Source organism: Suillus subalutaceus (assembly GCF_016647625.1).
Source record: "Suillus subalutaceus strain FC151 chromosome Unknown DFJ58scaffold_77, whole genome shotgun sequence".
Taxonomy (NCBI): Eukaryota; Fungi; Basidiomycota; class Agaricomycetes; order Boletales; family Suillaceae; genus Suillus; species Suillus subalutaceus.
Genome location: NW_024540326.1, coordinates 1 through 219,242, shown reverse-complemented (window position 1 = coordinate 219,242; position 219,242 = coordinate 1). Strand labels below are relative to the sequence as shown.

At 47.9% G+C, this 219,242-nt stretch overlaps 66 protein-coding genes across 66 annotated transcripts; 33 read left to right on the top strand and 33 right to left on the bottom strand.

The window, feature by feature from the left end:
- Nucleotides 1-1,858: 1,858 nt before the first annotated feature.
- DFJ58DRAFT_462408 (WD40-repeat-containing domain protein) lies at nt 1,859-3,071 on the bottom strand. The gene is made up of 3 exons (XM_041380504.1): nt 2,647-3,071; nt 2,429-2,477; nt 1,859-2,374 (listed from the first exon to the last, which is right to left on the bottom strand). Exons 1-3 carry the CDS (start codon nt 2,991-2,993, stop codon nt 2,114-2,116), a joined length of 657 nt encoding a protein of 218 aa, XP_041242303.1. The 5' UTR covers nt 2,994-3,071; the 3' UTR covers nt 1,859-2,113.
- A 13,650-nt stretch (nt 3,072-16,721) lies between these two features.
- Nucleotides 16,722-17,569, bottom strand: DFJ58DRAFT_704923 (uncharacterized protein; the record flags this gene model as incomplete). Its single annotated transcript, XM_041383694.1, has 1 exon — nt 16,722-17,569. One exon carries the CDS (start codon nt 17,567-17,569, stop codon nt 17,219-17,221), a length of 351 nt encoding a protein of 116 aa, XP_041242302.1. The 3' UTR covers nt 16,722-17,218.
- A 74-nt stretch (nt 17,570-17,643) lies between these two features.
- On the bottom strand, nt 17,644-18,522 carry DFJ58DRAFT_662667 (uncharacterized protein; the record flags this gene model as incomplete). The annotated part of the gene is made up of 3 exons (XM_041382311.1): nt 17,644-18,074; nt 18,138-18,148; nt 18,185-18,522. 3 exons carry the CDS (start codon nt 18,520-18,522, stop codon nt 17,644-17,646), a joined length of 780 nt encoding a protein of 259 aa, XP_041242301.1.
- Nucleotides 18,523-20,858: 2,336 nt separating this feature from the next.
- On the top strand, nt 20,859-22,130 carry DFJ58DRAFT_842815 (uncharacterized protein; the record flags this gene model as incomplete). The annotated part of the gene is made up of 7 exons (XM_041392878.1): nt 20,859-20,901; nt 21,002-21,148; nt 21,252-21,368; nt 21,528-21,681; nt 21,744-21,816; nt 21,875-21,965; nt 22,015-22,130. 7 exons carry the CDS (start codon nt 20,859-20,861, stop codon nt 22,128-22,130), a joined length of 741 nt encoding a protein of 246 aa, XP_041242300.1.
- A 715-nt stretch (nt 22,131-22,845) lies between these two features.
- DFJ58DRAFT_914955 (uncharacterized protein) lies at nt 22,846-24,441 on the bottom strand (the record flags this gene model as incomplete). The annotated part of the gene is made up of 4 exons (XM_041395415.1): nt 22,846-23,305; nt 23,353-23,410; nt 23,531-23,936; nt 24,000-24,441. 4 exons carry the CDS (start codon nt 24,439-24,441, stop codon nt 22,997-22,999), a joined length of 1,215 nt encoding a protein of 404 aa, XP_041242299.1. The 3' UTR covers nt 22,846-22,996.
- Nucleotides 24,442-30,207: 5,766 nt separating this feature from the next.
- Nucleotides 30,208-31,012, bottom strand: DFJ58DRAFT_795728 (uncharacterized protein). Its single transcript, XM_041390545.1, has 2 exons — nt 30,610-31,012; nt 30,208-30,547 (listed from the first exon to the last, which is right to left on the bottom strand). The coding sequence occupies exons 1-2, from the start codon at nt 30,748-30,750 to the stop codon at nt 30,464-30,466; spliced, it is 225 nt and encodes a 74-aa protein (XP_041242298.1). The 5' UTR covers nt 30,751-31,012; the 3' UTR covers nt 30,208-30,463.
- Nucleotides 31,013-31,563: 551 nt separating this feature from the next.
- On the bottom strand, nt 31,564-33,534 carry DFJ58DRAFT_746746 (aldehyde dehydrogenase domain-containing protein; the record flags this gene model as incomplete). The annotated part of the gene is made up of 10 exons (XM_041387486.1): nt 31,564-31,612; nt 31,661-32,058; nt 32,111-32,279; nt 32,330-32,699; nt 32,753-32,780; nt 32,833-32,883; nt 32,935-33,038; nt 33,093-33,293; nt 33,346-33,359; nt 33,416-33,534. The coding sequence occupies 10 exons, from the start codon at nt 33,532-33,534 to the stop codon at nt 31,564-31,566; spliced, it is 1,503 nt and encodes a 500-aa protein (XP_041242297.1).
- Nucleotides 33,535-35,063: 1,529 nt separating this feature from the next.
- Nucleotides 35,064-36,105, top strand: DFJ58DRAFT_795724 (uncharacterized protein). Its single transcript, XM_041390544.1, has 3 exons — nt 35,064-35,357; nt 35,415-35,630; nt 35,696-36,105. The coding sequence occupies exons 1-3, from the start codon at nt 35,167-35,169 to the stop codon at nt 35,889-35,891; spliced, it is 603 nt and encodes a 200-aa protein (XP_041242296.1). The 5' UTR covers nt 35,064-35,166; the 3' UTR covers nt 35,892-36,105.
- A 619-nt stretch (nt 36,106-36,724) lies between these two features.
- Nucleotides 36,725-37,525, top strand: DFJ58DRAFT_889596 (uncharacterized protein; the record flags this gene model as incomplete). Its single annotated transcript, XM_041394721.1, has 1 exon — nt 36,725-37,525. One exon carries the CDS (start codon nt 36,725-36,727, stop codon nt 37,517-37,519), a length of 795 nt encoding a protein of 264 aa, XP_041242295.1. The 3' UTR covers nt 37,520-37,525.
- A 4,493-nt stretch (nt 37,526-42,018) lies between these two features.
- On the bottom strand, nt 42,019-43,120 carry DFJ58DRAFT_889592 (uncharacterized protein; the record flags this gene model as incomplete). The annotated part of the gene is made up of 2 exons (XM_041394720.1): nt 42,569-43,120; nt 42,019-42,515 (listed from the first exon to the last, which is right to left on the bottom strand). The coding sequence occupies exons 1-2, from the start codon at nt 43,035-43,037 to the stop codon at nt 42,019-42,021; spliced, it is 966 nt and encodes a 321-aa protein (XP_041242294.1). The 5' UTR covers nt 43,038-43,120.
- Nucleotides 43,121-44,449: 1,329 nt separating this feature from the next.
- Nucleotides 44,450-45,441, top strand: DFJ58DRAFT_795714 (lectin 2b). Its single transcript, XM_041390543.1, has 2 exons — nt 44,450-44,677; nt 44,880-45,441. The coding sequence occupies exon 2, from the start codon at nt 44,888-44,890 to the stop codon at nt 45,314-45,316; it is 429 nt and encodes a 142-aa protein (XP_041242293.1). The 5' UTR covers nt 44,450-44,677; nt 44,880-44,887; the 3' UTR covers nt 45,317-45,441.
- Nucleotides 45,442-45,961: 520 nt separating this feature from the next.
- On the bottom strand, nt 45,962-46,588 carry DFJ58DRAFT_795711 (uncharacterized protein; the record flags this gene model as incomplete). Its single annotated transcript, XM_041390542.1, has 4 exons — nt 46,556-46,588; nt 46,365-46,500; nt 46,104-46,310; nt 45,962-46,029 (listed from the first exon to the last, which is right to left on the bottom strand). Exons 2-4 carry the CDS (start codon nt 46,444-46,446, stop codon nt 45,962-45,964), a joined length of 357 nt encoding a protein of 118 aa, XP_041242292.1. The 5' UTR covers nt 46,447-46,500; nt 46,556-46,588.
- Nucleotides 46,589-49,894: 3,306 nt separating this feature from the next.
- DFJ58DRAFT_795702 (uncharacterized protein) lies at nt 49,895-51,065 on the bottom strand. Its single transcript, XM_041390541.1, has 4 exons — nt 50,826-51,065; nt 50,631-50,771; nt 50,265-50,561; nt 49,895-50,213 (listed from the first exon to the last, which is right to left on the bottom strand). Exons 1-4 carry the CDS (start codon nt 50,967-50,969, stop codon nt 50,109-50,111), a joined length of 687 nt encoding a protein of 228 aa, XP_041242291.1. The 5' UTR covers nt 50,970-51,065; the 3' UTR covers nt 49,895-50,108.
- Nucleotides 51,066-52,368: 1,303 nt separating this feature from the next.
- DFJ58DRAFT_795696 (uncharacterized protein) lies at nt 52,369-53,328 on the top strand. Its single transcript, XM_041390540.1, has 4 exons — nt 52,369-52,611; nt 52,665-52,716; nt 52,794-53,059; nt 53,120-53,328. Exons 3-4 carry the CDS (start codon nt 52,834-52,836, stop codon nt 53,137-53,139), a joined length of 246 nt encoding a protein of 81 aa, XP_041242290.1. The 5' UTR covers nt 52,369-52,611; nt 52,665-52,716; nt 52,794-52,833; the 3' UTR covers nt 53,140-53,328.
- A 2,707-nt stretch (nt 53,329-56,035) lies between these two features.
- Nucleotides 56,036-58,354, bottom strand: DFJ58DRAFT_462027 (uncharacterized protein). Its single transcript, XM_041380503.1, has 4 exons — nt 58,115-58,354; nt 57,787-58,066; nt 57,023-57,709; nt 56,036-56,969 (listed from the first exon to the last, which is right to left on the bottom strand). Exons 2-4 carry the CDS (start codon nt 57,880-57,882, stop codon nt 56,175-56,177), a joined length of 1,578 nt encoding a protein of 525 aa, XP_041242289.1. The 5' UTR covers nt 57,883-58,066; nt 58,115-58,354; the 3' UTR covers nt 56,036-56,174.
- A 4,184-nt stretch (nt 58,355-62,538) lies between these two features.
- On the top strand, nt 62,539-64,661 carry DFJ58DRAFT_842805 (UPF0187-domain-containing protein; the record flags this gene model as incomplete). Its single annotated transcript, XM_041392877.1, has 11 exons — nt 62,539-62,771; nt 62,831-62,970; nt 63,033-63,216; nt 63,311-63,653; nt 63,711-63,765; nt 63,816-63,897; nt 63,951-63,999; nt 64,057-64,113; nt 64,167-64,212; nt 64,329-64,348; nt 64,440-64,661. The coding sequence occupies 11 exons, from the start codon at nt 62,539-62,541 to the stop codon at nt 64,659-64,661; spliced, it is 1,431 nt and encodes a 476-aa protein (XP_041242288.1).
- A 546-nt stretch (nt 64,662-65,207) lies between these two features.
- On the bottom strand, nt 65,208-66,148 carry DFJ58DRAFT_842804 (uncharacterized protein; the record flags this gene model as incomplete). Its single annotated transcript, XM_041392876.1, has 4 exons — nt 65,208-65,360; nt 65,427-65,585; nt 65,709-65,840; nt 65,945-66,148. The coding sequence occupies 4 exons, from the start codon at nt 66,146-66,148 to the stop codon at nt 65,208-65,210; spliced, it is 648 nt and encodes a 215-aa protein (XP_041242287.1).
- A 1,548-nt stretch (nt 66,149-67,696) lies between these two features.
- Nucleotides 67,697-68,627, top strand: DFJ58DRAFT_795635 (uncharacterized protein). The gene is made up of 6 exons (XM_041390539.1): nt 67,697-67,772; nt 67,824-67,839; nt 67,894-67,936; nt 67,993-68,001; nt 68,050-68,087; nt 68,135-68,627. The coding sequence occupies exons 2-6, from the start codon at nt 67,829-67,831 to the stop codon at nt 68,286-68,288; spliced, it is 255 nt and encodes an 84-aa protein (XP_041242286.1). The 5' UTR covers nt 67,697-67,772; nt 67,824-67,828; the 3' UTR covers nt 68,289-68,627.
- On the bottom strand, nt 68,155-70,710 carry DFJ58DRAFT_746739 (uncharacterized protein). The gene is made up of 7 exons (XM_041387485.1): nt 70,578-70,710; nt 70,432-70,529; nt 70,253-70,382; nt 69,475-70,179; nt 68,802-69,421; nt 68,680-68,749; nt 68,155-68,627 (listed from the first exon to the last, which is right to left on the bottom strand). Exons 3-7 carry the CDS (start codon nt 70,349-70,351, stop codon nt 68,592-68,594), a joined length of 1,530 nt encoding a protein of 509 aa, XP_041242285.1. The 5' UTR covers nt 70,352-70,382; nt 70,432-70,529; nt 70,578-70,710; the 3' UTR covers nt 68,155-68,591.
- Nucleotides 70,711-71,185: 475 nt separating this feature from the next.
- Nucleotides 71,186-72,965, bottom strand: DFJ58DRAFT_795624 (glycoside hydrolase family 61 protein). The gene is made up of 4 exons (XM_041390538.1): nt 72,380-72,965; nt 72,180-72,327; nt 71,896-72,131; nt 71,186-71,840 (listed from the first exon to the last, which is right to left on the bottom strand). The coding sequence occupies exons 1-4, from the start codon at nt 72,680-72,682 to the stop codon at nt 71,550-71,552; spliced, it is 978 nt and encodes a 325-aa protein (XP_041242284.1). The 5' UTR covers nt 72,683-72,965; the 3' UTR covers nt 71,186-71,549.
- A 4,901-nt stretch (nt 72,966-77,866) lies between these two features.
- DFJ58DRAFT_906721 (uncharacterized protein) lies at nt 77,867-78,892 on the top strand. The gene is made up of 2 exons (XM_041395025.1): nt 77,867-78,176; nt 78,227-78,892. Exons 1-2 carry the CDS (start codon nt 78,130-78,132, stop codon nt 78,771-78,773), a joined length of 594 nt encoding a protein of 197 aa, XP_041242283.1. The 5' UTR covers nt 77,867-78,129; the 3' UTR covers nt 78,774-78,892.
- A 1,668-nt stretch (nt 78,893-80,560) lies between these two features.
- Nucleotides 80,561-84,041, bottom strand: DFJ58DRAFT_704902 (S-adenosyl-L-methionine-dependent methyltransferase; the record flags this gene model as incomplete). The annotated part of the gene is made up of 12 exons (XM_041383693.1): nt 80,561-80,695; nt 80,753-80,869; nt 80,927-81,078; nt 81,174-81,288; nt 81,550-81,668; nt 81,735-81,829; nt 81,986-82,028; nt 82,677-82,756; nt 82,810-82,856; nt 82,921-83,077; nt 83,591-83,709; nt 83,805-84,041. Coding segments are annotated over 12 exons (1,416 nt in total), but the record flags the coding sequence as incomplete, so codon positions are not given.
- A 1,974-nt stretch (nt 84,042-86,015) lies between these two features.
- On the bottom strand, nt 86,016-87,284 carry DFJ58DRAFT_914945 (uncharacterized protein; the record flags this gene model as incomplete). The annotated part of the gene is made up of 7 exons (XM_041395414.1): nt 87,271-87,284; nt 87,182-87,201; nt 87,019-87,120; nt 86,803-86,890; nt 86,386-86,527; nt 86,199-86,263; nt 86,016-86,157 (listed from the first exon to the last, which is right to left on the bottom strand). The coding sequence occupies exons 4-7, from the start codon at nt 86,886-86,888 to the stop codon at nt 86,016-86,018; spliced, it is 435 nt and encodes a 144-aa protein (XP_041242281.1). The 5' UTR covers nt 86,889-86,890; nt 87,019-87,120; nt 87,182-87,201; nt 87,271-87,284.
- Nucleotides 87,285-91,200: 3,916 nt separating this feature from the next.
- Nucleotides 91,201-92,910, bottom strand: DFJ58DRAFT_729717 (uncharacterized protein; the record flags this gene model as incomplete). The annotated part of the gene is made up of 5 exons (XM_041385787.1): nt 91,201-91,327; nt 91,386-92,098; nt 92,172-92,530; nt 92,587-92,773; nt 92,839-92,910. The coding sequence occupies 5 exons, from the start codon at nt 92,908-92,910 to the stop codon at nt 91,201-91,203; spliced, it is 1,458 nt and encodes a 485-aa protein (XP_041242280.1).
- A 211-nt stretch (nt 92,911-93,121) lies between these two features.
- DFJ58DRAFT_729716 (uncharacterized protein) lies at nt 93,122-93,557 on the bottom strand (the record flags this gene model as incomplete). Its single annotated transcript, XM_041385786.1, has 2 exons — nt 93,122-93,194; nt 93,250-93,557. The coding sequence occupies 2 exons, from the start codon at nt 93,555-93,557 to the stop codon at nt 93,122-93,124; spliced, it is 381 nt and encodes a 126-aa protein (XP_041242279.1).
- A 486-nt stretch (nt 93,558-94,043) lies between these two features.
- Nucleotides 94,044-95,094, bottom strand: DFJ58DRAFT_662663 (PIN domain-like protein; the record flags this gene model as incomplete). Its single annotated transcript, XM_041382310.1, is given in 3 exon segments — nt 94,044-94,691; nt 94,707-94,819; nt 94,854-95,094. The coding sequence occupies 3 exon segments, from the start codon at nt 95,092-95,094 to the stop codon at nt 94,044-94,046; spliced, it is 1,002 nt and encodes a 333-aa protein (XP_041242278.1).
- Nucleotides 95,095-98,346: 3,252 nt separating this feature from the next.
- Nucleotides 98,347-100,160, top strand: DFJ58DRAFT_842797 (uncharacterized protein; the record flags this gene model as incomplete). The annotated part of the gene is made up of 7 exons (XM_041392875.1): nt 98,347-98,388; nt 98,445-98,820; nt 98,883-98,948; nt 99,011-99,413; nt 99,466-99,602; nt 99,678-99,746; nt 99,994-100,160. The coding sequence occupies 7 exons, from the start codon at nt 98,347-98,349 to the stop codon at nt 100,158-100,160; spliced, it is 1,260 nt and encodes a 419-aa protein (XP_041242277.1).
- Nucleotides 100,161-102,398: 2,238 nt separating this feature from the next.
- DFJ58DRAFT_717000 (uncharacterized protein) lies at nt 102,399-105,843 on the bottom strand (the record flags this gene model as incomplete). The annotated part of the gene is given in 13 exon segments (XM_041384293.1): nt 102,399-103,096; nt 103,148-103,470; nt 103,520-103,569; nt 103,595-103,743; nt 103,803-104,179; nt 104,226-104,347; nt 104,367-104,375; nt 104,426-104,818; nt 104,886-104,918; nt 104,970-105,091; nt 105,161-105,375; nt 105,422-105,599; nt 105,669-105,843. 13 exon segments carry the CDS (start codon nt 105,841-105,843, stop codon nt 102,399-102,401), a joined length of 2,844 nt encoding a protein of 947 aa, XP_041242276.1.
- A 1,224-nt stretch (nt 105,844-107,067) lies between these two features.
- Nucleotides 107,068-107,901, bottom strand: DFJ58DRAFT_729711 (uncharacterized protein; the record flags this gene model as incomplete). The annotated part of the gene is made up of 5 exons (XM_041385785.1): nt 107,068-107,136; nt 107,190-107,543; nt 107,614-107,625; nt 107,680-107,725; nt 107,849-107,901. The coding sequence occupies 5 exons, from the start codon at nt 107,899-107,901 to the stop codon at nt 107,068-107,070; spliced, it is 534 nt and encodes a 177-aa protein (XP_041242275.1).
- Nucleotides 107,902-109,495: 1,594 nt separating this feature from the next.
- Nucleotides 109,496-111,916, top strand: DFJ58DRAFT_662709 (uncharacterized protein; the record flags this gene model as incomplete). The annotated part of the gene is made up of 5 exons (XM_041382316.1): nt 109,496-109,739; nt 109,790-109,965; nt 110,004-110,231; nt 111,377-111,428; nt 111,483-111,916. Coding segments are annotated over 5 exons (1,134 nt in total), but the record flags the coding sequence as incomplete, so codon positions are not given.
- A 3,200-nt stretch (nt 111,917-115,116) lies between these two features.
- DFJ58DRAFT_795583 (uncharacterized protein) lies at nt 115,117-117,754 on the top strand. The gene is made up of 12 exons (XM_041390537.1): nt 115,117-115,495; nt 115,528-115,561; nt 115,739-115,924; nt 115,984-116,062; nt 116,128-116,236; nt 116,284-116,343; nt 116,533-116,635; nt 116,662-116,760; nt 116,968-117,115; nt 117,191-117,346; nt 117,396-117,463; nt 117,542-117,754. The coding sequence occupies exons 1-10, from the start codon at nt 115,453-115,455 to the stop codon at nt 117,263-117,265; spliced, it is 936 nt and encodes a 311-aa protein (XP_041242273.1). The 5' UTR covers nt 115,117-115,452; the 3' UTR covers nt 117,266-117,346; nt 117,396-117,463; nt 117,542-117,754.
- Nucleotides 117,755-120,959: 3,205 nt separating this feature from the next.
- DFJ58DRAFT_704894 (uncharacterized protein) lies at nt 120,960-123,065 on the top strand. The gene is made up of 6 exons (XM_041383692.1): nt 120,960-121,317; nt 121,381-121,555; nt 121,620-121,745; nt 121,811-121,972; nt 122,032-122,434; nt 122,487-123,065. Exons 1-6 carry the CDS (start codon nt 121,108-121,110, stop codon nt 123,043-123,045), a joined length of 1,635 nt encoding a protein of 544 aa, XP_041242272.1. The 5' UTR covers nt 120,960-121,107; the 3' UTR covers nt 123,046-123,065.
- Nucleotides 123,066-126,907: 3,842 nt separating this feature from the next.
- Nucleotides 126,908-128,199, top strand: DFJ58DRAFT_795563 (uncharacterized protein). Its single transcript, XM_041390536.1, has 5 exons — nt 126,908-127,101; nt 127,157-127,298; nt 127,358-127,868; nt 127,922-127,984; nt 128,015-128,199. The coding sequence occupies exons 1-4, from the start codon at nt 126,987-126,989 to the stop codon at nt 127,982-127,984; spliced, it is 831 nt and encodes a 276-aa protein (XP_041242271.1). The 5' UTR covers nt 126,908-126,986; the 3' UTR covers nt 128,015-128,199.
- A 1,000-nt stretch (nt 128,200-129,199) lies between these two features.
- On the top strand, nt 129,200-130,772 carry DFJ58DRAFT_795559 (uncharacterized protein). Its single transcript, XM_041390535.1, has 6 exons — nt 129,200-129,253; nt 129,304-129,493; nt 129,547-129,719; nt 129,779-130,283; nt 130,334-130,384; nt 130,436-130,772. Exons 2-6 carry the CDS (start codon nt 129,410-129,412, stop codon nt 130,448-130,450), a joined length of 828 nt encoding a protein of 275 aa, XP_041242270.1. The 5' UTR covers nt 129,200-129,253; nt 129,304-129,409; the 3' UTR covers nt 130,451-130,772.
- Nucleotides 130,773-132,538: 1,766 nt separating this feature from the next.
- Nucleotides 132,539-133,769, bottom strand: DFJ58DRAFT_729705 (uncharacterized protein; the record flags this gene model as incomplete). The annotated part of the gene is made up of 6 exons (XM_041385784.1): nt 132,539-132,648; nt 132,699-132,963; nt 133,012-133,178; nt 133,241-133,270; nt 133,328-133,589; nt 133,644-133,769. The coding sequence occupies 6 exons, from the start codon at nt 133,767-133,769 to the stop codon at nt 132,539-132,541; spliced, it is 960 nt and encodes a 319-aa protein (XP_041242269.1).
- A 1,197-nt stretch (nt 133,770-134,966) lies between these two features.
- Nucleotides 134,967-136,342, top strand: DFJ58DRAFT_889524 (uncharacterized protein; the record flags this gene model as incomplete). Its single annotated transcript, XM_041394719.1, has 5 exons — nt 134,967-135,376; nt 135,433-135,508; nt 135,562-135,774; nt 135,832-135,932; nt 135,982-136,342. The coding sequence occupies exons 1-5, from the start codon at nt 135,309-135,311 to the stop codon at nt 136,340-136,342; spliced, it is 819 nt and encodes a 272-aa protein (XP_041242268.1). The 5' UTR covers nt 134,967-135,308.
- Nucleotides 136,343-136,615: 273 nt separating this feature from the next.
- DFJ58DRAFT_729703 (uncharacterized protein) lies at nt 136,616-137,069 on the bottom strand (the record flags this gene model as incomplete). The annotated part of the gene is made up of 3 exons (XM_041385783.1): nt 136,616-136,753; nt 136,805-136,939; nt 136,989-137,069. The coding sequence occupies 3 exons, from the start codon at nt 137,067-137,069 to the stop codon at nt 136,616-136,618; spliced, it is 354 nt and encodes a 117-aa protein (XP_041242267.1).
- Nucleotides 137,070-138,778: 1,709 nt separating this feature from the next.
- DFJ58DRAFT_461218 (amino acid permease) lies at nt 138,779-141,273 on the top strand. The gene is made up of 13 exons (XM_041380502.1): nt 138,779-139,028; nt 139,079-139,199; nt 139,254-139,376; nt 139,436-139,448; nt 139,508-139,621; nt 139,675-139,705; nt 139,756-139,975; nt 140,033-140,248; nt 140,299-140,374; nt 140,424-140,752; nt 140,811-140,992; nt 141,051-141,102; nt 141,157-141,273. Exons 1-13 carry the CDS (start codon nt 138,880-138,882, stop codon nt 141,160-141,162), a joined length of 1,632 nt encoding a protein of 543 aa, XP_041242266.1. The 5' UTR covers nt 138,779-138,879; the 3' UTR covers nt 141,163-141,273.
- Nucleotides 141,274-143,443: 2,170 nt separating this feature from the next.
- On the top strand, nt 143,444-144,982 carry DFJ58DRAFT_704881 (uncharacterized protein; the record flags this gene model as incomplete). Its single annotated transcript, XM_041383691.1, has 3 exons — nt 143,444-143,777; nt 144,000-144,415; nt 144,464-144,982. 3 exons carry the CDS (start codon nt 143,444-143,446, stop codon nt 144,980-144,982), a joined length of 1,269 nt encoding a protein of 422 aa, XP_041242265.1.
- Nucleotides 144,983-146,947: 1,965 nt separating this feature from the next.
- On the top strand, nt 146,948-147,757 carry DFJ58DRAFT_461194 (uncharacterized protein). Its single transcript, XM_041380501.1, has 3 exons — nt 146,948-147,048; nt 147,101-147,351; nt 147,404-147,757. Exons 1-3 carry the CDS (start codon nt 146,989-146,991, stop codon nt 147,537-147,539), a joined length of 447 nt encoding a protein of 148 aa, XP_041242264.1. The 5' UTR covers nt 146,948-146,988; the 3' UTR covers nt 147,540-147,757.
- A 637-nt stretch (nt 147,758-148,394) lies between these two features.
- Nucleotides 148,395-148,860, bottom strand: DFJ58DRAFT_662647 (uncharacterized protein; the record flags this gene model as incomplete). The annotated part of the gene is made up of 3 exons (XM_041382309.1): nt 148,395-148,634; nt 148,681-148,738; nt 148,796-148,860. Coding segments are annotated over 3 exons (363 nt in total), but the record flags the coding sequence as incomplete, so codon positions are not given.
- A 627-nt stretch (nt 148,861-149,487) lies between these two features.
- Nucleotides 149,488-149,814, bottom strand: DFJ58DRAFT_662697 (uncharacterized protein; the record flags this gene model as incomplete). The annotated part of the gene is made up of 1 exon (XM_041382313.1): nt 149,488-149,814. A coding segment is annotated over one exon (327 nt), but the record flags the coding sequence as incomplete, so codon positions are not given.
- Nucleotides 149,815-150,001: 187 nt separating this feature from the next.
- Nucleotides 150,002-151,013, bottom strand: DFJ58DRAFT_662705 (uncharacterized protein; the record flags this gene model as incomplete). The annotated part of the gene is made up of 2 exons (XM_041382315.1): nt 150,002-150,451; nt 150,663-151,013. 2 exons carry the CDS (start codon nt 151,011-151,013, stop codon nt 150,002-150,004), a joined length of 801 nt encoding a protein of 266 aa, XP_041242261.1.
- Nucleotides 151,014-151,888: 875 nt separating this feature from the next.
- DFJ58DRAFT_746727 (uncharacterized protein) lies at nt 151,889-152,365 on the top strand (the record flags this gene model as incomplete). Its single annotated transcript, XM_041387484.1, has 1 exon — nt 151,889-152,365. One exon carries the CDS (start codon nt 151,889-151,891, stop codon nt 152,201-152,203), a length of 315 nt encoding a protein of 104 aa, XP_041242260.1. The 3' UTR covers nt 152,204-152,365.
- Nucleotides 152,366-154,589: 2,224 nt separating this feature from the next.
- On the top strand, nt 154,590-156,433 carry DFJ58DRAFT_795537 (uncharacterized protein). Its single transcript, XM_041390534.1, has 4 exons — nt 154,590-155,340; nt 155,377-155,379; nt 155,400-155,799; nt 155,852-156,433. The coding sequence occupies exons 1-4, from the start codon at nt 154,839-154,841 to the stop codon at nt 156,348-156,350; spliced, it is 1,404 nt and encodes a 467-aa protein (XP_041242259.1). The 5' UTR covers nt 154,590-154,838; the 3' UTR covers nt 156,351-156,433.
- Nucleotides 156,434-159,527: 3,094 nt separating this feature from the next.
- On the top strand, nt 159,528-160,522 carry DFJ58DRAFT_662682 (uncharacterized protein; the record flags this gene model as incomplete). The annotated part of the gene is made up of 2 exons (XM_041382312.1): nt 159,528-159,885; nt 160,071-160,522. 2 exons carry the CDS (start codon nt 159,528-159,530, stop codon nt 160,520-160,522), a joined length of 810 nt encoding a protein of 269 aa, XP_041242258.1.
- Nucleotides 160,523-163,326: 2,804 nt separating this feature from the next.
- Nucleotides 163,327-165,159, top strand: DFJ58DRAFT_461110 (uncharacterized protein). Its single transcript, XM_041380500.1, has 3 exons — nt 163,327-164,078; nt 164,141-164,543; nt 164,596-165,159. Exons 1-3 carry the CDS (start codon nt 163,580-163,582, stop codon nt 165,116-165,118), a joined length of 1,425 nt encoding a protein of 474 aa, XP_041242257.1. The 5' UTR covers nt 163,327-163,579; the 3' UTR covers nt 165,119-165,159.
- Nucleotides 165,160-165,583: 424 nt separating this feature from the next.
- Nucleotides 165,584-166,464, bottom strand: DFJ58DRAFT_461098 (uncharacterized protein). Its single transcript, XM_041380499.1, has 5 exons — nt 166,442-166,464; nt 166,264-166,388; nt 166,146-166,188; nt 165,772-166,008; nt 165,584-165,667 (listed from the first exon to the last, which is right to left on the bottom strand). The coding sequence occupies exons 2-4, from the start codon at nt 166,322-166,324 to the stop codon at nt 165,780-165,782; spliced, it is 333 nt and encodes a 110-aa protein (XP_041242256.1). The 5' UTR covers nt 166,325-166,388; nt 166,442-166,464; the 3' UTR covers nt 165,584-165,667; nt 165,772-165,779.
- Nucleotides 166,465-166,607: 143 nt separating this feature from the next.
- DFJ58DRAFT_914932 (uncharacterized protein) lies at nt 166,608-167,815 on the top strand (the record flags this gene model as incomplete). The annotated part of the gene is made up of 2 exons (XM_041395413.1): nt 166,608-167,326; nt 167,388-167,815. The coding sequence occupies exons 1-2, from the start codon at nt 166,828-166,830 to the stop codon at nt 167,813-167,815; spliced, it is 927 nt and encodes a 308-aa protein (XP_041242255.1). The 5' UTR covers nt 166,608-166,827.
- A 1,356-nt stretch (nt 167,816-169,171) lies between these two features.
- On the bottom strand, nt 169,172-170,398 carry DFJ58DRAFT_795506 (HAD-like domain-containing protein). Its single transcript, XM_041390533.1, has 7 exons — nt 170,228-170,398; nt 170,113-170,170; nt 169,998-170,055; nt 169,849-169,951; nt 169,694-169,788; nt 169,583-169,647; nt 169,172-169,526 (listed from the first exon to the last, which is right to left on the bottom strand). The coding sequence occupies exons 1-7, from the start codon at nt 170,355-170,357 to the stop codon at nt 169,274-169,276; spliced, it is 762 nt and encodes a 253-aa protein (XP_041242254.1). The 5' UTR covers nt 170,358-170,398; the 3' UTR covers nt 169,172-169,273.
- Nucleotides 170,399-170,774: 376 nt separating this feature from the next.
- DFJ58DRAFT_795505 (uncharacterized protein) lies at nt 170,775-172,435 on the top strand (the record flags this gene model as incomplete). The annotated part of the gene is made up of 4 exons (XM_041390532.1): nt 170,775-171,086; nt 171,145-171,261; nt 171,319-171,558; nt 171,631-172,435. Coding segments are annotated over exons 1-4 (1,399 nt in total), but the record flags the coding sequence as incomplete, so codon positions are not given.
- Nucleotides 172,436-175,036: 2,601 nt separating this feature from the next.
- On the bottom strand, nt 175,037-177,031 carry DFJ58DRAFT_461019 (aspartic peptidase domain-containing protein). Its single transcript, XM_041380498.1, has 7 exons — nt 177,000-177,031; nt 176,398-176,929; nt 176,224-176,349; nt 175,854-176,172; nt 175,665-175,798; nt 175,494-175,612; nt 175,037-175,440 (listed from the first exon to the last, which is right to left on the bottom strand). Exons 2-7 carry the CDS (start codon nt 176,699-176,701, stop codon nt 175,204-175,206), a joined length of 1,239 nt encoding a protein of 412 aa, XP_041242252.1. The 5' UTR covers nt 176,702-176,929; nt 177,000-177,031; the 3' UTR covers nt 175,037-175,203.
- A 1,631-nt stretch (nt 177,032-178,662) lies between these two features.
- Nucleotides 178,663-179,120, top strand: DFJ58DRAFT_795495 (uncharacterized protein). Its single transcript, XM_041390531.1, has 2 exons — nt 178,663-178,813; nt 178,879-179,120. Exons 1-2 carry the CDS (start codon nt 178,705-178,707, stop codon nt 179,064-179,066), a joined length of 297 nt encoding a protein of 98 aa, XP_041242251.1. The 5' UTR covers nt 178,663-178,704; the 3' UTR covers nt 179,067-179,120.
- A 16-nt stretch (nt 179,121-179,136) lies between these two features.
- DFJ58DRAFT_889489 (uncharacterized protein) lies at nt 179,137-180,119 on the top strand (the record flags this gene model as incomplete). The annotated part of the gene is made up of 4 exons (XM_041394718.1): nt 179,137-179,297; nt 179,365-179,486; nt 179,585-179,630; nt 179,701-180,119. Exons 1-4 carry the CDS (start codon nt 179,213-179,215, stop codon nt 180,117-180,119), a joined length of 672 nt encoding a protein of 223 aa, XP_041242250.1. The 5' UTR covers nt 179,137-179,212.
- Nucleotides 180,120-180,425: 306 nt separating this feature from the next.
- DFJ58DRAFT_842773 (uncharacterized protein) lies at nt 180,426-182,983 on the bottom strand (the record flags this gene model as incomplete). Its single annotated transcript, XM_041392874.1, has 8 exons — nt 180,426-181,253; nt 181,342-181,415; nt 181,446-181,734; nt 181,784-181,837; nt 181,919-182,116; nt 182,165-182,589; nt 182,642-182,858; nt 182,909-182,983. 8 exons carry the CDS (start codon nt 182,981-182,983, stop codon nt 180,426-180,428), a joined length of 2,160 nt encoding a protein of 719 aa, XP_041242249.1.
- A 2,137-nt stretch (nt 182,984-185,120) lies between these two features.
- Nucleotides 185,121-186,097, top strand: DFJ58DRAFT_729687 (uncharacterized protein; the record flags this gene model as incomplete). The annotated part of the gene is made up of 5 exons (XM_041385782.1): nt 185,121-185,280; nt 185,335-185,412; nt 185,461-185,667; nt 185,748-185,948; nt 185,997-186,097. The coding sequence occupies 5 exons, from the start codon at nt 185,121-185,123 to the stop codon at nt 186,095-186,097; spliced, it is 747 nt and encodes a 248-aa protein (XP_041242248.1).
- A 178-nt stretch (nt 186,098-186,275) lies between these two features.
- On the bottom strand, nt 186,276-188,423 carry DFJ58DRAFT_729686 (uncharacterized protein; the record flags this gene model as incomplete). Its single annotated transcript, XM_041385781.1, has 6 exons — nt 186,276-187,282; nt 187,340-187,695; nt 187,748-187,896; nt 188,102-188,143; nt 188,213-188,328; nt 188,354-188,423. 6 exons carry the CDS (start codon nt 188,421-188,423, stop codon nt 186,276-186,278), a joined length of 1,740 nt encoding a protein of 579 aa, XP_041242247.1.
- A 1,734-nt stretch (nt 188,424-190,157) lies between these two features.
- DFJ58DRAFT_716992 (uncharacterized protein) lies at nt 190,158-192,111 on the top strand (the record flags this gene model as incomplete). Its single annotated transcript, XM_041384292.1, has 7 exons — nt 190,158-190,613; nt 190,673-190,975; nt 191,093-191,176; nt 191,288-191,460; nt 191,494-191,636; nt 191,699-191,896; nt 191,945-192,111. The coding sequence occupies 7 exons, from the start codon at nt 190,158-190,160 to the stop codon at nt 192,109-192,111; spliced, it is 1,524 nt and encodes a 507-aa protein (XP_041242246.1).
- A 694-nt stretch (nt 192,112-192,805) lies between these two features.
- On the top strand, nt 192,806-192,985 carry DFJ58DRAFT_662698 (uncharacterized protein; the record flags this gene model as incomplete). Its single annotated transcript, XM_041382314.1, has 1 exon — nt 192,806-192,985. The coding sequence occupies one exon, from the start codon at nt 192,806-192,808 to the stop codon at nt 192,983-192,985; it is 180 nt and encodes a 59-aa protein (XP_041242245.1).
- A 1,456-nt stretch (nt 192,986-194,441) lies between these two features.
- DFJ58DRAFT_729683 (uncharacterized protein) lies at nt 194,442-195,421 on the top strand (the record flags this gene model as incomplete). The annotated part of the gene is made up of 4 exons (XM_041385780.1): nt 194,442-194,559; nt 194,610-194,812; nt 194,975-195,042; nt 195,091-195,421. 4 exons carry the CDS (start codon nt 194,442-194,444, stop codon nt 195,419-195,421), a joined length of 720 nt encoding a protein of 239 aa, XP_041242244.1.
- Nucleotides 195,422-197,273: 1,852 nt separating this feature from the next.
- DFJ58DRAFT_889487 (HDEL sequence binding protein) lies at nt 197,274-198,338 on the bottom strand (the record flags this gene model as incomplete). The annotated part of the gene is given in 5 exon segments (XM_041394717.1): nt 197,274-197,307; nt 197,716-197,780; nt 197,857-197,944; nt 197,964-198,125; nt 198,181-198,338. 5 exon segments carry the CDS (start codon nt 198,294-198,296, stop codon nt 197,274-197,276), a joined length of 465 nt encoding a protein of 154 aa, XP_041242243.1. The 5' UTR covers nt 198,297-198,338.
- A 209-nt stretch (nt 198,339-198,547) lies between these two features.
- DFJ58DRAFT_889485 (Rho family DH domain-containing guanine nucleotide exchange factor) lies at nt 198,548-199,001 on the bottom strand (the record flags this gene model as incomplete). Its single annotated transcript, XM_041394716.1, has 2 exons — nt 198,548-198,652; nt 198,708-199,001. Coding segments are annotated over 2 exons (399 nt in total), but the record flags the coding sequence as incomplete, so codon positions are not given.
- A 5,329-nt stretch (nt 199,002-204,330) lies between these two features.
- On the bottom strand, nt 204,331-205,265 carry DFJ58DRAFT_729679 (casein kinase I isoform delta-like protein; the record flags this gene model as incomplete). The annotated part of the gene is made up of 2 exons (XM_041385779.1): nt 204,331-204,972; nt 205,026-205,265. The coding sequence occupies 2 exons, from the start codon at nt 205,263-205,265 to the stop codon at nt 204,331-204,333; spliced, it is 882 nt and encodes a 293-aa protein (XP_041242241.1).
- Nucleotides 205,266-206,433: 1,168 nt separating this feature from the next.
- On the top strand, nt 206,434-208,106 carry DFJ58DRAFT_729678 (uncharacterized protein; the record flags this gene model as incomplete). The annotated part of the gene is made up of 2 exons (XM_041385778.1): nt 206,434-206,826; nt 206,988-208,106. 2 exons carry the CDS (start codon nt 206,434-206,436, stop codon nt 208,104-208,106), a joined length of 1,512 nt encoding a protein of 503 aa, XP_041242240.1.
- Nucleotides 208,107-211,059: 2,953 nt separating this feature from the next.
- On the top strand, nt 211,060-211,711 carry DFJ58DRAFT_842764 (uncharacterized protein; the record flags this gene model as incomplete). Its single annotated transcript, XM_041392873.1, is given in 6 exon segments — nt 211,060-211,117; nt 211,170-211,266; nt 211,286-211,316; nt 211,415-211,538; nt 211,600-211,632; nt 211,683-211,711. 6 exon segments carry the CDS (start codon nt 211,060-211,062, stop codon nt 211,709-211,711), a joined length of 372 nt encoding a protein of 123 aa, XP_041242239.1.
- Nucleotides 211,712-214,547: 2,836 nt separating this feature from the next.
- DFJ58DRAFT_716990 (uncharacterized protein) lies at nt 214,548-219,018 on the top strand (the record flags this gene model as incomplete). Its single annotated transcript, XM_041384291.1, has 17 exons — nt 214,548-214,651; nt 215,279-215,469; nt 215,573-215,928; nt 215,963-216,092; nt 216,197-216,315; nt 216,339-216,342; nt 216,413-216,515; nt 216,640-216,663; nt 217,080-217,176; nt 217,275-217,340; nt 217,388-217,413; nt 217,462-217,533; nt 217,628-218,042; nt 218,129-218,167; nt 218,246-218,300; nt 218,355-218,679; nt 218,736-219,018. The coding sequence occupies 17 exons, from the start codon at nt 214,548-214,550 to the stop codon at nt 219,016-219,018; spliced, it is 2,409 nt and encodes an 802-aa protein (XP_041242238.1).
- Nucleotides 219,019-219,242: the final 224 nt, after the last annotated feature.

Below are 219,242 nucleotides of genomic sequence, written 5' to 3'. Positions count from 1 at the left end.
GTCGTCGCATCTAAGCCTGCTTCGCATGAACGAGTTTCGCGTTGACCTCTCTATTGATATCTCCGTCTAGTTGCCCGGGTCTCGGCATTGCTGCGGCAATCGAAAGTATGTCCCGCCCTGCATCAACACAAAACAACATCAGAATGATATGGCTCAGTCTGCCACTTTCAATTCTCCCACCATTAGCTTTCGAATCATCCTCGGTCGCTTTGGAAGAGCCAACGACCGAAGGAGTGTTCATTCGGCGAGGCTGGGGAGGTTGCATCATCTGCCTGACCGTCAGACTCACTGTCCTTAGCTTGCGTGCATTCTTCTGGCCTCCAGCTCCATCAATGTTTCATTTGGTGGTGAATCCCGACAGTTTTGGTTAGTCCGTCGAGAATCTAGGTTGGCACGTACAAATCTCAGGGATATATATTTCTGAGACAATCCGCATGAGGCGTGAAGGTGAATTCTATTTCATGGACAGACTATCACATAAAAAGGAGGTTGCGGCGCAATGACTGGGCCTAGTTAAGACGGAGCTCTGAGGATCTATACACTGCAAAAATGTTGTCAGCAGGTTTCGAACCGACTGCAAAAGAAACAGATTTCGATTCTGGTGTGGTAACCACTTGCTTAAGACCAGTCAAGATGAGCCCCGAGGAATGCATCCATGAGTGAATGTCAATGTGTGTTCTGATAGAAAAAACCTTGTCGTAGGCAGGTTTCGAGCTTGGGCTGAAGTCCGACAGAAACATATTCGATTCTGTTGTAGTAACCACTTTGGCCAGGCGAAGTTGAAATGAACCTCTGAAAAAATGTCCATCAGTGAATCTTCAAGGTGTGTTCTGAGAGAAAAAAAAATCTCGTCGGCAGGTTTTGAACCTGCACTTGTACAGTCCAAGAGACAGATTTCGATTCTGCGATAGTAACCACTTTGGCCAAGGCAAAGTTAAGATGAACCTCTGAGGAACTGTCCATCAGTGAATCTTCAAGGCGTGTTAGGATAGAAAAAACCTCGTCGGCAGGTTTTGAACCTGCACTGGTAGTGTCATTCTAAGGGACAGATTTCGATTCCGTTGCAGTAACCACTTTGGCCAGGGCGAAGTTAAGATGAGCCTCTGAGGAACTGTCCGTCAGTGAATTTTCAAGGCGTGTTCGGGATGGACAAAAAACTCATTGGCAGGTTTTGAACCTGCACTGTACAGACAGAAAAGAACCCCTGTTGTTCGGCAGGTTTCGAACCTGCGTAGTCCAAGAGAAACGGATTTTGATTCCGTTCTGTAGCCACTTTGGCGAGGACAAAGTTGAGATGAACCTGCGAGGAACTGTCCAGAGTGAATCTTCAAGGCGTGTTCCGATAGAAAAAAACCCCGTTGTTAGGCAAGTTTCGAACCTGCAAAGTTATAGAGAAGCAAATTTTGATTCTGTTGTGTTAACCACTTGGGCCAGGACGCTTGCTGGCCGAGTTGTAGACGAACCTCCGAAGAACTGTCTATGTCGACAGGTTTCGAATTCACACCACAAGAGAGCAGATTTATAATCTGTTCTGGTGCAAAACGGTTAGCTATGATTAACTCAAGATAGGCCTTGAAAATCCGTCCATGAGTAAATGTTAAAGGCGTCCGAGACTGATAAAGGCGTCCGAGACTGATTCAACAATTCACCTGGAAGATCAGTCACTTGAGTTTGTAGTGCAGTATAATGAATGTCTGAATGAGCGGAGAATAATACCCCTGGGCTTTCAATCCTCTTGGAGTACCGTGGTCCGATGCACTGCACGAGAATCACAACAAGAAAATGGGATTGACGGAGTAGCGAAAGAAGCAGAGATACAAAGAAAATAGGTTTTCGTATACTGCAGTATCAATGACCATCGGTGTTTGGGAGAGGTGCGCAACAAATCAAAAGCACAAGACGAGCCAACAATGTGAGGAGTCGTGACCGTACGGCTTGGTACACCCGGTCTGTTAGCCTGAGTGCCCACTATTTGTATTTGGGGCAAGTTGTGTTGTGGACGTCGAAGTAGTGGCAGGCTGAGATTGCGATGACGACCCCTGGCCATGCGATTGGCTGTTCTGCTGCTGCTCTCGTTTTGGCCGGGGAGCGACAAACAAGGACTACAGAGGCATCACTGAGCACAGTGAACAGAAACATGTAGATGAAAGACAACCTTTCTGTCCTGTACTGCAGCAACGTCGACGGTACGGGAACCGTGACGAGAGAAGATCCCTTGCCTTTGTGTTTGTTGGAGTTCGGTTGCATTGCCAGTATGGGAGTGAGGGCGACGGAAGAGTGACGGAATGCGAGCAAAGAGCGCGCGCAGACTCCCTATAGAAGCTGCGAGAACGCGATTGGAGGAAGGGTGATCGACACCGGGCGACGTGCAGGGCTGGTTGTAAGAGGTGAGAACAGGAACTGGTTCAAACAAATGCTAACGACGCACATGAATGTCGCCCTGCATGTCACCAAAGAACCTTGGCGGTGTTCGATGGGCAGGAATAGCTGGACGTCGCGTGGCATCTTTCTAGAGTGACAACCTTGAAATGGTTGAAAACATTGAGAAACACGTCACGTACGTTCATTGGCGACTTTCCAGCTACCGCCTGCGAGTGAGAGATGAGCGTGGATTTTTACTGAAGGATGGTGAGACTTACATCATGCAGGAGAAGTTTTCCAAGACCAGCTTTTTTGAGAATGGCGTGAATGTCCCATGCGTACACATCTTTGTCACCCCCAGTGACTAGCACTTTTCCATCAGCAGAAAGGGCTGCGTATTGCACTCTCTCTTTGTGCTGGAGTGGAGGACCAACTTGGAGGTTTGTGTCGAGACTCCACAGACGCGCCGTTTCACCATTTGATGCACTTGCAAGGAGGTGCCAGCCGTTCTGAGACAAGGTGATGGTGTTGACCCAGTTTCGGTGACCCTCCAAAGTGGCGATCTGCTGCCAAGTGGCAGTGTCGAATATCCTAATTGGGCCATCTGAACCGCAAAATAAATTCCTTTCCATTCCAGGCTAAGCTCCTAATCCAACGATCGTGTTCGATCGTTGTGAGCAGGTCGCCAGTCTTTGCATCCCAGATTTTTACTCCATCTTCGCGGTCGCCCGTCGCAAATTTTGTTGAGTCAGGTGAGTATGTCACCGCGTACACCCACAGGTTCTTGGTCTTGATTGGACCCAGGACTGTTTCGCCGCTCTTGACATCCCATACTCTTGCTGTCCCGTCAAAGGACCCGCTCACGACTCTCTCACCATCTGCACTCCAGCACACTGACGGACACTCTCAAAGTGTGCCCTTTCCATCTGGCAATGACCTTTCCTGTCTCCACGCCCCACAGTCTCACTGTCCCATCCCAGCTTCCGGCTTGCCACAGTGTTGCCATTTGGAGACAACGCTAATGTGGACACTACTTCTTCATCCACCCCATCTCGCCAGTCATCGCCAATATGTATCCCGCTTTCCAGGTCCCATAGTCGGAGTGAAGCCGTCCTCTGAACATGTGATGATGCGTCGTCCGCCAAGCAGGTGCACGACATCTCGTACACGTTTGGTATGGCCTCGCATGGTCTTGCAGGGCATGGCATCAGGCGCCTTACTGGTTGTGGATGACATGGTCGGCGCCCGGAGTCTCGACTACGGTAGATGGTCGATAATGTGCGCGAGAAATGCGCGTCGGGATGGTATTTGAATGAGAACGGGTTATCTGGTAATAGAACATATGACTGGTCGGTCAAGTCTGTCATTGTCAATGAAATACGAGGCAAATCTGACGAGAACGCCTGCTTGCAGGAATTTAGTCCTAATTGACAGGACGGCTTCAGGAATATGTATGTAGGCCGGCCCGGCCCAGTGTGCGATAATTCGTGAGTGATCTTTGTATTATACAAGTCGCCGGTGAGTGGGTGGTCGGCTTTACAGCATAGAGTATCACTCACGAGAAACACCTATTCAGACCAACTAAACTTTATAGTCCTCTGTGGACTGAGAAGGTTAAGCGTCGGGTTTAGAGTTGCGGAAAATGGGCGTCCATTCGTTCAAGGCATGTAACACTGTACGTATTCCATGCGTCAAACTCGTGTTCACTTCACAGCTCAAATGCTGTGTAGACGAGGCGCTCGGGTCTGCCACCAGTGCTATGTGCACTTTTTATATGTAATGGACTGCATTGATCACGACGACAAATTTGGACGAGCCGCATTTCCTCTCTGCTTCAATGATGTTCTTCTAGCCAATGTCGAACTCAATGTCATCAGCATTGCTGCATAATTGAAGGCTGTGCACCATGCCATCACCCAGCGTTGTATTTCAAAGTTTACCAAAGCTTGCTGTGCTCTTATTTCTGTTAGACCTTTCCCTCGTCGCCTTCGATGCTGTTCTAACGCAATTGCGCTTCCTTGTACTACGAAGGGAACCCGGATCCAGGGCATCCTTATTCTGGACAGGATGCGATTTCCGAAGACCAATCACGAGGTTGTCTCAGGCTACCCAACTGGTCAGTGACCGCCGCGTGCAATTATACACAATACAAGTTGACCCTACGGATAAGCACAGTTTTTCTTCTTTCCATCTTTGCCATGGTCAACCTATCAGACGAATATTCCGCTAGTGACTTTGGGAGGAATCAGGAATCCTCACACTTTTTAATAATCGCACGTCTAGTGGTCGGACCGTCTATATAACCGCGCGTGATCCAAGTTCTCGAGATCGTAGAAATGATTTTCCGTAACTCTTGCTGACTTGACTTCATGTGCCTCGAGGAGCAACAGGCGAATAGGTTCTTTTTGCAATGCCATGAAGTTCTGCCAGAACAAAATTCAGCACATAAAAGCGAGCCGTTTTTCTGCCATCCTCTTCAGATTTATTTGATCCCATATTACGCCTTCACAAACAATGCGTTTCTCCTTGTGTCCTCTACGTTGTTGCTGCTATGACAACATCGGTATCTGCCGGTCCCACTCCCCCGGGTGGAAGATGTCCCAACCTTTGCAATGAAGTCAGTTGCTGCACTGGTCAGAAATGTGTGCCGACATTCGTCCAACAGCTTGTGAGTACCAGCAGTTTGGATCCCAAATTTGTCCACATGACTCACTGGCGCGGTAGAACAAAGTCATCGATTATTGTAAGTGAGTAGCATGTCGCGATAGTGAACTACAGTGAGCCGTGAAGTTTCTGTTTTCGCATCAGTGTAGTATGGCTGACGCGTGAGGAGTTCGTTGCAGAGTTGATCAATGCACTTGCTCTGATCAAATTTCACCGCTGCTCGAGCAATGGAGTTTATATATATATATATAAATCACTTTTATTGTCCTTTAGGATGTTGGACATAGCCCTATTCGAGTGCAGGGGGCTTACTCACGGCTTTCTATCGTAGTTTGTGTGCTGTGGATGTAGTATGATGCCTGAAATAAAGAGCTTGGAGATATCGCTGTCGATCTCAATCACGATTGCGGCTGAACAACAGGTGAGGAGCAAGTACGTACGTCTTGTCTGTTTCTGCTGTGTTTTAGATTTTCCACCCCGCATTCGCCTGTGACCCAGTCTTTTCCGATAGGGGTGTCGATTCTCTGACCGTACGTCCAGGATATAGTAGGTGGTGGAATCAAAAGGAGGGATGGACATAGTGGACCAGCTAGATGAAGAGAGCGAGACTGGCCTGGATTTATAGTTACATTGGTTGCAGATTAAATAAATATAAGTTTCAGGCCTCGTGTCCTGGGCGTATAATGATACACGAAGCAGGTTGAGGCTGTGAAGAAGCACAAAAAGGCCCGGTACACGCACCTCTGAGACTTAGATTAAGACACCCGCAAGCTCTCCAGCAAGTTGTGCTCAACATCGTCCACCTCGAGCAGGATGACGGGAGCAGAACAGCCCGCAATTCGAATCACCACGACTAGTCGAACATTTGAAGGTCATGAAAATAGTGTCTCGGCAGTCGCAGTCTTCCCCGACAGACGTCGTATGGTGACGGCCTCGGGCAACAAGACGCTTCGTCTGTGGGACCTAGAAGACGGTGTTGTGTTGAAGACAATGGAGGGGCACCGCTTCAGCGTACAAAAAATTGCAGTATCAAGAGACGGGCAATTCATAGCATGCGGTAATTTGGGTGGAGAGCTCATCGCCTGGAACAGAGACGGCGAGCCTCTCACAAAACCCATCAAAGTTCACTCCAAAGAGATCTACTCGCTCGACTTTTCCCCAGATAGCACATCGGTGGCGAGTGGCTCATTGGACACTACAACGGAGCTCTGGAACACAAAAACATGGCAGGTACAAGGAGATCCAATCGGTTGTGGCGCCGAAATCCTCTGCGTTCGGTATTCGCCGTCTGGTGAACATCTTGCCATCGCAACCAAGTCAAATATCCAAATATGGAATCCAGGCAAGAGGGAATGCATCGCAAAGTTCCAGGGTCACGGAGCATGGAATTACTCACTCGCGTGGACGCCCGATGGCACACGGCTTCTCTCAGCGGGTAGCCGTCGTGATCCCACCATACGGATCTGGAATTCATCGACTTGGAAGCAGGTTAGTGAACCGTGGAAGGGCCATACTGAAAATGTCTACATCATTGCCTTGAATCTTACTGGCACCCTTCTTGCGTCCGCATCTGAAGACCACCAGGTTCGCATTTGGCGGCTTTCGGATCAACGAACCATCGCGATATTCAAACATACCAGTCCTGTGTATTGTGTCACCTTCTCCACGGATGGCAAGCACATTCTCAGCGGAGGAAGAGATAGAATGATCTCAAAGTGGGAGGTACCTTTGCTGGAGGACATTCTCAAGGACCAGGCATTAGATGTAAGATCCTTCATTTTCCGTCCCTTCTCCATCTCATTTTCTCCAAGGGTGTGCTACGGGAAGACACTTTGAAGGAACATGTGGTAAATAATGTGAGTTCCGGTTCATTGACGTTTGGTTCGTCTTCTTGCGTATTGATACTTAATCTTGATGCAAAGATTCAAGAGTCTGATTGCGAGGTTGTTTCTAGGCTTCATTCTTACCACGCAATCTGACTATGCGTGATGCAGATTCTCGCCATCAACACGACAGCCCGCAATGCGTGCATAACCGGAGATTTGTCTACTGCGGACAGGCTGCTCACCCAAAAGATCAGCGCTGATAGCAGCGACTACAACTCTTACGCGAATCGCTCGCTTGTTATGGCGAGAAAATCCGACTGGGACCGCGCACTTGATGATGCACTAAAAGTGAGGCACCGTTCTTGTCGTGACCCTCTTTAAAACGGGCTAAGTTATATGGTGATATAGAGTATCAGCATTCAGCCATCCTTGATAGGCTGTATCTCCAAGGGCATCGCCCTCTGTGGAAACGACAGTTCGAAGGCGCGATGAAAGCATTTGACCTCGCGTTCATGTTTGTGGACGCAGATTTGCATAAAACTCATCTTCTACTCTTGATTAAGGTACGTCAATTGTGTCTTATGTACTCGTTACTCACACAACAGTTGTCAGGCTATCACCCTGTTCAATGCAAATCAACATGACGAGGCCATTCTGCGCGTCCAAGAGCTAGCTACCACCTGTCCCAACGCCGATACTCTTGCCAGTCATATCGTGGAAGTAAGCGTTCTTCGCTCATGCACTTTGATTTGTTTTATGAACTCTGCATATCAGGCTTATCTACATGTCCAACTGGGAATCGATGCCTTGAATGGCGTGCGTCACAGCGAAGCTGCTGAGCGTTTCACTGCCGCTGTCAACATCATCCCTTTCTCATCCATGTCGGCCATCCATTCTAAATATGATGTCTTCGCGGTAGTGGGTTGATTTCGGTGCAACTGGAAATCATTTTTTCACGCCCGACTGTTTTTTCTAGTTATTCGGGTGGAACTTCAAGTCCTTGTGGCGAACTGCACACCAGAATTGGTGCCTTGCGTTCCTTCAGGCAGGTAGACTTCCAGAAGCCATCAAAGCATACCGACACATGATGGATATGATGGATGAGGCTACGAAAGCACGCTGCCTTGCTTGGTCTACCGGCAAGTCTTCGTGATGTCAACTGGGTATGATTCTCAATCTTATTTCACTTAGCTTTCAAACAAGATTGCAGCGTGCTCTATGCTACCGCCGGAGTGACTGACCCTCGCTGCGAGCGGAGATGCGGCCCTCGCTGCGGGTGATTACGACAGGGCTATCGAGCTTTACTCTGCGGCGATCGACCTCGATTTTTCGACCGATACCATCTTTGCGAACCGTAGTAAGGCGAGGTCGGGGAAAATGTTATGGGACGATGCACTCCTCGATGCAGAAAAGGTGCGATGACAATTACCGTTTCATATTCGACGCTCATTTCGGTGATACGCAGGTCGTCAAACTCAACCCCTCATCTTACTTTGGATATCAGTTGAAGCATGCGGTTACTTCATGGCGCACACCGATATGATGAAGCCATCGAGGCCTTCAAAATAATGCTCTCCAAGTTGGAAAATGCTACCGACACGGAAACGAGTACGCCCAAATAGCGCAGCCTTTGACATTGTTGACTCTTTGACGTCCAGACTTTCACCAACATGATGCTAGTCCATCCGAAGCAGAGGGTGCTATTGAAGAGAGCATGAAGGCTCAACTCGACAACGCCCCGCATCGTCTAATCAACACCTCCACTGGGCGCTTGTGCAATCGCGAGGCACAGATCAATGCCTTCAGAATGAGCGCAGAGTACAAAGAACTTTTGTCATCCATAATGAAGCATGGAGACCTTCAAACGGAGCGCATCCAAGACGCGGTGTCGATGTACTTCCGTTATGTCATGCTATCGCATAGGTGGGAAGGGACGGAGCCGTTGCTGTACGACATCCAGGACAAGATGGTATTCGACTTGGATCCGATTGGCGGAATCGCGAAGTTGCAGTCATTCTGTGAAACTGCTCGTGATAAAGGGTATCGCTGGGCATGGATTGATACCTGTTGCATCGACCAGACTAACAATGTCGAGGTACAACAATCGGTCAACTCCATGTTTATCTGGTATCGCCACTCAGCACTTACCATCATCTACCTGTCGGATGTTCTACCTTCCTCGCAGCCTGGGGCACTCGCAAGTAGCGCTTGGAACACGCGAGGATGGACAGTTCAAGAATTCCTGGCCCCAAATTTGTCCTGTTTTATCAGAAGGATGGTCCCTATATCTTGATGATCGCTCTCCCAACCACAAGGATTCCCTTGCAATCATGCAGGAGATGGGAGATGCAACGGGCATAGATGCACAGGCCCTCGCCGCTTTCCGTCCGGGGATGAGAGACGCCCGTGAGAAACTCCAGTGGGTGTCGGCCCGGGTCACCACGTGGCAGGAAGACATTGCATACTCATTGTTTGGTATCTTCGGCGTCAGACTGCCTGTCATTTATGGCGAGAAGAAGCAAAACGCACTTGGGAGACTCTTGCAGGAGGTCGTAGCTCAGTCGGGTGACATCAGTGCCCTGGACTGGGTGGGGCAATCATCCGAATTCAATAGCTGTCTGCCGGCGACATTACATCATACAAAGCTCCACCATACACCCTTCCATCTCTGTCCGAAGATGACATCCAGGCGTCAATATCCCTCACTCCGACATGTCATGGCTGTAGATTTGGTTCTGAAACTTTAACGCCCTCCTTGACAACCTGAACGCGCCTCGTTTCGGGAACTGCAGACTACATCTGCCTTGCATCGCATTTCGTGTCACAGCAGTCAAACGGAGTCGCGCTCAAGACCAGGAAATATATGCAGTCAAAACCGACGGGCTTCATGACCTGCTGATCACCACGAAGGACAAGTTGAATCAATTCTCATCACCACGACCCCACTATGCAGACCCTCTTGCTTGTTCGTCCGTGGAATCGTTATCTCCTCGAGCTTCCTGACTTCGGGGAACCGTCTGGGCTGGCAGAACGCCTGATGTTGCTGACGACACGCAGAGTGAGGAAGATTATTGGTCTGTGCCCGGGTCTCATTACAGGATTCGCCTGGCGAGTTCCCTGGAGCATGGGAATCGGTTGATTTGGAACTGAGCGATCAAGCCTTGCGATTGACTGCTCGCCTTGAACAGCCTTTTGGCGCATTTTTGCTAGCGCAGCAGCGTGGTGGAGAATACAAAGAATCGCGGTCAGATCATCATATTCATTGCACAAGTCAAAGACCTTTCTTCTATTCCGGGACATGGTCAGGACGCTAGAGATATTGTAGCGGTATGCATTTGTGGCGTCGTTTATATCAATAATCCAGGAGTGTGAATCTGACGTATGAGACGAGCAATACCACGGAATGTCCTCGAAGCTGACCTACACGCAATCGCAAAACCGCAAAAACCGGCCACTTGCATGCTCGCCAACCATGAGCTGCCCTGTGGCTAACGGTTGCGAATTAGATGTATAAGGAACATAATCTTCATCACGAATCAAGTCATCGTCAGCATCGTTGTGCTGAAAATAGATGTGAGACCTGGACTACAGCGAGAAAAATGAACCGGGCATGGTGAGAGCAATAAGGAGGTAGGGGCAATGTAGCAGGGACACTGCAAGGAGACCGTCGGATCAAGTGCGAAGGAAACAAGAGAAGAAGTACATTCAAGGGACCACGAATGTCAGTATTCCGGAGAGGAGCTGTGTCCGCACGAGAAGAGGAAGGAAGTAATTTGCGAAGGTAGCAGGAGAAAGTATGTCACTGTGAGTGTACTGTAGGTGATTGTCTTGGACGCTGAGGGGCGAAAAATCTGACAGGCGAGATCACTGGCTTATGATGCCGCAGAGCAGAAGGTGTTGTATAGGATTGCAATAATGATATCTGACGAAGTCGGTGTATATAAGTAGGGGCGCCGGGACCACGTTACATTGAGTAAATCAGCAAGGCGATGAGTTTCAGCTGCACTTGTCTGCAAAAGAATATTTGGATAGATCTGTGCGTGTGAAATGGATGCACTGGGCTCTTCTTGTTGTACAGGCAAAACGCTACTAAGGATGTCTGGATATATGGATCTTGGTCCAGGCCGCCGTGTAAACCAATCGGTGTGAGTCAGGTGAGAAAATAATGCAGCGAGGGTGTCGGACATCAACTTGATGAGGCGAAGAGCTGGCGGGACTCGAAGCCATAAGTTGTTTGGACGTGTTAGAAGGACCGTTGGTGAATACTAGTTCTCCTACAAAAGTTGACAATACTGATTTTGAGATTGAAGAATTCGTTTAACTTACGCTGCGGTGCTCATCACTATTGGAGGTTCAATTGCATTTCCCTGTACTACAAAGGGGACCCGGACCAAGGGCAGATATTCTGGACAATAGGATGAGATTTCCGGAAAACCAATCACGAGGTTGTCTCAGGCTACCCAACTGATCAGTGACCGTTGGCATGTAAGTAATTATACACAATATAAGTTGACCCTACAGATATCGAGCGGGACTGACCTACTTTTGAACTCTTGCACCAAGATTTGGCACGGCCATGGGTGGTATTACGTTTAGATGAGACCTGAGGCCTGAGGTTCTACAAAGCAGGTTGCCCACTTGGGTCAAACAATCTCGACATTCATAGCAACACGCCTGGAGGACATTTTATTCCCTATCGCGAGCATGGCGTCCTTGCAAACAATATAGACCTTCTTAGGATAGTAGTAAGTATGACAAGAAGACCAGAACATGATGTGGATGGAAGGAACAAAAAGAATACCGCCTCGTATTTAGTCTTAGTAACACGTACAGCAAAACTGGTCTTCGCATCCGAGGAGATTGTTGCGCTAAATGAAAGAAATCTTCTGGAACCGACTTGGAAAAGAATACTGACGAAACGAGGTTCGGAACCGTTCAGAACCGTTCAAGAACCAGTGGAGAACCAACACAGATAAAATGGAACGAGAACCATACTTCGGTTCGGTCATGTTCGATGGTGTCGCAGTGTCCTAGAACCACTTTGGTAAGTACAGAGACAACCGTGAATAGCCGTGAATCAGAGCTACTAGTGACGTGAACTTCATCATCAGAAAGTAAAAAAAAAATGGTGGGAAACCGAAGCGATCCGGGCCTAGAACTTCGTCAGAGTAACGCTACTTGATGCAATGAATCACATCCCTAGCATATGATACACTCATTTCAAGTTACACAATGCACACACACCGGCGCCATCATTGATGATTTTATTTCAGTCCCGGCTCGCCGATTTCCACACATCGACTGTGTTAATATATGATGGGTCGTCTAAGAGATGACGATGTGTTGCCCAGTAAAAATATTTCGTCGACTGAACAGGAACTTGTGAACGCCCATCACCCCTGATAATCCCGCTGCCAGTGACTCGGAGTCTATTATGTACTGAGCCTATCATTGATCAGACAGGCCAGGAACACCGGACACAGGTACGCTAAGCTGCGTCAATCGGACTTACTCATGCTGGATTACACTTACTGGCAGCGGCTGATGATAATTAAACTGATCCTGGGAGTTGTGGGAGGGCAAGAAAAATATGAGCGAGCGAGATTATAGTGAAAACGAGCGAGCGGATTGTATGGTGTAGCGATGAAGGGATCCGAGAACAAGAAGGAAAGGACGTTGTGGTGCCGGATACTTCCGAGCACTCGGGAACCGGCACCTTTCTCATAGACGAAGCGTGCGCCGTCGATGTGAGCAAATAAGTCGGCTGATTATGTTGCAGCTACGTACGCTCAACAACTGCACATCATGTCAATAGGCCAGTATTGCCGAGGATTTTCTTTCTTGTTATTATTAAAAACCATTTAGTCTCTCGGGGCGTACCCTATGCCGACTAGTTATGGCAGGACTATGTAAGTAAGCTCCCATTGTTGTAAGTGATCCGTGGAAGCAACCACCGGGATTCCTGACTTTTCATTTCCGATGGAACTAAGCGTCTGTATGTCCGCATCGGTCTGGCCTCCACCATGGTACTTCTTTTACATACTATAATGGGTCTCAAAGTGAAATACAAAACTCACAAACAAATAAAAAACTTCGGCATCACTTGAAAATTTCGGCACCTTCAGACTCCGACAGAGCCAGTGCCAGTGCATACTCGGGAACATAATCGTTGCCGTTGCCGTCGTCGCCATCGTCGCCGTCGTCGCCGTCGTCGTCGTTGTAATCATCATGGCTGGGGTTGTAGTGGTCGTGGACGTGGATCTCGAGGTCGTCCGGCGAAGCGTGGTAGTCATGGGTTGGTCACCGAATCTTCTACTCCTCCAAGTGCTAGCCCACCAATCAGCGCAGGAGCAGGAGAGCGATCCAAACCACCTACCATACACTGGGACAAGAAAAATAGTCCACGCACCGCTCGCCTTATTGAATGGTGCAAAGTCAACCAGGAGGCTCGACTCAAAATCTTCTCAGATTCTACGAAGGACTGCAAAAGAGGAAGGGCTGCACACGCCAACAAATGACGACACAGAAGAATGCATACCTGCAGCAACTTGCGACAACCATTTTCCAACATGATGAAGATCCGAAGGTTAGGGAATACTTTAGAGCGCATCCCCTTGCCTTTACGAAGCCCATTCAAAGTCGGTTTACATCGTGAGTCCTGGTTATGACCACAACAAATATCAGTACCGATCTGGCCACTAACTAGCTACTTTACTAGGCTACGCAAAAAGTATAACGAAATCAACATGCAACTCGGCCAGACTGGTGCTGGTCTGTCTTTTGAGGCTATCAACGGAGATGAGAAGATGAAGAGCATACTTGGTTTGTACTTTCCTTTCTGATGCCAGCATACACTCTAAAGGTGTTCTAGACCGGCTCTTGGTGCCATTCCCATGGTGGGTTGATCTCCATGGGTGGTGGAGAACCAATCCCGCGTACAACACCTCATTTTCGACGGCTGATCCAGGCCAGGATTTTGCGGCCGAGGCCGCAAGTCTCTTTGGGACAGGCAAGGGCAAAGAGATCGCTCTGCCAATGGATGATGAAGACCATGTGGATGTGGATGAAGACCGTGCCGATATGGATGAAGACTGTGCAGATGTTGATGAAGACCGTGCGGATGTTGATGAAGACCGTGTGGGTGTCGATGAAGACCGTGCCAATGTCGAGGAAGGGATGAATCAGGGCGAGGATGACAATGTTCGTATGGACGATAATGATGTCCCCTCCACATCTTACAATGGCGAAGATCGGGACTGGCCTGACTGGGATAATCCAACCGATCCATCGTCACCACGGCTCACTCAGCCCGAGCCTCAGGCATCATCGTCCAACTCCTCACTCGTTATGCAGCCTCCCCCAGGTCTTCAACCACCAGTGTCTACCTACCAACGCCCATTCATATCCTCCATCAACACGAATTGTACAGTGCAGCGAGGCCCTACTATTTCTCTCAATTCTCCAGAACCTGATGACGGCCGGCGAAAATTTCCCTTACCATCCACCATTTCCTCAGGCAAGACCAAGGTCGCCGTCTCTCAAGACATGCAGATAGATCCCTCGTCTGATGACTCTGATGCAAGCACAAGCCGGATGATGAAATCCCTGACCATGCATTCACGCAAAACCGGTGGCGCTCGTCATCTTGGCCACACATCATCTGATCAGGATTCTGATCTTTCCTCAACTACATCTAGCAGATCTGTCTCTCGCAAGCGGCCACGTGATGCAGTATCCGAAATTAGTGCAAAGCTAAACGAGGCATCAGGGTCCCTTGCTAAGCACATCCAGGAGTCATCTATCGCCAAGGCTGAACACAAGCGCTTCAAGTTAGAGTCCAAGATGGCTGGTATGAAGCTCAAGGGCCGTCAACACCAAGAGGAGCGTGAACACATATTCCGCAGTACTACCGCAACTCAGAATCACGAGCGTGCTATGGCAGATGAACGGACGAAGCAACTTGAATTGGAGATAAAGCTAGAGCAAGTGAAGTTAGAGCGCTTGGCTTTGGAGAAGGAGATGTCTCGTCAGGGTAACTAACAGTCATGCATCCCACGTCAAATCATTTGGTGTTTTTCATTCGTTCTCACAAATTCATACTACATTTCTAGGCCCATTTTTTCATTGTAGCTAATCATGTATCCAAGTGTTTGAATTGAGCCCCCCTCGCTTTCCTTGCATCGCTCATTCAGATCTGCGCAATAGCTGACCCATCAGTGTGTCCCGAAAAATCTGCCCTTCTGAACCGATGAAGCTCTCATCTCCGGCACCGTCTTCGTTGTCTTCGCCATCTTCACCACCTTCTTCCTCCCTGCTATCTTCACATCTACCCCATTGTCTTGCTTCACGGGCAAAGTGCCCAAATGAATCATCAGCAGTAAGTTTTTCTTCGATTTCAATGATCATGTTATGAAGGATCAAACAGCACCGCGTCCACATATTTGCCTCGTCAAGATCTCGCTGCGTCTGTATTTGGATCCACAGTTCACGAAGGGACTGGAAGCGTCCCTTCAGTGAACCGTAACCGTGTTCAGAGCGAACACGGACCTGGAAACGTTGTGAGTTGATTGGTGTGTGACAACGGTTTGTCTTACCTTTGACAAATGATAGTTGAATGTTTTTTGATTACGGGTCAACCCGCCAGCTGCCGGCCGCTTAAAGGGCACGACACACCATGGACGAGAGCCATACGCTGTGTCTGCCCAAATCCACTCATTCCCGCTCAAAAAATTTTGGGGATTGCGCGCAACCCGGGCCTTCGAAAATGCGTTAGAGTCGTGCACACTCCCAGGAACTCCAATGACATAGTCGACAATGCGCAGGTTGTGTGGCATGATTACGACCTTTTGAACATGTGAGTTTGTTTTTTTTTCATTATAGTTCATGGCATACCTGAGCTGATAGTGAGTAGTTCGATTTGCGATCGTAAAAGCCCTCTCCGTGCCATCCGGGCTTTTGAAATAAGTTAAATGGTGTGCCGTCGACACAGAGAAAACCGCCCCTCCACTCTGGGCATGTTTGTTCTTCGACCCACGTCTTTGCCCTCTCCCTCTCGATCTGATCGTCCTCATAAAGTGGGTCGAAATGTATTACGGTGTCATGATGCTGAAGAAGCGCGATCATTACACGTCGGTGACAGTTATAAACTGTCCCTGTCGAGATGCCTGCCCATTCTGCTATGTCTTCCGTTGTCGCCGCATTTCCGTAATGACCTGCACTATTTAGGAACACTGCCAGCTGCACCGGGATAGGCAACTGTGGGTTATTGGAGTTGTTGTGGAACACTGGGTGGGCAATGATTAAATTAACAAGGTGCTCGAAGACAGGGGGATCTACGCGAAGTTTACGGCAAAATTTCTCGGGATGATCCAGCGCCCACTCCTCCAGCAGATGGAGCTGTGGTGCATGGCTCGATTTTGGACGTGCGAAGAGGACGCGACTCTTCTCGACTTCGTCGTGCAAGGCTTCGATCGTGTCACTGAATTCAGTGAAACTACGCGACATCGTTAGTATCTCGGTCGCAGAGGACGCCGACATCGAAAAAAGCGACTCGGTGACGGAGGAGGTGGACGATATGGATGACACATCCATCATGCTACGAGTATCATCCGAGTCTGGAGACTTGGATGATGAACTTGAACTACTACTACTATCCCACTCATCAAGTCCTTCGATTGCGGTCTTGGCTAGTTCCAGGTATCGAGCAAATTGTAAGTCTATTTGGTTGGTACGTAGTGCTTGTAGGATGTGTTCGCGAGCTGAGGTATGAGGCATTGTTCATCGTTATCGATTACCCCGCGATTGTACTTTGTATTTGTTATCTTATCAATTATGGCGGAGCTTCAATACGGCTTGAAGCCGTCATGTTTTAGATCTATATTTTTTTTTGTTGCTTTGATATTTTAACTTTGAGACCCACTATTGATTTCTTTGTGCAGGTCCAGCGGTACGGCAACCGTATCCGTCGACGGTTGCCGTACAAACCGTCTATGACGCCGACGGCGTGCAGCCCTATTCCCACCACGGCCGCTTTCGATGACTGACTTGTCAATCACATTCGTCCTTGGTGGAGAATATGCCTTCTTCATCTCTTCCCTGCGCGCGAGTGTACGAGTTCTCTTTCGAGCCGCCGTTGCTACACGGTCATACTGATGAGGTGAGTAGATTGGTATGATGCTCACATGCGTTCATAAACTATTCCAGGACTGCTCTTTTCCATTCCTCGATGGCATGCACGCACGAAGCATATCCAGATGCTGTCGTAGCCTTCGAAACTTGACCGAGTCGTACTTGCACTTCCGATTTCAACAGTGACCGATGAAGACTTAGGCAAGTTACCATACTCTGTTACGGCGATTGCAATAAAACTACATGGTTACATGTGGAATATACCTGCTCCAAGTGACTGCATCGTATGCGCCAGGAGGAAGTGATCGTAAGCTCAAGAACATAAGTACAATTACCGTAACACGTGAAAAAATGTATAAAATGCCGATAATCCCAATATTTATCCACAGAAAACTCCATCTTGAGCCGTACTTCGCAACCAAACAGAGTGATAACGCCGCTAACGTCGATGAACATGCTATCCCAATGGAAGCCATACGCCACAATATCCGCTCCGCGTGTCTCGGAAACAACACATTCCAGCCCAGGCAATGTAACCCTCCAAACATCATCCCACTGACACCTCCAATGATGAAGATCGTAGGCAACATTATAGGCCTTCCGCTGTGGGTGAGCAACAAATCCTTCAATGATGTGATAAATTCTTTTCTAGAATGCAGGCCGATCAGAACAAGTTCTGAATATTGGTGGCAATGACGTACTCAACGGCGAACGTGTCATGTAGTGGAGGAGCAGTTGAGTTCTTCCAATGAACAATATAAGGACGTCCTATGTTCTGAGGCTTATTCCACCAACAGCAATGGGTAGCGAAGGTCAGAGCGACTACAGCCAGGGTGTCAATCTCAAGCAGTGTTACCGGGAGCTTCTGAATGTAACGGGCGAAGAGCTGGATGGTGAACCACACCAGCTGAAGGGTGGCGACATCACCCTTACTTTGATCCATAATATCTGCCTCTGTGATGTCAGGAATATCTACAGCTCCCTCACGAATAAACGATATGAGTTCATCGGGCGCAAGAGTAGCTCGTGGAAAACCATCGATGTAGAGCATGAATCCACCCATCCACGTGAAGAATCCATGTGTTAATGTCCATTCTGTCAAGCCACAAGTTTCACGTTAGTTTCTCCCTGATTGAAGAGTCCAAATATGTAACTGACTTGGGTGTGAACTTTGGCCCTGCCATAAGCCAAATTGATCATTGAACTCCTGGCAAACTCGACGAGCACATAAAAACTGCCATGCGGCCCAGGCGAGTATGACTTCAGGGGCGATCAACGCAACAACCATGAGGAGTAGACGATGAAGGTTAATGGAAAATCTTGTCGCATGCGTATGTGGAATGTTTGGAAGGATGGCAGTCCATGTGCACGCAAACAAAGTTAAGCCACAGCTCGAGAGAATGTCCCACAAGGTTCTGGTGTTGCAGGATGGAGAGTTGCTGCCATTGGCATCGAGCGTAAGGATACAGGTATCGTTGAGACCCGGAGGTGAAGCCCGAACAAACGGAACACAGATGAGGACAGCGCAAAGTAAGAGGATCATCGTGAATTTGAGGGCATATTGTTTGTTCATTCTGCTCCCTTTTAATGGGTGCAGTTGCGTGTATTAATCCATGCATGATTGGGCCAGGTTCACACGTTGGCTCTCATACACATGTACAGGGCTCCACCCCACCGGACATTAAACAATGATCAAAAAAAGCCTTAAAGCCATCATACGTTCTGGTGTGGCAGGAAGCATGCAGAGTCGCTGGCCTTGCTGAATGTATGGATAATGGTGTCTGTTCATTCAGATCTGTTTTGAAGGGTTTAATAAGCCAGATTCAAGCGCTAGCGCTTATGCACAGGTGCATGCCTCGAGGCCATCATAATCACCGACGGCGCAGGAATCTAAATGTGCGGTGTTGCGATACATGTCCGATGTGGTAAGTCTGGCGATGAGATGCAAGATGTGCTGGGATAGTTTCATCATTGTCTAGCAGTATGGAATGCAGAGCACATCACTTATAGCCAGAGTGTCGATTTAAGCAAGGTTATCGGAAGGTTGAACGTAACGGACAACCAGCTGGACGACGAACCACGCAAGCTGAAGCATGGTGATACCGTTCGATAGTCCACCACCTTTAGTTTGATCATCTGCGCATGTCCAAATCCACCCATCCACGCGAAGAACCCATGGGTCATTGTCCATCCTATGAACGTGTCAGTTGCATGTTAGTCCTGACTGGCCCGGAAGAGTCTGAGCACGTAACTGACCTTTAAAACTCTGCCACAGATGGGAGCACTCGAACTTCCACTTGCGTCATCAATTTATCCATGGTAAGCCAGGTTCAAGCACCGGCGCTCATACACACGTGCACGCCTTGATATTACTGACGGCACAAGGAATCGAAATATATGTTTCGATCGGAGAGAGCTGACAATCGACTTTGGCTGTACCCAACATCTCGCGATCTCCTCCAGTGTGATGTATTTGAGGGCGTTGCAGGCGCACCACACAGGCTCACACAAACAGTCGTGACTAAATATACGACTCCCGACTAGTAGAATTGTGAGTGAACGACAGGAACAACAGTAGATTGAGACGTACACCAGTAATAGCATGCGTGACTTCAAAGTGTAGTCTTGGACTAGCTGCCATTGCAACACCGTCACTGGACATCCTGCGATACTTGCTAGGACTCATCATTTAGCACACGGCGACAAAATATAGAATCCGATGCATTTCATAGTGCAGATAATACAAAAACAGCTGAAAACGACGCGAACAAAGGGGCTGAACCATTCTATACGAGTCTGGCTGCACCCATTTCATGTGGGGGGTATGATCAAGAGTGTTGCCGGAACGGTTTGCGAGGTCAGGCTAATACAAGACGGACCACGGTGGAACCGTGACGTTGAAGATGCAATCTTCAGAACAGGCGGACTTTCAATTATTCCTTTCGCAGCACCCCCGAATTCTTTTTGCATGCAGAACTTCCTCGAATGCCTCCTCCGCCTTCATTAAAGCTTAAGGAGTGAATGTCATCATATTCTCACTGCAGCGCACCCACAAAGCTCATCGATCATCAGCCATGACGAGGTGCGGTTTATTGTTATTGACAGACTCACGAGTTATTTCAAAGATCGCAGACGGCCTTAGGAGCGTTAAGGAAACAAGGGATTGGTTGAATATGCGGATGTGTGTTATGTGTCCGTGTGGTGCGTGCCCATTTGCATGCAGTGAGGTCGAGGATGTTGCCTATGATGGGGAGGGGTTTTGGAGGTAGGAATATGCGAGGAGTGCGATGGCTAAGGAGTAAGGCACCTGTCAACGCCATTGATATTGGACGACTTCCGTTCAATCCATTCATCATCACATGCACATGCGGAGGCTTCGAACTTGGCTTTGAGGTGCGTATATTTGGAAGCGTGTTTGACTTACTGAGTGGAGAGCACCACGTGCAGGCAACATTGACCTCGTTATTGAAGCGATCCAATTTTAGTCTTTCTACTTGCATAATCCTATTTCATCGCCCTCCATGCACATGTCTAGAGTAGACTATAGCGCTGGATTGGTAGCACCGATGGAGATTCAACTTATATCTAACGCCAGACTCCTGCCAGCTACTACTACTTGAAAGCTTCAACAACCGGATAGCTATGCCATTTCGGAAACTTGAAATTATGATATTGCTCTCCGTTCTTGATGTCCGGTATGACTAGCTGCATTAATTACACAGGATCAAGCACGGCCCATACAGTGTTGTGATTAAATGTGGCATTAACTTGAAGTCTGACGTCTCCCTATTTTGTTTCTCATCATACGCATCTCTTCAAACTCAAATCTCGTGTTCCACCCCAGGCCTGACACAGAACTGCGCAAGACCTGATTCAACTATGGTGAATGGTTGGCCAAAAAACAACTCTACATCCCGTTCACGTGAGTCAATGCTGATTGGACCTTGGTGCTTGTCTGCATTTGGTCTGTTTGATTGTTCTTCACTATATAGACCCGCATGCAAATTGACCGACATATCTAGCCTTTACTTTTCAATCCATCTACCTCCGCATCCAAGTTACCTCGTTTCTGACAGACCGTTGGTACAAGCGTCATCCAAATGGGACTAGAAGACACTTGCACTTCGCCATTCAGATCATACGCACCACCCGGGAGGACAGCTTTGCCTGTGGGTTTCAATTATGAGTATCTTTATAAGGACCACTCAATTCATAAGTTCTTCATTATTGTACATCGCTTGACAATCCTAGCAGTGAACTCAATTTATATAGCCTACTCTCCGGTCTTGAAGTTCATCCGTTCCTCGGGATCCCGCTATCATGCAAGATCTATTGGAATTCGTGTGGTCTCTGAGTCATTTTCCGGTGTAGAGAATGAAACGACCTGCCGTATGTCTCTTCCCTAATGATTGCCCTTACCAGCGATAATTTTTTGTATTCAGAGTTTCAAGGGGACATCATTGCCACATATACTTTCCTCGCCTTGCATCGACTTCAACATCAACATTCTTTGTCAGAGCGTACCCCACATGATGTCATAATACCCAGTTTATGGATGGCTGGCGATGGCGATGAGGATGGTGTCCGGGATCGATTGTTATTTTGATCACTTGTCTACTCATCCCGAACGCCAGACTCGTCTCGCACTCTTCGCTACCCCTCAAGAACAGATGGCTGGCTTATCATTTTTCGATCAAAATGAGTGAGCTTTCTGTTCTTGATATTCGGTACGATTAGCGTGTATTGTCTTGTATTCGTGACCAGATTGCTCTCCAGAACTTGGGCCCCCATTGCAAGCAGTTTGCGTTGCTCGAGGCTTTGTGCCCTTTACAGTTTTGTGAGTTCGTCGTCCATTTCCCAATCGCCCTCTGTTGAAAACTCAATGAACCATACAGACCCCTTGCATCCACCGTTGGGACCCACGATCTGTCATTATTCGCGCGACTACCGTTGGATCGAAAATGAATGTCATTGAAACCAACCACTGTATGTCTCTCCTCTGTCGTCTTTTCTAGCAATAATTTTCCGTGTTTAGCGTTTCGAATCCCACCACAGATTTTTTATCGCCTTACATTCATCGACAAAGTGCATGTCATAAAGACCTGCTGGGTGTCTGACGACGACAATGGTGTTAAAAAGATACGAGTGTAGATATGCACTCCACCTCGTTTCCCAACACCAGATTCATCTCGTACCCTTCGCTACCGCTTCAAGAGCCGGTGGCTGGACCATTTGCTATTGCAAGTGATCCAGCTCTCGGTTCTTGATGTCTGGTATGATCAGCTTCAAGTTCTATTGACTTAAAGGTGACTCATGAGATATGGGTTTGGGATAATAAACGGCATTTATCTCCCCAATCTATCTCATCATATGCATGTGTCAACTTTCACGTCCCAGACTAAGTCAGATACCCTTGTCGATCACATTCGTCCAACATGCCTTCTTCATATCTTCCCTGCGCGTGAGTGCCCAAGTTCCCTTTCGAGCCGCTGTGGCTACACGGTTATACTGATGAAGTGAGTAGATTGATATGATGCTCACATGCGTTCATGAACTATTGCAGGACTGCTCTTTTTTCATCCCTCGATGGCATCCACACACGCAGCGTGTCCAGACGCTGTTGTGGCCACATTTTGATGGAACTGTTCACTGTTCACTCATATTCAGGTGGCAGCCTTTCGATAGATCGAGCGTCCTTGTATGGTATATAAGTGGAACGACGGCCTGTTAATTATCAGGTTTGAACTTGACCGAGTCGTACTCGCACTTCCGATTTCAACAGCGATCAATGAAGACTCAGTCAAGTTACCATACTTTGTTACAGCGATTGTAATGAAACTACAAATTTACATGTGGAATAAACTCGGTCCAAGCTATTGTATCGTATGCGCCAGGAGGAAGTGATCGTAAGCTCAGGAACATAAGTACAATTATTGAAATACGTGCAGGAAGGTAATAGATCATGACACATGTTGCAATTGTAATATATGGCAAACTGCGTATGAGTACGCGCAATATCACTCTCTGGACATCAATAAACCGCGATAGTGGTCCTTCCGAGTCCGATGTCTGTCTGCCGACCGACTCCAGGTGGCAGCCTTTCCGATGTCTGTCCATCGACAAAATCCAGTGGCAGGATTTCTGATGTCTGTCCATCGACCAACTCCGGTGGCAGGATTTCCGATGTCTGTCTGTTGATCAATTCCAACCGCAAAAGCCTTTCCAGAGAATTTGAAATCGTAGGTATCTGAAAAGAGCTCAAAATCCCCAAAAATGTATATGGTATCCCAATGGAATCCACACGCCACAATATCTGCTCTGCGTGTCTAGGAAACAAGAAATTCCAGCCCAGGCAATGTATCGCTCCAAATACCATCCCACTGGTGCACCCAATGATGATTGTGATCTTTTCCCGAGTCAGGGCCATCAGACTGTTGGGCCCTGTAGTTGAATAGTAGCATTAGGCTTGATAATGTGCCATGTCCTTTGCTAAATAGAATGCAGGCAAATCAGAACAAGTTCTGCCAGGAATATTGATGACAATGACGTACTCGCTGTCTAAGCTGTCAGGTAGTGGAGTAGTTGGATCCTTCCAATGAACAATATAAGGAAGTCGTACGTCCTTCGGCTTATCCAACCACAAGCCATAAGAAATGCAGGTCATAGCAGCTACACCCAGGGTGTCGATTTCAAGTAGTGTTACCGGGAGCTTCTGGATGTAACGGGCGATGAGTTGGATGACGAACCACACCAGCTGAAGAATGGCGACCCATTTGGATAGCAGATCGCTCTTGCTTCGATCTTTTATCTCTGCCTCCGTGATGGCAGGCATCTCCACGAGTTTATCATCAACAAACTGCATGAGTTCATCGGGTGTAAGAGTGCCTCGTGGCCGACCATCGACATAGAGCATGAATCCACCCATCCAGGCAAAGAACCCGTGCGTCTCTGTCCATCCTGTCAAGGCATCAGTTTCATGTTAGTTTCTTCCTTTCTGAAGAGTCCGAGTAAGTAACTGACCATCCTCTAAACTTTTGCTTCCACCAATTAACATATTTACCAGCTTCTGCCATATGGCGCGCCAGTAGCCGCAGGGCTGGGCTCGCTTCAAACTGAATTTTTCATTGAAGGCTTTCGCAACTTGGCGAGCATGTAAAAACTGCCATGCGGCCCAGGCGACCACGAATTCAGGGGCCAGAAACGCCGTAAGCATGAGGACTAGACGACGAAAGACAGTATCAAGTATACTCTCATCCTTATCCGGAATGTCCAGATGGATGGCAGTCCATGTGCTTGCAAACAAAGTTAAGCCACAACTCGAGATAATATCCCACAAGGTCCTGGTGTTGCAGGATGGACAGTCACTGGCATCGAGTGTAAGGATATGGGTATCGTTGAGACCTGGGAGTGAAGCGCGAACAAACGGAATGCAGAAGAGGACAGCGCAGAGCAGGAGGGCCATGGTAAATTTGAGGGCATAGCGTCTGTTCATTCTGCTCCCTTTTGAAGGGTTACCATTGTGTTGACTCATGCATGATAAGCCGGATTCAAGCGCTGGCGTTCATGCACCCGTGCATGCCTCAAGGCCACCATAGTCGGAATCTAAATTTACCGTGTCATTGCATCAAAGCGCCAAGTCTGACAATGATAGATAAGCGGGAGTAAGCTCCCCCGTGAACCGGACTATAGCCGACATAAGGTCTTCGACCCCAAAGGACTTTTTTTTTAAAAAAAAAAACTGACGATGAGATTCGAGACATACATTCATTTGCCCAGCTTGGATAGTATAATCATCGTCTAGCCGTACTGAATGCAGGTCAGAGCGATTACAGCCAGAGTGTCGATTTCAAGCAAGGTTATTGGAGTGTTCTGGGCGTAATGGGCAACGAGCTGGACAACGAACTAAACCAGCTGAAGCATGGCGATGCCATTCGATACTCAATCACTTCTATCTCCGAGTCCGCCTCCGATAACAGCTATGTCCATGAATCTGAGCTTCGGAAGCGCCGAAGTTCATCGGAAGTAATAGTGGCCCTTGACCTTGAATGGCTTGCCGTTGACGTGGAGTATGAATCTACCATCCATGCGAAGAACCCATGGGACATTGTCCATCCTATGAAATATCGGTTGCATCCCAGTCCTGCCTGACAGAAGAGTCTGAGCATGTAACTGACCTTTGAACTTTGCCGCAGGTATATGAGCGCTCGAACTTCCACTTGTGTCAAACTTGTGTGATCAATTTATCCATAGTAAGCTTCAAGCGCTGGCGCTCAAACACACGTGCATGCATCGATATCACTGACGGCACAGGGAATTGAAATACATGTTTCAATCGAAGAGAGCTGACAATAGACTCTGGTTGTACCCGCCGTCTCGCGGTCTCCTTGAGTGTGACGTAGTTGAGAGCGTTACAGGCACACCACACAGGCTCACACAAACAGTCGTGACTAAATTTACGACTCCTCGACTAGCAGAATTGTGAGTAAACAACAGGAACAACAGTAGATTGAGACGTACACCAGTATTACCATGCGTGACTGCATGAGTGATATTGGACTAGCTTGCTATTGCAACACCGTCACTGGACACAAAGCATCCTGTGATACTTGCTAGGACTCATCATTTAGCACACTGCAACAAATTGTAGAATCCGATGCATTTCATAGTGCAGATGATACAAAAACCGCTGAAAACGACGCAAACAAAGGGGCCAAACTATTCTATATGAGTCTGGTTGCACCCTGGAGAGCATGATCGAAAGTGTTGCGAAAATGGTTTGCGAGACTATGACAGGTCGAATGCAAGACGGCAGTGGGACGTTGTCTTCAGAACAAGCGGACTTCCAATCATCCATTTCTTCACAGTAGACCCGAGTTCTGTTTACAAGTACAACACGTGCGCAAATACTTTATTATTCACTTTGCGGCACCGGCCTTCATCCATTTCTCAATCAGCAGCGAACTGCATATTATTCTATCAACAACAGCACCAATAGGAAAGTGGAAACATAACTCACCAGTGTCACATTACTACGTACAAATTTACCGGCCTCCTCATTGGTGCTCAAGGAGTATAGCACACTTTAGTACCTTGAGTCTGATATTACAAGGCGCAAAAGGTGAGTCATCCAGTGGAAATTTGATGCAAAGCAAACTACTCCTACTTACAATTGGAACGCAGGACATCTGTTTGTCGCAGCAGTCATTGTATGTGGTGCAACTCTCTCCCTCTCCCTGACACGCACTGACAGACATTATAGATATTGTCAGTGCAACAATAACGGTGAGGAAGGAGAAGCGCATTGTTCGTGCGAGGTGGTGTGAACTGCTGAGACACTCGAAAAATTTCTTTGGAGTGAAGTGGACGGTAGGAAGATGACTTGCTCTTATACTCACAAAAAATGTGGTTTAGGCAGAACCTATCCCCCCCGGTCACCACGCGAGAAGCTGAGCTAGTGACTCCTGCCTAGTACTTGCCAGAACTGTTATGGCGTCGTATGTCACAACTTTGTTTGAAAGTAGGGCCCACGGTAACGTAGTCCCACAGTTGCTCTCATGTTGATGAATAGACTTCGTTTCAGCTCATTTACTTCTGGAGCTGGAGAGAGACAAGTACGCACCTCCTTCACTCGTTTGCTTGTGCAGTTAGAGAGTTGGAAGTGCAGACCTGCTGTCGAGGTGCTTGTGCGAGGTCGCAGCCTGCGCTATTCAACACTTCGAGCTTGAGTACTGACCTTCGGGCTGATCTAGCGATACGAAAATAGTCGTAACCTGCCGTGTATATTGTACTTGTGTTCCTGATGAGGGCAGTGGTATTGTACCTCGATTCAACTAGCGTCTGATTCCATTCTTAGGATTGTCAGAACGAAGCCTCAGTTGACGGTGGTAAGGCAGACTTCAAGGCGATTGTTAGTAATTCGTGGCGACAAACTAAAGACAGCTCCGCGACTAGTCTGGTTTCTCTAGGATATTTCGGCCTGATGAACTGATGGCTTTGCGAATATCCTATTCATCAGTCCGATTTGATTGCAGAGCCGCAGTAATTCTATTCAGTTCATCCTTCTGTCGACGTCAGGCCAAGTACTTGGAATTTATATGTGCATGAATTATACACAATCAATCGTGGTATCACAGTATACAGCCTTGAAACAGTCTGGGATCGACTACCACGTCGAGGAAAGGAATGAGGGCAACGTATTCCGCTAGCTCCACATCTGACATTGTTGCCAACCAGTCTCTCCAGGGATCACTTTGACCGTGCCAAAAATGCCTCCAACAATTCATGGGGACTCGATACTCGGTAACTTCTGAAACTGAAGTGAGCTTCCAGCACGCGCAAATTGGGCATCGAGATAACACCGAATAGGTCGATAAAGAGTGTACAGAGTCTTCTTCCATTTCACACTCATGCTGGTAATTAAGAGCCATATCGAAGATTCGACGAGGTGGGTTCCTAGGCAGCAGCTGTTGTGTGTGTGGGTATGTTTTGGTTAGTTTTGGATTTGGGATGGATGAGTTGGATTATAGGAATGAGAAAATGTAAAGAGATGATGAACGATGAACGGAACAAGAAGATGGTGGGATGTCACGATGATAATATGCAATCAAAATCAAAAATTCACTCACCACCTCCCAAATCCAAACGCAAACGCTCTGGGATATCTTTCCTTCCCAGCCTCCTCCCCACCCCCATCACACCCATGATCGCATCCGCCAACTACCCCCCAGGCTCAAACACCTCCGGATCTTGATACAACCCAGGATCATGCATAATAGCCCATATATTCCCGAATACGAGAGATCCTTGTGGGATGTGCATGCCTTAGTAGGCGTCTGCTTGCGTTAGTCTATGTGGAGGCCTGGCGTGCGCGGGGTGGCGTTGTGGATAGGCGATGTGATGGATGGATGAGTTGAGAGGCGAAAGAAGATGTTGATCAACCCTAACTCACCCACACGAAGCAGAATACTCACTGAGCGGGACAGGCACACCCCATCTAAGCGTCTCCGTGAACACCGCATTGGATGTATCATTGTGCCTAAAATGCAACATCTTTACTTAGCCATCCATATGTGCAGTCTCGATGTGTTTCAATTACAGATGCGTTCCCAGTCCCGCCGGAGGGGTGACTCATATCGGAATGTTAGTAATAGTAACTGGTCAGCGTTAGCCTGGGATTGTGAGACGGCGCGGCCATGTATGGTGATCTCGCGTTAGCCATAGAAATGGAAGAACTGAGCCGATGTGTTAGTTCGTATCATCCACTTCGAAATATGGCAATGAGACATACATATTCTGGATGGCTCCTCCGAAACTACAAAAGAGGAACAGCATGCTAATATAACCATGCGGTTCTATGCACTACACGGCAGATGGTTGTCGATGGATGTCTTGGGACTCGGGAGCTTGGCTAACCTTTGCACGTGCACGCGTCCATTGGACGTTTCTTCATCGGGTCCGAGGCTCCTGAAAAGTATATGCATATACGATGAGCGCACCGTATCTATAGGTCATTGTTTCGTTGAGTACATGTACGTATGTCCTTGTGGTGTGTTTTCGACATATCGGAGGGTGATCGGTTTGAATTTTACTGTCATCACTGTGCTGCCAGGTCGAAGGCTTAAGCATACTCGCACCTGCATTGACAATATTTAGACAAACATTAAAATTGACAAACCGAATGAACACGCTATCACATTAATGTACTGTGAGTGACAACTTACAAGTGTGCAAACAGCTCAAGTTTCAAAAAGGGACGTTGCGGCAAATACCGCAGTAGTGGCGCAGCATTTTCCTAGTCCCCGTGCCAGTCAGTTCTACGCGAAAAACGACTGAAGGGCTCTGCATCCATTAGCAGGTGTCCATCACGCATCCTCACTTTGGCCATTGAGCCAGTAAATGCATATAGTCCGGCCGTGCACCCTCGGATTCGATAGCAGAATCACACCTAGTATTTTCCCTGCTCCAAGCAACATATCCTCCGTCTCAAGTCCCAACTACAACTCAGCCTGAGTGCATTCAAACGTGTTTACCCTGCCAAAGTGACCTGTATCGATCACAATTCCCCGTCGAACTCATCGCCAGCCTTACGACAAGATGGTCTTGTAGCCGTCGATCGTCCTTATTCTAGCATTTCATGTTTGTGGCTGGATCGAAGATGATGTACTATTTTCAAGCAGTTCTGCCGGTGTGCCAGGTGGCAGAATGAATGAAAAATTTTGACGGCATTTCAATCGATGCGAGGCAACGATCCTCCTGGGCATCGTGAAAATGCTGTGGTGCTCCCAGACGGTGAGTGCGTGCGCATCGACTAAACTTACTGCCAGTCACTGAAACCTCCCAATCCTTGTCCTCCAAACGAGCCATGGAGTCGAGCGTGCGCAGCCGTTATGGCTACATGGAGATACTGACGAGATGAGTAGATTAGTATGATACTCACATGCGTTCATAAAATATTTCAGGGCTACCCTTTTCCATCCCTCAATGGCATGCACACACGCAACGTATTCCAGACGCTGTCGAACTCTCGCAGGTGGATGGCGTTAGGCGCGCCGGTCGAGGTGGACTTTGGAGGGATTGTGGGTATCTTGCTCTAAGCTACAGAGGTGCGTGTTTTGTACGTTTTATGCTGCTTCACTGCGTCAACCTGTTTGTTTCCATAGATGTCCAGGCACGAACCCTCCAGCCATACCCGCCGTCCTAGATACCGTAGGCCCCCAGAGCCTCTGCAGTGCATACATGCGGCCGAATCTTGTCTTCAAAGCCTCCAGAATGTATCCCATCCCATCAAGCGAGCAGTTGGTGCTTCCCAGCGCCTGAATCTATTCTACACGACACCATATTCGAGCGCTCTGCTCATGATTCAGCTCTAATTTGAACGTCGCGCACTCCCGGTCAAACTGGTTTTAGCTCATTTGCCAATACCCTCCCAAGTCCATCATCCTTCAAACCTCTGGCAAGCTCTCATTGCAGATGCCACGAGCCACGCGTTCAAAGGTGAAGTTCTCGAGCCATTCAGTTCCTCAATAGACACCTTTCTAAATCATTATCTAGGTTACTAGCGATACATGGAACAGATTCGTCTGCGAAGGACGGCTTTATTAGATTCCCGTACAGTCCGAATTTTCTACAATGTTCAATCCGAGTCACTGTCCACCATGTTTTCGGGTCGCTGTCCATGTTTCGAGCTCTTTTTGTACCCTTTCTGTACCCTCCGTTACCCGCAATATTATTTAAGCATATCTGCGCATCAGTTTCACCGGGCAGCGCTGAACGTTTGAATTCTAGTATCAATGTTTGTACTTTGAAAAATTTATGGTTTGGTTCGCGTTCGGACCAGAAAAAACCCGAACCGGACCACGGCAGCACTACTTGAAGTTTGAACAATAGGAAGGTGATACATACAGGACAGAGAGTTGATGTATTACGGTCTATGTGATACGTAGGAGATACATCATAGTCTATGGACCACAGGCTCTGATATAACATCAGCCTTCTACAATGTTAGATATTGATATATTATACCTACAGGGTATTTTGGTAGTTGACTGGCACACATGAATATCACTCGTCTGATATTGCGAGGCCCAAAGGGTGAGTCATCATCAAGTGAAAGCAAAATACTCCTACTTACCAGGGTAACGCAGAACGGCACTTCTTGGCAGCAGTCACTGGCCTTGGTGCAAAGCTGGCCATCATGCGTGCACGCACTGACAGACATCATAGTTGTTGTCAGCGCAACAATAACGGTGAGGAACTTGCCGGAGAAAAGCATTGTTTATGCGAGGGATGAACTGTTGAGGTGCTCTACAAACGGGACTGAGGAAAGTGACTTGCTCTTATAATACTCGGGAAAAATAACTTAGCCTAGATCCTGTTTGGCATAGTGATTTAGGTAGAACCAGTGTTGTAGGGAGAACTGCTGTGAAGCAGTTCTCCCGGCAGAACTTGGTGGAACCATGTTCTACCAGCGTGGCAGGCAGATGACCCCGACGAGGATGGTGTTCGGGGTCGCTTGTCATTTTGATCATTTGTCTGCTCATCCCGAACGCCAGGCTCGTCTCACTTTTCACTACCCCTCAAGAATCGATAGCTGGCTCATTAGCGTGCGGTGTCTCGCCTTTGGTTCAAACTTTGGGTCTCTATGGCAATAGATCTGCGTTGCTAGAGGCTTTGTGCCCTTTACAGTTTTGTGAGTTCGTCGTCCCTTTCTCGACCGTCCTATGTAAAAAACTCGATGAACCATACAGACCCATCGCTTGAAACCGCCCATTCGTGCTACGATTAGTTCATCGACTATTCGTTCTTCACGCTTCAATCAATAGAAAATACTATGTTGGGACTTACAGCAGCCAGTCAAAGCGGGAATGGTGAAATCAGAGGAGTCCCCGAAGTTCTTGTCATTAAGGCCCAAGCTCTAGTGCGCTATGTTTTGTTCTCTGAACCTTTCTTGATCTCTTCCACTAATGAAAATTCGAAATTTACATGCGTCAATTGTTGTAACATGATAGGAAATACAATGAGATTTCAAGATACTACACGTGCATTAGGCTCAAACCTGCACCCTGCTAAATGTCATTTCTCTAGCTCACATCCTGTGGCCGAGGTTGACGTGGACAGCCTTCACTGATGTGTAACTGAGAGCATATGAGTATGTGCTGATATACCATGGACGCAACACTCACTTAGTTAGGGCATAGTCGCCACACTCACGACCGATACCGCTCTGCTTGAAACCGCCGAATGGTACATTGGAGTTGAATGAGTTAAAGCAGTTAATCCATGCAGTTCCAGCCCTGAGTCTGTGCGCGGTGTTGATAGCGCGGTTCAGGTTCTGGGTGAAAACAGCCGCAGCAAGACCGTAGGACGTGTCATTTGCCTGCTTGATCACATCTTCCTCATCCTTGAACTTGATGAGAACACAAACAGGACCGAAAATCTCCTCTTGGACGATCTTCATCGATGGGTCAACATTGGTGAAGATGGTGGGCTTGATGAAATAACCCTCGCTTCCATGACGCTCACCACCAATCTCAACCTTGGCACCAGCTGCCTTTCCGGACTCAATGTAAGACATGATACGCTGGAACGTGCATTAGACAGAGAGACTGTTACGGAAGTGTTTCACGACGTACGTTGAATTGAATCTCTGAGACCTGAGGACCCTGGAAAGTGTCAGGGGCAAATGGGTCGCCGACCTTGAGCGACCGAGTTTTCTCCATGAAGCGCTTGAAGAATTCGTCATAGATGCCTTCTTGCACGTAGATACGCGAACCTGCGGTACATATCTGACCGTGGTTCCAGCTGGTGGGTGAAATATAAGTGTAGTTCGCATGACAGCACCTTATACTCACAAGATACCAAATGCAGCCCAGTTGACAGCTTGTTCGATGTCTGCATCATCAAAGATTATGTTTGGACTTTTTCCGCCAAGCTCGAGGGTGACGTTCTTGAGATTGCTCTTCGCAGCAGCCTCCATGATCTTGCGACCAACAAGAGTTGAGCCAGTGAAGGCGACTTTCTCTATCTTCATATGCGAAGAGATGGCATTACCGACAGTGTTTCCATAACCAGTGACGACGTTGACTACTCCAGGCGGGAAGCCAGCCTCATTGATAAGGTGGCACATTCGGATGGCAGTCAAGGGTGTGAATTCTGAAGGTTTGAGAACGACAGTGTTGCCGCATGCAAGAGCAGGACCAATTTTCCAGGTCATCATGAGCACTGCGAAGCGAAGAGTGAGTGCATGACACCTCAAGCGACTAATATGTACGCACATGGGAAATTCCATGGGATGATTTGACCCTATTAGACGGATATAAGAGGAAGATTTGGGAGCTGAGATAGGTGCGCTTACAACGACACCAATGGGCTCGTGGCGACTGTAGGTGAGCTTGTCCTCGGTGGTCTGCGTAATTGTCAGCAAATGAGCGAAGTTGATTGTTGGAAAGCTTCAGACCTCTTGTACTTGACCAGTAATTTTATCAGCCCAACCAGCATAGTAGCGAATACAATCGATGGAACCAGCAACATCGACATTTCTTGCCCAATTGAAAGTCTTGCCTGGCGATTATTGGTTAACGATTCAGATGCCTGCTAATTGGTCCGGATGCTAACCATTGTCCAATGCCTCCAGAGCAGCCAGCTCGTCGGCATTTTTCTCCATGAGTGCAACAAGCTTTGACATCAAAATGCTACGCTGAGCACCGGGCGCATGAAGACCCCAGGTGGTGTCGAAGGCTGTCTGCGCAACGTCGACGGCAAGGTCGACATCCTTGGGCGTACCCTCGGACACTGATGTTGTTACCTTTCCATTTGCTGTGCATCGAGTTCATGTAAGATGATGAATATCAACGTCAACAGAACGTACTTGGGTTGATGACACTAAATTTATTGAGATAAGTAAGAAGTGATCGATTAGCGACAAGTGTAGATCATACTCAATGGTGGTATTGTCTGATCCATCCAGGAACTGGCCGTTAATGAAGAGACCGGTGTTAAAGGACACCTTTCCCTTGAAAGCAGGCGCGTTGAATTCGTGAGTGAATGTAGATGGCATAGCGACAATGGATTGATATCTCGCAAGTTGTGTATATATAGGAGCGGAGTGTCATCACAAACACTGCCATGGGCTATCATTGGTTGGTATCTGCCAATGGCTCGGTATTTGCAAATTCGTTGCAGCATCTCCGTGCCTTAGGGAAGCTCATGTGCGCTAGAACGGAGAGACTAACTCAGCGGGAGTATGAATCAACGCTATGACATTAAGTAGTACCCAAAAGTTAACGGAGAGACTAGCTAGGGTGTAATGTCAGCGTCTGTAACTATACCAGATGCAATGTCAAACATACCTCAGCAGCGCTCAGCTGCGGGAGTACTGTGATTCAAACGTTAATCAAGGTTGCGAACAAACTGGCCATATTGAGGTTGGGCGGGGATGCTAATTTTAGATTAATGGAGGACCCTGCTTCCACTTCTATCCACCCATCAAGAAGCGCCAAGCGCGTCCATGTGAGCACAATCTAGAGGCGCACGCAGTGAGATTGTCACAGCAAGTAAGGCTAATGCTGTTTAAAAATATTTGCGCCCTTGAATGGCAGATGAACGGCCATCACAAAGAACTAGCTCAAGCGCTCGCATCTGAGACACGGTACCCAGTCACCACTTCCTGATTCCTCTATCGCTCGCCTCCGCGACGTTTGGGACTTTACCTGCCATCTTTGCACCCCCATTCCTCGCCATCCCAATCTGACTACCAATGTGAATGAAACCAGCCTCCAGATGCATCAAGCACATGCGCTCTATCATTTTTGACGCCAATTTGTCGCGTTCTCACTTCTTAATCTCGTGTGCCAACAAAAGGTGTGGTTTCGGATCGTGTATGTCGCACTCTCTTCTCATTTTTTTTTGTAATTCAACTGATTTATTCTCTCTTAGGCGTGCAAAGGACAAGGCTCTTCGTAAAAGAGTTCAGGACTCGACTCAGCAGGATTCTCCTTCTGCTCACTCTCCTCTAAGGTCTCAGTCTTCCAGGGACACCTCCTCCAATGACTTCCAATTCTTCCACCCCCACGGGAAAACTCACGGACCCTGCAGAGGCCGATCAACCGCCTTCATCAGAGCCACACCCGGTGGAGCGGTAGTTTATAGCTGAAAGTCCTCACGAAGTTTTCCTTCTCTCTTCCTGTGCCCCGTAACCTGGGCCACCCCTGCCGAAATTCACCCTTATGTTGGTCCTTTACAAGCAGACTCGACTTGGCGGGACAATAACGACCTTCTGAACGCACGCAGAGGGTCGCTGCTAATCACCATGTTCATGCCAAGTGCAGATGCCAACCAGCCGTCTACCCACTTCCCAAATAGACGCAGATCTTGACGTCAATCTTCTTAGGTTCATACATCATTTGTTCGCATGCGTTGCAGAGCAGAAGAATGATGCAATCTTTTTCAGGCCGCCCATATCTCCTGCAGGATCAGGTCAGTCCATGGCCCGTCCACCGTCCGACCTCAGTGGGCCAAGCATACATGCGACAAGTTACGGCTCTTCTGCTTCCTACAGCCCTTACCCCCGCCGTTCTTTGGCTCAGAGCGCCATGTCTTTACGCATTCTCGCTCCTCCCTTGTACCGGAGATTCGTCCATCGTTTCCGTCCTCACATGTGCCACGCCGGCTCTTGGTCAACCGCTTTACAATGAGCTCCAGAGCGCTTCCGTTTCCTGTTCCTGGACCCCTACCAAATCCTGATTTCCAGTTTGGCGCTTCGACATCTGCGTCGCCTCCACATGTCTCACCGGATGCAGAATCCCCTGGGAATGTGCACACATGGGCGTTTCCTCGTAATGAGGCAGATCAGGACACGGAGGACTCATACAGTTCAACTTGGCACGCTGCGCTTTTATGATCAATATGTTCGTTCCTTGATTTTTTTTTACATTACAGTACATCCAACTTCGAGATACGCATGTCCGGTCTGAACATACAGTCTAGCCAGAGATCGCCCGTCTTCGTTTGCTTACCAACACAGGGAACACAGGAACCAGGTGCTCTTCCCCTGCTTACACTGTTTCACCCGTGGAAGTACGCACCCTGGATACGGCAAAGAACCCTGGCTCTTCGGGTCTACGAACGAGCGAGGCTTCGTTTCGGTACAATCCTGTAATTAGACGTTTTACCTCGAATGTTTCTGACGAGATACTGACGTAGTTCCCGCCTGAAACTAGGGCCAACACCTATCTGGGTCCCACGGAGCCTGCCATAGCAACCCGCAAGCCCAGTATACCTACCATCCAAGGAGTGCCGCACAGTCATATCCAGAACAATATCGATATAGCTCCTCATACCAACGTCCGTAGAAACGACGTCCTCGTTCAACGCATACCATTTCGCCCAGAATCCAACCAATACTCCTACACATGATACTATCCGTCATTCCCGCAGGACAGCACGTTTCCCTACACAGATGTCTCATACGGCCAACTCGGGTTGCAGTATCCAACAGAGAGCACGTTTTCGTGTAGCTCTGCTCCGTCTGCTAATATTGGAATCGTCGGGGGTATGAACTCGTATGTGTTGCCTCCGGCTTTGCTGTGCCTCCTGCAAATAGGGTGGGGCATGGTGAGGAACAGTTCAGTACATATAGCTGAGGCAGCCGTCGAGTTTCCTAGACCGTCGTCCGTCTCATACCATTCTCATCGTCCGTCCGTCTGGAATTCGCATGTACCCATATTTTACTATTGTCTTCGCTCGCTGCTGTCATTCAGTGGTTGCTGCAAACTAATTTGGTTGTGGTCTTATGGGCTTTTTTTCGAACCTGTCGTTTCGTCTTGCTTGAGGATGACGAGTTGATGGCACTGATTTTTGCACATGCCCTCGAGCTTTTGGCCCAGGACCGTGTTTCTTGAGGTGCTTCGCAATGACCTATCAGGTCTGATACATAGATCCATCTTTATGGCGCGAACATTGAGCACAATAACAGTGCAACACATTGTTCGTCTGGTATCATGCTCCGTATCCAACGTTGTCAGTTGTATGAAGGGTCTGGGACAGTAGTATGGCGGTGGATATACGTGAAGCAATTTTCAGACGCGTCAGACACTGGCACGTTCGAATGTCAATCCTCACGTGAATCAAAGTCAAGATCACAGAAAATATAAAGGTTGAGCAAAAGCGGCCCAAGTTGGGAACAATAATTTATAAAAGTTCGACCAGCTTCACAAAGCCCCTAAACGATTAGAAGCTCCTGTGCGACGATGGTAAAAGAGCCTTACATACAAGGAGGTCGCCTCCAACTGCAGATATCTCTATTCAACGACGAGAAATCCTCGTTCATATGCACTGCTCTCATCCGCAAGGCATTTACCCCTTTCACAAAATGCCAGGTCTTACTCGTCGAAATCGAGGATGTCCCTGTCAGAGCTGGCTTCCCCAATCCACTAATAGCGAAAATATTCGACCCTCGTTTCAACTACGAGCGCACAAACCCACTCCCAAGACAATGTCCCATCCCTTGGTCTGCTGCGAATGAAAAGGCCGCAGCTGACCGTCGTGCACTCGCACCGGGCGACAACTATAGCAGAGTCCCTCAGTGGGAGAGAGAGTTTTTGGACGGTTCATTGTGGGAAGAAACCTATTACTGCGAGTATGAGGATTTGTTTGCACGTGAAGTCGAATCCTACAGACGCCTTGGACACCTTCAAGACTCTACCATCCCCCGGCTCTATGGTTCTGGTCGAGTCGTTTCAGGCCACGGTGAAGGTCGCGCCATATCTCCACGGGTGCTTTTCATGGAATACATCCCAGGCGAGAACCTCGCAAACACCCAAGACCCCCATTCAGTCCCTAGTTCAGCATACCAGGAACTCGTGAAGGCCGTGAGCACCCTCGCGTCTTTCGGTATCATCCATACGAATATGCGTCCAAGCAACATTGTCGTATCCAACAATCACCCTAGACGAGTGGTGCTCATCGACTTTGGGTTGTGTGTATTTCGTTCTGACGAACCTGATAACAACTGGAAAGAGGCTGTCATGTGCGAAGGGGGATGAGAGGCAACTCCAGCGCTATATGGAAATGTTAGGCATTTGGCGCAAGGAATGGTACGCATAATGTTCGGGAGAACGTAGGTTGGCTTAATATTCCAGATTTTAAGACATGGTCTAACTGTCCACGAACTTTTCATAGGCGTAGCGTGGTCATAAACCGACTCGGGGAAACCAGTCACGGTCAATGCCTTCATGACAAGCTGATTCGCCAAATTATGATCATATGGTAGAAAGGAGCTCTGAACCGTTGAACGAGACCCACACGATGTGGCAGGATTAGCGCTGGAAGTCAGAGAGGCAAATATTTATTTAGTCCGATGGGGTTTTCTTGGAACGTACTTAAACTAGGCAAAGCCGAGCATCGCCGGCAGCAACCTTGCTACACAAACATTGTATGCTTCAAGTTATCGATGCATTTCGGGAACTCATCTGCATTTCCTAAGTCTCACATCCTCCAGACTCTAGATGAGTCGGGGGTACGTGCGTAACTCGCTGGATCTATAGTCAATCTAGAGCAGTGGTCCCACCAAGCTAGGCAGTTGTCCATAGTTTGCGCGGCTTCAGACGGGCCAAATGAAGAGTAAGTTGTGGGTGAGACACGAGAAAGTAGTGAACCGGTCTTGGTGCCCTGTAGGATATGATGGGTTTGGTTAGCGGGGATGTTAGTATGCATTGTGTATGCGTTGAAAAGGGGCGGTTGTACTAAAGGAAGAAACGGGGGAGGAGAACGAGACAAGAGAGGGATAAGAAATGCAAGACCACGATCCGCAAGAAAGATATCAAAAGCGAATTCCAAAAACTTAGAACGAAGACGCACGGTATGTAAACGAAAGCAAAAGTCCCCGCATCCTCCAATCGTCTCTGCCTCTTAGTGGAGGTCGATGTGGTGCACCACTCGACGAAAACGAACGCAAGTAGAAACGACCGAAACTCCTGCCCCAAAGTTCAAACCAAAAATCACCGAAGGCAAAAACCCACTCCGAAAATAAAATAAAATAAAAACCCACCTAAAAACAGCATTCTTGAATCTAACAGGCTCGATCTCCACGGCCTTTTCACCACTCGCTTTGCATATATCAAGGGTTGCGAGCAAGCTGGCTATGAGAAACCAGATTGAGGCGGGTTCCTGGGCCGCGGCTGTTGGGTGGGGATGTTGATTTTGGAATGAAGGATGAAAGGGTGGTAGTAGTAATGATTCAAGACCCGTTAGCTAGGACAACATGGTTAACTTGAAACGTACTGAATTTTCTACAATACAAGACCAGTGTGAGTGTTTAGGCCATCTGTGTGTGTGTGTGTGTGTGTGTGTGTGTGTGTGTGTGTGTGTGTGTGTGTGTTTTCGTATGTAGTATGTGTGTGAGAGAGTTTTGTGTGTGTGATTTTTGAACTGATCTAGCGCCATCATGATAGGCCCTGGAGTGCGGCTGCATTCACCTCTCACTAATGTTACAGTGCCCTCCGCGTTCGTACTACTTTGGAATGTTGTGTGCATCTTGTCACGGTGCTGTATTGCATTGCCTCTGATCATCGATCTAATGTTGGTTTTCAGCTGGCAGTGTGAAGTATTGTCTCACTGTGGCAAGCCTCGACCCCACCTTGTCAAGTCTGATGCGGCCTCTGTTACCTTTACCCATCAGCTGCTGTGCTGAATCTTGCGAGTTCTCATGCACATGATCAAGAAGAACTTTAGAGGATCGTTTCTTTAGGTCCGGACTCCATATGTAGAATTGGGCAGGTATTGATAACTCTCTTCGTCAACTTTCGCTCGAATCCACGGACTCTCATCCTGATCTCTGACTCATCGCGAACCTGCAGTTCGCCTTGGTGACCCTGCGCATCGACGAGGTTGAGAAGTTGATGCTCATTCTCGTCATTATGGCGGACGATAGGTTGTGGTTCGAATTTGTTGCGACGTGCCGTTCGGACTGCCGGCTCCGCCATGCAGGTCAAAACTCCATTCTAAGACGCGCAGGTGAGTCGTGTGGTTGAATCCTGGTTGTACAGCGACCTGCTCATACTCACTTCAATTCCACAAACATAGCTTTTGCAGCAATCTTTCTGTGTTTTGCAAGCTGTTGGGCCACATACCGCGCTGACATACATAGATGCTGTCAAATCAACAACAATGGCGAGGAAGGAGAAACGCATTTTATGTGCGAGGTGATATAGAATCTTCTGAGGGGAATTTCGAATGATTTCTCTGAGGACGGGGGAACACTATAGGACGACGGCCAGCTTTTATATCCTGCGTATACTAATGGGTATAATTCTGATGAATTTGGCAGAATCGTTATTGCTGTCAGATGGCAGAAATTTAGGCAGAACCTGCAAGAGCTTATTCGATTGATTACGACCATTTTATCATAACCTGTCACCGGGCATCGACAATTCTCTTCTTTGTCACCACAGGACGCTCGCTCGAATCCTCGGTCTTTCATTCCAATCTCTCAGTCATCGCTTCATCATTTCAACCTGCAGTGACCTTGCGCAATGGCGAAGTTGAGAAGTTGGTATTCACATTCAGAATCCCACACGGCTATCCCTCCTTCGTCAACACCACAACCTCCAACTTCAATGCTCGCCCGACATTCCTAGTTTCTCATTCCTATTCCTCTCCATCATTTGAATCTGTGGTTCGCCATGACCCTGAAACTGGTGCGTAGAGACAATGATGAGATATCAGTCGGAAATTGATACTCATTCTTGTCTCGGTGCACTTGGTCAAAATTCCTAGTGCTTGTCGTTCCGATCTCTATCCATTATTTGAACCTGCAGTACGTGACGCAACCTCGATGAGCTTGGTCAAATTTCCTGGTGTTTGTCGTGGCTGGCTGCCACCACAGCTCCCTTTAAGGTTTTAGTCTCCATCTGACAATCACGACGACATCAAGTCAATCCATGGCATACCAAGACGACTATATACTCCCTCGGAGACAAGGGACAGTGTTGACGAAACAACTATCAAGGTACTAACGTTCTTCCTCGTCAACCGTGTCCCTTGCACCTCATCCAACACTTGCTCAATGAATAAATCACTCTCGAGCTCCCCACGCTGCTCTTTGATGGAAAGTACTGCGCAGGCAGTGTCATGAAACCTCTTTATCATACTTTATCTTTGTTGCCACCTTTTTCACTTTCGTCATAACGCGCGCTCCTATGTGACCTTGGAGTTTAGCCACATACCAGAAAATGACACGTCTGTCACGGATCACGATCGGCAACGAAGTGGCGTCTCATTGGCTCCATCACATATATCGAGAAGGATCCATGAGCTAGCCTTCGAGGTCAATGTTAGATGAACAGATTCAAGCTGCGCAGTGCGTTCCATCTTCGTACGGCCTCCCAATATTAATCATTAACAGCAACGATCGCTCGTTTCGACAGCCTCTCAAACTCAAGCTTAGTGGACCACGAGCGAGACTAAGCATGATCAATTATTTTCAGACATCCATTGCTTGAGCAGCACAAAAATTTGTCCAAAAACAACTGTACTGATTGACTCCGAACTAGGTACAATTGCACCATCAACCATGATATCAAAGTGAAAGCAGAAACATGACTCACTGTTGCGACATGCCGTTTGGGCTGCCACACAAAGAACGATTCACTAAGTGGCCCCAATCTCCCCAATCCCGTTTCTCGTTGTGTCAGTGTGCATATGTTCATATTTGTCTTTGGTGGAGAATATGCCTTCTTCATATCCGAGTTCCCTTTGGAGCCGCCGTGGCTACACAGTCATACAGACGAAGTGAGTAGATTGGCATGGTGCTCACATGCGTTCATAAACTATTCCAGGAATGCTCTTTTCCATCCCTCGATGCGATGGCATGCACGCACGCAGCATATCCATATGCTGTTACAGCCGCATTTCGATCGAACTGTTCGCTATTCACTCATATCCATGTGACAGCCTCTCGATAGATCGAGCATTGTTCGTGTGGTTTGCAAGTGGAACAGCGGCCTGTTGATTATTAAGTTCGAACTTAACTGAGTCGTATTCGCACTTTCGATTTCAACAGCGATCGATGAAGACTCAGGCGAGTTACATACTCTGTTACAGCGATGTAATGAAACTACAAATTTGCATGTGGAAAGAAACTTGTCCAAGCTACCGCATCGTATGCGCCAGGAGGGTAGTGATCGTAAGCTCAGCATCATAAGTACAATTAGAGTAAGACGTGCAGAAATGTAATAGACCACTAAAGTGAAAACTCCATATCTCTGAGGCTTCGCAGAACTACGCCGCATAAAGCGTATCGACAGCCTCTCCTTAAAATAGGATGTCAAAATCACTCCAAATGAATATGCTATCGCAATGGAAGCCACACGCCACAATGTCTGCTCTGCGTGTCTCGGAAACAAGAAATTCCAGCCCAGGCAATGTATCCCTCCAAACAGCATGCCACTGATGCCTCCGATAATGGCGACTATGATCTGTCCCCGAGTCAGGCCACTAGACCATCGGACCCCGGGCCCACGGTCAAATAGTAGAGACCGAATGATTAACAATGCACTTTGTCTTTTGCTACATAGAATGCAGGCAAATCAGAACAAGTTCTGCCAGGAATATTGATGACAATGACGTACTCGTTGACTAAGCTGTCGCGTGGTGGAGGAGTAGTTGCCTTCGAGTTCCAATGAACAACATGAGGACGCCCTACGTCCTTCGGCTTCTTCCACCACAAGCCATAGGCAATGCAGGTCAGAGCAGCTATACCCAGGGTGTCAATTTCAGGCAGTGTCACTGGGAGGTTCTGGGCGTAGCGGGCGATGAGCTGGATGATGAACCACACCAGCTGAAGAATGGCGACCCATTTGGATAGCACATCACCCTTACTTCGATCTTCTATGTCTGCCTCCGTGATGACAGGCATCTCTACGGATCCGTCACGAACAAACTGCAGGAGTTCATCGGGTGTGAGAGTGGCCCGCGGCTTACCATCGACGTAGAGCATGAATCCACCCATCCAGGCGAAGAACCCATGTGTTAGTGTCCATCCTGCTATTCATCTTAGTTTCTATTTGATTGAATAGTCTGAGTATGTAACTGACTTGCGCTTGAACTTGCGCTTGAACTTTTGCTTGAATTTGAGATGTCGTCGAGTAACAAAATTTCCGGCTCGCCCTGCCATACGACTTGACAGTCTTCATGGGGCTGGGAGCGTTGCGCATCAAAGGCATCATTGAAGTCTTTTGCAACTTGACGAGCACACAAAAACTGCCATGCGGCCCAGGAGATCACGAATTCAGGGCCGAGCAACGCCATAACCATGAGGAGTAGACGACGAAAGGTAATAGCAACTTTCCCCTCGTCCATACGCGGAACGTCCGGATGGATGGCAGTCCATGTGCATGCAAACAAAGTTAACCAACAGCTCAAGAGAATGTCCCACAAGGTCCTGGTATTGCAGAATGAAGAGTCATTGACATCGAGTGTATGAATATGGGTATCGTTGAGACTTGGGAGTGAAGCGACAACAAATGGAATGCAGAAGAGGACAGCGTAGAGTAGGAGGGTCATGGTGAAGTTGAGGGCATATCGTAGGCCATCTGTTCATTCTACTCTCTTTTGATGGGTACCTGCAGCCGGCGCGTGTATCAATGCATGCATGATTGATTGATTGATTTCGCGTTACCATCGCGCCATTAAGGAGTTTGTAGCACCCTGTTATGTAACTTATGACCCTGCCAAAAAGACCGAACAGCCGGTCTCTTTAGCCCTGGTACCCTGGATTAGATATTCTTTCCCTGGTTGGCACCCTGGTTCTGCACTCTTCATCTCGTTCCCTTCACACTACCCATCCCTATATATCCTTTATCTATCATTACATATCATATGGTTAGACTTTTTTGAATATAATGTTAACTCGAGCATTGACTGGAATTGAGTGTTGAGTGCTTGCTCGGCTCGCAAGCACCACCCGAACGATACTCGCGCATTTTTGAATCTCCACCCAGGAATATGTTTAAATTTATAGTCAACCAGATACGTGTATAGCAATTTACACAAAATAATAGACCGACATGCATCAACAGACGACATGAATGGAAAAAAAATGGAACAGGGACGATGCACAGCGTGAGGAAATATTACGGGTGGCTTTGCACGCCGCAACTCACGTCCTCCAGACTCTAGATGAGTTGGGGTACGTGCGTAACTCGCTGGATCTATAGTCAATCTAAAGCAGTAGTCGACGGTACGCTCTGCCAAGTTGGAGAGTTGTCCATGGTTTGCGCGGCTTTAGACGGGCCAAGGAAAGAGTATGTCGTAAGTGAGACATGAGAAAGTAGTGAACCAGTCTTGGTGTGTAGGATACGATGGGTTGGGTTAGCGGGGGTGCTGGGATGGGTTGTGTGTGCGTTGAAAAGTGAAAGGGAGGAAAAGGCAAAGGGGAGGGGAACGAGACAAGACAGGGATATAATGCAAGGCCATGATCCGCAAGAAAGGCATCAAAAGCGAATTCTAAAAACTTATAACGAAGACGCACGGAATATAACGTTGAGTCATCCGTAATTATGTGAGTAAGCTGTTCAGTGAGAAGGTCTGCTCACATGTCCATCAGATCATGTAGGAAATGACCGTGATATTACATAGCGTTTACTTATGGACCTGGTATGTGTGCTCGCATTCTATATATGGAGTCCTTCGATGCTATCACAGTCAAACTGAGTTTCCGCTCTGTAGGTCCGCATCAATGGCATTCGTCCGGAAAGCGCTGAGAACTTAGAAGGACATGTTGGGAAGTGATGTTGTTTTGTGTACTGTGTGTGCTTGTTATTCTAGATATTTGGAGTCCCCCGGTACGGCTAGATAGCGGTAGGGTACTGCGGTCCTTAAGGTTGGCACTCACCCGTTTGATATGGATAGCGGGGTTTTCCCCATAGCCGATAGGGCTTCACAGCTTGAAGCTCTGAAATTATGATCTTACCCCTGTAGAGTCATAAGAAGTCAACGAACTTTCAACTTCCGACTATCAATCGTGTTCCTAATAAGTACCACATGTCAATGAACGTTACGGGACGTTACACTGCCCAGCTGCAGAAATTCGTGGTATCTGATCAGATGCATTGTAATTCAAACACCGCTGTCCTGTTTTATGTTTGACGATTGGCCTATTCTGCAAATGTCTGTGGCCGGCACTCGGGCTGCAATTATGAGACGTCAACCATCGGTTAGACTAACATCCGGAGGGACTTGTTTTATGTAGCCTAACTGTCCTGGGGAAACGCCGAGCAGCGTTGGGCGTCGTATAAAGAGCCTGCGACGTACACCGCTTTCTCCAGTTTACTTATCCTTGCAATCAGGTTAGCGAAAAGCCTAGCACGAATCTGCCAGTCAACGTTGTCTGATATTACCCTCATACAGAAATAATGCCTTACACTATCGCAGTCAGAACCATCGACACCACTGCCGGCGACCCTGGTTTCACGGTCGTCGAGAAAACTGTGTGGTATTACGCCAATGGCGGGACGTGGTCTAACACAGACTCTATAGAGACCCTCGTCATGGGCGGCAGCGGCACGTCTGGTGCGCTCCGCTTCAGAAATGGCGCCGGGGAGGACTTCCTAGTGACGCTGGGCGTCCATAACTATAATGTATGGTGCGACGCCGTCATTGACCTCGCGCCTGGAGACACGGGCTTGAAGATTCACCCCGAGTACTACACGGCTGGCCCTAGGAAGTCAAATTGGACTCAACTAGCTGAGGTCCGGAAGACGAGCGCAAAGGGAACTACAGTGGATGTCAAGTTCGTCACGCAGGAGGGACACGACTTGGTCGTCCACATTACTATTTCTTGAGTTGTCGTAGTACCAAAGGAGTTGTGGGACGGCGGCCCGGACGTACGATTGGAAATCGAATGTACTATTGCCAAGGCGAGCTCGATATAAGTGATTTGATAGCGAACATGCTTGAGAAGAACTTTCGGTATGAATTTTTTATGGTTAATAGAAAGATGGAAAGCGACCGCCGACATCGTTACACTTGAAGTGGACAGGCTCTGTCAAATTTGGAAGCCAGATCCGGTATTCAATCATGTTGGTACTTACTAGATGTCCACTAGAGTTCGCGCATTTTTTGGGCAACGTCTATTACTCCACAACACACAAACATTAAAATTTAATTCTTTGGCAGCTGTATGAGGGGCACCGCTGGACAAAATTAAACAAATAGTTGCGCGGTGAAATTCAAAATTTTCGACTGAAAACCAATCGTCAAATCAGAAAAAATAATTTTGTGTGATCATTATCAACGCATTCCAGATTTTAATTTCCTCAAGATTGCGTCCTCCTGCTGAAATCTTTGTAACCTGCACACCATCTGGACTCCAGCATACTGAGTCGACATCTTCACCGGGTTTCCCCCACCGTCCCATATGCAAGATAGTCCCTGGCAACAGCACTTGACAATACGTGTTCTAATCTTAGAATACCAGAGCTCTCAGCTTAATGGATTTCCGAAGCGGTGTTCCCTCTAGAGTGTTCGGGTCTTGGAAACCAGTATGAGGGGTCAACTTCACAACATTGCCATCCTGTATCGAATCAAAGCTGACACCCTTTTAGCTCGACGGAAAGCTCCCCCAGGCACAGTCAGCGTATATAAGAGCGACAGGCACCGAGTCTTTCTCGAAATCGACACTGCGGGAGTTGCATAGTGCAATCTGCCAATTTACAGCTGCATGTGATATAGGACGCCATATGTTTATGATTTGGAAGCGTATGCGAAGGAGGGAAGGAGCTTCTGTTGGCAGGAGGAGCCTATGAACACGAGCGATGAACGATGCAGTCGGAGGAGCTGGTACGAACGAGCCATTGGCATGTTTTATATTGCACGTTAGTTCTGAATTACAATTTGACGTTGTTTCATCTCCCGTTTGACCGTATAGCCGGTCGTATGACCGTACAGTGACCCGTACCGTACCGTTGAACATTTCGAATACATTGTACGACATACAGTATGGTATGGGTAGAGTCTAAAGGTCACTGGCAGCGCATCAGGTGCTGGACTAGAACTGACAGAGCGCTTGCTTGAACTCCCCTTTGACCTACGGGGCCAGCCAAAGAATGACCAAATGGTCCGGAAGTGACACTTCGTTGACCACGGTGCATGGCCGCATGAGATAAGCGACGATCATTGGTAGACTGCATGGAAGAGGCGTCTGAAGGTCCTTGCCACATTGTAGCAGGCGGCTGCGAGCAGTCCTGTGGTTCCTCATGACGAAGTAGTTGGGACTAGCCTCTGCTGATACGAGGAATGAGAGTATGCACTACTAGGGCATTATATACTTGATGGAGGCAAGCACATTCTCTGGAACAATAGAGATCACCATCCCCGGGTCACTCCGGGATCAAAATCAGAATCAAAAGTTCACACTCACCGCCTCCCAACGCTCTTGGATATCTTGGATCCCCTCACCACCTACTACCCCATCAACGATCGCTTCGCATCACCGCGCAATCACCTCCCAGGCTCAAGCCGCGAAGGAGTAGATGTGCTGGAGTAGATGGAAAGACGACTCCACCCACCCAACATAAAGAACTTGGGACTCACTAAGTAGCACAGGCACACCACAATTCCGTTTCTCTTCGTGTGCATATGTTCAAATTTCGCGTATTACAGTCGGATACGCGCCATGGCAGTCCCAAAATAAAATGAGCAAGATCCGGTTTCCTCAACGTTCAACTAATAGTGGTGCATCGATGCCCAAACGCTACACCCCGTGCATCGGATCTTCCTTGTTTGTCTCCATTTGGTCTGTTGATTATATAAACCGGCATCGCAAATTGACCGATCGACGGTAAATAGGCCTTAGGCCTTATTATCTCACTTTCATCATAACGCGTGCTCCTATGACCTTGGGCGTTAACTACATACCAGAAAATAACGCGCCTGTCGCGAATCATCATCGGCAACGAAGTGGTGTCTCGTTAGCTCCATCACGCACATCGAGAGAGACCCATGAGCTAGCCTTCGAGGCCAACATCAGACGAACAGATTCAAGCTGCGCAATGCGTTCCGTCTTCATACGGCGGCCCTACAGCCTCCCAACATTAATCATCAACAGCAATGATCGCTCGTTTCGACAGCTTCTCGAACTCAAGCTTAGTGGACCATAAGCAAGACTAGGCACGGTCATTCATTTTCAGACAAGTTCAAACATCAAACATCCATTGCTTAGGCAGCGCGAAAATTTGTCCCAGACCGACTGTACAAATTCACTCTGAACTAGGTATTGCACCATCAACCATGATACCAAAGTGAAAGCAGAAACATGACTGACTGTCGCGACGTGCCGCTCGGGCTGCCCGCTCAATTTTCAAACGCATCTGGAACCTCCAGGCTAGGGTGCGCAGGTGAGTCATGTGGTTGAATCCCGGTTGCACAGCGACCTGCTCATACTCACCTCAGGTGCACAAACCATGGTCTCGCAGCAATCTGCTTTTGTAACGCAAGCTCCCGTGCCACATGCACTGACAGACATAGATGCTGTCAGAGCAACAACAACGGCGAGGAAGGAGAAATGCATTTTCTGTGCGAGGTGATATGGAATCTTCTGAGGGGGGGTCTCGAATGATATCTCTGAGGATGGGGGAACACTATAGGGCAACGACCAGCTTTTATATCCTGCCTATACTTAGTATAGGCACGATTCTAATCGATTTGGCAGAATTGTTATGGCTGTCAGATGGCAGAAAAGACACTCCACCCACCCAACACCAAGAATGACTCACTAAGCGGAACAGGCACACCCCAATCTCCCAAATTCCGTTTCTCATTGTGCCAGTGTGCATATGTTCAAATCTCATGTATTACAGTCGGATACGCACCACGGAAAGCCCCAAATAGAACTGAGCAAGACCTGATTTCCTCAACGTTCGACTATGGTGCATCGATGCTCAAACGCGAGTCTACACCCCGTGCGTCGATATTAGTGCTCCCTGGGCCTGATCTTCCTCGTTTGTCTCCGTTTGTCTGTTGATCGACTATATAAACCCATCGACTGACGACATATATATGTAAGGCCTTATCTCTTCTCTTCTCTTTCCATTCAATCCGCCCCCTCATCCAGGTTATCTCATACTTATCCAATGTAGGCGTTCTCGTTGACAAACGACCCCGATCATTGTGGCACACTTGTACTGTTGTTCAAGCCTCGTCTGTAAGTCTGCATATGGTTTTATCGTTATTCCCACTAGTGACCTTCAAGCTTTAGGACCGCTCTCACAAGTCCCCTCCGCTGGATAGCACGGCGATTTGGAAATCATTGAGTTCGCCTTTCTTTTTCTGCCCCACCGAACTCAGTTTATAATGGCGTGCTCTCCAGTCTTGAGCTTGAGCGCCCTATTGCCCATCCAGAAAAAGAAACCTGTTCCTCATTCGACCTTGCTTGGGACCTCGTTGTCGTGCAGTGGTTATGTTTGCCAGTGTAGAGAATAAAGCGAACTACTGTGTGTCTCGTTCCTCCTTGGTTTTACCAGTGATCATTTTCTGTATTCAGCGTTCATTAGAGCAAGTACGCGTTTTTATCGTCCTGCAGCATCAGTATTACCCCACATGATGGTAACACCTAGTTCGTGGATGATGACGCCTCCTCATTTATCTGTCCATCCCGAACCCCAGACTCGCACTCGTCGCTATACCACTTCAAGGACCGATAGTTAGTTCATCTTTGGAGTGGGTTCTCGTTTGAATTGAGCTAGATTTATGTTCTTGATACGCGGTATTATTAGCGTGTGGTGTCTTGTATTCATGACGAGATTGCCTTTGGTTCTCTCAAAAACTTGGGTCCCCATGGCAAACAGTTTACGTGCTTGTTGAAATCATTGCTTGAGCCTTTGTGCCCTTGACTATTTCATGAGTTTGTCGTCCGTTTCTAGATCGTCTTGGAAAACTCAATGTACTATACAGACCTCTCGCTTGCGAATGCCCATCCATACACCGTTCTTCACTCGACCTCGCTTAGGACCTACACACGTTGTGCACGATTTGTCCATATTCATGCGGCCACCATTGGATGGAGAATAATAATTGTCGAAGGGAATCATCGTATGTCTCTTTTCGGTTTCGGCGTTCCATTGATAATTATTTGCGTTGTGTAGTTTCATTACTCGCTTGACTCTTCTGGATCCTATATGCAATCATGGCTAGATCGCACGGTGCATCCACTGCTGTGATGAGATACGGTGCTAGAGAGATATAGATGGAATATCCATCTCTCATCATATGCATTGTCCTGTGGCTGCAAGTCTAATGTCCCCCAAACTGAGTCGAGATATGCGCACAACTTGCCGGATCGATGGTTTGGTCTCACATCTACGTTCCTGGTGATTGGCACCAGGGCCGATGAATTACTTGGACAAGATGTCCCTTGACAGACGAATGCAAAGGCAGCTCTTCCCACAAGGCAAGATCGTTCTAGTGTGATGCGCCGAAGTTAATTGAAGCCCATTGAGAATCCTGAATCCTGAAAACAAAGATACCGATTGTCGCAACTACAGGCCCAAGTTAAACGCCCGAAACATTAAAGTACATCGATGTCATCATACAAAAACATATACAATCACCCCGGAAAGCAAGCGTGCAGAAGGTTGATTACTCAACCTTCATAACGCTTTCAATGCGTTTCTGTTGAACGCGTCTTTTGAGGTCTGTCCACATCGGGTATCCGAATATCATCGTACAGCCAACATAAGCAGCCTGAAGACAAAGTTAAGGTGTGAGGCTCAGAAAGTCGCGAGACAGGCGCACCGTCACTATAGTACCCTTAACATATTGCCTGCAAAGTGACCAGGTATAAAGCGTTTCAGCGCCATGAATGGTGCAGAGTATTGTGCAGGCGGTTCGGAAGGAAAGACCAAGACCAGTGGCGTTTCTAAACGCGTGCGCTGGAGAGAAGAATGCATCCATAGTGGCGACAGGTATGGAGAGGAATGTAGTGTCAGGCGGTGGCGACGAAAGGAAATAGAAGTATGCGAACAACGCGATTCCTGTGATGGCAGCAGTCGTGCGAGGAATCTGGAATGTGGTTATTTGTGGAGCTTTGAGCTATAGTACATGGATATATATAACTGTCAGAGACAAGACTGACTGAAAGAAAAGGTTATCAAGACGTACCATACCAAGACCCTCCTGAGCCTCTGCCTTCATACTCAGAAGCCGGGGTTTGACTTCCTCGTACCCTGAAAGCGGCGGTTCGAATGACACCCGGGTCGTATTCGATTGTCCGGACTTGAGCTTATACACAAGTGTCATACCCTGGTAGATTTGTCAACACAGGCAAGCATAGGACGTCCGTTTCCCTGGGCCTACCTTGGAGTCAATGCCAGACATCTCAGCAGTGAGCACGTTGCCCTCGACTTTCCCGAAATATTTGACATATGCAACCAATGTATCAGGATGGTTCTTCATGTACATGCATAGGAAGCCAGACTTGGAAGCGACCGGGTCCGACATGTTTGCCTTAGAAGACTGGGAACGATGAGTACTAGAGTTATAAAGCCAGTTTCACTCAGGGCGCCAAATCGCCGCTGTCCAGTTGGCAATGGCAATCGGCTGCAATCGGCTGCGATGTGGCCTGATCATGAGTTTATGTAATTTAGACCAGTATAGGCCTTCGTCCGGACTATCGTGACGCGCACTACGACCTCCCATGGGACCCATGTTTACATTGTACACAGCGCTCGTTGTCATACAGGATCTGTGCAAATTCCCGCGGCGTGGCACACCCGAATGTTTGGATAAATCAAAATAATAAATTTCAACGAAGCAAACCATATCTTCCTAATCCCTAAAGCTGACCAGGTCGGCGTAGTTCGAAATGGCATCGCGAGCTCTGTAAGGCGTAGAGGAATCTCCATGTAAGTGTTCTTTGTTCTGCCCCATATCCTGCTTGTCAACGTTGCTTACTACATGCTGGTCCATTTGAGGGCACAACGCTGGCAGTGTTGTGTAAGTATTAGGGTTACAGAGATGGTGATATCGAGATGGCGATGATATATGCAGTAAACTTGGGCATGTTCGTCTTCCAGCAGCCTTTGATATACGCTAGATTTGGCGGAATCGGCCCTCAGAAGTGCCTAGACTTGTTACTGGACGACTTGCACAGTTCCGACCATTGGCCGATCATCAGGTATCCATGTGGCGAGCTCAAGCCGGTATGCAGTGCATATATAACCCGTCGAACTAAGTTGGTATTTACGCCTTACTTTCTCCCGAATCTTCTCGTTGTGCTGTCTGGTGTTTAGATCCATGAATAACCGATGAATCACTCAAACCCTCGGGTCATTTCTCCATAAACGCCGGGGGCTTGTTGCGTTTTTCTAGCAGCCTTGTACCCAGTAGAATTGATGGAATCGACCTGAATCGCGCACCTCAGCTAAACATGTTACTGCACAACCTGCGGCGCGGTCAATCCCCACAGTTTCGATCACTTGAACAGTGCTCAAATATTCATGAATCAAGCTCGAGACAGCTGGTATCTTGGCGACCCAAACTGGTATTTACCCCTTTCCTCTCTCCTGAATTCTCCTTATACTGCCTGGTTTCTAGATCCAAGAACCACCACTACGAATCGTTCAAACCCTTGGGCCATTTTCTCATAAATACCCGGACTTGTTGCATTTTTCAACAAGCAACTTCGTTTGAAGGAATAGAGTCGCCCATGCTTGGTATGAATGATATTTCTAACCCATAACGCCATCATTGAGTCGGGCCCACAGCACCTGCAGCTCAAACAGTACATCTTCTACGCTATCATGATGCTCGACTTGGATGTCAGATGCTCGTCTTAGCTGTGAGCTGTCCAATGTTAGGCAACGTCAACACCTCTTTGATAACGAAATTGCCGGCACAGCGACTGTCACGATATTGACCCAGACTCTGTCTGGACGTTGAGCGATCGACCAGGATATGGCACGTTGATGGTTGGTGCTGATATGGTTTCATATCTTGAAAGGTCTATATCGACTGGAAGCCAGATAAATTGATGGTTTGGCAGGTTTCGACTGTCTTGTCGAGCCCCAACTAGATGGTTAAACGAGACTGACAGAAAACACTACATGCCTTGTCGAGTGAAGGTGTAAAAGACAGTGAAAATGTGGGCTTTTTATCTGATTGAACTACGCGTCTTTTAGCTAACATGCATTCGAGTTATGTCTGGCCTGTCTAACCCATGGTGCTCTGTTTACCCCAAGACCGAACGGTACGCAGATACTTCATACACCCGTATCATGTCCTCCTTCCACCCAACATCGCCTCTATTTATTTCTCAATAAGCAGCGTCCTACATATTGTTCAATCAACAATAGCACCAATATGAATGCGGAAACACTCACTAGTCAGGAGTGATGCATATACCACCACCGCAGACAGCTTGTTTATCGCAGCAGTCACTATTCTTTTCGCAATTCTCGTCACGTCCGCTACAGAGTGGTTCCCTTGCTGTGACAGACATTATAGATGCTGTCAATGCAACAATTTGTTGAGGTGGTATGATCTACTGAGGACTCGAACGATTTCTTTGAGATGGGTGGGCGCTGGCTCCGGTAGGAAGATGACTTGATTTTATATCAGCCCTACTCAATTACATTTTTTCCCATTTTTAGCGAACGAGTGTATATTGTGATGGGATGATGGGGAACTATGGGGAAAAAGCAAGCGAGAGAAAATAGAATCCATCATCCATGACTGTTGACATTGGACTTCGAACCTTTGAGCTGCGTCGTTCAATGTGCTAGCTTGACATCTTCTAATCTCAGTGCGCGCTGCTGTGTATCAGAACGACCTCAATTACAGTGTGTTGCATATCAAACTGCAGTATGAGCTTTTGAAAAACTCGGCCTCATTGCCTTTACCGCGACTTTTGCATCCAAATTAGGGAAAGTGATACTTCCGCTCGCTTGAACGCATTTGGATGCAAATTTTTAAGCGCGGTCAAGGCAAGCTGGGAGGCCGAGTTTTTCAAAAACTCGTACTGCAGTTTGATATGCAACACACTGTAGGACTCATTTTATTGCTTTCATTATCACGAGGTCTGTCACTTGTAAATTACTTATAAGACATAAAATGGAATTGAGTGGGACTCTGGGGCTATTATCATGAAAAGGTTTGGCGAAATGATTGTAGCCATTTTGACGTGCCTGCCTCAGTCGTGATGCACTCGTGACGTGGCTGTGACGAAGCAAAATGCCACGCCAGATATTGAAGTTGATGATTTGTATCACGATTCACAGGTCTTGACCGTCTTGTTGAGCTCCGGGTCCTAGTCAACTAGCTGTGTTGCTAGCAGAACTCGGAAGTTTTGCCAGCCGGTTTGGTACTAAAACTGGTTGTGCCTGGTGACTGGTCCACGGCAGAACTCATGCGAGAGGAGGGTGGCAGAACCTGGCAGAACTCGAGGGTATCCGAGACTGATGTTGAGTCCCACTAAGCCTCGCTGGCTGACTGCATGCTAGAACTTCTTCGCTGCGCCAAGAAAATGTCCCAGTCGACTTGCAAAGTTGTGAACGGGGACTACCATGTTAGCTTTCGGCTGCATGCGAGATTTAAAAACTCTTGCCAGTGGATGACCTGCAAGCTTATAATCAGCCACTAGCTCCATTCGCTAGTGGCCAAGCGAACGGCCTTTCTTTGTGGAAAAACCTCCCAATCAATCTCGAAATCCACCCATTCGAGGTCTTTGCTGTGGCAATCCTCTGAATTGTACGGCATGCAGGCGAAGTAGAGCGCACATTCTCTGATCTCGGCACGACATAATCCATGCGACGGTGTAATCTCTCAGTTGATACATTTGATACACTCAGCAAAATTCATGCAAACCTTTGACACCACAGCGCTGGCATAAAAGCTGTTGAGGCTGGGAAGACCACCCCCCCCGTCGACATGCTCACATACACACTTGTGAAGAGGTTGGCATTGCTGTCGAGACTACATAGGTTCTCGAAGCATCCTTCAGTCACATGGGCACCTCTGGTCCTCCACTCTTGACCGAGCCTCGCGATGCAGATGACCTGCTTGTTGGTGCAGGGACCATCTCGCTTGACGACATTACTGCTGAATTTGAAGCTCTTGAAGAGATGAAAAGGACTGAAGAAGTTGAAGTGCTTACGAGAAATGCTTTTGATTTTGACAAGTTGGATCGGGTCGAACAAGGAATAATACCACAGGCTATTCTAGATGAGGTTGGGCCTTTAAGTGAACGAATAAAAGACAGTAAAGAGTTGGTGAAAAGCAGACTTTCGATCTGATCAAACTGCGCGTCTTTTAGCTAACATGCATTTGATTTATGGCTGGCTGGTCTGACCCCATGGTGCTCTGTTTATGCTAGACCAAACAGTACGCAGGTATCTCATACACTCATATCAAGTCATCCTTCCACCCGATATCATCTCTATTCATTTCTGCATCGGCGTCGTTCTACATATTGCTCGATCAACAACAGCACCAATGCAAAAGCAGAAACACTCACTAGTGTGTCGCTACGTGCAAATCGGCTTGTTCTCAGGGTAGGATGTCCGTGCCAGCTTGCACGCACTGATTAGCACCGCAGGTATTAGACGGATTGCAGCAGTCGCTATCCTTCTCGCAAAACTCGTCTTGTTGGCTACAAGTTGGCCGCCTTGCTGTGACAGACATCATAGATGCTGTCAACGCAATAATAAAGGTGAGGAAGAAGCAACGCATTGTTTGTTTGAGGTGGTATGATCTGCTGAGGTGCTCTGATGATTTATTTGAGGTGGGGTGGACACTGGTGACGGTAGGAAGATGGCTTGCTTTTATATTGTCATGAAAAAAAATTGGCAAAATGGTTATGCCTGCCAGGCGAATGATATTGCCTTCCGATCATTTCGTGGGTGTAGTTATTTTGGCGTGGTCCTGCATCGGTCATGATGTACCTGTGACGCAGCTGTGACGAGGCAAAAATGCTACGTCGACGCTATTGGCAGCTTACCTAGCCGGCCTACATTAATTTTTGACTATACCCCCACCCACTCTTCCTGTCTCTGTGTCATTTTATGTTAAACCAACTCAACGTCAATGAATGAGGTTTGACGCAGCCTTGGCCCTTGACGTGGCATGGACAATGCTGACGCAGCACGGGCGAAGCTTGATGCAGTATTGATGAGGTATGGGTGGATATGACAAACACGATATAGGCGAGGCTTGACACGCAAATAATGGTGTACCGCGTCAAAGCATTTTGATAACCAACGTTCACTGGGCCACTGTCAGTGCTACTAGAGGCAAGCACAGACGGCGACGTACTGCAAGGTGATATCATATCCTGGCCGCACGAGTCCATCCATGATTAGTACTTCACCCAGAATGAAATTTAGAAGCAAAGGAGCCTCTGATACTAGGAGGTATGAGTAGGGGCTGTGCATGCAGAGACATCATGGAGGGACCACGATTCTGGAGACGACGTCAGAGCTCGCGGAAGGGTAGACTACAGACTGGCACTATATAGGAGGAGAGAGGGCACATTTCTTCGCGCTCGCAGGATCTGAGAGGCCAGTTATCATCTACAAGAAAACCGGGTCTGAAAGAAGGGCCCTGAGAATCCGTGGAAAATGGTGCCGAGGTCCATGATGGATGATGGATGATAATCGTCATCCAAATGTATGTCGCACGACAGTGCAACTACATAGATATAAATCTACTCTAAACATCAACGACTTCAAGCTCGTTATACTCTATCGCGTAATGTGCAGAACCTACCACTTCCTGATCCCACTTCCTGTTGAGCAAATAAATTCTATCCTTATCGACCCACACGTCTGCTAACTCCGATTCAGCAGAACCAAACTTTCTGTCCAATAAGACCTCGACGTAAGGCAGGGACGTTGTCAAGCTTTTCGCAGGCCTGCCAGTCCACTCGTCGAAGTCTAGTATTGTAGATGGCTCTTTCACCACTCGTCCTAGACCCCGTCTGTTCGTCACAGCTAGCGGGCTGAAGTCCATGATGTGTAATGTATGCTTCAAGGAACCCGAGGCTGACGTGCCCTCTAACAATGCTTGCAGAATTCGATTCCCGCTAACGTGAACTATGGATTCACCTGAGAGCTCGAAAATACGAGTATTTGAAGGACCCCAGCATTCCCACGGTACTGGTGTTGCTGCCACCATTCCGTCAAGATTGAAGAAAATCCTCGTTGAAATGACGTAGGCCCATCTCGCTTCCATGGTAATACATAACAGCCGGTCTTGAGGGTCTGAAGTGTACATCGCCTGTTGGATTTGTATCTGTGGGGAGCTATCGATATGATCCTTCGGAAGGAAGCGCCGGACGTTCGGAAATGAGACGGGCATCATGAAGCACGCCAGTAATTGTGGCGTCTGCGACATATCCTCGATCGAATAGAGCTTCAAATCAGCGGCGACAACGAGCAACCTATTGTTTTCGAGAAAACAAAAATCAATTGGGGTTGGTGAGAAACTCGTTCCACTGAGGACGCTCTAGATTGAGAATTAGCTGTCGAGTGTTTTAAATATTTGTGGCCGAGACTCACATTAGATGTCGTTGAGTGTTGCCAGTCCCAAATATGCAGCTGCCACATCCCCTCGAATGGATACACGAAGGAGCATCGCAAAGCGAGATGCCTCCCAAATCCCTTAAGTTTTGCACTTTCTGTAACAAGGCACTTATCCTTGGATGCGGGCGGCACCGACAGAAATAATGTCCGTCCAGCAGCGTGGGGGTGCACGCCATCACTATCAAGGACTCTAAGGTCGATGTAGAGTGTCTCCTCGTTCAACTGGAGTGTATCATCAGTGACGGCATACGCGGTGGCGATCAGGTTTTGTGCTGGGTCCATGAACACATCGAGGCCGTCTGAGTCGGGAACTGAAAACAATGTTCCTGGAGACCAGTCGCGCTTGACTGTTTTTTGTGAAGGCTTTGGTAGTATCGGAACGATTGTGGCCATGTCTTCGTCCTTATCCCACAAGTAGATATGCCCATCTACGACGAACTTCTCGTCAGAGTGCATGTTCTTCGGTAGAGAGACTGTTTCGAAAGAGTGGGCGTCCACTTTGAACCACGCGTGAGCTTTATCCCTCAAGAGTTGTAGGCGCTTAGAAACAGGAATGTTGACATTGTCCGTATTGGGGACACGGAGCAACCGTTGGCCACTGAGTTCAACGATGTACTGAAGCTCGGAGGAGGACATGTACGTCTGGCGAAGGGCCTTACATACCTACAAGACAATAATCATAAGTATGAAAGTCCATCTAGGACAACGATAGCATCAACACGATGATAAATTGGGCTCACGGATGTACAACGAAGAATATCTCGGCAAGACAGGAAGCTCAAAATATTGAATTGTAGTTCTTCAGCAAGAGACAAAAACCCTGCGTTGGGCTTCATTTCGTGGCCCACTCTCTAAACAAGGTAAGATGGCCAACTAGTTTCGACCAGACGCGATTGAAAGATTTGAGCTGCTTATACCAAGCATACAAGGGTGGAACTTTGTCTTTCGAGTCGGCGAAGCGTTTGAACTTTGGTTCGACTGAAGGATTACTAAGCTTGAAGCTGAGGTGAGCGCTTGAGCCTTATTTATTATTAACGTGAACGTCTCGTGAGTCGTGAAGCTCCCAACTTCATCTAAATCTGAACAGAACAATATTGATTCCTTTGTTCGCGATGATGGCGGAAGACGGTTTTGCACAAGGAAGTCGCTTCCAGCCACTCTTTTCAACTACTATTTTCAACAACCAGAAATCCTCGTCCAGTCTCATCAGCAAGGCATTTGCCTTCACGAAATGCTAAGCCTTACCAGTCAAATTGGCGCAGCATCGGAGACTTCAATAAAGCAAGAATAGATGCTGAAGAACCGACGGTAAGTAAGTGACAGTACTGTTCGAGGTCACTGGTTACGTGCTTACTAAGTACAAAAAGTCGTCGCTGTAGCCCGTGTACTCAATCGAGTCGCCCATGCTTGGTACGATTCAGAACGATGCTTGTAACTCGTAATGCTACCACTCAGTTGGGCCGGCGGCACCTGCAGTCCGAACAATACAACTCCTACGCTATGTTCAGCTTGCACGTAAGATGCTCCTTGAACCATCTTAGCTGTGAGCGAGCGCATATGGCCACATCAAGTACGCAAATACTTCAATTCACTTATATCATGTACTCCTTCAACTAAGTATCGCCTCTACTCATTTCTCAATCAGCAGCGTCCTACGTATTCAAGTTGTTCGATTAGCAACAGTACTAATACGAAAGCGGAAACACACATTAATGTGTACTTGCAAACCGGCTTGTTCTCATGGTGGGCCGCCCTGGTCGGGAGGCTGGCTAGTGCACATATTGCCCTGGGGCTGAGGCGCAAAGGGTGAGTCACATCAGGTGAAAACTGGATGCAAAGCAAAGACACTATATTGACCGCAACAGTCACTGTCCACGGTGCAATTCCCATCCGGTGGGCTACAATCTGGCCGCCTTGCTGTGACAGACATGATAGATGTTGTCAACGCAACAATAACGGTGAGGAAGGAGAAACGCATTGTTTGGTATGATCTGCTGAGGTGCTCGAAAAATCTCTGAGAGCTCTAGTGACGACAGGAAGATGACTTTTATACTATCGTGAAAGGGTTTCCCAGAATGGTTATGCCTGACGAATGATCCTGCACGACGAGAAACCAGGCGGAAGCTATCCCTTCTGGTCATCTCACGAGTGTGCGCCCGTGACGCAGCTATGACGAGGCAAAATGTCACGTCAAGGCTGTTAGCAGCTTACCCAGCCAGCCTACATTAATTCCTGACTCCTACTCTTTCAGTTTCCGGGTGGTTTAAAATTACGAGACGCTTCAGGCATGTTAAACCAATTCAACTTCAATGAATGAGGTGTGACGCGGCCTTGACGCGGCATGGGTGAGGCTGACGCGACGCGCCGGTCTCATCTGCAAGGTATTCAATATCCCTTTCACGGAATACTAGGTCTTACTCGTCGAAATCGAGGACCCCCCTTTCAGCCTTCCCAAATCTGTAATAACCAAAATACATGGTCCACGTTTCAACTACCAACCATGCGCACTCATTCCCAAGACGATGTCCCATCCCCTTATCCGCTACCAACAAAAAGCCACGGCTAGCTGCTGTGCACTTGCGCCGGGCGATGACTAGTGTCCCTCAATAGGAGAAGAGTTTTTCGATGGTTCATTGTGGAAAGAAAGCTAGTACTACCGCGAGTATGAGATCTAATTTGCATGCAAAGTCGAAGTCTGTCATAGACGCTTTGGGCACCTTTAGGGTTCTATCATCCTCCGGGCCAGCTCTATGGTTTGGGTCGATCATTTCACGCCACGATAAAGGTCGCGCCATATCTGTACATCCCAGGCGAGAACCTCACAACTGTCCAAGACCCCCATTCAGTACCCTAGTTCAGTGTACCAGGACCTTGTAAAGCCCGTGAGTACCCCCGCATCTTTCGGTATCATCCATGCTCATATGCGCCCAGACAACATCGTCATATCGAACACTCACCCAGTGGCTTGACTTTCTGGTGCATCAATTTCGCACTTATCAGTCTGACGACAACTGGGAAGAGAATGTCATATCCGAAGGGGATTAAGAGGCAACTCCGGCACTACAAAAAGTTAGGCCATTTGGGTGCAAGGATGACACAAACAATGGTATGCATGATGCTCAGAAGAAATTAGGTTTGCTTGATATTCCAAAAAATAAGACATGATCTAACCGTCCACGAAATTTCGCAAAAGGCATCTTAAATATTGCTCGGTATGGCGGTACCACGGGCCACGATACGCCAACTCGGCGAAGCCACGCCCAACAACAATAGAGATGTGCCCCGCGGAACTACCCGATATTCAAATACAAAACATATTGATGTGAAGAAAATTGATCACTTCTTTCCAGTATTTCAAATACGTATGACATTAATTAATTTGAAAATAGTTTGGCTGGTCACATGAGAGACGAGCATCACGATAAACAAATGACAGCTAGCTAGCAACCGTAAGCGTTGAGAAACCGAATGAGAATGCTAGGCCAAGAGGGAGAACATCGAGAACAGACGACATTGTATTTGGGCGACAAATCTGGTACCTGCGTGACAGCACTTTTTCCAGGGCTGAGGTCCATGTGAGGTCCTACTAGTACATCGCGAGTCAATACCTGGCCACGGCATGAATATCTTCATCTCTGTATTGTGTAATATGTATCGTGAGATGACAAATGGAAAATGACATACTCACTGATTGAAGTAGATCTACCCCCGAGGTACTACGTCTGGATAATCGATAAGTGTAAATCCTGTACTCGGACATGAAATGAGTAGGCGCAGTGCCACGATGAGGGCGAGAGTGAGGAATTGACTTCAGCTATAGGGCTTGAATTCAAGTTTCAATGGAGACGCATATCTGACCGGACTCATCTTCGTCCTTTCTCGCACTTCATGCACTCGATCCCAGCGTTCTCCCCGATGTGCAGCATGATGATACAGCTGATGATGAGACTTGACGTGCTAGAATTGATGTGCTAGATCTAGAATGGCTGCCAACATACGGACCGGGTTATTATATCTGTGCTCCTGGTGTTGTATCTCTCACTCCGGGAGAGATGAGAAATGGGGGATTGCTCGGTGTTCCGTCACGGCGGCTTGGGGTGGGATCTACATGACGGCTGTAAAACAATCCTAGAATCTGACTCGATTGAAGTAGTACCCGAGCAAGCGACGAAAATAGTCTTGCGGACGTCAAGTCAGCTTATTGACATGCAATGTTAACTACAAGTGAATATTTGATTCTTGGGGAACTTGAACGGACCATTGAATGATCCTTACATCATCACCTTCCATTTTCAACAACTCCAAACAAACTAAAGGAGACCTAAAGTTACGCCCCAACAATCAGGGCGTGGCAGGATCATTCAATGTTAAACGCTCAACATCATGTGCGGTGGCACGAGACATCGTTATAATTACGCCATATCACATCTTCGGCACACGAAAGCTGCGAAGTTGTATCATATGATGCATCTTGATCTTCTGTCCAAGTCCATGGTACCATGTTATCAGTCCCTTAATTAGTTCCTTCGAACATCTATGTTGTAAGCTCGTCCAACTTCGACGAAGGACCCCGAAACGGAAACACGTCGAAGTCATCATTGCCGTTCGTGAGTACGAGAAGCTTGTCCTGTAGTAGTTGCGAGGTGGATACTCATTTTTATACGGAAAGCGAGCTCATGGGTGTGGCAGTGGATGGTACCGGCGTAGGGTCGTATTTTGGGATACCCGGCGACGATGATGCTGATAAGATACGAGCAGTACAATCCACAATAGCTGCGGGCCTGGGAAAAACGGTTGAGGCCCGAAACATTGAATAACTCCGTGACGGCGTGACCGGCAGCATAATGTAGGATGAGTTGGGCGGCGGAGGACATCGATGGCCATACGAAGGCATAGGCGCTAAAGGCGCGCCTTCAATCACCGGAGAAGGACGAGGGCAGTGAAAGTGACGGACAAGTGGAGTTTGGTGGGGGGCAATGAAACTTGATTTGGGAGTTACTAAGATGAGGATGGGATATCTGGAGAAATCAAGGGTGGAAGTGATGGGTGATGAACAATCAACCCGAGTTGTAGGTTGAGGTTTAGGTGGCGCCTCGTGGTTGCTGTTCGCGTTCGCGCTCCAGAAAGTTGACCCGTTTGTGGTCAAGAGATTTTACCGCTACTAGGTTCCTATTACTCGGCCGTGGGTGAGTCAGCTGAGGAAAATGTTGACGATGTTTTCGAGGTCTTGTCATGATTCACGTTCTCACGTACCTTGCTTTGGGGAGCCGAAGTGTGATTTGAAGTTGTTCGACGGAACCGACTCCGAGTATAAAGTCCGTCTGATAACAGAAATCGCCTCTGTCACAATCGAGTAAGCATGCATATGGGCGCCTTTCAGCGAGTATTTCAATCATGCCCTCCTCACGCGCGCGTCTTTCTTCGCCAAGGACTTCTGTGAGGTTTTTAAACTTCCCTCCCACTGGCACTATCTCCTCACGCCTCATTCACCAATGTCCAAGACTGATGATATGACTACCTTTGGCTCATTCGAGCCCACACTGGCCGTTGACAAACCCCTCACATGGTGGAAAACACTTTCGATCTTCTGGGACACGCTTTCGAGTACCGCCCTAAGTAGATGTTGGCCTGCACTGATTGTCACTGGTATCTGGTCGTCCTCAATATGCGTGCTTAATTATTACACGCACGGAAAAGTGTCGATTCAGCCGACCCTTATCACCGTGTAGGGGGCCCTTAGTACTCAGTCCCACTGAAACCATCTTTGACTGATTTTCATCGCAGGTTCGGTACCGTCCTCGGTTTCATAATATCTTTTCGGACATCATCCAGTTTCGAGCATTACAATGAGGGTGCAAAACTCTGGTCTCATATCGTGTTAAACTGCCGCATCTTTGCTCGGACCGTGTGGTTTCATGTCCCAGGTACACAAGCTCTTTTCTTCTTCGCAGAGGTTGCTCAAACGTCACAGATAACACTTTTCCAGCTCCCCCAAAGGATTGTCATCGTCCAATTGCTGATGAAATAACCGACCAGGACCCAGCGAAGACCCACAAGGAATGCGCTATGACCCTAATTGAGAAGAAGACAGTAGTGAATTTACTCGAGGCGTATGCTGTCGCCGTCAAGCACTACCTGCGAGGGGAAGAAGGAATTCACTATGAAGATCTGTACCCGCTCGTTCCCTTCCTTCTCTTCACGCCATTACTCGTTTCCCGCCATTATCCCTTCTAAAAATGACCAAATTCGGATGTTACGCCGTAGGCATACACATGACCTGAATCACGACAAATCGGAATTCTCTGGGGGCGCAGTCGCTCAAACTCACGAGGTGGCAGTGCCTGGGTCTTTGTCAAGACCTGAAAATCGATCATTTTGGACGGACACCACCACCAAAACCATTGCACCGTCTTATTATGATGCAGAGTCTCTTCTACCCGCCGAATTACCTCCTAGGCACGGCTGGCGAGCAGCCTTTCCATTTCCGATCTTCTTTTGGGTATGGAGAATCATAAGGAACCATTTTTGTAAGCTTGGAGCAGATGACGCACGTCAGAATTTCCGCCCTAGCAAAAATAACGTTCCTTTGGAGATATCTTTGTACTTGGTACGTATATCTTACCATGCACGGAAATTAACAAGGCCTAATTTTTGAGCCCTGAAGACATCTTACATTTCCGCACTGCAAACCCGTGGAACTGTGGGTGACCCAACTTTAGGTATGCTGTGGTAGGCTCATTGTCCATGCCACTGATAATTCTTCTCGCAGGTGTGCTTTTCGCGACGCTTAATGATCTCGTGGAAACCCTGACTGGGTTAGAAAGGATCCTTGCCATTCCGATTCCGTTTTCGTGCGTGATCGCTAGACGCCCGTTGCCTCTGTGGTTCCTGACTCTTTATTCAGTTATTCCTCGCACCTATGGATGATCACAATACTTTACTGTGCAGCTTTGGTATGCAGGCGTCTTTCCTCGCATACAACTAGTTGACATCGTCGTTATATGTGACAGCCCTTCCAGCTATGGTCCACACTTGAATGGTTCACCATCCCAGCGACTGTGATTGCTGTAAGGCGTATTACACACTTCCCTGTGTCGTCTTGTCTCATTTAACTACCAAGAGTTTGGTTTTCTATGGCTTTCTTGTGGCTGGGGAGGAAATTGAAAGTAAGTTCTGAAGCTAAGATGTTGCGCTTATTCATTTAACGCGTCGTCTTAGATCCGTTTGGCAAGTTGTTCCATTCCGAATGACCGATGCGATCTTACTGCCATCTATCTGATAGGTTATGACAGGAATGACTTGGTGCATCTATCTTTTTTTTTACATTTGAGAATGTATTCGCTTACCCAAGAACTTAGAACATGGGATATTTGGTGGAGAAAATCATACGTAGGTCTTCTTTCTGTCCGAAGGCGTATTTTCTCACTTCGTCCATCCAGGGAAGGAACTTCATGCTATTACAGCGACGCCAGCCCCAAACCCAGCGGTATGGGTGTTCTCGAAAGAGAACAATTTTCTTCAAGTTGGACAATATTCGAAGGACAATTCGGACAAGATACCGGCGGCCTGGGTTGACAAGGGGAGAGAGGAGATTCTCAGTGCTTTACATGGGTAGGTCGTGCATAGTTACGTCAACGTCAGTGATAGATTCATGTCTCTGCACTAGCAGGTCTCAAACCATCTAATGGAGCCTGAGGATACCATAAAGTGAATTGACAGAGAAGCCACGTCTGGAGACCAGTAGTGTTTGTACTCTTGTATATTATATATCCGAAGTGAGATAACAATCAAAGAACGTTCGGCGCATACTGAGACCTGTGAAAAAGGCAGTTCCAGGTTCGCGCGGCACTGGTTGATGCGAACACGAGAGCGGGTCTGAAGACGAAGGTTGCAGAATCGACGCCTTTAAATGGCTGTGATACTGTTGGGTTGGCGGTATATCGAAACAGCAATACGAACGTTCGGACATTAATTGGTTGCATCCGTAACATTGGAAAAAGCTGCATTTTTGACGGCCGTTTTTGGGGTTCCGGACGAACAGACCTTATAGGGAGCTTCAGGGGGCCTCGCCGTGGCTAGTCTTCTTGGTATGGAAGTTACCTCGCGTTGTTTCGTTCAAGAGGTGACATGAAACCATCCAACCCCACAGTCAGTGATGCTACTAGGACTGAAGTCGCAGAACAGAATAATCCGTGAAGAAACGTACATGTTTCTTTGATTCAGCACTCGCCAGGATACTCCTGCTATCGATGACTAATGGCGACAATGGCACAAGGTTTAACATCCATGACGAGAGATTTCCTCCACGAACCACCTAGCAGAATACCGATGGTCAGTATCATCATGGCTATAGCGAGCATTGGTTCGATGGAACACTTACCAGACGAAGCTGAAAGGTAAGGCACGACTTGCAGTAGAGGGCCAGGTCCCCCATCTCTGGCGATTGATTGATCAATCTAACCCAGACAGCGCTCCTGCGCCGTATCATTTGTGCTGTGCTATATCCCCTGCCACCGATGCCAATTCCAGGAAAATTTCCCTGCGAATTTTCACAGCTGTATCCAATATCCGAGACATTGCCAACTTCCAAGCCAGTTGGACCGTGCATTTGAGATTACATGTCAATGAGACTCCCTGGACAGTGGACAAATTTAAAATGTACTCTGTTTGTGTTCAAAACCTGAATCTGTGGTGTGAAGGTTCGCACGAGCGAGTTGGATGTTTCTAGACAATTCATATTGACTATCGGAGCATATGTGTCGCTGGGTTCCACAAAGTTAATGTAAAGAGCGAGCTGGAGAGAGGTGAATATATCAGGATAGGTTACGGACGAAACCGTGGGACTACGTACATCACTGTCATTTAAAGTTGCTCGAAAGAAAGCTGTGTTAGATCTACCGTGACCGGCTGTGTTGGACCATATGCTAACACAAACTCAAAGTACTCATATAGTACTCGAAGCGATGATTGATTGATCTTCACAGCGTGCACATTGCACACTTCCGAGTCCTCCGGCCAGACCTGGATACTTTTAAGGTCGGACAACGGAGACTGAATCAGCTCGGTGCCGCCATGTCCGCTGCCGTTGACTTTATGGAACATTGGAACTCGAAGCGGCTGTTCAACTGCTTCAGGTCAACGACTTCGGCGATCACCGACATTTCGTTGACCACTATATCAGTGACACATCTACCTAGCATGCCAAGGAAGCAACTTGTGCGCATACATCCACTCTTTTAATAATTTTTCGTATAAATGACCTTCGCAGTCTGGGGATATATCTGAGACGGATCCGGCGGGTACGAGACTTTATCAAATCTATCCAGCTCAACCCGCAATGACTCAATCTAACAATTCAAGCCCTGATCGCCATGACGGCCATAATCCCTGTGCTCTAGCGAGGAACAGAACAATGCCAGCCTTGTAATGGCACAGCTCATGAATCACCCGCCCATGTGAGGCTAACCTGCCATAACACGTTGATCAGTGATGCCAACTCGGAACATCTATGTATAGGAACTATATTACGTCTAGAACTTTATTTTGGAGTTTGATTTGGATGATTGCAGACATAGCACTTGATTGCGGGAAGGACCGCTAAACGCGGCTGGTATATAATGGACCGCCCCACATTCTCGACGTCCTCCAGTTGATTATTGCCTTGTCATGATGTATAACACTGATCTGGAGGTGCAGCAAATGTGAGTGATAACGCATAGATTGACCATATATCCTGAATATTTATAGATTGTTCTGCATATACGCCGTTCTGGCGGGAAACAGTACTAGAGTTTAGCTCTATCCTTGGTCCCAGGACGATAACACATTATTCTGAATCTAGGTGTACTGATATACGACCATATGGTGACCTTACCAGAAGAAATCGCTTTTATTTGGCGTCGTCCGAAAGCACTCTTTACAATATTATTTCTGCTCAACCGCTATATCGCTCTCCTCAGCAATATCTGTGGCTTAGTTATGGATTTTGTGCCTGTTTCAGATGAGGTTTTACAATTTCGTTATGCATGTACTCAACGTTTGGCATGCTTACAATTTATTTCTCTAGAGGTTTGTTTCACTCTGATCCTTGAATATGTATGGATTGCTCACCAAAGACTTAGCTGTTCGAAATATGGGCTATATAGACAACTGGCCATTTTCCTCCAAACAGCGATTGTTTGCAGTAAGTAGAAGTTAACTTTATTGCGAGAAAATCACATGCTGAAAATTTCAGTCATAATGGCTATTCGCACTTATGCTCTCTACGGCCGTAGCAAGCGCCTGCTTACTTCGATGGCAATCGTCATGATTGCTCTTGCGGGACTAGCTTGTGTGCGTTTAAAAAAAAAAGTTTAGACCATGGAGTTTACTGATCGTTTCTAGGCGGGCACTTTTGGACACTTTTCAGGCGATGTGGAAATCGTGCCGGAAGTTGGCTGCAATGAAACATTTTCAAAAGCGGCGTACGTCGTGCTCATCCCCGTTCTATGCGCTTGCTCAAAGGTCGTTGCAGAGCTGCCCGTCAGTGAATTCTAAGCCACATTTGCATGCAACTTCATGTCGTGACCTTATCCAATTGCAGGCATCGGGCTGGCATATGTGGCGTTATTTGTCTTCGATTTATTCATCTTCGTCCTGACAGTGTACAGAATTTGCAAAACCGACAGTTTGCTGCGGTTATCTTTGGTCACTAGGAAAAATATCATTGATGTCATATTTTGCGATGGTAAATCTTTCGTTGCATCTGTGTTACGAACATTGAATCAACCGAACACAGGTGCAATGTTTTTTGGGTGAGGTTGCTAGCGATACCGTGATTCGAGTGATTCTGACCCACATGCCTCCAGGGTGATGACACTGTCCAATATACTGAACATCCTGACGTACTACGTGAGTCACCGCATGGATACTGATGCGTGTCACAAAATGCTCACAGCTTAAATCAGATCGGTTCGGTAAGCATACAGACTCCGCACCTTATATTTAGTTTGACGATCGACAAGGTTGGCCTCAGAGGCAGTCTTTCCACATTTACTTGTTGGTGAGTGGTTAATGCGATAAACACGGACAGATTTTAAAGACCTTCAGCTTATCCGTTACTCTCATCTCTCGGCTGATGCTTAACCTGCACCAGACTATCGACACTGGCATTTTCTCCACTCCCACCCAGGACGACAGCCCAAGCCTCCCTATCATCACCACTAGGGTCGACGTAGAGTCTACGATTTCCTCTCACCATTAATAGGCTAGTATTGGATTTTGTTTCTAGATGCAAAATCTTGTTGGGAGCGGCAAGCTGTTCCTTTAGCGCTTTCCTGCACCGCGCCGGCGGTCATGAGTACTTAGTAGAAATCTCAGTTATTGTAAATCTTTGGACGTGCCCAACGTAGATGTGCTCATTATCGCCTAATTATGCTGCATATGCTCGTCTATAATACGATATATCTCTGTATAACCAATGTATAATCCTTGGCCTCTCGTCTCGCAAGTACTGTTGATGGAAGGTCAACGATCTACTAGTAGCTGTATCATAAGGTGTTTGCTCTTAAAACTCGATGACTTCAAACCGATCCATTTTATCCTGGATAGACAATAAGTACGTCGCACTTCATTGGAAGATGAGATGATCCTACGATGTCAAAACGGTCCTTCAACAAATAAAGTTTGTCTCTATCGAGCCACATCTCGATGATATCGTCATTACTGAACGTTCTGTCAGACACGACCTCGACATAGGGCATGGATGTCGTGATACATTCCTTCTTCTCGATATGTTCTACCGTAGACTGGCTCATTCACCATTCTTCCTAGGCCTTGCTGGTGGTGGCGCTTAACAGCTAATGGACTAAAGTCCATGAGATGTAATCTGTACTCCGTCGAGTCATCTATTTGTACGCCGGCTGCAGCGAATGCATACAAAGCTCGACTCCCGCTAACGGCAAGTTTGCATGAAAATTGGTGCGGGAAAGCACGAGTATTTTCAGGACCCCAAGATTCCCATGGTATGGTTGCTGGTCCTTCCGAATCAACGAAGTCAGGCTCGAAGAAAATCCTAGTGGAAATGACGAAGTGGAGATCTGGATACCGCGTGACAAGGGAGAGTAGTCGATGTTCAGGATTAGAGATCCATGTTACTTGTGGGGCTTGTATCTGGGGGTGCGAGCTGCGTGCAATATCATCCGTCGGGGTAAAGCATCGTAGGTTCATAAATGGTACGGGCCACGAGAAGCAAGCCAGCAATCGCGGTGCCTGAGACATGTCCTCGATTGAATAGAGCTTCAAATGGTCGCTGACAATCAAAAATCTATCGTTTCCGAGGAAGCAAATGTCGATCTCGTCAAAATCTGGATCTATTATTGGGCCGCTGAGGATGCTCTAGATCGAGTATCAACTGTCAAGTATTTCAACTAATTCTGATCAAGGCTCACATTGGACGTTGTTGAGTGTTGCCAGTCCCAAATCTGCAACCACCATCTGGACGCAAATGTAGGAGTGCACGGCTGATCGTCAAACAATCGTAAAGCGATATGTCTCCCAAAACCCTCGATTTTCGTACTCTTTGTGATAAAGTCTTCGTGTGTTGGCAAGTCAGAGAGAAACAGAGTCCGTCCAGCAGCTTGAGGGTGGGCGCCATCTCCATCCAGGGCTACAAGGTCAATATAGTAATCCTCATCATACACCATGTTACCATTTCCAATGACTGTGACATAAACGATGGCGAGTAGGTTTTGCACCGGGTCGATGAAAACATTCAAAACATCGAAGTCGCTTTGTGTCTGTCCGGGAACTGAGCAAAGTGAATCTGGAGAAAAATCACGCTCGATACTTTGTTGTAAGGACTTGGGTAGTATTGGAAAGATCTTGCACGAGTGCATAGATGGCTTCCAGAAGCAGGCATGTCCACTGACGATGGTCACTTCTGTTCGTGTACAGAATTGTTCTGGTATAGAGATCGCTTCGAAAGAGTGGATGTCAAGCTTGGACCATGCGTGGAGTTTGTCCCTCAGGAGTTGTAGGTGCTTTGAAAAAGAAATGTGACCACCGAAGACAGGGAGCAGTTGTTGGCCGCCCAATTCAGTGATGTACTGCAACTCGGAAGATGACATGTATGCCTGGCGAAGGGCCTTGCATAGCTGCCAGACGATCATCAGTATCAGAGTCCATCTGGGGCAACCAACGCCAATCAGTGATTGGACAGTAGCTTACGGATGTGCAACGTAGAATGTCTTGCCAAGGAAGGAAGCTTAGAATATAAAGTAGAAGTTCTTCAGGAAGAGACAGTAACTCTACTTTGGACTTCTTCATTCCTTCTCAGCTTGGTTCACTGTCTAATACGCTGAAACCTGATGTCAGCATCATCAGCAAATATAAAACAAAGAACTAACCAGAGTTTGTGTCGTCAATAGCGAGTACGATCGCGAGTAGTAGCCTGAGAGTACTTGACCGAAGAACGTGTTCGTAGTGTAGTGTCGATACCACCGTTCTGCTTGTCGCTTAAATACTTTCAGATGCGACTAAGAAACGAACGGACAAAGACATCGTGGCGGAAAAGACTGTAGTGGTGCCATGAATCAGTCAAAGCAAGAACAAGGTAGCTCTGTCGAATTGAGGTTGCGAGGGTGTCTCGAACAATGAAGACTTAGTAGTGACTGACGAAAGCAAGTTCAAAGGTGTGGTCACTATTGCTGCCGCAAAAAGGAGGTTATAACTTAGACTCAATGGTAGTATGTCACGGATACCAATAACGTCTCCAAGTCGTGCTTCAAGCCTTCGCCATGAAGCACGACCTAGACATATATTCATCCTTTGCAGGTTGCTCCGGGGGCAACTCTCGCCCCAGAATCGAGCGAGGAGGTCGATGAGGACGATAGACCGTGTGCAATACACCCAGTAATCTAATAGCTTGCTGTTGGCGAAGCCGGCATCATTATGATTATACAGTCCAATACGTGTTGTCAGGATTTCCCTGAATGTATTCAACAGGATGAGATGTTAATCAACCTGCGCAATTGTGGCAAGAGGTAGGAAGGTCTTGACTCTTGCCAGTGGCAGCTGCCCTTGTTTGGACTCCTTTGAGTTTGTTGCAGGCTGTTGAAAATGGAAGACCTCCCGCGAGTCGACAGGTGGCACACACATTGATACATCAACCATCAGTCGCATTGCATCAAGCATTATGTACATCCGGTGCAGCTATACTAGTAATAATATGCATGTTATGTTAACCATGGCTACTCATGGATAAGACCCATTCCAGATGGGCACCTAAAGTACAAATAGACAAGATATGCACAAAGCAGAACGAAACGAACATGCAACAGAGAGTGACTTGATCCAAAGGAGAGTGAACATGAGCGAGAGTGAGTTAAAAAAGATCGTGTGCGTGGATAACCGAATCAATGATGTCGTGATGCGGCACGCAGTGCCACGAGGCATCAAGCCTTGTTATATGATAACCATGAGGGAGAGGGACGTCAAGCCCACCCTCGCCAGTTAATATTCGCGTTTAATGCGCACGGGTGAGTCTCCGCTTGTGTGTCCGCTTGTTCCTGCTGTCTCGCTTGACAACATCCTCACTGGTGGAACGGCTAAGCATGCACTGCCCTGTCGCCGTTGGACTCGGGGTGGATGACGCGATAATAGTGGAAGAAGGGCCATTGGCGAAGGTTGATGTAGCCCCCGCTGAGGAACCCGATGCAGAGCCGGTGGAAGAAGGCGCAGCAGAGCTTGAGCCGGCGTCCACGAAGCTTGCGACAGGAGGGCCGGGGAACGTGTACTCAATGGGCGGGTTGTAGATCTGTGCGATGATCAATGATATATTCAAACAAAAATCAAACAAGAAAACGGCTCACGTTTGGTGTTAAGATGCCAGCATCAGTATCAGAGTAACAACCGGGGAATAAGCACTCCTCGCTCGACGTCGGGCCCTGAGTCTGGGAACCACCAATTTGAAGTTGAATGCACGCAGGGTAAAACTCAGCGCCTCCTAGTGTCATCGCAAGTTGGAGGGAGATAATCTCCGAGCGAAGCAGGTAATTTCCGGGTGCGAGAGTGCTCGGGATCGTCACGTTCGCAGGAGCTCGAGAATCTGCAGAATACATGAGTGCAAGTAAAGCAAAGTACGAACATTACTAACTCAGGTTTGCCTGATACCAGGTACTACCGTCCGCCTCGAGACCGAGTTCAGAGATCTTGAACCACTCGGAGTTCGACGAGTTGTATGTTGAACAAGAACCGTCGCACTTGGTCATGTAGTGCATTAGTGGGCCTGTGTTATGCGGCCACTGCAGATTGATGGTCACTTGTGAATCTATGGCATTGTATGAAGTCACGTACGTTAGATGAGCCGTCTGTTCCGCCGACCCATAGAATCTCGAGCTGGGAGCCAGGGTTCGCATTTCCGACCAGAGAAGCGAACTGAGCGTCTTGCCCACAGTTAAGGAACGTGTTATTAGTACCCTTGACGGGACTGTTCGTGTCGACAAGACGGATAATAGAAGGGGCAGGAGTTGCCACATTCAAGTCATTGCCCATGTAGACGGTGCCGTCGATCGTCACCTGCTGTACATAACCATGAGCTGAGACGAGAGTGGGGATGACGAGGGCAGGGAGAAACTGGGCAAGTCTTCGAAGCATCATAGAAGAGCGAAGCGTAGAGGGAAGAGAATAGATGCGAGGAAGGGCGCGAAGAGAAGGGAAAGATAAACGTTTACGATAAACAAACTCGCCCGGCGAGAGTTCAAATAAGGAGTTAGGTGGATAGATCAAAGCAGACGATTGCCCTGATTGTTGTGCACAGACAATAGAGCTTTCAGTATCACAGACCACTGGTGAGGGACCATAATAAAACGCATTATAACAGTCTTTTTATAACCTTGTTGCATGGACTAAATCAGACAATGGACAATATGTAAGATGGCTTACCGTGACATTGTGTGTCCATTTCACTATATGAATTCCCAATCGATTGATGTTTGCCCCTTTTGCGTGTTCCTCGCTTCCGTCTCATCAATCAAAGCTGAAAAGTACATGCCACATGCTGCAGGCGGAGCATGAGCGTTACACAAGTTCCGTTTTTTTCAAGCCATCGGATCAAGTCGTGTTTCTCAGCGCTCCGCCGGCGTGGTTTAGTCGTGGCATTGGTTTCTTGAAAAGTTAAAACCCTCCTACCATGGGGTATCACCTGAGCAAGCTTTGATCAGAATAGGAAAACAACGAGCTGAAGCGAATCCACAAGGAGAAAGTTGTTTGTTCGAGTCCACGGATGTTCGACTTATCAATAAACCGCTAGTTGAAACTTTCGGTCGAGTGCGGTCAATCTTTTCATTGGAGAAGGCCCAGCAGCGGATACGAGTCAAGTATGTAGAAGATCAATCGAAGGAGTTGGGCATCATGGTGTGTGTGCCGTGCGACAATGCTACCGCATTTCTCACGCTCACTACATAATGGAAACAACTCCTGGCAGGCTCTCATCCAGCATTCGGTCCCCCAAACGTTCATCGCATGCTGATCCATTCAGAGGTACAGGAGTGTACAGGCAGGCACATGTTGCAGGTGCAAACGGGCTTACAGGGACGTTGCTATCGAGATGGCAATGATGCAACAGACGTGGGCAGGATTCATGCATTTCACAGTGCAAATAGTTTTTAGATCGAAGAATGACCGACGAATCATTCAAACCCACGGGCCATTTTCACCAATCATCATGCCATCCCCATAACATTCTCCAGCGAGCGGACTTCATTTGAAGAAATGCCCGCTAGGAATGCCCACTATTGAGGCGTCGATCTAATGTCCATGGTCTTGTAACCCAATGACACTATCATTTGGTTGGACCGGCAGCACCTACAGTTTCACCAGTATAGTTCCTATGCTATGTTTAGTTCGCAACGTTAGATGCTCCTTGAAACATCTTAGCTGCGAGCTGTGCAAGCGCATAGGCCAAAATCACGAACACTAATACGTGAGTCGAATTTGTTCGCCGCGACATCATGTACCGTGTGTGGCATGCTCCGCCTCGATTATTGGAATATCCGTCAGCGTGTCTTTCATGTCGAAACTACGAGCACGGAGACTTGTCGCTTTGAAGAGGGCCATCAAGAAGCAGAGAACACTTGATTCGATGACCCCGACGCTTTCGACCTATGGATGGTGAGTGATCGACCACGTTGATGTTTGATGCTGATATAATTTATGATTTTATATCTTGAAAGGTCTAAATCGAGCTGGAGAAGCTAATGGTTCGTGTCCCAGGTCTTGTCGAGCTCCAAGGTCCAACTCGACGGTTAAACGAGACTGACACGTAAAACGGTATGAACGACTGCGTGCCTTGTCAAGTGAGCGAGCTTATGACGGCGAAAAAGTGGACAGTTGATCATTAAATGCGCGTCTTTTAGCTGGCACGCATTTGATTTATGGTCGGCCCTGCAGGTTTGTTTGCACAAAGACCAAAAAGCACATAAACACGTTATTCACTTGAAACGTCATACGCTACTTCAGCCCCATATCGCCTCTGTCCATTTCTCAAACAGTAGCGTTTTATGTCTTGTTTTATTAACAACAGCACAAATGCAGAAGCGGGATCAGGACTCACCAACGTGTCGATATGTGCAAATTAGTCTGCTCTCTCACTGGGAAGATCATAGCAGGCTTTATTGCCGTTCTGATATTACGAGGCGCAAAAGGTGAGTCATCGGGTGAAAACTGAATGCAAAGCAAACTGTTCCTACTCACAAATCCAATGCAGACCACGGTTTCACCACAGCAGTCACTGCTCGTGGTGCAACTCTGGGTCGCTTGCCTGCATGCACTGACTGGCATAGATGCTGTCAACGCTATAATAACTGCGAGGAAGAAGAAACGCATTGCTTGTGCGAGGTGGTAATTTGAGATGGGGTGGACGGTAGGAAGATGGCTTGCTTTTATACTCTCGCGCTACCGTTGTTATGTGGATGTTTTGTTACACTTTGACTTCACGATACTATCCATTATGATCTATCCGTGACTGTCTACCATTTCGTGAATCACACAAATGATAGTCACGCTGGTAGTGTTGTTGGCAGAACTCGGGGAGTTTTGCCAACCAGTTGTGCCTAGTCTAGCCACCCGTAGTTCCCACGTACGTGTACCTGATCTAATTAGATATGATAGCGACGTGTACTGACTCCGCTGAGTCCCCAGACTTTGGCGTGGAGTCCGCGCAGACTTCATACAGTCTCAGATTGGCCATTTCCTGCGTGTCCTCGCGCTAGGGCGGCTAGCCACGAGTTAATGACGAGTTTTTAACTCACCCTCACCACCACAGCAGTCTCGCAACTCTGGAATGACTGCTTGCATGCACTGACGAAAACAGATGCTGTCAACGCTATAATAACGGCGAGGAAGAAGAAACGCATTGTGTGTGCGAGGTGGTATGATCTGTCAAGGTCCTCGATTTTGGGATGGGCTGGACGGTAGGAAGATGGCTCGCCTTTATACTATCGCGCTTACCTGGACCGTTGTAGACAGGAGTCGGTTTGGCAGAATGGTAATAACTCGAGGGTTTAGGCAGAACCTATCGCGCCTGGTCATTTCGTGATAAGTTGAATTTGTGACTCCTAGTCCGAAGCACTCACCTGCTTCACTCTTTTATTTTTTCTTCATTTACTTGTACAGCTGGAAAACAGAAGTGTGCACTTGGCACCTGCTGTCGATGCTTGTGTTGATACTGCCTCTCCCTTTGCTTTGTTGTTCAGCACGTTGAGCTTGTGCGCTTCCGTTGGCCAATGGGGCGGTTTTCGGGCATGTTGGTAATTTGAATCAGTTTTCAGGATGACGTTTAAGCAGAAACTATCCGCTGTTGAAAAATAAAAGTACGTCACGGTAATTTACCTGGGCTTGATTTTGCAAAACGGCAGCACCCACCTACTTTACTAATTTACTTGTGGGGCAAGTAAAACAGACGCGCACACCTGCTGTCGAGGTACTTTCTTTAGAATTACCATGGCTCCAACTTAAAGGACAAACAAAAGCGGTGAGTTGAATAAAATGTAACTTGGTCTTTATGGGGAATCTATTAAATGCTTGATGTTCACGGTACTTTCCCTACACTGAACCTTGTCGCGAAGGTACCTTCAATGCATATCCCATTGATTTTATCACACAGACTTTCCTTTTCTTTTTCTACTGCCAGCCAAAGGACAAGTCAAGGTAACGAAAGGCCACAGTGTCACTCCAACGACAACATGCAGTGACTTTTGGGGTGCTGGTGAACATGCCGAACTAACTCCTTTAGAGCAAGAGCTTCTTCGGTATGATACGAAAGTTGTCGTAAACGTGCCGTGGACTGCGGACCTCCAATGGCTACCGTTGTGATGTCATGGGACTATTTACACAATTAATTTTGGGTATTTGTGTTTGCATTTTAGCCGTGCGTGTACACCCAGTACCTAGTCTTCAGTAGTCATGCTGATAGGTTACTCGTTAGGGTTAGTTTAGTCTAGTTAGGGGTTAAATGGTATGCCTGGCATATGATACTGCACTACAATAGTTTAGGGAGGACCAATCACTTCCGATAAGCCTGAGTTAGTGACTCCTGGTACCCAGACCATAGCCTGGCCCCAGTGGGAAGCACCAATCCCAACTGCAAGAAATAATGATGGATTGGCAGCAAACAGTATATCGTTATAGTATATACATCGAAATCATTCACCCCTGCCAGTCCGTTATATTTTCGTTCTGGATGGGCTGAATCATTTGAACTTGTCAGAGTACGAGGCAATTTCTTGTGACAGACGTTCGACAATAAGCACACCATGAGTGAGAATCTGACAGATAAACATCACCGACAGCATGAAATAGGTATAGTGCACGTTGCAGAATATGATTCACGAATGCATTGCATGTTTTTCTACGAGAGCATGTTGTAGAATGCGCGATAGCGTGGCGTAAATCTGTCTGGACTCTGGACGTCGGTGCGGTTCAGCTTCTCTAAACGGCGAGCGCTCAACATCATCAACAGATGCCGAAATCTATGGTGAGAACATGGCTTTAGAGGCTCGCGTGCTGCTGAATCGATAACAAGAGATGCGTTGACGACAGGAGGAGTACGTACTAGAGCATTGGCTACCTCAGGGCCATACGAGTTCTAAAACTCAGTAGTAAGCAACGTGCCCCGTGTTCTTGTGCAAGTAGGTAGGACAGGTGCCGTCAAGAGAAATCGTCAACGGCACGACTCAAAGGAAGATTATCACGGTACACCGGTTCGGCATCCGCAAGGGACATGGCTCCAAACTTATCACCTACAAGTGTGTACTCGGTAGCTGGAACATGATAGTTATGGAAGCCCTTCACATTGAGGATGTTGATGAACCTGTCATGCAACGAACCAGCTTGTATCGACCATTCAGCAAGAGGTCTGTCTCGGAGCGTTAACCACCGGAAAAAGCCATCACCTATTTTATTCATAAATTCCATGCAGAGGGCTACATCCATGGGGATATTCGTGGTGTTGATTTTTCTGCGAAAAACAAGACGTGGCGAGTCGCGACTGCTGGCCCCACGCCGCCCGATTTTAGATTGGGCTGGTAGGACTGGTGATCTGTATGTCATTTTACAGAATTTCCCTTCGTCCTCATGATGCGCGTGGCGGGATTGAGGTTACGGTGGAACATGACTTTGAGATGCTGGGCTTGTGCTGGGCTACGTGTTCCGTGGGCCATACGGCGAACGCCTCAGGCTCAAGAAAATGATGGACGCCTATGCTTACATAAGTCACGAGGACTTGCCTATTAAGTACTATATCCCAGCACAGCCACGCAAGCTCCTGTTTTTGACGACTACGAACGTGTTTTCGCACTCCTGATATCGAGCGCTTTAGATCCAGTGATCCTTATCTTTGTTTCCTTATTCCCGATCATTTAGGGGTGATCGAGTGCATGCGGAGACAACGAGGCAGGAAATGCTGAGCATTCCTTCCTGTGCTCTTTCTCCTACCGTGACAGCTTTGTCGATCCTTTTCAGCTGCATATACGAAGGGGGGACATAATCTCCTCTGGCTACTAAACATCCTTTTGGAACTCAAATAATTTCCAGCACTTGAAATAAACATGCCACGACAGTCGATCAAGAAGGTCGATGCTGCCTCGAAGGAACCGTGAGTCTATGAGACGAGCGAGGATAGACTGTGTAACTGACAGGTGTCAGACCCATTTGTATCATATGCAGAGATCCTATAGATGGAGCTGCAATACCAGTTCCATGCGGGCACGTCTTCGACCTTGCTTGCATCACCCACCTCTTCCAGTCCTCAGTCCGTGACGACGCCTTGTATCCACCACGATGCTGTCACAGAAACATACCCTTCACAAAAGTACGACGCTACGTCAGTCAAGCTTTAATTGCAGACTTCCGGCTCAAAGGCCGAGAAAAGAAAACGATGCACCGGGTGTATTGCTCGTCGCCATCTTGCAATCGCTTTCTTGGTGCACTCCACCAAAAGTCGTCACGAAAAGTGTACGATTGCCTAGCCCCGAGTTGTTCCACCCGTACGTGTGGAAAATGCCGTACCAAGTATGAAGGGGTTGGGAATCACAACTGTGTTATTGACGCAGCGACGCAACAAGTCCTTGATATCGCTCAAGCATCAGGTTGGGCAAGATGCCCAGGGTGCTCCCATTTGATAGAGAAGATCGCTGGCTGTAATCATATGGTTTGTCGTTGTGGAACAACGTTCGATTATTCCTGCAAGTAATAGTACCAGTGACCGAATTCACTCTCTCACTTGGATTTACACATCTATGCGCTTCCCAACATCTTTCCGGGGCTCGAAGGATGAGGGACTTCCAATTATGTATTATGCAATAGAGTTGCCTGTATGTTAGAGCTTTGACTTGTTCTTAAGAAAACACATGCAATCCAGTATGCAATTTCTACGCTTATTACAATGGAGGATGTCATCAGGGACCCGCTTGGCACGATCTCTACAAGTATCGGTTAAAACCCCGATCCTTAGTACTTAGTGCCACAATGAGATCTCGGAATTATTTACTCTGTGGGAAGTAGAGGACAGTACTTGTAAAGTATGATGTAAAACATCAGGCCTTCTGATGCAACGAGGACGTCTACATAAAATGAGTGGCAATCGCTGTAATATGTGCAAAACACAGCATTCGAGATAGCAAGAAAAGAACCGTAAACGAAAGTTAAGTTACCAGCCATATCTTGAGCACGACTTCCCCGCCTACCGGTCTAAGTATCCCTCTCAGCAGTCAGACTTTGACTGCGCTTACGGCGGAGCACAGGTATGCTGAGCCTCCGGGGAAGTTTCGGTATACTTGGTTGACGTTTTGATTTTGGGCTTGTGGGATCCGCGGGTGTGCTGGGTGCACGTATCAAAGGAGGAGTATTTGACAAAATCGAACGACTTCGTTGACGCGAGGTCGTCGTGGACAGACTAGACCTACTCCCACTGAACATCGGGGAGCTCAGGAGACTGGACTTGCGAGGAGCGCTGGAGGACCCATCATCCCGTACAATTTTGGGAGAAGTAGGCAAGGGCGGAGGCTCTTCAGCGCGAGTTAATCGACCCTTCAAGTGAGGTGCGCTAGGATGATGTCTGATGCTGTGTTCGCGATCGCCATCGGGACGATGTTTCTGCATCATCGGTGAACTCGGTTGATGCCTCAACTTCTTCTCCTGGTCTGCGGACTGGACATATGCAGTATCGAACGTTGCTGACTGCGGGCTTGCGCTCGCGTCACTGCTTCTTTGTGCTGCACCATCTACTCTCCGCGCAAAAGGGGAGAAGTTGAGCTTGCGAGTGAGACTCGCCACACTCGGCCTCCGTGACCGCGGAGCACTTGAACTCCCATCGCTTTGGAAATTGGACTGCATACTCGGCGTCGTACGATGCGCCGGAAAATTATATTGTGTCGGAATGCGCGGGCTCGGCAACGGCAATGGTGGTGAAAGCTCTGGAGTTGTTATCGTACCCCTGCGAGGGCGAAGTGGGCTGCGAGATATCGATGCATCACCCGCTCGCTCTTCTGCTACAGGAGAAGCGGGTGGCGCCTTTTTCCACCAGACGCGCGAGTGCTGTGGAGATCCGTATTGAGCGCTTTGATCATCGTGTTCATCAGCTTTTCGAGCGCCTTCTTCGCGTCGCTTTTGCTTCTCGACCACGCTACGTACGCCAAGGCCTCTTGCCTTGAGCCATCGTCTACCAAGGCTGTAAGATTTAGACTTGCCAGACGGGATCTCGTCCGGACGGGGGAGGAACACACGAGATCCAAACGTTGGCGTTCCACAACGCGATGACGAGCGCTCAAGGATAGGAGAAGGCAAAAGTGGTAATATAGCTGTCGAGATAGGCCTCGGCCCGAGGGACGACGGCAACTTATTTGCATACATCTCCTGGGCGGTCCGCGGGCCCTCATGTTCGTTATCCTCCGAGGGCTCAGCACATTCAAATGACAAATCTATCGCAGGATCCGAGATTGGCCGCCCAGGGAGAATGTTGAATGCATCCTCTGGTATATCTACAGGCTCACAAACAAGATGCCCGAAATGGGAACCTTTTGAGTATGTCACGCGTGCAATGCGCCATCCGGACGACAGAGCTAGCGCACAAAGCTCCCGTAGCGTGCGCTCCTTGCCATTGAAAGTTATGTGCATCTACGCAGCTCAGTCAGTAAACCCTTGCACAGACAAATAATCTATCATCGCGCATACCACGATGTCCATGGAAAAGGGGGTTGCACTTGCTTCGCCCAAGTTCGGAAGTAGGGGCGCAGGCGCTAGAGTGCCATGTGCGCCCTCGAGGTGCGCTAGAACCGAGTCGAGCGTCCACTTTTCGCCTTCGGATTTCTGATGCTCGTGCTTTGCACTACGGACGCCCTCATCAACGCATGCTAATGGGAGGACATGATCTGCAATGATAAGCCTCGTCTCTGGGCTGCTTGCAAGCCGCAAGTTGAGTAGCACATGTCGTGCACGGGCATCAGGCCAGTCATGTAGGACAACGCGGAGTATGTAAACTGCGGGATGCCGATTGAGGTCTGATGGGGGAAGCGGAGGTTGTGGGAGGAAGAAATCGTGATCTGTCGAATGCATCGTGAAAAGGACACGTCCAGCATCTGGGTGGAATTCTTACCATAAAACGTCACTTGTCCACTCTCCAGCATCTCTGGGCACTGCGCACGCCATGCGTCAAGTCCGAGTCCGACGACAACCGGACGGTCCTGGACGATGAAGCGGAATTGCATGTCCTGATCCTCACAAGAAGGAACAGTTGACTGTCGCGCACTGAGCTCGCCTTGAGAAGACTGAAGCCTTAGATCGGCATGAGAACGTGCAGCTTTGAGATTAGTGGACTTGAGATCAGCGCGAGAAGTATGTGACTTGAGATCGGCTCGTGAGGCAAAGGACTTGAGGTCCCTCCGAGATTTACGCGGACTCAATTCGTTGCAAGACCGTTGAGGGATGGAGCTGTTATTTTCCACAGTGTCTTCAGCTTCGTCGCTGCTCACACTTCCCCGACGTCCAGAATTGCTTCCGAACGCCCGTGCAAGAATCATCGTCGTGCTTCCGATTCCTCCTCCAACATCTACTATCGTCGAACCTCGTGGGAGGGAAAGCCAGTCGAAACCTGGAGCCACAAGTGTCAGAATCATGCAGCAACACAGACATGCAGGCAAACGGAACAACAACGCACCAGTTAAAATAGCTCCAGGCGCCTCCCACCCATTCGTACCAATCATCGCCTGCGAGAACCGCTCAAGGCGGAAAGACTTGCCCGGTTCACGACCGCTCTGCGCGGACAGCGTGCTCAAATTCCTCACATGTCCAGTGTGAGTCTGTGCACCCTCATCTTCAGCTGATACGACATTCCCAACAGCGCCTGCTGGTAAACAACCTGCACCAGCGCCGTTCCCACTAAGTGCGTCCAATCCCCCGTTCTCTAACCACTCGAAAAATGGCACAGGCGTGTTGAACGCGAGATTGAATGCTGGAATGGGCTCAGGATCAAGTCCTGACCCAGCGCTCCTTCTATCTGATTCAGCACCCAAGCCTACGTTACCACTTGGTGGTCTCCCTTCGGATACAACAGCCGAATTCGTAGATGCAAGCGTAAGTGTCGACACTACAGACGCGCATTTAACAAGGAGCGCAGAAGGAGTGTTTGGAACGTCGCTTTTGCTGTAGATCATGTTGTGCAGCGGTGAAGGGTGCGGGGCTGGCGGGGGGAGTTTGAGAGCTGATTTTATAGATGAGGCTTCTGTGTGGGGCGTTGTGTCGCGTTTGGGAGAGAGAAGGCCGGAGCCGATGTTCAAAGGTGGTCCAGCGATGGGCGCAGGCATGGTTGCATCCCATAAACGAGGAGACGTGGTTGATTCTGCCACTGGATTGAGCGCATGTGTGGCTGTCGCAGCTTCTAGGAGATGGCGATGTGTCTGCGTAGACGATGTAGTAGTTGGATACTCTGAATGTACGCTAGTGAATGATTGGGCGCGTAAAGGCTGAGGTTGCGCTAGAGGGCTGCATATATGCGCCCTATTAGCCGGAAAGCCAGATATATGCGCATCGTCCACTGTATTTTGGGCACCGAGAGTGGATATATGCGCTTCATTTCCATCTGCAGGCCTCGTGGGAGCACTCCCTGGAGGAGCTAAAGGAAGTTGAACACCTGTAAACGCCTCCGTGAGGTACGCAGCTGACTTGAACAGCTCATCAGTGCTGGGGATCTTCAGTTTAGAAATCTATACGTCCAGGTGTAAAAAAAAACGCACCACAATCCGACGAAAGCAGCGATTCCAGAGGTGTCTTCATATTTTTTCTCGGGACTATCGATGGATGTAAATTTGTGGCATGGGTGAGCGAACAGAATAGAAGTCGACCACGTACTTTGCAAAGACATCTGCCACGCTCTTGCCGCTGTCGAGCAGGCTTGCGACACGCGTCAGTGCGAAGGTGTCTGGAGCTGTTTCACGTAGAATGTGATGCGTTGAAAGCAAGCGCAGGGGGTGGGCTAAGGCCGAGGAGTTGTTAGTCCATCCGCTTCACCGGCGAGGAAATGAAAGGACGGCGTTCATTTAAAGTAACAAAGAGTTCAGAAGCTCGGAATATCCGAATAGCCAGACGAAACTTAAAATCGAACGACTGAAGAACAGACCCACCTAAACGAACAGAATCCACACAACGGAGGCCGCCCGTGCGTTCCGCGATGATGAGCGAGATGTCTTTGACGTGTACGCCCTCTAGCTGGAGTGCCTTTTCCTCCGCCTTTGTTGGAGCGTCTGGACAATTTTATCACGTGATGGGCATGACAGGAGGGAGAAAGGAAGGGAAGGGGGATGTGAAATCACAGGGGCAGACGATACGAAGGCGCATGAAAAATTGAAATCGAATAAGACGGCGATCAGTACACCCCGGGACCAAGTGAGGAAAGTGAGGCACGTACCCCGAGTAAAGCTTGGGCGTGACGGAAGGCCCTTGACGGAGTTATGATTTGGGAAATTTGATCCGTTACCCAAGGCACTTTGGTCAGCCATAACGGGCTCGCTCTGGGACTGGAGCTCCGCGATAATACGGAGTTCGGAAAGAAGGCGCTGGCGTTCGTCCTCTGCATCACGCAGAATCTCAACGACATGTAAATGTTCGATGAGACGCAAGCATGCTGGAACGGTGTACTGAAGGTGGCAAGTATGAGAAATTACGTGGTAATATAACGACACAAGAAATGTCAGCCTAGTGGTCGAATTGAAAGGAGAACGAAAAAACTTACCACCATGCTCGCATCGGACATGAACAGAAATGGCTTCTGTACGATGCTCGTAATTTGACCAGCAGCAGCGATAATCCTTGTAGCTGCAGCGCTTGCCGCTGGGCAGGCAGCGAGTTTTTCCGCTGGTGATGACGATACATATGGAAGAGATGGAGAAGGATAGTCGTGCTGAAGGTTGGACAATGGTGAGAGTGGGGTCCCATAGGAAGAGGCCTGGGTGCTAAAGGTGGAAGACATGGGGGTAGCGGGCACCGACACCGGCTCTGGAGAATCTGGAAAGGCCGGCGATGAACATTGCGACGAATGGGGAGTAGAAGAATTTGAAAAAATGCGATGTATATCGTCGAGGGCATCGCCCATGAGCGCATGCAACGCCCGCAGCGTTGCAAAAGTCGGGTTTGGCGTCATCGGCGGATCAAATCAGGGCGAGCGGTTGTGCTAGCACAGACACAAGGAGAACTCTTGGTACTCGAGAGTGCAAAGTAGAGAACCTAAGGGAAAGAAAAATACATCCACGCGATACTTCGCCGCACGTCAAACAGGACCCGTCCCGTTCACGTTGTCTGAATAACTAAAAACGATATGACGAAATCATGCTACGAATTGAGGACATATTAACATTCAGGACAGACTAGAGGAAGATTGAACATCAGATGCGAACCCCACAGCTAGCATGCGTTCTATTCGACAATCATCAGACAGAAGCGAAGCCGTAGAGGATAAGCCAGCCAAATAGAAAACCTAACTGCAAATAGGGCAGACTCATCAACCGTATAAGGTGTTTCAAAGACGCGTCGATCCAGTGTGAACATGGGCCAAACCAGGTTAGAAGTCCTCGAGACCTCGAAAGTATGGTCTTTCGGGCGTTGCCGGTGGCGTGCCTTCTTTCTTGTTCATTCACCACGCGGAGAACGACAACACTAATAGATACGGTCTACTGAAAAGTAGGGACGCAACGAAGGTCGCCGTTAGAGGTCCGTACGACTACTTCCACATCAATAGAACAGGTCCCACTCACCTGGAGTCAAGGAATGCCAAAGACAAGCACGAACCGCCCGCAATGAAACGGCTCCAGAGGTCGGGTTCAACTAACAAAATTACTAACTCGCCTGAAAACCGCCACATGACCAAGATAAATGTTCAAACTCGAAGCGGCTGAATAGCAAAGCCTCAGCAGCATTAAACAACCAACCGTGGCAGCAGGTGCGTGCTTCTGTTTGTCCGGCTTCATGCTTCTGTTCTTCTACTTTAATGTCCGGTTCTTCCTAAACTTTCATCGTGCAGATTGACCGACTCACCAAATTACTAACATTCTTGAAAATCGCCTCCATGGCTGAGGGGAGCCTGACTCAAGCTCCAAGTGCTGAATAGCAAAGGAGAGGAAGCATAGCACAAGCACCTCGTCAACAGGACCCAGGTGCGCGCTTTTGTTTGAGCCTATAAGGAAATGAATGAAGGAAGTTCAGATCAGGAGTCACCAACTCAGCATGAAAAAGGGGATAAATTCTGCCTAAATACCTGCCCAGTATCACACGCAAGGCAAGCCCGTTCTGCCAAGTCTACCAAGCGTCAGTTGTCGCAACAGTATAAAAGCAAGTCATCTTCCTACCGTTCACCCCATCTCAAATTGACTATCCGAGCACCTCAACGATTCATATCACCTCACAAACAATGTGCTTTCTCCTTCTCGCCGTTATTTTGGCTTTGTCGACATCTATCATGTCTGCCTGTGCATGTCAAAAGAACTCTAGAGTTGCGAAACAACAAGTGACTGTTGTACAAGCAACAACTTGACCTGTGTAACACTTGTGAGTATGAGTAGTTTACTTTGCATCGAATTTTCACCTGATGACCCTTGTAATATTAGGAGAATGATGAGAATGTATGCGCATAGCGACATACTAGAGGCTTAAGTATCCACTTTTGCACTGGCAAGCCACGTGCCCGCACTGCGTTGTTGTTGATTGAACGACATCGGTGAGTTTATGAGTCTTTGACGTTGTAGCCGTCGGACACGTAGGATGCTGCTGAAGTGTTTGCGCACTAAGTACCAAGTTTTTGTTGTTGGTGTAATAAACAAGCCATGGGTCGGCCATAAATCAAATGTGTGTCACACGCATTTGAATCAGTTGGCACAACCATGTCCGCTTTTCACCATTTATTATTCGTGCACTTGACAAGCCATGCAACTGTCCAATCTATCGGTCTCGTTTAACGGTCAAGTTTGTCCTTCAAGTTGGAGCTCGACGAGACGGTCCAGTGGGTTCTCTTATACTTGATATAGAAGACATGAAAATATATCAGCACAAACTTGATGCCATGGAAAAGCGTGAACCGCCCATTGTCAAAGAAACTGCCAGAGGTCAGGTTCAACTAACAAAATTATCAACATACTTGAAAGCTGCCACATGTCCAAGTGGATACAGGGTAAACTTGCAAGCTCTAAGCGATTGAATAGACTGAATAGACTGAATAGACTGAATAGACTGAATAGACTGAATAGAGCTTCTGTTCTTCTACATTAATATTGACGGGATGGAGGTTCTGCCTGGACTCGCATCGTGGAGACTGATCAACTCACTAAGTTACCAACATTTTGTAAAACCGTCGCCATGGCTGAGCGCTGAGGGGAGCCCTCAAGCTCGAAGTACTGAATAGCAGAGGAGAGGAAGCATAACACAGGCACCCGACAACAGGACCCGGGTGCGCGCTTTTGTTTGAGTCTACAAGGCAATGTGAGAAGGATGTTCAGGTTAGGAGTTGCCAACTCAGCTACTACGTAATGAATGGAGGGGATAAGTTCTGCCTAAATCCCTGCTGGGGCCAGTATCACACGCAAGGTCAGTCCATTCTGCTGGCAAGTCTACAGCACTAAGCATCGACTATCGCAACGGTATAACGTCGCGACAGATAACGTCGCGACAGTATAATGTTGCGACAGATAAAAGCAAGCTATCTTCCTACCATTCACCCCATCTCAAACAGACCACTCAAGCACCTCAGCCTCAGCAGTTCATACCACCTCACACAAAAAATGCGTTTCTCCTTCTTCGCCATCATTGTTGCTTCGGCGACATCTATCATGTCTGTCAGTGCACAGTGTCAAACAGTGGGTGAAAGCTGTCAAACAACAGAAGACTGCTGTGCAGACCAATTCTTGGGATGCACAGCAATTGTGAGTAGGAGTAGTTTGTTTCGTCACCTGATGACTCACCTTTTGTGCTTTGTAATTTCAGTCGCAGACTAACAAAATCTGCAAGTACTACCCGCCGAGTGCTTGACTATGGGAGCCGCGGGAACTAAAGGAGGGCTTCTGCTAAATATCCATGGGCTATTAGTGGACTAGAGCAGGAGTGAACTCGGGGAATGGAACAAACACTGTGATACTGAGTAGTACCTAGAAAATGTCCCGGAAAAATAAGTACATCAGGAAAGTGTTGATCCACTTAGACCATGCTGCACGTACAAATTCGAGTTGTTTCACATCGAATCATCAATAGACTAAGTTCCACTTACCCGTTTCATTTGTCCTCGGAGGTGCGGTAAGGAATGCCAAAGCGAAGCGTGTCATTACAGCCATGCCCTGTCTGACGAAATCATGCTATGAATTGAGGACAGACAGGACAGACTAGATGGAGATTGAACTTCAGATGCGAAGCCCACAGCATGCATTCTAATCGACAATCATCAGACAATCGCATCAGAAACGAAGCCGCAGAGGATAAGCCAGGCAAATAGAAATCCTAACTGTAAATCGGGCAGACATCGATATCCAGGTGAACTGTATATATAAGGAGATTCAAAGACGCGTCGATCCAGTATGAACATGGGCCAAAGCAGGTTAGAAGTCAATCAAGGGGCGCCGAGACCTCGACAGTATGGAACTATTAGTATCAGGTTCTTTCGGGTGTTGCCGGTGGCGTACCTTCAATGTTAGGCATGCGGACAAGATTTCCTTGCTTGATCCTTCAGAGCGACAGTCGATGTATAATATTTGGTGTTCATGGGAAAGCAGTGACATCGCCGTGACGAAACTTCACCAGTGCACCGGTCACACGAGTACGGACTACTGGAGACCAAGGACGCACCACACCACTGACGGATAGTCCAATGATATCAAAACGCGAACAAGCAAGGTCGCCGTTGGAGGTCCGCACGACTACTTTCACATCAATAGACCAGATCCCACTCGCCTGTTTGGTTTCTCCATGGAGCTATGCTAAGGAATGCCAAAAACAAATGTGAACCGCCCGCAATGAAACTGCCCCAGAGGTCGGGTTCAACTAACAAAATTACTAACACACCTGAAAACCGCCACATAGCTAAGTGAATACAGGGCAAACGTTCAAGCTCGAATCGGCCGAATGGCAAATGCTCAGCAGCATCAAACAAGCGACCATGGCGGCAGGTGCGCGCTTCTGTTTTCCCTGCTTGAAAAGTAATTGAATGGAGCAAGTGCGTGCTTCGGATGGCATAGGTTTTTCCTAAACTCTCATCGTCGAGACCGATCGACTCACCAAATTACTAACATTCTTGAAAACCGCCATGATGGCTAAGGAGAGCCCTCAAGCTCGAAGTGTTGAATAGCAAAGAAGATGCAGCGTGACACAAACACCACGACAACAGGACCTGACAGGTGCGCACTTTTGTTTGTCCAGCTCTGCAAGTAGAGGTTCAGATCAGGTGTCACTAACAGTGCATTTTACGCAATGAATAGAGGGGATAGGTTCTGCCTAAACACGCTGCCAAGGATCACACGCAAGGAAACCCCGTTCACCAGCCAAGTCTACAACACTGAGCGTCAACTGTCACGACGATATAAAAGCAAGTCATCCTCCTACCGTCCATCCCATCTCAAAGAGACTATTCGAGCACCTCAGCAGTTCATACACCTCACACGAATAATGCGTTTCTCCTTCCTCGCCGTTATCGTTGCTTTGGCGGCGTCTATCATGTCTGTCAGGGCCCAACCTGCATGTCAAGGACTAATCCAGAGTTGCGTAACATCATTTGACTGCTGTTCAGGCATAGCTTGAAAATGACCTGCCGGACAACTGTGAGTAGGAGTAGTTTGCTTTGCATCGAATTTTCACCATGACTCACCTTTTACGCCTTGTAATATCAGAAACAGGGCAAAATCTGCTCCTAGTGACACACTAGAGTGTCAAGTAACTATTTTCGCTTGAGTGAGTCATTCGCCCGCTCCTGTACGGGCGCTGTCATTGATTGAAAGATACATAGGACGCTGCCGATTGAGAAATGGGTAGATGCAATAAGTATTTGCGTACTTTTTTGTTGTCCCGTGGGCCGGCCATAAATCAAATGTGTAAATGACACGCATTTGAATTAGACGGTCCAACTGTCCACTTTTCACCGTCTATCATTCGTGCACTTGACAAGCCACGCGGTCGTCCAAACCGTTTTGTGTATCAGTATCGTTTAACCATCCAGTTTGTCCTTCAAGTGGAGTTCGACAAGACCTGGGATATAAATCAAGGGTCTCCTGCTCGATATAGAAGATATGAAAACATATCAACATCAGCGTGCCAGATCTTGGTCGATCACTACTCACTATTCATAGGTCGAGAGAGTCGGGGTCATCGAATAAAAGGGTCTTGTCCTCCTTGACGAGTGACCCTCTTGAAAGCAGAGGCATTTTTGTGCTGACAATTTCGATATGAAAGATACACCGGCCGTCATCCCAGAGACCAACAATTGAGGGGTGTGCGTGGACTTGCATAATGGTTTTGACGTGCTTCTGATTTTGGCCGCTGCAACTTATTTCCCTGAGGTGAAAAGCGCTTCGGACAGTTGGCGAGACTCAGCTAATTTCGCAAATGCGTGTCATTTAGCTGACACGCATTTGATTTATAGCCGACCGAGGCTCTGTTTACACCAACAAGAACACTTCACTCACTCTATATATGTCCTTCAACTCGATACATATTGCCTCTACCCATGTCTCAATCTCCTACGTATCGTTCAATCAACAACAGCGCCCGTGCGGGAGCGGGCGCATGACTCACCGATGCGGAAGTGGGCACTTGACTCACTAGTGTGAGCAGATTCTGTTACCTGCCAACTGATATTGCAAGGCGCAAAAGGTGAGTCACCAGGTGAAAATTCGATGCAAAGCAGGCTACTCCTACTCACAAGGGTCACGCAGGTACCTGCGCCTGGACAGCAGTCACTGGTTTTTTTTGCAACTCTGGAATGTTGCTTGACATGATGCTGCGCTGACAGACATGATAGATGCCGCCAAGGCAACGATAACGGCGAGGAAGGAGAAACGCATTGTTTGTGTGAGCTAGTATGAACTGCTGAGGTACTCGAATAGTCTGACCGAGATGGGTGGACGGTAGGAAGATGACTTGCTTTTATACTGTCGTGACAGTTGACGCTCGGTGTTGTAGACTTGGCTGAATGGGTTTTCCTTGCGTGTGATCCTTGGCAGCAGGTCTTTAGGCAGAACCTATCCCCTCCCTTCATATGCTAAGTTGGTGACTCCTGATCTGAACCTCTACTTGTAGAGCTGGACAAACAAAAGTGCGCACCTCGGTCCTGCTGTCTGGGTGCTTGTATCACGCTGCCTCCCCTTTTCTATTTAACATTTCCAGCTCGAGGACTCTTCATGGGGACGGTTATTGAGAACATTTGCAATTTGGTGAATCGATCGGTCTGCACGATGAGAGTTTAGCCAAAACCTATGCCATCCGGTCATTAATGTAGAAGAACAGAAGCACGCATACGCTCCGTTCAATTACTTATGGAGAAGGATAAACAGAAGCGCGCTCCTGCTGCCAATGTTGCTTGTTCAATGCTGCTGAGCCTTTGTGATTCAGCCGCTTTGAGCTTGAACGTTTACCCTGTATTCACTTAGCCATGTGACGGTTTTGGGTGTGTTGGTAATTTTGTTAGGAGTCGGGGGCGATATAATCGAATCAAAGGGTCTTCTGGTCCCTGATAACCCTCTTCAAAGCGGAGGCATTCTCCGTGATGATTTTGATATGAAAGACACGCTGGCCGTCATCCCAGAAGCCAACAACTGAGGTGGAGTGCTTGGGAGACTCAATATGCTGAACCATATGTAGCGAACCGTTTAAGGGAGATGCATCAATCCAGCATGAACATGGGCGAAGTGTACTTACTTATGTCGAGAAATTTACGGTGGCGCTCAGCCAAAAGGCCACGCGAGGGCACGTGACTTCGATCGATTACCTTTTTTGGTCGGGATTCGGTAACCTCGCAGGCACATGACCAGGTTCCTGTGACGGCGTGAGTTCTGAGTGAAAAACAGAGCGCAGAAAGGAGCACAGCGCTCAATCAATTAACAACGGCGAGTGGTAAGGTAGTGGATGTGATTAACGACGGCGAGTGGTAAGTAATATGCGTTATTCTATTTGTTGCGAGATATACGATCCCCTCGTGCAGTGCGTGCCTTGTTCACGGCCTTCAGAAGCTGTGTGTGCCCGAACTCGGCCTCTGGATAGGCTGCGAGGAAGTGCGCCTCATTTGACTCATACCTGGAACCAAACCAGAAGGTGAGCAGGACTGGAATAGCGGATACCAGCAGGGACTTACTGATTAATAAATTCTAGCGCGATGGTTGCCCTTTGGTGGTACTTTGACGTGAACCATCTATTCGCGCCTTGGTACCACTCCCTTGGCCAATCCTTCAATGGCGTTGTGAGTCCTCGGTCCCGATCGCCAACGAGCCAGTGCTCGACGATCTCCTTCCAGGATTTGTTCTTCGGGCTGGAAGTGCCGTCAGAATGAGCGACTGGGACCCAAGGGATCACGAGGACAGGTTTAGGGAGTTTCTGCGAACTGGATGCCGTGGTGGGGACTCGGGGCTGCCGTGACGCGCTGGAGGTGGATAGGGCCGCAGTAGGCACTGGGCTGACAACAGGTCTGGGTGAGAGCGGCCGTTCAAAAGTGGTGAGTGCTCCTCCAAGAGGTGGAGTGGTATATGGTGGAGTTGTTGTGTGGGAGGCACACTCAGAGACATTGGTGAAGCGGTTGCCTGAATCAAGGTGTTGGAGAGCAATTGCTGTGCTGCAGGCGGCCTGCACTACAACACTTGTTAGGGAGCGCATGTCGTTGCGCAGGCCGTTGACATCTGCGGCAACAGATGCATGCACCATGCGAAGCTCTTCAGTGGATGCTGGTCTGGTAAGTGCATGTTCACCAGCAAGAGAGGCATCAGCGCCACGGGAGATGGGGGCAAGGGCATTGCTATAGTCAGTCTCGTATGCATGTAGTTCATCAAGCAAGTAGTGAACGAGCATATCACGCTGAAAATAGATACATTGAGTGAAAAAAAAAGCCGTGTCAGTCAAGCATCAGTTGTGAGCACAGGAAACATACATGCTCGCCATCAGCCCATCCACCCCACCAACGAACTTTAGCAAGTGTCCACCGTTGACCTACTGGAGCAAACATGAACCAATATTGTGCACCTCCCTGACGAAAGCAGTGAGTTGGGAAGTTACCATGGATGCCAGCGCCAGTGGTAGACTCATTGATCCATTTTTGTACAGTATCGTGAGAGATTGGCTGTCCAGGATGCATAACACCATTTGCACTCATGACAGGGAAGAGGAAGTCGTTTGGCTGGAGGGTGCGCCCATAATGAAACGATTCGAGCCACTTGATCCAAACCATCGTCCAAAAGAAACTGTCGCAGGCCGGTGCATCAGGGCGTGGATATATCTTGTAGTGATTTGCTGGTAGGGTCATTTAGTCATGCGCTATCAGCTCCAATTTGATGCAAGCAACTCACATCTCAAATCCGCCTCCCATTGGCCTTTGTCTACCTTCTTTTGCCATCCTTTCTGGTTCGCGAGAAAGATCTCAAAGTGTGACGTGCATTCACTCAGTGTTAGTGTCTCATTTGCAAGGTACATCTTGAGCACACCGTCCAAAACAGTAGTATCAAGTGAGACGTCCTTTCGTTGCAATTTGACGAGCTCAAAACACCTGCAGATATAGCAAGTCAGATTGCGCATGTACCACAAACTGAGCAGGACCGCACCTTGTCCATAATGTCCATCCGTTTGACGCGAATGTGATTTGCTCGAGATGGCAGGGTGAGTTTCATTCTCATTTCTAAGTCTAGACAAATATCTGAAGGTTGAGCGCCATTCATTACCTTTTGAATCATCTGCAGCGCAATATCCAATGGACATGCAGCCTGGTGCCATCAGAATGCCCGGTCCATGTAGTCCTTCATCATCGCCATCGAGTGAGTCCGATCTCCACCCTCCGCACTTGCCTTATGCTTGATGGACGACAGCACATCATAGATGTCTGCGGAATCAGGCGGGGTTTCCTTCCCAATGCTGTTTCGCCTCGTTGAAGTGCCATTTGCCGCGATAGGTGTCACCATCTCTATTGAACGTAGGTCAGTGCTTGTGTGCTCATGATCATGTATGACAATACTCACAATAACTCCCACATCTTCTTGAATGCCGAACGGATGCTCTTGACAGTAGTTTTGCTGAGATTCTCGTGGAATCCTTTCAGGGACATGTAGAGTGCCAGCGCTGTGTCGGAGCATCTGTTCGGTATGGTCTCAAATGCATCTTTGAATGCAGGGTCCTCATACACGTCATTGTCGGCATGTATTTCAGCAGTTGTGAGCAGCGGAACAAGTGAGCGTTCGAAGATGTCATCCCTCCAAGTCTCGCTGACAGTAGAACCTTCAAAGTGGCTTGCCAGCCATTCCCTGTCCACGACGAACATGCCCGGCATAGTTTGTCCTCAGTGTTGCTTGCCTGGAGGTGAGTTTTGATACCATGTTCCTTACACCTCTGTACATCCACCAAAGCCATCTTCTCAGCAGCTCTTTTCGCCATCTCGGAGATCATGTCAGGGGCCTCTAGCCTCTAATTTATTTAGAATGCCATTTCACATTTCACCCCATTCAGCCTGTGAGAGCGAGCACAAATGACATTAACATTGGTGATTATGCTATACAATTTATAGACTAATATACTGCTGGACCACTTCTGGCGCCATGTGCTGGAGTATCACCTTTGGAACATGCATATACATGGCAGACAACTGGCCAGGAGTAGCGTTTCCCAGAGTATTGCGCCCCAAGCGCCGACAGTTGACCTTAATACTGTAAACTTCAATGTTGTGCCTCAATGCCATAAGCATCAACTGAGAAATGACTTTGAACTTCGGTTGAAGGTTTGCCTGGTCTGCTGAGCGCTGCGACAACTAAAACACAAGTTAGCGGCTGCCTATGAACACAGTGCTGCTTACCTTGCATAAGGCACGCAGACAGGCGCCCTCCCATACACTGCCATACATCTTCTCAATAATTGCATCATCCTCCCAGCCCAAATGCTGACGGCAAAAGTCTGCGAGACTTGCGAGATCTGGTTGGTGGAATGAGACGTCCCAGGGCAGTGCCACTGTACCATTCCTAGTGGCCAAAAAAGACGTGAAAGCGTGGACATACTTGCTGACTACTGCATGCTGAGGGAAACCATGAGGAATGCAGTCTGCAACCGCCTTGTACCTGCGCTCAAGGAAATTGTAAGGATCAGTAGAAAGCAGGGTACGCAGATCCTCAACAAGCTCCTCAGCCCGCTCAGAAAATTCATCCGGCGTCATCGACAGGAATGCATCGAGCATCATCTGGCTGATTTTACTGTGCAGCGCCACCTTATGCGCGATTTCGATCCCACAGCCAGGAACACTGCGATCATAATCACCGCCTGCGAGCAGGGCAATTAGCAGCCGGTCTCCTCGCGTTAATGAGCAGCCGTGTTCAAGGCCATCTTCCGTGAACACCTGGACGTTGAGATAGTCCTTGTCATTTTTTGCACTACCGGGAATCAACGGCAGCACATCAACAGGAAAATGGCAGCATACCTTCTAATAATGCACGGAGCTCCTGAAGATCAAGATATCGCTGTCCTCGGTCATCACAGCATCAATGACACCGTGGACATTCATGGCAGCCAGCTCTGCTTCAGCTTCGCTTGGAGCCTGGTATAGCACTGGTGAGACGGCAATATCATAAGCAGAGAGAACATACTTGAGTCCAGTCAAAGCCAAACAACTCCAGCATGCGCTGGAAGTCACGAGTGAGCCAGTGGGGGCTGCTTCTAACCTTGCGACCTTTGTCTGGCAAGCGCTTGAGGCCATCAAAGACAAAGACTGCATGTAGCGGCAGCTTCAGCAGTGTCCGCAGTCGAAAGAACAATGTCCGCAGCTCTGGCGATTTTCCAGCTCCTGCATGGTTGACTCGAAAGACAGCGCAGACGCTGTGCATCCACAGGCTAACAGCATGAGTGAGTTCGACTAACATACAAAAGAAGAGAAGCATCATACCTAGCATCAATCCCAATTGTGAATAATCGGAGCTTGCGGTCGCCTTCAACACCTTCAGTCTTCAGCTCTGACACAGCGAGTTCCTTGAGAGTTCGGTTTTCAGCAGATAAAGTAACTCGCTGGATTGAACGTCAGGACCCCCAGCCAAAAGCAAGAAAATCGCAGCTCACCTCCCATAGGTCATGGATTCCCATGATGAGTCGTGATGGTAGTAGACAACGACAAAAGTCGGGCTTGAAAGGGGGTGAATAGAAAGGGGTAGGTTCTGATGTCACCTGACCACCAGCGGTCTAAAATCAGATATGAGAGTTAACAATATGAAGAATCCACTGACAAGAGCAGCATAGATGGTGTTTGCAAGCGAGAATTCGGCAAGGTCCTTTGTAACGTCGTTCTCCATTTCGTATGCCCGGAATCCAGCAGACTTCTTCAATGCATTCTTGCCCGCAATGACATTGCCAGTAGCATCAGCGAAGTTGGGGATGTCATGACCAATTTGGTTGAAGGACATGGCCAAGTTCCTGCCAAGTACACGCGACAGTTGCATTTTGGACTTGTCACAGATGGCCATGATGGGAGAGTCGGATTTGACTGGGCTTCTCAGTGTCAGCAATGGCACGACGGGTGGCCTTGGACACGGAAGAATGGATACCACTGCAGAAGTGGAGATACCTCTGAAAGGACACACAGAGGATGTACACTGCACGGTATGAAGCAATGATGTTGGTCCAGCACCTAAAGAACTGGTCAGTGACACGGTATGAAACCATGATGTTGGTCCCAGCACCTGGAGGACTGGTCAGCAACACTGGTATGAAGCAATGATGTCGGTTCAACACCTGGAGAACCGGTCAGCAACACTGATATGAAGCCATGATGTGGGTCCAACACCTGGAGAACTGGTTAGCAACATGATATGAAGCCATGATGTCGGTCCAGCGACACGGTATGAAGCCATGATGTCGGTCCAGCACCTGGAGGACTGGTCAGCAACACGGTATGAAGCAATGATGTCGGTCCAACACCTGGAGAACCGGTCAGCAACACGATATGAAGCCATGATGTCGGTCAAACACCTGGAGAACTGGTTAGCAACACGATATGAAGCCATGATGTCGGTCCAACACCTGGAGAACCGGTCAGCGACACAGTATGAAACCATGATGTTGGTTCAACACCTGGAGAAGTGGTCAGCAACACAGTCGATGGGTGGCCTTGGACATGGAAGAATGGATACCACTGCATGGTATGAAGCGATGATGTTGGTCCAGCACCTGAAGAACTGGCTGGCAACATGGGATGAAACCATGATGTTGGTCCAACACCTAAGGAACTGGTCAGCGACATGGTATGAAACCATGATGTCGGTCCAGCACCTGAAGGACTGGTTGGCAACACAGCAAGCTATGATGGTGGGTTCAGTACTCACCAATTAAACCCCAAACCGACCACCTAGGCTTACAATTTGAAAGCGCTGTGGTCATCAATCTGGAAGAGTAAGAATCAGCATAAATAAATAAAAAATAAAAAGTACCTTCTCCAGGAGAGGTGTTGATGTTGTTGGAGGTGTTCACCTGCGGTATTGTGCATGGCAGTGACTAAAGAGTTTGCACAGTGGAGGAAGGTAAAGTCACGTGATCAAACACACCTAAGCCGCCAATAATGGTAGCCTGTGTAGGATGAGGAGGATGGAGAGGAGGGTAAGGACATTACATGTAAAGTACTGTAAAGTGCGATTTTGAGTGGGTAAAGTGAGTAAAGCGCAGGAGAAGGAGAAATACACTGTAAATTTTGTAAATTTTGTAAATCTCGAACTTCTGGGCAGGCTCCCAGCTGTGTGCATATGCACCTGCCGACATTGTAATTTTTTTTGCTTCCGCGGCTAGGTGCCTGGCGGATGACTTAAATTAATGTTGTTACCTTTATCATACATTAATGGCACGATACCTGGGCAGTCTGCTTGGTCTGCCAGACTTGAATGGTGATTTGACTCTCAGTGATTTGCATTGATACAAGAGAAAAAACAATGTGATGCTTCCAATTTTCTGATTAATCAAACACTATGTACTTCGGTCCTGGCTCGTCATTGGTGGAAACACACGTTGGCGCGAGCAACTCACGTTCCGAACCCTAAGTTAGGTGCATGCGGCAGAAACAATGCGGAAGTTCCCAACCTTGTGTCAGCACAATGGGCGAACTCCAACCGCCGTATGTCATGTGACATCAGATTCCCTTTTTGTTTTTCAGAGCGAATCTCAGACGAACCCCCTTTACAGAATTTACATTAGCTAATCGTAAATTTCTCCAGATATCCCGACATAAGTAGTACTACTAGTACTGCCAAGGGGCTTACAAGAAAATTGCTGACTAAGATGCGACTGCCAGTCACGGTGGACCAACCGGCAGTGTGTTAGCCGTTTTTTTTCTTCTGCCACACAGTGAATCCTCCATCTCGCTCGGCCAGCTTCTCAGTCATGGGCCAGCTTGTATTTCCGTGAAACACATTCTTGGCGGTTCGATAGGCACAGGGCGCATCTGACTTGGACAATAAGCACTTTAAAGCTATGGCTTCTGCGCCTCAGCTCAAACTTCTTATACCAGGATGCATGCCAGTGCACTCAGGCTGCAAGCACTGTAGCCCCAGTGCATGCTGCAGACCAGTAGTGGTGGCTCTCTACTTCTGTGCCTGAAAAGTCTCTCGATCAAGACTTCAAAGTTTCAACTCATGTACATTCCCGGCGGCCCAGCCTGAACCTGGCTCTCGTGTTCTTTAAGTGGCGCCAGCGTCTTCTCTTATCCTTTGAATGACAACACCTCGTTTCCACCCTCCATGTTCACCATACACTAATGTTTCAAAGCTACTAGTATTTCCCCTAGACTATTTGTATGGGTCAAACATGTATGCTCGTCTGATTTCTTTCTGGTCACGAAGATTGACAGAAACGCATAGATGCACAGAAAATGATGGTACTATCCAAGCAGTGCATGTCTCACGTCTCAGACTTACGGCATTGAACGTGTACCCTCATAATGACACTACATATTGATAGCTAGATTAATACCTCGGCTGTCGGTGATTGTGGTAGCCTCGAGGCATGTATGAGTGTCAGCGCTTGAATGTGACTTATTGATACCCAAGGATACACCTTCAAAAGAGATCTGAATAGACAGACACTTTGCCCTCAACTTTACCATGATCATCTCACTGTGCGCTATCCTCTTCTGCGTTCCATTTGTCTGTGCTTCACTTCAGAGTCTCAATGACACTTGTATCTATACACTTGATGACAGCGACCCTGCATCCAGCAACAACACCAGAACCTTATGGAGCATTATCTTGAGCTGTGGCTGGACTTTGTTTGTGTGCACATGGACTGCCGTCCATCCGAACATTCTGGGTATGAACGAGGGCAAGTGGCCGTTATCTCTCGTCGTCTGTTCATTATGGTCATGGCGTTGATTGCCCCAGAACTCATGATCACTTGGGCCACGCGACAGTTCTTTAGCGCCCATGAAGCTGCAAAGGACTTCAATGATAGGTTGAGTGTACAACCTACCAAAGCCTACAGCGACCGTCGAGATATATCAGGGATGACAGCTACACCACATCGTGACATTCCAGAAGGAAGTGGAAGTCCAAGTACTCCCAAACCTGCAATGTTCAGAAGTCTGTTAATACCCGGATTCTTCTGTCAGGCAGGAACTGATATGCAACCATTGCCTTCATAGGATTGACAATGGCCCACGAGTCCTTCGCGTGGAAGCATGAATCTGGACCTGTGACAGAGTTTGAAGGTTAGTCACATGCTCGGACTCTTCGGTCAGGCAGGACTAACATGTAACTGATGCCTTCATAGGATGGACAGTGACACATGGTTACTTCGCGTGGATGGGTGGATTCATGCTCTACGTCAATGATGAGCCACGAGGCACTCTTACACCCAATAACCTTCTGCAGTGTGTTGATGAGGGATCCGTGGACATGCCTGTCATCTCGGAGGCAGAGGTGGAAGATCAAAGTAAGGGCGATGGACTATTGAAAGGCTTTGCCATTCTTCAGCTGGTATGGTTCGTCGTCCAACTTTTCGCCCGTTATGTTCAGAACCTTCCGATAACCCTGCTTGAAATCGACACCCTGGCTGTAACTGCTCTGACCTGCATTTCGTATGGCTTGTGGTGGAAGAAGCCCAAGGATGTGAGATGTCCTTACATTGTTCATTGGAAGGGAACAGCAAATCAGCTAAGCCAATTGACATACGAGTACGTTGTCTATATTTTTGCCTAAAACTGCTCTGATTTGCTTGCATTCTAGCCAGGCAGATCTTGATCGTCTTCGGGGAGGCCGTCTTCGCGGTCTCACCTATCCTTTTATCAGTCTTATGGGCATTCAGCCCTTGATTTCCCCCCGTGCTGCCAGTTCTCGCCGTGTTCCATCTCTGGGTGGCTATGGTAAGTACTATGCTGGGGTCGTAATTCTCATTGGATGTTCCAGTGGGATTGTGTTTGGAGGGATACATTGTCTAGGCTGGAATTACTTGTTTCAGACATACACACAACACATGTTATGGCGTGCGGCTTCTCTGGGGATAGCTGGTGCGCCAATACTTCTTTTTCTTGATCTCGAGTATGGTATATGGCTGGGCCGTAATGTGAGGGAATACAGATATTTCATTATCACATTTGCTACAATCAGCTCTTTGATATATATCACTGCACACGTTACGCTAATTTTACTTATGATCTTGAGCTTCCGATTACTGCCTCTTGGTGTATACTATACAGTAGTTTGGACCCAGTTTATTCCACATTTCTAATTTAAACACATCGAATACGCACATAGAAACGACGACTTACTTGGCAGAAAAACACATCCCACTGTCGAGCAGGCTCGCGACACGAAGTAATGCGAACATTGTGAAGGTGTTCCCACAGACTCGGAATGCAATGCGTTTACAAAAGGTAGGGCTAAGGGTCCCGATAATATGGAACCTGGACCAGGAGAATTAATTGAAATAATATCGGGGGTTGCCGGTACCTTAAGTACTTTGATGTTCAACCAACTTGAAAATGCTTGGTCTTTTCATGCCCGTACTCCTTGTCTCTACCCGCACACAAACAATGATGATCATTTGTGGTGGTCTGGTAGACACAGCGATCTCATCACTTTGATCAAAAGGTATGGCTTCCGAGTCTGCTACTCAGCGAAAATGCTCATTCCTCCTCCCCCGGATGGCCTCTAATTAGCTTCAGAGCACTAGGAATGTACATCCTCTTTGCTCATCTGTTTATATATATGTTATGCCAAATGGAGGTTGCGAGCATGTGTGTATTATCTGTTCGAATTATGTGGAAATGGATATATGTGCATACTCGCTGAATCTCTACTCGCCTCAGTCGCCTCTCACAAATTCCATCTCGTAACCTCCCTCGGCAGCACTATCAGTCTATTTCTTCGATGTGACCTTTCTAGCTTCCCACAGCAATTGTATGGACCAGGCCGCACATGACCAGTTGACCACCTCATGTATAGGCTGCCTTATCTTTGACTTTGATTGGTGGGCGTCGTGTATACTGGATTCGCGCGAAATGTTGTGGCACCAGGCCCCATTCCAGGAAATGATGCGGCTAGTAACTCACCCTTCCTTTGCAAGCACGCTTGCCTGAATCAACGAACATGAGGCTTGCAAATCCTTGGATTACGGCAGTGAGTGGATGTTCTGACTGATCATCTTGAATATCTTTGAACACGTTTACGCTAGATTCGACCGCCTTTGAAATTATCCTCGCACAAGAGTAGTTTCTGCGCTTGTATAAATCATGACAAGGGTCTCGGGATGGCGGGGAATTTCCGAGTCCATATCATCCAGAGTATCATCTCGATTGTTGCCTTCTTCGTATGCCACGTCCTCTCCATGTCTGGCTCATGCTGATCACCGCATGCGAGCAGATAGACGACACTCTTTCGCATTCAGACACTTGACTCCGGGCACGAGTCGCGATTTTTCATCTAGGAGTTTAACAAGCGCATTAGGTGATTCCAGTACATTCCACGAGTGCTGAGAGCACAAATTTCCTCCCAGTTCGAGCCATATTCATTAATGGCTTCAGACCACGTGCATAACACGGAGCGCCGGAAAATTCTGTCCTGTCTGCAACGTCAACCACGATGAGGGTACGATTTACTGCCAGTCCAAACCAATTGCATGTCTCTGACATGTCTCATCGTCATACTCCCCCATTGTACATAGTCCTTCGTCTCACTCAGCCAGTTTGGATTTCCATTAACACATTCTTGGTGGTTCAGTAGGCACTGGGCGCTTCCGACTTGGATAATAAGCGCTTTCAAGCTATGGCTTCCACGACTCAGCTCAAACTTCTCATACCAGACTGCATGCTAGTGTGCTCAGGCTGCTCTTTTCTGTACATGAAGCGTCTCTCGATCAAGACCTCAAAGTTTATATGCATGTGCGCTCCAGCCTGAGTGCGGCCCTCGTGTTCTTTAAGTGGCGCTAGCGTCTTCTCTTATCTTTTGAACGACCACACCTCGTTTCCACCCTCCATGTTCACCATACACTAGTGTTTCAAAGCTACTAGTATTCCCTCTCGACTATCTATATGGGTCAAATACGTAGGCTATGTCTGATTTTTTTTTGGTCACGAAGATTGACAGAAATGCATAGATGCACCGACAATGATGATACTATTCAAGCAGTGTAAATGAACGTATGTCTCATGTCTCATTGCCAGACTTACGACATTGATCGTGTGCCATCATGATGATACTATATATCTATATTACCTCTGCCCTTCGGTGATTGTGGTGGCCTCGAGGCCTATATAAGCGTCAGCGCTTGAATCTGGCTTATCTATCATGCATGAATGGATACACACACCTGTGGTTCCCACGTAACCAAGCTAATTAGACGTGACAGCTGGGCCTGATGGCGGGTCTAATTTGAGTGATATTTAGCTGTACGCACCCAAATGAATAATTGTTCAATAAATCCGGGTCTTTAGGGCTGCAGAACGTGCTGGATGGTGTAGGTACCTTCTGGGGTACTCGGCTATATCCGTCCCCAAGTATTGCCGCCGTCGGCTGTCCTAATCGGGCCACGTCATCACCAAACCTTCATGCTCGCTGTGCACAACAGCGAGCTCGAGTATCTCAGCAACACATGTACATATTTCAGCCGGACCTTTTTGCATAGGTAGTATTACATGTATATAATGATGTGCTACGTTGTTCTAAACATCTAAGGTCACCTGTAGGATACTCTCGAGAACGCGAGCATGCTCCTCACCATCCGTGTCAGCATTCTCATCATCCTCAAGCTCCTCCAGAGCATCATCCTCGCCTCCATGCACCATGCTAAGCGCATCAGGAACCAGCTGTGCAGGAATACAGACCATGGGAGAGCTTGCGCTGGCTCCTGGTCCTCGTTCAACACTCTCACCCGGCGTGATGGATCCTGTAAAGCCCTCCAGCATACTGATATCCTGCAGACGCTGATAGTGGTGTCCAGCAAACCGCGCGCGAATCTTGCGGTGCAAGGAAACTTGACGAGCAAGCCCGGGGTGCGAAGTTTGCAGCTGTTTCTCGCACTCTGTCAGGTACTGACTCTTGTCGTGTAGGTAAGTGGCTAGACGTCGGATTTCGATGTCAAGATGCTGTATTTCCTCATGGGCACGGCGCATCTTGAAAAATGTATCCATGGTCAGGCGTCCAGTGGGTGTTGCCCAAGGGTGTTGTGATATGTCTTGACGTGCGTCGTGGAGGAGATCGAAGTCAGAAAGAAAGGCGTATTCAACGACTTCCTCCCATGAAAGGGAGGGATGCGGGGGGCATAGTGCTCGAGCGGCAGTGTTGTACCTGTCTAGAGCCGTCCGAATAGCCGCTGACCATACTTGCAACGCCTTGCCAATATGTTTGCGAAGTTTGTAGCCTGACAATGCCATCAATAGTGAGTAAGACACAAGCAGCTATCAACACTCACCCGTCCCCGCTTGATTCATCTTCGAAAGTTCAAAGATTCGAGCAACAACCAGACCCTCCAGATGGTCCAGCGCACGCTGAAACTTTCGGTTTGCCACTAAACGACCCACATCTTTCCACTCCTGGTCTTCCTGTACCCATCTACGAGTGACGCCGAGCTTCGTTTCAAGTTCCTGGACAGCGTTGAGGTCCTTCTCGTAGTTTTCTATGGCATGCCTACGTGTCGTCTCGATCCTGTTCATTGACGCGATATCACGGGGTCTGAACTCTACAGTGCTTGGTGTAGTGACGGACCAAGCTGCTGTAGCAGCATCGAGGTCCTTCCTAAAAAATTCGTTAGTAGTCAGCGAGCAGACAAAAGACCTTTACTCACTTGCTACCTGATAGATTCACGAGCTTTTGCCAGTACTCCATCTGGATGGTCTCATGGTTCGGTTCATGACTCAACCGATGTGAGATAGGCCCGTTCCTCGGCCAACCAGGTGTCAAAGACACTCTCGTCCTCGACGCCAAGCTCGCGCATGAGCTTTGGCAGAGAATTGGTGCCGTCAGAGATGATGTGGAGCGCCTGCTTGTAGTTGTTATATAAAAATGTACCTGGATACAAAAAATCACATGCTATTCTGAGCACGCTGGTGATCAATTAAATGACTTACTAAGATTTGCATAGACCTCGTAATCATCGTTATGTTCAAAGTAATGTGCGATAGCTTGATGCCGGTGAAACACGCTCGCATATCGCACGGAGGAGGCGAGTGCATTCGACTTCGAAAAGGTCCGTTCACAGCCCTCGAGGTCTTCTAGCCCAAGGCCATCCACATATGTGGCGAGATGGTCGAGCTGACAGAGACGTTGATGGGCGTGTCCATGGAATGCACCGACAAGTGAGGTGTGATTAAGTTCCCGAGCGCGCTGCCCCAGCACACTGCGGCTGAGGGTGGTTTTGAATCTGCATCCTATATCATACCCACCTCCCAAGTCAGTGCCGAATGCATCGAGAAGCTTTGAAACGACCGCTAGAGGATACTTTGCCCTGAAACACAAGTCAGTAGCATTACACGTAGCATAGTATTACTTACTGTTCTCCACTTTGCACCATGTCTGCGATGACGAGAGAGAATCCATGGCGACAGACGGCCATGAATATCCCAGACTCGTCAAATACACCCCACATTTTCCTAGTTTTCTCGTCCTTCATGTTCTTCCACCAGCCAGCACACTGGATTGTCCTGAGTTTGAGTGAATTGCAAAGATTGAATTAAGATAACAAAATACTTACCTCCTCGTCATCTGCCAGCAGGTCAACAGGCGCCTCACCAGCAAAACTGTCCACGAAATCCCTTGATAAGTACCGGTCACCTCCCACAAGTTGCATCGTTGGAAGCTCGCAGGAGCGCTGAGTGTCGTCTGAATCTATGTCGATGTCTTCGATGCGCTGCTTCAACACGCGCTTGAGTGAGTCGTTGCCGTCTTTAGTGTAGAGCATTCTAAATTTCAAAGGAAGTTCATTAGCCAATTTGTATGTGCATGCTGGACACGCATGCTTGAGCCTCCAGTCTGGATCATGACGTCCAATAGCTGCGTGAACAAGCGTGTTGACGTTGGCGAGAATTTGCAGGTATACATCGTAAGCTATTGAGAATTGACGTGACAAATACGTGCGGAATTGAACCTAAGTCAAACGTGTCAATGGCATTATCGCACAGCAGCTGAGGCACTTTAGAATATTAATCACTCACCCCTTGTAGGTCACAGATTGTCTTGACGTATGCCTGAATAGAATAATGAGGATTTCATTGCCGCGCTATGCGGTAGAATTCCACAGCTTGCATTGTGAGTCCGGTCGTCGGAGAGATGGGAGAGCACAGGATGATGCCTTGATGAACGAGAGCGGAGGCGACAAAGGTGTCTGTTGGCAGTATGACCAAGGGAAGTTTCTCAGCACCTAAAATGTGTGTCAACAAGGTGGGCGCAGATCATTCATAGAACCATTGGACTTACGAAACATGTCCACGATATTGATTGTAATTGACCCCAGCTGCTTCTTCGTGAGGAGACATGCGTTTGTAGCATGCAAAGAAGCCCCGACTATCATCACCATTTGCGAGGTGCCAAGCCATGTAGGCCTCTCTTAAAGCTGACATCTGTTTGTCAAAAGCGTCAGTGCGACGCCTCGTTCTGTCCCGTCTTGTCCTAAAATCATGCCGATGAGAGCGCGAACTTGTATTTCTGGTTTAGTAAGTCTTTCTACATGTAACAGTGCTAATTAACTTACAGATTCCAGAAGTCGCCCAAAACTTCACGAGTGAGTTCATGAAACTCTCCACCTGCATGGCTAATGTCAACCATCTCTGACCCATCTAGGAGACCAAACCCGAAATCATGGTCGTCGGCTCCCTCGAAATCGTTGTCATCTGGACGACGCTCCCGAAGCGCTTCAAGCGCGCGTTTTTCTTCAGAGGTCAACACTATGTAAGTCCTCATCAGCATCCAAGACTATGTATTCAAAAATGACATCTTACCCGCCAGACAAGCCTTTTTGCGAGCAGCCGCGCTCACAGCATGTCGGGCGATTTTTTGCGGTCCAAGGATTTCACTCGTTGGTGGAACACCACGAACGGCACGATGAGAAACCACATGGCGTATCTTCGAGGAGGTAAGTCCCGTACGGTTTCGAGGGCGTCGTCCTACAGCCATTAATATAATATTTATTTTATATAAAAACAGATCCTTACCTGTCAATGCCTACACGTGACTGCACCAGCATTGAACACGAGGAAGAGAGTCCTGCTTGGAGATGCGCGAACATGAACTACAACTCTCGTCAATCGGAAGGTACGCACCAACATTTCATTTCTCGTTTCAAATAACTGAGCATCCTTAGGTTCAAGAGATCGGGTCACACGCACTTGGACGAACAAGACAACGCAGATCGTTTCTCGGCGCATAACAACTCGAACGAAGACTACAGGGGAGTCTACTGAGACTGAGACTGAGACTGAGAGAATGCGCACCACGGATACTGAGGTGAAACAGGTGATCACAGGCCCAGTAAGTTCATTATCTGGTTGTTGCACACTGTAATCTAACCCTTGAAAAAGTCGAACCTCCCGATTTTAAATGCACATGTTGAGGTGCAGGCGCAAGGTGGCTCAGAACCGCCCCCTTCCCCAGTATCAGAGTCTGGTTCTGTCTCCTCCGAAACGGCCATATTTGTTGTAGACAGCGCAGCAGTACCTCCTTTGACACCTACTTCCTCCCATTCAAGTGATGACTTATGGGCTCAGGTTGAGGACCTGTCGGCCCTCGTAGACAGATAGTGATAGAAGGATAGTTGGATGGCACTCGAGAGTGAATTTATTTGCATACTATGACTACATACTTGTTTGATCTATCTGAACATTGCGAATTTGATTGCTCACACTTGTTATCAATTGTCGCGACAGAGAGTGAATGAATTGTAAGAAACAGTAGTATATATGCATATGATAATTTCATGGGTGCGCGGCAATGAATACATAAGTGTATCTTTGATGGATCTCGGCAGTTTGGAGAAAGAGGCAGCACATGTGCAATTGAGCAACATTCGAGTACCAGCGGTGTGCCTATTGTGTTGGAATGGTCGAGCATCATTTGTGCAATCCTTAACTCAAGTTCAACTGAATTCTCAAGTCCTGGCACTACAACACAATTTTATGTTCTCGGTTGCACCACATATGATTGATACAATACATTTAGTTTCACTACCAGACGTACAACCCAAACAATGTAGACGTGATGAAACCCGAGCAGAAAGTGTGTATCATAGCGAACGCGTTCGCTATGACGTTCGCTATACATCTCTTGTTTGATATCAATACATTCAAGCATTTTCATTCAACAAATGAGCTATAAATATAAAATTTCGTATTGTAGGTATGGCTAGATCCTACTGTAACACCGTACTTCAGAAACCTTGGTAAATGGGACTGCAGGCGCGTACTTGTCAAGCTTGAGCTCAAAAAAGTCACCTCAATAAGTACCACTGATAACAGGTCATATACCTGGATGTACAAATCCTTCACCTGCTTTGGTCCCTTATTCGGCGGATGGTGTGCAAGAAACCGAAGGTTATGTAGTATTGTGCGCCCCTCTCCGACGTGGTCCTCGCACCGAGAGAAGAACTCATCAACAGCCCTCCGCCCTTTCTCCTGCGTGCGTGTAAGCGATTGATGAAAATTTTTCGCCCATGTAGTTGCAGGGCCCCATTCAGTTTGCCATCCAGCGATAGACGCGCGTAGTTCGGAAAGAGACGAGGGCGCTTTGGCTGAGATGTCATCACAACTGACGTCGTCCCCATCTGGAGATGATGCCCGTCCCTCGCTGGCATCTGAGAGTGGCGCCTGGAGTTCCTTTTGCTGGCGTTGCCTGTGGTACGGCAGATTGTGGTTAGCGGCCAGGATGCGATGTGAGAAGGCGAGGACGCACCTTGCACGGTTCCTGCACAATGTGTAAGTCACAAGAGGCAACTGAGCAAGATTTAAAAAAACTTACCTCTGCGAACTGTACTCGTGCCTTTTCACGTTGGATTTCACGGACTCTGGAAATACAATGAGTTATACAGGATATGGGAATACAATGAAGCATTGAAGAGGATCGTGTGGGAGGACTCTATGAGTCTAAGCTGCGCATAGTGCCTTGAGCGAGCTCGATTGAGACTTACTCAGGTTTAGAAAGCCAGCGGCATGTTGCCTCACACTGGCTTTGCTTCGGCATGTGTGCTGGAATGACGAGAAAGAAACAAAGTCAGTAGTCAGTGTATATGAGCGCACAATGTAACAATATCACTCACCTTTTTGTGCGACCAATGAACAGACGTTTCAAGCGCTGACACGCCAAAGCAGTGAGTTCAGCGAGCGAGTTGGAGGCATGCAATGAAGAAGGGTGAGTCAATGAAACAAGGATGATTTCGGACAAGTAGAAGTGCCGCCGGCAATGGCTCAAAGCGGAAGTACCGCCGGCACCACAGAAGCACAGTACTGAGTCCGCTGAACCCAACACACCCACTCACCTTAACTCGTTGCAATAACCATGGGTGGTGAGGTTGTCGAACGTCTTGGGCTGCAGTGTGGTATGTACTGCTGACCAGGTCTTTGTTTGATGTTGTTGAAACACTAACACGCCCTATCTTCAAGTTTCTAGCCTGTACTGATGGATCTGGGCCTGTTGACGGTATTGTTACAGTTGGTGGTTGCCTGCATATTCACAGGTACATTATTATATTTTGTTTCTGAATTTCCTTACTCACAACTGTCCTACATAGTACTAGCTATCAATTTGGCTTAATCATTTCGTCCCTCCAGGACCTCCACTCCACACCTATGTGAGTTGCATCACCCAATGTTGCTGTTCTAATGCTTACTCATTGACGCCTGCTGCAACCACAAAGTACCTTGCTTTACAGTCCCCCTGTAGTATGCGGCAGACATGCCTTGACGGTTTGCACGCACGTGATTTCCTTGGCCTCGCTGATGTGATCTAGGTAAGTAAATAAATTGTGATAAATTTATTGTCATTTTTCTTGATGTTATGACCGCGTCTCCGTGACTTAACTGACGTGCCGTGACAGGTTCTAGAAAATTTTGCATCTTGCCTTCGGACTATGTACGGCGAGAATTTTGTCTTCCCAAGTGACGACTCAAACTCCAATTGCAATGGCTTATCAGGCAAGTTCTTCTTCTGGTGTAGCCTTACAATTTTCTAATGAAGACCAAAGAAAACAACGAGACCCGGCCAGAATATGACCTGTACCTTCCCTCGCAGACCCAGCCGGAATATGACCTGTACCTTCCCTCGCATGCACCACATTTCCCATACTCATCCACGCTGACCCCGCAGCCTTTCAACACTCATTTCCCATACTCGTATGCACCGACCCCACAGCCTTCCAACAATGGAACCCTCTTCAATGGCACCATCGATTGGAACGACCCCGCCTTATACGCGTCACTCCCGTCTCTGTCTACCATTTTAGCAGGCCACTCTGACACTTCCGACAGTCATAATGCCATCCTACCTCCTACCCCTCAGAACGTCGTGTCAAACGGTGCTATTTCTCAGAATGACGTGTCAAACGCGTCACCCGCTATACCTCAGAACGGCGCATCAAACACATCACCCGCTATACCTCAGAATGGCGCGGACACCAGTATCCCAAGCCGTGACATCCTGGATACGACATCGAGCCAAACCACAACAGCAGAGGTCCCTGCTGACACCAACAACTTGTCCTGGGCTGCAAGAAATGCGAACCGTCCTGCGCTGACCCCCCCGGGGTCCACTCAGTGCGGCACAGAAAGCCCAAGCGAACGCGAGAAAAGCCTCCCGCAAGCTGTCTGCGGAACAACGCAAGGAGGCTGAAGATGGACTCTCCAGCGCAATTCAACGTCTACTGGTGGACGAAACTGAGAAGATCAATGCCATCGCTCTCGAACACGGCATCACTCAAGAGAAGGTAAAAAAACTTATGGGAGGTGAAAAGCATTATAAAGGGAATCACAACGTGCAACTTGCCAATGCGCTTATCCACGCGAAAGCGCAAGAAGTCAATGCCGGTCAGTCGTTTTCGTGATTGATCACATCATTTGACTGATAAAAATGACAGATCTACCTCGCGGTGCAAAACTTTCACTTGGAGAGATTCGAAACCTGGTGAAGGCAGATGACAGTATGCGCAATCTGACCGCCGAGGAAGAGCAGGAGTATATCAATCAACTTAACGAGCATCGCGCTCTTCAAAACATGAGTGTTCGCGCTACAAATACTGCAGCGGCACGTGATGTCCAGTCAACTTTGGGACAGTGTCTTCAAGATAGTAGGTTCACCTACAATCCCGCGTCTCCACCTTGCTAATGAATGTTCAGTTGGATAGTCTTGCAGTTCGAACCGGAATATATGCATGTCTCTTCGCCTCGCATGGACATGTATATGACACTACTCAGGCAACGTGGTTTGGGACTGACAATATCATGGATTTTTGGGAAGATGTTCTTCAGATGGAGGCCGACGAAATCACACGGAAACTGGAGCAATGGGCGTGCATGGCGGTGTAGAGACTCGCGTTTCTGTGGGCTCATATGGGCTCATTTTACGAATTCTGGCAACTGGCCTTTACTGCACGACTCGCACCATCATCCGTATGCGACTTCTATCTTGTTTCTGGTCATTCCACACACGGCGCGCGGCTTTCCCGCGAAACGCGCCATAGGCGCGCTACTTTCCCACACAACGCGCAGCATTCCCGCGCGCACTTAGCACATTTCTCTCGCACTTGTCGCCCTACTCCATACGCAACTTCTGCTATGTCTCCAGTCATTTTGCGCATACAATGCACAGCTCTCCTGCAAAGCACACCATAGGCGCAACACTTTCTCACGCTTTCGCGTTTCGCATTCCCGCGCGCGCGCTTTAAGCGCACTCCATCGCGCATCATCCAGGAGCATCCATCCATCATCCAACCAGTTCCTAGGTGTGTCCCTTTTCGTTATCAGACCATATTTAGCCTATTACACTTTGTATTTCGTTATGCACCCTTACTTTACATCACTTTACCTCACTTACATACTTAGAGCGCTCCCTATTCGGCTCCGAGCCCTGGGAGAGCGCTTAGGTAGAACTTACATACTTTCATGTTCGTTTTACGCCACCACTAGCTACCGACCACATCTTTCTACCACCATGTACTTGGCAGTTAGTTCCATGCAATGCATGCGTCCGTCGTCGTCTTAAGGCCCTAGCATCAGTCTAAAGCTAGTGGCAGTATCAGTATCCATCTATATCCGCGCTTTTCACCATATTATCGTCTCTCTACACTTGTGCGCTGCTCGCACTACCATCCCTGTTCTCCGCGCATTTTCGCCCCTTTCGCACTTTCGCCTTCCCGCACTTCGCGCATTTTTCGCGTTTCACTTTCCCGCGCGCGCCTTGAGCGCGTTTCTCGCGCTTACATCGCCCTTTTGTCGCCTTTGATCAGGGTTGATCAGCATCATTTCGTGGATCCTTGCTTTCTTTGCTTCCCTTAAGGGTCGAACATATCGCACGGCATATCAAGACCCAACATAGAGAGTGTTTGCTTGTCATCTGACTTGTGTTCACCTTTGTTGTGTTACCCACAGCGGGTCGAAGTATTTTTTTTCGCATCCTCATCTGCGCATGTACTGAGTCTTGCGCACTAGGCATCGACGAACGCGAGACGGTGCAGATTATGCAATGTGTCTGCACTCGCCTGCTTAATTCAGGCCTAAGTAAGTTTCTTTTCAATTTCTCGCTTGACGCAGTACTAACTGGCATTTCTATAGGGACTACAGTTAAGAGACGCGACATACGAATCAACTACGCAAACTTCAGTACCGCAATCAAGGAAAAACTCGGGATTGATCTGAGGGGTTGGCCTGATGGTATTCCCTTCCAATCCCCCACCAGTATCAACAACCACACCGCCCTCCTGAAGCTCCGTAATGCATTGAAGGATGGCTCCTGCCATTGGTTCCGCATGTCCCCTCAGCAACGAGAGGAACATAGCACTCTACTCGCTGCATGCCGCAAGAGAGGAGAGACTGTCAGGAAGCCTCGGAAGAAGCGTGCTGATGCCGGAGTACCCCGTAAGCGCAAGGGAAAGGAGAACGGGCGCCAGACTAAGCATGTACAAGGGTCTGGGTCATCTGCTCAGGCCCCGAAGAGCGCAGAGTTGGTGTACTCTTCTGATGAGGACACCAGCGAGGACGAAGCTTAGTTATCTCTTTTGTATGGCTTTGTCCCTTAGTATACATTACATCAATCACAAATTGCATTGGATACCTATGTACGAAAATCCGGCCCAAATCCATTGACACAATAGGGAGATACTCGAGCTCGCTGTTGTGCACAGCGAGCACGAAGGTTTGGTGATGACGTGGCCCGATTAGGACAGCCGATGGCGGCAATACTCGGGGACAGATATAGCCGAGTACCCCAGAAGGTACCTACACTATCTAGCATGTTCTGCAGCCCTAAAGACCCGGATTTATTGAAACAATTATTCATTTGGGTGCGTACAGCTAAATATCACTCAAATTAGACCCGCCATCAGGCCCAGTGAAAACTGGACATGGCCAGAAACCGTTTGAGATAGCGTAGAATATTGTTTAGACATATTATTTATCCTTGTAATATGGTATAATCTTCAATGACGTCATCGTCTGTGCGTCACATCAACATTGCATTGTAAAAGCATTGTGTCCACATCGTAAAAGCATTGCATTGCATCACAAAAACATTACATTGCTTACTTGTAGCGCATTGCTTTCACTCGACAACTCGATCGCACGCACACCATTTACATTCACGCGCACACATTACCTCGTCACCCAAAGTACATCCCATTGTAATATCGCCCGGTTCTACCCATCTTGCTTCGTAACTCTATTTGGTGTAACCGGGGGGGCAAAAGGCATAAATAGGAGGAACTGGCAGAGCGAAGGGGTGAGTGAAAATTGGTATGTTTGATTCAGGATCTTATCTGAGTCGAGGTTCTCATCATTTGGTGCAGCACAGCGTATCCTCAGCTACCCGAGGCTCCCTCTCTACTATCTACCAAACTGATCACTTGCCGATAAAATTGTAAGTTTCATTCTCATAGTATCTTCTAGCTTATAATATAGTGTATCAGCCTACCTATGCCAGTGGACTACACTTGTGTCTGCAAGAGACACAACGGTAGTCGTCCCCATTCTGTCTCTCGTGCTGCGTGGTACAAAACACTTGCAAGCAGCTGAAACCAAGGAAGACAGGGCCGCCATTCGTGCTGGGAATCTCTCCCTCGACTACATGCACAGATTCAGGCTCACGCTCATGACCTCGGCAAATCTTCTTCAAGCTCTGGCCCTTCTCGAAATGCCGGAATCAACACATCAAGTGGCCAGTCAAAAAGACCCAGCGACTCTGAGGTAGCCCAAGGGAGTTGGAAGCGCATACGAGAAGGCCACCAGGATGTCCTATCATCTCCAGGTGAAGGGCATTGCAGCCAAGTTGACGAAGAAGACCTCACCATCAGAGACGACAACTTTGAAGAGCAAGGGGAGGGATATGATAATTCTGATGGACAGGGTGATGGGCAAGATCGCGACTTTGATAGGCAGGGCGATGGGCAAGATCACGACTTCGATGGGCAGGGCGATGGAAGATTTCATGTTCAGGGACTTAGAAACAAAGATTTTGGTGCACAAGGATGAGAACAACCTACCGGACCCGCCTGACTGCCAACCTAACATTCAGAGAGAACGACCAGTCATAGATATCGAGGAACTTGCACAACGAGCGGTTCTTGAAAAGATCAAAACAACTATGGAGTTCATTCTAGCACTGCGGTCTGCATCATTAGATGACCCTGTTGCGAAACTTGATGAAGAGGCCAGAAGTAATTTGCGGAACCCCCCTCGCGAACCTCCAGACATCATCAATCCCATCATTCACCATTCAATTTCAACTTATTATGCTCTCGAACACTCGGCACAGACTGCTTATGAACGGATTCGTGCTTCGACAGCGCGCACATACCCTGATGTTGATGAGATGCCCAGTTTTCTATCGGATTGAACGCATGATCGCCGAGTACACTGGCGTTGAATCTATAACTCATGACATGTGCCCAGACACATGTATCGCTTTCACTAGTCCATTTGCCGACCTTGACCACTGCCCTATCTGCAACAAACACCGATATGATCAGATCAAACTGCAGGCCAGTAGGGGTCATAACAAAGTTGCTCGGAAATTCCACACTATTCCCCTCGGACCGCAACTTCAGGCCCTTTACCGTGATCGCGAGGGTGCAAAATGTATGCGATATCGCGCTGAACGTACCAAGGAACTGTTTGATGAACTTCGCACATCAGGGGGGTCCATTGAGACATATGATGACTTCGTCATGGGAAGTGATTATCTCAATGATGTTCTTGAAGGCAAGATCGGCGAGAATGACATTGTCTTGATGATTTCGATGGATGGTGCCCAACTCTACCAGAGCAAGGTATCGGATTGCTGGCTGTATGTCTGGGTTATTATGGATCACGCTCCCGATGTTCGATACAAAAAAACACATGTCCTTCCTGGTGGATTTATCCCTGGCCCCAACAAGCCGAAAAATATTGATTCGTTCCTCTTTCCTGGTCTCCATCACCTTGCCGCACTTCAGAACGAAGGCCTCTCCGTTTACGATGCCTGGCGTGACATCATATTCTTATCACACCCTTACCTGTTTCTCGCCACCGCTGATGGTCCCGGTCTTGTATACTTTGATGGCATGGTTGGTCACTGTGGCAAGAACGGGTGCCGTCTGTATTGCGGTGTGATCGGGCGTCGAAGCAGCGAGGGACTCATTATTACCCTGTCCTTCTTTGTCCGAACAACTTTCATGTTGCAGGATGTGATCATCCTGATGTTGATGTGTTCAACCTCCCTCTCGCTGCATCACACAACTATGCTGCAAACCTCCTCCATCTCGTATCGTCGCCTAACCAACGTCAGTACGACAAGCGAAAGACAGAGACTGGCATCACAAAACCCAGCATTTCTCCTTGGTCTTAATCCGTCCTCATATGCTACAGGTACCAGTTTGCTTCTCGACCGATATCATGCATCTCGCTGGGCGTGTTAAGTGACTTACTACTTTCACTCTGGCGCGGAACGAATAATTGTTAGCATATAATCAAGTGTAACTAGATTTTCAGTTTACTCACGACGGGTCCTGGATTTTGAGGCGTGAAATTTATTTCATAGGTCGGCCACCCAGCAAGGAGGTTCTCGACATCCATGACGACAATGTTGTCCTGGAAAAGTACATTGTCTGTGCAGCTGATAATGTTGGATGAAGCCATTGAAGATGTAGATGTACCGGAGGACTGAAGAAAAAAGACTTGGAAGAATTTCGATGGCCTTGTTGTTGACTAAGCTCAAAGTCATTATATGCGCTTTGATTCTGACGTCAAATATCCTCAACCCTATGTGTCTCTTTCATTATAACCATTATGACATTCTATACCCCCCATGTTCCTCAATATCGCTTTTCTGCTGATGCCAGTTCCAACATTGCACACACCACCTCCATTGCATTTGGGTCACACTCGGCTTGCATCAATTGCATGGCCTTGAATATTCTCCTGGATTATTGGATCCAAATGACAGCTTAGAGCATCAGGACGACTCTTCCTCTTTTTCAGGTGCGTCACTTTGAATATACAGGGCAAATGTTCAAACTTGGCTGCACTGATTCACAATATTAGGGGTGGATATATGCAACGCGGGAACACTCGCATTGTCGCATTACAGAATCGTGGTCAATTCAACTTCAACTTGAGCTCGTTCAAGCCAAAACTGCATTTTCAAAATCGATTATCCTAGAGTGGGTTATTTTTCTGGATTCATGCTGCTTAATTAACTTTCTGCTTTGACAGGGCAGCCTTTCAGGAACTCGCTCGTAATGTCCAGCTCGTAAATGCTGATCCTATGAATTTCATTCACCAGCACTAGCATATCTCCGACGGCACCTCCCAAAAAACAGCTCCCCCCGATCGATAAGAAACGACTATCCCGATGTGCTATTCTGGACACGTGCGGACTGGGATAAATGGCAGACGACATCACAAGGGCTCAAAACAGAAGGGAAAGCGCGGACCTGCAGCTTCCTAGAAGACGAGAATGGTGAGCCAATTACAGAAGAATCACTTGACACCATCCGCAAAACTATTCGTGGCCTCTGGTTTGAGTTCGCCGTCAAAGGACTTCTTGCAAACCTCATGGAGCAAAACGATTACACTCGACTAGAACGCTGTTCCACAGCATCATGGAAGAGAAGCACCCTCTTTTTAGATTCGCAATGGACGGCTGGAAGTTGGACTTATTTGTGCAGCACAGCCTATCCTTCGTGGCGCAAGAACCATCTTGACGCCGATTGGTAATCTCTTGAAGCAGTCAAAGAAAGTCAAAGAAGAAGACAACGACATCAACTACCGTCGCGGTACAAAGCGAACTTGCAGCCCTGATTTTGAGGGCGGCAGTGCTTTGAAGCGCGTGAAAGGTATTTTTATCATTTTATCTTTGGCGCATATACTCATGTTTACTAAGTAGCTGAGTCTGTGAACCTTTTGACCACAGTCAAAGGCACATCCGCTCTCATTGTCAAAGGTATTGTATTCTTTTATCTGCAAGCATATACTCATGTGTATTTTCAGGCAATCTGTTAGCCCTCTCACTGTTGAATCCGAAGGTATGGTCATATGTTTTTCGCAAGCGCATACTCATGTGTATTTTTTAGGCGAATCTGTTTGCCCACTTGTTCTTGAGTCCCACTCAGACAGCACTGTCGAACCCAAGCCAACACTCGAAGACACACCACCAGCGCTGCTAGTAGCGTTGCGAGTCTGGCACCTGTAGTGTCTCCAATACCACCCCCCGATGCGAGTCTGGCACCTGTAGTGTCTCGATACCACACCCCGATGCGAGTCTGCCATCTGTAGTGACTCCAATACCACCCCCGTCACCCACAGCCGAGAAAGAAAACCAACCACCGACTCATGGCTGCATTGTTTTGACGAATCCCCTGTAAGTACTATCTACTCCATTTACACGGTATTACTAAACCACAACCCATCTGTAGTATGGGTTTGACCCGTCGGGCCATTGGTGAAATCAGCTGTACCGACAAGCGCGACTGTACCGACAAGCGCGACTGTACCGACAAGTGCCACTGTGCTGGATACCGCCAAGACCATTTTAAGTTTGAAGCTGGACTTGCCGTCCACTTCAAAGACCCACGGTCCCCACAAACATTCCTCTCGCGCCTGGTAACCCTGCTGCACTCCCTCAGGTGAACGATGCTCCTGCCACTGGGACTACTTCATCTTCGAAGAAGCCTGCAAAAATGCGGCCAGGTCCAACGAAGAAAGGGCGTAAGCATGTGCTTTCTCATTGAACGGATTGGTGCTTATCTAAATTGCATAGGAACCTTTGTGCCTTGCGCTGGCTTAAACAGGTTACACCTGGTTCCACCAACGAATTCAATGCCTATTATTCTACATTGAATGAGGCGCAGATCCAGGTATTATGACACTGATTCACTACTATATCCTTTCATGGATTCTACTAACACTTTTGTCCGCAGTCTTATGATAGGGAGGCTGGAGAACTGGTAAGTACAACTTTGCCACTCCCATTATCGTGTTGCTGAGACTTGGTAGGAAAAGGCAGGGCGCTGGACGAAGAACAGTGATGTCGTCGACGGTCTCATGTATTAGCTTGCCTGGTATCGCCTGCTGGTTGCCTCCCGATTGCTTGTGTTTGCTTGTCTCCCTCGCCTGTCCACATCATTCCTGTTCTTTCGCTGTCGCCTGCTGGTTGCCTCCCGATTGCTTGTGCTTGCTCATCTCCCTCGCCTGCCCACATCATTCCTGTTCTTTCGCTGTCGCCTGCTGGTTGCCTCCCAATTGCTTGTGCTTGCTCCGGTTCCGCATTATCATTATTGTCCTATATGGCCCTATCGTGTGTTTTATGATCGTGGACTGAAGCATTTGTACTAGTAGATTATAGCACAATTGACTCGAATACAATCGATTTTGTCGTACCACGCGAACTGAACCAAAATGTGGTGAAATATGCTATGGATATTCTTAACATACCCTACAACATTCGAGAAGATATCAACAGACGCGAAATATTCTATTAGTCTCCACAGCGAGTCTCCTGTGGTGAAATATTGTGCTTCTAAATTCGTCATATTCCACTCGATCTCAATGGTTTTGGCCATGTCCAGTTTTCACTGGGCATCAGGCCCAGCTGTCACGTCTAATTAGCTTGGTTACGTGGGAACCACAGGTGGATACACATGTCCACACCTTCAAAAGAGAGCCCAATACGGCCATGTCCCGCTCTCAGGGGGTGCATAATCTCGTGTTTCGAGGTTCTTAGGCGACGCTGACGGTGCCACGGCCATGTCCTGCTCTCAGCGGGTGCGTGATCTCGTGCTTCGAGGTTCTTAGATGACGCTGACGGTGCTACGGACATGACCTGCTCTCAGTTTGAAGTACGTCACTCGTCTGCTTGACTTGTTGCCGCTTGTTGATCCCAACACGATCAGGAAGTGTTTTTACGCCGTGTTCGTGAGACCTCGGCTACGTACCCCCAACTAGGTCATGTCCCGCCCTCACATGGTATGTGATCTTATCTTTTTGGATGAATAGTGAACACTAACTCTTTGATTCTACTAAAAGACAGTGTGTTCCTGCACATTAAGCAATTTCAGAGCATGTCTTTGTACTGATTGTATGTAGCATACAGCAACATCAAGGATATCGAGTAAGACAGTGATCAAGATGAAGAGGGAGATGGACTGGAAAAAGACCCAGATGACGTGCTTTGGTAGCAGCAGGACGTGGACAGACATGGTTTCCAAAATTGATCTTGTCCATGGCATATCAAGAAAGCCATCTTCTATGTACGGCCTTCTAAACCTGATTGCTCATATCTATTTAGCCCCTTGTAACATCAACTAAATGCCACGACGAAAATCCTAATGACATTCTCGTTTTGCCTGCAGAGCACGTGTGCTCCTGATCACTTGATTAACGTAAGATGATTAGTTGACCAGTTGACCACCTCATGTATAGGCTGCCTTATCTTTAACTTTGCTTTGTAGGCGTCATGTGCACTGGATTCACGTGAAATGCTGAATCACCAGGCACTACTCCTGGCAATGAAATGGCTGGCAATTCACCCTTCCTTTGCGAGCACGCTTGCCTGAATCAACGAACATGAGGCTTCCAAATCCTTGGATTACTGGAGTGAGTGCATGTTGTAACTGATCACCCTGAATATCTCTTAACATGTGTACATGAGATTCGACCGCTTCTGAAATCATCCTCGCACACAAATATTTTCTGCGCTTGTGTCAATCATGGCAAACAGGTCTCAGGATAATTGAGAATTTCCGAGCACTCTGTCATCCAGAGTATCATCTCGATTGTAGCCGCTTTCTCGTATCTATGTCTGGTTCGCGCTGATCATTGCATGCGAGCAGGTGGAAGATACTCTTTCGCATTCACAGACACTTTTGACTCCGGGTGCGAGTCACGATTTTTCATCAAGGAGTTTGAAAAGCGCATTAAGTGGTTCCAGGGCATTCCGCTTTCACCAGCAGTGCCAGCGCAATTTATCATCCTCCCGGCCTGAGCCGTATTCATTCATGGCTTCAGACCGCGTGCATAACAGGAAATGTTGTCCTGTCTGCAACGCCAATCACGAGGAGTGTACAATCCACTGCCAGTCCAAAGCAATTGTATGTCTCTGATACATCTCGCCGTCACTTCATGCATGTACAATAGCATGGCAAACCCAGACACTTTGTGTCATTGATGACTATGGTAGCATTCAGTCTGAAAGCATCTAGCCGATCTCTTTCTACGGGATCTGGAGCAGCGAGGGAGATTCAAAAACAAATGGGAGCTTGAGAGGACAACTTCATCGACGAAGAGTGCATTCTAGCCGATGATGTATGTGTCATTCATAGTGAATCTTCGTAGCATTTCCCTGCATTCAACATGATAGTGAGAAAATGAGTAAGATTGTGTCAATCCCTTGAAGAACCGTCATGATTCTGAACATGGGGCACAATTTTCAACTTCTTTTACCCTGCCATTACGATCACTATGCGCTCGGGCTTTGAGACGCTGTATTGCTTTGATTAGTCTCTTCCGAACCAGTTTCAAGCATCCGAGTGGATTATGCAGGCGGACTCACCTCTCCTCAAGATGTCGCAGGCCCTACTAGGAGCATCCTCGCCTGTGCTTTCCTCATTCCCACCACCTAACCCTTATTTCCCTGATGTCATCACCTCGCCATTTGTTAGAGGCTCCCTTCAGGATACAGCCGAAACCCTTGAAGCTTGAAGAATCATAAAGAGAGGGACTGCGGGGAGGTGTAAAAAGATGACAGAAACTTGCTATATGATATAGTGCAGTGCATCATCGTCATGAGGTAGTGGATATGTCTGCCGCTATCTCGTTGTCGGTCGCTGGTTGTACAACCACTGGAGATACTGAGTTGGCCAAGATCGTGTCAAGTCTGTATCAAATGCTACGTGTTCTTGTTTGGGCAAGAATCATGGCGATGGTGAGGAAGGTGAACATGATGTGAAGTAGAGATTGAGAGTCGAACGAGCGGAGGGTGACTTGGAGATCTTCCATGCGGTGGAATTGCGGAGAGCCTATCAGTGAGTCACGGCTGAACGCTGTCAAAAATGCACTGTTATCGCAACCTCAGAGGTGAACAAGAGCGAACCGAGAAAAATTGCGACATTGCACAACTATAGCGAGTAAAGGATGGTGGGGTACTCGTGTCATCCGGGGAAAAAATCGTCGAAGGCGAGTCCGACAATTTACCGAGTTGATGAGCCAAATTTGGTTCATGAACTTTATATAGGAATTGACTGTTTTCCTAATTTCCTTCGTCTATTATTAGTCTACGACCTCTCCGAGTCTGGACTCCTTGATCATCCCAACTACGGTCTTGGTGCGGCCTTCGTCACTTCATGAATATTCGCCCGTGTCGGGGCGCGCCTGGCACTCGGCAGTGCAATCCTGTCTGCAATTTCACTGCCATCGGTGAATATAGTACAGCATCAGCGCTTGAACCCAGTGGCCTGCCCTTAAAGCCTGAGAGAGCAGGATGAACAGACGCCATGTCCTCAACTTCACCATCATGATGACCCTCCTGCCCTGCGCTGTCCTCTTATGCATTCCGTTTGTTTGCGCCAGTCTTAACGATACCAGTACCCATACACTCGATGCTAGCAACTGTCCATCCTGCAACACCAGAACCTTGTGGGATATTCTCTTGAGCTGTGGCTTAACTTTGTTTGCGTGCACATGGACTGCCGTCCATCCGAATATCCCGGGCATGGACGAGGGCAAAGTGGCCATTACCTCCCGTCGTCTATTCATCATGGTTATAGCATTGATCGCCCCAGAACTCATGATCACATGGGCCACACGGCAGTTTTTCAGCGCTCGTGATGCTGCAAAGGATTTTAATGCCAGTGCGTTTAGTATACAATTTACCACAACCCACAGCGATGGTCCAGTTACATTAGAGAGCACATCTCCGGTGGTTAGTAATGGTCATCTAGTGTTGATTGCCCCAGAACTCACGAGCACACGGGCCACACGGCAGTTTGACATCCATCTTGAGGCTGCAGAGGACTTCAATGACTCGGATGCGTTTAGTGCACAAAGTACCACGACCCACGGCGGTGATCGAGATATATCAGGGAGCTCAGCTGTGTTAGTCAGTGACGTTTCAGAAGCAAATAGAAGTTCAGGCGCTCCTAAATATGCAGAGTTTAAACGTCAGTTTATGCTTGGACTCCTCTTCGGTCAGGCAGGACTAACATGCAACCGATGCCTTCACAGGACAGAGAATAAACAATGAGTCCTCTGGGGATGATCCATACATGTCAGAGAGCATATCGACATCGCTTGGTGACATTTCGGAAGCAAATGTAAGATCAAGCGCTCCTAGACTTGCAGAGATTCAAGGTCGGTTACATCATCCTTAGAATTTTCAGTCAGGCAAGACTAACGTGTCACCGATACCTTCATAGAATGGAGAATGACTCGTCGGTTCTCCGGCGCTGATCAACATATGTCAGAGAGCATAGCGCCATCACTTAGTGATATTTCAGAAGCAAGTGGAACTTCTGGAAGTTCAACTGTTCCCAGGCCTGTACTAGTAGAGCCCGGGCCTGTACTAGTGGAGTTTAAAGGTCAGTTACATGCTCGGACTCTTCAGTCAGGCAGCACTAACACGTAACCAATTTCATAGGATGGACAATAACCCATGGGTTCTTCGCATGGATGGGTGGATTTATGCTCCACGTCAATGGCAAGCCGCGAGCTACTCTTACTCCCATTGAACTCCTGGAGTTTGTTAATAAGGGATCCGTGGACTTACCTGTCATCACAGAGGCAGAGATAGAAGATCGAAGTAAGGGTGATGGACTATCCAAAGGCATCGCCGTTCTTCAGTTGGTGTGGTTCGTCGCCCAGCTTGTTGCCCGTTACATCCAGAACCTTCCGATAACCCTACTTGAAATTGACACTTTGGCCGTAACTGCCCTGACCTGCATTTCCTATGCTTTGTGGTGGAAGAAGCCTAAGGATGTAGGATGTCCTTGTATTGTTCATCTGAAAGCAACTGCAACTCTGCCAGGCCGGTTAGCCTATGAGTACGTTGTCAATATCGTTGCCTGAAATTGTTCTGATTCGTCTGTATTCTAGCAATAGAGATTTTCTTGATGATGATTCCTCAAGCTTCAACAGAAGCCGTCCCTCTGAGTCCTACTTGCGGATGAAGAGACATATTCTCTATCCCTTTGTCTGTCTCATGGGCATTAGTGCAACACCTTCCCCCCGTGCTGCCCGTTCTCGTCGTGCTCCATCTCTAGGTGGCTACAAAGACGGCCTGAGTGGGGTACTGACTGGGTATCGTGTTGGTAAGATCATACTTCTCATTGGATGTTTCAGTGGGATGGCGTTTGGAGGGATACATTGTCTCGGTTGGAATTACTTTTTTCACAGTCACACAGAATACATATTATGGTGCACAACTTCCCTTGTGGTAATATGTGCACCGGTAGTTATTTTGTTTGATGCCCTGGCAATCATGTATGGCTGGGGGTTTTGGATGATATTTGGATTTATTCCTGGACAAATAGCCTCTTTCATATACATCGCTGCACGCGTTACGCTAATTATACTTATAATTCTGAGCTTACAATCGCTACCTACTGGTGCATACGATACAGTAGCTTGGACCAGGTTCATTCCACATTTGTAGTTTTATTACATTGATGTAACAGGGCATGATAACTTACCTGATGGAACGTTATTGAAATCGGAAGTGCGAGGATGATTTGGGCAAGTTCGAGCTACCATTTGACTTAAATAACACACGAGCATCACGATATCTTCTCTAGTGATAGGTTTAATGCGAAATGAACATCAATGAACACGAATGTTTCCATCGAAGTGTGACAGCGACAAAATCTAGTTATGTACTCGCGTGTAATCGAGGAGTGATATGTACATGCAAAAAGAACAGTCCTGAAGAGTTTACGAACACATGTGAACATCACACCAATCTACTTTGGCAAAGTCTATCAGTATGACCCTGCAGACATGGTGGGTCGAAAGGAAACTCAGAGGCTCACGGGTAGGGAAGATGTGCGAAGAAGGCATATCTTCCACCAAAGACGGATGCGCTTAGGAAGTCGTCACCGACGATATCAACATGGTGATGCTTCACATAAAATAGTCATGCTCATTTGACGACGCGTTGGTCCAGTGTGGACATACGTGAAAGCGGCCGTGGTCAGAACCTGGCTAAGTCGTCCCCGCGTATATTTAGAGACTGGAATGTCGAGGGGTATGCCCGCGCTCGGGCCAGTGCTTCAAAAAACGCCAAATGTCAAAACTGATGAGTTTGCTTCTTTTCCGTTATTCCAACTGCACAAGCAAATGAGTGGAGCGGGTACGTGCTTCTGTTTTACCAGCTCTACAAGTGAAATCTGTTCATTGACATGAGAGTAACTGTGGGGCTAAATTAATGTGGGCCCTCCTCACAAATAAAGTTGTGACATGCGACGCGTAAAAGTTCTGCTGGCAGTGAGCAGGAGTCACTGGCTCAATTTCTCACGAAATAACCAAGAGATAGGCTCCGCATAAACCATTCCGCCAAATAGAATCCTGGCCAAAATACTAAGCGTTGCTTTGCGACAGTATAAAAGAAAGTCATCTCCTACCGTCCATTCCACCCCAGAGCACCTCAGCAGTTCACACCACCTCGCACGAACAATGCGTTTCTCCTTCCCCACCGTTATTGTTGCGCTGGCAGCATCTATAATGTCTGTCAGTGCGTGTCAGCCAGACGGCGAGAGTTGCACCAAGACCCGTGACTGCTGCAATGAAGAGAGTACCTGCGTTCTCATTGTAAGTAGTAGTAGTTTTCGTTGCATCAGATTTTCACCTGACGACTCACCTTTTGCGCCCTGTAATATCAGCCGACTGGTGCTCAAATCTGCTATAATCCTGGCGATGAACCTTCGAGAGGAGGCCGGTAAATTTTCACGTAGCAACATAGTGGTGGGTTGTATTTCCGCTTCCCCATTGATGCTGTTATTGATCGAATAATATACAGTTCGCTGTTAATTGAGAAATAAATAAAGGCAATGCCGCAACGAGAATGAAGTGTTTGCGCACTCGTTGGTTTTGGTGTAAACAGAACCCGGCTTGTCATCCGAAATGGTTTGATACGCCATCTTCGATCCAGCCACATACATGAAAGGTTGGATTAGGGACGATCAATGTTACAAGACCATCTTTTGTAAGGCTGGCAATGAGTTCAACAGGGAATGATGATCAATACAAGTAGGCAGAGTAAGCACGTTTGAATGCACTGAGTTGTAGTTGGGACGTGAGACGGAGACTTTCTGAGGATATCAGACATGCTTGGAGCGGGGAGAATACAGGGTGTGAATGGCCAAACTATATACATTTGCGCGTGGCTCAATGATTGGATGTTGTGATTGGATGTTGATACAAACCTTTACTTAGTCATCCATCCAGTCTCGATGTGCTCCGATTACAGATGATTCCCAGTCCGTGCGGCATTCAGAATGGCTTATGTCGGAATGCTGGCCACCATTCTATGGTAAGCTAGTAACTGGTGGGCATTAGCCTTGGACGGCGCGGCCATGTACAGTGATCTCGCTGTAGAAATGGAAGAACCGAGTCAATGTAGGTTCGTACCATCCACTTTAAAATATGGCAATGAAACATGCATATTATTGATGGCGCCTCCATCACCACAGCACACGCTAACATACCCATGCGGTTCTGTGCAGTACGCAGCAGATAACTGTCTGATACATTGGGAGCCTGGCCAACCCTCGCAAGTGCGCGTGTCCATCGGACGTGTTCTTCCTTGGGCCCGAGGCTCCTGAACATGGTTTGTTCTGTCCTTTGACTGAGTAGATACGTCAGCCGTCGGAGCTTCGATGGGATATGTATGGGTTTGTGTTGTCAATTTAGCGGCTGGATGCTCCGAGTGAAAACGAGCGGGATATTGTGCGCACATACGCCGAGGGTGCATTAGAGGGTTATATATATGCGTCGTATCATAGGAAGCAGGATGTATGCATGTTGTCTTTTATATTTTGGACATTCAGAAAGGATATATGCGCCTCATTACTCGCTAGAGGCACTCCGGCAGTACTCCCGGGAGATGACTGAACACCTATGCACGCCTGCGTGAGGTTTGCAGCGGATTTGAACAGCTTTTCGGTGCTGGGTATCTCTACTTTAGATGTATACGTCCCGAAATACAACAGAAAACGCACCATACAATCCAACGAAAGCGGCTATGCCACAGGCGTCTTCATATTTTGTTCTCGGGGCCATCAACGGTTGTAATCTGGATGACATAGGTGAACGATGAGAACACTACTAGATAGAAGGCGACAATGTACTTTGCAAAGATATTCGCCACACTCTTTCTGCTGTCGAGCACGCTCGGGATTCGGAAGCGCGTTGACGCGAAGGTGCATTGAGCCGTTTCTCGCAGAACGCAATGCGTCGAAAGCAAGTGTAGGGGTGAGCTAATTGGCGGGGGGGTTGTGAGTTTATTACAAGCAAAATACAGTGACAGCGTTGTTAGATCCAGATCATCCACCCGATTCCACGGGCAGCAGCGAGCGTGGCAGATTGTTGAATAATAAGGCGTACTATGTAATCAGCCGACAATCGCGTCGGAAGCGAAGCCGCAGAATACTGCATGGAAATCTTGCAAATGAAGGAGTCAATAATCCGAGGATGATATCGGTGTGCATACGTATAATTAAGGAAAGCCAAAGGACGTGAAGACGAAAGCAGGTTCCAATGCTGTGTAAGGTCTTCGGGTGTTACCGGTTTACGGTCGCTCGTCGCTCACAACGTTAACAACGCCAGTTGTGTTTCCACACGACTCAATGATAGCTTTATCGTGGTGTGGGAAATACAAGAAGCTCCTCTCTTGTGACTTGGATGACAAGGTCTCGGCTTCTGCTACTCAGTGCAAACGCTCTTATTCGGGCTTTTCCCTTGAATCTGATGCTCTCAGTTTCAGAGCGCCAGGCTTTTTTCTCTTTATCTTTTCTCCATGTACTATCCCTGTAGTACCTAATCGAAGCAGCGTTTATGTATGTGGGATTCTGTTCTGAAATGTGGAACATGAGATACACATGCATAGTCGCTGCATTTCTGACTCCTCTTTTACGACATGGTAACAGATCTTGGGCGCGTCTCTTCTAGGCAACAGTCCTAGTTCCCGCAGCAATTGAATGGATCCGGACGCACCTGATTGCCTCGTGTCTTATCTTTAAGTCATCAAACTTCGATTTGTAGGCCTCGTATGCACCGGATTCGCGTAAAATGCTGTACGATTATTCTATCGGGCTCGAACTTCATCAATGGCATGGTCTAAAGTCGCCTTTCCTTCCCAACGCTTCTCTTAATCGATGAACACGAGGCTTCCAAATCCTAGTATCACGGGAGTTACTCAGTTAGTACGTGTTCTAGCGGATCGTCCCTGGATATCTTCCAACGAATCACACTGTGTAGCTGTTTGGTTCCTCGAGCGCCAGAGTTGCACATAAAATGGCCGCGTCGTGGCCGCGAACTCCGACCAATTTTGAAACTACCCTCACTCACAACCAACCATCGATATATCTACACTCATCAACAATGGCACATACGGGCTCTCACAATGGTGTCTCTCCAGTACACCACCATCCCGACTTTTATCTGAAAGATGGTAATATCACATTCATCGTACGCCACACCTATTTTATGTCTCGCTGTCACTGATCGTCACATGGGAACAGGTCCAAGACACTCTCTTTCGTGTCCACAAGCACTTTTCGAGTGCGAGTCACAATTTTTCGTGAAGGAGTTTGCAAAAGCTCCCAGGGAGGGAACTTCCGATTCTACCGCATTTCGACTTGATCAAGTAACCATCGCTGACTTTGCGAATTTTTTATGGGTCTGGTATAGTCAGTAAGCATCAACTTAAATTATTATATCCCGCAAGCATCGTAATTGATCACTGCACACAGGTCGTACAGGCGCGAAAGAAAGCCAAAAGAGTATTGGCTCACCATACTGGAGCTCTCGACCGTCTGGCAATTCCCAGAAATGAAGAAGCTAGCCATCGATGAGCTCCAGAGCTTCGACATCGAACCCGTCGAAAAAATTACCACGTACGACAGATACCAGATCGATAGATCGCTGCTATTGCCTGCATACAAGCTCCTATGCAAGCGGGCGGGCCGAATGTCCATCGAGGAGGGTGAACAACTAAAATTGCACACTGTCCTCGGCATACAAGAGGCCCGTGAGCGTGCCATAAGGAGCGCAGCGGAGAGCGGGTGCCGTAGCCCGACCTCCGCTGATGTTGGCGACGAGGAGTTGGACAAGATCTTGATTGATGTATTCAGTCTCAAAGGTCACAACGCTAACAGACAGGGCGCGCAGCCGCAGGCAAAACCAGACCCAGTGCCAACCATCAAGACTCCGACTCCGACTCCGAATGTGAATGGAACCAATAAGTCGTCCGCATCGGGTTCGGTAAGTGAAATTCTTCGGCTTGATCGATCGAGTGTGTGGCTGATTGAAGATAGTCTTCTCAGAATCCGAAAGATAACAATAAAACTACAGGATCGGTATGTAACCCGATTGACTAAACGTAATCCACTGACGCCGGAGAAATATAGGTGAAAAAATGAGAGACCAATTGACGGATGGCGAAGGTTGCTCGGCTGTCCGCTCCACAAAATTCACGACAGAGCAGAGAGTGGAGCGTGCTCTGGTTTATTTGTCCATTCCAACATTCGTCAAGTCTGTTATCGCAGCAGTATTCATGTACGTTATCCAATTTGTATGATACCTTAGTCTCTGGATTCTTGTTCAATAATGTACTCTAAAATACACTGTCGAAGTGCCGGTACCCAGACTGTGAAGAATAGTGTTGCTGTCGTGGTGAGTTGAATAATTACAGCTAAAGTGGAGCCGCAGAGGACGTGGGGGTTCACAATGCAATCAAATAGAAATCCCCAGGTGCGGATTGGGGAGATGTTCTGAGGTCGTCCGTATCGCGAACCGTGTGCAATGATCAGTACAAGTTAAATCAAGACGCGTCGATCCAGCACGAACATTCAAAAAAGAGCGAAAGCAGGTTAGAAGGCAGTCAATGATTCAAGCACGTCCAGACTCCATAGTCCCAAGAAAGGTGCTGTGTAAACAAATCTTTCGGGCGTTGCCGGTGGTACTGTATCGTTTTCAATTTTCTTGTGTTCCGTCTCACCACCACACTCAACGACTCAACAACGACTTTAGTCATGTTTTCGCGCCCGAGCTCCTTGAGTTTACCAAAGGCAATAGTATTATAATGCCGTTTGGTAGACACAAGGAGCTCCTCACTTGGATGATAAGTTATGCCTTCGACAACAGCTTAAACCTCATACAACGCCCTTGATGGTTCCAGCTTTAGAGTGCCAGGGATGAAGATCCTCTTGGCTGGTCTGTTTCTCCATGTTATGCCTGTACTGCCTGCCAGGGGCATCGAGTATGCATATGGTGCTGTTCGCAGAAGATTGAACAGGACACATGCGTACTCACTGCATTTCTGACTCGCATCTTACGACATTCATATCATAAGTTTGTCATGGAAAAACAATCAGCTTCTCTCTTCGGAGCGATAGTTCTAGCTCTCCGCAGCGGCGCAGCAATTGGATTCAGAGCGCATATGACCGCCTCGTGTTCGGCTTGTCTTATCTTTGATGCATCAGCGATTGTGGGCGTCATGTGCACTGGATCCATTTGAAATGCTGTGCTATTGTCTTCATCGAGCTCCAATGATTGTCCTGGCCGCGGAATCGGTCATGATTCGCCTTTCCTTCTCAAGTACGCTTGCCCGAATCAATGAACACGAGGCTTCTAAATCCTAGGATTACGTGAGTCTCAGTCAGTGCATGGTCGTCCCGGATACCTTCACGAATCACAGTGCTATTTTGACCTTCAAGCGCTCGAGTTACGCATAAAATGGCTGCGCCGTTCCCGCGAACTACGGTCAGCTTTGAAACCATCCTCACACACAACCCTCATCAACCATGGCACACGGCTCTCAGAATGGCATATCCCCAATGCACCACCACCCTGAGTACTATCTTAAAGACGGTGATATCACCTTCCACGTACGCCACAACTTTGACATGTCTCACTCGTGCTGAACGCCTCATGCGAGCAGGTCCAAGGCACTCTATTCTGCGTGCATAGACACTTCTTTGAGCGCGAGTCGCAATTTTTCGCCCAGGAATTTGCAAAGACTCCCAAGGAGGGAACTTCTGATTCCACTGCATTTCGACTTGATCAAGTAAGCGCCGCCGACTTTGCGAAGTTCTTATGGGTCTGGTATAGTCGGTAAGAAATAATTCAAATAACTATATCTCGCAGGCATCGTAATTGATCACTGGACGCAGCTCGTACAGGCTCAAAAGCAAACCAAAGGACCACTGGCTCACCATCCTCGACCTCTCCACAACATGGCAATTTCCTGAAATGAAGCAACTTGCTATCGACGAGCTCCAGAAACTCGAAATCGAGCCTATTGAGAAAATTACCATATACGACAGATACAACATCGATAGATCCCTTCTCTTGTCTTCATATAAGCTCCTGTGCAAGCGGGCGAGCCGGATGTCCGCCGAGGAAGGTGAGCGGCTAAAGATGCCCACTATCCTCGGGATACACGAGGCTCGCGAGCATGCGATCAGGAGCGCAGCGGAGAGCGGGTGCCGTAGCCCGACCTCCGCTGATGCAGGCGACGAGGAGTTGGACAAGATTTTGATTGATATATTCAATCTCAAGAGTCATGCCACTAACCGACAGGGCGCGCAGTCGCAGGTGACACCAGACCCAGCGCGGACTCCGAGACCGGATGTGAATGGAACCACCAATGGCACTAGGTCGTCTTCATCAGGTTCCGTAAGTAAAAGTCTTCCGCTTGAGACTGTTGTGGGGCTAATCGAAAATAGTCTACACAGAATGATAATAAGCAGAAAGACGCGGACAAAAATAAAGGCACAGTATGTTATGCGAGTTACTGAACGTAATTCACTGACGCTCAAGGCATACAGGGAAAGCAAAGTTGATTGAGGAACCGACGGAAGACGGAGGTTCCTCCACTGGGCTTTCGATTGCAAGCGTGAGTGAGGAACCGACGGAAGGTTCCTCTACTGCGCTCTCAATTGCAAACGTGAGTGAGGAACGGATAGAAGACAGAGGTTCCTCCTCTGGGCTCTCGATTTATGCGGTAGAGAAGAGCATGGAGCATCTGCTTAGTTTGTGTTTTCCAACATTCATCCAGTCTTTCATAACAGCAATATTCGCATAAGTTGTTCTCGTTGTATGATATCAAGTCTCTCAATTCTGCATAACCCATGTACTTTGCAATTCTACACCGTCGAACTTGAAGCGCTAGCAGCCAGAGAGAATTTGAAGTCCAGTTGACGCTCCGCTTCACATGGATGTGAATCAATCTAGTCCGTCTCACTGCCAGCACCAGTACTTGTGCACATTTAATCAACATCTCGGAGATCACCCTGCAAATTGCAAAGCAGCAACGTACAGTTATCTTCTCCTGGATATGACGAGTCTCTCGATACAGATCAAGTCTGAATTCAGTGAGGCGTCCGTGCTCTCATTTTGCAAGAGCCGGCCTGGAGTCGGGGTATCCTTCGGTCGCTTGAACGGCACTGCACCTTGCTTCAGCGCTCTAGAAGTTTCTGCCATGCAGCGTCGCACAGATATCCACTGTCGTTTGCGAACGTGACCGAGTCGCTAGCTTTGTAGGTCTGCGGGGCCTAGTCCCCCTCATACGCCAGATAGCACGCATGTGTGTGTTAGTGTGCAATGGGCTGCTCTCTTTTTCTGAGCCAAAAGGATCTCTTGATCCAGATTGACTGTCCAATGGTGCGCATTGAGAAACGTTTCCTGCCAGGCCATTATATCTTCTAACCCTCGGCAGCAACACCTCGTTTTCGTGCTCTATCGAAGTGCTTCGAAACTATGGCATCGTTCGCTGATATCCGCATGAGGTGGTAGTTTTGTAGTTCGCACCTCCGAGACATCATGAGCACATGGACACTAGCGAGAAGTATGCCTCATGCTGGAATCACCAATCAAAGATGCGAGCAGCGGTTCATGTTAGTTTCAAGGTAAAGCCGACTGTGCTGCATGAAGAAACAACGGACATGGTCCCAATATCTGAACGCGACCACAACGCTGTCTAGACAAAATGCAGCGCATGGAATCGAGGAGATGCGAGCGTCTTATGTACATTCCGCAAAGTTTATCAGCGCGCCGCAGCTACAGTGCACTGGCGTGAAAGGGAAGTAAGCCTCACTGGCAGGGAAGATATCTCAGAGGAAACTGTGTTTGGAAAGTGAGTCTTCCAAGACCAAATGATGGCACCTCGCATAAAATGAAGCCCACTGGCCATGGAGCATAATCGATGCGTCGCCGAATGAACCATGAGCATTCGGAGACGCACTGATGTAACGTGAACATACATTGCAACCACGACCAGTCTGACGTTGTGATCCATGAAAAAACTGTAGGGGCCGAGAACAAGCCAGGTAGACCCTCGTGCTGGATAGGGGTAGGCCTCTAGGCAACGGTGACCCTGAATCACGATATGTTAATGGGTATGCTTGGCCTCGTACCAGTGCTTCACAGTTCAGCGAGATCCGGAGCAGAGAAAGATGTATATGAAAACCAAAACCAAAAATGAATGAGGTTTCGGAAGACCGTTATGGTAAATCAAAGAGTGCATACCAATATTGTGTCACATACGGACATGCTACGATAGAGTTCCGCCATGCATCACACAAAGGAATTCAACAGTATCATGATTGTATCAGCACTGTCGGATCCAGACCGTGTCAACAGCGAGCTGGTGTGTTTCTACTATCCTGGTTCCATCTCTCTCATCAAAATGATCACGTACATCAGGTGAAAATTCGTGCTTATCTTTAGAAGACGGGGTTATGAGGCAGTACTTATCTGTCTCAATCCGATTTCTATGCATAGATTCCCGGGACTGTGGTGCCCACGATCAGAGGGATAGTCCAAATCTAAGTTTTCACCAATCTGCAGGTAAGTTCAGAGGTCTCGAACTATTCGATCAGCAGTAACTAAGATTAATATGTACCTTCACAGGCCGTTACATGAAACCTACATCACCAAAATTGGTAGTCCTCGTCCGTGTCATCGTCGACGTCATCCTGATGACGGTATACTTCCTCGGGCAGAGGCAGAGGAATACTTTGATCAGAGGACGTTGATGAACCTAGGATAGTATCAGTAATGACGGAGAAAACATGATCGATTTGTACCCACTGTTGTCAGAAAAGTTGAATTCATGGGTATTTTCAATCGCAAGCGTATACAGTTCTATCTCGGCCTCCGCTCGGTGCATCTTTGCTTGCAAGGTGAACAAATCGCGCTCAAGAGGGCGCATATAGGCGCTGTCACGCTTGTTGGCAAGGGACTTTGCAATTAAATCCGCCTGACTGGCCAGTTCTATTTTGAACGCCTTATATAAGGCTTCTTGAGCTCTAGCGGTGACCCACGTGCTCAACAGGGGTAACGAGGGGGTGATTTGCTATAGATAGACAATGAGCACAGCTAAGCAGATTATTACAGTACTCACGTTCAAAATGGCATATTTTGATTTTTCTTCCTGTGCGGTGGTTAACTGATCCAGTACTGATGCAGTAGAGCCATCCGAAGGTGAGAAATTTTCAATGAAAGATTCTGCTGCTGGGATGAGGTGAGCTTCGTTCCTTGTTAACCAAGCTTCACACATCTCTTGTGTAGCTATCGAACAGGTTAAAGGCGCGACCTCTTTCTTCGACATTGCCGAAGGCTCCTGATCTCACGCTTGGCCGCATCGTTGATACGTGTTAATGCTACAGAGCAAGAAGGATTAGACCACACATCCGCATCCCAAAGTCAAAGGAACTCACGCGGCCGGTATTGCTCGAGGCGCTCGATAGCCTGGCTGTACAAAGACACCTCTATCTGACACCGCTTCATCCTCTCTTCTATGATAAGTCGTTCCACAATTGTATGACTTCCGTCATCTCCACCAGTACAGGAGCTCTGGTGCGATCGCAATGTTTCCTCCTGCTTTGCTTCTATACTGCGCTCCCCAACCAGTTCCCAAAGATCAGCAGGATAAACTCGATCTTTGAGCAAAAACGACAAGACGAATAATTCAGTTCGAAGCTATATGACATATAGATCAGGATGTACAACCTGGAAGATGGGATTTTGACTGACCTTCTGATTTGCTACGAGTCCGATGTAGTCATCCAACAATTCGGTGCCTAGTGAATTTGAGATTTGAAAGATGCTAATACGAGCAGCTGATGAATCGAACAGCACCGGTGAGAGATGGGATGGCATCTCGAATGAGTGACGTACTGTGGGGTGGTGCGCAAGTGGGAATCCATTAAGATCTGTGAGTGTGTGACTACTTATATGTAGCACTTCGGGCTGAGCCTGGCGGAGGGCGAGATCCGGATCTCCGTTCGATGAGAATTTTCACAACGGCCCTAGGGTCTAGGATCTAGACGCACCTAGTATAGAAAGTAGACAGCAATATTCCTTCTAATACAGCGCAGGATCCGGATGGTTGTACTAACTGACATGGTTGTGGCGCAATGGGCATGATGTCACATGACACAAAATGAACTATACTCGGTGGAAATTAACAGTGACCATCCACGAAAATGCACTGGCCAGCGGTTGTATCTGTCGCAATGTCTGATTTAGATGTTAGATGATCGTCTTGGAAGGCACTGATGCGACCCAGTAATATCTTATCGTCACTTCAGTTTGAAGCCGAGATCGATTGAATTATCATTTAAATCCTGTAGAAAAGCGGCCATAGAACTATAATCGAAAGAAGGAATGGTGCAAGCGCTGTAAATCGATGGCGAGGTGGACTGTCGTGCGTGTCATGTATGGGCCAAAAGGAAAGACATGACAGGAACACATTCATACACATGGATTTACAGCGTGATCAAGCTATGACGGACGCCGGAGACTCGCGAATAGGCGGGCGGTGCGTGGGAAGCAGTAGAACACAGTGGAAAAAGCTGCGAGGGAGTTGACATAGGAAATACAGGCCAGTGCGATTACCAGGCTCTAGTAATGATCTGTTGTGCTGCCATATCACTTACTTATGTTCCTCGGTAAATCTGTATAGGACATACCTTTCTCGCTGTACTTCGCCACGGCCCACCATTCCTCTGTGACACCAGATCATCAACTGGGCTCAGGAGCCACCTGCGCCATCGGAAGTCACTCTGACACTCGAATGTAACTTGATCTTGGCTTTGAGAGGAATCTTCGCGTTCACGATGATGATACTCGGGCAAGCTCAGCAACAATGTCCAGCCGGTCAGATTGGAACGAGCAGAGCAATCTCGGCAGGTATGTGAGGGAAAGATGATTGAGGCGGAGTTGTGAACAAACATCTCTAAGGACTCGACAAGCTTATGGAAGAACCCTATATATGAGCATGAAGCAAATCTTCCACGTCTGAACTTGAAGACTGTCTAAGAAGACTAGGCATCCTGTGAGTGTCGAGCTCAGCCTTCCTCAGATGAGAAGCTGGAATGCGTACATTTTGAGAGAAGGATATTATTAATTGAAAGGACTATCAAATTTGGCCTGATTGACTCATTCCACCTAGACTTATGTCTCGACAGGCAAGTTGATGTGCTTCTACTTCCAATTTCGACTGTTGCGGTGGGACGAGAAGATCGAATACGAAGGCCCATCGGGAGGTTGGGCTGTGTCCGAGCGTTAGCTCAGCACTTAAAAATCCAACTTGGCGGATTCCAATGTAGTTCAAAACTCTTGCAAGAGTTGCCGTTTTGGGTCTTCGGGCAATGGGCATAGCCCACTCCAGCGTCTTCTACGTTAAGTACGTGCACCATGACAACAAAGGTGCATGCTATTGCACAGACAGGATTCGCCACTGGGACGAATGAACTATATGATCGGTGAGTTGACTACCATCCGTGTAGTCCACATGCGCTAACATATGAGCTGTGCGCAGGGCTCGCCCATCGTACCCAACTGAGTGTATTTCGTACATTCGTCAGGTATCAAAGAGCACAGCACCCTTGAACATTGTCGAGTGAGTCACACACGTTACTTTTACTTCCTCCCTTCAATTGGCTTTCAGAATTGGGCAGGGACAGGTATTTTTACCCGTGCCTTGTTAGCTCACTCTGACTGGGCTATGAGCATTGATACGCTGAGAGCTATCGAGCCTAGCGACAGCATGCGTGATGTGTGGATGAAGACTGTCAATGATAATCGCAGTTCTATTGTCAAAGGGACATTTGATAACACCGGTGTGGAAGATGAGTGGGCAGACCTTATCATTATCGCACAGGTGAGTAGTGCTATCAATATAAGGGTAGGTGCAGGTGTTCACCCATCAGATATATAGGCGTTCCATTGGTGCCCCGACTATGGGAAGGCATCGGCTGAATTCGGTCGTATTTTGAAGAAGGACGGTGCAGTTGTGTTTATATGGAACCTCGAAGACAGGTTCGCTTCTGTTATTTTCTTTGTATCAATTCTTTTGACAGCACCGAAGAGACGGCGCAGGTTGGGTTGCACAATTCCGTGACCGCGTCGAGGTTCATAAGAAAGGGACGCCCCTATTCCCCCTCGGTCTTTGGAGGGAGACGTTCTCTACACCTGAGTATATCTCCTTGTTCCATCCTCGGGAGGAGGAAGAGTGGGCATATCATCTTCTTGCTAGCGAGAAAATTGTTACGGATCGCGTTCAGAGTGAGAGTTTCATTACCATACTCCCTCCAGATGAAGAGGCCAAGGTAGTGGAGGACGTCAAAGGTATCCTCGAGCGGGGAGATGGTAAAGTTTGGATTAACAAGGAGGAGGGCACGTATCAATATCCATACAAGACTTACGCAGTGGTATCTAGAAGGAAGTAGACCTAGATCAATCAGCCATAACTCCGAATCAGGATAAACGCCATATACAAAATCATTTTACATTCTCAGCTCGTGACACGGGGCTGCAGTGGCAAAGCTACGGGGATCTGTCAGTGCACACTAGATCTCTCAGTTGACATCGATGGAGCTGACTTCCACAATGACAGCTTCTTCCAAAGTATCATCTAGCTCGGTCAGCCATGCCCACTCCCAATTTTTGGTGATCGTATCACTGAGCTCGTGCAGGGGGGCGTCCTCTTCAAACGCGCATAGTTATCCACTATGAATAGAGCGCAGAGCCACTTCCGATGAGAATGGGCTTCTCAACTTGTCGTAGATGGCAGGGGCCATAGGTACCGTTTCTAGGGTCGTAGATTTGTGACCAAGAACAGTCATGAGCAAGTAAGCATCCTATCAAATCAAATCAACCTGGTGTAAATTTCTTGGAGTGCAGTCGTGCACAGCTGACCTCGATACTCTGGCCAGCACCAGAGCCTTGGCATGTGCAGGGTCTCCCACGATTGCGACTCGCCCGAAATTAGTGGATGGCAAAGTTTTCACGGTGTGCACGGCCCAAAGCGTGCCCTTTTCTACACACTGTGGAAATCGTTAGTAGAGAATAGTAACTCGGATACGAACGACAGACCTCGAGATGGAGAAAGCCGCGAGGGAGTTGACATAAGAAATACAGGCCAGTGAGGTTACCAGGGTCCAGCTGTGCTGCCATATCACTTACTTCTGTCCCTCGGTAAATCTGTGTGGGACATACCTTTCTCACTGTACTTCGCCAAGGCCCACCACTCCTCCGTGATACAAGGTCATCAACTGGGCTCAGGAGCCACCTGGGCGGCCATCGGAAGTCAATCTGACACTCGAACGTAACTTGCTCTTGGCTTTGAGAGGAATCTTCGTGTTTGTAACGATGATACTCGGGCGAGTTCAGCAACAGTGTCCAGCCGGTCAGAACGAGCAGAGCAATCTCGACGGGTATGTGAGGGAAAAGTGATTGAGGAGAAGTTGTGAAAAAACGTCCCTAAGGACTCGACAAACTTGTGGAAGAACCTCACATATGAGCATGAGGCAAATCTTCCACGTTTAAAGGCTGTAAGGAGATTAGGTAACCAGTGAGTGTCGAGTTCAGCCTTCCTCGGATGAGAAGTTGGAATGCATACCTTTTGAGAGAGAAGGATATTTATTAATTGAAAGGACTGTCGAATCTAGCTTGACTGAATTCTACCTAGACTTATGTCTCGACAGGCAAGTTGATGTGCTTCTACCTCCAATTCGACTATTGCGGTGGGACGAGGAGAACGAACGCGAAGGCATTGACAGGTTGGGATATATCCGAGCGTTTAACAGCTCAGGCTGGACACTGGAGGATTGAGCCGCTGGGTGGGCGGGTAAAGGAACAGCGATTTCGGTGTGATGCCACGCAAACAAAGATCAGGAATGCAAATTGCAAAATATCTATTGCACAATAGTGTAGCGGTGGGTGGGATGCACAGAAAGACCGTGAGTGACGAGAGAACTATGATAATGAGGAGAACAAGTATAAACGACGGGTACTAGAATTCACGTTGCGAGTCCGTTGTGCAAATAGTCCGATTTCGAATGGAAAGGAAAATCGCGTCTCGCTAAGTTGGATGCATGGTGCTGGCCTTCCGGATGGCTCCGAACCACCTTGTTCACCAACAGTTACTATTAATCATGTGGCACTAATATGTAGGTCCAGGGTCAGAACATGCAAGTTAAAAGTCAATCAAACGTATCTCAGATGGCCCAGTCCTGACCGGAACCGGTTAATTGCTATTATTAAGCACATTTTTCGGGCGTTGCCGGTGGTAAGGATTGTAGCGTGCAGCCCATTTCTTCTGGACACCAATCTGAATCCAGCATGGCCCTCGTGTTCTTATGGTGCAAGAGCTATGGAGTCGGTCTGTCTCCTCTTATCCTTTGAATGACAGTGCACCTCGTTTCAGTACTCTACCATGCAGAGTTTCTAGCTTTGTAGTTCTGTACAGGGCTATACTTATCTGTATCAATTGAATTTTCTATGCATGACCTCCCCGAGACTGCGGTGACCACGCTCAGAGGAAAAGTCCAAGTGCAAGGTCCCGTCAACCTGCAGGTGAGTTCAGAGGAAAATTTAATGCTCGAACCCCTCAATCTGTAACACCATTTGCAAGACGAATCGTTACATGGAAAACTACATTATGAAAATTCGTGGTAATCGTCCTTGGTCAATGAGCCGATCTATGCTTGCGTCAGTTACACCATGACAGTCCACTAGTACGTACCTCAAAACGCTTTCACAATATTCAATGTATAACACTGCCGCATGTAGGGAGTCTTCCACGTCGTACCCATGCAGACCATATGTGACGTTCAAATTGCCTAATCCTCGATCAGTGCCAGTTCGATTCGTCAAAAGCGGCTATACGCGTGGGGATTCCGTGGTGTACGTTGAAAATTTACTAATATGAACTGTAGTTATTGTTGAAGTCCAGGGAACATCCACAGGTTTTCGTGCAGGAACGATGGTGCCTCTGGGTTTCACAGACAAGACGCCAAAAGTGCTTACCAACGCCTGTGACGTCGAACACGGCGAACTGCTTGACACCGCTGTCCTGCTTCCAACGACGCCACTTCAACGACGCCTGAAGGGGCGTCACGTTGCTATGATCGGGCAAGTCATCATCTTCAACACATACATGTGTCTCACAATTTTGGCATCAGCATTGGAGGCGTTATTGGTACGGGCTTATTTCTAGGCACTGCGACGGCATTGATGGAGGGTGGTCCTGTGGGACTTCTACTCGGGTATACTTTCATGGGGACAATGTGCTACTGCGTTATGGTGAGCTCGTCTTTGGCGCGCTTCTGTGTTCTCGGTTTACCGGTTACATAACAGATAAGCGTCGGGGAAATGATTGCTCTCCTTCCCATTCCAGGCGGTCACATCAAACTTGCGGAAAGATTTGTCGACCCGGCCTTCTCCTTTGCAATGGGTTGGAATTGCTGGTACTGTTGGACGGTAAGATGCCGCATCGCTATGAATGGCTGGAAGATTCTTATCGCTTGATTTCGTGTCAGTTTACGATACCTGGTGAGTACGACCATGCGTTGAAGTCTTCTCGTATTCAACTTGAGCCAATCTTGGTGAAGCTGAATTGTCAGCTGCCGCTACTCTCATTGACTATTGGAACCCCGGAGTTAACAATGCTGTGTGGATCACCATGTGTCTGGTCGTTGCTGTTGGGATCAATCTTTTCGGCGTTGGTTAGTCCCTTGCTTCAACAAATGTCAATCATACATGTTAATATGATCTTCAGGGACCTATGGAGAAATGGAATTCATCTTTGCGTGAGCAGCCGTTTTTGCCTCGATTGCTGGATAGACTTATCGTCGATCAGGTCCGTCAAAGTGGTCACAATAACAGGGCTTCTCATCCTTGGCATTGTGCTTGACCTCGGAGGTGGCCCAAGTCATGATCGTATTGGGTTTCGATACTGGAAAGATCCTGGACCATTTGTACAGTTCAATGGAATAGCTGGAGCTAAAGGGCAGTTTCTAGGATTTGTCCGTGTACTTATCCAGGCTGCGTTTTCTTTCATTGGAACCGAGATTATCACTGTACGTGGGCTCTCTTGTATCATTGGCACACGACATTTATCATCACTACATTTATAGATGGCAGCTGCGGAGACGAAGAACCCTCGATACACCATGCCGCGCGCGATACGGACAGTATACATCCGAATTCTCTTATTTTACATCGGGGGAGTTTTCATCATTGGGTTGCTCGTCCCTTCCAATGATCCTCTTTTAAGTCTCAACTCTTCCAATGCCTCGTCATCTCCGTTCGTTATCGCTATCAATCGGGCTGGAATTAGATATCTACCCTCGGTATGTCCTTCCATGCTTGTCTCAGCTCCTTCCAATAAAACCTAATCCAGATTTTGAACGCGGTTATCCTGACTTCTGCGTGGTCTGCCTCTTCAAGCGACTTATATTTATCATCGAGGTGCTTATGTACGTGCAGAAATGCACAGATTTTCGTATTCTCACTTTTAATTCACAGATGGCCTTGCTGCCGCCGGGAATGCTCCCACGTTTTTCTTGCGCACATCACGTTCAGGCTATCCATATGCGGCGGTCATTTTTTGCTCCTTGTTTTCCCTTTTGTCATACATGGTTGTGAGCACCAGCTCCGGCATCGTTTTTACCTGGTTTGCGGACATGACTGCTACCACGGGGCTCTTGGCATGGTTTTGTATCGGTGTGACCTACATCAGGTTCCACCAGGGATTATTGGCACAAGGGTATGACAGGAAATGTTTACCATATGCCTCGAGACTCCAGCCATATGCATCGTGGTGGGTGATTGCATCGTCGTTGACGACTCTCCTGGTACGTGTGCAATGTTAAACTGCTCTTGATATCCTAGGATTATTGACTACGATTTTAGTTCAGCGGATGGCAAGTCTTCTTGAAAGCGAATTGGTCTAATGCGACGTTCGTGACGACGTATTTGCCTGTCATGCTGTTCCCGGTATTGTATCTATCTGCGAAATTTCTGAAGCGGGTACCCCTGGTGAAACCGAGCGAGATGGACTTCAAGTCCGGGACAGAGGACATAGATGCTGAGAAGTGTGTGACGCCCTCCATGTTTTTCTTTGTGACTGGGGTTTACTGTTTATCATTTTAGATTTAAAGAACCCTTGCCAAAAAATTGGTGGGAGGCGGTCTGGATGAGCTTGGTGTGTGTTCTGTTTCCCATCTGAGTCGTTCGCTTACCGCAAGGAATATTACAGACGTGATGCAGGTTCGAGTTGTTATGTCGGTGTACAATGTACAGCTAGCGCTACTGGGTCCATTATTTATCGCGCAGAGACACCAGGACATATTTCACTTTCCTCACGTATCACCGATCGATTTCTCTACTGATGGAGCGTACTAGTCGCAGAGCTCAATGGTCATTAATCATTTTGGTACCCAAATCAGCTGCCAGAACCCAGACACCAGCGGGCGGCTCCTCACCTTCAAAAACTGCATTACACACACGTGAATAGGAGTGAGAAGCATTTGAATGCAATGATATGTGCAGGAACACAACGTAACTCTGGAATAGTACCCAATATTGAATACCGGGACTGCGAGCAGTCAACATCTGCAATCGAGGTCATAAGCGCTGCAGTGCTGCAACCACACTGTAGGTCTTCCTCGAAATCGATCTCTTGTACACCTTTCCCTGAAGAAGAACCTTTGTCCTTTCTTTGATATTCTGATGCTACATTTCCATCATTAATGAGCCTTCCCAACCTCCGTCTACATCCAGAGTTTTTGCTTCGACATCAGCATGCTGTAGTTCCAATGTAGACTTTCTGATCGACCCACGCCATAAACGAGGGCACCAATACTCGTGGACAGTGCACATATCAGCATCGCCCACCACTAGCACTGTCGGGAACTGAAATATTCGATTCATGCGCGCTTAAAGTATTGTGACAATACCTTATTAAAATTCAGGTAAGATCGTTCCAAGGTATCCAACGATATGTAAAGTTACCCAGTGTGCTTCGTGATGGTGGTCGAGGGGCCCGGGTGGCTATGACAATGTGGAATAGGGTTCGAGTCGGATTTTGAATTGAACTGGCGAAGGGTAAGGTCTTTCAGGTCGCATTACGAAGACTAATTGGAGCGTCAAGAAAGCTCTATAGTTCTATCGCGAGTTCCAGTGGCAAATATCGGAGGTTTGACGGTTTTGCATTGCATGATCAGGAAATTGCACGGTCATCCACATACATGTGTTTCTCATTACAATCATCTTCATGGAGCGCAGGTGTGACTCTTGTGAGAGCTACAGTCACGGTGACACCGTAAATGATATGTTTATGAGGAACTGCACCAACTGACTCACGATTATAATGTTATTGCGTTCCTTGACTCTCTCGACTTCAATACGCTAAAAGGAGCAAGTAACAATGAGATGTCTCTCGTCGGATTGGACGTTCCTGAAGTGCGACGGGCTAATGCAAGGATCAAGGTGCAACTGTTGTGAATGATGACCAGTTGTGAAGAATAGACATAGACTCCTAAAAGCCTGGTGTGGAGGGTGGCCGTGCTATGAAAAACAACTAAATTCAGTGATGCCGCAGATAGAACCTCATGACAAAGATTCTTCCCCCTTGTCGACCTCGCAGCTCAGCGCTCAGCGCCCAGCAACCAAAATAGAAGTCCTACTTTCCTATGGCCGCCCCACTCTCCTGTACTTTAACATAAACCACACCGTCATCACTATTCTTCGCTGCCACCCTGCTGCTCTGATACAATATTGATCATACATAGCAGTGCCAAAGCTTGGTCTCGTGTTCACATAGCAGGACAATCAGAAGTCGGTCTGACATTCATTTGCATTGCTTGTGGCATTTGGGCATTGAAACGTTCATCATCGACAGGTGCCGCTGCAGCCAATTCATATTTCTTCATCTAGCACGCCTGTAGCAGTCTGTAGTGAGCGCTACGCCTTTGAGCCACGAGGTTCGTAACAGTTCATTGCGGCCACGGTCCACCACCGTATGTGTGCAGGATCATCGAAACAATGTTGCCAAAACTAGTCAAAGCGAATTTGACTCGAGTCAGAGCTCACCGACTTCCAAGTCATAGGATTACATAAACTTTTATCATGACAGATTTGGTCCGGATAGGCTGATTTCAGCACCACGACTACTCCGAGAGTCAGCGCTACTAGTAGGACTCAGCCTGTGTGGCCATCACATTAACTTCTTGTTAGTAGATTCCTTACCCTTTCCTTATACCTTTGTCACGGTAGACAAGGGCGAGAAAGGGCGAGGAATCTGAGGATCTACGGCACTCTAGTCTTCCAGCAAGCAGCGGCCGCGGTCACGGTGGAGCTTTCCTTGTGTCCTGTCTGTAATTACGAGGGGATTCATGCATGTCTCACGCGTTTTTGTGCCACTTCTACCCCTGACCTCTCAACATGTTCACATACACCGGCCTGCTACATCATCGCTTGCCATACATTTGACACACCCTTAAAGAGAGTAGTGGAATGAATAGAATTATGCTCTCAACTTTACCATGGCCCTCCTACCGTTCACCTTGGCTGCTATCCTCTTGCTGTTATGCATTCCATTTGTTCGTGCTTTACCGCCTCTCAATTGTACTAGTACCCCTACACTCGATGTCACCGACTCTCCATCCAGCAGTGACACCAGAACCTTGTGGGACATCATTTGGAGTTGCGTTGCAACTCTATTCGCATGCACATGGACTGCAATTCACCCAAATATCCCGGGTATGGACGAGGGAAGAATGACTATTTTCTTTCGTCGCCTATACATCATGGTTCTGGCGCTGATTGCCCCAGTACTCATGGTCACCTGGGCCGCAATACAGTTTCTAAGTGCCCTTGGTACTGCAAAGGCCTTCAATGATGTCTTTAATGCGGCCCGCAGCGACCATCCAGATATAGGAGAGAGCACAGCTAAAGCACAGCTACATTGCTCAGTGAACCTCCAACATTAGATGAAAAGAACAGTCCACATCCAAGTGGTCCATATTTTTCAGGCCGCAAATTTAGAGGTTCGTTACTTGCTCAGCATTTTGGTGCAGTGATTCAACGGATGTCTCACAGAGTGGACCGCAGCGCATGGGTTTTTCGCGTGGATGGGTGGATTTATGCTTTACTGTGATGACGAGCCACGAGCTACTCTTACACCCAAGGAACTTATGGACTACATTCGCGATGGATGCGTGGATATCCCTGACATTGTGGAGGCAGACATAGAAGGTCGAAGTAAGGGTGACGCACTATCCAAGGGAATCGCCGTTCTGCAGCTGGGGTGGTTCGTCCTCCAGCTTGTCGCCCGTTATATCCAGCACCTTCCCACTACCCTTCTCGAAATCGACACCCTGGCTATAGTTTCTCTCGCCTGCATTGCCTATTGCCTGTGGTGGAAGAAACCTAAGGACGTACGACGTCCTTATCCTGTTCATTGGAATAGAAATAAAACAGAAGCTCCTCCGTTACGCACATTAACCTACGAGTATGTGGTCAATATTCTCACCTTAAATCATTCTTACTCACCCACATTCTAGAAAACCAAATCCAGAATTCTCCTTGGATGCCTGGTATCATTATCTTATCCTTCTCATTATCCCTTGAGGAGTCTTATGGGCACTGCCGTGACCATTTCTCCCTGTACTGTCCGAGAACGTCGGGCTCCGTCTTTAGGTGGCTATGCTGATGATAATCGTCATGATCGTAGTCATGTTATTACACTTTTCCTTGGATGCTTCAGTGGCGTCATATATGGAGGACTGCATTGTCTGGGCTGGAATTATCCGTTTCAGTGGCACACTGAACAGATGCTATGGCGTGTGGCTTCCATTGTAACAGCATCCGCATCGGTACCTTTTCTTTTGATATTTGGCTGGGTCATATTGTCGCATGCCCCCCATGACAGTTGGGTCGTGAGATTTGCTGTAGTTGCCATCGCTTTCATATCAATCACTACACGTGTTACAGTAATTGTACTTATATTGTTGAGCTTGCGATCGCTGCCCCCTGGCATATACGATACGGTAGCATGGACTACGTTTGTACCACATCTTTAGTCTCCTCTTACTTACATCACGATCATGATTATCCTCTTGCTGGAATCATTGCTTCGGATAATTTTCTCATCTCTTGAAGCACCGTTTCTGTGGTGTCTGACTTTCAAGTAGCAAACTCTCGAACACGAAACCTGCGATTGGAAGCACTACAACGAGCCTCTTCTTTTGCACTACCTAGCAACATCAGAAGACAAGTACGGACGTCTATAGATTCGGTATGCAAATAAGCTGAAGTAGTCGAGTCAAAATCATATTTTCCTCGCGACATAGTTAACCTTTGGATGGTAACCATAGCCTGGTGAATATTTTAGTGGTGAGCATTGTGCGGTTCCATACGAGTGAAACGCACAGTAAGCTCGATCACAGGCTGTACGGGGCTGCATTAATGACAGTCTAACGCGCCCAAAATGCGATTGCGCACCCAATACTCCTGATGGTGCATTAATTTTCTGGCTGATTGTAAATAATGACATCACACATACCAGGGGATTGTGTCAAGCGTATACAGGTCACCATCGGTCGCAATGATCGAATCCCAGGGGGCGCCTGCCACAAGTGCGGAATGACGCAAATCAAACAGCCTGAATTCTGTTGGCAGTCGTCTTATATCCAACAGGACGCTCGAACACACCATATTGCAATTACTTGGGTAAGATGATCAAAAGGTGCAGGATTGAAAGACAAAGTTCCGCACCAGTGACTTGGTACACCAACTCTTGCGAAAACACACCTGGCAGTACACAATGAATGCAACCCGGCAAGCTGTGAGGAGTTCCGTCAGATAGGTATCATAATTTGCATTACAGTTGATCACGAGCCCGAAGCCCAGCAAGCCACTGACGAGTATCGCTCCACAATTCAGAGCAATGGTCATCGTAAAGATAACGACCGGGGTAGTGAGAACCAAAAGACGCCCAAAATGCCCAACCTCGCGGTATAGCTTATGAGTAGCTCAAGGAAGAAAAAAGGAGGTGTGTCAGACGCTTAGGACAGATTCTTGCCTTGCTCCATTAAGGCTTGAGAACGGTCCCTACTTCGACTGTCGATTTTCTGCATAGGCAAAATTCGTGAGGGGAAGACTTGTGTAACGCCACTGGATATGTACATATATGCGCACCGTAACTCCATCATCATGTGTTTCTAAACCGACAAGAAGATCACATCATGATATCATAAACACTATGACCGCGAGTCCAGCGGATACTCCGAGTCGTATCCAATCAAGTTCTTGGAGAATCAATGTCCATTATGTCGTTTCCCGCAATGAAACGATACCCCAGTACCTCCGAGGCTATGAGACTGGGCCAGCCACTGCGCATTGCAGTTCGTCATGATATTTCACGTACATGCTGCATTGGTAGTAGAAAGCAGGAGAACCCTAGAGAATTTCAGAGGTGAGCTAAAAGTGACGTTTGATCACAGTATGCAATTAGGTTTCCAAGAACGGCAGCCTTTAAATCCATAACTTACCATTTGATTCGCAACTCTCATGAATTTCACGATGAATTAATAGACCTCAGACACGTACGCTTTAGCTTATCTTTGGGTGTCGCTCAGATGCTCGTGGAGAAGAGATTATTTGGAACAAATAGATTGCAAACCTGAAGAACAAAGATTCTAAGTATGTGGATGAAGGAGTCTAAGCTAAGCACATTCCGGCCCGATCTTGGATCCGCCCAAAGATAGAGAGGTGAGTTGCGAGGGTGGGCGGCCGGCCTTGCATATTATCAGTTGGTTGGAGAGATACACAAGTCAGGTCCACAAGAGTGTGGGTAGACTACTACGCGAGGCGCACCATGATATGAGAATAGCTGTAATGGTGAAAGAGGGAGTATATAGTGGGAGGCGGGGAAAGTTCGACGACATATTTGTTGTAGAGCAGCCGATGGACGAGCAGAAAGAAGCGCTAACGGCTTTTTCCGATTAATTTTGTGTTAATGCCACTACGTAATGGTGTGTCAAACACTGACAGCGTCGAACATCCGCCAACAGCTGAATTCGCGCGCATGACCTCCGCGACCGATAACCAGGTGCTATCATACTCATGCCATTCGACCTTTTTTAATGTAACAGTGACTTAGTCTGTCATACTAAACATGAGGCTACCTTTCTGGACAGACGCGCGAGTTTGAATGGTCGGCCTCGGAGTGGTGCCAAGCACTAATTGACACAGCGTGGTTCGTCCTCCAGCTTGTCGCCCGCTACATTCAGAACCTTCCGATGACACTACTTGAACTCGATACCCTTGCTGTAGTTGCTCTGACCTGCATTGCCTATGGCTTTTGGTGGAAGAAGCCTAAGGACGTAGGACGCCCTTATGCTGTTTATTGGAAAGCAACTACCTCTCTGCCAAGCACATTAGCCTACGAGTATGTCGTCCATATCCTTGCTTAAAATTGTTCTAATTTGGCTGCATTCTAGCGTTGTAGATCCAATGTTCTCCACTGAAAAATGGTTTGGTTTTTGTTACCTTACATTTATCCCCTTCTCAGTCTTACGGGATTTTTTTCCATCAATTCCCCCCGTGCTGTCCATTCACGTCGGGTTCCGTCTGTAGGTGGCTATGGAATTCTTGACGGACATCGTCATCACAATACCATTGTAGTTCTCATTGGATGTTTCAGTGGAACGATGTTTGGAGCTATACATTGTCTGGGCTGGAATGTTTTCTTCCAGGGGCACGTAGAGCAGATACTATGGCGTGCGGCTTCCCTTGCGATAGTATCCACACCAGTATTCATGCTTCTGCTGTTTAGCTACGCCATTCGGCTGGATAGTTCGAACGATGAGAAAGTCGCATTGTACGCTTTATCCGCCAGCGTTGGTATTGGCATATATGTTGTTGCACGCATTACATTAATTGTACTTATATTGATGGGCTTTCGATCGCTACCTCCTGGCATATACGATACAGTAGCCTGGACCAACTTTATTCCACATTTATTGTTTCCTTTTACTTCCGTCGTGATTATGATTGTGAACTTGCTGCCTCTGGCTAGAATCACTGATCAGAGGTGCAAGCACGGTTCGGGTTAGTTTCAAGGTAAAGCCGGTTGTGCTGCAATTTTGTAAAGGAACAACGAGCACGATTCCAGTATCAGAATGCCGTCTAGATAAGCTAGAGATGCGAGTATCATATGTAAATTCCCCCAAGTCTATCAACACGTCACTGCAGTGGCATGAAAGGGAGGGAGCATTACAGGCAGCGAAGATATTGCAGAGAAAAATGTGCTTGGAAAGTGGGTCTTCCGAGACCAAATGGTGGCCGGTGAGGAGATCCCTCGCATAAAATGAAGCACACTGGACATGAAGCGCAATCGATGCGTCGTTGAATGAGCCACTTGCATTCAAAGACACATCGATCTAGCGTGAACATGCATTGAAGCAAGCTAGTGGTTAGAAGTTGTCTAGGTCATGCTCGCATATATAGAGCGAGGATGTTGACGTGGCGTTTGAGTTCTGTCAGGCCGGGGATGGTATCCTGATACGCTTTTGAAATCAAGGGGTGATCGGTCAGGATTATCTCTATACTTTCCTGAAGGTACGTACCGTCCAAGTTGTGCCAGATTATGGTCAGTTCTTCACGATCGGATTCGCCCCAGACGTCTACAAGATGAGACCAGCGCGGGGTGGTGAGCATATCGTCCAATATCTGCGATATGGTCAAACACGAGTCATGTGCACCGAGAACGAATCACTCGTCGGTGCATGATATCTGCGTTGAAAGTACCCTCCCCACCCTGGGATACTCTTTTGCTATATAAACGTGCACGTAATGATCTGGAGGCCGAGATCGAAAAGCGATAGACTTACATATGAGCATAGTATCCAGCTCCCCATTCTTCTGCAAAATCGACCGCTTCCTGTGAGCCTGATAGAGATCATTTTACGGGAATGTGGGATCTACTAATTACCTTTGAGAAGCAGTCCCTTGCTAAGGCGAGCGACTTGGCAAGTGACTGTGATGTGCTAGTCAAGGACGGTACCGAATACGTCGAATAAGCAGGCGTCGATTTCGCGGAGATTGAGGTGTTCGGTGCTCGTCATGGTCATTGATGTGACGCTCTCCCAACCACAAGGATTCCCTTGTAATCATGCAGGAGAGGCGAGATGTGACGGGCATAGATGTACAGGCCCTCGTCGCCTTCCGTCCGGGGATGAGAGACGCACGGGAGAGTCTCTAATGGGTGTCGGTGCGTGTTACCACGTGGCAGGAAGATATCGCACACTCATTGTTTGGTATTTTCGGCGTCAACCTACCTGTCATTTATGGCGAGAAGAAGCAAAGGGCTCTCGGGAGGTTCTTGTAGCAGGTCAGCGGCCGACATCAGTGCCCTGGATTGGGTGGGGCAATCATCCGACTTCAATAGCTGTCCGCCGGCCGACATTACTTCATACATAGTTCCACCACATACCCGACCATCTCTCTCCGAAGATTACATTCAGATGTCACTCTCCTCGCCCCGACATGTCATGGCTGTAGATTTGACGTATGTAAAAGGAAACTACAAATGTGGAATAAACTTTGTCCAGGCTACTGTATCGTATATGGCAGGAGGTAGCGATTGAAAACTCATCAATATAAGTACAATTAGTGTAACGCGTGCAACAATATATATGGAAAAGCTGGCGAGTAAAGCTAAAAATGCGACATTCTCGCTGTCATCGCTCGAACCGTTCAACCAAATTGTATAGCTAAACAGCAGAAGAATACATACTGGTGTGGCAACTATCGCAAGGGAGGCAGCACGCCATAGTATCTGCCCTGCTTGCCCCTGAAACAAAGAATTCCAGCCCAGACAATGTATCCCTCCAAACACAGCCCCACTGAAACATCCAATGAGAAGTGTAATGATTCGATGACGGCGAGCACTATCCTCATCATAGCCACCAACAGACGGAACCCGAAGTGAACGGACAGCATGGGGGGAATTAGCTGGGCAACCGCTTATGAAAAGGTGATAAGTGTAAGCGAACAAAATATCAATCCAGCCTTCAAAAAATGCTGCATCGACTTTGCTAAGATGCAGGTGAATTAGAATAATTTAAAACAAGAATATTGACGACATACTCATAGGCTAATTTGCTTGGCGGATAGGTTGCTTTCCAATAAACAGCATGAGGTCGTCTTACATCCTTAGGCTTCTTCCACCAAAAGCCATAGGCAATGCTGGTCAAGGCAGCTACAGCAAGGGTGTCGAGTTCAAGCAGTGTTATAGGAAGGTTCTGGACGTAACGGGCGACAAGCTGGATGACGAACCACGCCAGCTGAAGAATGGCGATGCCTTTGGATAATCCATCACCCTTACTTCGGTCTTCTATGTCTGCCTCCATGATGATAGGCATTTCCACGGAGCCCTCAAGAACAAAGCGCTCAAGTTCCTTGGGTTTAAGAGTGGCTCGCGGCTCGTCATTGAAGTAGAGCATGAATCCACCCATCCACACGAAAAAACCATGTGTCACTGTCCACTCTGTGAGACATTCGTTGAACGAAGTTAGTCACCACACCAAAATGCCAGGCGGATAACTAACCTCTAAACCTGCGGCCTGTAACATGCGGAGAGCTCGGATGTTGGCTGTTCCTTCCATCTGAGGTTGGTAATTCACTAAGTAATGTAGCTGTACTCTCTCCTATATCTGGATGGTCGCTGCGGGCCCGATGAGGTTGCGCACAAAAGACATCATTGAAGGCCTTTGCAGCGTCACGAGCAGTTAGAAACTGTATAGTGGCCCATGTAATCATGAGTTCTGGGGCGACCAGCGCCATCGTCATGATGCCTAGGCGACGAAATAAAACGGTCATTTTCCCCTCGTCCATACCCGGGATATTTGGGTGAATTGCAGTCCATGTGCATGCAAATAGAGTTGCAGCGCAATTCCAGATGATGTTCCACAAGGCTCTGGTGTTACTGCAGGATGAAGAGCCACTGACGTCGAGTGTAGTGACACTAGTGCCGTTGAGGCTCGGCAGTGAGGAGCGAACAAACGGGATGTGTAACAATAATAGGATAGCCAAGGGTAAGAGGGTCATGATGAGGTTGAGGGCATGTCTGCTCAATCTGCTCCTCTACTTAAGGGTGCGGTCGCACGTATGCCTCGAGGATACGTCCGTAGCCACAACTGGGACAGGGAATCCAGGATGGTACACGTCTATCCCACGCGGAAAGGCTGCGCAACGTTGAATGAATGCTATCCTAGAGTCCTCCACTGGCATGGACGGCGATGGGACATTCATATCAGAAGGCTGAACAAATACAAGAAACACGACCGCGTGATGCGCTTCTTCGTTATGGACGACCGAGGTAGACCGAGCTCGTAACTAGTCTTACTGCGTCTCTGAGATGTTAAGTGCTTGACTCGTCTATTAAAGCAAGGTAGAAGGGTCTCGCCAGCTCACGTGGTTTGCGGTTATTCCAGGACCTAGAATGGTTATAGGGTACAGGTTATACATAAATATAAGTTTGAGGCCTGGTGTCTTGGCATCTAATGATATATGAAACAGGTTGAGGCTGCGAAGAAGCACAAAAAGGGCCGGTACACGCACCTCTGAAACTTAGGTCAAGACACCCACAAGCTCTCTAGTAATTTGTGCTCAACATCATCCACCTCGATCGAGCAGAATGACGGAAACAGAGCAGGCCGCCATTCCGATCACCACGATAGCTAGTTGAAGGTCATAAAGGTAGTATCTTTGGAGCCACAGTCTTCCCCGATAGACGTCATATGGTGGCAGCCTCGTTTGACAAGAGTCTCACTTCGTCTGTGGGGAAGACAGTGTCGTGTTGAAGAAAATGGAGGGCCATCGCTTCAGCGTACGAAAAGCCAATCACGTCACATATCCAAATATGGCATTCAGGCACATCGCAAAGTTCCAAGGTCACTTACGTCAATCTCCTCATCCGAGTCATGGCTGTAGATTTGGTTCTGAAACTTTATGTCCTGCTTGACAGCCTGAACACTTTTACGACGTTCCCAGGAACTGCACACTGCATCTGTATCGCATTTCGTCTCACAGCAGTCAAACGATGTCGCACTCAAGCCCAGGAAGTCAAGGCCGACGGACTTCATGACCTGCTGATCACCACGGAGGTCAAGCTGATTCAGGTCTCATCACCACGGCCCACTATGGATACATTCTTGTTTGTTCGTCCGTGGAATCGTTATGTCCTCGAGCTTCCCGACGTTGCTGCCAACGACACGCAGAGCGAAGAAGATTATTGATATGTGCCCGGGTCTCCATTATAGTATTCGCCTGGCGTGTTCCCTGAAGCACAGGAGTCGGTTTATTCAGAACTGAGTGATGGAGCCTTGCGATTGACTGCTCGCCTTGAACAGCCTTTTGGCGCACTTTTGCTAGCGCAGCAGCCGGGCGGAGAGTACAAGAGAATCGCGTCAGATCATGATATTATTGCACAGGTCAAAGACCTTTTTCTATTTCAGACATGGTCAAGATGTTAGGGATATTGTAGCAGCATGCATTTTTGGTGTTATGTACCAAGAATGTGAATCTCACGTATGAGACAAGCAATATCCACGGAATGTCCTCGAAGCCGATCTACAAGCAATGTCACAACCGGCCACTTACATGCTCACCCATGGGCTGCCCTGCGGCTAATAGTTGTGAATCGGATGGATGGGGAACATAATCTTCATGACGAATCGTCATCGTCAGCATCATTGTGCTGCAAATGGATATGTGAGACCTGGACTACAGCGAGAAAAATCAACCGGGCATACCAGTTGACCGGGGCAAGACGAGCATTGGAAATTGGTGGCAATGCACGAACGGTCCATAGGTGAGGTTGGCGGGCTTTGCAGATTGTAGGAGTAGTAGCAGATGATTGGTGGGTGGGTGGGTGGTCGAGACTGAAAAAGATGTAAGTTGGAAATGTGATAGTGGACATTGACACTCACGTTCTCGCATAGATCTGTGTATGAACGTCCTCCGTGAGTAGTGGACTGCAGTGAGGGAGAGCAGTTAAGAGGTAGGGACAATGTAGCAGGTAACTGTAAGGAGATCTTCGAGTCAAGTATGAAGGAAACAAAAGAAGAACGTACGTCCAAGGGATTACGAATGTTAGCATTCCAGAGAGGAACTGTGTCCATGCAAGAAGAGGAAGGAAGGAGTTTGCGAAGGTAGGTCGCTACGAGTGTATTATAGGTGATTGTATTAGCGGCTGATGAGCGAAAGATGTGACAGGCGAGATCACTGGCTTACAACGCGGTACAGCAAGAGGTGTTGCACCGGACTGCAATAATGATATCTGACAAAGTGGTTTACATTAGGGATCACGTACGTCGAGTAAGTCAGCGAGGCGAGGAGTTTTAGCTGCACTTGTCTGCAAAATGATGTTAGTGCATAACGGATAGATCTGCGTGCGTGAAAATGCATACACTGGACTCTTCTTGTTGTAGCCAAAATGCTACTAAGGATATCGGATGGTGTCGCCTATATAGATATTGCCAGTGGTGCAGGCCGGCATGTAAACCAATTGGCATGAGTCAGGTGAGCAGATGATGTAGCGAGGATGTCGGACATCAAACGAGGCGAGGAGCTGGCGGAACTCGAAGGCCCAGCGCTTGACGGCGTGGGTCATGGGCAGGGCTGACGAGGAGAGCACAATCAAATGATAATGCTAGACCTATGACAGTGCACCCTTCAAAGCTTGGCGTTCCGACCTTCTCCAGCCATCGAGGCCCATCAGACTCGCAAACTGTCTTCAGGCCGTGATCGGACGTGTGATTGGCGACGTTAAAGCTATGGTGGCAGATCCATTGCTCGCCACTCGGAAGATTAAGAGTGAAAAGTTCATGATCGGTGTCAATCAAAATACTCCGTGATTGTTGCCTTGTAGAGATTTTGTGCGGGTTGCTGGATCCAGGCCTCGGGGTTGCATGATAATGATATCTGCGTGACGAAAAACGAAGTGGCGGGCCCAATTCTTGCCAGGGTAACATCTCAAATACTTGAGCACGCCGGGGGGGTTGTTGAATGAGTATGGTGGTCCCACCAGTACCTTTTCTTGAGATTCATTTAGTAATGATTGCCGAGTGCCATGATTGCGTGAAGCACATCTTGAACTGTCTGTAGGGGCACCTGGAAGAAAAATTGAGTTACATCAAAATTGCTGAAGGAGTGCTTACCATGTGAGCTATAGCAGCACTCCGGAAACTGCTATCAAGGTCTCATGGATGGATGTAAGTAAGCCTCTCGGGTGGGATCTCTGGGACCTTCCTGCTCCCCACCAACTTGAGTGCGCGCCATCCTACGGACTCATGTTCCCGTTGACGTTCAAACTTCAGACGCGTTGCCACTAACGTGTCTGAGTTTCAAACTCCGACACAGCAGGGGCCGTAGTGACACTGTGAGTTGGCAATGAGTGTGACTCGGTCGGGTTATGTCCACCCCGATGATGACGCGGCCGTTGTATACTGCATTGTCCCATGTCAAAAGCCATCGGCTCATTTTCAGGAGGAAATGAAGAAAATTGATATAGTCAAATGAAAATGACATGAGAATTTAACGCAACGGCCGAAGGTCACTGGTCCCCTTGTATTATGTCATAGGTCGTTCATAACGAAGAAGCGCATCACGATCATGTTTCTTGTTTCTGTTCAGCTTTCTGAGATAAATGCCCATGGAGGACCCTAGACTATTATTCATTCAATGTTGCACAGGGACCTTCAATTCATGTGGCCCGGGATTGACGTGTACCATCCTGGATTTCCTGTACTAGGCCGCCGAGGCATACGTGCGAATCGGTGCGACGACACCTAGTATCGTAGCCGAAGCATACGTGCGATCACACCCTTAAAAGAGGAGCAGATTGAGCAAACGTATGCTCTCAACTTCGTCATGACCTTCTTACCCTTGGCCATCCTATTACTGTTATGCATCCCATTTGTTTCCTCCTCACTGCTGAGCCTCAATGGTACCGGTGTCACCACACTCGACTGCAGTAGCTGTCCGTCCGGCGACGACATCAGAACCTTGTGGGATATCATCTGGAGTTGCGCTGCGACTCTATTCGCATGCGCGTGGACTGCAATTCACCCCAAACATCCCGGGTCTGGTCGAGGGGAAATTTGCTATTTCTCTCGTCGCCTAGGTATCATGCTGGTGATGCTGATTGCTCCAGAACTCATGATCACCTGGGCCACACTACAGTTTCTAAGTGCTCGTGACGCCGCAAAGGCCTTCAATAATGCCTTTGGTGCGCAACTTCACCAGGACCACAATGACCACCCAGATATAGGAGAGAGCACAGCTACATTGCTTCGTGAATTTTCGACCTCAGATGGAAGCAACAGTCTACATCTGAGCGCTCCGCATGTTGCAGGCCGTCGTAATTTTAGAGGTTGGTTGTCTGCTCTGTCAGTGTGGTGACTAACCTCATTCAATTGATGTTTCACAGCAGGACTGTAACACATGGTTTTTTCGCGTGGATGGGTGGATTCATGCTCTACTTCAAAGACAAGCCGCGAGCCACTCTTACACCCGACGAACTTTTAGGCTTTGTTCGTGATGGCTCTGTAGAAATGCCTGTCATCGTGGAGGCAGACATAGAAGATCGAAGCAAGGGTGATGCATTATCCAAAGGCATCGCCATTCTCCAGCTGGCGTGGTTCGTCCTCCAGCTTGTTGCCCGTTACGTTCAGAATCTTCCCGTGTCACTGCTTGAACTCGACACTCTTGCTATAGCTGCCCTAACCTGCATCGCCTATGGCTTTTGGTGGAAGAAGCCTAAGGATATAGGACATCCTCATGCTGTTTATTGGAAAGCAACTGCCCCCCTACCAAAAAAATTAGCCTATGAGTATGTCGCGATATTCTCACTTGAAATCGTTCTAATTTAGCCTGTATTCTAGCACTGTAGATGACAGATACGCCGAAGATTGGACTGACCCTTTGGTCGCTATTTCTGCTATGCCTTTGAATTTTATGGGCATATGGCCTTCCATTTCCCCCTATGCTGTCCGTTCACGTCGGGTTCCATCTGGAGGTGGCTACGACGAGGGCAGTGTCCGCCGTCATCGAATCAATGTACTTCTCGTGGGATGTTTCGGTGGGACAGTGTTTGGAGGGATACAGTGTCTAGGATGGAATGATGTGCCTCATGCACAAGGATTGTTGCGTGCGGCTTCCCTTGCGATAGTAGCTGTGCCGGCATTTACTGCTCTGCTGCTGGCCTACATTTGGCTGAATGGTTCAAACACGGTTATCGTACTTGGTGCTACATACGCCATCCCTGCCATATATGGCAGTGCACGTGGTCTACTATTGGCAGCTATATTGGTAAACTTACAATCACTTCCTCCTGGCGTATATGACACAGTAGCTTGGACTAAGTTTATTCCACATTTGTAGTTTCCTTTTTACTTACATCATGATTCGTGATCATAATCATGAACTTGCTGCCTCTTGTGATCAAAGATGCAAGCACAGTTTGGGTTAGTTTCAAGGTAAAGCTGGTCGTGCTGCATGATTGTGAAAGAACGACGAATGCGGCTCCAATATATGAATGCGACCGCAACGCCAGCTAGACAACATATAATCGAGGATATGCGAGCATCTTATGCACATTTTGTAAAGTCTATCAGCACGCTGCAGCTACAGTGGCGTGCAAGGGAGGCGAGCTTTACAGGCCGCGAAGATACTATCGCAGAGGTGTTCTTAGAAAGTGGGTCTTCCAAGACCAAATGGTGATACCTGACATAAATGAAGCACACTGGCCATGGAACGCAATCGATGCATCGCCGAATGAGCCAGCATGAGCATTCGGAGACGCGTTGATTTAGCGTGAACATGCATTGAAGCAAGCTAGTGGTTAGAAGCTGTCTATGTCGTTCCCGCATATAAGCCCTCCAATTTGTTGAGTTGCATGGTTTCCCTAGCTAGATCAATCGAAGAAGGAAAGATAATCGTTCCTTTGTATTTCAATTTAGGAGTCAGTGATGATTGCAAAAAAGTGACTAACTTTGGAGGAACGCCTTTGTCAGGTATTGTAACTGTTTTGATTTGGTCCAGGACCTCTGAACACTCTCGAAAAGAGCTTAGGCTTAGAGTTCCTCCCGACGGCTACGAATTGCATTTGCGCAATATAATATGATCTGTCGTTCGCATCGCTGCCCCGAGAAACATCGTCGATTCAGTGACCTCACTTCGCTCGCGCCGTAACCCTGGTATAAAAATGGGCAAGTAAAAATTGCACAATATGTCAAGGACTCACAAAGTATGTACCAACCGCGGGTTTCAACTTTGTCGACCTTCACGTATCAATCTTGCCAGCTCCTGGAGATCTTTAACGACAACATCCACCTCACCGCCGTTCCTCTTGCTATGCATACTCACCTTTACCTCACGCGAATCTTCAGCAGGGCATGGTACGTATATCGCCTTGAAGCCTACGCTGGGAGGTCGAAGCTGTGCGCAGTGACCATTGCTATCTTGTGAGAAGGTAAATAGAGGTGGTATGCTGTGGATTGATGGACCTTTTTGTTACTACGCGGATGTCAGGCGAGGGGATAACACACAAATGTAAAAGCAATCGAGACGCACGATTTGTAGGATCCGAACAATTCAAACGAAAAGATGCCAACCCAAGGAACACCTTGGATCTTTGCCTGTAGCGCTGATTAAAGGAAAGGCCTGATGTGGTGACTCGATTACCAGATCGAGAAGTAATCTGAAGTTTCCGTTAGATAGAGCGAGGATGTTGACATGGCGTTTGAGTTCTGTCAGGCCGGGGATGGTGTCCTGATACGCTACTAAGCTTTCCTGACGGTATGGCTTATAAGTAGCTCAAGGAGGTGTGTTACATGCCATATTAGACGCATAGGACAGATTAATCTCGCCACCTTGCTTCATTGAGGCTTGGAGCTTGAGGAATGGTCCCTACTTTGATTGACAATTTCCTGCATAGGCAAAATTGGTGAGGGGAAGGACTTCTTGTGTAACGTCACTGGATATATATATTTGCGCACTGTAACTCCATCATAATCACCATGTTTTTCGAACTGACGAGAAGATCACATCAATTATATCGTTTCCCGCAATGAAACGACACCCAAATACCTCCGAGACTATGAGACTGGGCCAGCTACTGCACATTGCTGTTCGTCGCGATATTTCACGTACGTGCTGCATTAGGTGAGCAGTAGGAGAAGATAAAAGTGTTTAGCCACGTGCACAAGTTGAAGGCTAAGTGGCAGGAAATCCATGATTCACCATTTGATTTGCTTGCGGGTAGCAAAGCAAGGCTTGGACGGAGATTAATACGTTCAACCTGTTACACCGAGTCTCCCATAGGCAGATTTTCTCCTGTTTGGCCCATCATGCTGCGCACTTCGGACCTTACTTACCAGTGCCTTCCAACAACCTCAAACCCTCACGGCATTCACGATGAATTAGACCTACTCAACATATTTGCTTAAGCTTATCTTTAGGCGTCACTCGGACGCTCGTGGAGAAGAGATTATTGGAACGAATAAATTTGCAAACCTGAAGAACAAATATTCCAAGTATGTGGATAAAGGAACGAAGCGCATTCCGGCCCGATCGTGGATCTGCACAAAGAGAGAGAGGGGTGAGTTGTCAGGGGGTGGCCAGCCTCGCATATTATCAATTGGTTGAAGAGATACACAGGTCGGGTCCACACGAGGGTAGATAGGCTACTATGCAAGGCGTACCATGATCTGTGACTCAGTGCAAGAGAGAGTACTAGTGGTGGGTGGGAAAAGACATGCTCGACAACATATTCGTTGTTGAGCAGGTGAGGCGGACGAGCAGAAAGAAGCGCCAACGGCTCTTTCCTCTCGCTCTAGAACCGGGGGGAAGAGGAACTTGATCAGGCGTGGAAGAGGTGCAAGCCGCACCTGCGTGATTTGGGTGCGGACAAACTACGGACAGACTAGAGTATATAGGCAGCATGTGTAGCTACAGGAGAAGGGGAAATTGAAGGAAGAAGGGGTCAGCAGCTGGGCAAAGGGTTACACGTCATCGAAGATGGGCTGAAGTTCAAACGCCGATTCGGATCTGGCATTCGTGCCTAGAGTCCCCAAATAATTTTGTGTTACATAATTCTACTACGTCAAATGTTGCAGTGAAGTTCATCCGTCTGCGCACATGGCCTCCGATAACCCGGTTCGAACATGCCATTTGATTTTTCAACAGCGACTTAGACTTATTGGTCTGTCATACCGAACATAGGGCTACGGATGCGTGAGCTTCAAGGGTCGACCTCGGGGTTGTGCTAAGCATCAACTGACACGAGCGCTCAAGATGATTTGCCAACGGTCTGTCAGGGAAACGAACACCATTTTGATTGAAAGCCTATCACACTGGTTGAGCTGATCGATACTCTCGCTTTCCACACATCGCCGTGCCTAGAATAGCATTCAACGTGTACCATCGTAGATTCCCCGCACCGGTGGTGTATGCTAGCTTCGAGGCACGAGCACTCAGTGGAGCTCAATCCTCACATACTACGTGCGACCGCACCCTTAAAGAGAGGAGCAGATTGAGCAGTATGCCCTCAACTTCATCATGACCCTCTTACCCTTGGCTATCCTGTTACTGTTACACATCCCGTTTGTTTGCTCCTCATTACTGAGCCTCAATGGCACCAGTGTCACTACACTCGATGTCAGCAACTCTTCATCCTGCATTCACACCAGAACCTTGTGGGACATCATCTGGAGTTGCGCTGCGACTCTATTCGCATGCACATGGACTGCAATTCACCCAAACGTCCCGGGTATGGACGAGGGGAAATTCACTATTTTCTCTCGTCGCTTGGGCATCATGATGACGGCGCTGATCGCCCCGGAACTCATGATCATCTGGGCCACTGTGCAATTTCTAAGTGCTCGTGACACTGCAAAGGACTTCGATGATGCCTTTGGTGCGCAAATTCACCAGGCCCGCAGCGACCATTCAGATACAGGAGAGAGTACAGCTACGTTGCTCGACGAAATTCCAACATCAGATGGGAAGAGAGCTCCTCATGTTGCAAGCCACAATTTTAGAGGTCGGTTACCTGCTTGGCTCTTCGGTGTGGTAACTAACATCATTCAAAAAATGTCTCAGAGTGGACAGTGACACATGGGTTTTTCGCGTGGATGGGTGGATTCATGCTCTACTTCGAGGATAAACCGCGAGCCACTCTTACACCCGAGGAGCTTGAGCGCTTTGTTCATGAGGGCTCCGTGGAAATTCCCATCATCGCGGAGGCAGACATAGAAGATCGAAGCAAGGGCGACATATTATCCAAAGGCATCGCCATCCTTCAGCTGGCGTGGTTCGTCCTCCATTTTGTCACCCGTTACGTCCAGAACCTTCCGATAACACTGCTTGAAATCGACACTCTGGCTGTGGCTACTCTGACCTGTATCACCTATAACTTGTGGTGGAAGAAGCCTAAGGATGTGAGACGTCCTTATGCTGTTCATTGGAAAGCAACCTATCCACCAAGCAAATTAGCTTACGAGTATGTCGTCAATATTCTTGTTTTAAATTGTTCTTACTTGCCTGCATTCTAGCAATGCTACTGCACATTTATCATGTAAAGTCTGGCGTGATTATGTTTTCTTTGTCGTTTATCCCTGGGGGAGTCTTCTGGGTCTTGGCGCGTTCATTTCTCCTCGTGCTGTCCAAGAACGTCGGGTTCCGTCTCTAGGTGGCTATGACAATCGTCGTCGTATGATTATACCTTTCATTGGATGTTTCAGTGTGATATTGTTTGGAGGGATACATTGTCTTGGCTGGAATGTTTTGTCTCTGGGCACGCAACAGACACTATGGCGTGCGGCTTTCCTTACTATGGTATCTACAGTAGTATTTGTTCTGCCATTTACCTATGCCGCATGGCTGAACCGTGATGCATTCGTCCGGAAGAGCAGTTGGCACGTTGCTATGATTGCCGGCTGGCTCATATATATTATTATACGCGTTACGCTTATTGTAATAACGATACTGAGCTTACAATCACTCCCTCCTGGCGCGTATGATACAATAGCTTGGACCAAGTTTATTCCACATCTATAGTTTGCTTGTACTTACGTCGCGATCATGATTATGAGTTCGCTGCTTCTTGCTTAGACTGGAATCACTAATCACAGATGCGAGCACAGCTCGGGTAAGTCTCAAGGCAAAGTCATGCTGCATATTGTGAAAGAACGAATGACGAACGCGGTTCCAATATATGAATGCGACCACATCGTTACCGTATAGATAAGCCGCATCCAATCGAGGAGGGGTTGTAGGCATCATATGTACATTTTACAAAGTCTCGCGCCACAGCTGCAGTAGCATGGCCATGAGGTGAGGTTTAAGTTGCTGGAATCACTATTCTGAGATGCGAGCATGGTTCGGGCTAGCTTGAAGGCTATGCTGCATGATTTGTGAAGGAACAACCAACAGGGTTCCAATATCTGAGCGCGACCATAACACCGTCTAGACAAATTGCAGTGCATACAATCGAGGAGGAGATGTGAGTATCTTATACACATTTCGCGAAGTCTATTAGCGCGCCGCAGCTACAGTGGTGTGAAAGGGAGGTGAGCTTTACAGGCGGCGAAGATATTGCAGCGGAAAATGCAATTGGAATGCTGGTCTCCCATGACCTATGTTGATGGAACTTGATGCTCATCCGGCAACGCGCGACATATTGATCCAGCGTGAACATGTAGGGAAGCGATTGAGCCAGTAGTTATCGTTATCTAGATCGTGCCTGCGCACGTGAAAGTCGTCCGGTTCATCGAATCGGGACAGTCTCTCGTAGCTCAACCAATCGAAGAAAGATGGTCGTTCCTTCGTATTCGAATTCAGGAGTCTGGGATCGATCGATCATCCCTTGAAACCAACTCACCCCGAACGAACGTGCCAAGAGATCACTGCCAACGCATGACATTATAAATATTGCGGCTGTTTGCATTTGGTCCATGAAGAATAGAGTGATGTGATACAATTGGAGAGTAATTATATGTCAAGGACCTACCAGGATGATGCGAGTCGTGAGCTTCGACCTGGTCGAACTTCACCTATCAGCTTCGCCAGCTCTTGAAAATTTCCGAGGACAAAGTCCACCTCACTGCGGTCCTTGCTACGCATACTCCCCCTTACTTCACGGGAATCTTCAACAGGGCGAGGCGCATATATGGTCTCGAAACCAATGCTAGCGACAGCGAGACAGGCGTAGGGGTGAAGGAGATGTGCAACCAGCAGGATCCGAACATTTCGGACGAAAAAATACCAGTCCAAGGAATGCCTTGGTTCTTTTCCTCGTACAATTTGTTAGGGAAAGGCCTAATGCGTACTGCCAGTAAGCAGAGACTCGATTACTAGATCGAGGAGTAACCCAAAGTTTTCGAGCGAGAATGTTGACGTGGCGTCTGAGTTCTATTAGGCCGGGGATAGTGTCCTGGTACGCTCTTAAAATCAAGGGGTGAGTAGAGGTGAGTAGTCAGGTTTGCCTCTGAACGTTCTTAAGTTTCGTACCATCCAACTTGAAGTTGTGCCAAACCAGTCAGTTCTTCACTCTCGGAATCGCCCCAGATGTCTATAAGATGAGACAGGCGTGGGGTGGTGAGCATATCGTCCAGGATCTGCAAGATGAGTGTAAGTTACCTGTCGACGCCCGATGCCTGCGTTAAAAGGACCTTCCCTGTCCTGTGCTACTCTTTTGCTGCATAAACGTGAATGGTATGGTCTAATAACCAGGATTGAAAAGCAATAAAATTTGAACATGAGCATAATATCCGGCTCTCCATTCCGCAAAATGACTGCGTCTTGTGGGCCTGATGGATGCGGTCAGTGAGAGCGTTTTTACGGGGATGTAGGATCTGCCACTTAGCTACCCCTCGTTAAGACGGGCGACTTGGTGGGTGACTGTGCTGTGCTAGTTGAGGATGGCACAGAACGCGTCTAACGTGTAACCGTCTGTTTCGCGGAGGTCGAGGTATTCTGTGCTTGTCATAGTCGTTGGTGTGCTTCAAGGGACGGCAAAGACTCGGAAGAGCTGGGAGTTCGTAGAACGGTATCCGCTGGTGCGACTCGTGCGAGTGTCTGTTTACATCACCGTTGCAAATGAGTAAGAGAACAAGGAGGCTACCCATCAAATTAGCACATCAAGTCTTGGATGCAACATGAAATTATGATGGTGTACCCATATGCGCGATCGGTCCATCATTATTTCATTATTGAAAGGCACCTGGATTATGGTGGTAGGACTAGTCACAGTGCAGAATAGATCGCCATCATAAGCTAAGATTGAACCTCCACTAAATCAATGATGGAGTACTAAGGAAACACTGAATCGTTTTATCGCCGGGAATTGCCGATGGCCTTTGATTCTCATTCACATCGCGATCGTGTTTCTTGTATTTGTTCAGTTTTCTGAGATGAATGCCCCATCGCCGGCCATGGAGGACCCTAGCCTAGCATTCATTCAACGTTGCGCAGCCTTTCCGCGTGGGATAAACGTGTACCATCATGAATTCCCTGTACTACAGTGGTGGCTATGGTGGCCTCGAGGCATACGCGCGACCGCACCCTTAAGCTAGGAGCAGATTGAGCAGAGGTATGCCCTCAACTTCATCATGACCTTCTTACCCTTGGCTATTCTATTACTGTTGCACATCCCATTTGTTTTCTCCTCACTGCCAAGCCTCAATGGCACCTGTGTCACTACACTCGATATCAGCGACTCTTCATCCTGCAGTAACACCAGAACCTTGTGGGACATCATCTGGAGTTGCGCTGCGACTCTATTTTCATGCACATGGACTGCAATTCACCCAAACGTCCCGGGTATGGCCGAAGGGAAATTCACTGTTTTATCTCGTCGCCTAGGCATCATGATGATTGCGCTGATCGCCCCAGAAGTCATGATTACCTGGGCCACAATACAGTTTATAAGTGCTCGTGGTGCTGCAAAGGCCTTCAATGATACCTTTGGTGCGCAACACAACCAGGCCCGCAGCGACCATCCAGATATAGGAGACAGCACAGCGACGTTGCTTAGTGAATTTCCATCATCAGATAGAAGGAACAGTTCACATCCGAGTGCTCCGCAGGTTGCAGGTTGCGATTTTAGAGGTCAATTACCTGCTCGGCCTATCTGTGTGGTGACTAACTTTCATTCAACGGATGTCTCACAGGATGGACTGTAACACATGGCTTTTTCGCATGGATGGGTGGATTCATGCTCTACTTCAATGGCAAGCCGCGAGCCACTCTTAAACCCGACGAACTTTTAAGCTTTGTTCGTGAGGGATCAGTGGAAATGCCCGTCATCATGGAGGCAGACATGGAAGATCGAAGTAAAGGTGATGCATTATCCAAAGGCATCGCTATTCTTCAGCTGGCGTGGTTCGTCCTCCAGCTTGTCGCCCGTTACGTTCAGAACCTTCCGATGACCCTGCTTGAACTCGATACCTTTGCTGTAGCTGCCCTGACCAGCATTTCCTATGGGTTTTGGTGGAAGAAGCCTAAGGATGTGAGACGTACTCACGCTGTTTATTGGAAAGCAACTGCCTCTCCGCCAAGCGAATTAGCCTATGGGTATGTCATCAATATTCTTGTTTGAAGTCGTTCTAATTCGCCTGCGTTCTAGCAAAGTAGATGCAATATTCTCCGCTGAAGGCTGGACGTATCTTTTGTTCAGTTACATTTATCCCGTTCTCGATCTTCTGGGCAGTGGCCCATTCAATTCTCCCCGTGCTGTCCATTCACGTCGGGTTCCGTCTCTAGGTGGCTATGATAAGGTTGATGTCTACTACCATCAAAACATGATACTTCTCATTGGATGTTTTAGTGGGGCAGTGTTTGGAGCGATACATTGTCTGGGCTGGAATGTTTTGTTTCAGGAGCACGCAGAGCAAATACTATGGCGTACGGCTTCCCTTGCGATAGTATCCGTACCTGTATCTATTCTTCTGTTTTGTAGCTACGCTATTTCGCTGAACGGTTCAAATGATATTAACGGGGCTATCACAATTTTAGCTTTAGTCGCCAGCTCTTTCATATATATTGTTGCACGCGTTACACTAATTGTACTTATATTGACGAGCTTTCGATCGCTACCTCCTGGCATATACGATACAGTAGCCTGGACCAATTTTATTCCACATTTGTAGTTTCCTTTTACTTACGTCGCAGTTATGGTTATGAACTTGCTGCCTTTTACTGGAATCACTAATCAGAGATGCGAGTACGACTTGGGTTAGTTTCAAGGTAAAGCCGACCGTGCTGCATTTTTGTGAAGGAACAACGAAGATAGTTGTATATTAATGCGACCACAACGCCATCTAGATAAGCTGCATGCAATGAAGGAGATACGAGTACCATATGTGAATTCCGCCAAGTACATCAACGCGTCACAGCTGCAGTGGCGTGAAAGAGAGGTGAGCTTTACAGGCGGCGAAGATATTGCAGAGGAAAATGTGCTTGGAAAGTGGCTCTTCCAAGACCAAATGGCGATCCCTCGCATAGAATAAAGCACACTGGCCATGGAGCGCAGTCAATACATCGCCGAATGAGTCAAGATTATTCGGAGACATCGATCTAGCGCGAACATGCATTGATCGTCGAGGACTCTCGAAGAGAGCTCACGCACAGAGTTCCTCCCGATGACTACGAATTGCATTTGCGGAATATAATATGATCTGTTCGTTCGTATTGCTGCCCTGAAAATTGAGTTAACCCACTTCGCTCGCTCCGTAACGCTGGGATACAAATGGGCAAGTGAAAATTCTGCAATGCCTCAAGGACTTACAAAGTATGTACCAACCGCGAGCTTCAACTTTGTCGAGCTTCACATATCAACCTCGCCAGCTCCTCAAAATCTTTAACGACAAGACCCACCTCACCGCCGTCCTTCTTGCTACGCATGCTCTCCCTTACCTCACGCGAATCTTCAGTAGGGCGTGGTACGTACATCGTCTTGAAGCCTACGCTAGAGGCAGCGATGAGATGGAACCTGTGCGCAGCAACCATTGCTCTATTGTGAGGAGGTAAAGAAAGTATGCTGCGGATTGGTAGATTTTTTTGTTCCTGCGCAGACGTCAGGCGGAGGGATAACACACAAATATAAAAGCGATCGAGACGCACGGTTTGTAAGATCTGAACAGTTCGGACGTAAAGATCGTAGAGAGATAGACTTACACATGAGCACAATACCCGGCTCTCCATTCTTCTGCAAAGTCGACTGCGTCCGACCGTGAGTCTGATAGTGGGCGACTTGGCGAGTGACTGTGCTGTGCCAGTCACTAGTCAAGCTTACCGAATACGTCAAATAAGCAGGCGTCGAGCTCGCGGAGGTCGAGGTATTCGGTGCTCGTCATGGTCGTTGGTGTGCTTCAAGGATAAGCGTTTAAGCTGGGAAGAACGGGATCAGTTGGTGCGTCACTGCACAGGCGTAGGTGTAGAAGGATCATCCCGATGAAACTAGCACGTCACACGTCATGCATTTGGCATGTCTTGGATGGAATGGCCCAGATCTGCGATCGAAAGATAGTACGAAACTTTCACGCTTCCACTGTCAGCGTTAACGATGTATCTGAGTTTCAAACTCCGCTGCGACAGTAGGGTCCGGCAGGATGACACTAGTGACACAGGTAACGAAGAAGCACATCACCCAGCTCTCCGAGACGTCTATGGAGTCGGACCCTAGGCTAGCATTCATTTAACATTGCACAACCTTTCTGCGTGGGATAGACGTGTACCATCCTCGATTAATGCCCTGTACCCGTGGTGTCTATGAACGTATGGTAGTCTCGAGGCGTACATGCGACCGCACCCTTCAAGAGAGGAGCAGGTTGAATAGACGTATTCCCTCAACCTCATCATGACCCTCTTACCCTTGGCTATCCTACCACTGTTATACATCCCTTTTGTTTACTCCTCACTACCGAGCTTTAATGACACCAGTACCACCACATTCGACGTCACTGACTCTCCATCCAGCAACAACACCAGAACATTGTGGGACATCATCTGGAGTTGCGCCGCAACTCTATTCGCATGCACATGGACTGCAGTTCACCCGAACATCCCGGGTATGGACGAGGGGAAATTCGCTGTTTTCTCTCGTCGCCTAGGCATCATGATGATTGCGCTGATCGCGCCAGAACTCATGATTACCTGGGCCACTTGTCAGTTTCTGAGTGCTCGCGACGCTGCAAAGGCCTTCAATGATGCCTTTGGTGCGCAACTTCACCAGGCCCGCAGCGACTGTGGAGATACGGGAGAGAGCATAACTGCGTTGCTCAGTGAAATTTCAACATCGAATAGAACAAACAGCCTACATCCGAGCGCTCCGCATGTTGCAAATCGCGATTTTAGAGGTCGGTTACCCGCCTGGCCCTCCGGTGTGGTAACTAATTTCGTTCAACGAATGTCTCGCAGGATGGACAGTGACGCATGGCTTTTTCGCGTGGATGGGTGGATTCATGCTCTACGTCAATGGCAAGCCGCGAGCCACTCTTACACCCAATGAGCTTGAGTTCTTTGTTGGTGAGGGCTCCGTGGAAATGCCCGTTATCGTGGAGGCAGACATAGAAGATCGAAGCAAGGGTGACGCATTATCCAAAGGCATCGCCATTCTTCAGCTGGCGTGGTTTGTCCTCCAGCTTGTTGCCCGTTACGTTCAGAACCTTCCGATCACACTGCTTGAACTCGACACCCTTGCTTTAGCTGCCCTGGCTGGCATTGCCTATGGCTTCTGGTGGAAGAAGCCTAAGGATGTAGGACGTCCTCATGCTGTTTATTGGAAAGCAGCTTGCTCTCCGCCAAGCTATTTAGCCTACGAGTATGTCGTCAATATTCTTGTCTGAAATTGTTCTTACTCGCCCGCATTCTAGTCAAGTAGATGTAGAATTCCCCATTGAAAGTTGGTCTGATTTTTTGTCCACTTGCGTTTATCCCTTTCTCAGTCTTACGGGTTTGGCCACACCAAATTCCTCCCGTGCTGTCCATTCACGTCGGGTTCCGTCTGTAGGTGGCTATGATCAGGACAGTGTCTCCTGCCGTCCAATCATTATACTTCTCGTTGGATGTCTCAGTGGGGCAGTGTTTGGCGGGATACATTGTCTGGGCTGGAATGTTTTGTTTTGGGGGCATGCAGAGCAAATACTATGGCGTGCGGCTTCCCTTGCGATAGTATCAGCACCGGTATCTATTCTTCTGCTGTCTGGCTATACGACTTTGTTGATCAATTTGAACAAAGTTGACGGGATATTCATAGTTACCTCGGCACTCGCAATTTATGTTGCATTCGCCAGCTTTTTCATATATATTGTTGTACGCGTTATACTAATTGTGCTTATATTGATGAGCTTCCAATTGCTACCTCCTGGGGTATACGATACAGTAGCCTGGACCAAGTTTATTCCACATTTGTAGTTTCCTTTTACTTACGTACGTCGCGATCATGATTACGAACTTACTGCCTTGTGCTGGAATCACTAATCAAAGATGCGAGCACGGTTCGAGTTACTTAGTTTCAAGGTAAAGCCGGCCGTGTTACATGATTATCAAGGAACAACGAACATGGTTCCAATATCTCAACGCGACCACAACGCTGTCTAGACAGGCTGCAGTGCATACAGTCGAGGAGATGTGAGCATCTTATGCACATTTCGCAAAGTCTATCAGTGTGCCGTAGCTACAGTGGCGTGAAAGGTAGGTGAGTTTTACAGGCAGGGAAGATATTGTGAAGGAAAACGTGCTTGTAAAGTGGGTCTTCCAGGACCAAATGGTGACATAACATGAAGCACACTAGCCATCCAGCGCAATCGATGCATCGCCGAATGTGTCATGAGCATTCGGAGATGCATTGATTTAGTGTGAACATGCATTGAAGCAAGCTAGTGGTTCCAGCATATAAGTCCTCCAATCGGTTGAGTTGGGATGATTTCCCTAGCTAGATCAATCGAAGAAAGAAAGACGATCGTTCCTTTGTATTCAGGAGTCAGTGATAATTCCGAAAAAGTGGCTTACTTGGGAGGAACGCCTTTGTCAGGACGTCAGAAAATATTGTAGCTGTTTGGATTTGGTCTAGAATCTCTGAGGACTCTCGAGGAGAGCTTACGCATAGAGTTCCTCCTGACGACTGCGAATTGCATTTGCGCAATATAATATGATCTGTTCGTTCGCATCGCTGCCCTGAAAATCATTTTCGATTCAGTTACCTCACTTCGCTCGCTCTGTAACATTTAGATACAGATGGGCAAGTTATGATTCCGCAATACCTCAAGGACTTACAAAGTATGTACCAACCACAAGCTTCAACTTTATCGAGCTTCACGTATCAACCTCGCCAGCTCCTCAAAATCTTTAACGACAAGATCCACCTCACCGCCGTCCTTCTTGCTACGCATGCTCTCCCTCACCTCACGCGAATCTTCAGCAGGGCGTGGTACGTATATCGTCTTGAAGCCTACGCTGGCGGCAGCGAGGAGGTCGGACCTGTGCGCAGCGACCATTGCTATCTTGTGAGGAGGTAAAGAAAGGTGGTATGCTGCAGATTGGTAGACCTTTTTGTTCCTGCGCGGGCGTCAGCGAGGGGATAACATACAGATGTAAAAGCGATCGAGACGCACGGTTTGTAAGATCCGAACAGTTCGGACGAAAAGATACCATCCCAGGGAACACCTTGGTTCTTTGCCTGTAGCGCTGATTAGAGGAAAGGTCTGATGTGGTGACTCAATTACCAGATTGAGAAGTAATCTGAAGTTTCCGTTAGATAGAGTGAGGATGTTGACGTGGCGTTTGAGTTCTGTCAGGCCGGGGATGGTGTTCTGATACGCTATTAAAATTAAGGAGTGATCGGTTAGGTTTGTCTCTGGACTTTCCTGAAGGTTCGTACCATCCAAGTTGTGCCAGATCATGGTCAGTTCTTCACGATCGGATTCGCCCCAGACGTCTACAAGATGAGACCAGCGCGGGGTGGTGAGCATATCATCCAGTATCTGCGATATGGTCAGACACGGGACATGTGCATGGAGAACAAGTTACTTGTCGGTGCATGATATCTGTATTGCCAGTACCCTCCCCGCCCTGTGATACTCTTTGGCTGGATAAACGTGCACGTCATGATATGAGGGTCAAGATCGAAAAACGATAGACTTACACATGAGCATAATATCCGGCTCTCCATTCTTCTGCAAAATCGACTGCGTCCTGTGAGCCTGATAGATGTAAGCAGCGTGAGATCATTTTACGGGAATGTGGGATCTGCTATTTACCTTCGAGAAGCAGTCCTTTGCTGAGGTGGGCGACTTGGCGAGTGACTGTGCTGTGCCAGTCAAGGACAGTACCGAATACGTCGAATAAGCAGGCATCGATGTCGCGGAGGTCGAGGTCGGTGCTCGTCATGGTCGGTGTACTTCAGGGATAAGCTGGGAGGAACGGGATCAGTTGATGCCAGTCACATGTCAGTGGCGTGCGTCATTGCACACGCGTAGGTGTAGGAGGATACCGATGAAACTAGCGCGTCATGTCTTGGATGGAATGGCCCTCTGCGATCGAAGGATATTCCGCCAGACATGATGGCCAGTACTTATATGTACTCAGTCCATCGCCGTTTTGTGGAGGTGGAGCGTGTGTAGAAAGGCGCCTAGTGTCTCATAGACTAGTCACAATGCAAGCATCATACCAAGAAAATCATAAATATAGCACTGAACTAGCCGCTGCTAGCGCGCGCTGACTGCTGGATTGATTATAAAGTTTGAATTTTAACTTTAAGTTGACGCCGTAAGCACGGGAATTGCCGATGCGGCCTTTTTGGGAAGAGTGACTTTGTCGGGCTGCTCGCTATGGTCCACGACGATGAAAGGCGTCGAGTACTCAGAGCTCGTTAACTGGGATGGTCCTCTACCATCCAGTTCTTATCATCCTCAGTTACCCAAAGACGCACCTTCGACATCATTCTTTAACTCTACGATGAGCAGCTTGATTCCTACCCCTGCATCATATTCTTCTAGTACACCGTCACAAGACGCTAATGATTCTGAAGAAGATTCGGACTGCTATATAATCGATGCGCCATCTTCAGCAGACGGTTTATTTGACGAAAACTATGGTTCTACGCGTACTTCAATAAAGGTATGTTCGCGTTTCTCCTGTTACCACCTGAATCATTGTAGTTTGCAACTCCACTCAGCATTCATCATCGATTGAATTCGAAAGACTTTCAGTCTCCCACATGCCTAAACTCTTTCCGCCATCTAATCTCGACACGCTATTTCCATTCCAGCATACTCGCGACGCCTCGGCTGCCGTGAGCGCGTCTTCTTCCTCTGATAGATCCATCATACTTACGTATTTTTCCCTACAGGATGAACTTTTGACACAACCAGAATCATATCATTCTTCCTCACAGCATAGCACCCGGAGCGTGCCAAGTTCATTCTATGCCGCGGAGTCCGGCTTATTCGACATGTCTATACCCCCTCTCTTAACTCATAACGACGTGATTGAGTTGACTGACGACGAAGACGATCCCGGACATGATGGTATCAAGAGTGTTAGCGATCCTAACAATGAAGACGAGGAGATGGCTGTTGATGATATGCTTGTAAGTAAATGTATACAACATTACGCCATTCCCGTCCCTTAAAAAGACTGTTTCTTGACTGTTAATTTCTAGACTGAACCTTTTTCCGTGCGCGATTCGTCTCCAGATGGTGCCCGTTCTTCAAGATCGTCCTCACCCGAAATAGGCGACTCTCTATTTACACCCCCTCCATCTTCCCGTAAGCCTCGCAGACGCGTCGTCCTCGACTGTGTATCTGTGCCACCCCTTCCCAAAGGCATCGCCAAAGCCGATTACAAGGCATCGAACGCGTCCAGCAGCGTGCCTCAGCAGGGTGTAGAGCACCCGTCAGTTAGCCACGCCCTGACCGCTGCATTCGCTCAAAATGACCGGTCGCCATCACCCTCTCTCAGTCTTATGCAAAGGGGGCATGACCGTGAACGCCCGCCCCCAGCTCCTGCACGTCATAAAAGGAAGCACAAGCCTCGTTCCCGGAAGTTCGGAGAAGACGTTTCTACGGTACCAACCCAGATCCTGGACGCCCATTATCCTGCTCTCGAGCTTGACATCCACGAGCTGCCAAATTTTCTACCACATCACGACATTGTCCTGCAGTCGAATGCCTATTACATCCACGTCAAACGCATTAAGCGCCTTTACGCACAACTGCACAAAGGTTTGCCGGAGATGATTGCGGAGATGAAAAGTCTTGCAGTACCAGACGATGAGAAAGATGAGAAAGAAGACGGACCCGTCTTTCCTCGCATTCTCGCACCACTGTTTGAGGAGAGGCCGGATATCGAAGCGGCTCTCACACCATACTTTGGACGCGCGCCTCCCAAAGGTTCCTCTCGCAAAGGTAACATTAAGAGTAATTTAGAGCCACAAAACGTTCCGTCTTCATCCAAGCTTAAATTGGGGTTCACTGGCACCGTCCTTCAAACGCAGGGTCCTTCATCCTCTAACGTCCTTGATGACATCTCACACTATACCGCACTGGAAGAGGATCAAATTCTGGATTTCAGCACGGAGATGGATCAGTATTTGAATGACCTCGGCGATTCTCCTGCAAAGACATATCCCCAAGGCATTAAACACACTGGATCTGCACCAAGTTCATTCATTGGTTTCTTGCACAATACAACACGGCTGCCTCCCGACATGGCGTCGTTCACTCGAGAAGATGCAGAGGACAGTTTCTTTGGAGTACCTCCTAGCCCGAGGCTGGTATCCGAGTCTCCTTCACTACAGCTCACGGACGCGTACGCCACCAATTCCTCACATAGCCTGGACGGTAGCTTCGATCTTGTGCTCCCTGCGGATGGCCAGTGGTCTCTGTCGCCTACCATTGAACAAAAGAGCATATCCCCCGATAGTCTTTCTCCTTCAGACAGCGCGGGTACCATCGATCCCTCGCTGCTTGGTGGCAATGAGCCGCCTCTCCCATCAACAGGCCCTCAAAGCTCGAAGCCACGACCAGCAGGCCCCATCATATACGTGCGCAGACCTCCAGGGGTGTCCGCATCGCAGGAAGCCCCAGCGCTTTCGGACAAAACGCCTGGCAAGTCACGAAGAAACGTCCAGATCAAATATCGCACCAGTAAATCGGCCTCTATCACTGATGAAGGCGACGGGACTAATTCAGCGAAAAAGATGGACGACGGGGAGGTTATGGATGATGGGGGGTGCACTGCTGAAGCTGTTTCTGCTTCACCTGCACCAGCCGGGGCGCGGCCAAGTCTCAAGATACGGATTCGTCGACCAGGCACCCGTGCAAGCTCTGATGGGTCGTTTGTGCTGTCGAAAGCTTCGAGTTCGGCTTCCCCTCCTGTATTTGCGACTCCATTTCCAGAAACGAAACTGTCCAAGGTCCATGCACCACCTCCGCCAGCTCAAGCCACGCCACAAGTCGATGGCGAGCCTGAAGTTGTCAGTACTTTCTGTCACCAATGCCGAAGTACGCAAACCAGACCCAAGATGCAATGTTCGAAACGCCGTCCAGACCGGCAAATCTGCGGGAAACGGTTCTGCAACCGATGCATCCTGAACCGGTCTGTCGTCTTCCTCTCCTTCGTGGCATCTCCTTTCCTCATTGATTGCAATGCCCCCTGTATGGTTGCTCAGGTACCCTGAGACAGTATTTGCCCCCGAAAACAAGAAGTTCGTCTGTCCGGTCTGCCTTAATACCTGTAACTGCTCCATATGCGCGCGGAGACGTGGGGAGGAGTATATTTCCGCGCGTGGTGGCGGATTTGCGGGGTCTCGCACCAAGTCGGGCCTTCTGCTTGTGCCTGATGATTCCTGCGTCCCGGATGGCTCAATGACGCCTGAGCCTTCCGGAAGTGCGCCACAAGCCAAATTTCTGGGCTCATGTCTATGGTCTTAAAGGTGAGCGCGTCGGCCGTGCGTTTATCGACGGCGATAGCGCCTCTGCCCCCGTCCGACCCACACAACCCGTAAAACAGCGCGCCCAAAAGCAACAGAAAGTAAAAGCCAAGCTGAAGAAGAAACCGAGGGTATTCATCGGAACCCCGTTACCCGAGTGGAACATCTGCACAATTAAAGACCTCGAGCCCAGCGCTGTGATTCCGCCTCTCATCTCAGAAGCAAACGCAGGGAAAGGCAAGGGCAAAGCTGTTGAACGACCGCGTGTTTATATCGGCGACGCGAGGTGGTTGTATGTGCCATATACACGTATGCCTGTGTCACTGTCCTCTTCGCGGACGTCGTCGCCGGACTCGGAATTGGAGCTGGACTCGGATGGGACGTTGACGCCGTTGGAGGATTTAGAGGAGGGGATGGGGGTGGCCGCAGCCTGAGGTGGGGGAGTCTGTGACTGTGACGTGGGGGGTGACGCGTACGCAAGATCGGAGTGCGTCTAGTTCGTTGTCGCCGGATGATTTGCTCAAGGGCTATTGGGGTTGCCTTGGCGGCGACGCGTGAGGGCACGGGAGAGTGATGATAACGCTCATGTGAGTTGTTTTTGTGCATAAATTTGTTTGTTGTCTATAAGGACGGCGCGTAGTGAGGTAGGCGTTCATAGTACTACTACTACTTAAGTACGGTATGCTCCACGTTGGGTTGTGGATATCGTTTAATATTACAAGGTGATACCTTAGGACGTTGGAAAGCATGTAATTACAAGGTTAAGATCGATGACAATTGAGTACTTGCTGTGCGCTGATGTGTAATTCGTCACCGTGAATAGGAGGTCGATATCAAGCTACACTGAGCGTTTTAAAACCTAGCCTTAAGCTTTAGGCCGTACTAGCCGTAGGCCTGAGAAAACTAGTGCTAATTACTCTAAGTTGGATTGGGAGGGTTTTCCTGATGCTAGACATGAGCAGTTAGCACATATATCTCGCGGAAGAGCTTGTACAATCATTAATGTCCGCAAGATTCACTATTAGAAGATGATTCGTCCCTTGTTATAGCCCTTTCTGAATTTAGATGCTTAGAGACTTGGATAACTCTACGCTGGGTGATCATAAGTGGTCTCAATATGATTTAGGGCTAGTGGAGCTGGGGTGTCTTCGTGGAACAGCGATAGCTAACGTTCGAACGCTCAACTACGACTCCGATCGAATTTATTTCTAGAAATGCTTCCAGAAGATAACTTGGTCCATATGTTGTGAAAAATGTTATATTGTAACGTACAAATACCCAATACCCAATAAAAAAATTGCATCAGTTGGTAGTGGCGTTCGTGTATGCGGTTGTGGCAAAACCGACTTGGGAGTTGGTGGTATCGAGCACGGTGTAGAAGCGCTCAAGAAAAGTGTAGCCGTTGATAAAGTCGAGACCTTCACCACTGGGGGTGCCAATGGAGTTGACAATGAGGTAGATGTAGCTGGTGCTACCACCTATATAGGTGTTAAGGGAACGAGGCCAGATCTGGCCGTTAGGGGTGAGAGCGTAGGTGCTCTGTGCAAAATGGTGAACAAGAGGCATTGAGATTTGGTACAGAAAGGGCGTACGCTGCCAACATTGAAGTTCAGGTTCTCGAGGGCACTGTACTGGGTGGAGGTAATGCGGAGAAGACCAGTCGTGTCGTCCAAAGTAGCACCGGTTGCAGACTGGTACAAGCTGAAGGCGTCTATTGAATAGTACTGCAGATGAAGATCACTCGCTGGACTCGAGATACGCACTGGTGGCAATGAGGATGAGAGTAGTGCCAGTATCAATGATACCAGCCGTCTCGGACAAGATGGTCGTGGTGCCGTAAGTGATACTCTCGTTGATACCCCAGTAGTAGGATGAAGGGTAGGTGGTGGTGAGAGGACTGAAATAGGCAATTACTGTCAGTCCGGATTGATCTCTGAGCTGCAGCAACTTACGTGTATGCAATGGCGCCGGTGTACTTGGTAGCGTCAGTTCCACCGAAGGTGAGCTCTCCGTTGGTGTCTGACTCCGAGGTGGTGGGCTCGAAAGAGATACCAACAACTATCTGAGAAATGATGCCTTGGCTATACAGGTTGTCAGTGACAGTCGGGATCGTCGTGGATGGATCTGCCTGGACCTCTCCCAAGTCTAGGGGCCCGATGCAAAGGACACCATCAACACCAGTGAAGCCGAATGAAGTGGAAGCAACAACAATCGGCTGCTGGATGATGGTGAGCTCACTACCGAGAGTGACGGTGTCGGTGTACTCAGTTCCTATAGATAATCGTAAGTATCCTAAACTTATGATATTGTTGTATGTCATACCAGAGAGGGAGCCGGAACCGTAGGTGACCGCTATAGCCTTGCCAGTGTCGACGCTGGTGCTGGTCTTCACGTAAGTGGTGGCGTCAACGCATGTGATCGAGCAACTGTTGACGACAATCAAGTTGTCTGCAATAATATATGAGTAGCCGCATGTTTTCTCATTGTTGAACCCACAGGTTGTGGCAGGGTTGCCAATGCCAACTGATGCGACGTAGTCTACAGCATCGTTTGTCACAGGAATGCTACCAGAACGACGGCCAAGAGAGTCTCTGCCGAAAGCTTTGAGGGCGGTGGCGCGAGATTGGTCGTGCTGCAAGAGGTTCATGGTACCACCAGAGGTGTTTAGCCTCCTGGCGATTGGGAGGGTGATGGGGGAGTCGCGAATTTCAACAGGCGATGCCGCTATGGACAAGGCCAGGAGGAGAGTCGTCAACACAGCTGGGAACATGATTGAATGGTACCGGAAGATAATGATCATACCACATTTCGAAGTCCATTATATACTATGTACTGGTAAACGTGAAAACACTGTGAGTAGTACATGGTTAATCTCATCCTCAGAAGGCTGAATCATATGGAACGCGCCTCCTCAGGTGAAGGGACCGAAAAAAGGAAAAACTAAACAATTGACTCATTGTGCGCGCATCTTGGATCAAAACTGATATAGCGGGACAGGTAGCTTGTTTTTGGCCGTGAGTAAGGGGAACTGCATCCATGGACCATGAGTAAGAGGATGCGGTGTTCCACCAGTTTTATTCATGGACTGGAGTGCTTACTTTGCATGGTGAAGCTCGTGCATGACCTTCAGGCTCACAGACTCGACTCGGGCCCGAGGGTGCGCTGTTCCACCAGAAATAGTAATGAGTGCTTACCTCGGAGTCCTTGACATTGTAGCCGTGGGAACTATAGAATCATATGATTTTGCTCCTGCCAAACATGACATCTATACCGGTACCGTCAGTCATTGATACATATGTGGCCATCGATGGCCGAATAACATCAGCGGACCATATGGACTGACATTACTCCACTGCAGCCGGTAAGGGGTAGTATTTTCTGCTCTATTTTAGCTTAGGGTCATGATATGATTGACCTTTCCGGTGTTTACCGAGGATCATCGATCAGCGCTGGATGATTCACTTCAATGAACGTACTAGAGTATCCCACTGCACACCCAATCGCTCCTTATCTCGTTCAAAACGCTTACTTCAATACTCACACCACACTATCTACCACAGCCGCTAGCACCCTCTCAACTCTCCGTACAAGAATACCCATGATGCGCCTCTTGTGCCCTCTTCCTACTCCTTTCCCCTCCTATAGATCATGTAGCTGTCCATGAATATACCGAGTCCGGAGGTAGGATATTAGCATTCTGTGTTAGCGTTAGAAAGGCGCTCTATTTGGACCGAGTCATGGCTTTGGATCACTATCCGCGGGTCTTGGTCTGGACATGGTGAAAGACACTACTATACTCACAGTCGCTGATGGAAGCGCATCCCTCTACATCTCCTTCTCAACTGCTATTGGAACAAACGCAGATGTATCTGTAACCGACACGGTGTTATATGTATCCAGACTACCCACGTGCCCTTTGGACTTTGAAGCAATCATCCTCGGTCGTTATGCAGAGGGGAATCCGCCTGCCGGTATCTTATCTCAAAGCGGGCTTGTCGCCATGTGGAATTGCACACCATCCCTTCCATATATCCTGCTGTCGCGATCGCTATCCGCACTTGGTCTGTGCTTCTCCTCACAGAGACATGATCCCAGTCTTGAGCCACACATTTTGCCCCAGTTTCTTCTGGCTCGTCCAGATTCGTGGTAGGTGCAGTACTGCATCGTAGAGGCACTGCTCAATCATTCAAATCTTGGGTCAACCGTAGGCGGTGAATCACAACGCGAGTGAGAGCCATTTGTGTTCGAAGATGCCAACGACGATCATTACAACCAAATTCCCTCTCAAATCCGAAAGTCGAACACGTACTAGTACCTTCAAAACCTCTAACTTCCGAGGATGAATGAATATGCACCCCACAATTCTCCCCATCTGCCTTCTCCCGTGCTGTAGACGAGTTTCGCTCTGGAACAAAATACACAAACCCGGACACCTGGCGCATCGGCGATGCACTCATATACGGCGAAGTAGTCTCCAGCACCCAAACAATGTTTGACGAGTGCGTCTCACCCAGTCACGTCCGTCCCACCGCCCACCGCCTCAGACAACCCAACATCAAATTCAAAGTCAACGCCGGAACCACGGAAAATGGACGGGATACTGGTAAACACGAGTCTTGGCGGTGGTGTGGCAGATATAGTGATCAGTACGGTACCCTCCTCCCTTTTTTTCTCAGTGACATGAAAGCTCACTCAAACTCATCGATGAAAATCAATAGGAAGTAGTCTCAACGTCCTAAATGCACCGCCCATCGCCTCACTCGTCCAACTCGCATCTACACCTACCTCAGGGCTCTCTGTAGAATGCGTAGCAGCGGCGGTTCTCAGAGCGCATATGGAGTTCTTTTTTACAGAATGAGGAACCGGGGTTTCACCCGTTCATGGATCAATACCTTCGATCATGGTTACATTCGTACGTCTCTGTTATGTTTCGCTTTACGTCGATGTTGATTGTCTGCTTACTCGTGGTTCGAACAGAGATCAGCTCGTCACACAAAAGAACCGAATTCCACACCGAAGTGTCCGCATCATCTATCACACCTGACCACGGATTGTTGCGTACTGTGCCGATAGGCGGTGGAGAGTTCATCGATTTACAGCCTGATGGGCCTGATGGGAATAGCTTTGATATGATGAAGGGTTTGATATCGACGAAGAAGGGGTAATAGGTAGGAACAATGAGCATGCAGAACTGTTATAATTACACTGGCATACAAAAGACACCCATCTAGATAGGAGCCCCTTCAGTGAATTTACCCGTATTAGACGGACAGCTAAGGGTGACAATGTACCAATAGAGGCGGGCCAGCCCATGTGGGCCCATGGCCATAAGTGTACCATGATAGACGAGTGGGCCGGAGGGTGGTGTGTACCTGTTCCAAACGGATGGGCCGGTGGTATATCTTGTAGATGGTAGTATAGGAATGTACTATATAGGATATCTATGTATATAAATGAATTCAGTGTGCGATGGAGACGAGTGGGCCAAGGGTACAGGGTACAATGGAGACGGGTGGGCCGGGGGTATGGGGTGCACTAGAGTTCAGTGGGCCAGGGATATAGGTGTGATGGGGACGAGTGGGCCGGTATGTGAGGCACAATGGAAGATGAATGGGCTGGGGGGTAAGCTCAATGGAAGATGAGTGGGCCGGGGGGTAAAGCTCGATGATATCCCATCTGGTAGATGATGGAAATTTCTTCCGGTATGGAAGGCGAAGGTGAAATGGATGGTACGGATGAACCGGAAGTGTTAAACGAATGGGCCGGAAGAGCCGGAGGGGCATGAAATGGATGATACAGATGAGCCGGTAGTACATGAAATAGATGAGCCAGATGGGGATGAAATGGATGATACAGATGAGACGGTAGTACATGAAATGGATGATACAGATGAGCCGGTAGTGAATGAAATGGATGAGCAGGATGGGGATGACATGAATGATACAGATGAGACGGTAGTACATGAAATGGATGAGACAGATGAGACGGTAGTACATGAAATGGATGATACAGATGAGCCGGTAGTGAATGAAATGGATGAGCTGGATGGGGATGAAATGGATGATACAGATGAGACGGTAGTACATGACATGGATGATACAGATGAGCCGGTAGTGAATGAAATGGATGAGCCTGATGGGGATGAAATGGATGATACAGATGAGATGGTAGTACATGAAATGTATGATACAGATGAGCCGGTAGTGTTAAACGGATGAGCCGGATGGGGGTGAAATGGATGATACAGATGAGCCGGTAGTGTTAAACGGGCCGGATGGTGATGAAATGTATGATACAGATGGGCCGGTAGTGAATGAAATGACTAAGCCGGTGGTGTGCTGTGTGATAGAGGTGAAGGTGAAATGGATTATACAGATGAGCCGGCAGAGCGCCATCCAGTCCCGCAACATTCTTACTGCTGAATGCATATTATGCAAGTCAAATCATATTGATTGAAAGCATGCAAGGTTGACAACACAATGTAGATGACTAGTACATACAAAAACATGAATGATGTGCTAGTCTTACTGTGTCCAATCACCGGAAGGCTTGCATGGATATCTAGCACTCACTGATTGACCTTGGTGCGACAGAGGTCCATATCGCGGGCATGGCAAAGGAGCCGAGATGGACTGTGCATCAGCTGGCACACTTGATGGCCCGGCGACTGGGAGATCAGGAGATTGCGCAGGTGGTGACCCAACCAGAGGAACAGACCAGCTGGATTCCCTCATTGTCAATGGTGGGATGTTGGTGGGGGTGGATGACACCCGGTTGTGCCTTGCGACTGGTGAGCCATCTGCAGTGTCACCAAATGTATCACCACTGGTCTGGGCACCCATCCAAGATACATCCGGAGTGAAGACATTGTTGGTCACAGTGCGGGCAAACACACTGATGGATGGGCCGGGAGCTGTGATGGGGGGTGGATTGAATGCCGGTGGACTTGATGCTGTCGCTTGACTGGATCTCTGCTCCCTGAGATACCTGACAATGCCTCTTACTTCGGCGGTGCACTCAGAGAGGAGTGCATGCTGCGCATGCATATCCTGCTCGTTGTGATCAATCTGCACCGACATGGCGCTGTCAGATGCCTCTGTGAGGTCCATTCGACGCTCCAGGCAAAGTTGCTGGAAGTCGATTTCCAATCGATCACGTGTACGAAGTTCCTCCATCTCAAGACAAATTTGGGCCAATATGGCCTCCATCTGGTCATGAGAAAGGGGGTGCCGGGTGGATTGACCGGGTCCGGAAGGCGTGGTAGGGGAGGGTGGGCTGTAAACGACAGGTAATGGTGAGAACCGGATGTCGTCCTCTGAGGCCATGGCCGGTGATGGAGGTGGAGGTGGCAACTCATCATTGTTAGGGCTCGATCCAGTGATCAGGAGGGAAATCGTTTGCAGATGCCAAAGGGGCCGATTGTTGTTGGGCACCCATCACATCCACAGTGCCATTGAGCATCTGGACGCTCTCGTCTTCCTCTTGGATAGGACTAGGTTGCTGGATTGTCTTGTCTACAAGCATGCATTAGAATAGAAAGCAACCGGAAGCAAAATACTTGCCTTTCGCATTAGATTTCTGCCCCATCTTTTTTCCGGTGGCTTTGGACTGGGTTGTCTTGGAGTGAGTGGTGACTGCAGTCACAGGGGGTGCAGTGTCGGTGGTGGGGGCAATGGTGGTGCTCGCTGTATCGGTCTGGATGCATGCCATCTTCCAGAGGTGGCACAACAAGCAAGTCGAGGCGACATCACCTTTCTTCGTCAACCAGGGGCAACACTCCACCTTCTTCGCCCGGCATCTGTCACAAGGCGGCAGAGAACCGTCAGTGGGGGGCTATGAGGAATCAGCATGGTAAAAACATAGCAGTGACCAGAAGACTCACCTGTTCTTGGACCTTGGCTTTCCTGCCAGTGCCCTTGCCCTTGGACTGGATGGACTATGGAATAATGTCAGTCTGTATTCGACCTTCGCAGTTACATGCAAATCCTACCAGTTTTTGTCACTTCCCTGGTCGTACAGTGGCCTGCACCAGGATCAGCGATGGACCAGGCAAATATAAAGAAAAATAAAAACTTGCCTTTGATCTGCCTTGTGCCTCTTCATCCTCCTCCAATTCATCTACTTCTTCATCACCCTCACTCACAACCAACCGACTTGCCTTCAGTGTGCCCGGCTTTTTTGCAGGGATGACAGCCTTGCGCATTGATTTCCGGGGCTGTTTTCAGCGTTAGTAATGTCAAATTTACAAAGAAAAAACACTTACCTCGACGTCCGGAAGATCATCGACATCGATGAAGTCGTCATCCTCATCGCCGTCAACTTCCGGTGCCTTGGCCTTGCCTTCCCTTCCCCTTCCCCTTCCCCTTCCCTTCCCTTCCCCTTCCCCTTCCCCTTCCCCTTCCCCTTCCCTTCCCTTCCCCTTCCCCTTCTCAGTGTCAGTGTCAGTGTTGGACAAGATCTCCTTCGACTTGATGACAGGCTTCCGGGACCAGTTGGCACGAGGCAAAGGAGGGCTGGTACTGAGGCAACATTTCCGTGTTTTCGACAGCCCTGCCGGTGCAGGCTCACCAGATGCTGCATGTCTGGGCATGTGAATGCTGACATGTGGTGCAGGTGCCGGGGCACGAGCAGGAGAAGGTGGTGGTGCAGGTGTGGGTGCAGGTGCAGGTGTAGGTACCAGTGCAGTTGCTATTGCAGTCTTAGGTGTGAGTACCGGTGGGATGAGGAGGAAGACACTCACCAGGAGCTGCAGGCGCAATAGGTGGTACATCACCCAATGTCTTACTGTACAATGGGTGCTTCATGCACATGTCCTGATTGTGCCCAAGACGGGTCCAATCCGGTATTTCCACCAATTGTGTGGTGTGCCTCTGAGCGTGAAAGATCTCTGCTGCAAGTGACAGCAGGCCAGGGGGGACATAGGAAGCCTCCTTCCCATAGGTGCGAATCGTGTCATTCTGTGTGACCATAGTATCAATCAAAGCAACTGACAGAGAATGAAACATACCACTTCACGAGCAATCTTCCAGCTCAACTCCATTTTTTCCTCTTGCAATGGCAACTGGATAATGTCTTCAACCATCTCAGTGAGCCGGTGAGGTGATCTCAACCTGGCTGGGCTGATATGAAATATCTAAAAATGCTCAACCAGTATAAGTGAGTCTTGGCTCTGCCTAGCTGCTATACTTGCAGAATGCAAGAATGTTCGACCCTAAAGGGGACTGCTACTGAACACAGAACCAGATGAAATAAAGACCCTTGAAGTGTGATGGATGCGCGAAAGCGCAAGAAGAAAAGCGAAGTGAGCGCGAAGCGCGAGAGAGCGCACTAAGGTAAGCGCGAGCATGGGAACATGAGCGCTAAGGCGCGCGTTGTGCGGAAAATATTGGATAAAGAAACGGATAAGGAAGCGGATGTGCAAAGCGAGTGCAAATGCAGAGCGAGTGTTATAATGAGTGCGGATAAAGGTCTAGTATAGGCGGATAATGATAACCATTGGAAACACAAAGTGCGCCCAAGTGGTGACTACTACTTTAGAGTAAAACCCAATAGCGAGGGAAGTACAGCAAAGGGGAGTAATTTAATGATGGAGTAGTAAGTCAGCAAACTTTATACTATGGAAATCGCATTGGAAGCGGAAGGGATAGGAGCAATAAGCGCTATGAATACATAATGACATGTAATAGCACTGCAATGCTTGTTACAAACCACGAGGCAAGGGATATGATGTACCAATGAGGTGGGTGGACATAGAGGGACATTCCTGGATGATATGCGATGCAGGGCGCTTAAGCGTGAGAAAGCGCGCAAGGTGTGCATGTGGGAATGCTGCACGTTGTGCAGGAAAGTACCGCGCCTATGGCGCGTTTCACGGGAAAGCTGCGTGTTATGTGTAAAACGACTAGAGACATGATAGAAGTTGAATATAGCTGATGGTGCAAGTCGTGCATTGAAGGCCAATTGTCATGAGTTGTGAAAAGGTGCGAAATGTGCCCATATGTGCCTGCAGAAACGCGAGTCTCTACATCGGGCTACAAGAGCTATGAGAGCCTGGTTGGCAGCGGCAGTGGAAGACGCAGAAGTAGAGTGAGAAGACATGGCAGGGAGATGATTGCAGTAGAGACTTAGTGGACAAGTAATCTGGTGTGACAATTATATTGGCGCTAGGCATGTATACCTGCATAAGCCTTCAATAGGTGGACCAAAGCTAGACCTCATATCATTCACTATTCCCCTATACATGGTCTTCAATTGTCTCAGCTATAATCCTTGTCCGATGCTATTCCGCACATTCCCGCACTATGCGCGCACATTCCCGCAGCGCTATTCATGTTCCCACGACTTATCCTGCGCTATTCCCACGCTTATAGCGCTGTCGGAACTACCAGCAATGTGTCTATAGGAGCATTAGTGCATGTCCACTCTATCTAGTGCTTGTTCCCGCGCTTAGCGCTTATCCAGCGCGCTGTTCTCGCGCTCTAGGAATCACCCGAAATGTCGGAATCCATCCATGGTCCATCCTACCTCATTGGTATGTAATTTGCCTTGCCTCGAGTTTGTAAAAGTGCTACAGTCTTATTACATGTATATCCTATCCCTTCTGAGTCCGAGATAGTATAGTTTACTAGTATAAGAAGCCTATGGTGACTACTTCGACATTACTTCCCTTCAACTGTATTTCCTTTCCCTTAGGTTTTACTTAGAAGTAGTCACCCTTTAGTTGCGCTCTATGGCCCCTATTTGACTTTCCTTACCCTTGCAATCAATACCCTTGATCTCACTCGCTATCCAGCACCCTCCTTTGACTCAGTGTCCGCTTTCTTGACTTCCACTCTTTCCTGCGCATTAGTGCTCTATCTTGCGACGCGCTATTCCCGTGATTTAGCGCTCTTTCAGGTCTTTTGATCTTGAGTTGTTCTTAGTAGCTTTTCCCTCGGGTCAAACATTCTTGCATCTTTGTTGCAAGTATAGCAGCATAGGCAGAGCATTAGACATATACTGGCTGAGTACCTTAACAAGTGCCTAGTCAGGTTGTGTTTTTCACACTGGAAGAGACATGTTCAACAACCACCCTTGGGAAAATGTCGGCAACCGGCAACCCGGCCCGACCCGGATATATCCGAGTCCATTGTTCGCTGTCAGTGTCTATTTTTATATCTGAATATCACATTGTGCGGTTCACACGTCATCAGCAATCAATTGTCACTAGCTAACCTGTGATGAAACCATCCGGTCACAGGCACCAGCAGAACATCTATTCTGCCGGTGATCTTATGAAGACCGTGGATTTATACAACCCTTTCATTAAAATGAAAACGAGAAGGATGCGATTGTCCGCCATTGCCAAGCATAATCTACATGTGCCTAGTGAGGACGAAGGTAAGAATTTATCTACTACCACAATGGACCGGTTGACATTATCCGGCATGCCAGTATTTGACACCTTGCAGCCGAGAGGCGAGGAGCGCACTTACAACAACCCTATGATGGATTGTTCAAGCATGGATGAATGTGAGTTCATCTCATGCACAGCAAAGACAATTGACATTACCTTTGAAGACCTAGATGTCATGTCAGCTCATGACCGGCTGAGAGATGGCAATAGATTGAAGACGGTCCACTTTCAAACTGGGGATGACCACCGGTCATTGGACTTGGGTTTTTCTGAGTCAGATGATGACCGGATAACCAACCCTCACAACCACCCACAACTGGACATGTTAGATATGCAATTCCCCACCCTGCCTGACGATGAACAGTCAAATGGTGAGATGTCAGAATTGGGGTTTCCTCCAGAGTCGGACTGTCGGAGATGTGCTAGATTTGGGGTTCAATATCGACGTCAGTGATCCAGGCCGGACACACATATGGGCTGCTGGAAATGGGCTTCAACATGAATCATGTAGATGAATCGCTGGACTTAAGAAATAATATCATGCTGGATGAAAACCCTCTGGAGATGGGTTTCGATATGGATTCGGTGCATGAAAGCCCTCTAGAGATGGGTTTCGATGTGGATCCGGCGCATGTTGACCCGGATCGATCTTGTAAGCCTTCTTGTTGCTCCAGATATCATACTGACCATTGAAATTCAGTCGCTGTCATTCGAACTGGATCCCATTGGATTTGTAATCCAATGGGCTGTAGGCGATTTGCATATAGCAATACACCGGTTGGATATGGACCGGGCTGGTGATGCAATGTCGCCGGACGAGGCCTTTGCAAGACAAGAAGTCCTTGACTGCACACAAGAGTTGTTGCTGGCATGTCAACTGATATCGATATCTCAACTTTCAACATGAAGTATGTATTTCCAGTCATATGCTATCTACACCTATCACTAGAATACTTGTGTGCAAAGATCCAAATTACTACTACTGCATATACTGAGCTTTGTAAGAGGCCTTTGAAGTTCTAAGAGAGCGCTTTGGCTCAGAATCGGTGGTCTGTGCTTCATGTCCTTTGGCTTTCTTGCCGGTGGTCCTTGGGGCAGCGGGTGTTGGTTTGGGCACCGGTGTTTTGTGGTTTTTCTTCTTGGCATGGACACCAGATGTAGGACCAAATGCTCGACTGTTTGAAGGACAAGGATCGTTGTCATGAGCACCAGTTGATTGCGCAGAACTGGTGCTGGCGTTGTTTGGCTGAGATTTCTTTCTTGGAGGCCGACTGTCCGACTCTAAATCAGATTGAATGTGATCAACCCTACCGCGCTTTTTAGTTGGTTTTAATTTAGGTGGCAAAGGAACCGGCACGGATTTCTTGACCGGTGGGTGGGGATCTTCATGCTCTGCAGCAGATGGAGCCGGACTAGCCCTGCTGCGCATGTTGACTGGCCTGGATTTCTTGACCGGTAGGCGATTTGTGACAGGTGTCGACTTTGGAGGTGGCGATGTGCCATCGTCATCATCGTCATTCTCGTCATCATCGTCCTTCTCGTCATCATCGTCCTTCTCGTCATCATCGTCCTTCTCGTCATCATTGTCATCGTCCTTCTTGTTGTCATCCTTCTCTTCATCTTCATCATCCTTGTCCTCGTCCTCACTACTCGACACCTGTTCCACCCTCCCGGTGCGCTTTCTGGTAGACTTTTTCACTGGATCCTTGGGTCTTGTGTCAGAACCGTTTCCGGAAATCACCTCTGCCAGTTCTCTCATCGTCTTATTGTCGCCTTCCCAGCCTTTAAATTCAAAGGTTGGGCGAACATGGCCCTTCTGTCTTTGACACCACAACTCTAACAGCCGGTCAGCATCAGCCAACCAAATCTTTGATAGATCGTCAAGCTTCCAGCCGGTAGGTAAAAATTTGGCTGCGATAAAGTCCCCCTGAGCCTTCCTCACTGAGGCCCAAGGCACAGACACCTTTGGTTGTTGGCTGCACAACCCTGAAAAATAGCCGGTCAGTTGATCAGCTCTCCAGATGCATCATTTGTGAAACTGACTGTAGTGTTTTGTGAGGAACGTCCTGATAAGATGCTTTTTACTCTCAAGGTTAAGCTCTTTCATGTCCAGTATGACCGGAAGCCCATAGCTATCCACCTCTAAAGGATATTCGTCCTTCTTTCCGCCTTTCTTCCTGCCTTTTTTCACCTCCCCCTCACTATCATTGTCATCATTATTCAGGTCAACATCTGGTATCACCCTATGTCGCATAAGTACTTGACTGAACAATGCAAGATTGTCAAACAGAAGCTCACCAAACTCTTCTCCAGCATAGGCATTCCACTCTGATAACATGGGCTTCCAGTCTTTCATATCGGTAAAACTATTGCCCTCCAACTTTTCATTGAAGTCGATTCTTCCAACCGGATCAGTATTCATTTACCGGTTGAGTGTGAAGTGGAACTCACCCATTGATCCGCACTTCGTCTTCCTCTTTCCATGCTGATAATATAAAAATTCTCATACCGGCCTGCTTCCACAACTTGGATGCCAGGTCCTTCATCAAACCAGGTGCTTTCTTCTTTGCAAAGTCCGCCTGGACAGCTGCAGGAGGAGCCTTGGCAGACCACTCAATCAGCAGTGTTCTGAGCTTCCTCCAGCTCCTCTTTAGATAGACTTGCCATGACTGCAGTGAGTGTTGTCTGATATCTTTCAATAAATGTCTTCGATCCTGGCATCGCTCCGGTCTTTTCGATGATCTCCTTCTTGCACAGTTGTTCTATGACTGACCAGGAAGTCCATTTCTGACCCAACTTGCTGACCTTTTTTCGAGTCTTCTCGGGTCTCCGGTTATATAACCAGTCCTGGTACATCTCAATACATCATGATAAAAGTCAGTCATCATGCATAAAATTTGAAGCTCAACTGCTCACATATTTTCTGTTCTTCAATGACCAGTCATCCATAGCAGGGGCATGCACCTTTGCCTCTTTTATGACCGCCTTCAGAATCTTTTTTCTATCATTGGCAGCGGCTTCCTTCCATTTTTCTAGGTGGGATTTTAAGACCAGCACCTCTTCCTCGGTCAATTTCTTCTGTTTGGTCTTTTGTGGGCTGTCGACTGATGAGTTGGATCAGGGCCATGGTAAAGCAGTTGAGGAGCAGTTGAGGTCTTGGTAGAAGAAAGGATGCATGCGTGTCTCACAGTATTAGGTTACATAACCGATGTACGTGACTGCAAACCGAACAAGAGATTGTCCAATACCTGTTTGTTGGTATGATTAGTATGATTCCCTTGACATCCTATGTGTTTCTGATGCATAGAAGAGAACTGTAAAAGCATACATACTTAGACCTGTATTATATAGTATATGGGCAGCATACAGCCCTCAGATACTGCATGCTAGAGACATAACCGATGTACGCGACTGCAAACCGAACAAGAGATTGTCCAATACTTGTTCGTTGATATGATTGGTATGATTCCCTTGACATCCTACGTGTTTCAGATGCATAGAATTGAGAACTGCACAAGCATACATACTTAGACCTGTATTATATGGTATATGGGCAGCATACATCCCTCAAGTACTGCATACAGGCCCTGTGCAATCATATTCCACAACTTGTTCGAGTAAGTATCATCACAAATGACTTTGGAGGCCAACATAAATGTGCATACAAACAGCCGGTGTCCCGAAGATCAAACAAGAAGCTTGTTTGTGTCCATAGAGTGGGTTATCAGGTTCAAACTGTTCTCTCAGAGCATGTTTTGCAATGCTAGTGCCCTCAACTGAAGGATTATCAATGTATTCACTTTGTCAGACTCATCAATCATCCAATCGAAAGAAGCATGTATTACTGCTGAACCCTCTTAATTAACTGGATCACCTTTCTTAGACCAACACTCTGGAACACTGGCTAGACAGAAGTATTTGAACCTTGAAATGTAACCTCCGGTCGACGTACTTTATCAAGTCAATTGTCATCTAACCTGAACATGAAATTCATGCGACTTGTGTTAATAGCAGGATTACATTGTTTGTTAGATGATGCAACTATGGCAACCCTCAGTGACTCCAACCTTAATATATACCAAACGGAGGTAATATTACAAGATCATCAGGAACAATGTGGTAATCCCGACCGTTCAAACCATTCAGAGTCTGGACAACACCGGATCAATCAGTCCCTTCATGAATGATTGGGTCATTCAATGACTAACAAGGGAAAATGTGGTAATCTCGATGGTTCAAATCACCTGGAGTCCGGAAAATCGATGGAAGCACCCGAGTCATCAAGTGTTCAGCATACTTATCCTGTCCAGTTGTAGTATCAACATGCCAAAGACCAAACAAAAGGGAATCACATACACCCCTCCTACGAAGACACGATTGCCTCAGCTGTATAAGCTCAAGGAAACAACTACAACTAGAGGATCCAGGTCATCTTGGGTGAAAGATTCATGGGCTCGGAAAACAAAATCAGTAACATCATCACCAACAAAATCACCCTCGAAGCATATACCTGGGTCCCCTCACTTGCTGTATGAAGGTGCCGATTTTGACTTTGACCAAGGTGACATCCCACAGCCAAAATTTCCGAAATCTCTGGCAAGCAACAGTCATCTTCATTTCCTGAGTCTGGCTCTGACCAGATCACACAGAGTCAGAATGCATATTTCCAGCAATGGAAGTGCAAGTTCAAGGACTACATAAATTCACTCATGGTCAGAGAAGCTCCTCCACCCGACCGACTTTGTTCAGTCTGCAAGAAGGATGGGGTGTATAGACGTCATGGCTGTTTCAACGAGCCACTCTTTTGCACAGACTGTTGCAGAATTCAGCATCAAAGACATCCATTCCATCGCATCAGTCAATGGACCGGATCATTTTTTCAACTTCACTCATTAAAGTTGGCCTGCACATTCACCTTGCTTACGATGGCACACCATATCCCAGCAGCAGCACGGATTACTCATCCGATGTCTTTCAATGGTCAGATACCGATGACGATATAGATGATGATTACCCAGAGGGACCTTTCATTCCACTGGTCAGAGACCCGGATCAGCCAGCAATAACTGTGGTAGACAAGTCCGGTGTTCACTCCCTTTCCATATGTTATTGCCACTGCCCTGGTGCTCTCAGCCGAGACATGCAGCTCTTTCAAGCCGGCTTGTTCCCGGCATCTTTCACCAGACCAAAAACTGCATTCACATTCGCTGTCTTGGACAACTTTCTGTTAGACAATCTCGAGTGCGGTACATCGGCCATGAATTACTACAGCAAAATTCGCAGACTAACACCGAGCATCTTTCCACTAATGGTTCCGGTGAGCTTGGTTTCACTTGGTATTTCACCATCCTGGTCATTAAAGAACAATATCTGTAGGATCGCTACAGAGAGCTCATGAGAGCCGCCAGGCAGTGGCGACAATGCAAGCTTTACAAGTGGCATGGATTTGCCCACAAAGATGACCAGCCAAAGGACGGCGATCTTGCCCTATTTTGCCCGGCATGTCCACAACCGGGTATAAACTTGGACCTGTCTACCGGTACAGTCGCCCAGTCAGATGATACACCTTCCTGGCTCATGACTAGATATTTGGTCATGGATGGAAATTTCAAAGCGGAGCACATGCATCCAGTGAATCCATCCGACGAAGTATCATTGATGGATGGCCTGGGATTCATGGTCTCCGATGAAAGATACAAGAGGCATTTAGCCACTGCTTGAGACCATGTCCAAAGGTCAGATTGCAATAATCACCGAGCAGTAAACCAAGCAAACACCTCACGGCAAAGGCTGGAGGCCACCGGTATAGGAGGATGTGCATGTGCACGGCATGGATGTTTCGTCCCCACATTCGATGGTGGACTTTCAGAAAGGCAAAAGGTTGGTACATATTGCATCCAGTCACATCAATGGCTGATCTTACAACTCTTACCCGGAATGATCAGGCAGATGAACATGGACTATGCATTAAGTCAAGTGCTCAACTATAAGACAGACGGAATCTCTCGCGCCATTACATTCTATGACATAAATTGTCAGTATAACAAGTATTTGAAGGACCAGATCACTTCAAGCATGTATCTTTCCATCCCCATCGGTATGGATATCATTCCTGGAATAGGTTTGTGGCATGTCCATGGACATCAAGACAGCTGCTTTGTCTGGTATGCATTAAATTTCATCCATGGCACCGGCAGGATAGATGGAGAGATCATGGAGACCCTCTGGGCTCCTATGAATATAATCTCTCCATCGGCCAGGGGCATGGGAACTCCCCATCGCAAGGAGGTATTGGATTATCAGATGAATGATTGCAACTTCATGAAAATGATTCGTATAAGTAAGTCGCCAACCTCCGCATGTACATATATTGTCCGTACTCATACAATGCATGTCCGGTAGCCAAGTTTCTGTCCAGGAAGTTGAAAGAGGCTATCAAGGGTGCTGCGGAGAGCAAACTTGCGTTTGATAATCTCAATGAGACAGCCCAGCCTGACATGGTCATTATATGGAAGGAAGAGGAGGCACTCGCTCATGCAAACAGAGCGGAGGATCCTGCAGCTATGGACATCTATGAGGTCCAGTTGGAAAGGGGCAAGTGTCTACTGTTATTGATTGTCCGGCATGTCTGATCACATGGTCGTGCAGCTCCAACAAGAAAACAGCAGGAGTTGCGCCTGTTGCAGGCTCAAAATCACCCTGAACATCCGGTCATCAACCCCCCTGGTCGACGAGGAGCTGCCACTTGGCTTGCAACCGGTCTCACTATAGAGGAATCCCAAGTATCTCTCTCCAGGGATGTGAAAAGGTTATGAATGCACCCCACAGATATGCAATTGTTGAAAGTGGCACGATGCCGGGATAAGCTTCACACTCAGATTACGAGCTTTCTGGAGATGGCACCTACTTATCTTGGAGTCGATGTCGATGTCAATGACCCGGAGTTTCCAGTGATTGTTCACAATTCACTCGATGATAATTATGAAGATTACTCTGATATCGACGAAGATCAAAATCCCGGTCCGGACATTCACAATGCTTCCATATTTCAACCGGAGCTCACCGTCATACCTCTGCCATCCAACATTGGTGAAGTGAGGTGCAGGGAGTTAGGTCTCACCAATCTCATGAAAGAAGAAATTGCCCTACGAGAAGGCCAGGCCAATGACACACTCCATGCCATTAGAGTTCATTTAGGGGATAAAGTTGTTATATTCCGCAATACTGTCTGGTCAGTCAAGTCACAGGCTTCATCTACTAGGGCACGGACTCGAGTTTGCTCAGTGGAAACAGCAGTCAATCTCAATGCTAGTATATATTCGAAAATGCCGGTCACAGTTGGCAAAGCTCCCTGACCACAACCTCTTGAAGAAATATCTTCCTTTGAAGAAAGAAGACCTGAAGGCCAGCTCTGCAGTGGCTGATCCAAATGCACGTGGTCAAAAGGATACCACTCTTTCATGGTTCTGGTCCTTGGATGTTCAGGGAGACACATCCGGAAATGATTGGATGACAGAATGTGAGTGTCCGGTGCCTCCGGTTACAGCGGGTTGTCCGGTCTCACATGTTCTAATAATAGTTTACCGGGTTAATTGGCTCTGGACAAAAGCACTGCGCGACCGGTGGAACGAGGAGGTTATTATTGTCAAACATGAAATGCAGTGGTCAATTAATTTCTTTAAACGTTGAGCCAAGCAATGGCTTGGTCACATGCACAATGCAACTGCTGCAGGGCTCACCGGACATACATGTTATGCTGCCCGACAATCTCACATATATGACCAACTAGCAGCACATGCAGAGGATTCTTTTCGCAAAATGATTGTTCAGCTACAAGTACCAGTATCGGTTGAGATGGTTGGTGGTACCAGTTAGTTACATAATTGTGGTTACCTGTTGATAATACCTGTTATGTAATATATGCGTGTGTTGGCATATAAATAATCCTAGTGTGTCGGTCACACTATAGCCTCACATTTCTCTCCATGAACAATACTACGACTCTCATCCCCTCTGACCAAATAGTCATTGCCACCAAGGGCAATCACATCACAGCTGCAGATATCTCTCGTGCACTGTTTTATGCCAATTCCCGGATGCTGGACCATGTGCCTGCATGTTGACAAGAGTTTTTCCCTGGGCCATGCCTGGTTATGCAGAGGCTTTCTACACCCTGATAAAATGGGAGATGGAGGTGGGTGGCCAGCCATGCTGATACTCCCATACCCTCATCTTTGTCTCTTTCATATAGACCTTTGTAATGCCTTTCATTAACATATGTTTTATTACCCGGTTGTCCGCTACTATTCCTCAACTTCTCAAGGATGTGCTCTCCACCATGACCGCACACACTTTGGTGGACCGGCGACCAGATGTTAATGCCATTTGCAGGATATCCGTGCATTGCGCATTTCTGCTGATTCAATCAAATCAGATGACTATGATATTGCTCATATGCTGGACTACTTCAATGACTGGTGGAAGGAGCCGCTTGGTTGTTGCAGGGTTTCAGATATGTTGCCCAAGTCATCTGTCCAAGATGTTATGGATTTGGTTGCATGGCACTTTTCACACCTGGTCAATCAGTCCATATGATCTTCTTAACACCAGATACTAACACCATACATGATAGCCTGATCATGTGAGGACCAGCCTTCTCCCATATATTGTACAAGGTCCGGATAATCTGCCGGAGACAATTGGTTTGTGCCACCAGACACAAATTGGGAGGGAGTTGCTGGACATGTTGCAGCTAAGGATGGTGAATCTTAGGCGTTCAAGTGACCGGTTGACCAGCTTGGTTGGGCCGATTGATGAAATCACCCAGGCTGTATCATCCTCACAGGCACTCATTGACAGGTTAAATACAGATGACAGTGCCTCCATGTAGTAACAGTTAAGCACACCCTAATGTCTGCTGGTATCCGGCCAATCTATTATACAATCATGTCATGTGTACCAGCATGTAAATGAAGTCTGTCCATGCAATCAGAGGTCATGCGAAAGTGGAGCTATTTTCTCCAATTGATATATCAGTGGTGCTTTCCTGTCACTTGATTGAATTGGCAAGCCATGGTTACAATTCCACTTGAACTGGGCCTTGTACCAGACATACCTTGCTGGTGAATTGGTGCATGAGATTTTCATGTCTACAATTCTTCACCGACCGGTAAAGGATATGGACCTTGGGCTCTTGGATATTGACACTTGCATTGCTTTGGAGCAGCTCGCCAATGTGATGGCTACTGCTTACTCTAACACCGGTAGGTATTCCAGCTCATTTATCTGTTCTGGTCAACTAATTTGCAGACAGTTCATCTTAAAATAGATATGGTTAGATACAATGACGCCCTGGACAAAGATGAATCCGGTCGAAGTGAGAAACGAGAGGAGAATCTTTTCAATAGATTCCTCCCTGAAGAGGAGCGTTTCTTGACAACCCCATCCGTTGGCATTGATTCCAGCGGTAGAATCATTGCCTGGTATTTGCCTGGAGCACTGACCGCTATAATAATGGTCTGTTTTTTGTGCATCTCCATGTCAAATTATCTTACCCAGATATATGACACAGAAAGATATTCATGGTGCCACAGATTCCATGAGTGGTTTGTTGAAGCATAGCATCACAACAAGCAAGATTGCTCAATGGAGGACCCACCGGTCTAACTTCCATACAAGTCCAGATGGGATGGTCACCCCCCGGTTGCATCAATATATCCCCTGCATGGTTTCAGCAAGGAAGAGAGGTGCGTCCGGTCAGCATGCATTGAAATCTCTTGTATGAAGTATTGTAGAAAACACGGCTTTCCAAATCTTGACCCTGAAGATGGCTTCTCGCCAGAGGTATCAGTGGCACTGAAAGGTGATGCCAGTCGTAACATTATGATATCCCTTCAAAGGTCCGGTATCATCATCTCTGCTGCACTTCGAGTCATGCACCCTGATCTTTATTGGGCCGGAATGGAAATTCAAGTCAGGCTGGGTGTATGGGCTGCCAGATATGAATTAGACGAGATGCACTATCATCTTCAACGCTGGACATCCGTCTTTAATGTGGTATCGATCATATGCAATCACCGGTCACCCCCTCATAGAGATCCCCAAATGTCGACCAGCAGCATTTGATATCATGACGACCGCCGGTATTTATCACCCGGTCATCATGGACTTTATGAATCTTGGGATCAAGTTTCTATATGACTCTGGCTCAATGCTGGCTTCATCATGTCGACTGGTGAGACATTACATGGATGTGGAAGAGGGCAACCGGATTGTGACTGCATGGTACATGCGTAGTGTTGCCGCGGCTCCGGCTCTGGCCGGCTTTAGCCGTGAGCGGAGCTTTAGTTAGCCAAACCGTGTATGTAGTTATAGCTTATGTAATTAGTAGCTTGGTCTAGTTAATGGAGCCGCATTTAAGGTCTTCAAGCCAGCTCTAGTAGAATAATAATAATAATAATAATAATATATATATATAATATTGTGCTACAGGGGGTGTTGGAGGAGATGCTGTTGATGCCGGAGACGTTGATGGTGAATAACTTGGTAATGGCGTGTTGGATGATGTGGGTGGTGTGATGTAGGAAGAGTTGGGGCGGAGGGAATTTTGGGATACCTGGTGAAGACGAAGCTGAAATGATGCGAGTCCCATACCTGGGGGTGTTGGAGGAGATACCGTTGATGCTGGAGACGTTGGTGTTGAATAACTTGGTGATGGTGTGTCCGCTGATGTGGGTGGTGTGATGTAGGAAGAGTTGGGCGGAGGGAAATCAGGCTTTGGCGGTGAAGGATAACAATGGCCATATGTAGGCGTAGGTGCCAAAGTGGTTGGAGGAAGTGGGAAGGGGATCTGTGGTAGGAGGAGGGGTTGTCTTAGATGATGAGGGAAGAATGTAAGTTGGGAAAGGTCCTTGACCTACAAAATCCTTCTTGACCATGTCCTCGAACTCCCTAAGCGTCACTGGATCCACATTGAGCTCCCAATCCAGATACTGACGCATCTTGCGCTCTATCTGAAGCCCACAGGCTTTTCGGCCCACCGCATGCATCTGATCCTGAAAAGTTTCAAGGTGAGCTGTGATGGGCGGGAGGGCACAGATCAGGAAGCCCTGTGTACCTTTAAGCATTGGAAGGGCAAGCATAGACTGCGGCCCTCATGCGAGAGGATGAGGCGGAGGAATGTCGTAGGTGAAGCGCGATTTGGTACCTTGTATGGTGTGTACTTGAGCGAGGAGCTCAAATACTGAAGGTTTGCTGTGTGCCGTGCTCGCGAAGCATGGAGGCTGCATAAATAACTCAGTATATTTGGATGCGATGGAAGCAAAGAATAACTCACCAATAAGTTGTGTTCATCTGCGACAAGTAAACGGGATATGGCGGAATGGCGGTACTGTCGTGACCAGTGAGGCTAGAATTTACTAAGTCTAAGATGCCCGTCGGCGGGACTTAAAGAGAGCGCCCAGCCGAGAATAAGTTACTAAAAATAGATTATCACCTTGATCTACGGCCAGCAAGCTATCGATATCTACTACTACAGGATCTATAATCATTGTCAATCGACATATAACAATTCAAGTACCTATGGGTCCCCAAGATAACATACGTGGTCCGATGAATGTTGATCAAAATCTAAAGTAAATGTTAGTTGTACTGCAGTGTTGTTTGCGCGCGATACTTACGAGAGCAACAGATGACTGAGCGACAGCACAGAGCCGAAAGACAAGCCGCAGGACAGAGACTTGGAGGGGAGAGAGCAGAGCAGAGTAGAGAGAGAGCAGGGGAGAGAGGAGGGGAAAGAGGGGAAAGAGCAAGGGAGAGAGGAGAGGAAGGAGGAGGTCGTATGCCGCGGAGATCGAGGTGGCGATATTGGTTGTTGAGGATGTTGGGGAGGCAGGAATAGAAGCGGCTGTTGTAGGACAGGTCCAATATGGGTTCTACAAATGTAGCAGTACACCATGACCACGATTGTACGCAAACTTCATGCTGGGAGCTCGAACTTCTGCCGTGGAGGACTCTGGGAATGACATCTTGCACGCCTTGGCCTGGATCCTGCTCTTGATAATTTACCAGACGAAGATATCAATAGGCTCTTTCGAACGCATCACGAAGGTGAAGTCGATGCGAGACCACAACTCCAAACCGTGACAAGAAAGTAGCCTTAGCGTTCGAGACGATATCTGGAGCGAATCAGGTTGACCTTTCTCGAGTGACGCTACTACAGATGACACAAGCCTTGAAGCCGGAGCGAGTCATAGTACACCTGATGTTGACGGACCTCTAAAGGATGTTCAGTACCAACTCGAGTCTCGTCTTCAAGCTATCACAGAGTCAAGTGAGGCGGAAGACTTGAAAGTAGAAAAAGATCATATGACATTGATGAGCATGCATTTGGCGCAGGGATCATGTTATAAAAGACCCACTTTGTAAAGTAAACGTAGAAGAAGTCGAGGTAAAGCCCGGTTTGCACCAGTCCAGGCTGTGACAGCTATGGGATCCACCACGTCCTCCATAAAGTATCTGGAGGGCAAAATTGTTCGAACCATAAACAGAATCCACCGAACGCGTGCATACCTATATATCCAGTTGGGAAGGTACAGAGCACGATAAAGACCCAGAGCAGCCAAATAGTGTGTTGTAATTGTCTCCCGCCTCGCCAGTACGCTGCAACATGAACAACTGGGGGAAAATGGCGACAGATTCGAGATATATAGAAAATGTCCAGAGAATTTCGGTTGGCTCGAACACATAGTTGAATATCAGTGATAGAAAGAAGGATGGCCCAAGAAGATATTCAATCTTGAACGTGTCAATGGAGGTGTCATGCGTCGGACTATCAAAACCAAGGTCAATATTCATGCGGAAGGCAGTCATTAGTGAGTACGAACCGGAAACGGTACGTCATGATGTAGAGGATGTGACAACTACTGCTTATGAAGAATAGCTTCATGACGAAGTTGTAAACAGACACCCAGCGAAATAGCAGGTCGATGTAGCGTGTCATGAATACGAGGGCGTAGAGAGCCTGTGTCTTGAATGAAATACCTAGCAGACATGGGACACGCTTGAGAAAGGACAAATCTGTGAATCAACATTGAACGCTTTGAGGGTGACCGTCTTCGACATTGAGACTCCATTGAAGATTGTTCCGAGAGCAGTCAGCCTGAGGGAGGAAGTAGAAATCAATCGCTTTATCATAGTCCTTCGCGGAAAAGGCTCACCTCTGGCGGAAAGCGGCTTGGGCGTCAGAATGACAAGCACAGACGAGTGCAGATACAGATATCGAGTCAATCGTGTGGTTGGCTTCGTCAAATATCCATTGAGCTCAAGCTTGCGCGATTCCGGCAATTTTTCCGTGTTCTAAAAAAACCGCATCAATCAGCAAGAAGAACAGCGATATGGAAAATCGACTCACTTCCACAAACTGTGCGAACACCGGATTGGAGCTCTTCTCTTTTTCGAACTCATACTTGCCATACAGTTGGTGAGCACCATAGCTTACGAAGGGTGCGAAATGCGGCACAGAATCCAGAAGGATGTCCCCGATGTGCTCCACGACAGTGTACGACTTTTGTTGCTTGTTGAGTGCGTCTCGAAGGCGGGTATTTACTGTGATGATTTCGTGGATGTTCCAGAAGACCTGTGTGATGAAGTCCGCATGACGTTCAGCGGGGATGATGTCACTATCTTTCAGCCCATTTATCCAGACCTGTGCAGAATGTGGTGCAGAGTACATGAGAGCGGTGTCGAGTTGGATGAATGTAGGGTTAGCGCTAATTTAAACGGTCGAACTTTGGGCGATGTGAAGTCCAGTCATAACAGAAAGGGCGACTCATTGAACTGATAAGTAGTATTAACACTTTGCTCGAATCATACAAACGTAAAGATACTCACATTTAAAGTGGGTATAATTCGGTGGCCTTTTCTTTCGATGCGGCGATCACGCCAATAAGGATAAATGGCTTTCACCAGGTGCAGTAAGTAGAGCAAGGTTGTGGTATCCAAGTCGGTACCGTAGTGAACATGGCAAACATAGAGGGGCGGTAGTGGGGGAAGAGAATGCTTCTTGATAGTCTGTAAATGAGGAAATGTCATATGCCGGACTCGAGGCCCTGTGTAGACGCATCAGCGTGCAATATTGTAGTCAGGTAAATCAACTTGCATGGTGCAAAAACTCCGTTGTGTCATGGGTGACCTTCTCAAAGATGCCCATTACAAGGCTCAAACTCGTCTTCCGTATGCTGTGTGCGAGGAGCCCTCAAATGAGCAGGGGGGATTCCCAATTAACGCCTATGGTGAATGACATGAGGTCACTAACCCTGGTATTCTGCCGAGTTTGGGGGGATTCCCAATGAACGAGGGTGGAAGACTGAATGGGTCCTCCTGGTCAGCTGGCAGTGAACAACATGAGGTCACTTACAGCCGGAATTTTGCCTGACAAATGAACCTTAGGTCAGACCGCCTATGGTGAACGACATGAAGGTCACTATACCTCTGGTATTCTGCCTGAGGAAATCATTCTTTATGTCGGCCATGATCACTAAAGATGAATCTTCAGAAGTATGTCCTTGACTACCAGATGGCCGAGGCGGCCCAGAGTTTGAGCTGTAATTAATGTAAGGAGGACGCAAAAAAATATTTGAGGCAGAATGCTTCATTCCCGATGACACTGGCAGCTGTACCACTAGTGGTCTAGAATTTTCATCCTGCAAACAAGTGCAGATGAGCACAAATGAGTACAGACGGGCACAAATGAGTGAAGATGGGCACGCACAAGTGCAGACGGGCACAAACGAGTGAGGGCTCGCTAAGACCAAATGAAGATAGTCAAGGAAGATAGAACAGTTCACAATTGAAATCACGATATGATGCAAGAAACATTGCAAGATGCCAGGCAAACAGAAGTAAGAGCAGTGTAAGAAGGAGTGAAACAAAATCCACAACAATTGAGCAGGAAAAGCAAACATCACAAGTCGTAGGTAGTAGGAGCATCGTCATATCATCACACTCCCTCCTCTGCAATAGCTCTGAGGAGAGTGTTGCATACATCACCTGTCATTCCTTCTGCCGCTGGAAAATGCCAAAGGATCGTTAGTCCTGGCCCTCCGTTGCCCAACATCCCATACTCCATATCCTTTTGCGACGCAGACCATCCTTTCGTAAAGTCGAGTCGTTCTTTTTTCACAAGGAACTTTACCACCTGCAGGGCCTCCATCAGGACCGGGCTCATGCGATTGCATTTCTTCGTGTCAGTCTCGCTACCAGATGAAATAACTTGCCTCCACGGAACAGCAGAGGCCTGTATCGGGAGGTAGTCCATCGCAATGGCATAGATTGTTGGAAATAAGGTTTTCGAGACCTGGTGAACATCTCATGGTCAACGATAAAGATTTAAATTGTAGAGGTACAGGATGCTCACCATCCAGAATCCAGTATAATCTGTTCCCTTTGCGCTGAGATTAGCCGTGGTGTAGGCCTCGAATTCTTGTTCGACTGTTTGAGGGCCGCTGTTGTTACTTGGCAGGATGCCAATATCAGGAAGTCCATAAAGGCGCGAGCCTAGCGTGCGGGGTTGTGGTCGAGGTGCAATTTCATTAGCTGGGAGACTCGATAGATGACGAGCTGTTCGTGGCTCGCTTTTGATGCATCTGCGTGTGATAATATTAGTTCAAAGTTGCGTTGTTGTTGGTTCGATAGACGTACCAGCTTGATTATGTATTTCTGCACATCTTCAACCGGTTGTTCCTCCCAACGACTCTGAATCCATGACATTCGGATTGCCGGATCAACAACTATAGATGCAATTGTGACTCATGAGCAACCAAATATTTTTAAAAAATGCCGGACTCACACATAGCAACTGCATAGGCATTTGTGGCGCCCATCCTGTCGTCATACTTGTCTGCCCAAGTCAAACCTATCTTAACAAGGGGGCTGCAGTGTGGGACGTGTCTGGCCAATGATTTCCACCGCTCAATCAATGTTTCGAATGCAGGATATGCACCACTCAGCATGGGAGTGCGTTCACCCGACATGCGTTGTTGGGCAGCGTGAGGTGCCTAATATAAAATGATAAGATGGAACACGAGTTTCGAAGATATTAAAACTAACCTCTAGGACTACTTCGAGATTCTGTAGGAACTGCCAATCCATCGGGCTTAACTTGAACTTGCTGATAGAGCATTGAGTGGCAGAACTGAAGTATAGATCTATTGCCTGGGCAACTATTAGTTCACAACAAATATTTCATGAACAATGCCTTACCTGGCGAAGGGTTCCCATTCGGTTAACCATGATGAAAGTTGAAATCCCAACGAGTGACCTCATCAAGCAGAAGTTCGACAACAGGGAGGCACACTTTCTCGCCCAGGTCATTTCGGAACCACTCCTTCTCGTTACCTGTGATGATGATGATGTCCCTGAATGCATTACGTCGCTGGTCCGATGCGCGAACCGTGCGCACAAGGTCCCTAGCTCTGCTGAGAGCTTTCCCTGTCACTGCTTCGAGATATTCCTCCTTGATGACTGGGCGATCGCGATCGCCAATTGACCATTGTTCGGCCACAAGCGAAAAGTCGGCGTCGTGGTAATCATCAATAATATGCTTCACACATATATTGATGATATGGGGGAAGCAAGGGATTCTGCGGTCGATAGGGTCGAAATCAATTCCGCGACACTCCAGCTTTTGCGAAAGCTCTTGCATGCAAACCTGATTGTTGGCAGCGTTGTCCAAGGTAAAATGACCACTCTAAACAGAGTCAGAGCGTGTAAAATGGTAAAATTAAACACTGACCTTTTCGGTCACAGTGGCACGATCAAGAAGGTGCAAAATGACTGTCGCTAGCAAATCACCTGTGTGACTGCCTGGAACATGATGAAAGCCTATTAATGCAGCCCTCAAAACAAGGACCGAACTCTGCTCAGCCTTAGCAATCCAGTGGGCCGTAACGGCCATGAACGGGCAAAGGTTAGAATCTGACCAGAGGTCAGATGTGAATGAAACCTTTCCCTGAGCGGCCTAAAAGATATAAGATATTTTGCAAGGCTCTTGACAACTGTAGGCTTACCGCGAGGTCCTTCTTCAAAGTGTGAAGTATTCATGGAAAGCGTCAATGACCAGCTCACGAATTTTGGTCCGGTGATATATATCGGTCTCTTTCACTGATGGTTGCAGAAGACGGATCAAACGACGGAATTCTGGACATTCAACAATATTTATCGCCTGAAGACAGTTACTAAACATAGCGTGTAGAAAGTGAACATTGACTCACCTGATCGTTGGCGACAATGAATTTCACGATCTGTTTGTGCATCTCGTCCAGATTAAACGCAGGCAATACATCGTCTGGAGCTGACAGGCTAGTTCCGGGGAGTGAGTCAGGACTAGGGGGAGTACCGAGTGAGTCTAACGTGTAAGCTGGATCCTTCAGCCTTTGACGCATGGTTGCGACCATCCAGCCTTCATCCAAAAATGTCTTCAAACGTGACGACTTATGGAGGACATGCCAGTGCTGACACTCTGCCTCCTCCAGGTGAATGTCGGTATGGTTGACGAAGGCGTGTGCACGACGAGCTGATGTACCTGTGCTAGGAAGGTATGACATTATGTGATGAGTATTGTCGAGATTATGGATTGCTCTGGTGAAGGATGTCAGAGAGAATGATGACACCAAACACGATACTCACTCGCAGGCTTTGCAGATATTCGAAAGTGTGGTAGGGTCCTGTCTGTAGAAAAAATGTATATTGGCAGAGGTTTTCGGCGCTTTTGCTCGGCCACCAGTGGCCAGAGGGTCAGTTATAGCGGTACTCATCGCAGTCTGCATTGGACTATGGCATGCAGTCTGCAATGGACTATGGCCTGCAGCAGGCCTAACTGCAGGTGCAGGCGAATTGACAATTTCGTCCCCCTCATCCACGGAGACGTTGTCAAGGTGGAAGGATTCCCCTTCATCTGCATCGTTGTCTCGAAACCGAGCAGGAAGCTGACGATGCCTTTGAGGGTTACGAAGAATATTCGCATTTGCTGCAGCAGCGGTTGGACCAGGAGCGGCAGTGGGAGTGACAGGAGCGGCAGTGGGAGTGACAGGAGCGGGAGAGATGGTTGCAGCAGCGGCAGGGGCAGGAGGAATGGGAACAACAGTGGGAACAATGGCAGCAGCTCTGGCAGCAGCCCGGGCATTCTTCTTTCGAGGGGGCATGTTAATGGCGGTGGTAGTGGAGATGATCCAACAGCAGAATTACTGACCTACATATATAATAGTATCTGGGGAAACCCCAGAACATGTCGATGTGCAGTGATCCTGAGACCCTGATGGAAAAGCCCAAAGGGCGATTGTCATGAGGCAGACTCCGCAACTCATGCATGCTTCAGGCAGGTCAAATCTATTCAGCAGTTAGTGGGGGGTGAAAATGTTCGCGAAATTGTGCATACCTAGAGAGAATTAACTCCAAATTGAAACTCCAGATTCCAGAGGGCCCAAAGGCTTGAAGTCAAGCACATCTTCACCCTCAGGTGTAGTTAAATCGACTTGGATGATCGATGGAATCAAAGCTGGATCTCCATCGATAAGCACTTCCTGAGTCGTTGTCGTTATGTTGTATGGCTGAATTACCGATTATGAAGGTTCTGGAAGTCACGATGAGTCCCTCACGAGCTGCGAAGGTCATTTTAAGGCTGTAGCCTGCAGCCTGCAGGGGATGTTGAAAGATAAGAGGCGCTGCGTGGGAATGGATGAAACTTGGATATAAATATCCGGTTCAGGTGACTATTGCATCCGCCACGTCGTATGTGTGACGCAAAGCTCATTGTAAGAAATTAATATTGATACAGTAGGTGCTGTGAATGCTACTATATCACAAAGTACATGTACATGTACAAACTACTCCCTACAGGCTACAGGTATCCGACAGTATCACGATCTAGCTTGTTTCCGGCGTGGAGTTGAAGTGGGTACATGATGCAACAGGGAGTCATTTCGTGGACGCAAACTTGAAATTGCATTAGTTCATAAGTACTAAGATAAATGAGCTACTCACATACGAGTCGATCTGCGAAGCGGCGGGCATGGAGACACTGCCTCAATTACACAGGGTTTATCGAAGAATGGAGGGGAGGGGGAATGTGTGATAGGTACACCAGGCTGGTTTATATCCAGCAAGCATGCAGCTGGTGCCGGTAGTGTAGAACGAAGTGTGTGAAGTAATGAACGAAGGTGATTGTAGTTGGGTTCCTCTGAGAATGCGAGAGAGCGCGTGTAAATGAGCATTGTTGCAAATTCGACAGGGATTCCACGGCATAGATCTTTGATAGTGGTGTTTACTTTGCACTCGAGTATGGAAGAACTGGAAAGTTTTTCTTCGTCACTGATTAACCAAGGAAGGGAGCCCTGCAAGAAGTATATCAACATGTACGTAAGTGACTCGAGGTCGTCACGACGACCTGGTTCAACTCCCAGGTGATTGTTGATTGATGCAAACGCAGGAGTGCCAGTGAGACGTTGACCTTGGCGAAACGGTATATGGACACTGGTTGTCATATTCCAGAATTCCTTCGCGATACCAAAATTAATGATGAAGGCGGTGTGCCTCAAATCGCCAAGACCCAGAACAACGTTTTGTGGTTTAATGTCACCGTGAATATAATTGTGCGAGTGAACGTATTCGAGACATGAAAGCTGGGGAAAGGGGTCAGTACATGCAACCCACACAGTAGCACACACTGACGGACCAGCTGATCCCCTAGATTTATGACATTCTCAAGGCTGAATTTTCGGCTGTGAGAAAGGAAGAGACTGTGCGAGGATGGCCCAAGGAGATCGAGAACGAGAGCATGATATGTCGACTCCCTACCGAACCAGAGGGCATGAGGAATACCAACACCACCTTCAAGGTGTTTCAAAATATTGTATTCGTGCTGGACAGATGATGAATGGGTGATGGGTTCAAGTTTGACTGGCAACTGCGTCATTCTTTATGATGTTCCGTGCGCGATACACGACAGCTAATGGGGTCCAAATGTTGAATTAAACATATAGTCAGTAATCGTGATATGTAAATAACATACCATATGTGCCGGATCCCAAAATGTTTCCTAGCCTGAATCTTCCGTCAACTCGAACGGTGTAGAGATTCACATTTCTCCAGGCTCATATGGGCCAAATTCACGGCTTTTCACGACGCACTTGATATCCTTACAATGCGCTTCTAATACGACTTCCGCGCAACGCGCACTTTGGCGCGTACCAGTGCGTTCAAGTGCGTTCAAGTGCGTTACGGCACACTTCATCGCATTTCCCTAGGATCCGTCGCCTGTCCTCCGCATGTCCCGTCCCAGTCCTCCAAGGTCCATTGGTGCGTTTTCCCTTCTTCAGAACTCATACTCCGTCACGCAGGCACTAGTACTTATCATCATATCTCGTTATGGACCCTGACTTACCTCACCATTTACCTTAGTACTTCCTATTCGGCTCCGAGCCGTGGGAACTCGCTTAGCATACCTACACGTCACCATGTTTGTTTTCCGGTCACTTACTTCCGCTCCACTACCATCGAAGTGTATAGCTCGAGTTTCTATCTGAATACACCGGTTTTCCTTCCTATTGGCGCTTTGACACCTTTAAGTGTCTATTTCTACATCTATCAAAGTCCTGATTCCCCATTTTGATTGTCATCTCTACTCGAAGCACTCCATTGTGATCGCACGAAGTGCGCTTTGACATTTGAAGCGCGCTTTTCCGCACTTTCCGCCTTATTAGCGCGTTTAGGCGCCTTTAGCTAGCGCACTTCGCTTTTGGGTGCATTATTTGCCTCAGTGTCCCATTCAGACTTCGAGACCGAATCGCTGGTTATAGATCCCCCTCACCATTCACTAGAGGAATCTTTCTCAGTAGCAATCCCCTTGGGACGATTTTCCACTCGTATCCAGAGGAGCACTTGAGAGCCCACTTCCCACTCTTCCCCCTAGCACGCAGCTATCATTCCTCGCCCACAACTGGAGCCCACCGCGAGGGGAACAGTCAGCATATCCACGCGCTTTTTAACCTTTAGGCCAACCACAATTTCAACCTTTTTCGCAAATCCACGCTTTTTCGCACCTTCTTGCATCTTTTCACACTTAAACCGCAAATTCCCGCGCCATGTACGACCCAGTAGATTCATCCGGAATGCCCCTTCGAATAGCCGACTCAGCGCCGCGCTTTGCAGGCAATTATACTCAACTCGTCAACTTCCTGGAGTCAGTAGAACAACTTGCGCAACCGCTTGGTTTATCGGACAAGGAGATCATCAAGTATGCACTGAAGTATACAGCGCCTAAACAAAGGCAGCTTCTCTCATACTACGAAGGTGACAACTATGTAGAATTCGCTGATCATGTCTTGTATTTCTATCTAGAATGTGGTGTTGACCACTATACGCGCCCTATCTTTGAAAAACCAGCCACCATCGAAGCGCCCCTTGCAAGCGCACCTCCGCAACCAGAATGCGCTCAAGAGCAACCAGAAGTAGAAGCCATCGCACCAATACCTGAAGTATGCGACACCACCCTCACCCACAGTCCAAGAAGCGCCCTTGAATATAACCATCACCCACCGCCCCACCATCAGTCCAACCGAAGCGGCACATCATAAGCGCACCTCAAGAGCGCATCTGGCACCAGAAGTAATCCCTAGCTGAAGATATTCCGCCCCAGCTCGAAGTATGCGAGCCATCAATCACCGTCCAAATCTCCCAGAAGCGCCTCTGGAGGGATTATACCCCACCATTCACGATGACTCTAAACATCCATGCACCTAAACGCGCCAATTCCGGAGCCTCTGCAGTACCAGAGGCTAATAAGCGCCGCTATCCTCCGACCAGGTTATGTCCCCTGAAACATCCGCACATTAGCGCGCCTATTCCGGAGCCTTCTGAAGCACCAGAGGCTAATAATGCGCCGCTATCCGACCAGGTTATGTCCCCGGAAACTCCGTCTGTCGTTGACACATCCGTGCTCATCGCGCTTTCCGCACTCAGTGACCATCCGCAGGTGCAATATCCGTGCACCATACCGCTGCCAGTCAGTGATGACTTTAAACATCTATCCGTAGTCAGGGATGACTCTAAACATCCATCGCATCTTAACGCGCCTGTTGCAGAGTCTTCTGCAGTACCAGAGGCTCAAAACACACCACCTTCCGACCAGAGTATATCTCTGGTAACCCCATCCGTCACTGATCATTCTGCGCATTCCGCGCTTTCCGCTTACAGTGATTACCGTTTGCTGGTGAAACATCCGTGCATCACATCGCCCATCCGCCAATTAGATCATGTCTTGCATGACTCTGATGCGCCTCCAGCGCGCCGCCATACACCTGAGGTCGCGCAGGTCATGCACCTAGAGGCATTGTATATTCATCCTCGTTCTATATCGCATTTCTCGTCCATTTCGTGTTTAAAGCTCTCAAGGAGCCATATGCCAGTCGCCATTATTTCGCCTGGATCTCCGCATCATTTTATTGTTAATTCGTCCTTCATGCACCGCATTCGCGTGTCATGCGCTTATACTCCCGCGCTATATGCGCCCGCCATTGCAGAAGAGCTTTCCTGCTATCGCATTTTTACCATTTCATCAGTTTTGAACCGCATTTCTCTCATCCAGAACCAGTCTCGTTTTAATTTGCCGTCCATGCGCAGCTTATGCGCACATTATCCGACCATAGAGCACCCCCACGCGCCTTATATCGCCCCATTAGGGCGCGCCTTCAACTTGTACCGCAAGGTGCAAGAATTCATTCCACCGGTTACTAGTCCGCCCTCAAGCCGCATTTGAAGAAGATTCGGTATATACCCGGTAGGAGAAGATGTCGCAGAGTTAGAAGATGAAGATACCACTGCCCTCAGTCGCCTTAGTCGCCTTTCACCATCGCCTCACGCGCTTTTCGACCCGCAGCATCGCGCACCTTCAGATAGATGAAGAAGACCAGGAACGCACTGGTAGGAGAAGAAGTAGAAGAGCTCGACGAAGAAGATCCAAACGCGCCAGCTTCCGACCCATCCACTCCATCATTCAACCCTCGCCATCATCATCCGCACCACCCGCTTTCCCCGCTCCATTGATTCCCAAATACCATATACCGCCAAATATACCATCATTTTCATAGGATATAGTTCGTTTTACCCTGGGTTTCGTCCAGCGCTTTTCATTTTCATTTTCCCTCATTATAATGTCGTCCAAAGGACTAATAACGCGCTGATATATACGCCTATAGAAAACCGCCTAGAAGAAAAGAAGAAAAACAAAAGACCATAGATTGTGCCCACCTAACCCAGTAGGATATCATTTTCTCTTCGAACGCATGAAGCGGCACCATGCACCTTTTACCTTAGAATGCGCCTCATATGCGCGCACATTTCCCACACTTCCACGCTCATAGGAAGGAATAGAAGTCGACAGAAGAACGAAGAAGCCAAGTCGGACTTGGACATCCGCACTGTTTGCTGTCTCTTTTTCGCGTTTTGAATATAGTTTTACTCATGCCACTCAATCCCATAGCACCTATTACTTAGCGCGCCTAGTGGGACTTGGTTTGGACATGGTTTGGATCGCTTCCGGACCACCTAGCATCGCCTTATACCCCCGCAGACATATTGGACATGGACATCATCGCGCATTCACCTCCTTGTGTTTCCTCGCACATTTGCACTTCGCGCATTCATCCCCTCATACTCCCTCGCAGATTCGCACTTCGCACATTTCACGCGCTGCATTCCCGCGCCTCATGCGACGCATCCACACCATCCTCGCATTATCAGTTGCCTCAATAGCCGAGCACACCTCGCATGCCCACCATTATCATAGTTCTGAGTTCTTATCATGATTCCCGCATCAGAGTCATTTCGTGCACACCTCCATATGCGACGCATTCTCGCGCTTCAGCAACACGTTCCCACGCTCGCGCGTGTCATGCATTAGCCACGCCTCTTCGCATTTAGTTGCACTGTCATCCACGCACATCATACTCGACGATCATCACGTACCCATATCACCAACTTTGCTCGAGATCCTCACCAGACGCGCTCTGAGTGGGGACACTCAGTATTCAAAGTCCCTGGGAGATGTAGAGACTCGCGTTTCTGCAGGCACATATGGGCTCATTTTACGAATTCTGACAACTGGCCTTCATGGCACAACTCGCACCATCATCCACTATGACTTCCCTATAGAGCGCACCACTTTCCCTGCGGAACGCGCCATAGGCACGACACTTTCCCGCACAACGCGCAGTATTCCCGCGTGCGCGCCTTGCGCGCTTTCTCGCGCTTAAGCGCACTATGTCGCACAGCATCCAGGAGCATCCATCCATCGTCCAACCAGTCCCTCGGTATGTCCCTTTTCGTTATCTGACCATATTTAGCATATTACACTTCCCATTTCGTTATGCACCCTTACTTTACATCACCTTACCTCATTTACATACTTAGAGCGCTCCCTATTCGGCTCCGAGCCCTGGGAGAGCGCTTAGGTAGAACTTACATACACTCATGTTCGTTTTACACCCCAACGATTCCACCTTAGCTTAATACCACCACCTTCCTACCACTCAGTATCTATCACCAGTTAGCTCCATGCAATGCACGTGTCCATCATTGTTTTGAGGCCCTAGCATCAGTCCATAGCTAGTGGCACTATCAGTATCCGTCTAGATCCGCGCTTTCCCTCTTATCAGTCTCAGTATATATCTTTTACACCTGTGCACTGCTTGCACTACCTTCCCACGCTCCGCGCACCTTCGCACTTCGCTTTCCCGCGCGCGCTTTCTCGCGCTTTCACCGCCATTCACCAGGGTTGTTCAGCATCATTCCGTGGATCCTTGCTTTCCTTGCTTCCCCTTTAGGGTCGAACGTTCTTGCATTCTGCGAGTATAGCAGCTAGGCAGAGCTGAGACTCACTTATACTGGCTGAGCACTTTTCTTATATGTGCCTGCCAGGTTGTGATACCCACAACGGGAACCTTATCCATAGTGTATACAATAGCCCACGAGTAGAGAAATCAAGGGAATCCGACCAACAACACTGGAGTCTGGAGGCAACCAAAAAAGCAGTCCTTCCACGCAACTGCCGCGTGACTTGAGCTGGCTTAAAGCAGTTCAAGCTGCGGTTCATATATTTTTGGCTGACGAAAGTTGTAGCCGGTTCACATGGCTTATGAATCAGATCAAGCCAGTGACCAGTGGTTTGGCTAACGGGTATCGCCGAAATTCTCACAAACCGGTAAATACCGAGCCGGAGCCAGCCATAGCCGAGCCATGGCACTAGTAATTCTATGGGGCAGTGAGAGTAAGGTTATGTATAATGAATAATGAAGGATATCCTCAGGGATCTGTGAGAAGGAAGTATAACCATATGTCTCTAGTTAGCTATGGTTATGGATAATACTGCCAGGAGCAGGTGCTTGAATATGCTCATCATCTACCTTTGATGCTTCGCTATGCTATGCTACATTTTGGGTCATAACGGTGCGTCCAACTCTTCTATTATATCCTCTCTCAGTGTTGTATTGATCTAGGGATGGTGTTATACCTTCACCGGATATCAATATATCGGCAATCACAGGATCTTAACTAGGATGTATCTGGCTGTGCAAACTGTTGCCACTGCAATCAACTCCACAATGCAAATCAATGATTCAACGTTCACCATTTCTAGCATCCTCATGATACAATAACTCAATATCCGAGGCAGAGTGCGAGAAGGTGCGCATGAAGCGGCAAACTGTCCAATGATGAGCAGGGAGAATCGAGGTCAAACATTTGAGATATGTGCACACAACCGAGTAGGACGTGAGTTTTCTGTTTGTTTTGCGTGGCTCTTCCCTGTTTCAGGTTTTGACAGTACCTGGGAAAATCCGTCATGCTCTCTGGGCCTGTGCCGGTAAGGCAGGTAGAGTGGAGGTGATTGTCCTTTTTGATGATCACATCATGATCAAAATGTCAGTATTGGATTGATAGACTCACGCGTAGTAGGGGCCTCTCGACAATGGTATCAGACCCGGAAATCAAATAGTTCTGAAAGTTCTTCTCTTTGCGGTGTTCAAATTTCTTTCTGGTTATCTGAGCACTGGATGGTGGTATATCTAGCACAAATATCAGCGCCAGTTCGCCACTCCCCCACATCCATCCTCTAACAGTATGACCGTAGTCTCAGACGACCCTAGTTGGTGGTTGTGGATCACTTTGTGGTGCATTTCCAGCTATTTTGTAGGTTTGTGGCAGTTTGATGTTGACGCTGATATCCTGATCTAAGCTTGACTGTGATTTCGCAGTTGCTGCCTCTGCTGGAGTGACGTATGATTGGGGTGAGCATGATAGTATTGAAGAAGTACTGATAACCTATAAATATCCCCAGCACTTACATTTGGACAAGAGGTACATTGATGCTATGACCGGAACAACCATCTCGCTAAGAAAAGTTTTATAGATCGAACTAGTTTGAGTGAGCAGCCACGTCAGGACTTAGAAGAACAACATTGATTTGCGACAGAGGCAACATTGGTCCCTGATGTCCATCCTGTATCTTAGTGTATGTGGCTTGCATCATAGCTGTGGTTGGCAACCCTTGCTTACTCTTGAGAACATCTTAGGTGCGCTATCTTGGAATATTGTTTGCTGTGTACGTTCAAAAGGCTTGGCACTGTCATTGTACCAATAAACCATATATTACAATCAGCTTGAACATACTGAGTATGTCTTCTCATATTCACCATCTTTACTTTTTCTGATCTGCGGCATACAGTCAATGTTCCGACGATCTTGTTGACAGACGCAGTGAGTCTTCTGTACCTATGCCTGCTATTCCCCACTGATCAACTGCGGCGCCCTGTAGGGGTGAGTGTGACTCTTGATCAGCTTCTTGGTTCACTATACATCAGTAAAATACCACGGTTCTTAAATTTACTTAATGAGCTGAAATTTGCGGCCAAGTCAATATAAGTCGGTCTTTCTCAAAGACCTTAATCTTAACATAAGCCTCTCGTCTTACACCAACAAAAGACTTAATAGAACTTGAATTTACTTAAATTTATACAGTAAGACAAAATAAGCTCTAAGTATGCAAGGCCAACAAGATGCGATCAGAGACAGATAATAAAAATAAAATAGGCGACGGCGGGGAGCATGGGACGTGGATATAATGAGCGACAAAAAAAAACAGTGCTGAGCGGCTTCAACGGAATGCAAAGAGGTCAGCAAATACATCATCCTCGTCAGGCGCTTCACTGGTGGTAGTCCTCGAGTTCCCGATGCTTTTCGTGTGCTTGGCATACTGTTGTGCCTCCCCAACAATGCTCGCGAAGGCATCGTCGGAAAGCGCCACAATGGGGCCCATGAGTTTGACGGTCATGTGCCCCCAGATAGGTTTGCTGAAAGCAAACTGCTCGCCCTTCGTGATGATGGGGGTCCAGATATCGCCGCCGTCGGTCTTCGCACCTTTGCGTTTGCCGCGGGATTCTTGAATGACTTCGAAGGTGAGGTTCCCATCAATGATGAGCTGAAGAGTACGATAAACCTGAAAATATTATTTTTAGACAATGAACGGTAGAAATCGAATGACTTACAGCAGTAGCGGCGAGGGCAAATGCAGCCCACGCACTAATGCTCTCGGTGTCAAGGTTGGGGACTTCAACACGGCCGAAGGTGAAATTGAGGTGTGATGCGAATGTCTGAAGTACGAAGGGGGATCTCCACATACCCGTCCAGTCCTTTGAACAAATAATTAGATGGTTTCACAGTAATTATTATAGCCACTTACCTTGGGAACGAGTCCTAAATTATCCCTGAAAATGAACCGGTTATGCTTCAGCATGGCCCTTGAAAAGTCCTCGCGAGCCGCAGGATCCAAAAAATCAGCGTCCTGCGCAAAAAATGCAGTGAGGATGGAGCATGCTGCGATACCGAACCCTCCACGCCATTCCATAAGGCGTTGTTTGGCCTAAATGTTGGTTAACATCTGAATGACTGAAAAACAACTAGACTTACCACTTTTAGAACGGCACCAGATCTAGAGATCTCATGCTGAATCTTACCCCGGTATATGTAGTTCCAGATCTCCTGCATGGTGTCCCTTAAATCTTCGTCTTCAGGACCCCAAGGCTCAACTTCTCCACCAGCCCAGTGTGCGACAGTTGGTATGAACACCCAGCGCCAGGTATTACCATCCTGGCGTCCTTCAGGAAGGTCATCGTTCTGGTACTGGTGATTGGCGCCACTGCCATCGCGGCGTGACATGACACTCTTGCTCTGCGGCTCTGTCTTTGCTCATTTCGAAGGGGGGGCTGGCTATTGATGCTGACGCCGGTCTATGTTTAGCGGAGAGAAAATGAGAAGGGTATCACAAAATAAGTACCGGCTTACTGAAGTTGTTAGGCGTTTGGTGCCTTTTGCTGATACAGGAGCAGGGGGCGGTGATGTGTCCTCACTCTCGCCAAAGTCAATTTCCGTTGACAAGTCAGTAATGGGCTCAGTCGGGATGAACCTGGCGGTGGCTCTGGATGGTTGCGTAGAAGGAGGGGCACGAGGAGGGGGGGAGGATAAGGACTTGGTCCTTGCCATTATTGGTGAGCGTTTCTTTGGTCGCAATGGAGGCGGTGATAAACTGTTATCACTGACTTCCAATATATCCTGAGTGGGGAGTGAGTGTGATGCAAATGCATGAAAAATGAAAGAAATACCGCAGAAGTCGTATGCCTGGCACCAGGCTTTTTGGTAGCCTTGAAAGCAGCCTCACGCTCAAGTGAATCGTCCTCGTCCAGAAACGCTGTGGTAGGTTCTTCGAGATTGCCTTGAACATTGTTTGTGGGGTGCGGGCTGCCAGTGGGATTAGCCCTGGCGCTAGTGACTTTCGAGATCCTTGAAACAGCAGTTGAGGTGGTGATTGAAGACACCCGTCTGTGTGATTCAGTGCGAAGGCTTTCAAGTTGAGGGCGGAGCAACTTGCTTGTTGCAAGTTTCTCAGCCCAGTCCTTTGTTTTCCCCATCCCCGCATAGTCGTCCTTGGCGGCGCAGACATCCGCACTGAATCGATTGAGGTGATCGAGATGAAAAAGAGTCGTTTCGGTGAGTAACAACATGGCAGATGGAAACAATAATCGACTTACACTCCTTTCTTGCCTTTCTGGTCACCACGTGCCGTTGGATCAGCCTGATCTGATATATCGACCTTCGAATTCTGATTGTGAGTCATGTTGATGCCTGTATTATTAACACTTCGCTCAGCATGGACAGCCTCACGATATGCTGTCTTCTGGACACGCTTATTCCTCGGCTGCACCTCTTCATTCTCCTCCTCACTGGATACAACATAGTCAGTCTCTGTGTATGGTGAGTCTCCTGGAACCTTACCTTGGTTGAAAGTCCTTATCTCCATCATTATCGCCTGCAGCAACGTCCTCCATTTCGACATCCCCCATCTCAGCTGCTTCTACAATCTCCTCATCATCCTCAATGTTCGGCTGGCTCACCTTCGACTTCGACACAGGACACGCCCGAGGCCGAGGCTTTGGCGCATGCAAAAGGATCTTCAAGTCCTTCAATGCCTTCTTGTCTTCAATAGACGCAATCTTCTCGGTGGTGCGTTGATCAGCGGCTTCTTTCTCCTGCCGCTCATGCTCGGCTTGGTCGTTGTCTTCCTGGATTTGACGAGCAGTGCGCCTTTTCCTCTTGTTTTGGAGGAGGATCTCACCAGGATGCTGGTTCACATTTTTAGGACGAGTGTTTGGGCGCACCATTGTTTGAACGGTCGGGCTTGTGGAGGAGAAAATTTGGTGTAAGGTTGAGCGGTCACTATGGACTTTGAAACTCTAAGTTACGTGTCGCGCACCCTGTTTTGTATGTATTACATTACATTCTCCCTAGTGTGTTTGCTAATGGTTTGCACTTTTCAGTTAGCCTCCCATCCATCATGCCAGACGAGATCCCTCATGCGCAGCTCAAACGATGAGCGTTTAGCGCCCGCCGCATCCAGTATCCCTACCCAGGCTGCAAACGCTGGTTGAAAAATTCCTCTGGGCTGAAACTTCATCAAAGCTCGGCCCATAGCCACTCGTTTACCCATCCTAATCGCAATGCACACAACACGCCTCTGTTGAAGAAATTGAAGATGAAGAAGCTCCCAGACGCACCAACAATGAGCTCTGGGAGTCGAAGCATGGACTTATTCGTGATTATCACGAGATGCTGACTGGTAAGTCAATAGTTGTGCTGCGGTGCCAGCTTGTCTCTGATTAAAACCTATACCCACAGGTCGTATTTGTGACGAGAATGGCAACTTTGTTGACCCTGGCACTCCTCCTCCACCATACACAGCAAAAAGTCCTGACGACTGGACTCCATATCGCAACCGACTGGAATTTGAGTGCGCAGATTTCATGTACACTGAAAACCAGATGTCCGCTGGTGATATAAACAAGATTCTCTACTTGTGGGGAATCACTCTCACTGTTCATCGCGACAATCCACCATTTGCCGACTACAAGGACCTGTACGATACTATCGACGCAACACCGCTAGGCGATGTCGCATGGGAAAGCTTCTCCCTGAAGTACAATGGCGATAAACCTGCTGGAGAGTGTCCACTTTGGATGGAACAGTCGCACGAGGTTTGGTTTCCGGGACCCTCATACTGTCATCAAGAACATGCTCGCAAATCCAGATTTCAAAGGTGGAATTGATTATATGCCCTACCGTGAATTTCAGGAGAAGGATGAGCAACGCCGCTATAAGGATTTCATGTCAGGAGACTGGGCCTGGCAGCAAGCAGTATGTATTTTGTGTCTGTTAGTATATTCTCATATTGATGTCAGGTACAGGACCAAATCGCACAGGACCCATAAACGCATGGTGCGGCTTTCATTCCCATCATTGTAGGCAGTGACAAGACGACGGTGTCTGTCGCTACTGGTCAAAACGACTACTACCCTCTATATCTCTCGATTGGGAACGTTCACAATAACGTCCGGCGGGCGCATCGCAACGCATTGGCTCTGGTTGGATTTTGGCGATCCCTAAGAGTAGTACCTAATTCTCTCCTAATCTACTTTGAAGCTTACACCATTGTATGCAGCGGAAAAAAAAGAAATACAGATGAACTTGGATACCGCAAATTCAAGAAGCAGTTGTTTCACTCCTCGTTGTCCAGGATCTTCGCCAATCTCAAACCTGGAATGACAACTCCAGAGGTCACACGGTTGTGGCGACGGACACTACTGGCGCATTATATATGGCCTTGGACCCTACATTGCAGACTACGAAGAGCAGGTAGTATTGGCGTGCATGGTCAAAGATTGGTGTGGAAGGTAAGTGGCTACCAGAGATCCTCAGGACACCGCCTGTTCGTATCCGCATTCATCTCAGGACATCGCCTGTTCGTATCCGCATTCATGACCCCCCCAGCAATCCTCAGGACACCGCCCTGTTCGTATCCGCATTCATGACCCCCAGGGATCATCAGGGACACCGCCTGTTCGTATCCGCATTCATGATCCTCCAGCAATCCTCAGGACACCGCCTGTTCGTATCCGCATTCATGATCCTCCAGCAATCCTCAGGACACCGCCTGTTCGTATCCGCATTCATGACCCCCAGAGGGATCCTCCTCGAAGTTTTACGCGATGTCCTCAATGTATCTGCCGTGTTCCCCCCCCCCCCCTCCCCCCCCCCTCCCCCCTTTTAGTTCTCTCTGGTTTTACTATGCAAAGTCTCATTTGTATTCACAGATGCCTTTGCATTTCCCTCAAGTTCTTGCATGAAGGAGGTGTTTCTCGGTCACGCGAACATATGATGCGCTTGTGGATTCTATAGATTTTGGTATACTTTGGGATGAGTATGGTATCATTGGCGAGTTAGTGGTATGTTTTCCCCCCATATCATTTGTGCATTGTTGAACTAATGGTTGCACTTCATAGCCCTTCACCAACTGACTTTCCTCGTGCCTGACATTCACGAGCTCCTTGCCCCCGACATACTGCACCAGCTCATCAAAGGAACCTTCAAGGACCACCTTGTTGAATGGGTGGGGTCAATACCTCTGAACTCACGCACGGCAAAACACGCGCCAAGGCGATTTTAGATGATATTGACCGAAGGTATTTTCAATCTGCCGCTGCCTGTTGTGATTACTGACAATACACTAGAATTGCTTCCGCGCGCCCCTTCCCTGGCCTACGACGCTTTCCACAAGGCCTGTGGATTCTCACAATGGACAGGTGACGACTCCAAGCTTTGATGAAGGTACATTTTCATTCACTATCTCACGTTTATCAAAATTTACACAAGCTGTTATCTAGGTCTATCTACCAGCAATGAGGGCCACGTACCAGATGATATGGTTCAGGCATTTCGCGCCTTGCTAAAGTTCTGCTACATCGTGCGCACGAACGTAGTGACGGACGACACTCTCGCAGCGCTGAAAGATGCCCTTGGGCGTTTTTCATACTTACCGGACTATTTTCCAGACTACTGGCGTCCGCTTCGACATTTCCCTACCCCTGACAACACTCTCTCATCCACTATGAGCTTCTCATCCGAATGTTCGGTGCTCCGAACAGCCCTCTGCTCATCAATCACGGAATCAAAACATATCAAGGCGGTAAAGCAACCATGGCGACGTTCAAGCAAGTACAATGCGCTCAGCCAGATGCTCCTTACCAATCAGCGCCTGGACAAAGTCGCTGCAGCAAGAGTTGATTTCACAACACGCAGGCATGCTCAAAGGGTCTTGTGCCTTCAGCTACTACAATTCATTTGGTATGTGGTCTGTTTTATTTTAATTGAATTTTACTCACTGAATTTCTAGTTGAGAATCCCTCATATATCGACAACAATGATGGAGACCCAGAGGTCAACCAAACCCCAGCACATGCAGGAAGCAACCCCTTTGCTATCGAGAGTGACGACTTTGACGATGTTGAGGATCAGGGTGTTGTAGATGACGTGGATGTCATTGCTGATGTGCAATTAGCACGGACCTTTCGTGCATATCCAACCCTCTACTCACTGTGACCTTCGTTCTTAACACACCGTTCAGAACGAAAACGCGCCCGTACCGTTGCTGATCTTGCAGACGAACTCGACATCCCATCGTTCCCGACCCTCATTCGCCTCTTCCTGTACGACCAAATACACGCAGACAACCACCATTCTTCTGCCGATGTCCCCCTTCGCGACTGTCCATCCTACACGGGACCAATCAAGATATTTCATTCAGCCGCTGCAACATTTATCGCACCCAGTGATCCGAGTGGAATCACTGGTATGCGCCGTGAGCACATTCGCGTTGTGCCTTCGTGGCGCAAGGGACCAGCTCGCTTTGACTGCGCCTTCGTCAACACGGACAATAGGCATGATGGAATGTTGAGCATGGATGTCATTCGAATATTCTGTTTTTCTCTTTTACTTTTACTAACAGTCGCACATACCCATGTGCCCTCGTTCAATGGTTCCATCGCATCGCCGAGGAACGAGACGAGCTCACAGGAATGTGGATGGTGGCACCGTCTTTCAATGAAGACGGCTCTCGCGATTTGTCCATCATCCATATCGACAGTATCATTCGCGGTGCTCACTTACTCCCAATATTCGGTACTCAGCTCGTACCACGCGGCCTTCGATTCTACGATTCTCTGGATGTATATCGAGGATTCTACGTAAATCGGTTCATCAATCACCATGCTTTCGAGCTGGCATCTTAATATTCATTTTTCTTGCAATGCTTAAGTTCAAAATTTGTCTTAAAATACTTTAATTGTCTGAGCGTCTTTGTCGGCTTGATGGTAAGACACTTAAGTTGCCATCCAAGTCAAATCGAAGCCTTAAACATCTTGACGCACTTGGGCGCCAAACCAAGTAAAATAAGTTCGTAATAAGTTAAATTAAGAACCGTGGTATTTTACTGATGTAATGACTGCCATAGATG

Coding starts and splice junctions, on each gene's coding strand:
- DFJ58DRAFT_462408 (XM_041380504.1), bottom strand. CDS start 2,993: ATGGAAAGGAATTTATTTTGCGGTTCAGATGGCCCAATTAGGATATTC. Junction 2,478..2,646: donor GGTCTTGGAAAACTTCTCCT/GCATGATGTAAG, acceptor AGCTATTCCTGC/CCATCGAACACCGCCAAGGT. Junction 2,375..2,428: donor ACATGCAGGGCGACATTCAT/GTGCGTCGTTAG, acceptor TCTTACAACCAG/CCCTGCACGTCGCCCGGTGT.
- DFJ58DRAFT_795728 (XM_041390545.1), bottom strand. CDS start 30,750: ATGCTTTTCTCCGGCAAGTTCCTCACCGTTATTGTTGCGCTGACAACA. Junction 30,548..30,609: donor TGCCGTTCTGCGTTACCCTG/GTAAGTAGGAGT, acceptor TCGCAATATCAG/ACGAGTGATATTCATGTGTG.
- DFJ58DRAFT_795724 (XM_041390544.1), top strand. CDS start 35,167: ATGAGCTCCAGAGCGCTTCCGTTTCCTGTTCCTGGACCCCTACCAAAT. Junction 35,358..35,414: donor GACTCATACAGTTCAACTTG/GCACGCTGCGCT, acceptor TTTACATTACAG/TACATCCAACTTCGAGATAC. Junction 35,631..35,695: donor CTTCGTTTCGGTACAATCCT/GTAATTAGACGT, acceptor GCCTGAAACTAG/GGCCAACACCTATCTGGGTC.
- DFJ58DRAFT_795714 (XM_041390543.1), top strand. CDS start 44,888: ATGCCTTACACTATCGCAGTCAGAACCATCGACACCACTGCCGGCGAC.
- DFJ58DRAFT_795702 (XM_041390541.1), bottom strand. CDS start 50,969: ATGTCGGACCCGGTCGCTTCCAAGTCTGGCTTCCTATGCATGTACATG. Junction 50,772..50,825: donor TGTCTGGCATTGACTCCAAG/GTAGGCCCAGGG, acceptor CAAATCTACCAG/GGTATGACACTTGTGTATAA. Junction 50,214..50,264: donor TTAAGGGTACTATAGTGACG/GTGCGCCTGTCT, acceptor CTTTGTCTTCAG/GCTGCTTATGTTGGCTGTAC.
- DFJ58DRAFT_795696 (XM_041390540.1), top strand. CDS start 52,834: ATGCGGAAACACTCACTAGTCAGGAGTGATGCATATACCACCACCGCA. Junction 53,060..53,119: donor ATGGGTGGGCGCTGGCTCCG/GTAGGAAGATGA, acceptor TCCCATTTTTAG/CGAACGAGTGTATATTGTGA.
- DFJ58DRAFT_462027 (XM_041380503.1), bottom strand. CDS start 57,882: ATGAAGCCCAACGCAGGGTTTTTGTCTCTTGCTGAAGAACTACAATTC. Junction 57,710..57,786: donor ATATTCTTCGTTGTACATCC/GTGAGCCCAATT, acceptor ATTGTCTTGTAG/GTATGTAAGGCCCTTCGCCA. Junction 56,970..57,022: donor AACACTCAACGACATCTAAT/GTGAGTCTCGGC, acceptor TTCTCAATCTAG/AGCGTCCTCAGTGGAACGAG.
- DFJ58DRAFT_795635 (XM_041390539.1), top strand. Junction 68,088..68,134: donor CTTTCCACATTTACTTGTTG/GTGAGTGGTTAA, acceptor AAAGACCTTCAG/CTTATCCGTTACTCTCATCT.
- DFJ58DRAFT_746739 (XM_041387485.1), bottom strand. CDS start 70,351: ATGAAGAAGTCCAAAGTAGAGTTACTGTCTCTTCCTGAAGAACTTCTA. Junction 70,180..70,252: donor ACATTCTACGTTGCACATCC/GTAAGCTACTGT, acceptor ATCGTCTGGCAG/CTATGCAAGGCCCTTCGCCA. Junction 68,750..68,801: donor ACATATCGAGAAGAAGGAAT/GTATCACGACAT, acceptor CAGAACGTTCAG/TAATGACGATATCATCGAGA.
- DFJ58DRAFT_795624 (XM_041390538.1), bottom strand. CDS start 72,682: ATGATGCTTCGAAGACTTGCCCAGTTTCTCCCTGCCCTCGTCATCCCC. Junction 72,132..72,179: donor CTGGTATCAGGCAAACCTGA/GTTAGTAATGTT, acceptor TGTATTCTGCAG/ATTCTCGAGCTCCTGCGAAC. Junction 71,841..71,895: donor CTGGCATCTTAACACCAAAC/GTGAGCCGTTTT, acceptor ATCATCGCACAG/ATCTACAACCCGCCCATTGA.
- DFJ58DRAFT_906721 (XM_041395025.1), top strand. CDS start 78,130: ATGCCACGACAGTCGATCAAGAAGGTCGATGCTGCCTCGAAGGAACC. Junction 78,177..78,226: donor GATGCTGCCTCGAAGGAACC/GTGAGTCTATGA, acceptor GACAGGTGTCAG/ACCCATTTGTATCATATGCA.
- DFJ58DRAFT_795583 (XM_041390537.1), top strand. CDS start 115,453: ATGCAACGCGGGAACACTCGCATTGTCGCATTACAGAATCGTG. Junction 116,344..116,532: donor ATCCGCTCTCATTGTCAAAG/GTATTGTATTCT, acceptor GTCGAACCCAAG/CCAACACTCGAAGACACACC. Junction 117,116..117,190: donor CGAAGAAAGGGCGTAAGCAT/GTGCTTTCTCAT, acceptor TGGCTTAAACAG/GTTACACCTGGTTCCACCAA.
- DFJ58DRAFT_704894 (XM_041383692.1), top strand. CDS start 121,108: ATGGACGAGGGCAAAGTGGCCATTACCTCCCGTCGTCTATTCATCATG. Junction 121,318..121,380: donor TAGAGAGCACATCTCCGGTG/GTTAGTAATGGT, acceptor GCCACACGGCAG/TTTGACATCCATCTTGAGGC. Junction 121,556..121,619: donor TAAATATGCAGAGTTTAAAC/GTCAGTTTATGC, acceptor ATGCCTTCACAG/GACAGAGAATAAACAATGAG.
- DFJ58DRAFT_795563 (XM_041390536.1), top strand. CDS start 126,987: ATGGCACATACGGGCTCTCACAATGGTGTCTCTCCAGTACACCACCAT. Junction 127,102..127,156: donor CACCTATTTTATGTCTCGCT/GTCACTGATCGT, acceptor CGTGTCCACAAG/CACTTTTCGAGTGCGAGTCA. Junction 127,869..127,921: donor AGTCGTCCGCATCGGGTTCG/GTAAGTGAAATT, acceptor GATTGAAGATAG/TCTTCTCAGAATCCGAAAGA.
- DFJ58DRAFT_795559 (XM_041390535.1), top strand. CDS start 129,410: ATGGCACACGGCTCTCAGAATGGCATATCCCCAATGCACCACCACCCT. Junction 129,494..129,546: donor ACGGTGATATCACCTTCCAC/GTACGCCACAAC, acceptor TCATGCGAGCAG/GTCCAAGGCACTCTATTCTG. Junction 130,284..130,333: donor GGTCGTCTTCATCAGGTTCC/GTAAGTAAAAGT, acceptor AATCGAAAATAG/TCTACACAGAATGATAATAA.
- DFJ58DRAFT_461218 (XM_041380502.1), top strand. CDS start 138,880: ATGGTGCCTCTGGGTTTCACAGACAAGACGCCAAAAGTGCTTACCAAC. Junction 139,029..139,078: donor CGTCACGTTGCTATGATCGG/GCAAGTCATCAT, acceptor TTTTGGCATCAG/CATTGGAGGCGTTATTGGTA. Junction 139,200..139,253: donor CAATGTGCTACTGCGTTATG/GTGAGCTCGTCT, acceptor GTTACATAACAG/ATAAGCGTCGGGGAAATGAT.
- DFJ58DRAFT_461194 (XM_041380501.1), top strand. CDS start 146,989: ATGACCTCCGCGACCGATAACCAGGTGCTATCATACTCATGCCATTCG. Junction 147,049..147,100: donor GCCATTCGACCTTTTTTAAT/GTAACAGTGACT, acceptor CTTTCTGGACAG/ACGCGCGAGTTTGAATGGTC. Junction 147,352..147,403: donor CCAAGCACATTAGCCTACGA/GTATGTCGTCCA, acceptor GCTGCATTCTAG/CGTTGTAGATCCAATGTTCT.
- DFJ58DRAFT_795537 (XM_041390534.1), top strand. CDS start 154,839: ATGACCTTCTTACCCTTGGCCATCCTATTACTGTTATGCATCCCATTT. Junction 155,800..155,851: donor CCAAAAAAATTAGCCTATGA/GTATGTCGCGAT, acceptor CCTGTATTCTAG/CACTGTAGATGACAGATACG.
- DFJ58DRAFT_461110 (XM_041380500.1), top strand. CDS start 163,580: ATGACCTTCTTACCCTTGGCTATTCTATTACTGTTGCACATCCCATTT. Junction 164,079..164,140: donor TGCAGGTTGCGATTTTAGAG/GTCAATTACCTG, acceptor GATGTCTCACAG/GATGGACTGTAACACATGGC. Junction 164,544..164,595: donor CCAAGCGAATTAGCCTATGG/GTATGTCATCAA, acceptor CCTGCGTTCTAG/CAAAGTAGATGCAATATTCT.
- DFJ58DRAFT_461098 (XM_041380499.1), bottom strand. CDS start 166,324: ATGACGAGCACCGAATACCTCGACCTCCGCGAGCTCGACGCCTGCTTA. Junction 166,189..166,263: donor CTGCTTATTTGACGTATTCG/GTAAGCTTGACT, acceptor GGTCGGACGCAG/TCGACTTTGCAGAAGAATGG. Junction 166,009..166,145: donor GCCGGGTATTGTGCTCATGT/GTAAGTCTATCT, acceptor ACCAATCCGCAG/CATACTTTCTTTACCTCCTC.
- DFJ58DRAFT_795506 (XM_041390533.1), bottom strand. CDS start 170,357: ATGACGAGCACCGACCTCGACCTCCGCGACATCGATGCCTGCTTATTC. Junction 170,171..170,227: donor CAAAGGACTGCTTCTCGAAG/GTAAATAGCAGA, acceptor TACATCTATCAG/GCTCACAGGACGCAGTCGAT. Junction 169,648..169,693: donor TCAGATTACTTCTCAATCTG/GTAATTGAGTCA, acceptor TCAGCGCTACAG/GCAAAGAACCAAGGTGTTCC.
- DFJ58DRAFT_461019 (XM_041380498.1), bottom strand. CDS start 176,701: ATGATCATTATCTTCCGGTACCATTCAATCATGTTCCCAGCTGTGTTG. Junction 176,173..176,223: donor CGGTTCCGGCTCCCTCTCTG/GTATGACATACA, acceptor GATTATCTATAG/GAACTGAGTACACCGACACC. Junction 175,799..175,853: donor ACCGGCGCCATTGCATACAC/GTAAGTTGCTGC, acceptor TGCCTATTTCAG/TCCTCTCACCACCACCTACC.
- DFJ58DRAFT_795495 (XM_041390531.1), top strand. CDS start 178,705: ATGCGTAGCAGCGGCGGTTCTCAGAGCGCATATGGAGTTCTTTTTTAC. Junction 178,814..178,878: donor CTTCGATCATGGTTACATTC/GTACGTCTCTGT, acceptor TGGTTCGAACAG/AGATCAGCTCGTCACACAAA.